The following is a 260,938-nucleotide window of genomic DNA, read 5'->3' on the forward strand; positions in this document are numbered from 1 at the left end:
TCAAGTACCTTCAAAAGAAAGAAAATAACGAAGAAAAAAGAAAAAAAAATCAGAGATGAGTCCAATTCAAGCACTTTCAAGTACTTTCAAGTAATTTCAAGTAGTTTCAAGCTCTTTCAAGCACTTTTCAACACTTTCAAGCACGTTCAAGCACTTTCAAGCACTTTCAAGCACTTTCAGGCATAGATTTCCATTTTTCAAGTACCTTCAAAAGAAAGAAAATAAGGAAGAAAAAAGAAAAAAATCAGAGATGGGTCCAATTCAAGCACTTTCAAGTACTTTCAAGTACTTTCAAGTACTTTCAAGTACTTTCAAGTAGTTTCAAGTAGTTTCAAGCTCTTTCAAGCACTTTAACACTTTCAAGCATGTTCAAGCACTTTCAAGCACTTTCAAGCCATACGTTTCAATTTTTCAAGTACCTTCAAAAGAAAGAAAATAAGGGAGAAAAAAGAAAAAAAAATCAGAGATGGGCCCAATTCAAGCACTTTCAAGTACTTTTGAAGCACTTTCAAGCTCTTTGAAGCACTTTCAGGCATAGATTTCCATTTTTCAAGTACCTTCAAAGAAAGAAAATAAGGAAGAAAAAAGAAAAAAAAATCAGAGATGAGTCCAATTCAAGCACTTTCAAGTACTTTCAAGTAATTTCAAGTAGTTTCAAGCTCTTTCAAGCACTTTTCAACACTTTCAAGCACGTTCAAGCACTTTCAAGCACTTTCAAGCACTTTCAGGCATAGATTTCCATTTTTCAAGTACCTTCAAAAGAAAGAAAATAAGGAAGAAAAAAGAAAAAAAAATCAGAGATGGGTCCAATTCAAGCACTTTCAAGTACTTTCAAGTACTTTCAAGTACTTTCAAGTACTTTCAAGTAATTTCAAGTAGTTTCAAGTAATTTCAAGTAGTTTCAAGTAGTTTCAAGCTCTTTCAAGCACTTTAACACTTTCAAGCACGTTCAAGCACTTTCAAGCACTTTCAAGCCATACGTTTCAATTTTTCAAGTACCTTCAAAAGAAAGAAAATAACGAAGAAAAAAGAAAATAAAATCAGAGATGAGTCCAATTCAAGCACTTTCAAGTACTTTCAAGTAATTTCAAGTAGTTTCAAGCTCTTTCAAGCACTTTTCAACACTTTCAAGCACGTTCAAGCACTTTCAAGCACTTTCAAGCACTTTCAGGCATAGATTTCCATTTTTCAAGTGCCTTCAAAAGAAAGAAAATAAGGAAGAAAAATGAAAAAAAATCAGAGATGGGTCCAATTCAAGCATTTTCAAGTACTTTCAAGTACTTTCAAGTACTTTCAAGTACTTTCAAGTACTTTCAAGTAATTTCAAGTAGTTTCAAGTAGTTTCAAGCTCTTTCAAGCACTTTAACACTTTCAAGCACGTTCAAGCACTTTCAAGCACTTTCAAGCCATACGTTTCAATTTTTCAAGTACCTTCAAAAGAAAGAAAATAAGGGAGAAAAAAGAAAAAAAAATCAGAGATGGGTCCAATTCAAGCACTTTCAAGTACTTTCAAGTACTTTCAAGTACTTTCAAGTACTTTCAAGTACTTTCAAGTACTTTCAAGTAATTTAAAGTAGTTTCAAGCTCTTTCAAGCACTTTAACACTTTCAAGCACGTTCAAGCACTTTCAAGCCATACGTTTCAATTTTTCAAGTACCTTCAAAAGAAAGAAAATAAGGGAGAAAAAAGAAAAAAAAATCAGAGATGGGCCCAATTCAAGCACTTTCAAGTACTTTTGAAGCACTTTCAAGCTCTTTGAAGCACTTTCAGGCATAGATTTCCATTTTTCAAGTACCTTCAAAAGAAAGAAAATAACGAAGAAAAAAGAAAAAAAATCAGAGATGAGTCCAATTCAAGCACTTTCAAGTACTTTCAAGTAATTTCAAGTAGTTTCAAGCTCTTTCAAGCACTTTTCAACACTTTCAAGCACGTTCAAGCACTTTCAAGCACTTTCAAGCACTTTCAGGCATAGATTTCCATTTTTCAAGTACCTTCAAAAGAAAGAAAATAAGGAAGAAAAAAGAAAAAAATCAGAGATGGGTCCAATTCAAGCACTTTCAAGTACTTTCAAGTACTTTCAAGTACTTTCAAGTACTTTCAAGTACTTTCAAGTACTTTCAAGTACTTTCAAGTACTTTCAAGTACTTTCAAGTAATTTAAAGTAGTTTCAAGCTCTTTCAAGCACTTTAACACTTTCAAGCACGTTCAAGCACTTTCAAGCACTTTCAAGCCATACGTTTCAATTTTTCAAGTACCTTCAAAAGAAAGAAAATAACGAAGAAAAAATAAAAAAAAATCAGAGATGAGTCCAATTCAAGCACTTTCAAGTACTTTCAAGTAATTTCAAGTAGTTTCAAGCTCTTTCAAGCACTTTTCAACACTTTCAAGCACGTTCAAGCACTTTCAAGCACTTTCAGGCATAGATTTCCATTTTTCAAGTACCTTCAAAAGAAAGAAAATAACGAAGAAAAAAGAAAAAAAAATCAGAGATGAGTCCAATTCAAGCACTTTCAAGTACTTTCAAGTAATTTCAAGTAGTTTCAAGCTCTTTCAAGCACTTTTCAACACTTTCAAGCACGTTCAAGCACTTTCAAGCACTTTCAGGCATAGATTTCCATTTTTCAAGTACCTTCAAAAGAAAGAAAATAAGGAAGAAAAAAGAAAAAAAATCAGAGATGGGTCCAATTCAAGCACTTTCAAGTACTTTCAAGTACTTTCAAGTACTTTCAAGTACTTTCAAGTACTTTCAGGCATAGATTTCCATTTTTCAAGTACCTTCAAAAGAAAGAAAATAACGAAGAAAAAAGAAAAAAATATCAGAGATGAGTCCAATTGAAGCACTTTCAAGTACTTTCAAGTAATTTCAAGTAGTTTCAAGTAGTTTCAAGTAGTTTCAAGCTCTTTCAAGCACTTTAACACTTTCAAGCACGTTCAAGCACTTTCAAGCACTTTCAAGCCATACGTTTCAATTTTTCAAGTACCTTCAAAAGAAAGAAAATAAGGGAGAAAAAAGAAAAAAAAATCAGAGATGGGTCCAATTCAAGCACTTTCAAGTACTTTCAAGTACTTTCAAGTACTTTCAAGTACTTTCAAGTACTTTCAAGTACTTTCAAGTAATTTAAAGTAGTTTCAAGCTCTTTCAAGCACTTTAACACTTTCAAGCACGTTCAAGCACTTTCAAGCCATACGTTTCAATTTTTCAAGTACCTTCAAAAGAAAGAAAATAAGGGAGAAAAAAGAAAAAAAAATCAGAGATGGGCCCAATTCAAGCACTTTCAAGTACTTTTGAAGCACTCTCAAGCTCTTTGAAGCACTTTCAGGCATAGATTTCCATTTTTCAAGTACCTTCAAAAGAAAGAAAATAACGAAGAAAAAAGAAAAAAAAATCAGAGATGAGTCCAATTCAAGCACTTTCAAGTACTTTCAAGTAATTTCAAGTGGTATCAAGCTCTTTCAAGCACTTTTCAACACTTTCAAGCACGTTCAAGCACTTTCAAGCACTTTCAGGCATAGATTTCCATTTTTCAAGTACCTTCAAAAGAAAGAAAATAAGGAAGAAAAAAGAAAAAAAAATCAGAGATGGGTCCAATTCAAGCACTTTCAAGTACTTTCAAGTACTTTCAAGTACTTTCAAGTACTTTCAAGTAATTTCAAGTAGTTTCAAGTAGTTTCAAGCTCTTTCAAGCACTTTAACACTTTCAAGCACGTTCAAGCACTTTCAAGCACTTTCAAGCCATACGTTTCAATTTTTCAAGTACCTTCAAAAGAAAGAAAATAACAAAGAAAAAAGAAAAAAAAATCAGATGAGTCCAATTCAAGCACTTTCAAGTACTTTCAAGTAATTTCAAGTAGTTTCAAGCTCTTTCAAGCACTTTTCAACACTTTCAAGCACGTTCAAGCACTTTCAAGCACTTTCAGGCATAGATTTCCATTTTTCAAGTACCTTCAAAAGAGAGAAAATAAGGAAGAAAAAAGAAAAAAAAATCAGAGATGGGTCCAATTCAAGCACTTTCAAGTACTTTCAAGTACTTTCAAGTACTTTCAAGTACTTTCAAGTAATTTCAAGTAGTTTCAAGTAGTTTAGAGCTCTTTCAAGCACTTTAACACTTTCAAGCACGTTCAAGCACTTTCAAGCACTTTCAAGCCATACGTTTCAATTTTTCAAGTACCTTCAAAAGAAAGAAAATAACGAAGAAAAAAGAAAAAAAAATCAGAGATGAGTCCAATTCAAGCACTTTCAAGTACTTTCAAGTAATTTCAAGTAGTTTCAAGCTCTTTCAAGCACTTTTCAACACTTTCAAGCACGTTCAAGCACTTTCAAGCACTTTCAGGCATAGATTTCCATTTTTCAAGTACCTTCAAAAGAAAGAAAATAAGGAAGAAAAAAGAAAAAAAATCAGAGATGGGTCCAATTCAAGCACTTTCAAGTACTTTCAAGTACATTCAAGTACATTCAAGTACTTTCAAGTACTTTCAAGTACTTTCAAGTAATTTCAAGTAGTTTCAAGCTCTTTCAAGCACTTTAACACTTTCAAGCACGTTCAAGCACTTTCAAGCACTTTCAAGCCATACGTTTCAATTTTTCAAGTACCTTCAAAAGAAAGAAAATAAGGGAGAAAAAAGAAAAAAAAATCAGAGATGGGCCCAATTCAAGCACTTTCAAGTACTTTTGAAGCACTTTCAAGCTCTTTGAAGCACTTTCAGGCATAGATTTCCATTTTTCAAGTACCTTCAAAAGAAAGAAAATAACGAAGAAAAAAGAAAAAAAAATCAGAGATGAGTCCAATTCAAGCACTTTCAAGTACTTTCAAGTAATTTCAAGTAGTTTCAAGCTCTTTCAAGCACTTTTCAACACTTTCAAGCACGTTCAAGCACTTTCAAGCACTTTCAAGCACTTTCAGGCATAGATTTCCATTTTTCAAGTACCTTCAAAAGAAAGAAAATAAGGAAGAAAAAAGAAAAAAATCAGAGATGGGTCCAATTCAAGCACTTTCAAGTACTTTCAAGTACTTTCAAGTACTTTCAAGTACTTTCAAGTACTTTCAAGTAGTTTCAAGTAGTTTCAAGCTCTTTCAAGCACTTTAACACTTTCAAGCACGTTCAAGCACTTTCAAGCACTTTCAAGCCATACGTTTCAATTTTTCAAGTACCTTCAAAAGAAAGAAAATAAGGGAGAAAAAAGAAAAAAAAATCAGAGATGGGCCCAATTCAAGCACTTTCAAGTACTTTTGAAGCACTTTCAAGCTCTTTGAAGCACTTTCAGGCATAGATTTCCATTTTTCAAGTACCTTCAAAGAAAGAAAATAAGGAAGAAAAAAGAAAAAAAAATCAGAGATGAGTCCAATTCAAGCACTTTCAAGTACTTTCAAGTAATTTCAAGTAGTTTCAAGCTCTTTCAAGCACTTTTCAACACTTTCAAGCACGTTCAAGCACTTTCAAGCACTTTCAAGCACTTTCAGGCATAGATTTCCATTTTTCAAGTACCTTCAAAAGAAAGAAAATAAGGAAGAAAAAAGAAAAAAAAAATCAGAGATGGGTCCAATTCAAGCACTTTCAAGTACTTTCAAGTACTTTCAAGTACTTTCAAGTACTTTCAAGTAATTTCAAGTAGTTTCAAGTAGTTTCAAGCTCTTTCAAGCACTTTAACACTTTCAAGCACGTTCAAGCACTTTCAAGCACTTTCAAGCCATACGTTTCAATTTTTCAAGTACCTTCAAAAGAAAGAAAATAACGAAGAAAAAAGAAAAAAAAATCAGAGATGAGTCCAATTCAAGCACTTTCAAGTACTTTCAAGTAATTTCAAGTAGTTTCAAGCTCTTTCAAGCACTTTTCAACACTTTCAAGCACGTTCAAGCACTTTCAAGCACTTTCAGGCATAGATTTCCATTTTTCAAGTACCTTCAAAAGAAAGAAAATAAGGAAGAAAAAAGAAAAAAAATCAGAGATGGGTCCAATTCAAGCACTTTCAAGTACTTTCAAGTACATTCAAGTACATTCAAGTACTTTCAAGTACTTTCAAGTAATTTTAAGTAGTTTCAAGCTCTTTCAAGCACTTTAACACTTTCAAGCACGTTCAAGCACTTTCAAGCACTTTCAAGCCATACGTTTCAATTTTTCAAGTACCTTCAAAAGAAAGAAAATAAGGGAGAAAAAAGAAAAAAAAATCAGAGATGGGCCCAATTCAAGCACTTTCAAGTACTTTTGAAGCACTTTCAAGCTCTTTGAAGCACTTTCAGGCATAGATTTCCATTTTTCAAGTACCTTCAAAAGAAAGAAAATAACGAAGAAAAAAGAAAAAAAAATCAGAGATGAGTCCAATTCAAGCACTTTCAAGTACTTTCAAGTAATTTCAAGTAGTTTCAAGCTCTTTCAAGCACTTTTCAACACTTTCAAGCACGTTCAAGCACTTTCAAGCACTTTCAAGCACTTTCAGGCATAGATTTCCATTTTTCAAGTACCTTCAAAAGAAAGAAAATAAGGAAGAAAAAAGAAAAAAATCAGAGATGGGTCCAATTCAAGCACTTTCAAGTACTTTCAAGTACTTTCAAGTACTTTCAAGTACTTTCAAGTAGTTTCAAGTAGTTTCAAGCTCTTTCAAGCACTTTAACACTTTCAAGCATGTTCAAGCACTTTCAAGCACTTTCAAGCCATACGTTTCAATTTTTCAAGTACCTTCAAAAGAAAGAAAATAAGGGAGAAAAAAGAAAAAAAAATCAGAGATGGGCCCAATTCAAGCACTTTCAAGTACTTTTGAAGCACTTTCAAGCTCTTTGAAGCACTTTCAGGCATAGATTTCCATTTTTCAAGTACCTTCAAAGAAAGAAAATAAGGAAGAAAAAAGAAAAAAAAATCAGAGATGAGTCCAATTCAAGCACTTTCAAGTACTTTCAAGTAATTTCAAGTAGTTTCAAGCTCTTTCAAGCACTTTTCAACACTTTCAAGCACGTTCAAGCACTTTCAAGCACTTTCAAGCACTTTCAGGCATAGATTTCCATTTTTCAAGTACCTTCAAAAGAAAGAAAATAAGGAAGAAAAAAGAAAAAAAAATCAGAGATGGGTCCAATTCAAGCACTTTCAAGTACTTTCAAGTACTTTCAAGTACTTTCAAGTACTTTCAAGTAATTTCAAGTAGTTTCAAGTAATTTCAAGTAGTTTCAAGTAGTTTCAAGCTCTTTCAAGCACTTTAACACTTTCAAGCACGTTCAAGCACTTTCAAGCACTTTCAAGCCATACGTTTCAATTTTTCAAGTACCTTCAAAAGAAAGAAAATAACGAAGAAAAAAAGAAAATAAAATCAGAGATGAGTCCAATTCAAGCACTTTCAAGTACTTTCAAGTAATTTCAAGTAGTTTCAAGCTCTTTCAAGCACTTTTCAACACTTTCAAGCACGTTCAAGCACTTTCAAGCACTTTCAAGCACTTTCAGGCATAGATTTCCATTTTTCAAGTACCTTCAAAAGAAAGAAAATAAGGAAGAAAAATGAAAAAAAATCAGAGATGGGTCCAATTCAAGCATTTTCAAGTACTCTCAAGTACTTTCAAGTACTTTCAAGTACTTTCAAGTACTTTCAAGTAATTTCAAGTAGTTTCAAGTAGTTTCAAGCTCTTTCAAGCACTTTAACACTTTCAAGCACGTTCAAGCACTTTCAAGCACTTTCAAGCCATACGTTTCAATTTTTCAAGTACCTTCAAAAGAAAGAAAATAAGGGAGAAAAAAGAAAAAAAAATCAGAGATGGGTCCAATTCAAGCACTTTCAAGTACTTTCAAGTACTTTCAAGTACTTTCAAGTACTTTCAAGTACTTTCAAGTACTTTCAAGTAATTTAAAGTAGTTTCAAGCTCTTTCAAGCACTTTAACACTTTCAAGCACGTTCAAGCCATACGTTTCAATTTTTCAAGTACCTTCAAAAGAAAGAAAATAAGGGAGAAAAAAGAAAAAAAAATCAGAGATGGGCCCAATTCAAGCACTTTCAAGTACTTTTGAAGCACTTTCAAGCTCTTTGAAGCACTTTCAGGCATAGATTTCCATTTTTCAAGTACCTTCAAAAGAAAGAAAATAACGAAGAAAAAAGAAAAAAAATCAGAGATGAGTCCAATTCAAGCACTTTCAAGTACTTTCAAGTAATTTCAAGTAGTTTCAAGCTCTTTCAAGCACTTTTCAACACTTTCAAGCACGTTCAAGCACTTTCAAGCACTTTCAAGCACTTTCAGGCATAGATTTCCATTTTTCAAGTACCTTCAAAAGAAAGAAAATAAGGAAGAAAAAAGAAAAAAAATCAGAGATGGGTCCAATTCAAGCACTTTCAAGTACTTTCAAGTACTTTCAAGTACTTTCAAGTACTTTCAAGTACTTTCAAGTACTTTCAAGTACTTTCAAGTAGTTTCAAGCTCTTTCAAGCACTTTAACACTTTCAAGCACGTTCAAGCACTTTCAAGCACTTTCAAGCCATACGTTTCAATTTTTCAAGTACCTTCAAAAGAAAGAAAATAAGGGAGAAAAAAGAAAAAAAAATCAGAGATGGGCCCAATTCAAGCACTTTCAAGTACTTTTGAAGCACTTTCAAGCTCTTTGAAGCACTTTCAGGCATAGATTTCCATTTTTCAAGTACCTTCAAAGAAAGAAAATAAAGAAGAAAAAAGAAAAAAAAATCAGAGATGAGTCCAATTCAAGCACTTTCAAGTACTTTCAAGTAATTTCAAGTAGTTTCAAGCTCTTTCAAGCACTTTTCAAACCTTTCAAGCACGTTCAAGCACTTTCAAGCACTTTCAAGCACTTTCAGGCATAGATTTCCATTTTTCAAGTACCTTCAAAAGAAAGAAAATAAGGAAGAAAAAAGAAAAAAAAATCAGAGATGGGTCCAATTCAAGCACTTTCAAGTACTTTCAAGTACTTTCAAGTACTTTCAAGTACTTTCAAGTAATTTCAAGTAGTTTCAAGTAGTTTCAAGCTCTTTCAAGCACTTTAACACTTTCAAGCACGTTCAAGCACTTTCAAGCACTTTCAAGCCATACGTTTCAATTTTTCAAGTACCTTCAAAAGAAAGAAAATAAGGGAGAAAAAAGAAAAAAAATCAGAGATGGGTCCAATTCAAGCACTTTCAAGTACTTTCAAGTACTTTCAAGTACTTTCAAGTACTTTCAAGTACTTTCAAGTACTTTCAAGTAATTTAAAGTAGTTTCAAGCTCTTTCAAGCACTTTAACACTTTCAAGCACGTTCAAGCACTTTCAAGCCATACGTTTCAATTTTTCAAGTACCTTCAAAAGAAAGAAAATAAGGGAGAAAAAAGAAAAAAAAATCAGAGATGGGCCCAATTCAAGCACTTTCAAGTACTTTTGAAGCACTTTCAAGCTCTTTGAAGCACTTTCAGGCATAGATTTCCATTTTTCAAGTACCTTCAAAAGAAAGAAAATAACGAAGAAAAAAGAAAAAAAATCAGAGATGAGTCCAATTCAAGCACTTTCAAGTACTTTCAAGTAATTTCAAGTAGTTTCAAGCTCTTTCAAGCACTTTTCAACACTTTCAAGCACGTTCAAGCACTTTCAAGCACTTTCAAGCACTTTCAGGCATAGATTTCCATTTTTCAAGTACCTTCAAAAGAAAGAAAATAAGGAAGAAAAAAGAAAAAAATCAGAGATGGGTCCAATTCAAGCACTTTCAAGTACTTTCAAGTACTTTCAAGTACTTTCAAGTACTTTCAAGTACTTTCAAGTAGTTTCAAGTAGTTTCAAGCTCTTTCAAGCACTTTAACACTTTCAAGCACGTTCAAGCACTTTCAAGCACTTTCAAGCCATACGTTTCAATTTTTCAAGTACCTTCAAAAGAAAGAAAATAAGGGAGAAAAAAGAAAAAAAAATCAGAGATGGGCCCAATTCAAGCACTTTCAAGTACTTTTGAAGCACTTTCAAGCTCTTTGAAGCACTTTCAGGCATAGATTTCCATTTTTCAAGTACCTTCAAAGAAAGAAAATAAGGAAGAAAAAAGAAAAAAAAATCAGAGATGAGTCCAATTCAAGCACTTTCAAGTACTTTCAAGTAATTTCAAGTAGTTTCAAGCTCTTTCAAGCACTTTTCAACACTTTCAAGCACGTTCAAGCACTTTCAAGCACTTTCAAGCACTTTCAGGCATAGATTTCCATTTTTCAAGTACCTTCAAAAGAAAGAAAATAAGGAAGAAAAAAGAAAAAAATCAGAGATGGGTCCAATTCAAGCACTTTCAAGTACTTTCAAGTACTTTCAAGTACTTTCAAGTACTTTCAAGTACTTTCAAGTAGTTTCAAGTAGTTACAAGCTCTTTCAAGCTCTTTCAAGCACTTTAACACTTTCAAGCACGTTCAAGCACTTTCAAGCACTTTCAAGCCATACGTTTCAATTTTTCAAGTACCTTCAAAAGAAAGAAAATAAGGGAGAAAAAAGAAAAAAAAATCAGAGATGGGCCCAATTCAAGCACTTTCAAGTACTTTTGAAGCACTTTCAAGCTCTTTGAAGCACTTTCAGGCATAGATTTCCATTTTTCAAGTACCTTCAAAGAAAGAAAATAAGGAAGAAAAAAGAAAAAAAAATCAGAGATGAGTCCAATTCAAGCACTTTCAAGTACTTTCAAGTAATTTCAAGTAGTTTCAAGCTCTTTCAAGCACTTTTCAACACTTTCAAGCACGTTCAAGCACTTTCAAGCACTTTCAAGCACTTTCAGGCATAGATTTCCATTTTTCAAGTACCTTCAAAAGAAAGAAAATAAGGAAGAAAAAAGAAAAAAAAATCAGAGATGGGTCCAATTCAAGCACTTTCAAGTACTTTCAAGTACTTTCAAGTACTTTCAAGTACTTTCAAGTAATTTCAAGTAGTTTCAAGTAGTTTCAAGCTCTTTCAAGCACTTTAACACTTTCAAGCACGTTCAAGCACTTTCAAGCACTTTCAAGCCATACGTTTCAATTTTTCAAGTACCTTCAAAAGAAAGAAAATAAGGGAGAAAAAAGAAAAAAAAATCAGAGATGGGTCCAATTCAAGCACTTTCAAGTACTTTCAAGTACTTTCAAGTACTTTCAAGTACTTTCAAGTACTTTCAAGTACTTTCAAGTAATTTAAAGTAGTTTCAAGCTCTTTCAAGCACTTTAACACTTTCAAGCACGTTCAAGCACTTTCAAGCCATACGTTTCAATTTTTCAAGTACCTTCAAAAGAAAGAAAATAAGGGAGAAAAAAGAAAAAAAAATCAGAGATGGGCCCAATTCAAGCACTTTCAAGTACTTTTGAAGCACTTTCAAGCTCTTTGAAGCACTTTCAGGCATAGATTTCCATTTTTCAAGTACCTTCAAAAGAAAGAAAATAACGAAGAAAAAAGAAAAAAAATCAGAGATGAGTCCAATTCAAGCACTTTCAAGTACTTTCAAGTAATTTCAAGTAGTTTCAAGCTCTTTCAAGCACTTTTCAACACTTTCAAGCACGTTCAAGCACTTTCAAGCACTTTCAAGCACTTTCAGGCATAGATTTCCATTTTTCAAGTACCTTCAAAAGAAAGAAAATAAGGAAGAAAAAAGAAAAAAATCAGAGATGGGTCCAATTCAAGCACTTTCAAGTACTTTCAAGTACTTTCAAGTACTTTCAAGTACTTTCAAGTACTTTCAAGTAGTTTCAAGTAGTTTCAAGCTCTTTCAAGCACTTTAACACTTTCAAGCACGTTCAAGCACTTTCAAGCACTTTCAAGCCATACGTTTCAATTTTTCAAGTACCTTCAAAAGAAAGAAAATAAGGGAGAAAAAAGAAAAAAAAATCAGAGATGAGTCCAATTCAAGCACTTTCAAGTACTTTCAAGTAATTTCAAGTAGTTTCAAGCTCTTTCAAGCACTTTTCAACACTTTCAAGCACGTTCAAGCACTTTCAAGCACTTTCAAGCACTTTCAGGCATAGATTTCCATTTTTCAAGTACCTTCAAAAGAAAGAAAATAAGGAAGAAAAAAGAAAAAAAAATCAGAGATGGGTCCAATTCAAGCACTTTCAAGTACTTTCAAGTACTTTCAAGTACTTTCAAGTACTTTCAAGTAATTTCAAGTAGTTTCAAGTAGTTTCAAGCTCTTTCAAGCACTTTAACACTTTCAAGCACGTTCAAGCACTTTCAAGCACTTTCAAGCCATACGTTTCAATTTTTCAAGTACCTTCAAAAGAAAGAAAATAAGGGAGAAAAAAGAAAAAAAAATCAGAGATGGGTCCAATTCAAGCACTTTCAAGTACTTTCAAGTACTTTCAAGTACTTTCAAGTACTTTCAAGTACTTTCAAGTACTTTCAAGTAATTTAAAGTAGTTTCAAGCTCTTTCAAGCACTTTAACACTTTCAAGCACGTTCAAGCACTTTCAAGCCATACGTTTCAATTTTTCAAGTACCTTCAAAAGAAAGAAAATAAGGGAGAAAAAAGAAAAAAAAATCAGAGATGGGCCCAATTCAAGCACTTTCAAGTACTTTTGAAGCACTTTCAAGCTCTTTGAAGCACTTTCAGGCATAGATTTCCATTTTTCAAGTACCTTCAAAAGAAAGAAAATAACGAAGAAAAAAGAAAAAAAATCAGAGATGAGTCCAATTCAAGCACTTTCAAGTACTTTCAAGTAATTTCAAGTAGTTTCAAGCTCTTTCAAGCACTTTTCAACACTTTCAAGCACGTTCAAGCACTTTCAAGCACTTTCAGGCATAGATTTCCATTTTTCAAGTACCTTCAAAAGAAAGAAAATAAGGAAGAAAAAAGAAAAAAATCAGAGATGGGTCCAATTCAAGCACTTTCAAGTACTTTCAAGTACTTTCAAGTACTTTCAAGTACTTTCAAGTACTTTCAAGTAGTTTCAAGTAGTTTCAAGCTCTTTCAAGCACTTTAACACTTTCAAGCACGTTCAAGCACTTTCAAGCACTTTCAAGCCATACGTTTCAATTTTTCAAGTACCTTCAAAAGAAAGAAAATAAGGGAGAAAAAAGAAAAAAAAATCAGAGATGGGCCCAATTCAAGCACTTTCAAGTACTTTTGAAGCACTTTCAAGCTCTTTGAAGCACTTTCAGGCATAGATTTCCATTTTTCAAGTACCTTCAAAGAAAGAAAATAAGGAAGAAAAAAGAAAAAAAAATCAGAGATGAGTCCAATTCAAGCACTTTCAAGTACTTTCAAGTAATTTCAAGTAGTTTCAAGCTCTTTCAAGCACTTTTCAACACTTTCAAGCACGTTCAAGCACTTTCAAGCACTTTCAAGCACTTTCAGGCATAGATTTCCATTTTTCAAGTACCTTCAAAAGAAAGAAAATAAGGAAGAAAAAAGAAAAAAAAATCAGAGATGGGTCCAATTCAAGCACTTTCAAGTACTTTCAAGTACTTTCAAGTACTTTCAAGTACTTTCAAGTAATTTCAAGTAGTTTCAAGTAGTTTCAAGCTCTTTCAAGCACTTTAACACTTTCAAGCACGTTCAAGCACTTTCAAGCACTTTCAAGCCATACGTTTCAATTTTTCAAGTACCTTCAAAAGAAAGAAAATAAGGGAGAAAAAAGAAAAAAAAAATCAGAGATGGGTCCAATTCAAGCACTTTCAAGTACTTTCAAGTACTTTCAAGTACTTTCAAGTACTTTCAAGTACTTTCAAGTACTTTCAAGTAATTTAAAGTAGTTTCAAGCTCTTTCAAGCACTTTACACTTTCAAGCACGTTCAAGCACTTTCAAGCCATACGTTTCAATTTTTCAAGTACCTTCAAAAGAAAGAAAATAAGGGAGAAAAAAGAAAAAAAAATCAGAGATGGGCCCAATTCAAGCACTTTCAAGTACTTTTGAAGCACTTTCAAGCTCTTTGAAGCACTTTCAGGCATAGATTTCCATTTTTCAAGTACCTTCAAAAGAAAGAAAATAACGAAGAAAAAAGAAAAAAAATCAGAGATGAGTCCAATTCAAGCACTTTCAAGTACTTTCAAGTAATTTCAAGTAGTTTCAAGCTCTTTCAAGCACTTTTCAACACTTTCAAGCACGTTCAAGCACTTTCAAGCACTTTCAAGCACTTTCAGGCATAGATTTCCATTTTTCAAGTACCTTCAAAAGAAAGAAAATAAGGAAGAAAAAAGAAAAAAATCAGAGATGGGTCCAATTCAAGCACTTTCAAGTACTTTCAAGTACTTTCAAGTACTTTCAAGTACTTTCAAGTACTTTCAAGTAGTTTCAAGTAGTTTCAAGCTCTTTCAAGCACTTTAACACTTTCAAGCACGTTCAAGCACTTTCAAGCACTTTCAAGCCATACGTTTCAATTTTTCAAGTACCTTCAAAAGAAAGAAAATAAGGGAGAAAAAAGAAAAAAAAATCAGAGATGGGCCCAATTCAAGCACTTTCAAGTACTTTTGAAGCACTTTCAAGCTCTTTGAAGCACTTTCAGGCATAGATTTCCATTTTTCAAGTACCTTCAAAGAAAGAAAATAAGGAAGAAAAAATAAAAAAAAATCAGAGATGAGTCCAATTCAAGCACTTTCAAGTACTTTCAAGTAATTTCAAGTAGTTTCAAGCTCTTTCAAGCACTTTTCAACACTTTCAAGCACGTTCAAGCACTTTCAAGCACTTTCAAGCACTTTCAGGCATAGATTTCCATTTTTCAAGTACCTTCAAAAGAAAGAAAATAAGGAAGAAAAAAGAAAAAAAAATCAGAGATGGGTCCAATTCAAGCACTTTCAAGTACTTTCAAGTACTTTCAAGTACTTTCAAGTACTTTCAAGTAATTTCAAGTAGTTTCAAGTAGTTTCAAGCTCTTTCAAGCACTTTAACACTTTCAAGCACGTTCAAGCACTTTCAAGCACTTTCAAGCCATACGTTTCAATTTTTCAAGTACCTTCAAAAGAAAGAAAATAAGGGAGAAAAAAGAAAAAAAAATCAGAGATGGGTCCAATTCAAGCACTTTCAAGTACTTTCAAGTACTTTCAAGTACTTTCAAGTACTTTCAAGTACTTTCAAGTACTTTCAAGTAATTTAAAGTAGTTTCAAGCTCTTTCAAGCACTTTAACACTTTCAAGCACGTTCAAGCACTTTCAAGCCATACGTTTCAATTTTTCAAGTACCTTCAAAAGAAAGAAAATAAGGGAGAAAAAAGAAAAAAAAATCAGAGATGGGCCCAATTCAAGCACTTTCAAGTACTTTTGAAGCACTTTCAAGCTCTTTGAAGCACTTTCAGGCATAGATTTCCATTTTTCAAGTACCTTCAAAGAAAGAAAATAAGGAAGAAAAAAGAAAAAAAAATCAGAGATGAGTCCAATTCAAGCACTTTCAAGTACTTTCAAGTAATTTCAAGTAGTTTCAAGCTCTTTCAAGCACTTTTCAACACTTTCAAGCACGTTCAAGCACTTTCAAGCACTTTCAAGCACTTTCAGGCATAGATTTCCATTTTTCAAGTACCTTCAAAAGAAAGAAAATAAGGAAGAAAAAAGAAAAAAAAATCAGAGATGGGTCCAATTCAAGCACTTTCAAGTACTTTCAAGTACTTTCAAGTACTTTCAAGTACTTTCAAGTAATTTCAAGTAGTTTCAAGTAGTTTCAAGCTCTTTCAAGCACTTTAACACTTTCAAGCACGTTCAAGCACTTTCAAGCACTTTCAAGCCATACGTTTCAATTTTTCAAGTACCTTCAAAAGAAAGAAAATAAGGGAGAAAAAAGAAAAAAAAATCAGAGATGGGTCCAATTCAAGCACTTTCAAGTACTTTCAAGTACTTTCAAGTACTTTCAAGTACTTTCAAGTACTTTCAAGTACTTTCAAGTAATTTAAAGTAGTTTCAAGCTCTTTCAAGCACTTTAACACTTTCAAGCACGTTCAAGCACTTTCAAGCCATACGTTTCAATTTTTCAAGTACCTTCAAAAGAAAGAAAATAAGGGAGAAAAAAGAAAAAAAAATCAGAGATGGGCCCAATTCAAGCACTTTCAAGTACTTTTGAAGCACTTTCAAGCTCTTTGAAGCACTTTCAGGCATAGATTTCCATTTTTCAAGTACCTTCAAAGAAAGAAAATAAGGAAGAAAAAAGAAAAAAAAATCAGAGATGAGTCCAATTCAAGCACTTTCAAGTACTTTCAAGTAATTTCAAGTAGTTTCAAGCTCTTTCAAGCACTTTTCAACACTTTCAAGCACGTTCAAGCACTTTCAAGCACTTTCAAGCACTTTCAGGCATAGATTTCCATTTTTCAAGTACCTTCAAAAGAAAGAAAATAAGGAAGAAAAAAGAAAAAAAAATCAGAGATGGGTCCAATTCAAGCACTTTCAAGTACTTTCAAGTACTTTCAAGTACTTTCAAGTACTTTCAAGTAATTTCAAGTAGTTTCAAGTAGTTTCAAGCTCTTTCAAGCACTTTAACACTTTCAAGCACGTTCAAGCACTTTCAAGCACTTTCAAGCCATACGTTTCAATTTTTCAAGTACCTTCAAAAGAAAGAAAATAAGGGAGAAAAAAGAAAAAAAAATCAGAGATGGGTCCAATTCAAGCACTTTCAAGTACTTTCAAGTACTTTCAAGTACTTTCAAGTACTTTCAAGTACTTTCAAGTACTTTCAAGTAATTTAAAGTAGTTTCAAGCTCTTTCAAGCACTTTAACACTTTCAAGCACGTTCAAGCACTTTCAAGCCATACGTTTCAATTTTTCAAGTACCTTCAAAAGAAAGAAAATAAGGGAGAAAAAAGAAAAAAAAATCAGAGATGGGCCCAATTCAAGCACTTTCAAGTACTTTTGAAGCACTTTCAAGCTCTTTGAAGCACTTTCAGGCATAGATTTCCATTTTTCAAGTACCTTCAAAGAAAGAAAATAAGGAAGAAAAAAGAAAAAAAAATCAGAGATGAGTCCAATTCAAGCACTTTCAAGTACTTTCAAGTAATTTCAAGTAGTTTCAAGCTCTTTCAAGCACTTTTCAACACTTTCAAGCACGTTCAAGCACTTTCAAGCACTTTCAAGCACTTTCAGGCATAGATTTCCATTTTTCAAGTACCTTCAAAAGAAAGAAAATAAGGAAGAAAAAAGAAAAAAAAATCAGAGATGGGTCCAATTCAAGCACTTTCAAGTACTTTCAAGTACTTTCAAGTACTTTCAAGTACTTTCAAGTAATTTCAAGTAGTTTCAAGTAGTTTCAAGCTCTTTCAAGCACTTTAACACTTTCAAGCACGTTCAAGCACTTTCAAGCACTTTCAAGCCATACGTTTCAATTTTTCAAGTACCTTCAAAAGAAAGAAAATCCAGTGCCCATCAAAAGAACTTTTGTCGTTCTTGACTTTGATAACTAAAATGAAGTCGCTTCCCAGTTCCTATATATGAGTTACCACTTTTGTGTCTATGGCAGAGGTGTGAAACAGGTGGCCCGGGGGCCATATCAGGCCTGCTGAGGGATTGAATCTGGCCCGCCAGACAACACTCAGAGAAGCGCAAGAGAAAAACAAGCTGAAATATGTCAAATCAATGTTGCCAAAGCCAGGTGCCTCTCAAAAAGATACTGTACTTTTATTTCTCTCTCTCTCTCTCTCTTTTTTTTCCACCCCTTTTCTCCCACTCTGACTCTGTCTCTTTCACTCTGTGTCTCTCTTTTTCTCTTTCTTCGTTGCTCTTTGTCTCTTTCTCTGTGTCTTTTTTTGCTCTAACTTCCCTTTTTCCTTTTCTCTTTCTCTCTTCCTACCCTTAGCACTTTCTTTTCTCTTTTCTCTCCTTCTGTCTTTCTCTTTCTCTTTGGATTTCTTTCTTCCTCTCCCTTTCTTTTCCCCCTCTATCACAACTTTTTATCTTTTGTTTCTCTCTCTCTCTCTCTCTCTCTCTCTCTCTCTCTCTGTCTCTCTCCCTCCCGTTTTCTCCCACTCTGTCTCCGTCTCTTTCACTCTCTGTGTCTCTCTTTTTCTCTTTCTTTGTTGCTCTTTGTCTCTTTCTCTCTCTGTGTCTTTTTTTTTGCTCTAACTTCCCTTTTTCCTTTTCTCTTTCTCTCTCTGCACTTTCTTTTCTCTTTTCTCTCCTTCTGTCTTTCTCTTTGGATTTCTTTCTTCCTCTCCCTTTCTTTTCCCCCTCTCTCACGACTTTTTAATCTTTTGTTTCTCTCTCTCTCTCTCCCTCCCTCCCCTTTTCTCCCACTCTGTCTCCGTCTCTTTCACTCTCTATGTCTCTCTTTTTCTCGTCCTTTGTTGCTCTTTGTCTCTTTCCCTCGCTGTGTCTTTTAACCTCTTTTGCTCTAACTTCCTTTTCTCTCTTTTCTTTTTCTCTCTTCCTACCCTTTGCACGTTCTTTTCTCTTTTCTCTCCTTCTGTCTTTCTACTTCTCTTTGGATTTCTTTCTTCCTCTCCCTTTCTTTTCCCCCTCTCTCACAACTTTTTATCTCTTGTTTCTCACTCTCTCCCCCTCTCTCTTTCTTTGTCCCGCCCTCTCTCCTTTTCCCTCCCTCTTTCTCTTATTTCTTTATCTCTCTTTTTCTTTTGCTTTAATCTACTCGTCCGGCCCCCGACAGAATGTTTGTACTATCGTGTGGCCCCCGAGTTCAAATGAGTTTGACAGCCCTGGTCTATGGGCTGCTGTAAACTGACATGAATTCTGCCGTTCGGCTTCAACAACGGACACGCAGCTTGGCGATGTTTGAAGTGGCCGGCAAGACAATGAAGAGAGAAGCATAGGAGAAAAATGAGCGGCAGCTTCAAATAGGTCCACTGGATGTCGCCAAAGCCGAGCGCCACACCCAAAGCAACCCATTTCTTTCTTTCTTTCTCTTTCTTTCTTTCTCCCTTTCTCTATCTTTCTAACTTTTTTCTCCAAGTATCTCTATCCGCTTCCTTTGCTCTCTCTCTCTCTCTCTATTTTCTTTGCTCTGTCCTTGTCTTTTTCTCTCTGTGTCTCTCTCTGTTTTTAAAATTTCTTTATCTCTTCTCCTTTCTCTCTCTCTTTTTCTCCCTTTATCTCTGTCTCACTTTCTTTTCCTCTCTGTGTGTAACTTGCTTTCTCTCGCTTGCTTTCTCTATTTTCCTTTTCTCTGTCTTTCTGTTTTGTTCTTTCTTTCTTTCTCTATCTTTCTAACTTTCTTTCTCCAGGGTATCTCTATCCGTTTCCTATGTTCTCTCTCTCGCTCTCTCTCTCTCTCCCTCAATTGCTCCATCGATCTCTCTCTCTCTCTCTCTCTTCCTCTTTTTTTTAAATTTCTTTATCTCTTCTCCATTCTCTCTCTCTTTTTCTCCCTTTATCTCTATCTCACTTTCTTTTCCTCTCTGTGTGTAACTTGCTCTCTATCACTTGCTCTTTCCCTATTTCCTTTTCTCTGTCTTTCTGTTTTGTTCTTTCTTTCTTTCTCTCTTTCTTTCTTTTTCTAACTTTCTTTCTCCAAGTATCTCTGTCCGTTTCCTTTGCTGTCTCTCTCTCTTTTTCTCTCTCTCTCTCTCTCCATTTCCTTTGCTCTCTCTTTCCTTGTCTTTCTCTCTGTCTCTCTCTCTATTTCCTTTGCTCTCTCTGCCCTTGTCTTTTTCTCTCTGTCTCTCTTTTTTTAAATTTCTTTATCTCTTCTCCTTTCTGTCTCTCTTTTTCTCCCTTTATCTCTATCTCACTTTCTTTTCCTCTCTGTGTGTAACTTGCTCTCTATCACTTTCTCTTTCTCTATTTCCTTTTCTCTGTCTTTCTGTTTTGTTCTTTCTTTCTTTCTCTCCTTCTCTATCTTTCTAACTTTCTTTCTCCGGGGTATCTCTATCTGTTTCCTATGTTTTCTCTCTCTCTCTCTCTTTTTTTTTAAATTTCTTTATCTCTTCTCCTTTCTCTCTCTCCTTTCTCTCTCTCTAGATAGATGTCTACACAATATTTGGTCATGTTGGGATTAAAGAAGCAAAAACAACCCAAGGAGCCGTTTAGGACCCGAAAGGCTTCTTTCTAGTGAGCCGAGCCGAAGAAGCCGGTTCTTGAAAAACTCTACTGACTTGACTCAACTTCGTTCTACTTCAACACAAACTTTTTCTTCTTTTTTTCCGTGTTTTTTTTCTACTTTTTTTAAATTCCTTTAAAAAAAATCTCATTGTGTTTATTTTTTCCGAGCTGTTACTTTTTTCTTTTTGTTCTCTATTTTTTTTTTTCCTACAGTTCTTTCTTTTCTTTTTTTCTGGCTTTTTTTCTAAATTTTTCCTTCTTTTTTTCTCTTCCTTTTGTTTCTTTTTTTCTCAGCTTTTCACTACTTTTTCATTTTGGTATTTTTTTCTTTATTGTTCTATTCCCCCCTTCCTTTAAGTCATTTTGTGCATAATCTTACATCATATTTGGTCATGTAGGGTTGAAAGAAGGAAAAACAACCCGAAGAGCCGTTTAGGACCCGAAAGAGCCGGTTCCTTTTAGTGAGCTGAGCCGAAGAAGCCGGTTCCCCAAAAACTCTACTAACTTTACTCGTTTTCGGTGTTTCTGTCATTCGTTCATTGCAGTTTCCGTTTCCAGTTTTGGTCCTTGTTTCTAGTATGGACATTGTTTGGACATTTCTTTCCGTTTTTTTTCTGTTCCCACTTCTTGTCGTGTCCAGCACGGTCGCCGTGGCGACCGTCTGGCCCCGCCCCCTGGGCACCAGCTGAAGCATATCTCCTAATTTGCACGTTTGCTTCTTAAGGGGGGGGTTGGGGTTTTGCGGGTGCTGGCTCATTGCATTTTCTGTCTGCATCTCCTGTTCTGTTTTGCTCTGTCCTGTTTTGTTTGAGTCGGAAGAAACCTGTGTTTTTAGTTAAAGCCTGTTTGTTCTGTCTTGTCCCTGAGTATTGGACGACTTTTATTTTGGTAAATAAAAGTTTTGATCGTCAACGCAATTGAGTTCTCCCTCTGGTCCGGTCTCCTCGTGACAATTCTTCGTCTTTCTACTTTGGCCTGAGTGTTGTAAATCAATACTTGTTTTGAGCACTCCAGTTTCTCCCCCGCATGGGTCCATTCAAAGAGGAATCCCGTGCTCCTTGATTTGATTCATTGTGGCTAAAACGGTTTGGCTGCTTTTTGTGTGTCATTCTCCTTCACGCAGGACGGACGGGACAGAACTTGTGTCTCGTTTTTTTTTTTGTTTTTTTTTGCGGCGCAAAGTCACAGAAACTCCCACAAACTCTCAGACGCATGGCCAGCATTCTTCTGGCCTCCGCCCGGCCAATCAGACGTCGGTATGCAAATGAGAGGGGTGTGTTTTGCGACAGCTGGAGTGCAAGGTTTGCATGGAGAGTCGAACCCTCCCCCCCAAAAAAGAAAGGGAAAACGGAGACCAGGAACCTATTTTTTCTCATGATTTCTTTCTAGAAACGGAAATGTTACAGAAAATTCTCCAAGAATAATCAGAAAACTTTTTCAATCTAGAAAAATGTTTTCCCCAACAAGTAGGACCACTTCCAATAGGATTTTCCCTTAGAAACCCATCATCATCTGCACCGCCTTTCCTCAGTAGGGCCGCGGGGGTGCTGGAGCCCATCCCAGCTGTCTTCGGGCAGTGGGCAGGGGACACAGGGACAGACAACTCACTCGCTCATTCCCACCTAGGGACAATTTGGACCGGCCAATTCACCTGAAACCGGAGTGCCCGGAGGTAACCCACGCAAGCACGGGGAGAACATGCAAACTCCACACGGGAGGTTCGATCTCATGACCTTAGAACATTAAAATGATTTATATAATATGGGGCGTTTATCTCGATCTAGGACAGGGGTGTCAAACTGGTTTTAGCTGGGGGCCACAAATGCTATAAAAAAAATCTCACGGGGGCCAGACTAGTAAGTTGAAGAGAAAGAGAGAGGGAGAAAAAGACAAAGAAAGAGAGGGAGGGAAAGAGAGAGCGATAAACAGATAAGGAGAACAAGGGAGAGAAAAAGAGAGATCAGAATAGTGGAGAAGGGGGAAATGAATATAGAGAGAAAAAGAAAGTGAAAAAAGAGAAAGATAAAAAGAATAAGAGAAGTGAAATGACAGAAAGAAAAAGAGTCAGCGGGAGAAAAAGAGACAAAGTGAGAGAGAGAGAGAGAGAGGACAAAAAAGAGGGTGAGAAAGAAAGAGGAAAAATAGAAAGGAAGGGAATTAAAGTGTAAATTAGAGAGAGAAAATAGAAAGAGAGCAAGACAGAAGAAAAAGAAAGAGATAGAGAGTGAGAGAGAAATAGAGAAAAGAGAAAGAGAGAGAAAGAGAGGGAGGGAAAGCGAGAGCGATAAACAGATAGGGAGAACAAGGGAGACAGAGAAACAGTGAGAGAAAAAGAGAGAGCAGAACAGAGATAGGAATGGAAAAGAATATAGAGAGAAAAAGAAAGTGAAAAAAGAGAAAGATGAAAAGAATAAGAGAAGTGAAACAACAGAAAGAAAAAGAGTCAGCAGGAGAAAAGAGACAAAGTGAGGTAAGAGAGAGAGAGGTCGAAAAAGGGAAAGAGAGCAAGACAGAAGAAAAACAAAGAGATAGAGAGTGAGAGGGAAATAGAGAAAAGAGAAAAAGAGAGAGAAAGAGAGGGAGGGAAAGAGAGAGCGATACACAGATAGGGAGACCAAGGGAGACAGAATAACAGTGAGAGAAAAAGAGATCAGAATAGAGATATGAATGGAGAAGAAAGGGGAAATAAATAGAGAAAAAGAAAGTGAAAAAAGAGAAAGATAAAAAGAATAAGAGAAGTGAAACCACAGAAAGAAAAAGAGTCAGCAGGAGAAAAAGAGACAAAGTGAGGAGAGAGAGAGAAAGGGGGGTCGAAAAAGGGAAAGAAAGAGGGTGAGAAAGAAAGAGATAAATAGAAAGAAAGAGAATTAAAGTGTAAATCAGAGAGAGAAAATAGAAAGAGAGCAAGACAGAGAAAAAGAAAGAGTTAGAGAGTGAGAGAGAAATAGAAAATAGAGAAAAAAAAGAGAGAGAAAGAGAAGGAGGGAAAGAGAGAGCGATAAACAGATAGGGAGAACAAGGGAGGGATAAAGAGAAAGCAGAATAGAGATATGAATGGAGAAGAAGGGGGAAATGAATAAAGAGAGAAAAAGAAAGTGAAAAAAGAGAAAGATAAAAAGAATTAGAGAAGTGAAACCACAGAAAGAAAAAGAGTCAGCGGGAGAAAAAGAGACAAAGTGAGAGAGAGAGAGGGAGAGGGGTCCAAAAAGGAAAGAAAGAGGGTGAGAAAGAAAGAGATAAATAGAAATAAAGAGAATTAAAGTGTAAATGAGAGAGAGAAAATAGAAAGAGAGCAAGACAAAGAAAAAGAAAGAGTTAGGGGTGAGAGAGAAATAGAGAAAAAGAAAGAAAGAGAGAATGAACAGGAGAAAGAAAAAGAGGGAGAAATAAATAAAAAAGAAGTGAGTCAGAGAGAAATGGAGAAATACGACCACAATTGTTTTGCAAGTGTTAACTGGCTTTGGTGACATCCGGTGGAAATATTGAAAACTACAGCTCATTTTCCTCTTGCGCTTCTCTCACTGTTTGACACCTGAGATCTAAGACATCTACCTAAAAAGCTGAAAAAAATGAAAAATGTCTCATTACTGAAAGGACGGGTTATACGCAGTCATTTTAAGTTCCGTTTTTTTAATAATTTCATCAAGACACAAACTCTGTCAAGGTTGCCATGGCGCCCAATCGGCCCCGCCCGTGTGGCGCCAGCTGCGGCTCATTGACAGATTGGCTATTCGTCTATTTAAGCTCAGAGCTCTCTATTTTCCGTTGTCAGTCCGTCAATGAACCTCTGCCCCGCAAGACGTGGTTCTGACTCGGTCCTGTTTCCTGTTGGTGTTTCCTGTCCTTTATTGTTCCCGTTGATTTTTGTCCTGTTTAATATCGGTTTCCAGTTTGGTTCCATTCTATATTTGTCCTGTTTATTATTCTCCCCAGTTTTCGTTCCCGTCTAGTTTGTCCTGTTTTATTTCGATATCCTGTTTCAGTATCTATCCTGTCTGTCCCGTCCTGTCTGGTATCGAAAACCACATCTGTCACAAAAGAAGACAAAGAGTCGTCTCACATTTGTCAAAAAGCATCTTTAGACCTTTGGAGGATTTGGACTGATGAGTCAAAAAGTGGTGTCACGGTTGCCATGGCGCCCCATCGGCCCCGCCCGTGTGGCGCCAGCTGCGGCTGATTGACAGATTGGCTTTCTGTCCATTTAAGCTCAGTGCCCTCATTTTTCCTTTGTCAGTCCGTCAACAAACCTCTGCCCCGCAAGACGTGGGTTCTGACTCGGTCCTGTTTCCTGTTGGTATTTCCTGTCTGGTATTGTTCCCGTTGATTTTTGTCCTGTTTAATATCGGTTTCCAGTTTCATTCCAGTCTATTTTTGTCCTGTTTGTTATTCTCTCCAGTTTTTGTTCCTGTCTAGTTTGTGCTGTTTTAGTATCTATTCTTGTCCAGTATCGACCCCCAATAGTTCGATATCAACTCGGGCAATTGGTATCGATCTTGTCGGCCTCTGGCTTCCTATCATTCCGCGCCAGACTGCTGCCTAACGTGCATGACTCCCCGTTTCCTGTGAAATAAAAGCCTGGTGTGAATAACGTCACGCGTTTGGGTCCTGATCCTGTCCCGGTTCATGACACGGACTGATCGAAGGGATGTAGTTTTCTTTTACTAATCGTCTACAAAAGAAACTTGAACAGAACACAGAACAAGACAAGAAGAAGAAAACAAAGAAATAGACAAACAATGACGGATAAAAATGTTGGACGAGGAGATTAAAGAGAAAGAAAAAGAGAGATAAAGAAATAAGAGGAAGAGGGAGGGAAAAGGAGAGAGGGCGGGACAAAGAAGAAAAAGAGAGAGAGGGAGAGAGAGGGCGGGACAAAGAAGAAAAAGAGAGAGAGGGAGAGAGCGTGAGAAACCAAAGAGATAAAAAGTGGTGAGAGAGGGGGAAAAGAAAGGGAGAGGAAAAAAGAAATCCAAAGAGAAATAGAAAGACAGAAGGAGAGAAAAGAGAAAAACAGCACAAAGGGTAGGAAGAGAGAAAGAGGAAAGAGAGAAAAGAAAGAGACAAAGAGCAACAAAGGTAGAGAAAAAGAGAGACACAGAGAGTGAAAGAGACAGAGACAGAGAGTGGGGGAAAAGGGGTCGAAAAGAGGGAAAGATAGATAGAGAAAGAGAGAGAGAGGGAGAGAAAGAGAGAGAGAGAGAGACAGAGACAGAGAGAGAGAGAGAGAGAGAAAGAGAGAGACAGGGAGAGAGAGAGAGAGAGAGAGAGATACAGAGAGAGAAAGAAAGAGAGAAAGAGAGAAAAAAAAAGAGAGAGAGAGGAAGAGAGCGAGAGAGAGAGAGAAATATCGATGGAGCGATTGAGAGAGAAAGAGAGAGAGAGAGAGAGAGAGACAGAGAGAGAGAGAGAGAGAGAGAAAGAGAAAGAGAGAGAGAGGAGAGAGAAAGACAGAGAGACAGAGAGAGAGAGAACAAGAGAGAGAGAGATAGAAAGAGAAAGAGAAAGAGAGAAAGAGAGAGAGAGAGAGAAAGAAATACAAATACAAATACAGTGTCTTTGTGAGTGGCACCTGGCTTTGGCAACATCAAGTTACATATATATTTCAACCTGCAGCTTGTTTTTCTCTTGCGCTTCTCTGAGTGTTGTCTCGCGGGCCGGATTCAATCCCTTAGCGGGCCTGATGGACCCTTTTTGGTTGAGTGCTGGGACAGGATTTGGTCCAGTGCTCCTTGTTTGACTGGAGCTCTTGCCTGCTCCTCTTGCACTCTTTGCACTACTGACAATAAAGTACCGTATTTTCCGCACTATAAGGCGCACCGGGTTATAGGGCGCACCCCGAAAAAATAGTTTTTGGTCCTATATTTGACATACATAAGACGCACCGGATTATAAGGCTCTACAATGGGAACGTCGACAAAACAGTCAGAGAGTTGAGTCCAACTTATTACCCCCTTAACATTCGGAAAGCTTGAAAAGAAGCAAATACGTGTCGAGAACACGTGCGGATGCGGTGTCCGTACGATGTCACTCAAATGCATCATTTCAAATATCATTCAGAAGGTTAAAGTCTTGGGATTCAACAAATGCCAACCATTCCTTAGTTTCTATTTTCTTTTTTGCTCGCAACTTTACTGTATATATGACAATAAACACTTTTTTGAGTTGAATTTTAAAATAGACACCCCATTCCATCCATTATCTGCACCGCTTATCACAGAAACATCGAGTTCAGTCTGAAACAAGATACAGGGAAAATATATAGCCAGAGTAGCTCACCGAAGTCGTTGTGTTCAATAATAATGTGCAGCCATGGTCCTCTTATATCCGTGAGTGTAGTAAATCCAGGAGAATGAAATATTTACAAATACAGAATAGAAAAAAATGCTTTCTCTATGCCGTCAGCCACGTGCTATACGCATTCATCTTTTTCGACCAATTGCAGGCTTTGTTTCGCCGTTTAAGCGAATGCCAGCCTGTAAATCAGGGGTGTCAAACAGGCAGCCCGCGGGCCGGATCAGGCCCGCTAAGGGATTGAATCCGGCCCGCGAGACAACGCTCAGAGAAGCGCAAGACAAAAAAAATTTCCACTTGATGTTGCCAAAGCTGTACTTGTATTTCTCTCTTTACCTTGCTCTCTCTCTTCCTCCTTTTTTTCTCTCTTTCTCTATCTCTCTCTCTTTTTCTCTTTCTTTGTTCCTCTTTGACTCTGTCTCTTTATGTCTTCTTACCTTCTTTTTCCTTTTCTCCTTCTTTTCTCTCTCTATCTCTTGCTTTCTCCTTCCATTTCTCTCCTTGTCTCTTTCCATTTTTCTTTGGATTTTTTCCCCCTCTTTCACTATTTCTCTTTTTATCTCTTTTGTTTCTCTCTCTCTCTCTCTCTGTCTTTCTTTGTCCCATCCTCTCTATTTTTCTCCCCCTCTCTCTCTTTTTTCTTTCTCTGTTTTTTCTTTGTCTCTAATCTATTAGTCCGGCCCCCGAGTGAATGTTTGTTCTATCGAGTGGCCCCAGAGTTAAAATGAGTTTGACACCTCTGCTGTAAATGATAAAAGGATCCGCCCCCTTTACCTCCAAATAACTTTAGCCAATAGCGATCGATTCAACTGATGATTGACACATCTTTTCGGCCAATTGCAGGCTATGTTTCGCCCCTTTAGCCTATGCGAGCCTGTAAATGATAAAAAGGATCCGCCCCCTGACCTCCAAATAACTTTAGCCAATAGTCATCAATTCAACTGATGATTGACACATTGGTTAGCTAATGAAACGCGGGTAAATAAATCCCAGCATACATGGATGCTCGAAGCCGCGCAAGCTCAGGGAGAACATGCAAACTCCGCAGGGGAAGGCTGGTAGCTGGATTCGAACCCATGACTTCAGATCTGTGCCGCGAAGATGCAAACCACTCAGCTGTCGTGACGCCCATCCCATAATCCATACTAAAAATGCTCTTTGGCACTCCCTAGGGCATGGGTGTCGAACAGGCGGCCCGCGGGCCAGATCGGGCCCGCTGAGGGGTTGAATCCGGCCCGCCAGACAACGCTCAGAGAAGCGCAAGAGGAAAACAAGCTGCAGGTTGAAATATGTCCACTTGATGTGTCCAAAGCCAGGTGCCTCCAACAAAGACACTGTACTTGTATTTTTTATTTCTCTCTCTCTCTCTCTCTCTCTCTCTCTCTCTTTTCTTTTCCACCCCTTTTCTCCCACTCTGTCTTTGTCTCTTTCTCTCTCTCTGAATCTTTTAACTTCTTTTGCTCTAACTTCTTTTTTTTATTTTCTCTCTTTTCTCTTTTTCTCTTCCTACCCTTAACGCTTTCTTTTCTCTTTTTTCTCCTTCTGTCTTTCTATTTCTCTTTGGATTTCTTCCTTCCTCTCCTTTTCTTTTCCCCCCTCTCTCAAGACTTTTGTTTCTCATGCTCTCTCCCTCTCTCTCTTTTTCTTTCTTTGTCCCGCCCTCTCTCCTTTTCCCTCCCTCTTTCTCTTATTTCTTTATCCCTCTTTTTCTTTCTCTTTAATCTACTAGTCCGGCCCCCAAAAGAATGTTTGTTCTATCGTGTGCCCCCCCCCGAGTTCAAATGAGTTTGACACCCCTGCCCTAGTGGATCCCCGACAACCTCGCTCAACAAGAATGCCCAGCAACGCCATGCCCGGTAACGCCGGGCAGTTACTGCATGCTTGTCTAATCTAATCTAATCTGAATCTATCGATCTAATCCATCTTTGTAAACTACGTTATCCCCACCCGTGTATGTGTGTGCGTTTGTGTACGACTTATAGGCTCCGAAACGTCGGAACTGAATTTCGTGAAAAGTTACACAGTTGTACTTTAGGCCTCTGCGAGTGTCTTTAGCTAGGTTTTGTGTCAACAAAATTGATAAACATGACTTTTGTGGGGTCTTTAGCACTCTCTGGAGGCTAAAGTTGAGTACTGCAGCTCACAATTCTGACCACTCTAAGCAGTCAAATCCAATCTTCTATCCACCCGGCTTATTTGTGATAGAATGACTTTGGAAGAATATTATATCAAACAGCAAGAATCCTTGTATATTTTTTTAAGAAAAGTGATGTTTCTGTTTTATAGATAATCTAATTCTATTTTTTTTTTAATAATTCAGTTAATACACTGGAGAATAATCTTTTTTTTTTTTTAAGTTGTGAGCGAATATTTAGCTTAGCGGTTAGCCGTTAGCTTTCGTATTTGTATGGTCTAGCATCGCTTTAGGGCAGGGGTCTGAAATTCAGTTTACTTATTTCTTATTGAAAATTTACTTCTTACACTTTCATTATCTTAAATGCCCGATGACATCGAAATTAGACAGGACAAACTAGACGGGAACGAAAACTGGAGAGAATAATAAACAGGACCAAAATAGACGGGAACGAAACTGGAAACCGATATTAAACAGGACAAAAATAGACGGGAACAATACTGGACAGAATATACCAAGAGGAAAACAGGAACCCATGTCTTGTGGGGCAGAGGTTTGTTGACGGACTGACAAAGGAATAATGAGAGGACTGAGCTTAAATAGACGGAAAACCAATCTGTCAATGAGCCGCAGCTGGCGTCACAAAGGCGGGGCCCATTGTGCGCCATGGCAACCGTGAGACATTTGAAAGTAAGGGAAACCGTTACTTTCCCTGGTTACTAGTTACTTTTGGTACAGAGTAATTCAGTTACTCACTCAAGAAGTAGTAAGTAACTATAAATTCTATATTATTTCTAAAGTAAAGTGCCCAACACTGGACATCGGACAGATGGGGTCGATACCGGACAGGACGGGACAGACAGGATTGATATCGAAACAGGACATCGAAATTAGACAGGACAAACTCGACGGGAACGAAAACTGGAGAAAATAATAAACAGGACAAAAACAGACAGGAACGAAACTGGAAACCGATATTAAACAGGACAAAATAAACGGGAAGACTATCGGAAAGGAAATACCAACAGGAAACAGGACAGAGTCAGAACCCACGTCTTGCGGGGCAGAGGTTCGTTGACGGACTGACAAAGGAAGAATGAGAGCACTGAGCTTAATTAGACGGAAAGCCAATTTGTCAATGAGCCGCAGCTGGTGTCACAAAGGCGGGGCTCATTGGGCGCCATGGCAACCGTGAGACATTTGAAAGTAAGGCAAATCGTTACTTTGCCTGGTTACTAGTTGCTGGACATCGGACGGATGGGGTCGATACCGGACAGGACGGGACAGACAGGATTGATATTGAAACAGGATATCGAAATTAGATAGGACGAACTAGACGAGAACAAAAACTGGAGACAAAAATAAACAGGACAAAAATAGACAGGAACAAAACTGGAAACCGATATTAAACAGGACAAAAATAAACGGGAACAATACAGGAAGCCATGTCTTGTGGGGCAGAGGTTCGTTGACGGACTGACAAAGGAAAACTGAGAGCACTGAGCTTAAAAAGGGCGCCATGGCAACCGTGACAATACCCCTTAATGTGAAATTATTATTCTTTTTTTTTAACCGACCACAGACACTCTGGTTTCTCAGCACCCCCCCCAAACTCTCAACCTAAAAGCCCTGAGTGAACGTTTTTTGGCACACTAGGTGGCGCTGGAAATGACACACTGTCCCTTTAAGGCACTATCTCAACTTTAGAAGCCACACGAAAAGTGAAAAAAAACAAAAGGTAAGAGCGCCCGGAGCGGATCAGGATCTGCAAGCGGAGGTCCGGATAACACGATCCAGGTCCCTGTGCTCTGACGCATGGGCGTAACCGGCCCGTTTCAGGAGGGGCTTCGACCCCACCCACCCCACCCCCTGAAACGATAGCATTCTTACATCTTTCTTTCACAAAATGAAAGACAGGATAAAAAACGCTAGATACAAAAACAATAAAAACGTGAACAACGCAGTGTCAGAAATACTCCACTTGAAATGGTTCAGTCCATTTCATTCCTAGCACCGCATCGGAGTATTTTGGTCGTATTTTCTATAGTATAATTTTTGTAATCTATCTCTAGTTTTACTGTAGTGCTTTTGCTTTTGTAGTATATTTGCAGTTGTATTTTTGTGGTACTTCCAAAGTACAATCTTTGTAATGTATCCCTAGTATTTTTGTAGTATTACCTGATGTTTGTAGTATTTCTGCAGTCAGTTATTGTAGTATTACTGTAATTTTATTTTGAAGTAATTCGTAGTATTTTACAATAGGATTTTTATTACTATTTTCGTTGCACATTTTTTGTAGTATATCTGTTGTATTTTATAGTATTACTGTACTTTTTTGAAGTATTTTTTGTAGTTGTATTTTTGTGGTACTTCCATCATAGATTCTTTGTATTATATTTGTAGTTTTACTGTCATTGTATTTTGTAGTAATTCTGAAGTCATAATTTGAAAGTATTGCTGTAGTATTACTGTAATATTTTTGAAGTTGTATTTTTGTGGTGTTTCCATAGTCAAATATTTGTACTATATATGTAGTATTTTTGTAGTATTATTGTAGTTGTATTTTGTAGTAAATCTAAAGTTATCATTTGATAGTTTTGCTGTAGTAGTACTGATGTTTTTGTAGTATGACTGCAGTTGTATTGTTGTAGTACCTCTGCCGTAATATTTCTGTAAAAGTATTATTGTAGTATTTCTCTCATATTTATGTAGCTGTGTTTTTGTACTAGGGTGTTACTGTAGTGGTATTTTCTGTAGAGGTGTTTTAAAGTATTACCATATTAGTATTTTTGTAGTATTTCTTGCAATATTACTGTAGACTCAAATCGATTTGAGTTTGTAGCCATTTTGTAGTATTTTTTGTTCCAGACGCACCAAAAAAGCACTTTTTGTCACTATGTTTACTATTATTGATAGCTTCTAGAATCTAGATAGATGTCTAAATGTATAGATACATGTATAGATAGATGTATAGATAGATGTACAAATAGATGTACAAATAGATGTATAGATCTATAGATAACATATAGATAAGTGTATAGATTGATAGATGTCTAGATGGATTGCTAGATGTCTGGATAGATAGATAGATGTCTAGATAGATGTCTAGATAGATTGATAGATAGATGTCGAGATAGATAGATGTCTAGATAGATAGATAGATGTATGGATCTATAGATAGATGTCTAGATGTATAAATAGATGTCTAGATGTCTAGATAGATGTCTAGATAGATAGATGTCTAGATAGATTGATAGATATATGTTGAGATGGATAGATGTCTAGATAGATAGATAGATGTATGGATCTATAGATAGATGTATAGATGTATAAATAGATGTTTAGATGTCTAGATAGATGTCTAGATAGATAGATGTCTAGATAGATGTCTAGATAGATAGATGTCTAGATAGATTGATAGATATATGTCGAGATAGATAGATGTCTAGATAGATAGATAGATGTATGGATCTATAGATAGATGTATAGATGTATAAATAGATGTCTAGATAGATGGATAGATGTCTCGATAAATGTTTAGATAGATGTCTCGATAAATGTTTAGATAGAGGTCTAGATAGATGTATCGATGTATAGATGTCTAGATAGATGTCTAAATGTTTAGATGTCTAGATAGATAGATAGATAGATGTCCAGATTGATAGATAGATGTCTAGATAGATAGATGTCTAGATAGATAGATAGATGTATAGATCTATAGATAGATGTATAGATGTATAAATAGATGTCTAGATGTCTAGATAGATGGATAGATGTCTCGATAAATGTTTAGATAGATGTCTAGATAGATGTCTAGATAGATAGAGGTCTAGATAGATGTATCGATGTATAGATGTCTAGATAGATGTCTAAATGTTTAGATGTCTAGATAGATAGATAGATGTCCAGATTGATAGATAGATGTCTAGATAGATAGATGTCTAGATAGATAGATAGATAGATGTATAGATCTATAGATAGATGCATAGATGTATAAATAGATGTCTAGATGTCTAGATAGATGGATAGATGTCTCGATAAATGTTTAGATAGATGTCGAGATAGATAGATAGAGGTCTAGATAGATGTATCGATGTATAGATGTCTAGATAGATGTCTAAATGTTTAGATGTCTAGATAGATAGATAGATGTCCAGATTGATAGATAGATGTCTAGATAGATAGATGTCTAGATAGATAGATGTCTAGATAGATGTCTCGATAGATGTATAGATCTATAGATAAATGTATAGGTGTATAAATAGATGTATAGATGGATAGATGTCTAGATAGATAGATGTCTAGATGTCTAGATAGACAGATCACTAGATAGATGTCTAGATAGATGTCTAGATAGATAGATGTCTAGATAGATGTCTAAATGTCTAGTTAGATAAATATCTAGATGTCTAGATAGATAGATGTCTAGATAAATGTCTCGATAGATAGATAGATAGATAGATAGATAGATAGATAGATAGATAGATAGATAGATAGATAGATAGATAGATAGATAGATAGATAGATGTATAGATCTATAGATAGATGTATAGATGTATAAATAGATGTATAGATGTATAGATGTCTAGATAGATAGATGTCTAGATAGATGTCTAGATAGATAGATAGATGTTCAGATTGATAGATAGATGTCTAGATAGATAGATGTCTAGATAGATAGATGTCTAGATCAGGGGTATCAAACTCATTATAACTCGGGGGCCACACGATAGAACAAACATTCTGTCGGGGGCCGGACTAGTAGATTAAAAAGAAAGAAAAAGAGAGATGAATAAAAGAGAAAGAGGGAGGGGAAAAGGAGAGAGGGCGGGACAAAGAAAGAAAAAGAGAGGGAGAGCATGAGAAACAAAAGAGAAAAAGTCGTGAGCGAGGGGGAAAAGAAAGGGAGAGGAGTAAAGAAATCCAAAGAGAAATAGAAAGACAGAAGTAGAGAAAAGGAAAAAAGAAAGTTAGAGCAAAAAAAGTTAAAAAGACGCAGAGAGAGAAAGAGACAAAGAGGAACAAAGGAAGAGAAAAAGAGACACAGAGAGTGAAAGAGACAGAGAGTGGGAGAAAAAGGGTGGAAAAGAGAGAGAGACAGAGAGACAGAAAGAGAGAAATAAATACAAGTACAGTGTCTTTGTTCGAGGCACCTGGCTTTGGCAACATCAAGTTGACATATTTCAACCTGCAGCTCGTTTTTCTCTTGCGCTTCTCTGAGTGTTGTCTCGCGGGCCGGATTCAATCCCTTAGCGGGCCTGATTTGGCCCGCGGGCCGCCTGTTTGACACATGTGGTCTAGATAGATGTTTTGATAGATAGATAGATGTATAGATCTATAGATAGATGTCTAGATGTATAAATAGATGTATAGGTGTCTAGATAGATGTTTAGATGTCTAGATGGATAGATGTCTAGATAGATGTCTAGATAGATGTCTAGATCTATAGATAGATCTATAGATGTATAGATGTTGCTTCTATTCTGGCCATTTCTGTTGGTCGAATGGGATGAAGAAGCCTCGCGGGCCGTAGTTTTCCCGGCAGTGTGCCTCACCTCATTGGTGAGAAAATCTCCATGGTGGAGTTCCTCCAGGTCCAACAGGTTGGCTCCTCTCTCGCCACTGAAATTGTCCAAAATCGACTCCATGGTGGTCACCTAATGCCGTGCATATCCTGATGGCGGCGCTCCAGATGTCTGTCCTGTCCCAAAACGGCCACACTTCCCGAAACGTGAGCAGGAAAGAGCGTAGACCTCCATCCAGCAGCAGGAGAGGAGAACCGCAACCTCCGTCGCGCGTGGAACTTCTACCCAAGGCTGGCCTCCACCAAGACCTGAATATGCATAAGCTCCGCCCACAAGCCCCACAACTCGCGCGCGATTGGATGACAGTGATGGCGATTCCGGCTCCTTTTTTTTGTTGAGAAACGGCTCTTTGGACTCGGCTCATTGAAAAGAGCCGACTCTTTTGCCTCCCAAACGGCTCTTTAAATTTTATTTCTATTTTTAAAGATATAGTATACAGCTCCCGGGGGCAGGTGGTAAAAATAAACATTCACAGGGGCGGGATTAGCAAATGAAAGAAGGAGAAAGGAAAGGGAAAATGAAAGGAAATGAAAAGAAAAAAAAAGAAAAGAGAAGACGATAAAGAAAATAAATAAAGGAAGAAGGAAAATAAGGAAAATAAGGAAAGGAAAGGAAAGGAAAAATTAAAAGAAAAGAAAAGATAAGACAATAAAGAAAATGAATAAAGGAAGAAGTAGAATAAGGAAAATAAGGATAAGAAAAGAAAGGAAAGAAAAGGAAAAATGAAAATAAAAGAAAAGAGAAGACGATAAAGAAAATAAATAAAGGAAGAAGTAAAATAAGGAAAATAAGAAAAGGAAAGGAAAGGAAAGGAAAAATTAAAAGAAAAGAAAAGATAAGACAATAAATAAAATAAATAAAGGAAGAAGTAGAATAAGGAAAATAAGGATAAGAAAGGAAAGGAAAGGAAAGGAAAGGAAAGGAAAAATGAAAATAAAATAAAAGAAAAGACAATCAAGAAAACAAATAAAGGAAGAAGTAAAATAAGGAACAGGAAAGAAAAGAAAAAAAAAGAAAAGAAAAGGAAAGGAAAGGAAAGGAAAAAAGAAGACAATAAAGAAAATAAATAAAGGAAGAAGTAAAATAAGGAAAATAAGGAAAGTAAAGTAAAGGAAAGGAAAGGAAAGGAAAGGAAAGGAAAGGAAAAATGAAAATAAAAGAAAAGAAAAGACAATCAAGAAAACAAATAAAGGAAGAAGTAAAATAAGGAACAGGAAAGAAAAGAAAAGAAAAGAAAAGAAAAGAAAAGGAAAGGAAAGGAAAGGAAAGGAAAAGAGAAGACAATAAAGAAAAAAACAAAGGAAGAAGTAAAATAAGGAAAATAAGGAAAGTAAAGTAAAGTAAAGTAAAGTAAAGGAAAGGAAAGGAAAGGAAAGGAAAGGAAAAATGAAAATAAAAGAAAAGAGAAGACAATAAAGAAAATTAATAAAGGAAGAAGTAAAATAAGGAAAATAAGGAAATGAAAGGAAAGGAAAAATGAAAAGAAAAGAAAAGAGAACATGATAAAGAAAAGAAATAAAGGAAAAAGTAAAATAAGGAGAATAAGGAAAGGAAAGGAAAGGAAAGGAAAGGAAAGGAAAGGAAAGGAAAGGAAAGGAAAGGAAAATGAAAATAAAATAAAAGAGAAGACGATCAAGAAAACAAATAAAGGAAGAAGTAAAATAAGGAACAGGAAAGAAAAGAAAAGAAAAGGAAAGGAAAGGAAAGGAAAGGAAAGGAAAGGAAAGGAAAGGAAAGGAAAGGAAAGGAAAGGAAAGGAAAGGAAAATGAAAATAAAATAAAAGAGAAGACGATCAAGAAAACAAATAAAGGAAGAAGTAAAATAAGGAACAGGAAAGAAAAGAAAAGAAAAGGAAAGGAACAATGAAAGGAAAGGAGAAGAGAAGACAATAAAGAAAATAAAGAAAGGAAGAAGTAAAATAAGGAAAATAAGGAAAGTAAAGTAAAGTAAAGGAAAGGAAAGGAAAGGAAAGGAAAGGAAAGGAAAGGAAAGGAAAGGAAAGGAAAGGAAGGAAAGAAAAGGAAAGGAAAAATGAAAATAATATAAAAGAGAAGACGATCAAGAAAACAAATAAAGGGAGAAGTAAAATAAGGAACAGGAAAGAAAAGAAAAGAAAAGGAAAGGAAAGGAAAGGAAAGGAAAGACAATACAAAATAATAAAGGAAGAAGTAAAATAAGGAAAGGAAAGAAAGAAGGAAAGAAAATAGGAGGAATGGAAAAAAGAAAATAAAGAAAGGGAGAAATAAAATAAGACAGAAAAGAAAAAAAGAATAAAGAAACAAAGGAAAATAGAGAATAAAAGAGAAAACTTGTAAAGGCAAGAGAAGTAGATACCGAGAAAGAGGGAAATAAAGGGAAAGAGACAAAGAAAGATAAAAGAAAAAAGATCAAAAAATGAAGGAAGAGATAGAGAACAAAGAGTTTAATTGAAAGAGATAAATAAAGAAAAAGAGAAACAGAAAGAAAGAGGAGACAGAAACAGAAAAAGAAAGGGGGGAAGAAAAAGAGAGCGAAGAAACAAAAAGAGAGGGCAAGATGGAAAAATACCGACAGAAATGAGAGCGAACGAGTGAAACAGAAAGAGGAAAAACAAAGAGAGTCAAAGTCAGAAGGAGAGAAGGTGACATCATGGGGACATATTGAAAACTGCAGCTCATTTGGGATGGACTCCAGCACCCCTGCGACCCTACTGAGGATAAGCAGTGCAGATAATGGATGGATTAGCGGTATCATAGTTCTTCTCGTTGCTAGGCTCTGACTCATCTCCTCTGAGTCATCAGTTGGCCATTCTACCCTTTTGTCTCCGAAGCGACGAGTGTGACGTCACCGGGCCTCCTTGGCGTCATCTACGACACTGTCGTGATGCGTTCAAGGGATACTTTGCGTCAGGAAAATCTGGACCACTTATGGAACCTATGCATAAGGCAGGGGTGTCAAACTTGTTTTAGCTGGGGGCCACATGCTAGGAGAAAAAAATCTCACAGGGGCCAGACTAGTAGGTTCGAGAGAAAGAAAGGAAGAATGAGAGTGGGATAGAAAAAGACAAAAGAAGAGAGAGAGAGAGAGAGAGAGAGAGAGAGAGAGAGAGAGAGAGAGAGAAATATCGATGGAGCGATTGAGAGAGAGAGAGAGAGGAAGGGAGGGAGAGAGACAGAGAGAGAGAGGGTGAGAGAGAGAGCGAAGGAGAGAGTGAGAGAGAGAGAAATATCGATGGAGCGATTGAGAGAGAGAGAGTGAAAGAGAGAGAGAGAGAGAGAGAGAGAGAAATATCGATGGAGCGATTGAGAGAGAGAGAGAGAAATATCGATGGAGCGATTGAGAGAGAGAGAGAGAGAGAGAGAGAGAGAGAAATATCAATGGAGCGATTGAGAGAGAGAGAGAGAGAGAGAGAGAGAGAAAGAGAGAGAGACAGAGAGAGAGAGGGAGAAATATCGATGGTGCGATTGAGAGAGAGAGAGAGAGAAATATCGATGGAGCGATTGAGAGAGAGGGAGAGAGAGAGAGAGAGAGAAATATCAATGGAGCGATTGAGAGAGAGAGAGAGAGAGAGAGAGAGAGAGAGAGAGAGAGAGAAAGAGAGAGAGACAGAGAGAGAGAGGGAGAAATATCGATGGTGCGATTGAGAGAGAGACAGAGAAATCTCTATGGAGCAATTGAGAGAGAGAGGGAGAGAGAGAGAGAGAGAGAGAGAGAGAGAGAGAGAGAGAGAGAGAGAGAGAGAGAGAGAGAGAGAGAGAGAGAGAGAGAGAGAGAGAGAGAGAGAGAAATATCGATGGTAGCTGGGGGCCACATACTAGGAGAAAAGACTAGTAGGTTTAAGAGAAAGAAAGAAAGAATGAGAGTGGGATAAAAAGAGACAAAAGAAGAGAGAGAGAGAGAGAGAGAGAGAAATATCGATGGAGCGATTGAGAGAGAGAGAGGGGGAGGGAGAGAGACAGAGAGAGAGAGAGCGAAAGATAGAGGGAGAGAGAGAGAGAGAAATATCGATGGAGCGATTCAGAGAGAGAGAGAGAGAGAGAGAGAGAGAGAGAGAGAAATGTCGATGGATCGATTGAGAGAGAGAGAAATATCGATGAAGCGATTGAGAGAGAGAGAGAGAGAGAGAGAGAGAGAGAGAGAGAGAGAGAGAAATGTCGATGGAGCGATTGAGAGAGAGAGAGAGAGAGAGAAATATCTCTCTCTCTCTTTCTCTCTTTCTTTTCCACCCCTTTTCTCCCACTCTGTCTCCGTCTCTTTCACTCTCCATAGCTCTCTTTTTCTCTTCCTTTGTTGCTCTTTGTGTCTTTCTTTTCCCTCTTTTCTCTTTCTCTCTTCCTACCCATTGCGCTTTCTTTTCTCTCCTTCTGTTTTTCTATTTCTCTGTGGATTTCTTTCTTCCGCTCCCTTTGTTTTCGCCCTCTCCCACGACTTTTTATCTTTTGTTTCTCATGCTCTCTCCCTCTCTCTCTTTTTCTTTCTTTGTCCCGTCCTCTCTCCTTTTCCCTCTTTCTCTTATTCTTTATCTCTTTTTCTTTCTCTTTAATCTACTAGTCCGGCCCCCGACAGAATGTTTTTTCTATCTCGTGGCCCCCGACTTAAAACGAGTTTGACACCCCTGGTTTAGAATCTCAATGGGTGGTGACCGGATCACCCATTAGATGGGGCTGAGGATCCGCCCACTTTGTATTTGAGCTTTAACATATCAATTTTGTCTTTCATTGATAATAATAATTGCTCAATCCAAAGAAAAACCTACAGACACAATCATTTTAACAAACTACGATTTATTTACGTGGCAAGGGAAATGAAATCCAAAGAAAGAACAAAGGACATTGTTGACAAGAGAAATTCGAAGCCGGTGTCAGGATCAAAAAACGGGTCGAAACCGGGGACAGATGGGAGCAAAAACGGGGCAGGTGGGAGTCAGGGTCGATAAAAGCTTGCCTTGTATACACGGAAATTCGCAGACGGACTGACAAAAGGGGACAGAAAGGAGTGGATTTAAATAGGGACGGGACGGAAAAACAGGTCGATAGTCGAGACAGGAGAGCAAAAACATGGTTGGGGTCAGAAACGAGTCGTAAGCCAGAATGGGAGAGTAGATGTAGTTGGGAACAAAAATGGGGTTGTAAGCCGGGACGGGAGAGCAGACGTGATTGGGATCAAAACGGGTTGTAGCCAGAAACAAACTGGAGCGAAAACGGGACAGGCGGGGTTCAGGGTCGAAAAAGGCTTGCCTTCTATTCACGGAGATTCGCAGACGGACTGACAAAAGGGCACAGAAAGGAGTGGATTTAAATAGGGACGGATGGAAAAACAGGTCGATAGCCAGGACAGGAGAGCAAAAATGTGATCGGGGTCAGAAACGAGTCGTAAGCCAGAACGGGAGAGGAGACGTAGTCAGTAACAAAAAGGGGTCGGAAGCCGGGACGGGAGAGCAGAGGTGATCAGGGTCAAAACAGGTTGTAGCCGGAGACAAACGGGAGCAAAACTGGGACAGGCGGGGGTCAGGGTCGAAAAAGGCTTGCCTTGTATACACAGAAATTCGCAAACGGACTGACAAAAGGGGACAGAAAGGAGTGGATTCAAATAGGGACGGATGGAAAAACAGGTTGATAGCCAGGACAGGAGAGCAAAAACGTGGTCGGGGTCAGAAACGAGTCGTAAGCCAGAACAGAAGAGGAGACGTAGTCGGAAACAAACAGGGGTTGTGAGTTGGGACGGGAGAGCAAAAACGCGGTCGGGGTCAGAAACGAGTCGTAAGCCAGAACCAGAGAGAAGACGTAGTCGGGAACAAAAAGGGGTTGTTAGCCGGGACGGGAGAGCAGACGTGATCGGGATCAAAACAGGTTGTAGCCGGAGACAAACGGGAGCAAAAACGGGACAGGCGGGGGTCAGGGTCGAAAAAAGCTTGCCTTGTATACACGGAGATTCGCAGACGGACTGACAAAAGGGGACAGGAAGGAGTCGATTCAAATAGGGACGGGACGGAAAAACAGGTCCATAGCCAGGACAGGAGAGCAAAAATGTGATCGGGGTCAGAAACGAGTCGTAAGTCAGAACGGGCGAGGAGACGTAGTCGGGAACAAAAAGGGGTTGTTAGCCGGGACGGGAGAGCAGAGGTGATCGGGATCAAAACAGGTTGTAGCTGGAGACAAACTGGAGCAAAAACGGGACAGGCGGGGGTCAGGGTCGAAAAAGGCTTGCCTTGTATACACAGAAATTCGCAAACGGACTGACAAAAGGGGACAGAAAGGAGTGGATTCAAATAGGGACGGATGGAAAAACAGGTCGATAGCCAGGACAGGAGAGCAAAAACGTGGTCGGGGTCAGAAACGAGTCGTACGCCAGAACAGAAGAGGAGACGTAGTCGGAAACAAACAGGGGTTGTGAGTTGGGACGGGAGAGCAAAAACGCGGTCGGGGTCAGAAACGAGTCGTAAGCCAGAACCAGAGAGAAGACGTAGTCGGGAACAAAAAGGGGTTGTTTGCCGGGACGGGAGAGCAGACGTGATCGGGATCAAAACAGGTTGTAGCCGGAGACAAACGGGAGCAAAAACGGGACAGACGGGGGTCAGGGTCGAAAAAAGCTTGCCTTGTATACACGGAGATTCGCAGACGGACTGACAAAAGGGGACAGGAAGGAGTGGATTCAAATAGGGACGGGACGGAAAAACAGGTCCATAGCCAGGACAGGAGAGCAAAAATGTGATCAGGGTCAGAAACGAGTCGTAAGTCAGAACGGGCGAGGAGACGTAGTCGGGAACAAAAAGGGGTTGTTAGCCGGGACGGGAGAGCAGAGGTGATCGGGATCAAAACAGGTTGTAGCTGGAGACAAACTCGAGCAAAAACGGGACAGGCGGGGGTCAGGGTCGAAAAAGGCTTGCCTTGTATACACAGAAATTCGCAAACGGACTGACAAAAGGGGACAGAAAGGAGTGGATTCAAATAGGGACGGATGGAAAAACAGGTCGATAGCCAGGACAGGAGAGCAAAAACGTGGTCGGGGTCAGAAACGAGTTGTACGCCAGAACGGGAGAGGAGACGTAGTCGGAAACAAACAGGGGTTGTGAGTTGGAACGGGAGAGCAAAAACGCGGTCGGGGTCAGAAACGAGTCGTAAGCCAGAACCAGAGAGAAGACGTAGTCGGGAACAAAAAGGGGTTGTTAGCCGGGACGGGAGAGCAGACGTGATCGGGATCAAAACAGGTTGTAGCCAGAGACAAACGGGAGCAAAAACGGGACAGGCGGGGGTCAGGGTCGAAAAAGGCTTGCCTTGTGTACACGGAGATTCGCAGACGGAATGACAAAAGGGTACAGAAAGGTGTGGATTTAAATAGGGACGGATGGAAAAACAGGTCGATAGCCAGGACAGGGGAGCAAAAACGTGGTCGGGGTCAGAAACGAGTCGTAAGCCAGAACGGGAGAGGAGACGTAGTATGGAACAAAAAGGGGTTGTCAGCCGGGACGGGAGAGCAGAGGTGATCGGATGAAAACGGATTGTAGTCGGAGACAAACGGGAGCACAAACGGGACAGGCAGGGGTCAGGGTCAAAAAAGGCTTGCCTTGTGTACACGGAGATTCGCAGACGGAATGACAAAAGGGTACAGAAAGGTGTGGATTTAAATAGGGACGGATGGAAAAACAGGTCGATAGCCAGGACAGGGGAGCAAAAACGTGGTCGGGGTCAGAAACGAGTCGTAAGCCAGAACGGAAGAGGAGACGTAGTCGGGAACAAAAAGGGGTTGTTAGCCGGGACGGGAGAGCAGAGGTGATCGGGATCAAAATAAGTTGCAGCCGGAGACAAACTGGAGCAAAAACGGGACAGGCGGGGGTCAGGGTCGAAAAAGGCTTGCCTTGTATACACGGTGATTCACAGACGGACTGACAAAAGGGCACAGAAAGGAGTGGATTTAAATAGGGACGGATGGAAAAACAGGTCGATAGCCAGGACAGGAGAGCAAAAACGTGGTCGGGGTCAGAAACGAGTCGTAAGCCAGAACGGGAGAGGAGACGTAGTCGGGAACAAAAAGGGGTTGTTAGCCGGGACGGGAGAGCAGACATGATCGGGATCAAAACAGGTTGTAGCCGGAGACAAACGGGAGCAAAAACAGGACAGGCGGGGGTCAGGGTCGAAAAACGCTGGCCTTGTATACACGGAGATTCGCAGACGGACTGGCAACAGGGGACAGACAGGACAGGAAAAAAAACCCAGGACATCAAAAGAGAGTCTGGCGAGTGGGGGTCACCACTGCATGGTTTTTGAGCGAGTGAGTTTCCTGGTGAGAGCATGTCGCATCGTCAGCATGTAGGAACGCCGATCGGTCACGAGGCGCTGTTGATCCAGGACTTGTCTGTAATGCATCAAACATTGTGATTGGTTGGTTAGTGAAATCTATTCCTGAAAATTAATCATAATTGCAAAAGTTTTCCAGTGATACTAGTTTAAATATTCAATCATCACATCATTACTTTATTGTTTGTTATGGTGGTTGACCTGGTGTGCATTGAGGTTGTTGGGTTTTTCCTTGCCCTCGTGTAGGTTTTAGATCAGGGGATGCTGTCATAATAGTCTGTGCAGCCCTTTGAGACTCTTTGTAATTAAGGGCCGAACAAATAAACACGACTTGAGGTTTTTGAGTTTTTCCTTGCCCTCATGTAGGTTTTAGATCAGGTCATAATAGTCTGCAATAGTCTGTGGTCTGTGCAGCCCTTTGAGACTCTTTGTGATTAAGGGCCAAACAAATAAACAGGACAAGAGGTTTTTGAGTTTTTCCTTGCCCTCATGTAGGTTCTAGATCAGGGGATGGTGTCATAATAGTCTGTGGTTTGCAATAGTCTGTGGTCTGTGCAGCCCTTTGAGACTCTTTGTGATTAAGGGCGTCACAAATAAACAGGACTTGACTTGAGGTTTTTGAGATTTTCCTTGCCCTCATGTAGGTTTTAGATCAGGGAATGGTGTTATAATAGTTTGTAATAGTCTGTGGTCTGTGCAGCCCTTTGAGACTCTTTGTGATTAAGGGCCAAACAAATAAACAGGACTTGAGGTTTTTGAGTTTTTCCTTGCCCTCATGTAGGTTCTAGATCAGGGGATGGTGTCATAATAGTCTGTGGTTTGCAATAGTCTGTGGTCTGTGCAGCCCTTTGAGACTCTTTGTGATTAAGGGCGTCACAAATAAACAGGACTTGACTTGAGGTTTTTGAGATTTTCCTTGCCCTCATGTAGGTTTTAGATCAGGGGATGGTGTCATAATAGTCTGCAATAGTCTGTGGTCTGTGCAGCCCTTTGAGACTCTTTGTGATTAAGGGCCGAACAAATAAACACGACTTGAGGTTTTTGAGTTTTTCCTTGCCCTCATGTAGCTTTTAGATCAGGGGATGGTGTCATAATAGTCTGTGGTTTGCAATAATCTGGTCTGTGCAGCCCCTTGAGACTCCTTGTGATTACGGGCGTCACAAATGAACAGGACTTGACTTGAGGTTTTTGAGTTTTTCCTTGCCCTCATGTAGGTTTTAGATCAGGGGATGCTGTCATAATAGTCTGCAATAGTCTGTGGTCTGTGCAGCCCTTTGAGACTCTTTGTGATTAAGGGCGTCACAAATGAACAGGACTTGACTTGAGGTTTTTGAGTTTTTCCTTGCCCTCATGTAGCTTTTAGATCAGGGGATGGTGTCATAATAGTCTGTGGTTTGCAATAGTCTGTGGTCTGTGCAGCCCTTTGAGACTCTTTTTGATTAAGGGCCAAACAAATGAACAGGACTTGACTTGAGGTTTTTGAGTTTTTCCTTGACCTCATGTAGGTTTTAGATCAGGGGATGCTGTCATAATAGTCTGCAATAGTCTGTGGTCTGTGCAGCCCTTTGAGACTCTTTGTGATTAAGGGCCGAACAAATAAACACGACTTGAGGTTTTTGAGTTTTTCCTTGCCCTCATGTAGCTTTTAGATCAGGGGATGGTGTCATAATAGTCTGTGGTTTGCAATAATCTGGTCTGTGCAGCCCCTTGAGACTCCTTGTGATTACGGGCGTCACAAATGAACAGGACTTGACTTGAGGTTTTTGAGTTTTTCCTTGCCCTCATGTAGGTTTTAGATCAGGGGATGCTGTCATAATAGTCTGCAATAGTCTGTGGTCTGTGCAGCCCTTTGAGACTCTTTGTGATTAAGGGCGTCACAAATGAACAGGACTTGACTTGAGGTTTTTGAGTTTTTCCTTGCCCTCATGTAGCTTTTAGATCAGGGGATGGTGTCATAATAGTCTGTGGTTTGCAATAGTCTGTGGTCTGTGCAGCCCTTTGAGACTCTTTGTGATTAAGGGCCAAACAAATGAACAGGACTTGACTTGAGGTTTTTGAGTTTTTCCTTGACCTCATGTAGGTTTTAGATCAGGGGATGCTGTCATAATAGTCTGCAATAGTCTGTGGTCTGTGATGCCCTTTGAGACTCTTTGTGATTAAGGGCGTCAAATATAAACAGGAGTTGATTACTTGAATTATTTGTGATGAACCGGAACAGGATCAGGACCCAAACGCGTGACGCACTCACACAAGCCTTTTATTCTACGGGAAATGGGGAGTCATGCATGTTAGGCAGCAGTCTGGCGTGGAATGACAGGAAGCCAGAGGCCGACGAGATCGATACCAATTGCCCGAGTAGATATCGGACAGATGGGGTCGATACCGGACAGGACAGACAGACAGGTTTGAAAATGAAACAGGATATCGAAAAATAACCAAGGCGGGGATGAAAACTGGAGAGAATAATAAACAGGACAAAAATAGACAGGAACAAAACTGGAAATCGATATTAAACAGGACAAAAATAAACGGGAACAATACTGGACAGGATTTCAAGCACGCGTACGAACCCGGTACAAGAACTGTAAACGGACCTGATGAGTTGAAAGACGACGGCTTCCACAGCAGACACGGCATCGGCCACCGACAGCTCCCTGAAAGCACATCTTCACACAAGGATTCGGCCATCAGAGCTTCCCTTCTGACTCTAACCCCAAAACTCTGCCGTGAAAAGGTCGTATCTGATTTCTGTGGTTTGTGTGTGTATGTTTAGCACTCGCAAAGCAATCTGAATATCACACTGAGACAACACAAGGAATTATGAAATGCAAAAAATCAGAAAAGTCCACCTCGCTCAGAAAAACAAAATGAAGGTTCTGGAGTGGCCAAGTCAAAGTCGGGATTTAAATCCAATTGAGATGCTGAGGTGTGACCTTAAATGGGTAGTTCATGCTAAAAAATATGGCAGATTTGTTGCAATTTTGCAAAGAAGAGTGGGCCAAAATTCATCCACAGCATTGATGAAGACTCATTACCATACCCCCTGAAGCTAATAGCATATTTGGCCATCAAACATTTACAATCATTGGTATTGAGTCCTTCACCACGCAGTGGAAGAATTTTGGCCCACTCTTCTTTGTAAAATGGTTTCAAATCTGCCATATTGGAGGGTTTTCTAGCATGAAAGATAATGAGGTGTGAGCTTAAATGGGTAGTTCATGCTAAAAAATGTGGCAGATTTGTTGCAATTTTGCAAAGAAGAGTGGGCCAAAATTCATCCACAGCAATGATGAAGACTCATTACCATACCCCCTGAAGCTAATAGCATATTTGGCCATCAAACATTTACAATCATTGGTATTGAGTCCTTCACCACGCAGTGGAAGAATTTTGGCCCACTCTTCTTTGTAAAATGGTTTCAAATCTGCCATATTGGAGGGTTTTCTAGCATGAAAGATAATGAGGTGTGAGCTTAAATGGGTAGTTCATGCTAAAAAATGTGGCAGATTTGTTGCAATTTTGCAAAGAAGAGTGGGCCAAAATTCATCCACAGCAATGATGAAGACTCATTACCATACCCCCTGAAGCTAATAGCATATTTGGCCATCAAACATTTACAATCATTGGTATTGAGTCCTTCACCACGCAGTGGAAGAATTTTGGCCCACTCTTCTTTGTAAAATGGTTTCAAATCTGCCATATTGGAGGGTTTTCTAGCATGAAAGATAATGAGGTGTGAGCTTAAATGGGTAGTTCATGCTAAAAAATGTGGCAGATTTGTTGCAATTTTGCAAAGAAGAGTGGGCCAAAATTCATCAACAGCATTGATGAAGACTCATTACCATACCACCTGAAGCTAATAGCATATTTGGCCATCAAACATTTACAATTGGTATTGAGTCTTTCACCACGCTGTGGAGGAATTTTGGCCCACTCTTCTTTGTAAAATGGGTTCAAATCTGCCATATTGGAGGGTTTTCTAGCATGAACTGCCTGTTTAAGGCATCTCAATTGGATTTAAATCCAAACTTTGACTTAGCTACTCCAGATCCTTTCTTTTGGGTTTTATGACCCATTCAGAGGTGGACTTGTTTCAGGTCGTTGTCCTGTTGCATGATGCAAAAGAGATCGAGTTTGAGGTCAGTAACGTTCTCCTTCAGGATCTTCTGGTAACTCATGATTCCGTCAACAACTGCTATCGCGGGATGTATCAGAAGTGGGCAGGAGGAGGAGTACAGGAAATGGATTCAGGACTTTGTCCAATGGAGCGACGCAAACCACCTGCACCTGAACACTACCAAGACCAGGAAAATGGTGGTGGACTTCAGGAGAACTAGAACTCACCCGGTTCCTGTAACCATCAAAGGAGAATGTTTAGAATTTGTCCAGACCTACAAATACCTGGGTGTGCAGCTGGACAATAAACTGGACTGGACTGCCAACACAGAAGCTCTGTGCAGGGAAGTTCAAAGCCGACTTTACTTCCTCAGAAGGCTGGCCTCCTTCAACATCTGCAAAAAGCTCCTGAAAATATTCTATGAGACAGTAGTGGCGCCCTCTTCTATGCGGCAGCGTGTTGGGGAGGCAGCGTCATGAAGAAGGATGCTTCTCGTCTCAATAAACTGGTGAGGAAAGCGGGCTTTGTTGTGGGCACAGAGCTGGACAGCCTGACAACAGTAGCTGAGAGACGGGCACTGGAAAAGCTGCGGTCAATCATGGACAATTCCATCACATCCACTACACAGTATTATCTCCAGACAGAAGAGCAGCTTCAGCGACAGACTGCTGTCACAGTCTTGTACCATGGACAGACAGAGGAGATCTTTTCTTCCTAGTGCCACTGATGGAAGTGTGAATTTCCCTGCGGGGATGAATAAAGTATCTATCTATCTATCTATCTTTCTAACCACCGCAAGTTGTCCTAGACCTTAAGCCTCACACTGCCACCACTGTCCTTTACTGTTGGCATCATGTCCTTTTTGTCAAATGCTTACACCAGACGTAACGGACTGCAGTTTCTGACTCATCAGTCCACAAAACACTTCCTCAAAGGTCTTGAGGATAATCAAGATGCTTTTTTAGCAAATGCGAGACTCTTTGTTTTTTTTTTTGTGACAGGGGCTTTGGCCTGGGAACTCTCCCATGGTTGCCATTTCTGGCCTCTGTCATGAACACTGACCTTAACTGTGGACCAGGACAACTTGCTGAATATGGTGTTTACCAGAAGATCCTGAAGGAGAATGTCTAGCCATCATTTGGTACACTGAAGCGCTTTTGGATCACGCAGCAGGACAATGATCCAAAACGCATTAGCAAGTCCACCTAGCTCAGAAAAACAAAATGAAGGTTCTGGAGTGGCCAAGTTAAAGTCTTTATTGAAATCCAATTGGGATGGTGTGGTGGGACCCCAAACAGGCGGTTGATGAAAGAAAAACCCTCCAAAATGGCAGATTTGTGGCAATTTTGCAAAGAAGAGTGGGCCAAAATTCCTCCACAGCATTGATGAAGACTCATTAACAATTATCGTGAAGGTTTGATTTCTGTAATCGCTGACAAAGGTGGCAAAACTTGCTCTTAGGCTCAGGGGGCAACAGGGTTGGGTAGGGTTACTTGAACTGGATTACTTTCAATGACTTTTGGATTACTCCAATACCAAATATGCTCATAAAAGACAAAAGAAACTAAATATGAATCAAATGATGACTCACAACACGTGGTAAGCTTTCTCTCCTGGCTTTGATCTCTTTGATCTCCGGCAAAACGAACATCAAATACGACAGAAACAAAATGAAGATAAATCCAAACATCATTTTTGCCGTTCCGTGTATTCTGTTACTCCCCAAGCCTGCACAAAATGGAGTCATTTTATTCATATTTAGTTTCTTTTGTCTTTTATTAACATATTTGATATTGGAGTAATCCAAAAGTCATTGAAAGTAATCAAGTTAAAGTAACCCTACCCAACCCTGATTATAACCTGACTGCCCATTTTGCACATCTGGTTAGCTGCTCCTCTTGCACTCTTTGCACTACTGTAAAATACTATAGATAGCCATAATTATTTAGTATATTATTAGTACTTCAATACTCCAACTCAATACAACATTTTATTTATATCTGTACATTCAAGGAAACTGTGCGGGTCAGAAGTATCAACATTTCGTTCTGTATACACGTGTACAAGAATGACAATAAAGTAGATCTGAATTTGAAACTACAACCTTATCCTCCTTGTTTTATAACCTTATCTTCTCTGTTCCTTACCTTCTTGGTTTCTTTACCTCAACTGTGAATGTGTGAACCTGGAGTTTCATGCCCAATTTCGTTGTCACAATATGTTCACCCATTTTGTAACAATGACAATAAAGGTATATTCTATTCTATTCTAAAATACAAAAGAGGAAAGGTACCTTAGAAGCCGTGTCCAGGATTTCAAGTTCAAGGCTTTCGTGGTCCAACAGCCGGCAGCATCTGTAGGTGACGTCTGCGCTCCGACACAAATAAAACTTAAATTTCTACCCGAAGGAAATTTCCACGGAAGCTCTTACCCTTCTTGCCGTCGTATTCGCCGATAAATCTTTTGGTCAGGAAGCGGACGCAAAACGCTGCCGGAGGAGAAAGAGACTAGGTACGGTGCTGTGCAACGTGGTCTATAAAGTGGGGACCGGAGAGTGCGGAGCACCTACCGCAGGGTTTGCGCAAACTACGTCCCGTGGGCCACATACCGAACCACAAAAATACTCACAATAAATCTAGTATTGCTCGTAAAAACATTACTGTTGTGTGTCGGCAACAAAAATACTACAAAATGAATACAAAACTAAAAATACTTATATAATTTGTAAAAATATTAAAGAAATACTACTAAATACTATGAAAATAATACTATTGAAATTCTTTAACAATACTTCAACACCAATACTACAAATATACCACTACAATGTTACAATCATTCTCAAGAAATCCTACACAGATATGATTATACTACAAAAATACTACTAAGGAATAACATTAAAAATACTTCTGCAGAAATACTACAAAAATTCTCACAATAAATCTAGTATTGCTCGTAAAAACATTACTGTTGTGTGCCTGCAACAAAAATACTACAAAATGAATACAAAACTAAAAATTCTTCTGCAGAAATATGACAACAGAAATACTACAAAAATACAACTACGGTATAATTTGTAAAAATATTAAAGAAATACTATTAAATACTATAAAAATAATACTATTGAAATTCTTTAACAATACTTCAACACCAATACTACAAATATACCACTACAATGTTACAATCATTCTCAAGAAATCCTACACAGATATGATTATACTACAAAAATACTACTAAGGAATAACATTAAAAATACTTCTGCAGAAAAACTACAAAAATTCTCACAATAAATCTAGTATTGCTCGTAAAAACATTACTGTTGTGTGTCGGCAACAAAAATACTACAAAATGAATACAAAACTAAAAATACTTCTGCAGAAATATGACAACAGAAATACTACAAAAATACAACTACGGTATAATTTGTAAAAATATTAAAGAAATACTACTAAATACTATAAAAATAATACTATTGAAATTCTTTAACAATACTTCAACACCAATATTACAAATATACCACTACAATGTTACAATAATTCTCAAGAAATCCTACAAAGATATGTTTATACTACAAAAATACTACTAAGGAATAACATTAAAAATACTTCTGCAGAAAAACTACAAAAATTATCACAAAAAAATCTAGTATTACTCGTAAAAACATTACTGTTGTGTGCCTGCAACAAAAATACTACAAAATGAATACAAAACTAAAAATTCTTCTGCAGAAATATGACAACAGAAATACTACAAAAATACAACTACGGTATAATTTGTAAAAATATTAAAGAAATACTATTAAATACTATAAAAATAATACTATTGAAATTCTTTAACAATACTTCAACACCAATACTACAAATATACCACTACAATGTTACAATCATTCTCAAGAAATCCTACACAGATATGATTATACTACAAAAATACTACTAAGGAATAACATTAAAAATACTTCTGCAGAAAAACTACAAAAATTCTCACAATAAATCTAGTATTGCTCGTAAAAACATTACTGTTGTGTGTCGGCAACAAAAATACTACAAAATGAATACAAAACTAAAAATACTTCTGCAGAAATATGACAACAGAAATACTACAAAAATACAACTACGGTATAATTTGTAAAAATATTAAAGAAATACTACTAAATACTATAAAAATAATACTATTGAAATTCTTTAACAATACTTCAACACCAATATTACAAATATACCACTACAATGTTACAATAATTCTCAAGAAATCCTACAAAGATATGTTTATACTACAAAAATACTACTAAGGAATAACATTAAAAATACTTCTGCAGAAAAACTACAAAAATTATCACAAAAAAATCTAGTATTACTCGTAAAAACATTACTGTTGTGTGCCTGCAACAAAAATACTACAAAATGAATACAAAACTAAAAATTCTTCTGCAGAAATATGACAACAGAAATACTACAAAAATACAACTACGGTATAATTTGTAAAAATATTAAAGAAATACTATTAAATACTATAAAAATAATACTATTGAAATTCTTTAACAATACTTCAACACCAATACTACAAATATACCACTACAATGTTACAATCATTCTCAAGAAATCCTACACAGATATGATTATACTACAAAAATACTACTAAGGAATAACATTAAAAATACTTCTGCAGAAAAACTACAAAAATTCTCACAATAAATCTAGTATTGCTCGTAAAAACATTACTGTTGTGTGTCGGCAACAAAAATACTACAAAATGAATACAAAACTAAAAATACTTCTGCAGAAATATGACAACAGAAATACTACAAAAATACAACTACGGTATAATTTGTAAAAATATTAAAGAAATACTACTAAATACTATAAAAATAATACTATTGAAATTCTTTAACAATACTTCAACACCAATATTACAAATATACCACTACAATGTTACAATAATTCTCAAGAAATCCTACAAAGATATGTTTATACTACAAAAATACTACTAAGGAATAACATTAAAAATACTTCTGCAGAAAAACTACAAAAATTATCACAAAAAAATCTAGTATTACTCGTAAAAACATTACTGTTGTGTGCCTGCAACAAAAATACTACAAAATGAATACAAAACTAAAAATTCTTCTGCAGAAATATGACAACAGAAATACTACAAAAATACAACTACGGTATAATTTGTAAAAATATTAAAGAAATACTATTAAATACTATAAAAATAATACTATTGAAATTCTTTAACAATACTTCAACACCAATACTACAAATATACCACTACAATGTTACAATCATTCTCAAGAAATCCTACACAGATATGATTATACTACAAAAATACTACTAAGGAATAACATTAAAAATACTTCTGCAGAAAAACTACAAAAATTCTCACAATAAATCTAGTATTGCTCGTAAAAACATTACTGTTGTGTGTCGGCAACAAAAATACTACAAAATGAATACAAAACTAAAAATACTTCTGCAGAAATATGACAACAGAAATACTACAAAAATACAACTACGGTATAATTTGTAAAAATATTAAAGAAATACTACTAAATACTATAAAAATAATACTATTGAAATTCTTTAACAATACTTCAACACCAATATTACAAATATACCACTACAATGTTACAATAATTCTCAAGTAATCCTACAAAGATATGTTTATACTACAAAAATACTACTAAGGAATAACATTAAAAATACTTCTGCAGAAAAACTACAAAAATTATCACAAAAAAATCTAGTATTACTCGTAAAAACATTACTGTTGTGTGCCTGCAACAAAAATACTACAAAATGAATACAAAACTAAAAATTCTTCTGCAGAAATATGACAACAGAAATACTACAAAAATACAACTACGGTATAATTTGTAAAAATATTAAAGAAATACTATTAAATACTATAAAAATAATACTATTGAAATTCTTTAACAATACTTCAACACCAATACTACAAATATACCACTACAATGTTACAATCATTCTCAAGAAATCCTACACAGATATGATTATACTACAAAAATACTACTAAGGAATAACATTAAAAATACTTCTGCAGAAAAACTACAAAAATTCTCACAATAAATCTAGTATTGCTCGTAAAAACATTACTGTTGTGTGTCGGCAACAAAAATACTACAAAATGAATACAAAACTAAAAATACTTCTGCAGAAATATGACAACAGAAATACTACAAAAATACAACTACGGTATAATTTGTAAAAATATTAAAGAAATACTACTAAATACTATAAAAATAATACTATTGAAATTCTTTAACAATACTTCAACACCAATATTACAAATATACCACTACAATGTTACAATAATTCTCAAGAAATCCTACAAAGATATGTTTATACTACAAAAATACTACTAAGGAATAACATTAAAAATACTTCTGCAGAAAAACTACAAAAATTATCACAAAAAAATCTAGTATTACTCGTAAAAACATTACTGTTGTGTGCCTGCAACAAAAATACTACAAAATGAATACAAAACTAAAAATTCTTCTGCAGAAATATGACAACAGAAATACTACAAAAATACAACTACGGTATAATTTGTAAAAATATTAAAGAAATACTATTAAATACTATAAAAATAATACTATTGAAATTCTTTAACAATACTTCAACACCAATACTACAAATATACCACTACAATGTTACAATCATTCTCAAGAAATCCTACACAGATATGATTATACTACAAAAATACTACTAAGGAATAACATTAAAAATACTTCTGCAGAAAAACTACAAAAATTCTCACAATAAATCTAGTATTGCTCGTAAAAACATTACTGTTGTGTGTCGGCAACAAAAATACTACAAAATGAATACAAAACTAAAAATACTTCTGCAGAAATATGACAACAGAAATACTACAAAAATACAACTACGGTATAATTTGTAAAAATATTAAAGAAATACTACTAAATACTATAAAAATAATACTATTGAAATTCTTTAACAATACTTCAACACCAATATTACAAATATACCACTACAATGTTACAATAATTCTCAAGTAATCCTACAAAGATATGTTTATACTACAAAAATACTACTAAGGAATAACATTAAAAATACTTCTGCAGAAAAACTACAAAAATTATCACAAAAAAATCTAGTATTACTCGTAAAAACATTACTGTTGTGTGCCTGCAACAAAAATACTACAAAATGAATACAAAACTAAAAATTCTTCTGCAGAAATATGACAACAGAAATACTACAAAAATACAACTACGGTATAATTTGTAAAAATATTAAAGAAATACTATTAAATACTATAAAAATAATACTATTGAAATTCTTTAACAATACTTCAACACCAATACTACAAATATACCACTACAATGTTACAATCATTCTCAAGAAATCCTACACAGATATGATTATACTACAAAAATACTACTAAGGAATAACATTAAAAATACTTCTGCAGAAAAACTACAAAAATTCTCACAATAAATCTAGTATTGCTCGTAAAAACATTACTGTTGTGTGTCGGCAACAAAAATACTACAAAATGAATACAAAACTAAAAATACTTCTGCAGAAATATGACAACAGAAATACTACAAAAATACAACTACGGTATAATTTGTAAAAATATTAAAGAAATACTACTAAATACTATAAAAATAATACTATTGAAATTCTTTAACAATACTTCAACACCAATATTACAAATATACCACTACAATGTTACAATAATTCTCAAGAAATCCTACAAAGATATGTTTATACTACAAAAATACTACTAAGGAATAACATTAAAAATACTTCTGCAGAAAAACTACAAAAATTATCACAAAAAAATCTAGTATTACTCGTAAAAACATTACTGTTGTGTGCCTGCAACAAAAATACTACAAAATGAATACAAAACTAAAAATTCTTCTGCAGAAATATGACAACAGAAATACTACAAAAATACAACTACGGTATAATTTGTAAAAATATTAAAGAAATACTATTAAATACTATAAAAATAATACTATTGAAATTCTTTAACAATACTTCAACACCAATACTACAAATATACCACTACAATGTTACAATCATTCTCAAGAAATCCTACACAGATATGATTATACTACAAAAATACTACTAAGGAATAACATTAAAAATACTTCTGCAGAAAAACTACAAAAATTCTCACAATAAATCTAGTATTGCTCGTAAAAACATTACTGTTGTGTGTCGGCAACAAAAATACTACAAAATGAATACAAAACTAAAAATACTTCTGCAGAAATATGACAACAGAAATACTACAAAAACACAACTACAGTAGAATTTGTAAAAATATTAAAGAAATACTACTAAATACTATAAAAATAATACTATTGAAATTCTTTAACAATACTTTAACACCAATACTACAAATATACCACTACAATAATGTTACAATAATTCTCAAGGAATCCTACAAAAATATGATTATACTACAAAAATACTACTAAGGAATAACATTAAAAATACTTCTGCAGAAAAACTACAAAAATTCTCACAATAAATCTAGTATTGCTCGTAAAAACATTACTGTTGTGTGTCGGCAACAAAAATACTACAAAATGAATACAAAACTAAAAATACTTATATAATTTGTAAAAATATTAAAGAAATACTACTAAATACTATGAAAATAATACTATTGAAATTCTTTAACAATACGTCAACACCAATACTACAAATATACCACTACAATGTTACAATAATTCTCAAGAAATCCTACACAGATATGATTATACTACAAAAATACTACTAAGGAATAACATTAAAAATACTTCTGCAGAAAAACTACAAAAATTATCACAAAAAAATCTAGTATTACTCGTAAAAACATTACTGTTGTGTGCCTGCAACAAAAATACTACAAAATGAATACAAAACTAAAAATACTTCTGCAGAAATATGACAACAGAAATACTACAAAAATACAACTACAGTATAATTTGTAAAAATATTAAAGAAATACTGCTAAATACTATAAAATCAGACCACAGAAATACTAGAAAAACACAACTACAGTAATATTACAAAAATGCTAAAGAAATCCTGCAAAAAATACTACTATGGTTATACTACAAAATACTATAGAAACACTCCAAAAATACTACTAAGGAATAACATTAAAAATACTTTTGCAGAAAAACTACAAAAATACCACTATGATAATGGTATCATACAAAAATACTAAAGAAATCCTGCAAAAAATACTACGATGGTTATACTACAAAATACTATAGAAACACAGGAAATACTACAAAAAAACCACAATGATAATGGTATCATACAAAAAATACTTCTGCAGAAATACGACCACAAAAATACTAGAAAAACACCACTACAGTAATATTACAAAATACTAAAGAAATCCCGCACAAAATACTACAATTGTTACACTACAAAATACTATAAAACCCACTCCAAAAATACTAGAATGGAAATACTTCAAAAATACTTCTACAGAAAAACTATAAAAATATCACTATGATAATGGTATCATACAAAAATACTTCTGCAGAAATACGACCACAGAGATACTAGAAAAACACAACTACAGTAATACTACAAAAATACTAAAGAAATCCTGCAAAAAATACTACTATGGTTATACTACAAACTACTATAGAAACACTCCAAAAATACTACTAAGGAATAACATTAAAAATACTTTTGCAGAAAAACTACAAAAATACCACTATGATAATGGTATCATACAAAAATACTTCTGCAGAAATACGACCACAAAAATACTAGAAAAACACCACTACAGTAATATTACAAAATACTAAAGAAATCCCGCACAAAATACTACAATTGTTACACTATAAAACCCACTCCAAAAATACTAGTATGGAAATGCTTCAAAAATACTTCTACAGGAAAAACTACAAAAATACCACTATAATGGTATCATACAACAATACTTCTGCAGAAATACTACCAAAATACCACTATGATAATGGTATCATACAAAAATACTAAAGAAATCCTGCAAAAAATACTACGATGGTTATACTACAAAATACTATAGAAACACAGGAAATACTACAAAAATACCACAATGATAATGGTATCATACAAAAAATACTTCTGCAGAAATACGACCACAAAAATACTAGAAAAACACCACTACAGTAATATTACAAAATACTAAAGAAATCCCGCACAAAATACTACAATTGTTACACTACAAAATTCTATAAAAGCCACTCCAAAAATACTAGAATGGAAATACTTCAAAAATACTTCTACAGAAAAACTATAAAAATATCACTATGATAATGGTATCATACAAAAATACTTCTGCAGAAATACGACCACAGAGATACTAGAAAAACACAACTACAGTAATACTACAAAAATACTAAAGAAATCCTGCAAAAAATACTACTATGGTTATACTACAAACTACTATAGAAACACTCCAAAAATACTACTAAGGAATAACATTAAAAATACTTTTGCAGAAAAACTACAAAAATACCACTATGATAATGGTATCATACAAAAATACTTCTGCAGAAATACGACCACAAAAATACTAGAAAAACACCACTACAGTAATATTACAAAATACTAAAGAAATCCCGCACAAAATACTACAATTGTTACACTATAAAACCCACTCCAAAAATACTAGTATGGAAATGCTTCAAAAATACTTCTACAGGAAAAACTACAAAAATACCACTATAATGGTATCATACAACAATACTTCTGCAGAAATACTACCAAAATACCACTATGATAATGGTATCATACAAAAATACTAAAGAAATCCTGCAAAAAATACTACGATGGTTATACTACAAAATACTATAGAAACACAGGAAATACTACAAAAATACCACAATGATAATGGTATCATACAAAAAATACTTCTGCAGAAATACGACCACAAAAATACTAGAAAAACACCACTACAGTAATATTACAAAATACTAAAGAAATCCCGCACAAAATACTACAATTGTTACACTACAAAATTCTATAAAAGCCACTCCAAAAATACTAGAATGGAAATACTTCAAAAATACTTCTACAGAAAAACTATAAAAATATCACTATGATAATGGTATCATACAAAAATACTTCTGCAGAAATACGACCACAGAGATACTAGAAAAACACAACTACAGTAATACTACAAAAATACTAAAGAAATCCTGCAAAAAATACTACTATGGTTATACTACAAACTACTATAGAAACACTCCAAAAATACTACTAAGGAATAACATTAAAAATACTTTTGCAGAAAAACTACAAAAATACCACTATGATAATGGTATCACACAAAAATACTTCTGCAGAAATACGACCACAAAAATACTAGAAAAACACCACTACAGTAATATTACAAAATACTAAAGAAATCCCGCACAAAATACTACAATTGTTACACTATAAAACCCACTCCAAAAATACTAGTATGGAAATGCTTCAAAAATACTTCTACAGGAAAAACTACAAAAATACCACTATAATGGTATCATACAACAATACTTCTGCAGAAATACTACCAAAATACCACTATGATAATGGTATCATACAAAAATACTAAAGAAATCCTGCAAAAAATACTACGATGGTTATACTACAAAATACTATAGAAACACAGGAAATACTACAAAAATACCACAATGATAATGGTATCATACAAAAAATACTTCTGCAGAAATACGACCACAAAAATACTAGAAAAACACCACTACAGTAATATTACAAAATACTAAAGAAATCCCGCACAAAATACTACAATTGTTACACTACAAAATTCTATAAAAGCCACTCCAAAAATACTAGAATGGAAATACTTCAAAAATACTTCTACAGAAAAACTATAAAAATATCACTATGATAATGGTATCATACAAAAATACTTCTGCAGAAATACGACCACAGAGATACTAGAAAAACACAACTACAGTAATACTACAAAAATACTAAAGAAATCCTGCAAAAAATACTACTATGGTTATACTACAAACTACTATAGAAACACTCCAAAAATACTACTAAGGAATAACATTAAAAATACTTTTGCAGAAAAACTACAAAAATACCACTATGATAATGGTATCACACAAAAATACTTCTGCAGAAATACGACCACAAAAATACTAGAAAAACACCACTACAGTAATATTACAAAATACTAAAGAAATCCCGCACAAAATACTACAATTGTTACACTATAAAACCCACTCCAAAAATACTAGTATGGAAATGCTTCAAAAATACTTCTACAGGAAAAACTACAAAAATACCACTATAATGGTATCATACAACAATACTTCTGCAGAAATACTACCAAAATACCACTATGATAATGGTATCATACAAAAATACTAAAGAAATCCTGCAAAAAATACTACGATGGTTATACTACAAAATACTATAGAAACACAGGAAATACTACAAAAATACCACAATGATAATGGTATCATACAAAAATACTTCTGCAGAAATACGACCACAGAAATACTAGAAAAACACAACTACAGTAATACTACAAAAATACTAAAGAAATCCTGCAAAAAATACTATGATGGTTATACTACAAAATACTCCAAAAATACTACTAAGGAATAACATTAAAAATACTTTTGCAGAAAAACTACAAAAATACCACTATGATAATGGTAATCCTGCAAAAAATACTACTATGCTTATACAACAAAATACTATAGAAACACTCCAAAAATACTAGTATGGAAATGCTTCAAAAATACTCCCACAGAAAAACTACAAAAACGCCACTATAACACAAAAATACATCTGCAGAAATACAACAACGTCAAAAGTACAAAAATACAGTAATACTACAAAACTTTTGCCATATATACCCAAACTATTCCTGTGAAAAATTAAAAGAAAGTGATGTCAACAATGTTACCAGTCTTTCCCGTATCGGGACTTCCCAGGATAAGGAGCTTGACCATGTCCCACCTTCACGGAGACATCTCCAAAAACCAGGACCAAAACTGGAAACCTCTTCTCCTCTTGGGCCACTGGCGCTCACTAAGACCGGATTTCAGGCACTCAACCCAGCTTCCCCATGCAGCCTCAGACATTCCCATAAACGTTCGCCTTAAATAGAAAGCAGCAATTACACACGTCCCAAATATACATCTTGCAAAAGTATTGCCCCCCACCCCCCATATCTCTTTAATGCAGGGGTGTCAAACTCATTTGAACTCAGGGGCCACACGATAGAACAAACATTCTGTCGGGGGCCGGACTAGTAGATTAAAGAAAAAGAGAGATAAAGAAAAAAGAAAGAGGGAGGGAAAATGAGAGAGGGCGGGACAAAGAAAGAAAAAGAGAGAGAGGGAGAGAGCGCGAGAAACAAAAGATAAAAAGTCGTAAAAGAGAAGGAAAAGAAAGAAAGAAATCCAAAGAGAAATAGAAAGACAGAAGGAGAGAAAAGAGAAAAGAAAGCGCAAAGGGTATGAAGAGAGAAAGAGAAAAGAGAGAAAAGGAAGTAGTAGCAAAAGAGGTTAAAAGACGCAAAGAGAGAAAGAGACAAAGAGCAACAAAGGAGGAGAAAGAGACACAGAGATGCCCTGTGACTGGTTGGCTACCAGTTCAGGGTGTCCCCTGCCCACTGCCCGGAGACGGCTGGGATGGGCTCCAGCACCCCCGCGACCCAACTGATGATAAGTGGTACGGATAATGGATGGAGACACACAGAGAGAGAGAGAGAGAGAGAGAGAGAGAGAGAGAGAGATAAATGTACAGTGTCTTTGTTCGAGGCACCTGGCTTTGGCAAAATCTAGTTGAAATATTTCAACCTGCAGCTTGTTTTTCTCCTGCGCTTCTCTGAGTGTTGTCTCGCAGGCCGGATTCAATTCCTTAGCGGGCCTGATCTGGCCCGCGGGCCGCCTGTTTGACACCTGTGCTTTAATGTCACGGAATGGAAGGGGTGACCGGACCAGAACGGAGGCCGGAGGCGGGAAGGGAGAACTCAATTGCGTGACGATCCAAAACTTTTATTTACCAAAATAAAAGTTGTCCATAACTCAGGGACAAGACAGAACAAACAGGTTTTAACAAAACGTGCAAACACAGGCTTCTTCCAACTCGACAAAACAGGACAAGGCATAACAGGACGGACAGTGTGTATATAATGAGCCGGCACCCGCAAAGCCCACAATCCAGCCTTAAATAGCAGACACGCGATTAGTTGAACTGCTTCAGCTGGTGCCCAGGGGGCGGGGCAGACCGGTCGCCAAGGCGACCATGACATTTAATGCATTGCAGGGTTCCTACACGGCCAAATTCAAGCACTTTCAAGGCCAACTTTTCCAATACCTTCGTCCGAAGAAATCCAGTGTTTTTCTCCTGATTTTGATGACTATAATAAAGTCGGTGTCTTGCTGCTAGGACATACTTTGTGCTATTTTGAGTCGTTTCAGTCTATGATCTACGAGCTTTTTGTGTCAATATGCTGCTATAAACATCATTGTATTTATGATATTGTTCTCCAGTTCTGCCATACTTAACATATTAATAATAATAATAATAATAATAATTTCCTTGTATTGTCATTCTGTGTAACAATGTACACAGAACGAAATGTCGATTACACCTGACCCGTTGTAGCGAGCCGATGCAGCCGCAGCCAACAGAGGGCGCCGCCGACCACTTTTTAAGTCTTAGGAATGACTCGGCCGGGGCGCGAACCACCGACCTCCCAGTCTCAAAGCGGGCGCCTTACCATCTAGGCTATATTGAGCAGAAGTCTGGGGCAATCAGGGTTGGGTAGGGTTACTTTAACTGGATTACTTTCAATGACTTTTGGATTACTCCGATACCAAATATGCTAATAAAAGACTAAAGAAACTAAATATGAATACAATTACTAAATTTTGTGCAGGCTTGGGGAGGAACGGAATACATAGAACGGCAAAAATGATGTTGGATTTATTTTCATTTTGTTTCTGTCGCATTTTGTGTTCGTTTTGCCGGAGATCAAAGAGATCAAAGGCAGGAGAGAACGCTTACCACGTGTTGTGAGTCAAGTCAAGTCAAGTCAAGTCATTTTTATTTGTATAGCCCTTAATCACAATAAGTCTCTAAGGGCTTCACAGATTAGTACACTATGTTACACAGACTATTTTTCAGCCGACAAGAAGAGTAGGTTATTATTCATATGCAATGGAGTAGAAGTGAGTTTTAAGTTTAGATTTAAACATTTCCACTGAGGTTGCAGATCCGATCTCAGGGGGAAGAGCATTCCACAGCACCGGTGCCCGGATGGAGAACGCTCTCGATCCAGCGGAACACCTCTTTGCTCTCGGGATCACCAGAAGACCGGCACTCTCAGATCGTAGGCTTCGGACCGGGACATAGGGGCAGATCAGATCTGAAAGATAAGAGGGAGCAAGTCCATGTATAATTTTGTACAATACTAAGAGAACCTTGAAGTCACATCTTTGGCTCACTGGGAGCCAGTGCAAGTTAGCCAAAATCGGTGTTATGTGATCGTACTTTTTTGTCCTAGTTAAAAGCCTCGCTGCGGCATTTTGTACTAGCTGAAGAGACTTGATTCTGGACTTCGGGAGACCGGAGAGTAGTGCATTACAGTAATCGAGACGGGAGGTAACAAATGCATGAATTATAGTTTCCGCATCAGACTGAGACAGTATTGAACGGATTTTGGCAATGTTACGAAGATGGAAGAAAGCGGTTCTAGTAATTTTCTTTACATGCATCTCAAAGGTTAGATCAGGGTCAAATATGACACCTAAATTTTTAACTGAGTCAAGAGACCCGGCATCCTTGTGATATCCTACTAGAACGGTTGGAAAAATGGATTGGTCTCTCAGGAACCGTCCTCTCGTGGTTCAGATCCTACCTCTCAGATAGGACGCACTGTGTTAAATATGGTGAAATGACATCTGAGCCCTTTAATGTTACCTGCGGTGTTCCGCAGGGTTCAGTGCTTGGCCCCCTTCTTTTCAACATTTACATGCTTCCATTAGGTGACATTATTCGCAAGTACAATATCAGCTTCCACTGCTACGCAGACGACACTCAACTCTATCTTCCGTTGGAGGAATCTTCCACACTAAACTGTGGAAATTTGGAGGCCTGCCTCACTGAGATAAAAGAGTGGATGTCACTTAATTTCTTGCGTCTTAACTCTGAAAAGACCGAAATGTTAGTCATTGGTCCTTCTAAATGCCGGGACTTATTCTCAAAAACTGCTGTGAACATTGACAAATGTCACATCACACAGAGTGACTCAGTTAAAAATTTAGGTGTCATATTTGACCCTGATCTAACCTTTGAGATGCATGTAAAGAAAATTACTAGAACCGCTTTCTTCCATCTTCGTAACATTGCCAAAATCCGTTCAATACTGTCTCAGTCTGATGCAGAAACTACAAGGATGCCGGGTCTCTTTGAAGTTCGCTCGGTATATCATAGGCGGTATAAAAAGTGCCCGAAAAGTCGAAATTTAGACGCCCACCCAACCGAATAAGTTCGTCCCTACTGTAAGTATTTTTGGCCACACATGTGTCCAAAAGTGAAAGCAAAAAAGACAAGAGAACGGCAATAAATAGAAGATTAGCTGGAGAGCAACGAGCCGCAAGCATGTATCCATGCGCCGCCATGTTGGTACTTAGTGGTAAGTCATCATTTGATTCATATTTGGTTTCTTTTGTCTTTTATTAGCATATTTGGTATTGGAGTAATGCAAAAGTCATTAAAAGTAATCCAGTTCAAGTAACCCTACCCAACCCTGGTCGCATTTTATGTCAGTTTTGCCGGAGATCAAAGAGATCAAAGCCAGGAGAGAAAGCTTACCACGTGTTGTGAGTCATCATTTTATTCGTATTTAGTTTCTTTTGTCTTTTATTAGCATATTTGCTATTGGAGTCATCCAAAAGTCATTAAAAGTAATCCAGTTCAAGTAACCCTACCCAACCCTGGTCGCATTTTATGTTAGTTTTGCCGGAGATCAAAGAGATCAAAGCCAGGAGAGAAAGCTTACCCCGTGTTGTGAGTGATCATTTGATTCATATTTAGTTTCTTTTGTCTTTTATTAGCATATTTGCTATTGGAGTCATCCAAAAGTCATTAAAAGTAATCCAGTTCAAGTAACCCTACCCAACCCTGGTCGCATTTTATGTTAGTTTTGCCGGAGATCAAAGAGATCAAAGCCAGGAGAGAAAGCTTACCCCGTGTTGTGAGTGATCATTTGATTCATATTTAGTTTCTTTTGTCTTTTATTAGCATATTTGGTATTGGAGTCATCCAAAAGTCATTGAAAGTAATCCAGTTCAAGTAACCCTACCCAACCCTGGTCACATTTTGTGTTAGTTTTGCCGGAGATCAAAGAGATCAAAGCCAGGCGAGAAAGCTTACCACGTGTTGTGAGTCATCATTTTATTCGTATTTAGTTTCTTTTGTCTTTTATTAGCATATTTGGTATTGGAGTCATCCAAAAGTCATTGAAAGTAATTTCATTTTTTTTTATTAGTGTATAAATTATTCAAGGTAAAAAAAAATGTATTATTCAATGGCCTACACTTTTTAAGGACGTTGATGACATTGCACTGCAGAGAAAATGGTAAATGGTATATGGTCTGGATAAAGTGTCATGATTACCAATGTGAATCACCTGTGCCTGCTCCTTTGGCGCCAACTGCCTCGGACTCTGATTGGCTCCCTGTCCCTATTTAAACCCACTCCTATCTGTCCCCTTTTATCAGTCCGTCTGCGAACCTCAGTTAACACTAGGCAAGCCTCTTTCGACCCTGAATCCCACCTGTTTTTTGCTCCTGCCTGTCCCCCGGCTTCGACCCGTTTTTGATCCTGACCACGTGTTAGGTTAACCCCAACACTTACAATAAAACCTGCACTCAAAGAAGACACAGAGACGTGAGTATAACTTACTTGCAAGGAGAAATGACCAGAGACTGCCAGTTACAGTCTTCCAGAATAAGTCTCTTTCGTCCTTGCCTTTTTATTGTATTAGGAACGCCCTTGTTTACATAAGGTTTCTTCTGCTAAAGGGAGGGGGAGTGACAAAAAAAAACAGTTGAGACCTATTTTCACAACAACATGTTATCGTATCAACACCTGTTTAAACTCACAACAATATGTTATTGTATCAACAATATTACTACTATTGAACTAGGCGAGAATGGCACACTAAGCAAGAATAGTATGCAACAGTAGAATAACATATTTACAGTTTAAATCCGTCACCACGTCTACTCTCCCGTCCCAGCTTTTGACCTCTTTTTGTCCCCGACCACGTCTACTCTGCTTTTCCTGGCTTACGACCATGTTTTTGCTCTCCTGTCCCGGCTACTGACCCGTTTTTCCGTTCCCGACACCATCATAGCTCGCCACAGAAGATCCACATCCGCGTTTAGAGCGACCTGCTTCCTGCGTCCAGCAATCACCGGATCGCGGTAAGCTTTCTCTCCTGGCTTTGATCTCTTTGATCTCCGGCAAAACGAACATCAAATCCAAACATCATTTTTGCCGTATTGTATTCCTTTACTCCCCAAGCCTGCACAAAATTGAATCATTTTTTTCATATTTAGTTTCTTTTGTCTTTTATTAGCATATTTGGTATTGGAGGAATCCAAAAGTCATTGAAAGTAATCCAGTTAAAGTAACCCTACCCAACCCTGTTTACAACTATAATTAACCTTGTTGTTATTGTCACTATTATTATATCATAACTGTTATTATTGCTATTGTTCAATCAATCATTGGGCAGTGGGCAGGGGACACCCTGAACTGGTCGCCAGCCAATCGCAGGGCACACGGGCACAGACAACTCACTCGCTCATTCGCACCTAGGGACAATTTGGACCGGCCATTTCACCTGAAATGCATGTCTTTGGAACGTGGGAGAAAACCGGAGTGCCCGGAGGAAACCCACGCAAGCACGGGGAGAACATACAAACTCCGCACAGGAAGTCTGGAGCTGGATTTGAACCCACACAGGAGGTTCCCATGACTTGAACTGTGCCGCACACGCGCTAACCACTGCGCCGCCGTGCTGCCCCTTTTCGAACATGTTAACATTAATTTTGTTGTTGAGTCATTGTTTTTGTCCCGTTTTTATTTCACGTTCGAAATAAAGTTTTCGTTCATTCATTCATAAACTGACATGAATTCTGCCATTCTGCTTTGGCAATGCACGTGCAGGAAAAAAAGTACTGTATGTAGAAAAAGCAGAAAAATGAGCCAAATTTGGACTCATTTTAATGATATTGATTGCTCCTGAAAAAAAAAATGCATTCCGTCTTAGAAATCGCTGGTTTTTTTTCTTTTGTTGTAATTTTTTTGTGTTTTTTTTTTGCCAGTGGATCCAAATAGGTGAAAATACAATTGTAAATCTTTTTTTTTTTTGCATTTTATCGTCTATTCATAGAACCGAGGAGTCCCTATTTTTCTGAAGTTAGATATGATCATTTGTTATTTTGGGGGACGGGTCTCTTATGCCTTTGGCTTCAACCTGCCATCCCTTTATTCCTTTCAGGAGATTTGTTCATTCTGGGATGTGATGATACTTTTATGATGCATTTTAAGACGTGTACGACGTACGAGAAAATCTGTACGTAAAAACGCAAATTTGTCAAGGATGGGTACCGTACACACAGACTATCACGAGACGGCAAATCGATCAAGTCAAACGAGTTGAAGTTGTGTAGTGAAAGGAAGTCCGTCTCTTTTTAAGAGAACCGGCTTTTTCGGCTCAACTCATTCGAGAGAGCCGGCTCTCAAACAGCTTCTTTGCTTAGATGCATTATATTACGAATTATGTTGTTGTATAAAGAAGAAAAAAGGAAGCATAAAAGGAGAAAATGAAAAAGAAAGGTTTGTGGTTATTCCTTGAATCAGTATATTACCATCATTAATTTAATGCAGAAAATGGATTATTCTACTTAATTCTATTTTCATGTATTTTTCCTTCTACAGTGAACGTCAGCGACTTCATTTTTAAACTTTTTTTTTTATAATAAACCTCATTCATGTCGAGCAACTCAGTATCTCACAACAAAATGTTGATTAACAATATATATGATATACACTATAACATGGTAAACTACATAAATAAACACGTTTGAAAAAAAATATGGTGTAAGGGAAAATATGAGTTTGTGCAACTGATAAAAAAAGAGAATCGAAATACAAGGTGTGATGGTGTTCTTTTTCGCAAATGCTCTGTAAGATTGAGGTCCGGACTTTGGCTTGGCCATACGAACACCTTTCTGTTGTTGGTTTTAAAACCATTCCATTGTAGATTTTGCTTTGTGTCGTGTTGGAATGCCTACCTGCGCCCCAGTCTCCGGTCTTTCGCAGACTCCCAACAAATTTTCTGTCGGAATGGTCCCAAATTTGGCTCCATCCCTGCTGAAGAGAAGCAACCCCGAGCATGACACTACCACCACCATGTTTGACAGTGGGGATGGTGTTTTATGACAGGGCTGGATCACGGGCTGTAACTGGCCCCCAGGTGAGACTTTGGAGATGTTTCGTTTAGAGCAGACCTGGGCACTCCGGTCCTGGAGGGCCATACGTCCTGCCAGATTTTGAAGTTTACTCTTCTTTAACTCAGGTGATACAAATTATAACCTCGTTAGCAAGCTAGCAAGTGCTCGTTAACGATACTGGTGATTGGAATCACCTGTATTGGATCAGAGAAACCTCAAAAATCATGCAGAACATACATGCCCAGGTCTGGTTTAGAGGGACAGCCAGGTCCTGGTAGGTTTACAGTTGTTTTATGTCCTTTCCATTTAGATATTACAGCTCCCACAGTGCCCCAGGAGATGTGTAACTGTTGCAAAATCATCCTTATTCCCGTTCCTGCTTTGAATTTTTTTATTTTTGTTTACAACTTCATCCCAGACCTACCTGGTGCGTTCTGTTGTCTTCATAATGCGCTCTGTTCTCCAGTGTCTCCCCTCACAGACCTTTGATCCCATCACAGGTGCATTAAGATTCAGAGGTAGTAACACCATGGATGCACACTGTTAGTCCACATTGGATCATTTACAAGTCAGGGAATCAGGGGGCCAATATTTTTGCAACACCTCATTTCCAGTGGAGAAAAATTTCTTTGGTGGCCAATACTTTAGCTAGGCACTTTGTTTGTTACATCACTGCACAAAATGCTAGTAAGAGGTGAATCCTTCCTTTGTTTGGTAAAATGAAACAAAGGAAAAGACTCATACAACATATACAGGTGTAAAACATGCGGCTCATGGGCCAAATCCGGCCCGCAAGACAACATCCAGAGAAGCACGGGAGAAAAATGAGCTGCGGTTTGAAACATGTCCACTTGATGTGGACAAAGCCAGGTGCCACTCGCAAAGCAACTGTAACTATATTACCTTCGGTTTCTTTCTGACACTCTCTCTAAATATCTGCCTCTCTTCTTTTTCTCCTTTTAACTGTTTTTCTCTTACTCTCTTCCTCTGTGACACATCTTTTTCTCTGTCTCTAGATTTCTCTTGTTCTCTTTCTTTAAATATGTGTCTCCTCTTCTCTACTTATCCCTGTTTTTGTCTTTATTTCTCATATTTACTTCCAGTGTCTCCTCCTCTCTTGCTTTCTCTCTCTATATATCCCTATTTTAATTGTTCAGTCTTTTCTCCCTTGTTCCGACTGCTCACCGACCCACCCCACAAACACGATCATTAAGTTCGCCGACGATACCACCTTGATCGGCCTCGTCTCTGAAGGGGACGAGGCGGCGTACAGGGATGAGGCGGAGTCACTGTCAACGTGGTGTTCGGAAAACCACCTCATACTGAACACCACAAAAACAAAAGAACTGATACTGGTTTTCAGAAGAAATGGCAGGAATCCAGCACCACTCATCAGAAAAGGAGACTGTGTAGAGAGTCCAACTCCTTCAAATTTCTGGGTGTGCACATCTCCGACGACCTCTCCTGGTCTGCAAACACCAGAGCGGTGGTAAGGAAGGCCGAGCAGCGACTCAATTTCCTGAGAGTGCTCAGGAAAAATCATCTAAAACAGCAGCTGCAGGTGTCCTTTAACAAAGCCACAGTGGAGAGCATTCTAACATACTGCATTACTGTGTGGTATTCTGGGTGCACAGCAGCAGACGGGAAAATGCTCCAGAGGGTCATCAAAACAGCCCAGAGAATCGTTGGTTGCTCTCTACCCAGTCTGGAGGACATTGCCTGCTCTCGCTACCTCAGCAGAGCAGAAAATATCATCAAGGACTTTTCTCACCCCGGCCACCAGCTCTTCGACCTGCTGCCTTCCGGCAAGCGCTACAGGTCACACAAAACCAAAAACAGACAGACTCAGAGACAGTTTCTTCCCCGGAGCCATTATCACCCTTAACACACACTGCACAAAAAACTGAAAACTCTTGCAAACACACTACCTGATACAAACGTAAAATGGTACTCATGTCTATGTTTCTTGCACTGTGTTGACTGCACTATGTTGACCATTTTTTTGCACTACGATGACTATTTTTGGACCAAATAGATAGATACTTTATTCATCCCCGTAGGGAAATTCACACTTCCAGCAGTCTATCCCGTTGTTTATTAACAGATGAACATGATGCCCTAGGGGTGCTTGCAGCGGAGTGGATGACGTCACGCTAGTCCAAAAGTTCGACATCCCTGCGGCAGATGGAAATCTTTTCTTAGTGAAAATCCAGGGATACACCACCTCCTGTTAGCAAGTCCGCCTCCTCTCCGATTCCCCCCGGCTTTCGTGTCTCTGTATAGCGGCGTTGAAGCCGGATAGCTCCGGGTGGCTACACGTTAGCGTCCGGAATGCTAAACGTGAGCCACGTTTCCGCAAAACACAGCAACTGCGCTCCCTGTGCGCTTTGATGTTTTCCACCAGCACTCGATGATCTTATTTGGTCGTGAGTTCGCATTTACCGTGATTACGGATGGTACCGAAGACTTATAACGCCGCTAGCCGCTTCGCTAGCTCCGGCTCTTCTTCCACGATAGGCCCCTTCATCACGCCGGCACGAGAATTCTTCAGGGCAAGGAGTTGATTCCTTGAATAAATGCATTTTTGTGCGCTAAAACCCATGTCCATAGGATAGAAGTAATCCATAGTGTAGTTGTCAAAACGGGAAGAAAAAACACCGAAGATAGGAGCAGACAATAAAACAATAGGGCAGCTGCTGGAAAAGGCAGCCGCTCGTGGCAGCGCCGCATAAGTGCACAAACCCTTACGATACCAAACTGTATGTAACATCCTACATGCCACCCTTTCTTGTGTAAATTTTGTGTAAATTATAACTATAACCTTATCTTCTCTGCTCCTTTATCTTCTTGGCTTTTTTACCTCACTGTGAATGTGTGAAACTGGAGTGCCATGCCCAATTTCGTTAACCCATTTTGTAACAATGACGATAAAGGTATATTGTATTCTATTCTTTGTTACCCTCTCTCTCTACCCTCTCATTTTCTCTCATTCGCACTATTGTCCTCTCTCTTCTTAAGGTCTTTCTTTTTCTACTTAATCGACGAGTCCGGCCCCACGATTTTTTTTTTCTTCTACCGCGCGGGCCCCGAGCGCGAATGAGCTCGACACCCCCGGTCTACACGAACATTTTATTGGTTTTGTACATTTTTCGAAAGCTTGCTCACAGGACTGAAAGAAAATATCGGCTACAACGATCGGACATACTTTAAAGGAAACGCTTCGAGAGAATAATGGATCGTTTCCGAGAGAGTGGGATAGCGGGTGTTCAACATATGGAGGGTTCGTCGACAGCGTCCGCACCCATCGTGCTGGCTTTCACGCACTTGGCCATGGTCTGGGAAGCTCTGCTGATGGCGTCTGAACGGTGAAAACACGGGTATGAAAATGGGTCAGGTCTTCAAAAGGGGACGAGGGTGCGGTACACTGTGCAGGGTTCGTACAACTTTTCACGGCCAAATTCGAGCACTTGTTCAAGTACTTTCAAGGCCAATTTTTCCAGGACCCTCAATGCCAGGAATCCAGCGCCTATATAAACAACTCTTAATGTTGACTTGACTCAAATGCAGTCGCTACTTTGTGCTGTTTTGATCTGTTCCTAATCCTTTCGTCAAATTCAAGCAATTTCCTGAACTTGAAATCACAAAGTTCAAGCATTTTTAAAGGATTTCAAGCACCCGTACGAACCCTGCAGGTAGTTCACCGTTGTTGATTCAAAACGACTCATTTTACCAAAAGGTCAGAAATTTGCATGCCTGAAAACAAAAATGGCCTTTCCACATACCTGTCATGTAGAAGTCTGTGACTGAAAGCTGAGGTGGTATCAGTGGTGTTGCGATGAGGTCTTGCTTTAGCCCCTGACGAAGAAATGAAAGGGTCAACCCTTACTTGGTGCTTATTCGCATACGCTATTGGGCTCATTCCTATTATTAGGTCGATTTGAGTCCAAGGGACATCAAATGGGATATTTTGGGTCAAAATGGGATTACAATCATTTCCAAACGAGAATTCTTCAGGGCAAGGAGTTGATTCCTCGAATAAACGCATTTTTGTGCGATAAAACCCATAACCATAGGATAGAAAGTAATCCAAAGTGTAGTTGTCAAACGGGACTAAAAACACAGAAGATAGAAGCAGACAATTAAAACAATAAATCACAAAAAGAGCGAAATAACACGGAGCTGCCGGAAAGGCTATTAATCGATATTTTCATTCAGTTTTAATCATCACAGTTAATTGGTAATACAAAGCAGTTATCACTTCAAATTTTTCAGTTCATATATTCTTTGTGGTTTGCTGTCTTGCCATAGTTGTAATGCCTTCTCAAGGTCCAATCCATTATCATCCTCCTCATAGCGTCACCAGGAATATAATTTAGTCCATTTTGGCAGAAAAGTCCTTTTCGGAGTATTCTTTTGTTTATTTTCTTTCGTCGATTCATTCCCTTCAAAACACATGTTTTCCTTGCCTTCGCGGTCTTCCAAAGAATTTCTCCGCCGTTTTTTCGTGCCGGAATTATTGCCGTTGTTACCACTTTCTGTGTTATGTTTCGACTTATTACCGACACGGAAGAAAATGACCAATTTTGTGTTGATTTGCACCTAATACCAACAGTTTTTTCGGAGGCATACTTCTCTTTCACTCGACAACCGCCACAACAATGACGTCATCTCGAAGCAACGAGATCTCGTTTGCCGAGATCGGCGCGAGACCAAAACAACAATGGCGGATCTGCCTGACGAAAAGTTTGGAGTGCGGTAAATCTTTGTTAAAAAAAAAAAAAAAAAAAAAGTAATCGGGTAATAATGACAATTTGGTGTCAAAAACGTTGTGTCCCAGGGACGCACGTTAATTTGACACTATGCGTACCCAGCAAAAATGATGCGTCTAGGACACAGGTACGCGGGCAAACGAGAACACTGCACATAATAAGCACTGAACAGCATGTTTACCTTAGAGAGTTCGTTGGCTTGCTGAAAATAGTTGGCCTCTTCCACATCGTCGTACCGCACGAGATTCGGAGACACCTCAGCAAGCCTCGATCGAACTTCATCCAGCGAGTCGTACGGGAGTGTCACACCCGCCAGCTGCAACCAAAGCAGTTTTTCAGTGAATGGCTGCAAGCATTCGTCTCGACGCGATACGGCACAGGGTTCGAACACCTTTATCATGGCCAAATTCGAGCACTATGAGCGCCAATTCTTTATATTTCCCAGTACTTTCAAAAGAAGAAATCTAGTGCCGATCAAAAGGTGTTGTGGAAGGTAGGTAATAACTAATGACAAGGAAAGTTGAACCGGAAACTGGAGGCGGGCCAGTCTTGGAGCTGACGGTAGCCTGTTGCAGGAGGTCACAAGCGGTAATGCCGAGTGAGTCGGGGCGGGCGACCATCACGAGATATCACGAGTTGTTTTGAGGACAGTATAAAGACCCATGTTGAAAGTTCCTGGAACTTTGAACGTGTCCCGAATGCAATAAAGAGCGTTCCCTTTTTGCCTTATCTCCTCTCTGCGTATATTTTGGGGCGATGCCCAACAACGTTCTCTCCAAAAAAGGTTTATTGTTGTGGTTGACTTTGTTGCCGTTCCTATCTATGAGCTGCTAAAAACTGACATGAATTCTGCCATTCGGCTTCAACAATGCATGTGGAGCTTCAATACGTCACACTTGTTTACAAACACGAAAAGGCCTCTAGGTTTTGGGAAGTAATGGAGCTCAATACGGAAGACAAAAAAGAAAGAATGTACTGAAGCAGAAAAATGAGCCAAGTGTGGACTCATTTTAATAATTTTGATTGCTTCGAAGCAGGGTGCATTCATTCTTTCACTGCTGATCTTTAGCTTTGATTATTTTAATTTATATTTTGTGTGTTTTTCAGAAGATCTGTGTCTAAATTGGTGAAAATAGATTGTAAATGGATAATTGTTTTGCATTTGATCATTTATCAATAGCACCTAATTAATACTTTTAATTTATTTCTCAATGTTTTGCATTTTCAGGGATTCTGCGTCGTTCAGTGGGTAAAAAGCTGAAATTGTTTTTGGAATTTGACATTCTTATGTAGATCTGTACATTTTTTAATATTCATCCCGTGCAAAACATGTGGAAATACTGATTACAACATAATTTGGCGCATTCAGTGTCTTTATTATTGACAGGGTTGGGTAGGGTCACTTTAACTTGATTACTTTCAGTTACTTTTGGATTACTCTGATACCAAATATGCTAAAAAAAGACAAAAGATTACTAAATTAATAAATTTTGTGCAGGCTTGGGGAGGAACGGAATACATGGAACGGCAAAAATGATGTTGGCAAGCTGGATATTTTTTCATTTTGTTTCTGTCGCATTTTATGTTAGTTTTGCCGGAGATCATAGAGATCAAAGCCAGGAGAGAAAGCTTACCACATGTTGTGAGTCATAATTTCATTCATATTTGGTTTCTTTTGTCTTTTATTAGCATATTTGGTATTGGAGTAATCCAAAAGTAATTGAGAGTAATCAAGTTAAAGTAACCCAACCCTGATTATTGATAATATATCACTTAAAAAAACAATGGCCACAATTTCAAGCATGTTCAAGCATAATTCAAACATTTTCCTGACCTCAAAAACACAAAATTAAAATTCAAGCATTTTCAAGGATTTCAAGCTCACCTCAGCCACAGCTCGGATAATCTTCCAGTCCTCTCGGGCCATTCCGGGTGGCGTCACTGCTACCTGGGTGTGTTGGCTTCTCCCCTCCGTGTTGACATACGTGGCGTTTTTCTCGGTGTATGCGGCGCCGGGGAGAATGATGTCGGCCATTGTTGCGCCCACGTCTCCATGATGACCTGCAACAAGTTTAATTGGAGCTGAAATTTTCGACGCCATTGCACAGGGCGTGCCACGCAACTGCACAACTACACAACGAGATCTCGTTGGCCGAGTTCGGCGTGCAGACGAAAACTCGGACCGCGAGACTAAAACAACAATGGCTGATCTGCCTGAAGAAAAGTTTGGAGTGCGGTAAATCTTTGTTTAAAAAAATGAAAAAAAGGAATCAGGTAGTAATGACAATTTTGTGTCAAAAAATTGATTTGACACTATGCGTCCCCAGCAAAAATGATGCGTCTAGGACGCGGGGAAACCAGAACACTGGTCTAACTGTGTCAAACTAGAATAGTAAAGGGTTGCTTTTTGACACTTCACATGACGCCATAATGACAAGCCAATAGAGCAGGCGCGTTGACGTCATTGTCACGTACCTTTTAAAAGAATATTTCTTCATTCATTTTTTTGTTCTATAGCAGGGGTTGGCAACCTATGACACGCGTGCCAGCAGGGGCACGCGAAGGGTTAACCAGTGGCACATAATAATGATTATTTTTTTAAAATGCGCATTTTTACCTGAAATTTAGACATTTTCGGTTATGCTCTGTTAGAGGCTTTACGGTAGCGCCCCTCCTCCTCTGCTTCGTGTGCGAGTGTGTGTCTGCGCAGCGCCGAGGAGAGATCCGTGTTTTAACCCAACCACAGAAACACCGGCGCGATAAATGAACGAATCATGACATCTCCTCCAGCGAAAAAATCCCGTTCTTTCCAGCCAGCGTGGGCAAATGACTGGGGCTTTGTGCAAAAAAAAAATTTAAAAAAAATTGACCGTTCTGTTTGTGCATTATGCCTCGAGAGCGTTGTAACTCGCACATCAAGTGTTACACGTCATTACGAAACAAATTATGAACATGAATTCAGGGATGAGTCTGACATGTGCTGTGTCCAGGTACGGCAAACAAACACAGACCCTGAAGACCTTCGTCACTGCTAAAAACGCCACCACTGAAGCAAGCTATCACATTGCTCACTGCATAGCAAAGCACGGAAAACTATGTATATCTGCAACCAAATCAGCTGTTATTTCTGTTGCACTTATTTTCAAGTAACCTTCTGCTTTGCTGCTGTTATTTCAAGTTTTTATATCTTCCGCAATAAGATTTTATTGATGAATGCTAAGGTAGCTGTCCATAATACTTGTTTTTTTGATTGTAGTTCATTGTTGATGAAGAATGGTTGATTCTGGTTAATTCTTGTGTTAAAAACTTGACGATGGATCTCTACAGGCCTTTCCACATTTTGCTCACGTTCAGTTTTTACTCTATTGATGAACAAGAATAGTGGAAGATAAATTGGTCAGTTATACGATTTCAATGAATATCCATGTTGTATATTTGGACTGGTGTAAAATGACAGCTCTGTTGGATATAAAAGAAATGTTGTGTGAGTCATTAATCTTGGTACAAGGACATTTGAAAGTGGAACTCTACACCAAAAAGGTTGCTGACCCCTGGTCTATAGAGTCAGACTGCCAATAAACTTGGCAATGGCCACAATTCCAAGCATTTTCAGGCATTTCACCCAAAGTTCAAGCATCTTCCAGGCCTTGAAAACACAACATTAAAATTCAAGCCTATTCAAGGATTTCAAGCACCCGTATGAACCCTGAGATGAAAACAGCTCAAAGTGCGCATGGACGCCAGATTCCCCACGCGGTGGGGGTCAAGTGTTGGTTTGTTGTATTTACCCTGGTAGATAACGAGGCTGTCTTTAGGAAGGTCGGCTCGCGTGATACAGCCACTGTCGGCTCCCAGCAGGAACAAGACTTTGGGTGGGTTGGTCCTGATGGCATCTACACCCGCTTTGTAACCCAGGTCCAGAGCGGCGACTTGACTGGCCACTCTGGAAAAAAAAAAAAAACAGAGAATCTCAAATTTGACATCCCGTCTCATATATTTTAGGGCTGCAACCAATGTTCCCTCTTGCCCGCACATCCTCAGCGCACAAGAAAATCTAGCCAGCGCACAAAAATCACTGCTCGAAATTGCTAATTAAGAAGCGAATTAAGTCAAAGTTACAGTGCATGGAGGTAAAAATACACAGGTTCCTCTGACGCTGTTTTCTAAATACGGTATTTTGAAGTCAATGTCGAACAAAGTTGAAAAGTAAAGTCAGTAGAGTTTTTCGAGAACCGGCTTCTTCGGCCCGGCTCACTAAAGAGATCCGGCTCTTTCGGGTCCCAAACGGCTCTTCAGGTTGTTTTTGCTTCTTGAATCCCTACACGACCAAATATTATGTAAAATTGTGCACCAAATGACTTAAAAGAAGGGGGATAGAACAAAAAAGAAAAAATACCAATATGAAAAAGTAGTGAAAAGCTGAGAAAAAAGAAACCAGAAGAAGAGAAAAAAGAAGGAAAAAAAACAGAAAAAAAGAAAAGATACAAAAGAAAAAAAGTAAATAGAGAACAAAAAGAAATAAGTAACAGCTCGGAAAAAATAAACACAATGAGATTTTTTTTAAAGAATTAAAAAAGAAAAGAAAAAAAAACAAGGGAAAAAGAAGAAAAAGTTTGTGTAGCATTCAAATAATTTCTAATTATACCAAGTCAATCTTGTTGCCAACATTGTACTTCCACAAAAAAAATGTGATTACAGTTCTGTATCTTGCAACTGACGAAATAAGCCCCCAAAAATGTTAGTATTGTGCGTCAAAAGATACCAGGAAAAAAATAATGAAAATCTTGTGAAAGAAATGACGTTTGTAGGCCGTAAAACCTTTGCAATAATACATGAGTCAATTCATTCAAAAGTGAAAAATTTTTTTGCATTGCCGGAAACTCAGCAAAATGGAACTTGATGTCAAGTTTTGGACATGTTTCATAATGACTTAGTTGCCACACTTGGGATTGCCGTTGCTCACTGTTGTTTCAAGAGTTGCTCACCGACTTTGGGTGAACGCTCAGACCCCTGGAAAATTACAGGGAACATTGGTCTTGAACTAACAATTAGTTTCATAATCAATGAATCGGTTGATCATTCTTTTGATAAATCAATGAAACAAAGTTTTTAAAAAACACATTTTTAACGTCCTTGTGCTTATTCAATGATTGAGGTTTTGAACAGATGTAAATGTTCTGCATTTATATGGCGCTTACAAGTCAATGAAGACCTCCCAAAGCGCTTTACAATTTGCTTCATACTTTCCCTTTTTAGAAACACTAACCGATAGCAGCGTCAGCCATGCAAGAGAACTACCTGCTATCGGGTGCATTAGGGATTCAGTGTCTTGCCAAAGGACACTTCCACATATAACTCATAAATTGCGCACAAAACAACAGAATATTTTATACAGTAAAATAAAACAAAAATAGTGTTTGTCAGATAACAATAAACGAAAATATATACATACACCTGCAAATATGTGAGACTATTTTCCTTCCACTTTATCCAAAGATCATATTTTATTTGGACTTATCATAAAAAAAAAAACGAAAAAATAGCAATACATTACGTTTAAAATGTTTTTCCCACCCATAAAATTCCAATATGTAAACCCACTTTTCAAAATGTTGTCAACAAATTTGTTTTTTGGGGTTAAATCTTTGAATCTTTGACTCGGGTTGGTTCGGACACATGAAGAGGATGGATGAGGAGCGAATGTTGAAGAGGATCTACAGAGCAGAAGTCAATGGAAAGAGACCAAGAGGAAAGAGGTATGAATCTAATGGAAGCTAGAGCTCTTGTTGGTGATAAGAATGAGTGGACAGGTGTTGTAAAAGGATAGTGGGATGTTTGGACGCATTCTAAGGGATGGGCAGGGCACCCGTAAGACGCGACAGGGGTAAACCAGCGAAAGCTGTCGGGCCCTGCTGTTGAACAAAAGAGTGTGTTGTGGCACCCTAACCCGAGTGACATGGCCACTTTCTTGTGTCCCATTTCATCTGGAGGGACAAAAGCATGACCAACATGGGTGCCAAGGTACTTGTTTGGGTGTTTGGGCTTTTGGGTTGGCCATGGTCCAGTGTTTATTTTAGCTGTGAAAAGTGATGGGTCCCGGGGACTCGCATGCTCAAAAATCTATGGGTCCCCAAAATTTAGTGTTATCGAGGTTGAAATTGTAAATCGGTGACAAATATATCATATAAATCTATATATTCATTCAATATTAATCGTCAAATTATGAATTCATTTTCTGCATCAAATTATTGTTGGTAATATACCGATTAAAGGGATAACCACAAACCTGTCTTTTTTTTCATTTTCTCCTTTTATACTTCCTTTTTTTCTTCACTTCTTTATACAACATCATAATTCGTAATATAATGCATCAAAGCAAGTGAGCCGTTTGAGACCCGGCTCTCTTTAATGAGTTGAGCCAGAAAAGCCGGTTCTCTAAAAAGAGACGGACTTTTCACCACACAACTCGAGATCGGCGTGCGGACGAAAACTCGAACCGCGAGACCAAAACAACATCTGCCGGATCTGGCTGACGAAAATTTTGGGAGTGCGGTAAATCTTTGTTTAAAAAAAATAAAAAAAATGTAATCGGGTAATAATGACAATTTGGTGTCAAAAAAGTTGCGTCCCGGGGACGTAGGGACGCGAGAAGACCAGAACACTGATGGTCCAAAAAATTGTGTGTGTGATTTTTTTTGCTACTTTTTCCCTTTTCATTTTCTTTGCTTTTTGTATTTGTTTGTCTTGCTGTCGGTCACCCCTCTTGAGGGATATGACTAAAGTAGGTAGGTAGATAGAGATAGATAGATAGATGTCTAGATAGATAGATAGATGGATAGAAATATTTGAATGTAATAACATTTTCAATATGAAAAATATATATAATATGCTTAAGGATCTCCCTCTTGTGTAAATTTAAACATGTCACCATTATTTTATTTTTACTTTGTTTATGTTCTGATTTTTTTTCTCTGTATTTCTGCAGCATTTTCCGTTCCCTTGAAAATGCTAATTTTATGACTGTTTCATGACAATTTTATTTGGAACAATGCAGAAGGATTTAGAAAAAAAATCCAAGATTCTATTTCAGTCTCAAGTCGCCCTCTGTCGGACCAAAGCGGTACTACAACTCTCAGCGTCATAACAGAATTGTCGTCATAACAGAATTGTCTGCACTTATTCTACATCGCTTTAACGTCCTAATGAGTCGCCGACGCTTTTGATCATCGGTTTTAATGGATACCTTGTTGCAGCCCTAATATATCCCGTTGTGTCATCGGCCGCTCATACCTGTGAAGGACATTGAGAACTTTCCACCCTTTCTCTACTCCGCTACTTGTTCTGGCATTCTGAGCGATGGTGGACACTGAACTCAAAATGGCGGCACCGTCTTCCCTTTGTAAAGCGCTACTGCCGACCACAACCACCGGACGCTTTGCGGCTGCCAGAACCTACAGGTGGAAAAAAATAGCCGATCAGGTCAATCTTTCACTTAGTAACAGTTACGACGAAAAAGTCAAGAGAGTAGAACATTGACCTGGCAGAAAGGATGTGTTCCATTTGCGAGTTCCTTCAGGACAGACGTCTCCTCTCCAAGATGGTCGTAGGTGTAACTCAGGTCAATATCGAGACCGACGAGGGCAACACGGAGCTCATTATGAAGCCAGCTGGAAATGCAAAGCGGAACGTGTAAAATGTAACAATTTTTTCCACATTATTGGGCTTGCAGTCCTGACGACCCTGCTGAAGATAAGCGGTGCAGATAGTAAATGGATGAATGGATGGGCTAGCAGTTACTCTTCTGTTGCAGTAAAAATACAGTAGTATTACCAGGGTCACTTTAAAAATGTAGTCCGATACAGTTACTAGAGCTCGACCAATCATCGGCACTGATATTTGGGAATTTGAGGGAATGGGTATCCCTAACCCTAAGCCAGTTTTTAAGCACTAGATTCAGATTCAGATTCAGATCTACTTTATTGTCTGTATACACGTGTATACAGAACGAAATGTCGATACATATGACCCGCACAGTTTCCTCGAATGTACAGATATAAGTAAAAGTTGTCTTGTATTATGGCTACGTATAGTATTTTACCATAGTGCCGATAGTGCAAGAGGAGTAGCTAACCGGATGTGCAAAATGGGCAGTCAGGTTAACAAGTCAGGTAAACAGTAACATTAACACTGTAACAATAACGCTGTAAGTACAATAGTGCAGAGAGCAAATGTGCAAGGAGTGGCAAGCTATAAAGAACTGCCAGTAGTGCAAAAAGTCAGATTAGTAGCCGTTTAGATTTAGGTTAACTATATGTTAGATTGACCATTTAACAGTCTAATGGCCAGGGGGACTAGACTACTGCGGAACCTGGTGGTCCTGCACCGCACACTGCAGTATCTCTTCCCAGAGGCTAGCAGAGTGAACAGTCCATGATGGGGGTGAGAGGGGTCCCCGATAATGTTCTTAGCATGGGATAGGCAGCGCTTCTGGCCAATGTCCTGAATGGAGGGAAGTGTAGTCCCGATTATTTTCTCTGCTGTCCTCGTTACCCTCCTCACACTACCCCAGTCGGTAGCGCTGCAGCCTCCACACCACACAGAGATACAGCTGGTCAGGATACTCTCTATGGTGCCCCTGTAGAATGTGATGAGGGAGGGTGGGGGCAGGTGGGCTCTCCTCATCCTCTGCAGGAAGTACAGGCGCTGCTGTGTTTGCTTTTTATGTTTTTTTTTTTTCTCCAAGGAGACCAAAAGGAAGGCCGCGATTGACATGGATGGATGGTGTCGTCGTCGTCGTTGAGTCACTCAAGGCGCCTAAGGTAATCCATAGTAGCGCCAGACTCGCTCGTGGGAGGCTCCGTAGTTCTCCGAAGGAGAGGGGGCTGCGACTGTCCTGTGCCGCCAGGCCTGACGGGGCGCGACCCAAGCAAACCAAGCAGAGGAAGCCTCTAAAGTCCTTAGTACGTTCGGACAGGCCGGTGCATGATTTATGGAAGCCCCGTGGGCAGGTAGTACAGGTGATTGGGGTGTGGTCGCAGCGAACGGTTCGAAAGCACCACTGGCATTTGGACTGGGGGCCAGGGTTGCTCTCGAAGTCGCCCGCTCTAAGAAGAACAGAGAGAGGAGAGTAGAAGAAAGAGAAAGAGGGACAGATAGAAAGAGAGAAAGACAGACAGAGTAAAACGCAAAAAGGGGGAAAAGAGAGTGAGAGAGGTGGGGAGAGAGTAGGAAAGAGAGGGATAGAGAAAATGAGAGACAAGAGTGTAAAGGGGGAAGAGAGAAAAGGAGAGACAAAGAAGGAGAGAGGACCAAGAAAGAAAGAAAGAGCGAGTCTGAGTGGACTGAGTTGGATTCGTAAGGCTCCCCCCCGGGAGAGAGCCCTTCGCAGGACACCACGGGAAGGTTCCTAGTCTTTGTCCTGCGATGGATGGTGTTATGAGTGCACTGCAAGAAAGAGGTCTGAATCTAGTGGAAGCTAGAGGTATTGTTGGTGTTAGGAATGAGTGGAGAGGTGTTGTAAAAGGATAGTGGGATGTTTGGACGCGTTCTAAGGGATGGGAAGGGCACCTGTATGATACGGCAGGGGTAAACCAGTGAAGGCTGTCGAACAGAAGAGTGTGTTGTGTCACCCTGACCCGAGTGACACGGCCGCTTTCGGGTGTCCCGTTTCATCTGGAGGGACGAAAGCATGACCGACTTAGGTGCCGAGGTGCCTAACTTGTTTGGGTGTTTGGGCAATTTGGGTTGGCCATGGGCCAAAAATGTTTGTGTGTTTTTTTTTTGCTCTTTTTTTCCTTTTTTATTTTCTTTGTTATTGTATGCGTTTGTCTTGCTGTCGGTCACCCCTCTTGAGGGATATGACCAAGGTAGATAGATAGATGATTGATTTTTTTATATCACATGTTTCATCCTGGAGTGCCATGTCTCACCTTTTTGCATACAATGTTTCACCATGTTGATATCATAGACTATTCTAATAGGTAACACTAATCAGTGGCACTTAATATGACAGGAATGCTGGAATTTACTCGGTTTAACTCGTTTGTGTGAGTTAAATGGGCGGCAGTAGCTCAGGGGGTAGAGCGCACGTCTGGGGATCAAGAGATCGCAGGTTCGATTCCCGGCTCCTCCGTGTTATATGTCGAAGTGTCCTTGGGTAAGACACTGAACCCCTAATGCTGCACAGCCGCTATTGGTAAATGTGAAGCACATTGTAATTTTTATTTAAACTTTTATCGTCGCCTGCAACTTTAATCGGGCATGTTTAAGGACTGTACTTCCCAAATCCATTCAATACGTGGACTGAGCAATTAGGGGGAAAAAAAATGGACCGTGTATACAGTAAGATCAAACATCTAGTTGGATCCGCCCATCTCTGTCTGTCCCTCACCCCCTCGGGAGGAAAACAAAGCCTATACAACAAGGACAGTACATACATCTTCTTTGTTCCTTTATCTCTTTGTTTTCCTTATATCCTCACTGTAAAATGTGGCACTGGAGTGCCACGTCTAATTTCGTTGTCACAATATATCCCGTGTTGTAACAATGACAATAAAGGTATATTCTATTCATTCCATTCTAAAGCGTTTTGGGAAGTCTTCATTGACTTGAAAAGCGCTATATAAATGCAGATCATTTCATTTCAAATGCACTGGCAAGGTAAGAGGCGTTACCTCTTGCGAATTCTGGCGTTGAACAATGGGGCTTCGTAGCGTGGGTTCGTCCCAACCAGCAGAAGCAGGTCAGAGTCCTCGATGCCGGCGATACGCGAGTTCAACAGGTAGTTAGATCGCAAATCGGTGCTTAAAAAGGGAGTGAGCAAAGAGAGATTCAGACACACGATAGTGTTGCTTTCGCCAATATTTTTCGACTTACCCGGCTCCAGCCGTTGGAAAGACCTCCTCGGTGCAGAGGCTTTCTGAGTCCAACCGGTTGAGGAGATCTTTCAGGGAGACGAGAGCTTCGGCGTCTGCCATGCCTCCTGCGATGGCTGCCACGTCGCTGCCATGTACACCTTGCAGCTGAACACAACATGAACCGGATTTTTCGGATCATTAATCGCAGTTTTTGTCTTAGGTTTGCAAGAAGGGGCGTGGAACACACTTTGTGAGACTTATGTGTGAAATGATGAACACATTGCGAACAACTTTGCGCATCACTTATTGTCTGTTCACTCCTTCGTGGATTTTTAATTGAACTTGATTGATTATCATTGCGGTCAGTCTACCTCTCCGAATCCAAACAAATTAGACCTCAGAGAAATGCTGATCATCACCGGGTTCTACACAAATTGTTATCGGATCAGGGAATTTACTGAGAAATTAATAGCGAGACTGAAGGTCGGGCCTACTGCTACGGCTAAGCTAACATCCCTGACAAGCTACCCATGCATAGCCTGCATTTCATCAACACCAGATCCATTAACCATCAAATAAACCACCTGGAGCTACAACTCCAGGAAAACTGATACATTTGGGACACTTATTTTAATTCAAGCCAAACTGAGTTTTTACATGCCTGCCTTCTGACCCAAAGAGCCATAAAAGAAAACATTTTTATTTTTGAGAGCCAAACCAAAATTCAACAAAAAAAATCTATGAAATAATAATGCTAGAGCCCGTATCCCATATCAATACAAATATACCAGTTAAAATTGGTCTCCCACCCACAATGACTTAAAAGTGTTGAGGCTCATTTTGACTGCCATTTTTGTTCTCAATAACGGTTTCCAAACCAGGTAGAGGCAAAGTTCTTGTGTGAAAATGTCACAAAATACTCCAAACGAGGATTCTACCGTACCTTTCGTGCAGAAGGCGCTGGGCCAGGAGAAAGAGTTTGCTCGCCCTGTGTATGGCTCCGCCTATTCTTACCCCTCACCCAGTAAAGTTGCTCTAGGTGTTTTTCTAGAGCTTTTGGGTAAAACGTTTGTTTTGGGTTAAAGTTTGTTCGGTGGTTGCTCAGCATAAAGTGTCTCAGCGGTGAACATGGAATGTTTAATGAGCTTCCATATAAAGCAGGGATCGGGAACCTATGGCTCGCGAGCCATGTATGGCTCTTTCTATGAGTACCTGTAGCTCAGAGACAAATTTGATTGCATGCAAATTTGCTCCATCTCGTTCAAAACTTGAGCGATTAATCCTATTCAGATACACATTCCACTACAATTTACAGTCAAAGTGTCACAAAAAAAAAAAAAAAAAAAAAACTCGTTTTGGCTATACAATGCTAAAGAATCCTTTATATAAAAGCTCACTGTATAATCTGTGTTCAGTGATAATGATGAAATCCACAGAACAAACTGTATATACGCCAAAACACCGGAAGAGAATTTCAAGTTATTTGACTGGGTGAGTGGGGGGGATGGGTGGAGCTATGCAAAAAGTGCAAGCACTCCCTCCCATCTCTCGCGCTACTCCGTCTGCGCCAAAGGTAAACACATCAGGCTCCCTGTTTGCAGAATGTTGTGACGTTTATACAAAATAACTGCTTGCATCTGGTTTTGAAACCAATATGTAGGAAAAAAAGGGTCAAAATGAGTTTAACCGATCTTGAGTCATTGCAAGAAAGAGACAAGTTTAAAGTGCTATGTTTGTTGATTTTGGGACACGGGCTCTGGCATTATTCTCTTTTCATAATTTTTATCAAATCATTAAAAATAAATGTGCTGAAGACTAAGCTTTTGTTTGGGGCACGGGTTTAGCAATTTGGGAAATTTGTCTCATAATATATGGTGTGGCTCTTTCCCAAAATAAAATTAATATACCGTATTTTCCACACTATAGGGCGCACCTTAAAGCCTTTATTTTTTTCAAAAGCTGACCATGCGCCTTATAATACAGTGCGCCTTATATATGGATCAATGTCAAGTCGCAAAGTCTTGCAACTAAGGCAAGCAGCCGCCGACTCGATTTTCCCCCGAAGGCGAAGTAGTCCGCGGTATATGCTGGGATTTATATACCGGCGTTTCATTTCCTAACCAATGTGTCAATCATCATTTGAATCGGTCACTATTGGCTAAAGTTATTCGGAGGTAAAGGGGGCGGATCCTTTTGATCATTTACAGGATCGCATAGGCTAAAGGGGCGAAACAAAGCCTGCAATTGGCCGAAAAAGATGAATGTGAATCACACGTTGGGTTGCACTACGGCATAGAGAAAACATTTTTTACTATTCTGTATTTGTAAAATATTTTACTCTCCTGGATTTACTACACTCACGGTTGTAAGAAGACCACGGTTACGTATCATTATTGAACCTGATGGCTGCAAGAGAACTTAGGTGAGCTATGCGGCTTTATATTTTCCCGGTATCTTGTTTTAGAACGATCTTGATGTTTCTGTGATGAGTGTTTGTCGTATGCACAGTAAAGAACCCCGTTTCTCTACACAATAAAATTCTTACCAGTCCACACAGTTGCCAGCAAAAAATAAAATGGAAACTAGGGAATGGTTGGCATTTCTTGAATCCCAAGACTTTAACCTTCCGAATGATATTTGGAACGATGCATTTGAGTGATTGGTGACATCGTACAGACACTGTTTCCGTACATGTCTGAGATGTATTTGCTTCTTTGCAAGCTTTGGGAATGTTAAGGGGGTAATAAGTTGGACTGAACTATCTGACTGTTTTGTCGACGTTCCCATTGTAGCGCCTTATAATCCGGTGCGCCTTATGTATGGAAAATAAAGGACCAAAAACAATTTTTTGGGGGTGCGCCTCATAATGCAGAAAATACGTTATTTTGCTTTTATGGCTCTTCAAAAAGGTTCCCAACCGCTGATATAAAGGATGATTTAGCGATTTACAATGACAAGTTCCACTTCATCTCCCACCATACTGTATGTACTCAAGAAAAGAAGCATAGGTTCCCGAGCAATGTTCTACAGTTATATTGAAAACACTTACGGCACCGGCGACACGAGTGAGGGCATCCTCCCAGCTGGCTGGGGTCAACTGACCAGACTCATCCTTCACCATTGGCTGAGTTAATCGCTGCCTCTTCAAACCATCATAGGCGAACCTACGACAACACGCAAGCATTTTTTTTCACCCGTCTTTGTCGTCAAACAGAGGAAGCGGGTATTCATTTTACCTGGTCTTGTCAGATATCCACTCTTCGTTGATGTCTTCGTGTAGCCTCGGCAGCACCCTCATCACCTCGCCTCCTCTTGTGCTCACGACAATATTGCTGCCCACTGCATCCAAAACGTCGATCGACTCAGTTTTCCTGCGATGTAGTCAATATTTTAGAACACAGTCCCCTTTAATGCCACCTGCGAGGCGTTCTCTGCTGGCCTAAAAATATCTGAATCATGTGTTATTATTTGTTGTACATGAATACCGTAAATTCCGGACTATAGAGCGCACCTGATTATAAGCGGCACCCACCACATTTTAAGAGGAAAACCGATTTTGTACATACACAAGCCGCACCTGTATATAAGCCGCATGCGCCCACATTTAAACATGTAACACAAACACAAAATTAACCCAAACCCGACTTCAAGTCCCGCGATTGAAACTAAATGTCCTTCATTGAAGTCCACAGTTCAAAAATCACAGCCGGCAAAATGAACGGAAAGTGATACCGGTATTTAAGGTTTGATGCAGACCTGCAGAGTCCAGGTTCCCGTTGAAAATGAAATGATCTGCATTTATATAGCGCCTTTCAAGTCAATGACTTCCCAAAGCTGTGCAGCCATGTAAGGCGCTAACCTGCTTATTGGGGGTATTAGGGGTTCAGTGTCTTACCCAAGGACACTTCGACATGTAACACGGAGGAGCTGGGATTCGAACTGCGATCTTTTGATCCCAAGACCAGCGCTCTACCTCCTGAGCTACTGCCGCCCCAAGGAAAAAAGTGTATATTTCCAAAGGTAAGGGTGGGAAAAATATATCAGATGAACACATTTACTCACGCAACTCCTTTTTAACCAACCTTTTACCCCCTCTTCTTTCCTTGTCTGTCCCTCACCTTTAGCGGTCCCCACTTAAACTCGGCACCCCGCGTTAGTTCCGCCCCTCATTTTTTGTTCACGCGTGCAAAACATATCAGAATAAGTGTCTAAAATAAATACAAATAAATATATTACAAAAATATACAGTTGCAAATACATATTATACATGGGTTACACATATTTACAAAGAGAGTTTTCAAAGCTTTAATAATAATAATACAGCTTTGACAGGGCAGTTAATGATAGCAACACTCGAGCGCCACTAGCGGCCGTTAGAAAAATTACATAAATTGGCCGCATCACTGAATAAGCCGCAGGGTTGAAAGTTAGGGAAAAAAGTAGCGGCTTATAGTCCAGAATTTACGTTACTTATGACATAATTCCAAATTGTTTTCCAGCTTCTTTTTATGGCTTACCCCACTTGTTGCACTGCTTCCATAGGTGTGCTTTCATATTTAAATTCAACCAATAACATTTCAGCTATTACTTGTTGCCAGGATCAGAAATCTGCCTGAAATGCTTCAAAAGCAAATCCGCAGACCCCCCTGAGAGATAACTAGCGACGGCGACTGTTCGTTTGCTCAATACGATTTCAAGTTGGGAACATCACATCCTTCTTGCAAGTAAGGAAACATTAGCTCGGGGGCGATAAAGCACCCAAGTCTAAAATCTATTATTCTACTAGATCATTATAGCATCAATTTTTATCACTATAAAAGAGAACTTTGAGCTGATTTAACTTTTTTTATATTAAGCAACTTTAATGTCAAATGTTAAAATGTAAGGAGACCAAGAAGAAGGCTGCAATTGACGTGGATGGATGGTGTTATGAGTGCACTGCAGGAAAGAGGTCTAAAAATAGTGGAAGCTAGAGCTCTTGTTGGTGATAGGAATGAGTGGAGAGGTGTTGTAAAAGGATAGTGGGATGTTTGGACGCGTTCTATGATACGGCAGGGGTAAACCAGCGAAAGTTGTCGGGCCTTGCTGTTGAACAGAAGAGTGTGTTGTGACATGGCCGCTTTCTTGTGTCCCGTTTCATCTGGAGGGACGAAAGCATGACCGACTTGGGTGCCGAGGTGCTTAACTTGTTTGGGTGTTTGGGCATTTGGGTTTGCCATGGTCCCATAAAAATTTCATGTGTGTTTTTTGCTGTTTTTTTAAATTTTCTTTGTTTTTTTATGCGTTTGTCTTGCTGTCGGTCACCCCTCTCCAGGGATATGACCAAGGAAGATAGATAGAATAGAACTTTAATGTCAAATAGGAATCTCACAATTAGAAAATTGACCTTTCAGTTTAACAACAAATAATCTGTGAACTACAAGAATTATCTTTACATTTGTTGTGTGAAACACATTATGCCTAAAAAACACAGAACCCATAAATTTAGATATTTAGATTTACAAAAACATATATATTTTCCGCACTATAAAGCGCACCTAAAAGCCTTTATTTTTTTCAAAAGCAGACCATGCGCCTTATAATACAGTGCGCCTTATATATGGATCAATATTAAGTCGCAAACTAATGCAACTAATGCAAGCAGCCGCCGACTCGATTTTCCCCCGAACGCGAAGTAGTCCGCGGTGTATGCTGGAATTTATATACCGGCGTTTCATTGGCTAAACAATGTGTTAATCATCATTTGAATCGATCACTATTGGCTAAAGTTATTCTGAGGTAAAGGGGGCGGATCCTTTTTATCATTTACAGGCTCGCATAGACTAAAGGGGCAAAACAAACCCTGCAATTGGCCGAAAAAGATGTGTCAATCATCAGTTGAATCGATCACTATTGGCTAAAGTTATTCGGAGGTAAATGGGGCGGATCCTTTTTATCATTCACAGGCTTGCATAGGCTAAAAGGACAAAACAAAGCCTGCAATTGGCCGAAAAAGATGAATGTGAATAGCAAGTTTGGTTGTCTACGGCATAGAGGAAACATGTTTTACCATTCTGTATTTGTAAATATTTTACTCTCCTGGATTTACTACACTCACGGATATATGAGGACCATAGTTGCACATTATTATTGAACACAACGACTTTGGTGAGCAACTCCGGCTATATATTTTCCCAGTATCTTGTTTCAGAGTGATATCGATGTTTCTGTGATGGGTCTTTTTTCACATTAAACTCAATTTCAAGTGTTTATTGTCATATGCACAGTTAAGTTGCGAGCGAAAAAGAAAATAGAAACTAAGGAATGGTTGGCATTTCTTGAATCCCAAGACTTTAACCTTTCGAATGATATTTGGAACGATGCATTTGAGTGACATCGTACGGACAACGCATCCGCACGTGTCTACGACACGTATTTGCTTCTTTGCAAGCTTTCGGAATGTTAAGGGGGTAATCAGTTGGATTAAACTATCTGACTGTTTTTTCCACGTTCCCATTGTAGCGCCTTATAATCCGGTGCGTCTTATGTATGTCAAATATAGGACCAAAAACTATTTTTTTGGGGGTGCGCCCTATAGTGCGGAAAATACGGTATATATAAAACATGCTTCTTTTTCCTCAACAAATTTAAAGTCAATTATATAGAATTTCCCCAGAAGGCATATTGACCAATCACAAGAGGAAAAAAAAGCTTCTCAAAGGGAACCGGCTCTAGATCGTCGGGGAGCCAGCTCCTGTCACTAAAGGCCAAGGTGCAAAACAAACAGCCCACTGCGAATGCCACCTCACCCAATTGGTTGCTTACCTGGTTTCCCACGGACGTGCAGTGAAAGCATAGGGCTTGGAGGTGAGCGCCCCAACGGGACAAATATCGATAACATTTCCAGAGAGCTCGGACAGAAACATCTTCTCCACGTAGGTCCCGATTTGCAAGTTGTTCCCTCGCCCTGTTGTTCCCAAGTCTTCAACTCCAGCAATTTCGCTGGCAAAACTGTTTAAAACAGTATTGAATTATTTTTTTTATCTGGACCTGAAATTGAAACGTAGCCCTGGGCGATACGACAAAAATTGTTACCACGATAAAATATTCCTTATAAGTCGATATGGATAATTAGAACCTTTTTTTTCTTTTACATTTTAAGTGTCATTTTGCCACCGAGTGAAAGTTGACAAAACCTCCATCCATTATCTGCACTGCTTATCCTCAGTAGGGTTGCGGGGGTGCTGGAGCCCATCCCAGCTATCTTCGGGCAGTGGGCAGGGGACACCCTGAACTGGTCTCAGGACACAGGAGACAGACAACTCACTGGCTCATTCACACCTAGGGACAATTTGGACCAGCCGATTAACCTGACATGCATGTTTTTGGAATGTGGGAGGAAACCGGAGTGCCCGGAGGAAACCCACGCAAGCATGGGGAGAACATGCAAACTCCACACAGGAGGTTCGATCTCATGACCTCAGAACTGTGGCGCACACGCGCTAACCACTCCGCCGTGCTGCCTAGGTGTCTAACAATGTTGACAAAATAAGTAGGGAAGAGAAAATGTTACAAATAAACACTTTCTGCAGTTTAAGGATTTAATGTTGCTAGAACCCCCTGTGCGGAGTTTGCATGTTCTCCCCGTGCTTGCAAGGGTTTCCTCCGGGCACTCCGGTTTCCTCCCACATTCCAAAAACATGCATGTTAGGTTAATTGGCGGTCCAAATTGTCCCTAGGTGTGAATGAGCGAGCAAGTTGTCTGTCTCTATGTGCCCTGCAACTGGCTGGCAACCAGTTCAGGGTGTCCCTTGCCCACTCCCCGAGGATGGCTGGGATGGGCTCCAGCACCCTTGCGACCCTACTGAGGATAAGCGGTGCAGATAATGGATGGATGGAGGTTTGTCGTGTCGCCCGTCTTGGTCAGTTCAGTTTGCAGAGCATATTGGCGCCGTTTTTGTTTTTTTATCGGACTTTAAGTGGCCAAAGTACCTACAAACAAGTGAATATGAGGGGCCTAACATGTCTATGACCCAGCATGCCGTTTATCGCTTATTTTGACCGTCATGTTTTCTTTCACCTTGTGATCCAACATCTCACTATTCCTGCAAAATGATTGGCTGGTCCTTGATACCTTTGTCGTCTCCTGAATCTTGGTCTGGAACTTGAGTTTTAATTGCATTAGCGTCCCCATTTTCGACGGCGTTCCGGTCGTTTCAATTATCGACATTTATCGAACGTTTTTATCTATCGCGGCTAAAGTGAATCATTATCGTTTTATCGCCCAGGCCTACTTACACATGATCAAATATTTCCATTTTAATGTTACCGGACACAACGGGTGCATTGGATGCATCGAGTCATGATGGTTTTGATGAGCGGTCCGATGTTCTTGTCTTCGACCGCCCGCTTTTGCTCCGTGAAACGACTGCGGTCCGACCCGAACTGCATCGATTGGTCCTGCGAACACCGCATCGAAAAATTCCGAGTCGTAAACACAAATTCTTCCGTTTTTGTGTCCGACGCAGTGTTCACCTGCAAATCGCACTCGCCTCCCTGATCACAAATTGGGCAGTCCAATGGATGGTTGGCCAACAGGAATTCCATCACTCCCTCTCTGTTAAAACCAAAGATCGGGTCTGTTAGCACTTTACTCATTCACTGCCATAACGCAGTGTTTTTCAACCTTTTTTTGACCCAGGGCACATTTTTTTTTACATTGGAAACATTTTGCAGCACACCACTAACCAAATATGTTATAAAATGACACTGAACAGTATGTTTAATTACAATACAATTTTTTTACAGCACAGACACTTGACAATGACATCATATTTGCAGAAAATGATTCAGAAATGTGGCAGCACGGCGGCGCAGTGGTTAGCGCTTGTGCGGCACAGTTCATGTCATGGGAACCTGTCGTGGGTTCAAATCCAGCTCCAGACTTCCTGTGCGGAGTTTGTATGTTCTCCCCGTGCTTGCATGGGTTTCCTCCGGGCACTCCGGTTTCCTCCCACGTTCCAAAAACATGCATTTCAGGTGGATTGGCCGGTACAAATTGTCCCTAGGTGTGAATGAGCGAATGAGTTGTCTGTCCCTGTTCCCTGCGATTGGCTGGCAACCAGTTCAGGGTGTCCCCTGCCCACTGCCTGGAGATGGCTGGGATGGGCTCCAGCCCCCCCCCCCGCGACCCTAATGAGGATAAGCGGTACGGCTGATGAGATGAGATGAGATTCAGAAATGTCTGATAAAATTTTACATTTGAAAAAGTGACATTGGATAATATCTCACGGCACACTAGATAGATAGATAGATAGATAGATACTTGTGTGTCGCGGCACAATGGTTGAAAATTACAGTGGAACCTCGGTTTTCGAACGACTCACAGTTCGAACAAATCGGAGTCCGAACAAAAATTTCGAGAAATTCTTGCTTCGTAGTTCGAACAAAAATCGGAGTTCAAACGCCGGTACGACAACTATGGCTAACTGTAGTGCAGTGGTACCGTCTAGAGGTGGATGTTTCACATCACATTTTTTATACTCCTTTTAATTTTCTCAGGTGCAATTGCACCTCCACTACACTAGGGGACGTCAGAGATTAAACAAATGTGTAGCAAATGGGCCGAGTTACAGAATTTCGTCGAACTCCACCACCCCGATGAAGCTGCAGCCACCAGAGTCACCAATGACTTTAACGACACTGTCATGAACCACTTCCGAAAAGTGCTAAAAAGAAGTCTGAAGCAAGTGTCATTGGATAGATATTTTAAGAGAAAAGAACATCCTGTAGCCGAGTCATCCGTAGAAAAGAGATTTGAACGTGTGAGCACCCCTCAGACAGAAGAGCTCCCCGAAGTTTTTATGGAAGGGGACTCTCCTTCCAAACAATCATTTTCCTTCCTCCTCCATCCCTCTCCACCGTCCACCTGCGCCTTCTGCTGACCACCACAAAGGTAAAAAAAAAAAATCCTATTCATAATTATTTTCTTTATCCTACGTACGATTAGCCTGGGTTACATTTATGTTTATGTTATTTGTGTGTTAAAGGTAAACAAAGGTAAACATTCAGGGCGTTGGAACGGTTTAAAACGATTTACATTATTTGTAATGGGAAAAATGATTTCGGTGTTGGAACAAATTGCTTTTCGAACCGGGTTCTGGAACGGATTTTGGTCGAGAACAAAGGTTCCACTGTACTGACATTACATATAATTACGTTTTCAAAAGCATCGTCCGAGTGTTTTTTGTAAACTATTCTTAAGGCTTTGCTGCAGCCGTTCCCTAACTCCCATGTCACTGGGAGCGATTCCAATACGATAAATCACCACTAGATGGCAGGAATGACTATGATCAGATCTTCGTCTGTTTTCATGAGTACGTGTGGCCCAGAGATAAAATAGAGCTTGGGCAATTATTTAATTTACTGTTACATGCGGAGCACCAAAGTGAAAAGTTGCGCATGAAATGCATCCTTTTACCAATAATGTAAATACAAATCATACCTGTCAAGCTCCATGGCTACATGCTCTTACAAACTGTCGTATTTTCCCTTACGTAATACAAAATAATCTTACACCATATTTTTTTTTTCTCAAACGTGTTTATTTATATAGTTTAACATATTATATTGTACATGTGTTTCGTTATATCATATATATATTGTTGATTAACATTTTGTTGTGAGATACTGAGTTGCTCGACATGAATGAGGTTTATTATAAAAAAAGTTCAAAAATAAAGTCGCTTGGACGTTCACTGTAGAAGGAAAATATACTTGCAAATAGAATTAAGTAGAATAATAGATTTTCTTATTTTCTGCATTAAATTATTGTTGGTAATATACTGATTCAAGGGATCACCACAAACCTGTCTATTTCATTTTCTCCTTTTATACTTCCTTTTTTTCTTAACTTCTATATACAACATCATAATTCGTAATATAATGCATCAAGGCAAGTGAGCCGTTTGAGAGCCGGCTCTAATGAGTTGAGCCGAAAAAGCCGGTTCTCTAAAAAGAGACGGACTTCCTTTCACTACACAACTACCACATGAAATCCGATGTTGAATGATGCATAATGGGAAGTCCCCAGGCGCCAGACGCATGCGCACAGTAGCATCAAGCGCTCGCTTCGTTTGCAACGGAAAAAAAACGATACCGAGATAGAGGCTACCGCGGCGAACTCGTTTGACTCGATCGATTTGCCGTTTCGTGATTGTCGGTGTAAACCTGATGGTACCTATCATTGACAAATTTGCCTTTTTCCGTACAGATTTTCTTGTACGTCGTACACGTCTTAAAATGCATAATAAACGTACTTTGTACGGCAAAAACATACAGATTGACAGGTATGGTAAATGGTCTGCATTTCTATTACGCTTTTCAAGTCAATGAAGATCTTCCAAAGCACTTTACAATGTGCTTCACACTTTTCCCTTTTACACACTAACTCACCGGTAGCAGCGTCAGCTACGCAAGGCAACTACTGTAGATAGATAGATGTCTAGATAGATGTCTAGATAGATGTCTAGATAGATGTCTAGATAGATATAGATAGATATATATAGATAGATATAGATAGATATAGATAGATATAGATAGATATAGATAGATATAGATAGATATAGATAGATATAGATAGATATAGATAGATAACTTTATTCATCCCCGCAGGGAAATTCACATCACATCAACTACCTACTATCGGGGGCATTAGGGGTTCAGTGTCTTGCCCAAGGACACTTCGACATATCACACGGAGGAGGCGGGAATCGAACATGCGACCTCCTGATCCCAAGACGATCCCTCTGCCTACTGAGCTAATGCCGCCCCAATAGCTGTTTTCTTGGAAACGAGTATTTCCAATTCACTTAGCAATGTTCAACTGTCGTTTACTATACAGTGGTAAAAGCATACTTTATTCTAATAAAAGATGACTTTCCTTTAACGTGTCCTATGCCTATATAGCTACAAAGCTAAATTTTCTATGGGCCTTCAAAAACACCGGCACTTCCCATTTGAAAGAAACGTCTGGCACAGAACGAGTTGACAATAGTTTCAGCACGTTGAAGAATGTCTAGTGGCTACAAAACGGAATTTTTCCGATGTCAACAATAAGTCCTCACCTGGCTTTTCGAGTCTTCTCAGAGTTGGTCAGGATATTCCAGCCCTTCATTACAGGCATGGCACACGCCGCCACCGGCTGGAGGCAAGAAAAAAAGGGTTACAGCAGCCACATTGTAAAGTTTAGATTTCTGATTAAATCAAGAGGGTAAACTCGTTTACCTTTGGAGCTTTCTCAATTTCGACTAGACACATGCGGCAGTTTCCGGCAACTGAGAGGCGTTCGTGGTAGCAGAACCTGGGAATCTGGATTCCTGCCTTTTCACAAGCCTGACGGTAAACAAAGAACAAAATACACATAAAAAGATCAAATCATAGGGTGCCCTAATATACCTAGCTTGACTTTGTAAAGATAATACAACCTATTCCTCACTTAAAGTAAAATATTAATGCCTTACTGTACAACAATCAGGGTTTGCACACCATTCTCAAATTCAAGCACTTTCAAGGCCTTTTAAAAAAAAATCCAGGGCCGATCAAAGGATGGTTTTTTTGGTTGGCTTTGATGACTAAAATAATTTTGCTATCTTGCGGTCAGCACATGATTTGTGTGATTTAGAGCTGTCTCTATCTACGATCTTTTAGTGTCTATGGGCTGCTATAAACTGACATGAATTCTGCCATGCTACATCAATAATTCGCTACGTCACACTCGTTTACAAATACGGAAAGGGCTCTATAAGTGTTGGGTAATAATAGAGTTGTATACCTAAGACAAAAAAAAGAAAGTACTTCTTTTTATAAAAAGGAGAAAAATTAGCCAAATTTGGACTATTTTTAATTATATTGATTGCCCCGAAGTAGTATGCATTCAATCTTTCAGACTGCGGATCTTTTGCTTTATCCATCCATTATTTGCACCGCTTATCTTCAGTAGGGTTGTGGGGTTCCTGGGGCCCATCCCAGCTGTCTTCGGGCAGTAGGCAGTGGGCAGGGGACACCCTGAACTGGTTGCCAGCCAGTCGCAGGGCACACAGAGACAGACAATTCGCTCGCTCATTCCCACCAAGGGACAATTTGGAGCAGCCAATGAACCTGACATACAGGTATTTGGGACGTGGGAGCAAACTGGAGTTCCCGAAAGAAACCCACGCAAGCACGGGGTGAACATGCAAACTCCACACAGGAAGACTAGTAGCTGAATTTGATCCCATGACCTCAGAGCTGTGCCGCAGACACGCTAACCACTCCTCCACCGTGACGTTCTTTTGCATTATGATTTACTTATCTTAATTTACATGTTTGTTGTGTGTTTTTCAGAAGACCTGTGTGCATAACGTTTATTTATGATCGATACTGCCCAGAAGCACAGCCATGGAAATAATTTCAAGTATTTCAAAACACTACAATCAAAATTCATGCATTTTCGAGGATTTCAAGCACTCGTACAAACCCAGAACAATGTGAGTCAATTCAAGTTAATAAGCAATTAAGGTGAAATGCGTTTACCTGTAGAACCGTCGTGCCAGACTCCACCTCCACCGGTTTTCCGTCAATAAACACCTCCACCATATTGCTAGCAGCACGCACATGAGTTCCTACAAAAACAATGACATTTATTTAAAACATCACTGATTTCATAGATACACAAATCAAGTCAAACACAATTTACCAGTGTAGGATGGTGCCAGGGTGCCCTTGGTGGCTCCAGCCAAAGCACGGCCAATATTCGGCAGGCGCAACATGATTCTTCATAAAATAGAGAAGAAAAAAAGTTTGCTTTATTTGAGAAATGGCATAGGTTCTCCGCTAGATTTGCAAGGGTGAAACTGTAATCAACGGAAGGAGCAAGCTTTTACTAACAAATGCATAACAACAGATGAGTAAGGAGATGAAAAAGCATCAAAATTCAAATGAAAAGATTAAATGAATACATTCAATGGAAAATAAAACAGATGTGAAATTCTAAAAATGAAATCTAAATTCATGAAAATAAAAACGTATCGATATTCTCCTCTACTTCGGGTTTTATGGCTGATGGCATCCATCACTTTGGTGGATTACCGACCCCATCATTGCGGTTATCTCTGTTCCACTGCTTCAATTATATCTCCCGTACTCCTTAAACATTGGTGATATTGGTGTGTGAGTGTGTGTGTGCGGACGGGTAGGTGTGAAGCCAATTGTAAAGCGCTTTGGGAGGTCTTTGTTGACTTGAAAGGCGCTATATAAATGCAGACCATTTTTTTATGAATAACCTATATTTAATGTTATTAATATGTTGTTGTTTGCCCTCATGTAGGTTTTAGATCAGGGGATGGTGTCATAATTGTCTGTAGTTTGCAATAGTCTTTGATCTGTGCAGCCCTTTGAGACTGTGATTAAGGGCGTCACAAATAAACATGACTTGACTTGAAGTTTTCCCTTGCCCTCATGTAGGCTTTAGATCAGGGGATGGTGTCATAATAGTCTGTAGTTTGCAATAGTCTTTGGTCTGTGCAGCCCTATGAGACTCTTTTTAGCGGCCCAGGTGAAACTCGCGTAAGTTCGCTTGTAATAGTTATGCAATAGTAATTGTATTGCACAGGTGAATTGTGCAAATAGTTTCTTTCCCTTTGATAATGAATGATTTTTCATTGTTTATTACAGTGTCTAAATAAAAAGCGACAGAAAACCCTAATAAATAAAATGCAAGTACTGCACCGTCATTTTTTTTGTCACTGACAGGTGTCTGAACAAAATGTCACAGCACAACCTCCAAAAATACATTTAGCGAGTAAAATTAAAGAAATGTACTCTAAAAAGGCTATTCTATACCGAAAAAATAGATAATACGTGACGCAAAATGACTCCTTGCTATAAGGAGAACGGCATTAGCTAAGCGAACTACTCAAGGACATTGTGTCGTAACTACTTTGCGGTGGTGATATCAAATACCGCGCGAGTTTCTACTTAAATAACGCAATTTGGATTCTAAAATACAAACATTAATGACATCTCCCGATTCCTACCTGTCGCTATTTGGCCTTCTGGACCAGAACAGCGGTGAAGGTCTGTTTGGCAATCCACAAACAACGACGTTGTTGGCGGAAGTGGCTAACCCTTTTACTTCCGGTTTGGGTCAGAGGTCAAAACTTACGTCGTTTTGCCATCTAGTGGACAAACCAAGAAAAGACATTAGCTGAGCCTTAAAGTAACACATTCTGGTCTGAAATTTGCAGGGTTGGGTAGGGTTACTTTAACTTGATTACTTTCAATTACTTTTGGATTACTCTAATACCAAATATGCTCATAAAAGACAAAAGAAACTAAATATGAATGAAATGACTCAATTTTGTGCAGGCTTGGGGAGTAACGGAATACATGGAACGGCAAAAATGATGTTGGCAAGCTGTTTGATTTTATTTTTGCCGGAGATCAAAGAGATCAAAGCCAGGAGAGAAAGCTTACCACGTGTTGTGAGTCATCATTTGATTCATATTTAGTTTCTTTTGTCTTTTATGAGCATATTTGGTATTAGAGTCATCCAAAAGTCATTGAAAGTAATTCAGTTAAAGTAACCCTACCCAACCCTGCTCATATCTTTCAGATTTAATTTTCCCCTATGTTCCGGTCCGGAGCCTTCGCTCTGGAAATGCCGGTCTACTAGTGATCCCAAGGGCCAAGAAGAGATCCGCAGGTTCGAGAGCGTTCTCCATTCAGGCCGCGGGTGCTGTGGAATTCTCTTCTCCCTGAGATTCGATCTGCAACCTCAGTGGAAATGTTTAAATTTAAGCTTAAAACACACTTCTATTCTATAGCATATGAATAAGCTATATTTTATGTTGACAATATAAGGGAATAGTGTCATAATAATCAAAGGAAACTATTCAAACTTGGTCAACAATACAAAAAAAATAAAAACATCAAGATCTGTGAATAGGGCTACAAAAATAGCGAAAAACCCAGACTCTAAACCTGGGGTTATGGAGGTAGGATTTCAAAAATGACCCTGAACTGGTTGCCAGGAAAAAAATACATGCAAATATAATTAAGTAAAATAATACATTTTCTTATTCCAATTATGAATTCATTTTCTGCATGAAATCATTGTTGGTAATATACTGATTAAAGGGATAACCAAAAACCTGTCTTTTTTCATTTTCTCTTTTTATACTTCTTTTTCTTCTTAACTCCTTTATACAACATAATAATTCGTAATATAATGCATCAAACAAGGGGAGCCGTTTGAGAACCGGCTCTCTAATGAGTTGAGCCGAAAAAGCCGGTTCTCTAAAAAGAGACGGACTTCCTTTCACTACACAACTACCACATGAAATCCGATGTTGAATGGTGCATGATGGGAAATCCCCAGGCGGCAGACGCATGCGCACAGTAGCATCAAACGCTCGCTTCGTTTGCAACGGACAAAAAAACGATACCGAGATAGAGGCTACCGCGGCGAACTCGTTTGACTTGATTGATTTGCCGTTTCGTGATTGTCGGTGTATACCGGATGGTACCCATCATTGACAATTTTGCGTTTTTCTGTATAGATTTTCCTTGTACGTCATACACCATAAAGTGAGCCGTTTGAGAGCTGGCTCTCTTTAATGAGTTGAGCTGAAAAAGCCGGTTCTCTAAAAAGAGACAGACTTCCTTTCACTACATCAAATCGCTCGCTTCGTTTGCATACCTGTCAAGCTGTACGGTTTTGCCGTACAAAGCGCGTTTTTTGTGCATCATGCATCACTATTTTGTATTTTGTACGGGAAAATACGACAGTTTGTACGGGCAGTGGAGGTTGACAGGTATGCGTTTGCAACGAAAAAAACGATACCGAGATAGAGGCTACCGCGGCGAACTCGTTTGACTTGATTGATTTGCCGTTTCGTGATCGTCGGTGTATACCGGATGGTACCCATCATTGACAAATTTGCGTTTTTCCATACAGATTTTTATGTATGTCGTACACGTCTTAAAATGCATCATAAAAGTGTTAAAACGTCATATTGTCAGACATAACGAAATTGTGAACATGCTTGATTGCTGTTAAGATTGTCGAGAGGGGTTGTTCAAACCTCACATTGTTTGTTTGCTGTTATTAGTGTCAATAAATTTGTACAAACCAAAAAAAAAAAAAATCATAAACGTACTTTGTACGGCAAAAACAATTTACCAATTCAAATTGATAAGTGACCAATGAGCGTTGTCCTTGTCGGATAACAACTCCATTTCCCATAACGCCCTTGTAGTTAATCCCGGAAGCGTCTGCGTGTACAATTTTTGGTCCACTCGAAGCGTATTTATAAATCTACACGAGCCAGCAAGAAGATTCGCCGTCCTGTTGAACAAAACAGAAAAGAAAAGGTAAATCATGACAGCGATTAGTATTAAAACATCGAGAAGTACCTCATTAGAATTACTGGAACCTTTTCATTGATTTGTATTTAGCAGGGAGCTAAACGTTTCTGTTAGCAACAGCGTATTAACATTGGCATTAAAGCCAAAATAATTCATGTATGCTGACTTTGAGATCAGAACTTATCATTTTGAACCATTATATTTCATCTGTCAGTCAATGAATAATGTAGTCACCACATTTGGGATTTAAAACAAACTCAAATTTCTCGATGTGCGTGTTTGTTTACATGTTACACGAAATGTGCGATACTTGGATGTAAACGGTATTATGCCGAGAAATGCATCCCCTAGCTACTATAACCACTTTTACCTCGTTTTATCTCACTTTTATATCACTTTTCGGGAATGTAATGGATAACATATAACAAAAACCACTTCGTCTTGCATTTTTTGGGAATGTCTCATCTCATCAGCTGCACCGCTTATCTTCAGTAGGGTCGCGGGGGTGCTGGAGCCCTTCCCAGCAATCATCGGGCAGGGGACACCCTGAACTGGTTGCCAGCCAATCGCAGGGCACACAGGGACAGACAACTCGCTCGCTCATTCACACCTAGGGACAATTTGGACCGGCCAATCCACCCGAAATGTCTTTGGAATGTGGGTGGAAACCCACGCAAGCACGGGTAGAACATACAAACTCCGCACAGGAAGCGGTAGCTGGATTTGAACCCACAGAGGAGGTTCCCAAGACCTTAGAACTGTGACGCACACGCGCTAACCGCCGTGCTGCCCTTGTTGGGAATGTAATACAACTTAAACCATTCCGTCTTGTATTTGTTGTGAATGCAATCGATCGGTAATGCACACCGTATATAATTCACTTTTGAGCAGGTAACATGTTTATTTTGCCTTTTTCTACTCAAATTGAATTGAAACTGTTATGCACTCTACCAAGCTTATTTCAGCACGATAAGCTTTATGGTAGAGTGTTTAACAGTTCTCAAAAGTGATTTATAAAAGGCACACTTAAACCATAATTTCCCTTACACACAATAAAAAATAAATGAAATATGTCAAAGCGAACGTGAGATCAATATATTTAGCTCAACATGTTGGTGCTGATATAAATTTTACATTTATGATTGTTTTTCTTGTGTGATGATGTGATTTATGTTTCTTAGAAAAATGGGAAAAGTGCAGGAGCAAGATAACAAAAGGCTTTTCCCGGTTTTCCTTTTTACCTCTCTGCCATGTCAATTTTCAATTTATTGTAACCTTGTATATGATAACCTTGTATTTGCATTTATACAAAAAAAACATTTTAAGCGATATCGACCTTTCGAACAGTAGTGTCAATGTTTCAAAGAAAGATTATTCTTGTTTTGTTTTCATAAATGCATTATTTACTGCCATTGTAAAACACAGTTAAAAACTTTGATACCTCTCAAAAATGTTTACTGTTTTTTGGTAATTGGGTGATAACAGAACCTCCCTCACACAATCTACTTGAGTTTATTTCTTGATGAATATCATTTCCTTATTATTCAGTGTTCATTTTAGCTGTAAAAAGTGATGGGTCCCTGGGACTCCCATGCTCAAAAATCTATGGGTCCCAACAGAGATCTATGGCTCCCCAAAATTTAGTGTGCTCCATGCCCTTACAAACTGTCGTATTTTCCCTTACAAAATACAAAAAATCTTTTTTTTTTTTTCAAACATGTTCATTTATGTAGTTTAACATGTTATGGTGTACATCTCATTTCATTAGCTACACCGCTTATCCTCAGTAGGGTTACGGGGGTGCTGTAGCCCATCCCAGCAATCATCAGGCAGTGGGCAGGGGACACCCTGAACTGGTCGCCAGCCAATCGCAGGGCACGCGGGGACAGACAATTCACTCTCTCATTCACATCTAGGGACAATTTGGACCGGCCAATTCACCTGAAATGCATCTTATTGGAATACATGTGTTTCCTTATATCATCTCATCTCATTAGCTGCACCGCTTCTCCTCAGTGAGGTCGCGGGGGTGCTGTAGCCCATCCCAGCAATCATCAGGCAGTGGGCAGGGGACACCCTGAACTGGTTGCCAGCCAATCGCAGGGCACACAGGGACAGACAACTCTCTCGCTCATTCACACCTAGGGACAATTTGTACCGGCCAATCCACCTGAAATGCATGTCTTTGGAATGTGGGAGGAAACCGGAGTGCCCGGAGGAAACCCACGCAAGCACGGGGAGAACATACAAACTCCGCACAGTAAGTCCGGTAGCTGGATTTGAAGTTCCCAAGACCTTAGAACTGTGCCGCACACGCGCTAACCACTGCGCCGCCGTTCTGCCCTCCTTATATCATACATATTGTTAATGAACATTTTGTTGTGAGACACCGAGTTGCTCGACATGAATGAATTTTATTATTAAAAAAAAGTTCAAAAATGAAGTCGCTTGGACGTTCACTGTAGAAGGAAAAAATACATGCAAATATAATTAAGTAGATCAATACATTTTCTTATTGAAATTATTAATTTATTTTCTGCATTAAATTATTGTTGGTAATATACTGATTAAAAGGGATCACCACAAACCTGTCTTTTTTCATTTTCTCCTTTTATACTTCCTTTTTTTCTTAACTTCTTTATACAACATCATCATTCGTAATATAATGCATCAAAGCAAGTGAGCCGTTGGAGAGCCGGCTCTCTTTAACGAGTTGAGCCGAAAAAGCCGGTTCTCTAAAAAGAAACTGACTTTCACTATTCAACTCGAACCGGAGATGGGCGTGCAGACGAAAACTCGAACCGCGAGACCGAAACAACAATGGCGGATCTGCCTCAGGAAAAGTTTGGAGTGCGGTAAATCTTTGTTAAAAAAATGATAATGACAATTTGGTGTCAAAAAACTCGTGACCCGGGGACGCACGTCGGTTTGACACGATACGTCCCCAGCAAAAATAATGCGTCTAGGACGCAGGGACGCGGGCAAACCAGAACACTGATTATTGTGCATTTACCGTATTGTCCGCACTATATGACGCACCAGGTTATAGGGCGCACCCCCAAAAAAATTTTTTGGTCCTATTTTTGACATACATAAGACGCACCAGATAATAAGGCGCTACAATGGGAACGTCGACAAAACAGTCAGATGATTCAGTCCAAGTTCTTACCCCCTTAACATTCCCTAAGCTTGCAAAGAAGCAAATACGTGTCCCAGACATGTCACTCAAATGCATCATTTCAAATATCATTCGGAAGGTTAAAGTCTCGGGATTCAAGAAATGCCAAACATTTCTTAGTTTCTATTTTCTTTTTCGCTCGCAACTTTACTGTGCATATGACAATAAACACTTGGAATTGAGTTGAATTCACTCAACTCATCACAGCAACATCAAGATGGTTCTAAAACAAGATACCGGGAAAATATAAAGCCGCATAGCTCACCTAAGTTCTCACGTTCAATAATGATACGCAATCATGGTCTTCTTACAACCGTGAGTGAAGTAAATCCAGGAGAGTAAATTATTTGCAAATACAGACTAATAAAACGTGTTTCTTTACGGTGTACTTTAGCAAGCTTGCTACGCCATTGCTAAACTCGGCCAATTGCAGGGTTTGTCTTGGCCATCTAGCCAATCCAAGGCTCCGAATAACTTCAGCCAATAGCGATCGATTCAACGGATGATTGATACATCTTTTTCGGCCAATTGCAGGGTTTGTTTTGGCCCTCTAGCCAATCCGAGGCTCCGAATAACTTCAGCCAATAGCGATCGATTTGACTGATGATTGACACATCTTTTTCGGCCAATTGCAGGGTTTGTTTTGGCCCTCTAGCCAATCCGAGGCTCCGAATAACTTCAGCCAATAGCGATCGATTTGACTGATGATTGACACATCTTTTTCGGCCAATTGCAGGGTTTGTTACGGCCCTCTAGCCTATCCGAGGCTCCGAATAACTTTAGCCAATAGTGATCGATTCAAATGATGATTGACATATTGGTTAGCCAATGAAACGCCGGTATATAAATCCCAGCATACACCGCGGACTACTCCACGTTCGGAGGAAAATCGAGTCGGCGGCTGTTGCGTAAGTTGCGAGACCTTGTGATTTAATGTTGAGCCATATATAAGGCGCACTGTATTATAAGGCGCATGGTCAGCTTTTGAAAAAATTTAAGACTTTTAGGTGCGCCTTATAGTGCGGAAAATACGGTACTTTAAGTTCTCCATATTCAATCAATGTATTTGTTTTTTTTAGGTCCATGCTGCCGACTACAAGCCACCACACCAATGGCTCTGTCGGTGCGAGGGATGCGGCACGTCACACCGCGGGCGCAAAGCGTTACAAGTATCTGCGGAGACTGTTCCATTTTAGGCAGATGGACTTTGATTTTGCTCTATGGCAAATGCTGTATTTATTCACTTCGCCGCAAAGAGTGTACCGCAACTTCCACTACAGGAAACAGACAAAGGACCAGTGGGCCCGGGATGACCCAGCTTTTTTGGTCCTGCTCAGTATTTGGTTATGCGGTAAGTCCGATATTTCCCGATCAAATGATGACGTTGGACAATGTTCCCTCTAATTTTCCACGGGCCTGTGCGTTCACACAAAGTCGGTGAGCAACGCTTGAAACAACAGTGAGCAACGGCAATCCCAAGTGTGGCAAGATAATTAATTATCCAACATGTCCAAAACTTGACATCTAGTTACATTTTGCTGAGTTTCCAGCAATGCAAAATTATTTTTCTCTTTTGTATGAATTGACTCATGTACGATTGCAAAGGTTGCAGGCTCACAAACGTCATTTGTTTTTACAATTCTTTCACAAGATATCCATTTCTTTTTATTTCCTGATATATTTTGTCGCATAATATTAACATTTTTGGGGGCTTATTTAGTCGGTTGTAAGATACAGAACTGTACTTACATTTTTGAGTGGAAGTACAATGTTGGCAACAAGACTCACTTGATATCATTGGAAATTATTTGAATGCAACACAAACTTTTTCTTCTTTTTTCCGTGTTTTTTTTCCAATTTTTTTTTTAAATTCCTTAAAAAAAATCTAATTGATATTACTGCCTATTATTATTTAATTTTTTCCGAGCTGTTACTTTTTTCTTTTTGTTCTCTATTTACTTTTTTCCTACATTTCTTTCTTTTCTTTTTTCTGCCTTTTTTCTAAAATTTTCCTTTTTTTTCTCTTCCTTCTGTTTCTTTTTTTCTCAGCTTTTCACTACTTTTTCATTTTGGTATTTTTTTCTTTTTTGTTCTATTCCTCCATTCCTTTAAGTCATTTTGTGCATAATTTTACATAATATTTGGTCATGTTGGGATTAAAGAAGCAAAAACAACCTGAAAAGCCGTTTAGGACCCGAAAGAACCGGTTCCTTTTAGTGAGCCGAGCCGAAGAAGCCGGTTCTCTACTAACTTTACTCAACTTCGTTCTACTTCGACTCGACTTCAAAATACCGCATTTATGACACAACGTCAGGGGAACCCGTGTATTTTTACCTTCATGCACTTTAACTTTGACGTAATTCGCTTTTTAATTAGCAATTTGGAGCCCTGATTTTTGTGCGCTGGCTAGATTTTCTTGTGTGCTGAGAATGTGCGAGCAGTGCGCAATTGCGCACACGCGCAGCTTAGAGGGAACCCTGACATTGGATACCAAATACTAAGAATTTTCCTTAGGGTACTAAATTTTCTATGAAAACTACAAAAATCTACATTCGAGCAATGTTTAATTTATCTATTAACTAATTAACTTGAATTGACTCACATTGTTCTGGGTTTGTACGAGTGCTTGAAATCCTCGAAAATGCATGAATTTTGATTGTAGTGTTTTGAAATACTTGAAATTATTTCCATGGCTGTGCTTCTGGGCAGTATCCATCATAAATAATTGTTATGTACACAGGTCTTCTGAAAAACACACAACAAACATGTAAATTAAGATAAGTAAATCATAATGCAAAAGAACGGCACGGCGGAGGAGTGGTTAGCGTGTCTGCGGCACAGTTCTGAGGTCATGGTATCAAATCCAGCTACCAGCCTTCCTGCGTGGAGTTTGCATGTTCTCCCCGTGCTCGCCTGGGTTTCCTCCGGGCACTCCGGTTTCCTCCCACGCCCCAAATACATGCACGTCTGGTTCATTGGCTGCTCCAAATTGTCCCTAGGTGGGAATGAGCGAGCGAATTGTCTGTCTCTGTGTGCCCTGCAACTGGCTGGCAACCAGTTCAGGGTGTCCTCTGCCCACTGCCCGAAGACAGCTGGGATGGGTGCAAATAATGGATGGGTAAAGCAAAAGATCAGCAGTCTGAAAGATTGAATGCATACTACTTAGGAGCAATCAATATCATTAAAAAGAGTCCGAATTTGGCTTATTTTTCTGCTTTTTATAAAATGAAGTACTTTCTTTTTTTTTTGTCTTCCGTATACAACGTGATTATTACCCAACACCTATAGAGCCCTTTCCGTATTTGTAAACGAGTGTGACGTAGCAAATTGTTGATGCAGCATGGCAGAATTCATGTCAGTTTATAGCAGCCCATAGACACTAAAAGATCGTAGCTAGGAACAGCTCTAAATCACACTAATCGTGTGCTGACCGCAAGATAGCAAAATTATTTTAGTCATCAAAGCCAACAAAAAAAACATCTTTTGATCGGCCTTGGATTTTTTTTTTTTTTAAATGCCTTGAAAGTGCTTGAATTTGAGAATGGTGTGCAAACCCTGAATGTTGTACAGTAAGGCATCAATATTTTACTTTAGGTGAGGAATAGGTTGTATTATCTTTACAAAGTCAAGCTAGGTGTATTAGGGCCCCCCGCGACCCTACTGAGGATACGCGGTGCAGATAATAGATCATACCTGTCAACCTGTACGGTTTTGCCGTACAAAATACGTTTTTTTATGCATTTTAAGACGAGTAAACTGTACGGAAAAACGCAAATTTGTCAGTCGCATGCGTCTGCCGCCTGGGGATTTCCCATCATGCATCATTCCGGGGAAAAAAAAATATGGTGTACGATTATTTTGTATTTTGTACGGGAAAATACGACAGTTTGTTCGGGAATGGAGCCCTGGAGCTTGACAGGTATGATAGATGGATGGATGGGATTTATCTATAGGTTGATTGTTATAAATATTAATGTTATATTCTTACAAAATCTGTGCAATACATTAATAATGATCACTATTTTGTTGTTGAAAGTCAATTCCTGTTTATTTGTGACGCCCTTAATCACAAAGAGTCTCAAAGGGCTGCACAGACCACAGATAATTGCAAAGACTATTATGACACCATCCCCTGATCTAAAACCTACATGAGGGCAAGGAATAACTAAAAAACCTCAAGTCAAGTCAAGTTCTGTTTATTTTTGAGATCCTTAAACACAAGGATTCTCAAAGGGCTGTACATACCACCGATTATTGCAAACTACACACTATTATGACACCATCCCCTGATCTAAAACCTACATGAGGGCAAGGAAAAACTCAAAAACCTCAAGTCAAGTCCTGTTCATTTGTGACACCCTTAATCACAAAGTGTTTCAAAGGGCTGCATAGACTATTGCAAACTACACACTATTATGACACCATCCCCTGATCTAAAACCTACATGAGGGCAAGGAAACACTCAAAAACCTCAAGTCAAGTTCTGTTTATTTTTGACATCCTTAAACACAAAGAGTCTCAAGGGGCTGCACAGACCACAGATTATTGCAAACCACAGACTATTATGACACCATCCCCTGATCTAAAACCTACACCAGGGCAAGGAAAAACTCAAAAATCCTCAACATGAGGAAAATGAAACCTTGAGAACGGACAGCACATGAGGTAATCCCCCTTCCAGGATGACGAGGCTGCAACGGATATTGTGATAACAAATAATACACATATATTGTCAACATAAAATATGTTATTCATATGCTATAGAATAGAAGTGTGATTTAAGATTAGAGTCAATCCAAAAGTAATTGAAAGTAATCAAGTTAAAGTAACCCTACCCAACCCTGGTTACGGCAGTAAATGAGTAAAATTCCAGTTGGAAATCATGTTCCTAATCTGGAAATACTTTTTATCCATACAGTTTTAAATATTTGGATGCTCTGATATTAAACTTAGAACGATTCATCTTTCGCCTCTCTTTGTTTTTGCACATGTAGTTTCAACAATAGGCTTTGGTCTGGTGCTTGATATGGGAGTCATCGAAACATTGAAGCTTCTGCTGTGGGTGGTCTTCGTCGACTGCATCGGAGTGGGACTCGTCATATCAACCCTCATGTGGTACGATACGCTCCTATACAAACTGATTTTCTACACATACTGTACATTAGATGGCTCACCATCAACCCGTTCTGGTTCTCTTAGGCTGACAAGTAACAAATATTTGCTGAAGCACCCAAGCCGGGAGTTTGATGTCGAATGGGGTTACTCATTCGACGTCCACCTCAACGCCTTTTACCCGCTCCTCGTCATCCTTCACTTCCTACAATTGATTTTTATCAACCGTAAGTGAATCCGTCCTCGGTAAAACGTCAACTGATCTGAACTCGAGATGCTAGAGTACCGTATTTTCCGCACTATAAGGCGCACCGGGATATAGGGCGCACCCCCCAAAAATCGTTTTTGGTCCTATAATTTCCATACATAAGGCACACCGGGTTATAGGGCGCACCCCCAAAAAATAGTTTTTGGTCCTATATTTTCATACATAAGGCGCACCGGAGTATAAGGCGCTACAATGGGAACGTCGACAAAACAGTCAGATAGTTCAGTCAAACTTCTTACCCCCTTAACATTCCGAAAGCTTGCAAAGAAGTAAATACGTGTCTCAGACATGTACGGAAACAGTGTCTGTACGATGTCACCAATCACTCAAATGCATCGTTCCAAATATCATTCGGAAGGTTAAAGTCTTGGGATTCAAGAAATGCCAACCATTCCCTAGTTTCCATTTTATTTTTTGCTGGCAACTGTGTGGACAGCAAAGTAGGAATTTTATTGTGCAGGGAAACTGGGTTCTTTACTGTGCATATGACAATAAACACTTTGAATTGAATTGAGTTTAAAAATAGACTCATCACAGAAACATCAAGATCATTCTAAAACGAGATACCGGGAAAATATAAAGCCGCATAGCTCACCTAAGTTCTCTTGCAGCCATCACGTTCAATAATGATACGTAATCATGGTCTTCTTACAACCGTGAGTGTAGTAAATCCAGGAGAGTCAAATATTTACAAATACAGAATAGTAAAAAAATGTTTTCTCTATGCCGTAGTGCAACCCAACATGTGATTCACATTCATCTTTTTCGGCCAATTGCAGGTTTTGTTTCGCCCCTTGAGCCTATGCGAGCCTCTAAATGATAAAAAAGGATCCACCCCCTTTACCTCCGAATAACTTTAGCCAATAGTGACCGATTCAAATGATGATTGACACATTGGTTAGCCAATGAAACGCCGGTAAATAAATCCCAGCATACACCGCGGAAGACTTTGCCTTCGGGGTAAAATCTAGTCGGCGGCTGCTTGCCTTAGTTGCAAAACTTTGCGACTTAATATTGATCCATTTATAAGGCGCACTGTATTATAAGGTGCATGGTCAGCTTTTGAAAAAAAAAAAAAGGTTTTTAGGTGCGCCTTATAGTGCGGAAAATACGGTACATTTTATTTTAGTCAATTAAATGGAGTTTGAATCGCCCCTTTTTTCGACACCAGGGGTGGCTAACCCGGTCCTGGAGAGCCGCACGTCCTGCATGTTTTGGAGGTTTCTCTGCTCCAATACAGGTGATTCCAATCACCTGGATCATTATCAAGCTCTCACAAAGCTTGCGAACAAGCTGAAAATTGGCAAAACCTGTGTTGGAGCAGAGAAACCTCCAAAACATCTAGGACACAGGTGTCAAACAGGCGGCCCGCGGGCCGGATCAGGCCCGCTAAGGGATTGAATCCGGCCCACGAGACAACACTCAGAGAAGCGCAAGAGAAAAACAAGCTGCAGGTTGAAATATGTCAATTTGATGTTGCCAAAGCCAGGTGCCTCGAACAAAGACACTGTACTTGGATCTCTCTCTCTCTCTCTCTCTTTCTCTCTCTCCTGTCTTTCTTGTCGTCTATTGTTCTATTTGTTTCTCTCTATTTTTTGCCTCCCCACCATCTATTTCTCTCTCTCTTTCTCTCTTTTTCTTGTTCTCTTTTCCATTTGCTTCTCTCTCTCTCTTTCTCTCCTTCTCTCCCTCTCTACCACCCCTTTTCTCCCACTCTCTGTCTCCGTCTCTTTCACTCTCCGTGTCTCTCTTTTTCTCTCTTTTTCTCTTCCTTTGTTGCTCTTTGTCTCTGTCTCTTATTTTGCTCTATTGTCCTTTTTTCCTTTTTTCTTTTGTCTTTCTTTCTTCCTACCCTTTGCACTTTCTTTTCTCTTTTCTCTCCTTCTGTCTTTCTATTTCACTTTGGATTTTTTTTTCCTTTCCCTTTCTTTTCCGCCTCTCTCAGGACTTTTTATCTTTTGTTTCTCATGCTCTCTCCTTTTTCTTTCTTTGTCCCGCCCTCTCTCCTTTTCCTTCCCTCTTTCTCTTATTTCTTTCTTTCTCTTTTTCTTTCTCTTGAATCTACTCGTCCGGCCCCCGAGAGAACGTTTGTTCTATCGTGTGGCCCCCGAGTTCAAATGACTTTGACACCCCTGATCTAGGACCAGGTTAGCTACCCCTGCTCTTCACAGTTCTGGCCTTCCTGGCCCCGCCCCATCCGGCCTTTTTTGGTTTTCCATTATGAAAAAGTAACCGGTTCTTAGTCTCTGGGAGCCCTGGACTGAGTGTGAGCGTGCTTCTGGTTCACGTCGAAGATTTCAGCCGAAGATTTGCGCCAGGGATGACGTCACTACGCAAGGCCGACCTATAATGGAAAAGCTACCCGGGGAGAGGCTGGGCGAGGTGAGGAAGGCCAGAACCGTGTAGTGTAAAAAGGGCAAATCTCCCCTTCACCTCTGATCACAATGCCGGTGTTCATTTGAGCTGTGAAAAGTGATGGGTCCCGGGGACTCGCATGCTCAAAAATGTATGGGTCCCAAAAGAGATCTATGGGTCCCCAAAATTTAGTGTTATCGAGGTTGAAATTGTAAATCGGCGACAAATATATAATAAAAATCTATATATTCATTCAGTTTTAATCATCAAATTAGAATTCATTTTCTGCATCAAATGATTGTTGGTAATATACCGATTAAAGGGATAACCACAAACCTGTCTTTTTTTTCATTTTCTCCTTTTATACTTCCTTCTTTTCTTAACTTCTTTATACAACGTCATCATTCGTAATATAATGCATCAAAACAAGTGAGCCGTTGGAGAGCCGGCTCTCTTTAATGAGTTGAGCCGGAAAAGCCGGTTCTCTAAAAAGAGACGGACTTTTCACCACACAACTCGAGATCGGCGTGCAGACGAAAACTCGAACCGCGAGACCAAAACAACATCTGCCGGATCTGCCTGACAAAGTTTGGAGTGCGGTAAATCTTTGTTTAAAAAAAAATGTAATCGGGTAATAATGACAATTTTGTGTAAAAAAAGTTGCGTCCCGGGGACGCACGTTGATTTGAGACTATGCGTCCCCAGCCAAAATGATGCGTCTAGGTCGCAGGGACGCGGGCAAACGAGAACACTGCAATGCCTATCACAGGGGTCGGGGACCTATGGCTCTTTCTATGGCTTTGCTTTTCAGTAATATGCTTTATCATTCAGTTTACTTTTTTATCCTCTCCAAGAAATTATAATCACGATCGATTTTATGATACAGGGGACGGGAACCTATGGCTCGCGAGGCATATATGGCTCTTTCTATGAGTACCTGTGGCTCAGAGACAAATTTGATTGCATGCAAATTTTCTCCTTCTCGTTCAAAGCTTGAAACATTAATCCTGTTCAGATGCACGCAAAGCCAAACCAAAGCGGAATTCGACCGCAGTACTTAGCAGAATATATAGGGCACGTTTTTCACTACAATTTACAGTCAAGGTGTCACACAAAAAAAAACTTGCTTTGGCTGTACAACGCTAAAGAATCCTTTATATAAAAGCTCACTATATAATCCGTGTTCAGTGTCCAGATACCTTATGATGAAATCCACAGAACAAACCGTAAATACGCCAAAACACCGGAATAGAACTTAGTTATTTGATTGGGTGAGTGGAAGGGATGGGTGGAGCTATGCAAAAAGTGCAAGCACTCCCTCCCATCTCTCGCCCTACTCCGTCTGCGCCGAAGGTAAGCACATCAGGCTCCTTGTTTGCAGAATGTTGTGACGTTATTACAAAATAACTGCTTGCATCTGGTTTTGAAACCAATATGTATGAAAAAAAGGGTCAAAATGAGTTTAACCGATTTTGAGTAAGTTTAAAGTGGTATGTTTGTTAATTTTTGGGACACAGGCTCTGGCATTATTCTCTTTTCATAATTTTGATCAAATTATCAAAAGTAAATGTGCTAAAGACTAAGCTTTTGTCTGGGGCGCAGGGTTAGCAATTTAGTCAATTTCTTTCACAATATATGGTGTGGCTCTTTCCCAAAATAAAATTAATATATTTTGCTTTTATGGCTCTTTGAGTCAAAAGGGTTCCCGACCCCTGGCCTATCATATGGTTAAGTCCCTTGAATGGGCCTCACACAGCAGCCAGCCTAGGAGACTATAAAACAGGGGTCGGAAACCTTTTTGACCCAAAGAGCCATCATAACAAAAGAACTCTGCTTGCACCTTGTTTTGAAACTATTATTTATGAACAAAATGAGCTTCAATCGTTTTAAGTAACTGTGGGAGGGAGTTTCAAGTGGTATATATGTTGATACGGGACACAGGCTCAAATTAACTAACGTCACACGGAGAAACAAAATGCGCTGAAAAATTAGCTTTAGTCTGGAGAGTGGCTTTGGCGGTCTTGCTGAATTTTGTCCTAAAATGTATGGAATGGCCCCCTTAAAAAATATATACAGTGTTCTGGTTTGCCCGCGTCCTAGACTCATCCTTTTTGCTGGGGACGCATAGTGTCAAATCAACGTGCGTCCCCGGGACGCAACTTTTTTGACACAAAATTGTCATTATTACCCGATCACTTTTTTTAACAAAGATTTACCGCACTCCAAACTTTTCGTCAGGCAGATCCGCCATTGTTGTTTTGGTCTCGCGGTCCGAGTTTTCGTCCGCGCGCCGATCTCGGCAAACGACATCTTGTTGTTTGGAGATGATGTCATTGTTGTGGTGGTTGTCGTCGAGATAAGGTGAATTTTAAGTATGCCTCCGAAAAAACAGTATTAGGTGAAAATCAACACAAAATTGGTCATTTCTTCAGTGTCAGTAACAAGTCTAAACATAATGCAGAAAGTGATAACAACGGCAATCATTCCGGCCCGAAAAAACTGAGAAATTCTTCGGAAGATCGCGGAGGCAAGGAAAACATGTGTGTTGAAGCGAACGTTTCGACGAAAGAAAAACAAAAGAATACTCCGAGCAAGAAAAGGACTTTTCTGCCAGAATGGACTCAATTCTATTCCTGGTGACGCTATGAGGAGGATGATATAATAATAATGATCCTGATCTAAACATTGCATACTACTCAAAATAATGACCAACTTGGCGTCTTTATGCAATCTCCTTTGCAGGTGTCCAATATGAAAAACAGTGAAGCCTTTTTTTGTATTTTTGTGCCTTTCAGACGTCGTGGTGATTAATAGTGACTGGTTCCTCGGATATTTTGTGGGGAATACTTTGTGGTTGATAGCCATCGGTTATTATGTCTACATCACCTTCCTGGGGTATAACGGTAAGGCCACACTATATTTCAAATACCGAATTTTCACGGGCACAAGGCGCATGGATAGGGCGTGGGTGCCCTCTGCAGTTGTGCCTCAATTGGTACATTTTGCATACATTTTAATCATCTCATCATATAGATTACGATCGCTTTTTTGTTCTAATGGCGCCAACCAATATTCCGTCATAAGGACATTATACTGACTACCATCTCGACACGCGTTCTGTTGGTAGCAGTGTGTGTTTGTGAATTTCCCTATGGGGATGAATAAAGTGTTTGTCTATCTATCTAACTAGACTTCTATCTATCTATCTAGACATCTACTTAGACATCTATCTAGACATTTATCCACCTATCTACATCTCTCTATCTAGACATCTATCTATCTAGACATCTATCTAGACATCTAACTATCTATCGAGACATCTATCTATCTAGACATCTACTTAGACATCTGTCTAGACATTACCTATCTATCTAGACATCTATCTAGACATCTATCTACCTAGACATCTATCTATCTATCTATCGAGACATCTAACTATCTATCGAGACATCTAACTATCTATCGAGACATCTATCTATCGAGACTTCTATCTATCTAGACTTCTATCTATCTAGACATCTATCAGGACATCTATCTATCTAGACATCTATCTATATCTATCTATCTAGACATCTATCTATATCTAACTATCTATCTAACTATCTATCTAGACATCCATCTATCTATCTTTACGCAAAGGGGGTTCATATTTATGCAGGGTAGTCTCGACACAGAGAAGCAAACGTGTGTAGGAATCAAAAAATACCCGCTGGATTCTTAAATACCCGCCGTATTTTTAAATACAGAGTGAAACCAAGTTTGGTTTTGGTTTATTCAAGCAAAAACATCGAATTTCACCCACGCGCACGCGTCCCATGGTATCCTCAGCTACGTCCGCCAGTTGACATCGCACACAGGGCGCTCGTGAAAACACGCGGGGTTAGGTAGGGTTACTTGAACTGGATTACTTTCAATAACTTTTGGATTACTGTTAAAGTTAAAACTTATATAATCTCTATGTTGGCAGAATTACTCAAATAAAAACAAGCATTAAGGTAAATAAATTTCCCAAGCGGGAGAGCACTGTCCGGTGGCCCATCCGGGCCACGACCTCGGCAGCACTGCCCCCTCCTGTGTGTGTAGTTAACTTTATTCACACAGGAAACAGAAAAATACACCGGAAATGCGACTTCAAAATAAAAGAGTAAAAGACTGATAAACGTACAAGAGATGCAATTAGACTGATTATTGAAACGTTATTTCGTGTGGGTGTGGGTGTGTGTGTGTGTGTGTGTGTGTGTGTGTGTGTGTGTGTGTGTGTAAGATTGTTTTTATATTTAGGAATATAAAAACAAGTTATATTCACACAGTGAATTCTGAGAAATGTTACAACCAAAACGACCAACCTATCAATTACTCCAAGACCAAATATGCTAATAAAAGACAAAAGAAACTAAATATGAATCAAATGATGACTCACAACAAGTGGTAAGCTTTCTCTCCTGGCTTTGATCTCCGGCAAAACGAACATCAAATGCGACAGAGACAAAATGAAAATAAATCCAAACAGCTTGCCAACATCATTTTTGCCGTTCCATGTATTCCGTTACTCCCCAAGCCTGCACAAAATTGAGTCATTTTATTCATAGTTTCTTTTGTCTTTTATTAGCATATTTGGTATTGGAGTAATCCCAAAGTCCTTGAAAGTAATCCAGTTAAAGTAACCCTACCCAACCCTGAAAACACAGTATACAGTCCGCACATCGAAAGACTGCAAAAAATGACAATGTCCGTCTTTAATAACATGCCGAAATCGTGTTCCAACAGCTCTTCCATTCCTGAAGAACACAGTGGTTCTGCTCTATCCATTTGCTCCGCTGGTGCTTGTTTATATCCTCTCCATCTCATTGGGCTGGAATTTTACTCGAGGTCTTTGCTGGTTTTACAAGCAAAGAGTCCAGTAGACGCCCGGCGACGGAAGCAAGACCTTGGCTCGCTCTGCTTTGCACACATCTAAGTGGCAGCGCATCACCTGCTAGGACTGATTCTGACTCCGAAATGACTTTGTTTTGTCAGATGGCCTCTATCTGCATGTGGCGGCATTGCAGGAACAAGACGGATGAGAGCTACTGCCTTATGTAATATATATATTATTATGCACATTTCTGTAAGGTTGTCATATACAGATAGAAGGAGATGGGGAATTGTAAAATACAGCTTTAACCCTCAGGTTGAGTTAGGAATTGGCACCACTAACCATTGATAACAGGTCAATTTTGACCAGAGTCCTGACCAATGTTCCCTGTCATTTTCCTTACGGGTCTGAACGTTCACACAAAGTCGGTGAGCAACGCTTGAAACGACAGTGAGCAACGGCAATCCCGAGTGTGGCAACTAAGTCATTATCAAAACTTGACGTCGTTTCTTTTTACAATTCGTTCACAAGATTTTCATGTTTTTTTTTCCTGGCATCTTTTGTCGCATAATGCTAACATTTTGGGGGGATTATTTTGTCGGTTGCAAGGTACAGAACTGTATTTAATCACATTTTTTTTGTGGAAGTACAATGTCGGCAACAAAATTGACTTGGTATAATTGGAAATTTTTCGAATGCAACACAAACTTTTTCTTATTTTTCCCTGTTTTTTTTTCTTTTTTTTTTTATTCCTTTAAAAAAAATCTGATTGTGTTTATTTTTCCGAGTTGTTACTTTTTTCTTTTTGTTCTCTATTTACGTTTTTTCCTTTGTATCTTTTTTTTTCTGGCTTTTTTCTGAATTTTGCCTTCATTTTTCTTTTCCTTTTGTTTTTTTTCTCAGCTTTTCACTACTTTTTCATTTGGGTATTTTTTTTTTCTTTTTTGTTCTATTCCCCCCTTCCTTTAAGTCATTTTGTGCACAATTTTACATAATATTTGGTCGTGTAGGGATTAAAGAGGCAAAAACAACCCCAAAGAGCCATCTGGGACTCGAAAGAGCCGGTTCTCTTTAGTGAGCCGAGCCGAAGAAGCCGGTTCTCGAAAAACTCTACTGACTTTACTTTTCAACTTCGTTCGACATTGACTTCAAAATACCGCATTTAGAAAACAGCGTCAGGGGAACCCGTGTATTTTTCCCTTCATGCACTGTAACTTTGACTTAATTGGCTCCTTAATTATCAATTTCGAGCCCTGATTTTCGTGCGCTGGCTAGATTTTCTTGTACGCTGATTGGGCACGCGCCCAGCTTATAGGGAACATTGGTCCTGACCACCAAAAAAAATGAAGCGTCTCACTCAATATAGTTGGTACAACATCTTACCAAACATTACATGGATTCATAACCATATATTCCCGATAGTCCTTTAATTTTATGGCCCCTGAGACACATCAGTTATTACATTTAATAACCTTGAAACGGTTCACCGGAAAGCCTAACACAACACGAGGGTTAAATGAAAGCATGAAACTGTTTCCATTTTTTTTTTTACGAGGGACACATTCCAACACTTTAAATAAAATGTTTTCTTGCCTTCTTGTTAATGGATAAGTCACAATTCACGAGTTTGATCACATTGTCCACAGAGCGGAAAAATCAAGAAGAAAATGCTGGCTTCCTGTAGATCAGTGGTTCTCAAATAGTAGGACGAGGTTGACACCGGGGTTCTTTTTTTCCTTTCTGTACTTTCCCAGAATAAGGTGCGATTGCGCCTCCACTACACTAGGGGCCACTGGCATTCTCAGTGTTTTGTTTACATTTAGCCTTCACGCAGTGCATGAAGCACAGAGTATAGATAGATAGATAGATAGATAGATAAATACTTTATTCATCCCCGTAGGGAAATTCACACTTCCAGCAGTCTACCCCGTTGTTTATTAACAGATTAACGATGCCCTAGGGGTGCTTGTAGCGGAGTGGATGACGTCACGCCAGTCCAAAAGTTCGACATCCCTGCGGCAGATGGAAAACTTTTCTTTGTGAAAATCCAGGGATACACCACCTCGTGTTATCAAGTCCGCCTCCTCTCCGATTCCCCCCGGCTTTCGTGTCTCTGTTTAGCGGCGTTGAAGCCGGAATAGCTCCGGGTGGCTACACGTTAGCGTCCGGAATGCTAAACGTGAGCCACGTTTCCGCAAAACACAGCAACTGCGCTCCCTGTGCGCTTCGATGTTTTCCACCAGCACTCGATCTTATTTGGTCGTGAGTTCGCATTTACCATGATTACGGATGGTACTGAAGACTTATAACGCCGCTTCGCTAGCTCCGGCTCTTCTTCCACGATAGGCCCCTTCATCACGCCGGCACGAGAATTCTTCAGGGCAAGGAGTTGAAATTCCTTGAATACACGCATTTTTTGTGCGCTAAAACCCATGTCCCATAGGATAGAAGTAATCCATAGTGTAATTGTCAAAAAGGGAAGAAAAAAACACCGAAGATAGGAGCAGACAATAAAACAATAGGGCAGCTGCAGGAAAAGGCAGCCGCTCGTGGCAGCGCAAGTCAAGTCACATTTATTTATGACGACCTTAATCACAAAAATGTCTCAAAGGACTGCACAGGATTACAATCACACCATTGCCTGATCTTAAACCAATATGCGGGCAAGGGACAACTCAAAACCTCACCGTGAGGAAAAAGAAAAACCTTGAGAAGGGACCTCACAAGTGGTATCCCCCTTCCAGGATGACCAGGGTGAATTACATTTAGCATTACAGTACACAAACATAGTAAACACTAGGTAACATGTTGAAAATTTGTCCGGAAAGTGCATGACAGGAGCGACTCCCCCAGCCTGTAAACTAGTCCAGAAAGTCTATGACGGCCACGACGCAGCTTCCCATCTCTGCCAGCTGGTCCATGCGGGCGTTCACATGCTTCAGGTCAAACGCTGGTCCGCTGACTCATCTCAAATCGTCCTCCTTCGTATCACCACCAGGCAGGCAGTCGGAAAAAGACAGGACAATACAGAATATGAGGTGGGCATCAATCATAAGCTTTGGAATAGAAGTGTGTCTAAGCCTTGATTTAAAAACTTCCATTGAGGTTGCAGAGCTTATCTCCGGAGGCAGGGCATTCCATAGCACCGGGGCCCGGATGAAAAATGAAGTGTAGACAAAAAGTAGAGAAGGCCCTCAAACTGTTGGAGAGAATGTCTTTGAGCGTCACCCCAAAATATACGCAGAGAGAAGATATGGCAAAAAGGGAACGCTCTTTTATTGCATTCGGGACACGTTCAAATTCCAGAAACGTTCAACATTGGCCTTTATACTGTCCTCAAAACACTCGTGTTATCTCGTGAAGGTCGCCTGCCCTGGCTCCCTCACCATATCAGCCTGTGACCACTTATTATTAGTTATTATTCACATTCCACAACAATCACAAAGCCATGAAAAAAATATTTAACACTGATGCGGAGACGGTGGAAGGGAGACTGCGCGAAGAGATAAACGTAAGTATTCTGCTGTAGCGCCTTATTGCGACCTTTTAAGGGAGATGAGCATAGAACGGATTTCTTGCTATGGTAAAACTTTTGGCGGCGGTTAACATGAAGCTAAATGACTCAAGCTGGCACCTCAAGACATTAGTCAAGTCAAGTTTTTATTTGTATAGCCCTTAATCACAAAGAGTCTCAAAGGGCTTCACAGGTTATTACACAGACTATTTTTTCAGACTATTATTACATCCCCTGATCTGGAACCAACATGAGGGCAAGGAAAAACTACCGCTGATAAGACTCTGGCGTTTTTGGGAGGACTGAAATGTTATCATCAATAACGAACAATCTTTATTTTGTCCCCCACCAATATTATGCGCTTACTTAAAAAAAAGAAGATGGACCTTGGGAAGGCGCGAGAGGATTTCTTCTTCCAAGAGGGGGCATGACAGAAAATAACTTAGAATCACTTTTACAGATTAGCTCAACGCCGCCGTACCATAGGGTCCCGGAAAGCTGGATGAACCTTTCATAGGTAAAAATGGTTTTGCCGACACAGGAGCCTGTAGTCACTACCTTTGTCCGGGAGCAAATTGGCTCAAAGGATGTCTTTTTACTTGGGAAGCACATCCAGGAAATCGCAATATAATACTTTGAATGGAAGCTTATTACACCATCTACGTTCATTGTTGAGACAGTTTATGATGAGAAGACACAAAAGAATGGTCGGAGCTATCAAAAGAGCCGACGCTCTTCTCCACCTCGCCCAGGACCGTCTGCACTGAAGGTATATACATTGTTATCCTCGTTTGCAGTATTTTGTGACATTTTTTGTTGGAATTATATACATATATTTATCCTACAGTTGACATTAATATGTTATAAGTGTTCCCAGCCCTTTTTGAAGAGTTTTCAGCCCGTAAGCTGTTCTTCAAGGCCATGAGTTGTTTTTTGTACTGTCTGTCCCTTTATCTCACATACCAATGGGTGCAAGTTGCCCTGGAATAATCTGTGTAATAATTTTCCTTTTATGCATGCAATAACTCAAGTTGTTTTTCACCGAAAGCCTTGAAAGAAGAAAGGAGGTGTCCAAACAGAAACCAGCTGTGATCATCGGGCGGGAAGCAAGGCGTGCGAAAGGAGATTAGCAACAGTTAGAATGCGGTCTCCACCAGTTAGATAGAACCCCTCCCTTTAGAGAAGTTGAGACTTATGTACGATAGGGCGAACCCTAATAAAAAGAGGAAAGAGATCGAAGATTTCTTCAGAGTGATTTGGGAGATTGGCGGTATACAATCTCTTCCATCGCTTTCCTTGCAAGATATCTAAACTGATCAGATTCTCTGTTGTCTTTTTATTTCAGAGCGTTTTATCATAAATGTTGAGGACTTAAACCTAACATTTTTACAAACGAACTCTGCTCGCATTTTGTTTTAAAGCCGTTATTTAGGACAAAAAAATAACACACTTTAAGTGGTATATTTATAGAGATATAGGACTCAGGCATGATTATCATGTCATGGTCGCCTTGGCGACCGGTCTGCCCCGCCCCCTGGCAACGACATTTTTTTATTGATCCAGCCTACCAGAGAACTTAAAGTCTGGATCCGGCCCCTGAGCCAAACTCAGTTTGACATGCCTGGACTAAGGGTATGTTAGGTTCAAGTCTCCAACATTTATAATAAAACGCTCTGAAATAAAAGACAAAGAGAATCGGTTCTTTAGAATTGGTTATTTTATTAATCATCATTATGAGAGCGGCGGAGACCAAGCTGTTAGAATCTCCTCCTCGCTCGCTCTGAAGAAGTCTCCGATTCCTCCCTTCTAATTATTAAGGTTCTTGGAGAAAAACAACTTGAGTTATGGCATGCACAGGTCAGGGTGCACCCACTGGAATGCGAAAGAGACAGAAACAAAAACTCATAGCCTTGAGAAACAGCTTAGGCTGAAAACTATACAAAAAGGGCTGAGAACACTTATAACATATTTGTGTCAACTGTAGGATAAATATACGTATATAATCCCAACAGGGTATGAAATACTTCTAAACCAGGGATGTCCAATTTTTTCAGAAAGCGGGTCACATTTGGTAAACTGAATATGAATGAATAATTTGAATAATAAAATTTATTATTCTACTTAATTCTATTTGCATGTATTTTTTTCCTTCTACAGCAGGGGTGTCAAACTCATTTGAACTCGGGGGCCACACCATAGAACAAACATTCTGTTGAGGGCCGGACTAGTAGATGAAAGAAAAAGAGAGATAAAAAAGATAAGAGAAAGAGGGAGGGAAAAGGAGAGAGGGCGGGACAAAGTAAGAAAAAGAGAGAGAGGGAGAGAGCGTGAAAAACAAAGGATAAAAAGTTGTGAGAGGGGGAAAAGAAAGGGAGAGGAAGAAAGAAATCCAAAGGGAAATAGGAAGACAGAAGGAGAGAAAAGAGAAAAGAAAGCATGAAGGGTATGAAGAGAGAAAGAGAAAAGGTAAAAAGGAAGTTAGAGCAAAAGAGGTTAAAAGACACAGAGAGTGAGAGAGACAGAGACAGAGTGGGAGAAAAGGGGTGGAAAAGAGAAAGAAAGAGAGAGAGAAATAAATACAAGTACAGTGTCTTTGTTCGAGGCAGCTGGCTTTGGCAACATCAAGTTGACATATTTCAACCTGCAGCTTGTTTTTCTCTTGCGCTTTTCTGAGTGTTGTCTCGCGGGCCGGATTCAAACCCTTAGCGGGCCTGATCTGGCCCGCGGGCCGCCTGTTTCACACCTGTGTTCTACAATGACCGTCCAAGCGACTTCATTTTTGAACTTTTTTGATAATAAACCTCATTCATGTCGAGCAACTCAGTATCTCATCTCGTCAGCTGTACCGCTTATCCTCATTAGGGTCGCGGGGGGGCTGGAGCCCATCCCAGCAATCATCGGGCAGTGGGCAGGGGACACCCTGAACTGGTTGCCAGCCAATCGCAGGACACACGGGGACAGACAACTCACTCGCTCATTCACACCTAGGGACAATTTGGACCAGCCAATTCACCTGAAATGCATGTTTTTGGAATGTGGGAGGAAACCCACGCAAGCACGGGGAGAACATGCAAACTCCGCACAGGAAGTCTGGAGCTGGATTTGAACCCACGCAGGAGGTTCCCATGACATGAACTGTGCCGCACATGCGCTAACCACTGCGTCGCCGTGCTGCCCAGCAACTCAGTATCTCACAACAAAATGTTAATTAACAATATATATAACAATGTTAAACTACAAAAATAAACAGGTTTGAAAAAAATATATGGTGTAAGATTATTTTGTAAGGGAAAATTCGACAGTTTGTAAGGGCATGGAGCCCTGGAGTGCAACGGGTATGGTATTTCGGAAATCCTTTGCACTATACCCTTGCACTTTCCGTTGGAAGAACATGATCCTTCTTATTTTGTCCCTTTCATATGTACTCATGAAGGTATATACTCTTCATTTATCCCCGTTGAAAGGACTAAGGAGACAGCTGGTCTTACAGGCTTTTCTTTCTTATCAAGATTTAGGATTCCAGATTTCCTACGAATTCTTTGTTTCTTTGGAAGACTCAGACGCGTTTTCTAAATTTTATTTGTAATACTGCTCATGGATTTTAGGGCAAATATTTTTTCAGGGCACTCACTGTAAGAAATGCTTATGTCAGGCGTCTTTAAAAGGCTTATAAACAAACAAAAGAAATGAAGATTTTCAGAAAAGAATAGACCTTTATTATCATTGTAACAAAATGGGTTAAACATATTGTGACAACGAAATTGGACGTGGCACTCCAGTTTCACATTTTACTGAGAGAATTAAAAAAAAGAAAAAATATACAAGAAAGTGTGGGCATGTAGAGGCAGATGTATGGCCCCATCTCCAGGCCAAATTGTGTTACAGCGATAACAATTTTTCATAAATGTCGTTTAAATACATGTTAATTATGCAAAAAAATGATTTAAGGGCCAATACTTTTTTCAGGGCACACACTGTAAGAAATGCTTATGTCTGGTGTCTTTAAAAGGCTTATAAACAAACAAAAGAAATTAAGATTTTCAGAATAGAATAGACCTTTATTATCATTGTTACAAAATGGGTTGAACATATTGTGACATCGAAATTGGACTCCGTCAGAGGAAAAAAAAACATTAGCTCAGGAGGTGGAGCGCTCGTCTTGGGATCGCAGGTTCGATTCCCGGCTCCTCAGTGTTATATGTCAAAGTGTCCTTGGGCAAGACACTGAATCCCACAATAAGCAGGTAGGCGCCTTGCATGGCCGCTATTGGTGTGTGAGTGTGTGTGTGAATGGGTAAGTGTGAGGCACATTGTAAAGTGCTTTGGACGGTCTTCATTGACTTAAAAAGCGCTATAGAAATGCAGACCATTTACCATCTTGATTATCCTCAAAACGTTTGGAGGCTGATTCCCTATTGGTGTGTGAGTGTGTGTGTGTGAATGGGTAAGTGTGAAGCACATTGTAAAGCGCTTTGGGAGGTCATTGACTTGAAAAGCGCTATATAAATGCAGACCATTTACCAACTTGATTATCCTCAAAACGTTTGGAGGCTGACTCCCTAGTGGTGTGTGAGTGTGTGTGTGAATGGGTAAGTGTGAAGCACATTGTAAAGCGCTTTTGGAGGTCATTGACTTGAAAAGCGCTATATAAATGCAGACCATTTACCATCTTGATTATCCTCAAAACGTTTGGAGGCTGATTCCCTATTGGTGTGTGAGTGTGTGTGTGAAGGGTTAAGTGTGAAGCACATTGTAAAGCGCTTTGGGAGGTCATTGACTTGAAAAGCGCTATATAAATGCAGACCATTTACCATCTTGATTATCCTCAAAACGTTTGGAGGCTGACTCCCTAGTGGTGTGTGTGTGTGTGTGAATGGGTAAGTGTGAAGCACATTGTGAAGCGCTTTGGGAGGTCATTGACTTGAAAAGCGCTATATAAATGCAGACCATTTACCATCTTGATTATCCTCAAAACGTTTGGAGGCTGACTCCCTAGTGGTGTGTGAGTGTGTGTGTGAATGGGTAAGTGTGAAGCACATTGTAAAGCGCTTTGGGAGGTCATTGACTTGAAAAGCGCTATATAAATGCAGACCATTTACCATCTTGATTATCCACAAAACGTTTGGAGGCTGATTCCCTATTGGTGTGTGAGTGTGTGTGTGAAGGGTTAAGTGTGAAGCACATTGTAAAGCGCTTCGGGAGCTCTTCATTGACTTAAAAAGCGCTATAGAAATGCAGACCATTTACCATCTTGATTATCCTCAAAACGTTTGGAGGCTGACTCCCTAGTGGTGTGTGTGTGTGTGTGAATGGGTAAGTGTGAAGCACATTGTAAAGCGCTTTGGGAGGTCATTGACTTGAAAAGCGCTATATAAATGCAGACCATTTACCATCTTGATTATCCTCAAAACGTTTGGAGGCTGACTCCCTAGTGGTGTGTGAGTGTGTGTGTGAAGGGTTAAGTGTGAAGCACATTGTAAAGCGCTTTGGGAGGTCATTGACTTGAAAAGCGCTATAGAAATGCAGACCATTTACCATCTTAATTATCCTCAAAGCGTTTGGAGGCGGACTCCCTATTGGTGTGCGAGTGTGTGTGTGTGTGTGTGAATGGGTAAGTGTGAAGCACATTGTAAAGCGCTTTGGGAGGTCTTCATTGACTTGAAAAGCGCTATATAAATGCAGACCATTTACCATCTTGATTATCCTCAAAACGTTTGGAGGCTGATTCCCTAGTGGTGTGTGAGTGTGAATGGGTAAGTGTGAAGCACATTGTAAAGCGCTTTGGGAGGTCATTGACTTGAAAAGCGCTATAGAAATGCAGACCATTTACCATGACCATTTCTTGGGTGCGAGCTTGAGGTTGTGTTCCTTGAGGCGAGTAAACACCATCTAACCTGCTTATTAGGGGTATCAGGGGTTCAGTGTCTTACCCAAGGACACTTCGACATGTAACACGGACGAGCCGGGATTCGAACTGGAATCCCTTGACGAGCAAGACGAGCGCTCTACCTCCTGAGCTACTGCCGCCCCCCTCATGAAATTCTCGTCACCGAATATTGACATCATCATCCTCATAAATGTTGCTGGGCTGTTGCATAGTCCCTGAGGGACCCCGGTTGTACTCGTGAAGCCCGAAGGGTGACGGGAATGCCGTGTACTTCTTGTCATCAGGGTGCAAGGGAAAATTGTAGAAGCCTGAAGTCAGGTCCATCGTGGAAAAAAGGCATTTCCCCCAAGTGCAGCCAAAGCATCAGCTTGATGCGGTAGTGGGTAGGCATCCTTTATGGTTCTCGCATTAAGCCATCCGAAATGAGTACCGTAAATTCCGGACTATAAGGCGCTACTTTTTTTCCCAAACTTTCAACCCTGCGGCTTATTCAGTGATGCGGCCAATTTATGTAATTTTTCTAATGGCCACCAGCGGCGCTCCAGTACAAAAGGTAAGATATACAGTACAGGTGAGTAAAACAGTTCTGATCTGCACTGTCTTCCTTATGCGGAGACCAGTCAGTTTCCCTAAAGCAGTGGGACAGCTTTCTTCACTGGACAATCGCGTCGAGAATGCCCTGGGGCATGGCAGTGAAAGCGAAGCCTTTTTTCTCGGCAATGAGAGAGCGCACTGTGTTCGTCATCTTTGCAGACAATACATGGCTTGTCAGTGAAACCATCAAATCTGTCTTCAGGTCGCCTGGTTGGAGTTCACCTTCTCTATTGAAACTGGTTAGAGGCATCACGCAGCAGAACTTTCTCTAACATACTAATAACGTCAGTTTGAGAGACATATTGTGGGCTCGGAATCTGAGGTGGCTCGTGCATGAGGGTTGACGGCTTGTATGATATTTGGTCAATTAAGTGTTTTTAAGCTCCCACTTTCAGTGAATGGTTGACCACAAACTGAGCAGGCAAAAGTCTTCGCGCCAGTGTGGGTTCTTGTGTGTAATTCTAGATGGATGGATTTTTCAACACAAAGTCAACAGGTCAAAGGTTTCTCACCAGTGTGGGTTCTAATGTGTTTAAGTTTCCATTTACGGTAAAACTCTGACCGCAAACTGAGCAGGAAAAAGGCTACTCGCCAGTGTGGATTAGTTGGTGTAATTTCAAGTGCCCATTTCGGCTGAATTTTTTACCGCAAACTGATCAGGAAAAAGGCTACTGCCAGTGTGGATTCTAATGTGTTTTTTTAGGTTCCTACTATCTGTGAATCTTTGACCGCAAACTGAGCAGGAAAAAGGCTTCTCGCCAGTGTGGGTTCTAGTGTGTCTTTTTAAGCTCCCACTCTCTGTGAATCTTTGACCGCAAACTGAGCAAGAAAAAGGCTTCTCGCCAGTGTGGGTTAGTTGGTGTAATTTCACCTGCCCAATATGGGCAAATTTTTTACCGCAAACTGAGCAGGCGAAAGGCTTCTCGCAAGTGTGGGTTAGTTGGTGTGATTTCAAGTGTCCCTTTCGGGTGAATTTTTTACCGCAAACTGAACAAGAAAAAGGCTTCTCGCCAGTGTGGGTTCTCATGTGTTTTTTTAAGTCCCCACTCCGGATGAACCGTTTTCCACAAATTGAGCAGACAAAAGGTTTCTCGCCAGTGTGGGTTAGTTGGTGTAATTTCAAGTATCCATTTCGGGTGAATTTGTTACCGCAAACTGAACAAGAAAAAGGCTTCTCACCAGTGTGGGTTCTGGTGTGCCTTTTTAAGCTCCCACTCTCAGTGAATCTTTTGCCGCAAACTGAGCAGGCAAAAGGCTTCTCGCCAGTGTGGGTTACTTGGTGTGATTTCAATTGTCCATTTTGGGTGAATCGTTTTCCACAAATTGAGCAGGCGAAAGGTTTCTCACCAGTGTGGGTTCTAATGTGATTCTTTAAGTTTCCACTCAAGTTAAATTTCTGACCACAAATTGAGCAGGCGAAAGGCTTCTCGCCAGTGTGGGTTAGTTGGTGTAATTTCAACTGTCCATTTTGGCTGAATTTTTTATCACAAACTGAGCAAGAAAAAGGCTTCTCGCCGGTGTGGGTTCTAGTGTGTATTTTTAAGTTCCGACTTGTAGTGAATCCTTGACCGCAAAATGAGCACACAAAAGGCTTATCGCCAGTGTGGGTTTTAGTGTGTATTTTTAAGTTCCCATTGTCAATGAATCTTTTACCACAAACTGCGCAGGCGAAAGGCTTCTCGCCAGTGTGGCTTAGTTGGTGTAATTTCAAGTGTCCATTTTGGGTGAATCTTAGACCACAAACTGAGCAGGCAAAAGGCTTCTCACCAACGTGGGATCTAATGTGTCTCTTTAAGTTTCCACTTTTAGTGAATCTTTTATCGCAAACTGAGCAGGAAAAAGGCTTCTCACCAGTGTGGAATTTCATATGCAACTTCATATAAGACTTGCGTAGAAACGTTTTCCCACACTGAGAGCATGTGTTGCCACCTTCCGACTGCGAGTTGCTTTCAGTGTTTCCAGAGTGGGAGGTGTCGACGTCATCCCTTTCCACGTGTGGGAGGGAGCTGATGCTTTGAAGCTCCCGCCAACCGTTATCTTCAGGTTGACCTTGATCTTTGACGGTAGAACGGACCCCGGTCACTAGCGAAACTGGAAAATCGTCCTCCTCTTTAACGGGAAAAGGCTCCCCGTCCTCTGTCTCTTGCTTAACGAGATAAGGCTTCAGATCCTCCTCCTCAATTTTAACGGCAGGCAACTCTGGTTCCTGCCGCGCAGTAGGAAGATATTCTTGGCTGACGTCTGCAAGACACAAGTCACATTTATTTGTATTGCCCTAAACTCGTTCAGTGCCGTAACGTATGTTTTCAGAAGCATTGTCCCTGAGTGCCAAAACGTAAAAAAATTCTGAAGGCTTAGGCACTGCTAATCAGTAAGTATTAGTCCTCTGGGAATTAAATCAGTATGATGAATCACCACTAGATGCCAAGAGTGGCTTTGATCAGTGCCGCGTCTCATTCTTCTCACTTACCCTCGCTATTTGCCCTTGTCACTTGGTTTTCCGCGTGCAAGTGTCAGGTTTCCCAATACTCTCAAGACCGAGGGAGAAGTCCCCTTCAACCCACAAAATCACAACTTCAGATGGACGGAGGTCAGGAGCTGACGAGGAATGAAGTGACTTCCCAGAAGACTTTGCGAATTCTCAATATCAACAAACATTGCTGGAAAAGGAACCGCACAAATCTAAGTCTAGTTTTTCACAACTACGCATGTATTTGCAACACAATATATTGAGATATCTTAGATAAACATAAATGCAGTAGCTCAGGAGGTAGAGCGCTCGTCTTGGGATCCCGGGATCCCAGTTCGAATCCCGGCTCGTCCGTGTTACATGTCGAAGTGTCCTTGGGTAAGACACTGAACCCATAATACCCCCAATAAGCAGGTTAGCGCCTTACATGGCTGCAAGGCCGCTATTGGGAAATGTGGAGCACATTGTAAAGCGCTTTGGGAAGTCAATGCAATCATCGGGCAGTGGGCAGGGGACACCCTGAACTGGTTGCCAGCCAATCGCAGGGCACACGGGGACAGACAACTCGCTCGCTCATCCGCACCTAGGGACAATTTGGACCAGCCAATCCACCTGAAATGCATGTTTTTGGAATGTGGGAGGAAACCGGAGTGCCCGGAGGAAACCCACGCAAGCACGGGGAGAACATACAAACTCCGCACAGGAAGTCTGGAGCTGGATTTGAACCCACGCAGGAGGTTCCCAAGACAACCACTGCGCCGCCGTGCTGCCTGTAAAAAAATATGAATTTATAAATTTAATTATTTTTTTGCCTGGTCGTACATCTGATCAAAACGCGTCTCTGAACGCCGCTTTGTCCGCCATATTGAAACGGCAGCATTGCAGTAGCAAAGTACAGTGTTGCGCAATCTGTTAGCATACACGCTAGTGTTTGTATGTCGTGACTCATTCGTATACTCTACTTCTATCTAATTGACAAGTCGCAACCCCCGCATCATTTGTCGTTCTTCCTTAGCCGACTAGCTCGGTGACTTAGAACGGGTGAATGGACTCCAAATGCTGCTCAGATTAGTCGCGTTAGCTCCTTTCACTCGCGCCGTCTCGAAAAAAAGTTTGCAGACCGCTTCATCAGTATTTTGGGACTTGCCGCTAGGACTGCAACGTTATCACGACAACCCTGTATGTAACATCCCACATGCCGACATTTCTTGTGTAAATACCATGTAAATTATAACTGTAGCCTTATCCCCTTTGTCTTATAACATTATCTTCTCTGTTCTTTTATCTTCTTGCTCATACCTCACTGTGAATGTGTAAAACTGGAGTGTCATGCCCAATTTCGTTGTCACAATATGTTAGCCCATTTGTAACAATGTCAATAAAGGTATATTCTATTCTATTCTATTCTGGGAAAAAAAAAAACTTCCGTACTTTCCGCACTATAAGGCGCACCGGGTTATAGGGCGCACCCCCCCAAAATAATAAAATGACAAAATAAGATAGAATAGAATAGAATAGAATATACCTTTATTGTCATTGTTACAAAATGGGTTGACATATTGTGACAACGAAATTGGGCATGACACTCCAGTTTTACACATTCACAGTGAGGTATGAGCCAAGAAGATAAAGGAACAGAGAAGATAAGGTTATAAAACAAGGGGGATAAGGGATAAGATATAAAAAATTATCCAAAAAAAACAAAATACTATTTAAAAAAGAAAGAAAAACATACCCAAAAAATATCAAATACAATAAAAAATAAACAAGAAATAAAAATAAGTCGGAAAAAAAATAATAATTAAAAAAATAGAAGTATAAAAGTAAAAATCAAATCAAATCATAATACATTCAATAAAAATTTGAATGCCAAACTTCTGTGTTTTTGTCATGGGCATTTTTTTGTTGTTGCTTTTATTCTTTTTCTAAATATATTATGAGTATTTTCTTTTAAAAGAAGTAATTTGTAACGTTTTCCAGAAGCAGGATTTTATCGGTATCGGTGGGGAAACAAACAGTTATGTTGCATCCCTCAGACGCTCCATAGCCTGACGTCACACTCAAAGCTGGAGGCAAAAGAATACTCTGAGCTAGTTTATTTTTTGCTATTCGGTGTTCAAATGTCGCCATGTTTTGTGTTTGTGTGCCGGAATAAGAGAAAAATCGTTAGTCATCGTGAATAGAAGTTGTACAGGATCCCAGCCAACACTCCTGAAAAAGAGAGTTTTGGTTTAATGCATTCAAGCGAAAAGATTGGACCGAGGCACTCACCAGAAATGCTGGAGTTTGCAGCACACATATCAGGTTATAGAAATTAAACGTTAGGATTGTCCATATTACCGTATTTTCCGCACTATAAGGCGCACCGGGTTATAGGGCGCACCCCCCAAAAATAGTTTTTGGTCCTATATTTTCCATACATAAGGCGCACCGGATTATAAGGCGCTACAATGGGAACATCGACAAAACAGTCAGATAGTTCAGTCAAACTTCTTACCCCCTTAACATTCCCAAAGCTTGCAAAGAAGCAAATACGTGTCTCGGACATGTACGGAAACAGTGTCTGTACGACATCACCAATCACTCAAATGCATCGTTTCAAATATCATTCGGAAGGTTAAAGTCTTGGGATTCAAGAAATACCAACCATTCCTTAGTTTCTATTTTCCTTTTCGCTCGCAACTTTACTGTGACAATAAACACTTGGAATTGAGTTTAATTTAAAAATAGACTCATCACAGAAACATCAAGATCGTTCTAAAGCGAGATACCGGGAAAATATAGAGCCGCATAGCTCACCTAAGTTCTCACGTTCAATAATGATACGCAATCATGGTCTTCTTACAAACGTGAGTGAAGTAAATCCAGGAGAGTAGAATATTTACAAATACAGAATAGTAAATGTTTTCTCTATGCCGTAGTGCAACCCAACTTGCTATTCACATTCATCTTTCTCGGCCAATTGCAGGCTTTGTTTCGCCCCTTTAGCCTATGCGATCCTGTAAATGATAAAAAGGATCCGCCCCCTTTACCTCCGAATAACTTTAGCCAATACTGATCGATTCAAATGATGATTGACACATTGGCTGGTAAATGAAACGCCGGCATATGTATCCCAGCATACACCGCGGACCACATCGCCTACGAGGAAAAATCTAGTCGGCGGCTGCTTGCCCTTGTTGCGAGACCTTGCGACTTAATATTGATCTCCATATATAAGGCGCACTGTATTATAAGGCGCATGGTCAGTTTTTGAAAAAAAATAAAGGCTTTTAGATGCGCCTTATAGTGCGGAAAATACGGTAATTGCGATTTCTCAGACCAGAATTGAGATTTCAATGCAATTTTCGATTTTAAAAGAAAAGTGCATTATCTGTGCTAGGTTCTTTTTTCAGGGAAAACAAACATTGTGACGTGCCAACATGACTCGAGATGACGTACTTGGAGACAAACTTGGGAGACTGCGCCCATCGGGTGTGAAAATACACTTCAATTTCTCGACAATTCGGTAAAGGGGAAAGAAAATAGATAGTGATTTGCGAGTATGAAAAATATTCACCCTTAGGTAAATATATCGTATTTGAAACAGCCCTAGCGCACGTGACTGGTTTAGAAACAAAGTACGTAATTTGAAAGAATGAGCGAGACAGAAGCCCAGATCTTATTCGAAAAGAAAAAACAGTGGACGTCGACGGCTAAATACAAGATGTCAAGCGTTGTGGAAAGTAGATAATAACTAAGAATAAGACAAGTTGAACCTGAAATGAACTTGAAGCAAACAGTCTGGAGCTGACAATATCCTATTGTGTGTAGGCATCTGGCGGAAGTCACGAGCCGGGGGCGGGCAACCATCACGAGTTATTTTGAGCAATGCAATAAGGAGCGTTCCCTTTTTGCCGTATCTCCTCTCTGCGTATTTTTTGGGGCGACACCCAACGACGTTCCCTCCAAAATAAGGACGTTGCAGAAAGTAACACGACCAACCTGCTCTGTTCAACACAACTTTGAGTATCTTGTAAACAGGTCCTGGCAACTCTGGTTCCTGCCACGCAGTAGGGAGAAATTTTTCACCGATGTCTGCAACACACAAGTCAAATCGCATTTATTTGTGACGCCTTTAATCACAGTAACTCACAAAAGGGACGCGCATAACACCATTGCAACATCAACCAGATCTGAAAACTACATGAAGGCAAGGGAAAACTCAAAAAAGGTCAGCATGCAGAAAATGAAGAAACCTTGGGAAGGGGCCGCACATGGGGTAAAAGAATAACGTTAGGCCGGAGTAAACGTGGCGCCTCTGCTAACGCCCGAGTCCCCGCACGCCTGTGAATCAGACTGCTGATAATAGTGAGTTTTTTCAAATTCCGTGGTAAAAAAGCACGTGTGTGATTAAGAAATAGTGTCAGAATTGTAGTTAACTTGTTCTAGGGAGGGAATTTCAGGTGGAGACGGCTATATTAGCTCTTATCATAACACTAGTTTGTGTGTGTTTGCGATTGTGAGAGAGAGAAAAAAGCACGCTACAGCGGAAGCGATTAGCTGTTAACATAACATTTGTTCGTCAAACCAGCTCTGAAACGGGAGTGCCAACACTTTTCGATTCCAAAGCTGAGTTGAAATTGCGATGCACTTTTTGTTTTAGGTCATGTTGGTATTTAGCATTTTTTATCGTAAAGAAATCAGGGTACTATTGAAGTTTTGATGCGACCTCATACGAGTTGCTGCTAAACTTCATTTTATTTCCTGCACTTGTGGTTTTTAGTTTGAATGAACAATTTCAGGGAGCCATTTAAGTTTTCATGTCACTTTATACGAGTCACTCGAGAGCCTCGTTTTATTTCATGCACTTTTAGTATTTGCTTGAAGTGAAAAATGAGTAAAAGGTTTCGGAAGGCTGAAAAATTGTGTTTGAATTTCAAACCACTTTTCTTTCTTTCTTTTGAATAATTTTTGGCCAGCCTGCAAAAGTTTGGGAAGCATTGGCACTGTTGCAGATGCAAAAATGACGGACCTGCCCCGAGCTGCTTGGAAACAGAGTCCAGTCGTCGACATTCTCGCTCGGTCTCCTCTTTGGCTCCCCGAAGCTTCTCTCGAAGAGGTCCTTCCCCACTGGAGCACATTTTCTCCGCGTTTGAAGCTCAGCGAAAAAACGCCACCAAGTGTTGCGAAGTGTCAACTCGGGAGTAAAAAGGACAAACCTCCCAAAAGGACCGCAAAGTGATACTTCTGTCGAGCTTACGTAGTTTTAAGTTGACAACAGGAGTTTTGGTAGTTTTCTCGACAATTCTTGTTCGGCAGCCATGTCAACTTCTCGTTCCAAACACTGCCGCATTGGATTGTGGGTACACGTAGCACAGATAACATGCTGCATTCAAGGTAATTGGTGTGTGGGGAGATCCTACCAGATACGACCGAAAAGCGACTCAAGAATGTGGGAAGTCGGGGTTTTCCAACCCCCAACCAGGGAAATATCATTAGAAGGACACTCGAGGAGGGAGGTCCTAGTTGCAAAGTTGGGGTACATACCCTTTCTCCTGGTCGGAGGTTGGAAAACTTAGTTGTCGTATTTTTTGGAACGCAGCAACAGAAACACATAGAACCCGTATTATGCAATAACCCGTGAAGCCCTTTGAGACTATTTGTGATTAAGAGCGTCACAAATAAACAGGGTTGGGTAGGGTTACTTTAACTGGATTACTTTCAATGACTTTTGGATTACTCCAATACCAAATATGCTAATAAAAGATAAAAGAAACTAAATATGAATAAAATGACTCAATTTTGTGCAGGCTTGGGGAGTAACGGAATACATGGAACGGCAAAAATGATGTTGGCAAGCTGTTTGGATTTATTTTCATTTTGTTTCTGTCTGTTTGTTTTGCCGAAGATCAAAGAGATCAAAGCCAGGAGAGAAAGCTTACCACGTGTTGTGATTCATCATTTGATTCATATTTAGTTTCTTTTGTTTTTTATTACCATATTTGGTTTTGGAGTAATCCAAAAGTCATTAAAAGTAATGAAGTTAAAGTAACCCTACCCAAACCTGGATATAATGAAATTGTGAATATGCTTAATTGCTGTTAAAATTGTCGAGAAAAATTGTTCAAACCTCACATTGTTTATTTGCTGTTAATAGTGTCAATAAAATTGTTCAAACCAAAAATAAATGATCAACTTGGGTGCAGAGGTGCTTAAAATTTTGTGTTGTTTTTTTGCTACTTTTTCCCATTTTTTAAAATTTTACTTCATCTCATCTCATTAGCTACACCGCTTATCCTCAGTAGGGTCGCGGGGGTGCCGGAGCCCATCCCAGCAATCATCGGGCAGTGGTCAGGGGACACCCTGAACTGGTTGCCAGCCAATCGCAGGGCACACAGGGACAGACAACTCGCTCATTCACACCTAGGGACAATTTGGACCGGTCAATTCACCTGAAATGCATGTTTTTGGAATGTGGGAGGAAACCGGAGTGCCCGGAGGAAACCCACGCAAGCACGTGGAGAACATACAAACTCCGCACAGGAAGTCTGGAGCTGGATTTGTACGATTTGTCTGGGGTTAACGCATGCCGGTACCACATATCGCGGTACATGCCTCCTTCATAGTCCTTCGCTGACCCACTCCACTGATGAAGATCTTGGAGTCCAATAGTGACAATAGATGTTTGCCCCTTCTCTCCCTTGGCGGCTGGAGGGCACTCTCCCCTCTTACTTCGGTACCAAGGGGCTCGTAATCCAAACGCTCTACTGAGCAGGAAAAATCCCGGCAGAACTAGGAGAACGAGGCTCTTCATTATTCCGTCGGTCGGTCGAGGATGGCGGTAGTATTTGGTGGACCTTCTCGCAACTGAGACTGGCAGATCCACGTGGACCGCTCATCAATTTTCACAACCGTTGGTGTTCTTAGCCGGACGACGTATGGCCCTTCCCAATGTGGAGACGTCCAGTGTTTCCTTTTTATGGCTTGAACCAAGATCTGGTCACCAGGCTTCAAGAGTAACTGCGTGGGGAGAAAAATGGCAGCTTACGAGTTCTTTGGCTATTCCCCCCTCATATTTCATAATTTGATGAAGTCCATGTGTAACCGCGGTGTACCTGTCCCACCAAAAATCCACATTCACACTGGACTGGATGATGGGGTTTTTATTACAGTTTCTGCAAATGAAATGAGTCACAACACGTGATTAGCTTCTCTGCTGGCTTTGATCTCGTTGGCAGATCGCTCTGTAGACTGCCCAAAGCATATCTTTTCATCTCATCTCATCTCATCAGCTGCACCGCTTATCCTCAGTAGGGTCGCGGGGATGCTGGAGCTTTTTGGCAAAAATCCAAGACGTTTTGCTTGGCGTAAAAGCAGCACAGCTCATCACTCTCAACACACCATCACCACTGTCAAACATGGTGGTGGCAGCATCGTGGTTTGGGCCTGCTTTTCTTCAGCAGGGACAGGGAAGATGGTTAAAATTGATGGGAAGATGTATGGAGCCAACTACTGGGGCATTCCCGAAGGAAACCTGAATGAGTCCGCAAAAGACCTGCGACTGGGACGGAGATTTGTCTTCGTGGATGCAGCAATCATCGGGCAGTGGGCAGGGAACACCCTGGACTAGTTGCCAGCCAATCGCAGGGCACACGGGGACAGACAATTCACTCGCTCAGTCACACCTAGGGACAATTTGGACCGGCCAAATTGACATAAAATACATTTTAGAATATCACAATACATCTTTACATCTATTTTAACAAGATACTTTTAACAAAAGATCGTAAAGTGTTTTTTTTACAATGAATTCAACATATTTTTTTGGGTCTGAAATTTAACCAACATCATCCTTTTTATATATATGAGAAAATAGAAATAAGAACAATAATGAGTATAAAAACGCAAATGAAATGAGTCACAACACGTGATTAGTTCCACTGCTGGCTTTGATCTCTTTGATCTCTACAAGGGGAATTAACATTTTAGCACCACAGAAACAAAACGAAAATAAATCCAAACAGGTCGACAACATCAATCACATTACTGTGCATGTTGAGAGATTTGTCAGCTGTGGTTATAATGTTTAAAATTAACTTTTTTGTGGAGCACCAAAAGATGTGTCTTACCGTTGGCAGCTCGCTCTGTAGACCGCCAACAAAACCCCGCCTTCCGGTCACATGTCAAAAGCCAAAACAATCCCTACTCCATACCAGCAGGTGGCACTGTTGGACTCATCATAGCAGGACACTTACCAAAAACTATACACATATTTCAGCAGGAATTTCAATAAAACAAAAGTTATTATTACACCCGTTACACATGTAAATGACTTCAGGATTTATTATGATTATTTTTTTAATCCTATATCACCCACCATCCCTCCTTTTGAGACATTGAATGAGATTCATGGATCAATTTGAAGAAAGCCTTAGTAAATTATTTTAAATTATTCCAACATACAGTTACATTTCCAAACTTAGTTGAATTGGTAGTTTTGAACCTTTTCTCGAACATAATTTTCAACTTGAAACCGTTTTATTCTGAAATAAATGTTTAGTTCCCAACCCTTACATTTTAATAGATGTAGATTTCTTGTCAGGTTCTCTGTCTCCCTCCTTTGGAGGGCCTCCTGAAAGTTCAACGTTCAAAAGTTCACCGACTCCCCAGCAATGCAAATATTTTTCAGTGTTCGTCGGTTAGTAAATTTGTGTTTACTTGCGCTGTTAGCCATCTTGCGAAGATTAAACATGACATGTGACAATAAATCTTTTCTTGGTAAGTCTAAGCCACCGAGCGGCTGCCTTTTCCAGCAGCTCCCCTGTTATCTCGCACTTTTTGTGATTTATTGTTTTATTGTCTGCTACTATCTTCTGTGTTTTTCTTCCCGTTTGACAACTGCACTTTGGATTACATTCTATCCTATGGACATGGGTTTTAGCGGTCAAAAATGCGTTTATTCGAGGAATCAACTCCTTGCCCTGACGAATCCGTGTGCCGGCGTGATGAGGGGGCCTATCGTTGGAAGAAGAGCCGGAGCTAGCGAAGCGGCTAGCGGCGTTATAAGTCTTCGGTACCGTCCGTAATCATGGTAAATGTGAACTCACAACCAAATAAGACCAACGAGTGCTGGTGGAAAACATCAAAGCGCTGTGTTTTGCGGATGTGTGCCCCGCTGTTCAAGCGTAATCTACTGCTTGAATGTTGCCCCGTCACAAGATTTTTTGCAAAAGGTGTCCATCTCGATGTCCGGATGAAAAAAGAAACTTTTGAGTTACAATCAAACTCCTTTAATAAAGAAAAGCAAGTACATTGAAACAAGGCAAAATTGCGTTCTCGGATTGCTACGAAATAATCCCGACTGAAGCGCGAGTCTCCTTCTTTTACCGTTTCATATATTTCTGATTGGAGGATGGAATAAAACACGTGCACATAAGGGCATCCTGATTGGTTTAGACAGGAATCACATATTTTAATGCAGTGTAAAAGGTTGGTACGGGTTAGCCAAAAGGAGTTCTATGCACCTGTTTGATAACAGAGGAAGCCCACCAGTCGCCTCCAAATTGTAGGGACAAAGTTCCTTTGGCTTGGAAGCTTATACTCTTGACCTTGGAGGCGCTCGCTCCACAAAACAACTCGAAAACGCAACTGCACAATTATTGAGTAAATATAAATGCATAAAAGCAAAAGTACAGAATATAGTATAAAAGGCACCCAAAGAGCATTATCCCCCTTACTGTTAACATGGGGGAAGGTGGAAGAAATGATGCAACAGGTTGACAGTACTGATCAATGAACCCGGTTTTAAGATAATAGACTCATTTAAATGATCAGGGATTGTTTTCATAGCATGCCAACATGGGATATTTGCCCAAAACACCAAAGAGGTTGTTGCACTCACCCTTTTTGTGTACTATTGAGAACAAAAAGTCCCTCAGGGGAGGGGTATGGGAGAAGCAGCACATGGCCAACCAGGAAGATGAAGAAATAAAGGTTCCTATCTCTTTTGGCGGCGGACTTCACGGGGATTGTTCTCATCCGGACGACAGGGACGGAGAGAACCACAGGCTCTCCGCGCTTCGGGGCTCTGGTGAGAACAGGCCACAACCCTGGGGACCTAGGTCGGCAATCTTATTGTGATAATAATTATAATTGTTGGTAACAGGCAAAACTTTACACAAACACAAGATGAAATAGATCATCTAACAAGAAACATGACACATATGCAAATCATTAATCTTTTGAATCCATATGAAGACTTTGGGGTTTCAAATCTTTATGTATCATCAGGAAGGTCTGCTCACTTCCTGTGATTGAATGTGTTTTTTTTTGTGTTGGCAGAGTCAGTGGTTAGAAAAAGGTGAGGGGAAATGGTTTTGTGGCAGTTATGTTCCTATAGACGGCCTGTATGATATTTGGTCAATTAAGTGTTTTTAAGCTCCTCCTTTCAGTGATGTTTGACCACAAACCGAGCAGGCAAAAGTCTTCTTGCTAGTGGGGGTTCTTGTGTATAATTTCGAGTGCCGATATGGATGAGTTTTTCACCACAAACTCAACAGGTCAAAGGTTTCTCACCAGTGTGCGTTAGTTGGTGTAATTTCAAGTGTCCATTTCGGGTGAATTTTTTTTACCACAAACACAGCAGGCAAAAGGCTTCTCGCCAGTGTGGTTTCTAATAAGTAATTTCTAGTGTCCGGGATGGATGACTTTTTCACCACTAAGTCAACAAGCTCAAGGCTTCTCGCCAGCGTGGGTTAGTGTGTGTTTTTTTAAGCTCCCACTCTCAGTGAATCTTTGACCACAAACTAAGCAGGTGAAAGGCTTCTCGCCAGTGTGGGTTCTCATGTGTTTCTTTAAGCTCCCACTCTCGGTGAATCTTTGACCGCAAACTGAGCAGGCAAAAGGCTTTTCCCCAGTATGAATTCGTGTGTGTATTTTTAAGCTACCACTTGTAGTGAATCTTTGACCGCAAACTGAACAAGAAAAAGGCTTCTCACCAGTGTGGGTTAGTTGATGTAATTTCAAGTGTCCATTGAGGGCGAATCTTTTATCACAAACTGAGCAAGAAAAAGGCTTCTCGCCAGTGTGGGTTAGTTGGTGTGATTTTAAGTGTCCACTTCGGGTGAATCTTTTACCACAAACTGAGCAGGCGAAAGGCTTCTCGCCAGTGTGGGTTCTCGTGTGTAATTTTAAGCTCCCACTTTCGGCGAATCTTTTATCGCAAACTGAGCAGGAAAAAGGCTTCTCGCCAGTGTGGGTTAGTGTGTGTCTTTTTAAGCTCCCATTCTCTGTGAATCTTTTACCACAAATTGCGCAGGGGAAAGGCTTCTCCCCAGTGTGGGTTAGTTTGTGTTTTTTTAGGCTCCAACTGTCAGTGTATCTTTGACCGCAAACTGAGCAGGAAAAAGGCTTCTCGCCAGTGTGGGTTCTCGTGTGTACATTCAAGTTTCCTTGTTGGGAGAATCGTTTTCCACAAATTGAGCAGGAGAAAGGCTTCTCCCCAGTGTGGGTTAGTGTGTGTTGTTTTAAGTCCCCACTGTGGGTGAATCGTTTTCCACAAACTGAACAGACAAAAGGCTTCTCCCCAGTATGAATTCGTGTGTGTATTTTTAAGCTCCCGCTTTTAGTGAATCTTTGACCGCAGACTGAGCAAGAAAAAGGCTTCTCGCCAGTGTGGGTTCTCGTGTGAATTTTTAAACTCCCACCTGAAGTGAATCCTTGACCACAAACTGAGCAAGAAAAAGGGTTCTCGCCAGTGTGGATTAGTTCATGTAATTTCAAGTCTCCATTTCTGGTGAATTTTTTACCACAAACTGAGCAGGCAAAAGGCTTCATGCCAGTGTGGGTTAGTTGGTGTAATTTCAACTGTCCATTTCTGGTAAATTCTTTACCACAGACTGAGCAAGAAAAAGGCTTCTCGCCAGTGTGGGCTTTTAGGTGTGATTTTAAGCTCCCATTCTGTGAGAATCGTTTTCCACAAATTGAGCAGGCGAAAGGCTTCTCCCCAGTGTGGGTTAGTTGGTGTAATTTCAATTTTCCATTTTCGGTGAAATTTTTACCGCAAACTGAGCAAGAAAAAGGCTTCTCGCCAGTGTGGGTTCTAGTGTGTACATTCAAGTTTCCTCGTTTGGAGAATTGTTTTCCACAAAATGAGCAGGCAAAAGGCTTCTCGCCAGTGTGGGTTCTAATGTGGTCCTTTAAACTTCTACTCACGGTAAAACTTTGACCACAAATTGAGCAGGCATAAGGCCTCTCACCAGCGTGGAATTTCATATGCAACTTCATATAAGACTTGCTTCGGAACGTCTTCCCACACTGAGAACATGTGTTACCACCTTCCGACTGCGAGTCGCTTTCAGCGTTTCCAGAGTGGGACGTGTCATCGTCATCCGTTTCCACGTGATCACGGGAGCTGATGCTTAGAGGCTCCTGCCAACCGTTGTCTTCAGGTTGACCTTCATCTTCGACGGTCACTACCAAGACTGGAAAATCTTCCTCCTCTTTAACGCCAACAGGCTCCCCATCCTCTGTCTCTTGCTTAATGTGATAAGGCTTAAGATCCTCCTCCTCCTCAATTTTAACGGCAGGCAACTCTGGTTCCTGCCCCGAAGTAGGAAGATATTTTTGGCTGACGTCTGCAAGACACAAGTCACATTTATTTGTATGGCCCTAAACTCGTTCAGTGCCGTAACGTATTAGTACCGTATTTTCCGCACTATAGGGCGCACCCCCAAAAAATAGTTTTTGGTCCTATATCTTCCATAGATAAGGCGCACCGGATTATAAGGCGCTACAATGGGAACGTCGACAAAACAGTCAGATAGTTCAGTCAAACGTATTACCCCCTAAACATTCCGAAAGCTTGCAAAGAAGCAAGTACGTGTCGTAGACACGTGCGGATGCGGTGTCCGAACGATGTCACTCAAATGCATCGTTCCATCATTCGGAAGGTTCAAGTCTTGGGATTCAAGAAATAATAACCATTCCTTAGTTTCTATTTTCTTTTTCGCTCGCAACTTTACTGTGCACATGACAATAAACACCTGGAATTGAGTTTAATTCACTCAACTCATCACAGCAACATCAAGATCGTTCTAAAATAAGATACCGGGAAAATATAAAGCCGCATAACTCGCCTAAGTTCTCACGTTCAATAATGATACGCAACCATGGTCTTCTTAGAACCGTGAGTGTAGTAAATCCAGGAGAGTCAAATATTTACAAATAGAGACTAATGAAACATGTTTCTTTATGGCGTAGTTTAGCAAGCTTGCTATGCAGTCATCTTTTTCGGCCAATTGCAGGGTTTGTTTTGGCCCTCTAGCCAATCCGAGGCTCCGAATAACTTCAGCCAATAGCGATCGATTTAACGGATGATTGACACATCTTTTTCGGCCAATTGCAGGGTTTGTTTCGGCCCTCTAGCCTATCCGAGGCTCCGAATAACTTCAGCCAATAGCGATCGATTTAACGGATGATTGACACATCTTTTTCGGCCAATTGCAGGGTTTGTTTCGGCCCTCTAGCCTATCCGAGGCTCCGAATAACTTCAGCCAATAGCGATCGATTTAACGGATGATTGACACATCTTTTTCGGCCAATTGCAGGGTTTGTTTCGGCCCTCTAGCCTATCCGAGGCTCCGAATAACTTCAGCCAATAGCGATCGATTTAACGGATGATTGACACATCTTTTTCGGCCAATTGCAGGGTTTGTTTCGGCCCTCTAGCCTATCCGAGGCTCCGAATAACTTTAGCCAATAGCGATCGATTCAAATGATGATTGACACATCGGTTAGCCAAAGAAACGCCAGTATATAAATCCCAGCATACACCGCGGACTACTACACGTTCGGGGGAAAATCGAGTCGGCGGCTGTTGCGTAAGTTGCGAGACCTTGCGATTTAATACTGAGCCATATATAAGGCGCACTGTATTATAAGGCGCATGGTCAGCTTTTGAAAAAAAACAAGACTTTTAGGTGCGCCTTATAGTGCGGAAAATATGGTAAGTTTTCAAAAGCATTGTCCCCGAGTGCCAAAAGGTAAAAAAAAAATCAAAAGGCTTAGGCGCTGCTGATCAGTAAGTATTAAACTTCTGGGAATTAAATCAGGTAGGAGTGGCTTTGATCAGATTTCTTTGTCAATACGTTTTTTAACTGTATCTGCCGTATTACTCTGTAGGGTGGTGAGTAGTCACCCGAAACATCAGGGGCTGAGAATTATTGCAAAGTTCATGCATTAGTTTCGTTTTCTTGCAATCAAATCTTATATTTTAAGTAAAGTGCCCTTGTGTTTATGGGAAATATTGTTTAGATATTCTAGGTATCGAAAATATAGGTTAGTGTTTCGTGTAAGTATAGTGATTTTAAGTACCAATTGAATAATAATCGTTATCCACAAATTGAGCCTGTGAAAGGCTTCTCGCCAGTGTGGGGTTTTTGGTGTCGTTTCATGTGTCCATTTCGGGTGATTTTTTGACCGCAAACTGAGCAAGAAAAGGGCATCTCGCCAGTGTGGGTTATTTGGTGTAATTTCATTTGTCCATTTTGGGTGAATGTTTTACCACAGACTGAGCAGGAAAAAGACTTCCCACTGCGTGGAATTTCATATGCAATTTCATATAAGACTCGCGTCGAAACGTTTTCCACACTGAGAAAATGTGTTACCACCTTCCGACTGCGAGTTGCTTTCAGCGTTTGGGGAGTGGGACGTATCGTCGTCATCCGTTTCCAAGTGTTGACAGGAGCTGATGCGTCGAGGCTCCCGCCAACCGTTATCTTCAGGTTGACCTTCATCTTCGACGGTTGAACGGACCCCGGCCACTCGCAAGACTGGAAAATCGTCCTCCTCGTCAACAGGCTCCCCATCCTCTGTCTCTTGCTTAACGTGATAAGGCTTCAGATCCTCCTCCTCCTCAATTTTAACGGCAAGCAACTCTGGTTCCTGCCACGCAGTAGGAAGATATTCTTGCCTGACGTCTGCAAGACACAAGTCACATTTATTTGTATTGCCCTTAACTCGTTCAGTGCCGTAATGTATAAGTACGTTTTCAGAGGCATTGCCCCCGATTGCCAAAACGTAAAAAAAAATTCTAAAGGCTTAGGCGCCGCTGAACAGTAAGACTGTTAAAGCTTTCTTTTGGTGTGCCCAATGCCTGTATAGCTACAGAGCTAAATTTTCTGTAGGCCATCAAAAATGAGTCAATATGGCCAACATCGGCTGGCATCGGCACTTCCCATGAAACGTCTGGCACTGATCAGAAACAGTCACAAAGCGCTGCAAAGACCACCACGACAACATCCCATGATCTAAAACCGACATGAGGGCAAGGGAAAAAACTAAAAAACTCCCAGCATGAGGAAAATGAAGAAACCTTGAGAAGGAGCAACACGTGAGGTCATCCCCTTGACCAGGCCAAAATGGAGGATGTAAGGGCATCAACAGAAAACACAGTGTTTGCCATACCATAGGAAGAGTCTGGCTGGCTCCTGGGGTTTAATTGGTCCCCCCTGGGTTTCTAAAAAGTGTATTATTAAAAAAGTATTATTTGAAATAGAGATTAATATTAATTTCATAAATATAAAGAAGTTATTACATTATATATGTAGGAGAAACGCCGCCAGATGACTCAACTAGACCAAAGTAGAACTTTTTGGTCATGATTCTACTAAACGTGTTAGGAGGAAGAAGAATGAAGAGATCAATCCTTACTGTGAAGCATGGGGGTGTTTTTTCTGAACATGGGACAGGACATTCTCACATTCTCAAAAACTGCTGTGAACATTGACAAATGTCACATCCCACAGAGTGACTCAGTTAAAAATTTAGGTGTCATATTTGACCCTGATCTATCCTTTGAAATGCATGTAAAGAAAATGACTAGAACCGCTTTCTTCCATCTTCGTAACATTGCTAAAATCCGTTCTATACTGTCTCAGTCTGATGCGGAAATTATAATTCATGCATTTGTTACCTCCCATCTCGATTACTGTAATGCACTACTCTCCGGTCTCCCGAAGTCTAGAATCAAGTCTCTTCAGCTGGTACAAAATGCCGCAGCGAGGCTTTTAACTAGGACCAAAAAGTACGATCACATAACACCGATTTTGGCCAACCTGCATTGGATCCCAGTTAGCCATAGATGTGACTTCAAGGTTCTCTTAGTATTATACAAAATCATACATGGACTTGCTCTCTCTTATCTTTCAGATCTGATTTGCCCCTATGTCCCGGTCCGAAGCCTACGATCTGAGAGTGCCGGTCTTCTGGTGATCCCAAGAGCAAAGAAGTGTTCCGCTGGTTCGAGAGCGTTCTTCATCCGGGCACCGGTGTTGTGGAATGCTCTTCCCCCTGAGATCCGATCTGCAACCTCAGTGGAAATGTTTAAATCTAAACTTAAAACTCACTTCTACTCCATAGCATATGAATAACCTACTCTTCTCGTCGGCTGAAAAATAGTCTGTGTAATAATCTGTGAAGCCCTTTGAGACTCTTCGTGATTTAGGGCTATACAAATAAAGATGACTTGACTTGACAGGTGCACTGCGTAAAGAGAGGATGACTGGGGGCCGTGTATCGTGAGATTTTGGGTATCAACCTCCTCTCCTCAGTCAGAGCATTGAAGACGGGTCGTGGCAGGTCTTCCAACACCGCAACGACCCGAAGCACGCAGCCAGTAAAACCAAGAAGTGGCTCCGTAAGAAGCATATCAAGGTTCTAGCGTGGCCGTAAGAGTCTACAGATCTGAACCCAATCAAAAATCTTTGGAGGGAGCTCCAACTCAGAGTTTCCCAGCGACTGCCCAGAAACCTGACTGATCGAGAGAAGATCTGTGTGGAGGAGTGGGTCAAGAAATCTCCTGCAGTGTGCAAAGCTGGTGAAAGACTACAGGAAACGCTTGACCTCTAATAGCAGACGAAGGCTACTGTACCAAATATTAACAGTTATTTTCTCAGGTGTTCAAATACTTATTTGCAACTATATCACACAAATCATTTTTTAGAAATTCATGGATTGTGATTTCTGGATTTTTCTTATTAGTTTATCTCTCTCACAGTGGATGAAAATTTCAGACTCCTTAATGATTTCTAAGTGGGAGATGTAGCAAAATAGCAGGGTGTTCAAATACTTATTTTCTTCACTGTCTGTATTTTGAAAGAATGAGCGAGACAGAAGCCCGGAACTTAATCGAAAGAAAAGTACGGTGGACGTCGGCGGCCAAATACGAGATGTCGAGGACATTGCAGAAAGTAAAACGACCAACCTGCTCTGTTCAACGCAACTCGGGGTATTTTGTTAACAGCTCCTGGCAACTCTGGTTCCTGCCACGCAGTAGGAAGATAGTCTTCACCGATGTCTGCAACACACAAGTCAAATCGCATTTATTTGTGACGCCTTTATTCACAGAAACTCACAAAAGGGACGCACAAAACACCGCAGGGTTCTTACAGCTTAAGGCTAGTTAAATTCAAGAGTTTTTGAATGCCTTCTGATGTCAAATTTAAGACAAAGTTGACAATAAAAACAAAACAAAATTGAAACAAACAAAAAAGACTACATTAATAAGAGGCAATTATAAACCAATGTTTGTTTTATTTTATTCATTTTATTACATTTTGGTCCAGTTGAAAACGTTTGATCTGAAAAACAGCACTCTCCAGAGTTAAAGACATTTAGGCAGGTTGCAATGGGTGTTGCAAGGGCCTCAGTGCATAATACACAGTCAACCTCAACATTAAATATGGAGTAAGTTATGGAGAGATCAAGCTTCCAGTCTCAAGATTTCAAAAGATGCAGCAGGTTCTACAATAGCATGCATCTGGTCCAGGTGCCAATCTGAATACTCGGAACGCCTGAACCTTGCAAACTTCTAAGCTCGTCCTTCTCCCTCAAGGCCGAGGAAACGAAAAGTATGACGTTACCTATAAGCTATTAAATATCGGTGTGTCTTAAGTCGAGATTGGAACATTTCCTGTCACGAGATGTCGGACAGTCCCAAACGCAGGGCACAAGGGATGTGGTGTAACACGACTTGAGAGACGTTTATTTAAACAGCAACAACAAAAGACTGTTCAGGCGAGAAGGGGGGGTGGGCCTTGGTTAGTAGAGGAGATCTTGAGAGGGAAACTTAAGAGGAGATCTTTGGGTGGCGAGAATCTTGAAAATAGGTTACCTGGTAACAGTGTTCCCTCTAAGCTGCGCGCATGCGCATTTGCGCACTGCTCGCACATTCTCAGCGCACAAAAAAATCTAGCCAGCGCACAAAAATGAGGGCTCAAAATGACTAATTAAGAAGCGACACAAGTCAAAGTTACAGTGCATGAAGGTAAAAATACACGGGTTCCCCTGACGTTGTGTCCTCAATGCAATATTTTGAAGTCAAGGTCCAAGTAGAACGTAGTTGAGTAAAGTCAGTAGAGTTTTTCGAGAACTGGCCTCTTCGGCTCGGCTCACTAAAAAGAACCGTCTCTTTCGGGTCCTAAACGGCTCTTCGGGTTGTTCTTGCTTCTTTAATCCCAACGTGACCAAATATTATGTAAAATTATGCACAAAATGACTTAAAGGAAGGGGGGAATAGAACAAAAAAGAAAAAAATACCAAAATGAAAAAGTAGTGAAAAGCTGAGAAAAAAAGAAACAAAAGGAAGAGAAAAAAAGAAGGAAAAATTTAGAAAAAAGTCAGAAAAAAAGAAAAGAAAGAAATGAAGGAAAAAAGTAAATAGAGAACAAAAAGAAAAAAGTAACAGCTTGAAAAAAATAAACACAATGAAATGTTTTTAAAGGAATTTAAAAAAAAGTAGAGAAAAAAAAAAACACGGAAGTACATATACATGAGTCATTTCATTCAAAAAAGAAAAATAGTTTTCCATTGCCGGCAACGTGATGTCAAGTTTTGGACATGTTTGATAATGACTTAGTTGCCACACTTGGGATTGCTGTTGCTCACTGTTGTTTCAAGCGCTGCTCACCGACTTTGTGTGAACGCTCAGACCCCTGGAAAATTACAGGGAACATTGCCTGGTAATACCTTGAAGAAAACGCTAGAAGTGGCAGGTCTTGGGACGAGGAGGGAAAACTTGAGGGGGAGATTGGGGGAAGTTCTCGGGGAGGAGAGAATCTTGAAAAGGAGACTTTGGAATACCTTTAAGAGGAGGGTTGAAGTGAGTGGCAGTGAGTGGAGAAACTGGAATGTGGAAGGGATTGATGGAGGAGGTCGCAGGAGGGGTGGCTTATTGTTTTGGTGAGTGAAAGTCTATAGTAATCGAAACAATTCAGCAAAATGAGGTGGGAGCCTGGGGTATTTATAGGAGAGGCGGCTGATTGTCTAATTGCAAACAACTGGGGAGAGGAAAAGTGGAGGGGCCTGGAAAATGGTGTGAAGCTGCCACAGTTTGGAGATTAGAAGTACTGAAGGCACAAAACCCTGACATTTCCACATGGTTGTGTAAAATCTGCACATACGGCTAAAGGATCACTACAACCACTATCAGCAATTTTCCTGTCTACAGTACAAATACGTTCATATAGAGGAGATCAGGTACATTTGTAATATTTTGCTTTCTCCCTCCCCATTTATGTGGTTTTTAACTAGCATGAGGACTGAAGCCAAGAATGTGGACATAAGAACCACTTGCCAGAAATTTGACAATCTTCAGCAGGGTTAACATGAAATACAAAAAAAAAAAAACGGTGAGAAAAAGGTGGAAATTTTACCGGCAATTGCGTTTTTGGACCATACAATTGAGACACCTGGGCCCCCGGGTGGCCTGCTTTGGCAGACGAGGGGACCGAGGTGGGAAGGAACCCTATGATGCGGTGGGGGTAAACCTGTGTATGCTGATGAAGGCTTTCATGTTAAATTACCTCAGCCCTTGTTGTGCAATGGGCTTAAAGTTAGGTGTCTGGTTGGGAAGAGCCGAGTGGAATCGATTTTTTTGGGTGAATGCGAGCGTGTTCTTGACTGTAGCTGTTAATAGTCAAACTAAGGTAAATGAGTTTTGGTTAAGTGGAGGGTTGTTTTGAGTATTTGAAGCTGCGGGCGCTAAGGGGATGTCCTCCAGAGCTTGTAGCGGGGCAGGTGTTTCTAAGGCCAGGGCGAAAACAGTGAAGATGACTGTGGTTATCGTGCTTGTGGTAAGCTGGACGCCGTTTTTCACCGTGCAACTGTGGTCCGTGTGGGACCATAAAGCGCCCACGGAAGATGGAACCTTCACCATCTTGATGCTGCTCGCCAGTCTTAATAGCTGCGCAAACCCTTGCATTTACTTGCTGTTCAACGTAAAATGCCCAAAGAGGTTTTAGAGTCCGTGGTCCATGGGCCAGTCCCATCGGCGGCAATCGGCGCAGGAAGATGCCACCATGGTCAGCTCAAGAACTTGTCAGAAACCAAAGAATGAGCAGCCTTTGGCGCCATTGTGCTAATGAATGTACTCGGTATCAACAACGTGCTTGAATGTTTACTGTAAAGTCGTTTAATTCGTCGAAGGTTATCTTAATTGATCGTGTAGCGATGACTGTGATGCATCATAGTCATTGTGGGGATAATGAAAATGGTGATGGTCCTTTTGTGATGAGTTCTTTGCAGAAGATAAAGAATATATGTTTAAGTCTTGTGACTTAAGTTTAAATGTGGTGCTATAGTGTTTGTTTCAAATTCCATCCATCCATCCATCCATCCATCCATTCATAAGTTTATAGGTGTTCTTTGTAGAAGATAAAGAACATATTTGTATGTGTTGTTATTTAATGCTACCGTGTTGCTCTTATGCTCTTGTTCGAAATGTCAGTTGCCTAAAGTGTTATAACACAGAAACATAAATGTTGTGTATTTTTTCTCGTGGAATTATTGTGTATGATGTTTTCATTTTCAGAATTTGTAATGATACGTTTTAAGTTCCTTTGAAATGGCTGTTTATCAGGCAGTTTTTAATAAAGATTTTCACGATGTCAACTGTGGTTCTGATATTGTGTATTATCCACAGAACTGTAGTTCTGAAATTGAGCTTGCTTACGATTTGATTTTTGCAACCCGGAGATGGAATAAGAGCTTGCTTTGTACACTCCACGCATCGGCCCGGTTTTGCAGTACTTCCGGGAGCGGTGCATTCGCAATGATCGCAGCAAGGCTTTGGGGCTAGGACCTTAGCTCGGCCTTTTGGCTGAGAGTAAGTGTCCCGGCACCTTGGCTTTGTAGCGTAATATGAACTGACCGATAACGGATAATGGCTAAGTAACAAAGAGAATAGAACAATACCCCTTAAAAAAGAAGAGCCTGGGACTTCTCCGGACCAAAATACAGGGTTCGTGCCGCTTTTTCATGGCCAAAGCACTTTTAAAGCCATTTTTCCAATTTCTTCAGCACCATTGAAGAAGAAAATTACACAACGATCAAAAGAACGGGAGCCATACCTTAGTGTCAGACCCTAACCTTATTTCGTAAAATTGTTGAAAATTCTAACTTGCAGCCAAAACCCTAGCAAATAACCCTTCACCCCCAACTTTAGACCTAACCCAGTTTCAAACTGTAACCCCCAAAAAACTGGTTCTATTTTTTTGGAAACCAACATTCAGTTGAGAACCTCAATATGGGGCTCAAACCCTAGTTCCTAACCCTCAACTTAAACCAAGAGCCAAGAAGAGATCTATATCTAACGTTGCTGAATTGTTTCCCCTTTAAAGTCGTTTGGTGCATACTGTTACATAATAATCAGTCAAATATGCATTAAAGCAACAAAAGCAATCTAAAGAGCCGCTTCTGAGACAAAAAGAGCGGTCTAATTTTGGTCAGTCAAGCTGGAAAAGTCGCTTCTCTAAAAAAGACAGAATTCCTGTCACTGCTACAAAGGAATATGCTGGGAGGGGCCGCTCCCTCCGTGGGGACTGATGCGTTCCCTGTGTGCTGAGGGGGCAGGAGAGTCCAAGCTAATGTCCGGTGACTAACACAATTATATACGAGATGACGTATGCGCTGCCCAGACTGCCCTCATTACTACATCCACTTTTCTTTGGGTGGGCAGAGCGTGTCCGTGGGTGAGGGACCGGCCACCCCCAAGTGGTAACGCCCCTGATGTCAAGGATGTAGCAGAAGGGAAAATGACCAACCTGCCCCGAGCTGCTTCGAAACAGCGTCCGGTCGTCGACCTTCTCGCTCGGTCTCCTCTTTGGCTCCTCGTAGCTTCTCTTGAAGAGATCCTTCCTCACTGGAGCTCATTTTCTCCAAGTTTGAAGCTCAACGAAAAAACGCCTCGAGGTGTCGCTCCAACTAGGGAGTAAAAAGGACAAAACTTCGAAAAGGACTGCAAATTGATACTTCTGTCGGGCTTACGTAGTTTTAAGTCGACTACAGGACTTTTGGTAGTTTTCTCGACATTCTATTGTTCGACGGTGGTGCGGCAGCCATGACAGCTTCTCTTTGCAAACACCACCGCAATGGATTGTGGGACACAGATACAAATAGATGACTGGATAGGTCGGCGTGCCGCAGCACCCCGACAACTTGCGTGCCTACGTGGCGGCCATTTTGGTTAGGGCAACATTGCGCAATGGACGTACAACACATTGAAAAGAAATCACAACCTGCAAAAAAATGCTTATTAAAAAACAGCAAATTATAAATCTTTATTGAAGTTAAATCTTAAGACTGTATATAAAACTCTGAGAAAAACTTATTTCAAATTCAAAATCGGTCTTAGGAGGATATTCTGAGAAAAAAAAAACTTGCGTAACCTTTTTTTAACAATGTTTTATTTGTTTGTTTGTTTTTGCAAATCAAGGTAAATGAATTACCATATATACACACATAACTTGCAAATAAATCCTGTATTAATAAAAATATCAAAAAATAAATAAAAACACTAAGGAAATTATTCATCTAGTTTTGACGTGGTTTTGATGGAACTTTCTGATACTTTGACCCGACTAGCTTAGGCTCGAAATGGGAACGCAGCTCAAACGGGCGCGTCCTACCTCGTCTTCTATACCTGTGGTATACTCTTCTTCTTCAAGTTTAATGGCGCTCAGCATCCATTATGTGGTGCATTACCGCCCCTCATCAGTTTTCGTGATTTTTAATTCACTCCATTTTTTTTTCAAGAGAAGTTTTTTTTTTTCAAATCAGGGGTGTTCAAATTTTTAGAAAGCAGGTTCAGATTTGGTAAGCTGAAAATGTATGAGTCCGACTTTTAAGACTGGTATTATTTGAACAGTCTTTTAAAAATTGTAACTGCACTTCAGCACTTTCTGTAGACGATGGTCGAGTGCGGCGTGAAACCGACGATCTCAGGCAGTGACGACGATTCATCCGTAGACAGGGTTGGGTAGGGTTACTTTAACTTGATTACTTTCAATGACTTTTGGATTACTCCAATACCAAAGATGCTAATAAAAGACAAAATAAACTAAATAGGAATAAAATGATGACTCCCAACACGTGTTCTGCTTTCTCTCCTGGCTTTGATCACTTTGATCTCCGGCAAAACGAACATAAAATGCCACAGAAACAAAATGAAAATAAATCCAAACACCTTGCCAACATCATTTTTGCCCTTCCATGTATTCCGTTACTCCCCCAGCCTGCACAAAATTGAGTCATTTTATTCGTATTTAGTTTCTTTTGTCTTTTATTAGCATATTATTGGAGTAATCCAAAAGTCATTGAAAGTAATCCAGTTAAAGTAACCCTACCCAACCCTGCTTAGGAGACTAAAGTTTGTGTTTGGTTAATGGAGTCAGATAACTAATTCGAACAATTTAGTAAACATAAATGTTGCATTATCGTTTTAGGCCAGTCTTTAAGCATTATTTTTGTCAACACTTTCTTCTTTGATTGTTTATCTTGAGGCTTTTCCTTTTGTATTCAGATTCAGATCTACTTTATTGTCATTCTAGTACACGTGTATACAGAATGAAATGTCGATACATCTGACCCGCAGAGTTTCCTTGAATGTACAGATATAAATAAAATGTTGTATTGAGTTGGAGTATTGAGTACTAATAATATACTAAATAATTATGGCTATGTATAGTATTTTACAGTAGTGCAAATAGTGCAAGAGGAGCAGCTAACCAGATGTGCAAAATGGGCAGTCAGGTTAACAGTAACAATAACACTGTAACAATAACACTGTAAGTACAATAGTGCAGAGAAACAGATGTGCAAAGAGTGGCTAGCTATAAAGAACTGCCAGTAGTGCAAAAAGTCAAACAAAACCAACAGATGTACAGATTAGCAGCAGTTTAGATTTACTATGTGTTTGATTGACCATTTAACAGTCTAATGGCCAGGGGGACAAGACTATTGTGGAACCTGGTGGTCCTGCACCGCACACTGCAGTACCTCTTCCCAGAGGCTAGCAGAATGAACAGTCCATGATGGGGGTGAGAGGGGTCCCTGATCATGTTCTTAGCTTGGGATAGGCAGCGCTTCTGGCCAATGTCCTGAATGGAGGGGAGAGAAGTCCCGATGATTTTCTCTGCTATTTATTATTTATTTATTTTTATTTATTTTATTCATTTTTAAATCTTAATTTCATGTTTTCTCTGAAGTTTTGTGTCTAATCTTGTCGGATGCAATGTTTTCGTTAAAAATTTCAATGAAGACGGTAACTTATATGTTGAACATAATTGTTGTTGCTAGGTTCTGATTGCACAATTTCCACAGGTTCCCACGACCTTAGAACTGTGCCGCATACGCGCTAACCACTGCGCCGCCGTGCTGCCCCAAAGTGTAAAATCGATGATCAAAAATCAAGATCAATTGTCCAGTACTTGAAAAAAAAACAAATATATTGGAAAAATACAATAGTTTGCAAAAAATGGCGAAACAAAAATTGGAAAAACACACTTGCTCATCATCCAAAAATTGAAAAAGGTATAAACGGGTATAGAAATATTGCAAAAGTCAGCAATATCACGTTTAAAACCCACTTCATTTTCAAAATAACGTTATATAATTTGTCATTAATTGTATTTCTCTCTCCAATATATTTTAAGTAACTGCTGTCTTCTTTTCAATGATATGCAAACATGATGTATAATCATCAGTAATAATTACACTTTTCCCCTTTTTATCCTTTTCCCTCCCGGAAAAGGTATGTTTAGAAAATATTTGATCTAAATCATTGAATCCAAAATCACTCATAGTTTTTTTCTTAACCCTCACAGTCCTTAATCGATTTTCAACTCAAAAACAGGAACATTTTCCGACCGCAAAAAAACCCAAGGGGCCACTTTGGGAACCACACTCTCCCTATGTTGGACTCGCTCCGTATGTTGAAGACCAATTACTCAAAAATTATAATTTTTTGACTCTAGCAATTCTTCTCAAACATCACTTTTTTAAACAATATCAGCTCTTCTGAAAGTATTTTTGACGTTTAAAAGCACAATTTTGAGCCGTTTTTTGGACGAGTGGGACACAAAAATACAACAAAAGACTGGAAATAGACGTTTATAGGATAGATAACATGCACACACCTACGCAACAACAAATAAGACCTACACAGACAATCAAATGTCTAATTGTATTCTTTTTCGATTCCCGTTCCAATTTAAATTATCAGTTTGGACTAACTAATGTTGGAATTTCTTGTTAAATCAACACAAAGTTCAATTAATCATCTGACTCATATTTGTGACCTTTCCCAAGCACCAATCATCCAAACAATTTGCGCACTCTTTTCTGCATAAAAAGTTCTTAGAAGCCGGCATTTTCACTCACGAGTGGATTTATTTCTAACACACAAATCAATACATCTCTGCACGCTCCTCCTTCTTCCGATTTGCTCAGCAAAACATCTCCTGCGCCGCCTGGCTGACTCCCATTGGTCTCCCGTTCCCGGAAAATAGGCGCGTCAACTCCTCCGGCTCCGCCCCCAGACAGCTGGTCACCTCCCACTGCCTGAGAGCTGCCCCACGTCAAAATCTACTCCAGAAAACTTTGGCAAAGAGAGTCCAATAGACAAACCCAAATTCAACGTTCCATATTCTTTTACTAATCAGAGCAACGCCTCGTACATTAAAAATGACTACGGATTCGACGTTTATTGTTTACTTCGCTTGATTATTCAATGAAAAACGTATTCTACATCTTTTCTTTCGGAATCGACGATTTAACCGTATTTTAGATCCGTTCGTTCTGGATTGATAAATTGAACGTACCTTTGATCGGTTATTTGATTTTATTCTCTTTTAAAGGTATTTTAGTGTAGGGGGGCCACCCAATTCAATTTGTTTTCTTTTCATAACCTTAGAGGAAGTTATAAATGTCTAACTTTTTGGAGGTATCGCTCTTCCCCCCGTTGATCTTATTCTGGAAACAATGTGTGCCCCACTGTTCATGTTGGGGACCCTCACAAATGCGCACACCAACGGGCGGCCACCTTGATTACCCGATACGACAAGCGCACACCAAGCCGCTCACGCGTTTAACACCGCACACGCAACACCACAACCCGAAACCTGTCGTGCACGCGTCCGAAAACCCACGCACACAAGAGGCAACGTCGACAGGGGATGTATTTCAAATCAATATACAAGTTCAAACGCAACTACCTTGTTAGAAGGGCAGCTCGGAGTCGGGGTCCACTTCGTCAGCAAAGATCGAAAAAAAGAGCTCCGGGTGTTGAAATGCGACGTCGGGCGCCAGTAATATGTCAGGTTCGAAACCAAGTCCGGATGAAATAAGAGACTTTTGAGTTACAAACTCCTTTAATAAAGAAAAGCAAGTACATTGAAACAAGGCAAAATTGCGTTCTTAGATTGCTATGAAATAATCCCACGGACTGAAGCGTCAGCCTCTTTCTTTTACCGTTTCATAGATTTCTGATTGGAGGATAGAATAAAACACGTGCACATAAGTGCATTCTGATTGTTTTAGACAGGAATCACATATTTTAATGCAGTGTATAATGTTGGTTGCTAGATGGCGTGCGAGTATTACAAATGATGCATCACAGCAGTTTATTCTTGAGAAAATTACCAGTGGCCTTTGTAGTGACAAAGTTCCTTTGGCTCGGGAATCTTATGCTCCTGTCCTTGGGTTATACGGGTCAGCCGAAAGGAGTTCTGTGCACCTGTTAGATAACAGATAGGAAGCCCACCAGTCGCCTCCAAATTGTAGAAACAAAATACCTTTGGCTTGGGAAGCTTATGCTCTTGACCTTTGAGGCGTTTGCTCCAAAAAGCAATTCGAAAACTCAACTGTACAATTATTCAGTAAACATAACTGCATGAAAGTAAAAGTATAGAATATAGTATAAAAGGAACCCTAATACCGTAATTTCCTTTACAGTTAGCAAGGGGGAAGGTGGAAGAAATGATGGAACAGGTTAACAGTACTGATCCATGAATCTGGTTTTAAGATAATAGACTCATTTAAATGATCAAGCGTGCCAACATAGAATATTTGCCCAAAACACCAAAGAAAGGTTGTTGCATTAACGATTCTTGTGTACCTTTGCGAAAAAAAGTCCCTCTGGGGAGGAGTGTGTGAGAAGCAGCACAAGGTAAACCAGGAAGATGAAGAAATAAAGGTTCCCATCCCTTTTGCCGCTGGAGTTCACTGGGATTATTCTCATCCGGACGACAGGGATGGAGAGAACTACAGGCTCTCCAAGCTTTGTGATTCTGGTGAGAACAGGCCCCAACCCTGGGGACCTAGGTCGGCCATCTTATCATTATAATCATTATAAATGTTGATAACAGGCAAAGTTTTATGCTGACACACCATGAAATAGATCATCTATCAAGAAACATGACACGTATGCAAATCATTAATCTTTTGAATATATATGAAGACTTTGGGGTTTCAAATCTTTATTATACAGGAGAGTCTGCTCACATCCTGTGAATGAATGTGTTTTTTTTTGATGTGTTGGCAAAGTCAGTTGTTAAAAAAAGGTTAGGGGAAATGGTTTTGTGACGGTTATGTTCCTATAGACAACCTGTATGATACTTGGTCAATTAAATGTTTTTAAGCTCCCACTCTCAGTGAATCTTTGACCACAAACCAAGCAGGCAAAGGTCTTCTTGCCAGTGTTGGTTTCTTGTGTGTAATTTCTAGTGCCGATATGAATGAATTTTTCAGCACAAAGTCAACAGGTTAAAGGTTTCTCACCGGTGTGGGTTCGAGCGTGGTTAGTAAAGTTGCCAACCTCGATGAATCTTTTACCACAAATTGAGCAAGCGAAAAACTTCCCGCCAGTGTGGGTTCTGGTGTGTATTTTTAAGCTCCCACTCTTGGTGAATCTTTGACCACAAATCAGGCAGGAGAAAGGGTTCTCGGCAGAGTGGATTACTGTGCCTTTTTTAGGCTCCCACTCTGTGTGAATATTTTACCACAAACTGAGCAGGCTAAAGGCTTCTCACCAGTGTGGGTTAGTTGGTGTAAATTCAGTGTCCATTTTGGGTGATTTCTTTTACCGCTAACTGAGCAAGAAAAAGGCTTCACCCCAGTGTAGGTAAGTATGTGTCTCAAGTCCCCACTCTGGGTGAATCATTTTCCTCAAGCTGAGCAGGCGGAAGGCTTCTCACCAGTGTGGGTTCTAATGTGTTTCTTTAGGCTTCCATTTTGGGTGAATTTTTTACCGCAAACTGAGCAAGAAAAGGGCTTCTCGCCAGTGTGGGTTAGTTGGTGTGAATTTAAGGACCAATTATATGAGAATCGTTTTCCGCAAATTGAGCAGGCGAAAGGCTTCTCGCCAGTGTGGATTCTGATGTGTTTTGTTAAACTCCCACTCTCTGTGAATCTTTTACCACAAACTGAGCAGGCAAAAGGCTTCTCGCCAGTGTGGGTTTTTTGGTGCGATTTTAAGCTCCCATTCTGCGTAAATCGTTTTCCACAAACTGAGCAGGAAAAAAGCTTCTCCCCAGAGTGGGTTAGTTGGTGTAATTTCAATCGCCCATTTAGGGTGAATTTTTTACCGCAAACCGAGCAAGAAAAAGGCTTATCGCCAGTGTGGGTTTTTTGGTGTGACTTTAAGTACCAATTACATGAGAATCGTTTTCCACAAATTGAGCAGGGGAAAGGCTTCTCGCCAGTGTGGGTTCTTATGTGTTTCTTTAAGTTTCCACTCATGGTAAAACTCTGACCACAAACTGAGCAGGAAAAAGGCTTCTCACCAGTGTGGATTAGTGAGTGGGTTTTTAAGCTCCCGTTCTCTGTGAATCTTTTACCACAAATAGAGCAGGCGAAAGGCTTCTCACCAGTGTGGGTTCTAGTGTGAACTTTCAAGCTCCCTCTTTCACTGAATCTTTGACCGCAAACTGAGCAAGAAAAAGGCTTCTCCCCAGTGTGGGTTAGTGTGTGTTGTTTTAAGACCCAACGCAAGGTAAATCTTAGACCACAAACTGAACAGGAAAAAGGCTTCTCCCCAGTGTGGGTTAGTGTGTGTTGTTTTAAGACCCAGCGCAAGGTAAATCTTTTACCACAAACTGAGCAGGGAAAAGGCTTCTCGCCAGTGTGGGTTCTTGTGTGTATTTTTAAGTTCTCACTTTTAGTGAATCTTTGACCGCAAACTGAGCAGGAAAAAGGCTTCTCGCCAGTGTGGGTTAGTTTGTGTGATTTTAAGCTCCTATTCTGAGAAAACAGTTTACCACAAACTGAGCAGGCGAAAGGCTTCTCACCAGTGTGGGTTCTGGTGTGTAACTTAAAGTTTCCTTTGTGGGAGAATCTTTTATCACAAAATGGGCAGGCGAAAGACTTCTCGCCAGTGTGGGTTAGTCTATGTTTTTTTAAGCTGCCACTTTCGGTGAATGTTTGACCGCAAACTGAGCAGGAAAAAGGGTTCTCATGAGTGTGGGTTTTTTGGTGTGACTTTAAGTTCCAATTCTGTGAGAATTGTTTTCCACAAATTGAGCAGGCGAAAGGCTTCTCGCCAGTGTGGGTTCTGATGTGTTTTGTTAAGGCCCCACTATGTGTGAATGTTTTCCCACAGACTGAGCAGGCAAAAGACTTCACGCCAGTGTGGGTTAGTCTGTGTCTTTTTAAGCTCCCACTTTCGGTGAATCTTTGCCCGCAAACTGAGCAGGAAAAAGGCTTCTCGCCAGTGTGGGTTAGTGTGTGTCTTTTTAAACTCCCACGCTGGGTGAATCTTTTACCGCAAACTGAGCAAGAAAAAGGCTTCTCACCAGTGTGGGTTCTGGTGTGCATTTTTAAGTCCACACTCCGTGTGAATGTTTTACCACAAACTAAGCAGGCAAAAAGCTTCTCCCCAGTGTGGAATTTCATATGCAACTTCATATCAGACTTGCGTCGAAACGTTTTCCCACACTGAGAACATGTGTTACCACCTTCCGACTGTGAGTTGCTTTCAGCGTTTGCAGAGTGGGACGTGTCGTCGTCATCCATTTCCACGTGTTGACGGGAGCTGATGCTTCGAGGCTCCTGCCAAGGGTTATCTTCAGGTTGATCTTGATCTTCGACGGGTGAACAGACCCCGGCCACTAGCGAGACTGGAGAATCGTCCTCCTTTTTAACGCGAACAGGCTCCCCATCCTCTGTCTCTTGCTTAACGTGATAAGGCTTCAGATCCTTCTCCTCCTCAACTTTAACGGCAGGCAACTCTGATTCCTGCCTCGCAGTAGGAAGATATTCTAGGCTGACGTCTGCAAGACATAAGTCACATTTATTTGTATTGCCCTTAACTCGTTTTCAGAACCTTGTCCGAGAGTGCCAAAACGTAAAAAAAAATGCTAAAGGTTTAGGTGCTGCTGATCATTAAGAATGAAGCTTCTGGGGATTAAATCACCAGACGGAAGAAGTAGCTTTGATGAGATTTTTGTCAACACTTAGTGCCGCGATTTGTTCCTGCATTCGCCGTATTACTCTGTATGGCAGAGAGTAGGCGCCGGAGTATATGCAAAGTAAGCGCAGTGTGACGAGAAAAGCAAAGATGTAAGTACATACTGTTAACGCTTCAAATCTTTAGTCTTTCTAAAATAAACGACCAATGGTCTTTGTCGGGATGACGTTTCGTAGGACCCTGCGATCACCATGACGACCTGAATCGTGATCACGTCACCCGAGACATCAGGGGCTGAGAATTCTTGCAAAGTTCATGCATAAATTTAGTGTTCTTCCAATCAAATGTTATTTTTCAAGCAAAGCGCCCTTGTGTTTATGGAAAGTATTGTTTAGATATTCTAGGTATCGAAAATATAAATACTTGAAAAAAGCACCGTGGCGAAGGTTCTGCTTGAAATGCATCATTTTGCCATATGCCTGTATTGCGACAGAGCTAGATTTTCTGTAGGCCTTCAAAAATGAGTCAATATGGCCAACATCGGCTGGCATCAGCACTTCCCATTTGAGAGGAACGTCTGGCACTAATCAGAAACAGTCACAGAGGGCTGCAAAGACCAATGTGCTTCTAAATATTTTTTTAATTTACACAATATAAAACGTAGGTAGTGAAGGATTTTATGCATTCGACTATTGAAGGATTTTATACGATTGAATACAAGTTACATTTATTGAGTTGAAATGCAAGATATTCACTGACTGGGCTTAAGTTCAATGACAGGTCACGCTGTTCCAAATGCAGAATATTTTGACTAGGGAATTTTGATAACAGGACTCTAACGGAGGACGGCCGGCGCTGTTTTGAGAACAAGGCCCTGATGACGTAGAAACGCTCGGTGTTGTTTTGAACATTCCAGACATCGCGGCGAGGTGGTGGAGCCCAGAAGGGGCTTTGTTGGCACCCCCATGGGAGGAGTCGGCACACCATTGTGCGGGGAGAAGATGGCCAATAAGTAGAGAGCTGAAGGACTTCAGAAGAGGGCTTCCCAGGGACTCCAACGAGACTAATTGGAGTAATTCGGCCGTTTTGGATGGAGTACACTTAGTTAAATTTTTAATGAAATGTAATCTGCCTCCGTGTGAAAATCTCGGCATTCTTGTTAATCTTTTCCCTCAAGAAACAAGCACGCCTAAATTTTTGGCTGAATGTAGGTTGTGTTAGGTTAATAGAGTAAGATAACTAATTTGAACAATTTGGTAAACGGTACACTTTGATAATTACCGTATTTTCCGCACTATAAGGCGCACCTAAAAGTCTTAATTTTTTTCAAAAGCTGACCATGCGCCTTATAACACAGTGCGCCTTATATATGGCTCAATATTAAATTCGCAAGGTCTCGCAACTTACTCAACAGCCGCCGACTCGATTTTACCCCGAACGTGGAGTAGTCCACGGTGTATGCTGGGATTTATATACCGGCGTTTCATTGGCTAACCAATGTGTCAATCATCATTTGAATCGATCGCTATTGGCTAAAGTTTTTCGGAGCCTCGGATAGGCTAGAGGGCCGAAACAAACCCTGAAATTGGCCGAAAAAGATGTGTCAATCATCAGTTAAATCGATCGCTATGGGCTAAAGTTATTCGGAGCCTCCAATAGGCTAGATGGCCAAAACAAACCCTGCAATTGGCCGAGTTTAGCAATGGCGTAGCAAGTTTAGCAAGCTTGCTAAAGTACACCATAAAGAAACATGTTTTATTAGTCTGTATTTGCAAATAATTTACTCTCCTGGATTTACTTCACTCACGGTTGTAAGAAGACCATGATTGCGTATCATTATTGAAAGTGGGAACTTGGGTGAGTTATGCGGCTTTATATTTTCCCGGTATCTTGTTTTAGAACGATCTTGATGTTGCTGTGATGAGTGAATTCAACTCGATTCCAAGTGTTTATTGTCATATGCACAGTAAAGTTGCGAGCGAAAAAGAAAATAGAAACTAAGGAATGGTTGGCATTTCTTGAATCCCAAGACTTCAACCTTCCGAATGATATTTGAAATGACGCATTTAAGTGACATCGTACGGACACCGCATCTGCACGTGTCTACGACACGTATTTGCTTCTTTGCAAGCTTTGGGAATGTTAAGGGGGTAAGAAGTTTGACTGAATCATCTGACTGTTTTGTCGACGTTCCCATTGTAGCGCCTTATAATCCGGTGCGCCTTATCTATGGAAGATATAGGACCAAAAACTATTTTTTGGGGGTGCGCCCTATAACCCGGTGCGCCCTATAGTGCGGAAAATACGGTAATTCCCAACAGTAGACCCAATCAGATTAACCTGTTTGAGTTCGTCAGCTGGCTTAAGACACTTGTCCACCCCACACAACCAGTAGGACGTGAACTAGTAACATGGCGAAGACCAAAGAGCTGTCCAAAGACACCAGAGACAAAATTGTACACCTCTGCATAGCTGGAAAGGGCTACCGAGTAATTGCCAAGCAGCTTGGTGAAAAAAGGTCCACTGTTGGAGCAATCGTTAGAAAATGGGAAAAGCTAAACATGACAGTCAGTCTCAATCGGAGTGAAGAAGCGTTGAAGATGGGTCGTGGCTGGGTCTTCCAAAACGACAACGACCCGAAGCACGCAGCCAGGAGAAGACCAAAAAGTTTGAGCATATTACTCCTGTATTGGCCAACTTGCACTGGCTCCCAGTCCACTTAAGATGTGACTTTAAGGTTCTCTTATTAACATATAAATGTTTGCATGGGCTTGCACCCTCTTATCTCTCTGATTTGATTTCCCCCTATGTTCCTGCACGGAGTCTGCGCTCGGAAAATGCCGGTCTACTTGTGACTCAGAGAGCCAAGAAGTCTGCAGGCTCGAGAGCGTTCTCCATCCGGGCCCCGGTGTTATGGAACGCCCTGCCTCCGGAGATAAGATCTGCAACCTCAATGGAAGTTTCTAAATCGAGGCTTAAGATACACTTCTATTCCAAAGCTTATGATTGATTCCCACCTCATATTCTGTATTGTCCTGTCTTTTTCCGACTGCCTGCCTGGTGGTGATACGAAGGAGGACGATTTGAGATGAGTCAGCGGACCAGCGTCTGACCTGAAGCATGTGAACGCCTGCATAGACCAGCTGGCAGAGATGGAAAAACTGCGTCGTGGCCGTCATAGACTTTCTGGACTAGTTTACAGGCTGGGGGCGTCGCTGCTGTCATGCTCTTTCCGGACATTTTCAACATCTTACCTAGTGTTTACAATTATGTGTACAGTAATGCTAATTGTGATTCAACCTGGTCAGTCCAGGAAGGGGGATTGCCACGTGTGGGGTCCTTTCTCAAGGTTTCTCTTTTTTCCTCACACTGAGGTTTTTGAGTTGTTCCTTGCCCGCATGCTGGTTTAAGATCAGGTAATTGTGCAATTTTGTAATTGTAATCCTGTGCAGTCCTTTGAGACATTTTTGTGATTAAGGGCTATAGAAATAAATGTGACTTAACTTGAGAACCAAGGAGTGGCTCCGTAAGAACCATATCAATGTTCCAGCATGGCCGAGACAGTCTCCAGACCTGAACCCAATCGAAAATCTTTTGAGGGAGCTGCAACTCAGTGTTTCTCAGCGACAGCCCAGAAACGTGGCTGATCTAGAGAAGATCTGTGAGGAGGAGTCAGTGGGCCAAGAAATCTCCTGCAGTGTGTGCAAAGCTGGTGAAAGACTACAGGAAACGTTTGACCTCTAATAGCAGGCGAAAGCTACTGTACCAAATATTAACATTCATTTTCTCAGGTGTTCAAATACTTTTTTGCTGCTATATCACACAAATAATTTGTTCGAAAATCATGGATTTTTTTTTTTTTAGTTTATCCCTCTCACAGTGGACATGCACCTATGACGAAAATTTCAGACGCCTCCATGATTTCTAAGTGGGAGATGAAGCAAAATAGCAGAGTTTTCAAATACTTATTTTATTCACTGTATGTATTTCGAAAGAATGAGCGAGACAGAAGCCCGGACTGTATTCGAAAGAAAAGTACGGTGGACGTAGACGTCCAAATACGAGATGTCTATTGACAATAGCCTATTGTGTGTAGACATCTGGCAACCATCACGTGTTATTTTGAGCAATGCAATAAGGAGCGTTCCCTTTTTGCCATATCTCCTCTCTGCGCATTTTTGGGGGCAACGCCCAACTACGTTCCCTCCCAAATAAAATCGTTGCAGAAAGTAAAATGACCAACCTGCTCTGTTCAACACAACTCGGAGTATCTTGTAAACAGCTCCTGGCAACTCTGGTTCCTGCCACGCAGTAGGAAGACATTTTTCACCGATGTCTGCAACACACAAGTCAAATAGCATTTATTCTGGACGCCTTTATTCACAAAAACACACAAAGGGACACAGAGAACACACCACAAGGTTCCTACACCTTAAGGCAAGTTAAATTCAAGACTTTTTGAATGCCTTTGGATGTCAAATTTAGGACAAGGTTGTCAAAAAAACACAATTAAAACAAGCAAAAAAAAAAAAACTACACGAATAAGAGGCAATTTTAAACAAATGTTTGTTTTATTTTATTCGTCTTAATTACAATGGGTGTTGCAAGGGCCTCAGTGCATAATACAATTTGCCCAATTTTATCTTTTCAAATAATCAGGCCATGATTCAGTATTTTTGCAATCTTCAGAAGAGGAACTGTAATAGTCATCCATATCAGTAGGTGGCAGTAGATTTTTATATACTTTTTTATGTACTAATATGCTCTTGAGGTAGCACAGTACATTTAATAGCTTAATATGTTTAACAAAGCGGTTTAAGATTGCACTGTAAAAAATAAAAACAAAGCACTTCATTCTTTTTTATTTGAAGTATTATTTTCTTCTTTTTATATCCTAATTATCTGCTTATGAGGTAGTACAGTGAAATATTTGACAACTTCATTTTCAAAGATTTTCGATGGACGGTGTGCCTTGGAACATTTTTTATAAATAAAAGTGTACTTTGGTTCAAAAGGGTTGAGAAACACTGAGTTATACTATTAAAATGTATGTCCATGTTGTATCTGGACTGGTGTAAATACAGGGTTCGTGCCGCTTTTTCATGGCCGAATTCAAGCACCGTTTAAGGACTTTTAAACCCAATTTTCCAATTTCTCCAGGACCATTGAAGGAGGAATTTATGCGCTGATTAAAAGAACGGGAGCCTAAACCTTAGGGTCAGACCCTAACCTTGTTTCGGAACCCTAAAATCATAGAAAATTTTAACTTGCAACCAAAACCCAAGCAAATAACCCTTCACCCCGAACTTTAGACCTAACCCCGTTTCAAACTGTAACTTTAGCCTTACACCTTACGCTAGCTGTAACTCCAGCAGTAAACCTGGTTCTATTTTTTTGAAAGCTACATTCAGTTGAGAACGCTAATATGGGGCTCAAACCCTAGTTCATAACCCTCAACTTATCCCAAGGGCCAAGAAGAGGTCCGCAGGTTCGAGAGCGTTCTCCATCCGGGCCCCGGTGCTGATGAATGCTCTGTCCCCTGAGATTCGATCTGCAACCTCAGTGGAACTGTTTCAATATAGGCCTTAAACACACTTCTATTCTATAGCATATGAATAAAATATATTTTGTGTTGACAATATTTGTGTATTATTTGCCCTCATGTAGGTTTTAGAAAAGGGGACGGTCTCCTTTTCCATTTTGTTTATTTTGTGTTTTTTTGCTGTATTGTTTCCCCTTTTAAGTCATTTTGTGCATACTGTTAGATAATAATTAGTCATGTATGCATTAAAGCAACAAAAGCAAGCTAAAGAGCCGCTTCTGAGACAAAAAGAGCTGTCTAATTTTGGTCAGTCAAGCCTAAAGAGTCGCTTCTCTATAAAAAGACAGAATTCCTGTAACTACTACAAAGGAATATGATGGGAGGGGCTGCTCCCTCCGTGGGGACTGATGCGTTCCCTGTGTGCTGAGGGGGCAGGAGAGTCCAAGCTAGTGTCCGGTGACTTACACAATTATATACGAGATGACGTATGCACTGCCCAGACTGCCCTCATTACTACATCCACTTTTCTTTGGGTGGGCAGAGCGTGCCCGTGGGTGAGGGACCGGCCACCCCCCACTGGTAACGCCACTGATGTCAAAGATGTCGCAGAAGGGAAGATGACCAACCTGCCCCGAGATGGGTGGAAACAGCGTCCGGTCGTCGATGTTCTCGCTCGGTCTCCTCTTTGACTCCCCGGAGCTTCTCTTGAAGAGATCCTTCCCCACTGGAGCACATTTTCTCCAAGTTTGAAGCTCAACGAAAAAACGCCACGAGGTGTCGCTCCAACTCGGGAGTAAAAAGGACAAACCTTCGAAAATGAGTGCAAAGTGATACTTCTGTCGAGCTTACGTCGTTTTAAGTCGACTACAGGATTTTTGGTAGTTTTCTTGAAAATTTCTTTTTCGGCGGTGGTGCGGCAGCCATGACACCTTCTCATTCGAAACGCCGCCACAAAGGATTGTGGGACACGGATACAAACAAAGGACTGGATAGGTCGGCGTGCTGGAGCGGCCCGCCAACTAACGTGCCTAGGTGGCGGCCATTTTGGTCGGGGCAACAGCAACGTATGTACATTGAAAAGAAATCACAAGCTGCTCATTTAAAAACTGATTTTCATGCGGGTAACATTTTGTTTTCAACGTCAACACTTGCTCTTCTTACAGAAAATTAACTTAAAAATATTTTAAAACTAAAAAGTGTTTCTGAAAAACAACAATTAATAAACCACTATTGAAGTTAAAATTTAACACTGTGTAACGGGTGTCATAATAACTTGTGTTGTGTTGAAATTCCAGCTGAAATATTTTGGGATTTCTTTCTGTTTTGTTTCTGCTGCCATTTATGTTAGTTTGGCCGTACGTTGTACTCTACTGAAATGCTAATTCCCCTTTATAGATGTTGAGAACCAGCGGAGGTGCTAACCACATGGTGTGTGTATGTTGTGTCGCTCATTGCAGGTCAATTGTTCCCGTTTTTATACTCGTAATTGTAATTATTTCTATTTTCTCAAATATATAAAAAGGATGATGTTAGTTAAAATTCAGAATAAAAAATGTGTTGAATTCATTGTAAATGTTAAAACCACTACACGATCACTTGTTAAAAGTATCTTGTTAAAATGTACGTAAAATGTATTGTGACGGTTGATATTCTAAAATGTATTGTATGTCAACTGAAAAGAAAATTATTTTATATGTTTGGAGCAAGGGCAGCACAGCAGCGCAGTGGTTAGCGCTTGTGCGGCACAGTTCATGTCATGGGAACCTGTTGTGGGTTCAAATCCAGTTCCAGACTTCCTGCGCGGAGTTTGTATGTTCTCCCCGTGCTTGCGTGGGTTTCCTCCGGGCACTCCGGTTTCCTCCCACGTTCCAAAAACATACATTTCAGGTGAATTGGCCGGTCCAAATTGTCCCTAGGTGTGACTGCGCGAATGAGTTGTCTGTCCCCGTGTGCCCTGCGATTGGCTGGCAACCAGTTCAGGGTGTCCCCTGCCCACTGCCCGGAGATGGCTGGAATGGGCTCCAGCTCCCCCCGCGACCCTAATAAGCATAAGCGGTGCAGATAATGAGATGAGATCTTTTTTTTTTTTTTTTTTTAAAGGGGTGTCGCTACGTCGGAGATTTTCACTGATCGCGGGTGGTTTTGGTCCCCATTAACCGCGATAACTGAGGTCCCACTGTAGTGCATTTTACACATTTTTCTACGGGTATGTTTAGATGTTTCCAAAAGTGCCTATTTGGAGAAGACCAGTTTACAGTTCGAAAACCTCTGCAAATATTTATTTTATTTCGGCCATTTTTATCTTGGACATTGCGAGAGTTGTAGACGCTTAAATTATCGTTCCGCGTCCATTCCAATTCTGTATACGTTTGCATAAAAATGGTGCGTAAAATATATCACTGGTGGCGTTACGAACACTTATTTTGGGGGTTTAATATGTATACAATGGGACACATCTTCATATCGATATACTTCGAATTTTATTGGCCAAACAATGTGTCAATTATCATTTGACCGGTAATGATTGGCTAGAGTTCTTCGGAGGTAAAGGAGGCGTTGTCGTTTTTTAGCAATACAGACCGGTATAGGCTAATGCAGGCTGAGGATCAAGAAGCGAAGCCGCAATTGGCCAAAAAAAGTGCCCATCAAAAGTTCAGAGGTTAACAACCTGTAGAAATTAGTTTTAGAAGTCTGTTTATTTGTAAACAGGAATTAGGGGGCTTAACACACAGCTCGTAAGAACGCAGAGATACTTTTAGACTGATTTTTTTTCATCCATCGATATTAAGGTGTGTTTTGGAGTAAAGCTTTTTAGACGCTCGGATTCACTGGACTCATGCGGATCTTACGTACTATCGTGGAACTTCATGGCTGCAAGACCATGACCTTGGTGAACGAATTGGGCTACTGATGGGTCACGTTCTATACATACTTATAACAGTTCATATTTCAGTGTATTGTTGTCTTACAATGTGGTCATGGTGATTTCCAGTCTCAACTTATTTTGGTCCAGGAAAAGCCAAGTCCCTTTTCTGTTTTGTCTTCAAGTTTCGGTTCTGGCAAACATCATCAGTCATATCATGATTTCTGACTCTTTTATGTTCAAAATAACAACACAATTCCAAATGGTTTTAAACTATATCTATTTGGTTCAGAATCCAAGTTGGTGGTTACCAATTTGGTCAGCAGGCAGAGCTCTCGGTTTCCAACGTGAATTCATTTGAAACAGCCTGTGACTGTATCATGAAGGATGCAACTTTAAACGCAATGTATTTTCAGCTTTAAATGATTGAGTTTGTAGTTTGTTGATATGGATAATAATTGATCAGTCCGGAAGAAAAATAACATAGACCCACGGATAATGCACGCAGTTTGATTTTAACAAACTACGTTTTATTCACGTGACAAAGAGAATTGGATCAACTGAAAGAATAAAGCACATTGTTGACATAAGCACTCAATGTTAGCAAGGGGGAAGGTGTAAGAAATGATAACAGGTTGACAGTACTGATGAATGAACCCGGTTTGAAGATAATAGACTAATTTAAATGATTAGGGATTGTTTTCATAGCGCACCGACATGGGATATTTGCCCTAAACACCAAAGAGGCTGTTGCACTAACCCTTTTTGTGTACTTTTGAGAAAAAAATGTCCCTCAGTGGAGGGGTGTGTGAGAAGCAGCACATGGCCAACCAGGAAGATGAAGAAATAAAGGTTTCTATCTCATTTGGCGGTGGACTTCACGGGGATTGTTCTCATCCGGACGACAGGGAGGGAGAGAACCACAGGCTCTCCGAGCTTCGGGGCTCTGGTGAGAACAGGCCACAACCCTGGGGACCTAGGTCGGCAATCTTAGTATAATAATAATTGTTGATAACAGGCAAAATTTTATGCAGACACACGAAGAAATAGATCATCTAGCAAAAAAACATGACCGATATGCAAATCAGGAATCTTTTGAATCCATATGAAGACTTTGGGGTTTCAAATCTTTATTATACTGTACAGATGGAGTCTGCTCACTTCCTGTGAATGAATGTGGGTTTTTCGATGTGTTGGCAGAGTCAGTGGTTGGAAAAAGGTGAGGGGAAATGGTTTTGTGGCAGTTATGTTCCTATAGACGGCCTGTGTGATACTTGAACAATTAAGTGTTTTTAAGCTCCCGCTTCCAGTAAATGTTTGACCACAAACCAAGCAGGCAAAAGACTTCGCACCAGTGTGGGTTCTGGGGTGTGATTTCTAGTATCATATGGATGAATTTTTTCTACCACAAAGTCAACAGGTCAAAGGTATATCACCGGTGTGGGCTCTAATGTGTTTCTTAAGGCTTCCACTTTTAGTGAATCTTAGACCACAAACTGACTAGGCAAAAGGCTTCTCGCCAGTGTGGATTCTAGTGTGTATTTTTAAGCTCCCACTCTCTGTGAATCCTTTTCCACAACTGAGCAGGAATAAGGCTTCTCGCCTGAGTGGGTTGGTTGGTGTAATTTGAAGCTACCATTTTGGATGAAAAAGCTTCTCGCCAGAGTGGGTTCTAGTGTGTTTTTCCAAGTCCCCACTCCATGTGAATGTTTTACCACAAACTGATCAGGCAAAGGACTTCTACCCAGTGTGAGTTCTCATGTGTTTTTTTAAGTCTGCACTCCGAATGAATCTTTTATCACAAACTGAGCAGGAAAAAGGCTTCTCGCCAATGTGGATTCTGGTGTGCATTTTTAAATGCCCACTCTCGGTGAATCTTTGACCACAAACTGAACAGCCATAAGGCTTCTCGCCAGTGTGGGTTCTCATGTGTTTTTTTAAGCCTCCATTCTGAATGAATCTTTTATCACAAACTGAGCAGGAAAAAGGCTTCTCGCCAGTGTGGATTCTGGTGTGCATTTTTAAGTTCCCACTTGCAATGAATCTTTGACCACAAACTGAGCAGGCAAAAGGCTTCTTGCCAGTGTGGGTTAGTTGGTGTGATTTCAACTGTACATTTTGGGTGAATCTTTGACCGCAAACTGAGCAGGAAAAAGGCTTCACACCAGTGTGGGTTCTAGTGTGCATTTTTAAGTGCCCACTCTCGGTGAATCTTTGACCACAAACTAAGCAGGCATAAGGCTTCTCGCCAGTGTGGGTTCTAGTGTGCAGTTTTAAGCGCCCACTCTCGGTGAATCTTTGACCACAAACTGAGCAGCCATAAGGCTTCTCACCAGTGTGAGTTCTCATGTGTTTTTTTAAGTCTCCACTCCCAATGAATCTTTTATCACAAACCGAGCAGGAAAAAGGCTTCTCGCCAGTGTGGATTTTGGTGTGCATTTTTAAGGGCCCACTCTCGGTGAATCTTTGACCACAAACTGAGCAGCCATAAGGCTTCTCGCCAGTGTGGGTTCTTATGTGTTTTTTTAAGTCTCCACTCCCAATGAATCTTTTATCACAAACTGAGCAGGCATAAGGCTTCTCGCCAGTGTGGATTCTGGTGTGCATTTTTAAGCTCCCACTTGCAGTGAATCTTTGACCACAAACTGAGCAGCCAAAAGGCTTCTCACGACCGTGGAATTTCATATGCAACTTCATACAAGACTTGCTTTGAAACGTTTTCCCACACTGAGAACATGTGTTACCACCTTCCGACTGCGAGTCGCTCTCAGCGTTTGCAGAGTGGGACGTGTCATCGTCATCCGTTTTCACGTGTTGACGGGAGCTGATGCTTTGAAGCTCCTGCCAACCTTTACTTTCAGAATGACCTTGATCTTCGACGGTCACTACCAAGACTGGAAAATTGTCCTCCTCTTTAAGAGGCTCCCCATCCGCTGTCTCTTGCTTAACGTGATAAGGCTTCAGATCCTCCTCCTCCTCAATTTTAACGGCAGGCAACTCTGGTTCCTGCCGCGCAGTAGGAAGATATTCTTGGCTGACGTCTGCAAGACACAAGTCACATTTATTTGTATTGCCCTTAACTCGTTCAGTGCCGTAACGTATTAGTACGTTTTCAGAGGCATTGTCCCCGAGTGCCTAAAGGTAAAAAAAATTCTAAAGGCTTAGGCGCTGCTGTATTAAACATCTGGGAATTGAATCACCAGTAGATGGTAGGAGTGGCTTTGATGAGATTTTAGTCAACACTTAATGCCGCGATTTGTTCCTGCATTCGCCGTATTACTCTGTATGGCAGAGAGTAGGCGCCGGCGTATATGCCAAGTAAGCGCAGTGTGATGAGAAAAGCTAATCATGGAATGGTCTGAAATTTTCATCGTAGGTGCATGTCCACTGTGAGAGATAAACTAATAAGAAAATTCCAGAAATCACATTGCATGATTTTTAACGATTTATTTGTGTGATACAGCTGCAAATAAGGATTTGAACACCTGTGTGTCATCTAAAATTCCTACACTGAAAGACCTGTTAGTCCACCCATGAGAAGTCCACCTGCACTCCATGTATCATCCTGAACATGATGAACCTGTTTGAGTTCGTCAGCTGGCTTAAGACACTTGTCCACCCCACACAATCAGTAAGACTTGAACTGTTAACATGGCAAAGACCAAAGAGCTGTCCAAAGACACCAGAGACAAAATTGTACACCTCCGCAAGGCTGGAAAGGGCTACGGAGCAATTGCCAAGCAGCTTGGTGAAAAAAGGTCCACTGTTGGAGCAATCGTTAAAATGCGAAAAGCTAAACATGACAGTCAGTCTCAATCGGAGTGAAGCCCCATGCAAGATACCACCTCGTCGGGTCTCGATGATTCTACGAAAGGTGAGGAATCCACCCGGAACTACACGACAGGAGTTGGTCAATGACTTGAAAAGAGCTGGGACCACCGTTTCCAAGATTACTGTAGGTAATACCCTAAGATGTCATGATTTGAAATCACACATGGCACGAAAAGTCCCCGTACTTAAACTAGCACATATCAAGGACCGTCTTCAGTTTGCATACGACCATTTGGATGATACAGAGGAGTTGTGGGAGAAGGTTTTGTGGTCAGGTGAGACCAAAATAGAACTTTTTGGTCATGATTCTACTAAGTGTGTTCAGAGGAAGAAGAATGAAGAGAGAAATCCTTACTGCAAAGCAAGGGGGTGCTTTGGGGGTGTTCTGCACATGGGACAGGACAAGTGCACTGCGTAAAGAGAGGATGACTGGGGCCATGTATTGTGAGATTTTGGGGAACAACCTCCTCTCCTTAGTCAGATCATTGAAGACGGGTCGTGGCGGGTCTTTCAACACCGCACTGACCCGAAGCACGCAGCCAGGAAAACCAAGGAGTGGCTCCGTAAAAACCATATCAATGTTCTAGCATGGCCGAGACAGTGTCCACAACTGAACCCAATCGAAAATCTTTGGAGGGAGCTCCAACTCAGAATTTCTTAGCGACAGCCCAGAAACCTGACCGATCGAGAGTAGAACTGTGTGGAGGAGTGGGTCAAGATCGCTGCTGCAGTGTGTGCAAACCTGGTGAAAGACTACAGGAAATGCTTGACACAGGCTACTGCACCAAATATTAAAGTGGAACCTCGGTTCTCGACCATAATCTGTTCCAGAACCCTGTTCGAAAACCGATTTGTTCGATAACCGAAATCATTTTTCCCATTAAAAATAATGTAAATCGTTTTAATCCGTTCCAACACCCTGAATGTTTACCCTGAATGTTTAACGTAAACTAAAGCTAACCCAGGCTAATCGTACATTTGCGTTATCGTAATCTTCCGTACAAAAGAATACGATAACATGAACGTGTAAAAATTAAAAAAAGGATAAAGAAAATAATTATGGATAGGATTTTTTACCTTTGTGGTGGTCAGCAGAAGGCGCAGGTGGACTGCCGTTGCTTGCTTATAGCACTCATTCCCTTAGCCACATCACTAGATTTCACAGGCCCCTTATTCTTTAGTATCGTACTGATCGTAGATTTAACCATGATTTATTCCCTAGCAAGATCAGGCACACCTCCTTCATATTAGGCCATTATTTCTTTCTTAAATGCAATAGTTGTACACACTACTCTTCTTTTTTCACCTGTAACAACTTTTCTGCTTGCACTGACTTTCTTCTGAGGCATAATAAGGGACTAAAACACCCGCACCCCGCTCAGCATCGCACCCTAGCGTACGCACTCACGCATTACCGGCGTTCGAACTCCAATTTTTTGTCCAAACAGCGAAGCAAGAATTTCTGGAATTTTTGGTCAGACGCCGATTTGTTCGAACTGAGAGGCGCTCGAAAACCGAAGTTCCGTTGTAATATTCATTTTCTCAGGTGTTCAAATACTTTTTGCTGCTATATCAGACAAATAATTTGTTCAAAAATCATGGATTTTTCTTTTTAGTTTATCCCTCTCACAGTGGACATGCACCTACGATGAAAATTTATGCCCCCTCTATGATTTCTAAGTGGGGGATGAAGCAAAATAGCAGTTCAATTACTATTCAATTACTTATTTTCTTCACTGTAAGTATTTTGAATGAATGAGCGAGACAGAAGCCCGGACCTTATTCGAAAGGAAAGTTCGGTGGACGTCGACGGCCAAATACGAGATGTCAAGGACGTTGCAGAAAATAAAACGACCAACCTGCTCTGTTCAAAACAACCCGGAGTATCTTGTAAACAGCTCCTGGCAACTCTGGTTCCTGCCACGCAGTAGCAAGATATTCTTCACCGATGTCTGCAACACACAAGTGAAAAGGCATTCATTTGTGACGCCTTTATTCACAGAAACTCACAAAAGAGACGCACAGAACACCACAGGGTTTCTACAGCTTAAGGCAAGTTAAATTCAAGACTTTTTTAATGGCTTGGGGTGTCAAATTTAAGACAAAGTTGACCAAAAAACACACACATTTGAAACAAACAAAAACACTACATGAATAAGAGGCAATTTTAAACAAATGTTTGTTTTATTTTATTTATTTTAATTACATTTTGGTCCAGTTAAAAACGTTTGAGCTGAAAAACAGCACTCTCCAGAGTTTAAGACATTTAAGCAGGTTGCAATGGGTGTTGCAAGGGCCTCAGTGAATAATACACAGTCAACCTCAACTTAAATATAGACTAGGTTATAGAGAGATCCAGCTTCCTGTCTCAAAATTTCAAAAGATGCAGCAGGTTCTACAGTAGCATGCTTCTGGTCCAGGTGCCAATCTGAATACTCAGAACGCCTGAACCTTGCAAACTTCTAAGCTCGTCCTTCTCCCTCAAGGACGAGGAAACAAAAGTATGAGGTTACTTTTAAGCTATTAAATATCGGTGTGTCTTAAGTCGAAATTTGAACATTTTCCGTCATGAGGTGTCGGACAGTCCCAAACGCAGGGAACAAGGGATGTGGTGTAACACGACTTGAGAGACGTTTATTTAAACAGCAACAACAAAAGACTGTACAGGTGAGAAGAAGTGTGGGACTTGGGTAGTAGAGGAGGAGATCTTGAGAGGGAAACTTGAGAGCGGATCTTTGAGTGGCGAGAATCTTGAAAATAGGTTACTTGGTAATACCTTTAAGAAAACGCTCGGAGTGGCAGGTCTTGGGACAAGGAGGGAACACTTGGGGAAGTTCTTGGGGATCAGAGAATCTTGAAAAAGAGACTACTAGTAAGAGGACGTTTGTCTTGAAGTGGAGAAACTGGAACGTGAAGGGAATTGAAAGAGGAAGTCATGGGAGGCGACGCTTGTCGTTGTGGTGAGTCTACTGGAATAGAAACGGTTCAGCAAAATGAGGTGGGAGCCTGGGGTATTTGAAGTAAGGTGGCTGATTGTCTAATTGCAAACACCTGGGTAGAGAAAAAGTGGAGCAGGCTGGAAAATGGGGTGAAGCTGCCATGGTTTGGAGATTAGAAGGACTGAAGGCACAAAACCCTGACATTTCCACATGGTGGTCTAAAATCCACACACACAAAAATAAAATACGGCTTAAAGGATTACTACAACCACTTTCAGCAGTTTTCCTGTATTCAGTACCAATATGTTTGTATAGAGGAGACCGGGTAACATTTTGCTTTCTCCCTCCCCATTAATTTGGTCATATACCAGCATGAAACTGAAGCCAAGAATGTGGTCATAAGAGCTTCTTGCCAGAAATGTGACATTTTTCATCAGGTTTGACATGGAATACAAAAATAACAGTGAAAAAGAAAAAGGTGGAAATTTTACCGGCAATTGTGTTTTTGGACCATATAATTGAGAAACCTGGGCCCCCGGGTGGCCTGCTTTGCCAGGCGAGGGTGCCGAGGTGGAAAGGAACCATATGATGCGGTGGGGGTAAACCTGTGTATGCTGATGAAGGGTTGCATGTTATATTACTTCAGCCCTTGTTGTGCAGTGGGCTTAATGTTCGGTGTCTGGTTGGGAAGAGCCGAGTGGAATGGATTTTTTGGGTGAATGCGAGTGTGTTCTTGACTGTAGCTGCCTCCCACTAGGGCAGGGGTCGGCAAGCTATGACACGCGTGCCACCACTGGCACGCGAGGGGTTAACCAATGGCACGCGAGCGCACGGCAAAATAATACAAATAATAGTTTTTTTAAAAGCGCATTTTACCTCAAATTTAGACATTTTCAGTTGTGCGCCGTGTTTAGCGCCCCTCCTTTTCTGTTTTGTGTTTGAGTGCGTGTCTGAAACCAGCAGAGGAGAGCTCCGTGTTTTAAAGCAGCCAACGAAACACATGCCCTTGATAAATGAACGAATCATGACGGCAAAAAAAATCTCGTCCCTTTCAGACGAATAGAATATACCTTTATTGTCATTGTTACAACATGGCATATATTGTGACAACGAAATTGGACGTGGCACTCCAGGTCCATATTTTACAGTGAGGATAAGGAAAACAAAGAGATAAAGGAACAAAGAAGATGTTTTTACTGTCTTTGTTGTATCGGCTTTGTTTTCCTCTGGATGGGGAGGGTATGAGGGGGTGAGGGACAGACAGAGATGGGCGGATCCAACTAGATGTTTGATCTTACTGAACACACAGTCCAGTGTTTATCTTTTCAAATAATCAGGCCATGATTCAGTATTTTTGCAATCTTCAGACGAGGAACTGTAATAGTCATCCATATCAGTAAGTGGCAGTGGATCTTTATAGACTTTTCATATATTAATTATCTGCTCATGGGGTAGCACAGTACATTTAATAACTTAATATGTTAAACAAAGCGGTTTAAGATTGCACTGTAAGAAATAAAAACAAAACACTTCATTCTTTTTTATTTGAAGTATTATTTTCTTCTTTTTATATCCTAATTATCTGCTTATGAGGTAGTACAGTGAAATATTTGACAACTTCATTTTCACACATTTTCGATGGACGGTGTGCCTCGGGACCTTTTTATAAATAAAAGTGTACCAACCAAGGGTTGAGAAACACTGAGTTATACTATTGAAATGTACGTCCATGTTGTATCTGGACTGGTGTAAAATGACAGCTCTGTTGGATATTAAAAAAATTATTGTGCGAGTCATTAATCTTGGTGTGAACATTTGAAAGTGGCACTCCGCACCGAAAAGGTTGCTGACCCCTGCACCAGGGAATATGGCTTTCTTATATAAAGATAGAAAATCGAGACAATCTCACTCAGTCTTCAAACCTCTTGCGTGAGGTCAAAATGAAAAGGAGAGTATCTTTTATCAACGGCATCCCAAAAAATCTCTTCCGATGGGTCAAACTTTGAGTGTACAATGGTCATCGTGCTGCTGGTGATACAAGTGCACACGGTCTCTCCTATATGTTTTAAAGAATCAGTCCGAAGAGCATGGGACTTCTCCGGACCAAACTACAGGGTCTGTGCAGCTTTTTCATGGCCAAATTCAAGCACTTATTAAGGACTTTTAAAGCCAATTTTCCAATTTCTCCAGGACCATCGAAGAAGAAAATTCCACAACAATCAAAAGAACGGGAGCCTAAACCTTAGTGTCAGACCTTAAACGTATTTCGGAACCCTAAAATCGTTGAAAATTCTAACTTGCAGCCAAAACCTTAGCAAATAACCCTTCACCCCAAACTTTAGACCTAACCCCGTTTCAAACTGTAACCTTAGCCTTACACTAGCTGTAACTCCAGCCCTAAACCTCGTTCTATTTTTTGGAAACCTACATTCAGTTGAGAACCCTAATATGGGGCTCAAACCCTAGTTCATAACCCTCAACTTATACCAAGAAGAGATCCGCATCTAACGTAATTGCTTCTCTATAAAAAGACAGAATTTCTTTCACTACTACGAAGCAATATGCTGGGAGGGGCTGCTCCCTTCATGGGGACAGATGCGCACACTGTGTGCTGAGGGGGCAGGAGAGTCCAAGCTAGTGTCCGGTGACATATAAATAAAATTATATACAAGATGACATAGGCGCAGCCCAGACTGCCCTCATTACTACATACACTTTTCTTTGGGTGGGCAGAGCGTGTCCGTGGGTGTGTAACAGCCACCCCCGGCCCCCATCCCCCACTAGTAACGCCCCTGATGTCAAGGATGTAGCAAATGCGAAAATGACCAACCTGCCCCGAGATGGTTGGAAACAGCGTCCAGTCGTCGACGTTCACGCTCGGTCTCCTCTTTGGTTCCCAGAAGCTTCTCTTGAAGAGGTCCTTCCCCACTGGAGCACATTTTCTCTGCGTTTGAAGCTCAACGAAAAAACGCCACGAGGTGTCGCTCCAACTTGGGAGTAAAAAGCACAAACTTTCGAAAGGGACCGCAAATCGATACTTCTGTCGAGCTTAGGTAGTTTTAAGTCGACTACAGGACTTTTAGTAGTTTTCTCGACATTTTCTTGTTCGGCGGTGGTGCGGCAGCCATGACACCTTCTCCTTCCAAAACCCACCGCAATGGATTGTGGGACACAGATACAAATAGGAGACCGGAAAGGTCGGCGTGCTGTAGCAGCCCGCTAACGAGCGTGCCTACGTGTCGGCCATGTTGGTCGGGGCAACTCCGCGCAATGGATGTACATTGAAAAGAAATCAAAAGCTGCTCATTTTAAAACTGATTTCCATGTGGGTAATTTGTTGTTATCAACGTCAACACTTGCTCTTGTAACGTAAAATTAACTTGAAAAATATTTAAAAACTAAAAAATGTTTCTGAAAAAAACAACAATTTACTAACCATTATAGAAGTTAATATTTAACACTGTGTAACGGGTGTATTAATAACTTTAGTTTTGTTGAAATTCCTGCTGAAATTGGTTTGTATAATTTTTGTATAAGTGTCCTCCATTGACGAGTCCAACAGCGCTACCTGCTGGTATAGGGTAAGCATACCTGTCGCGCTCCAGGGCTCAATGCCCTTACAAACTGTCGTATTTTCCCTTACAAAATACAAGATAATCTTACACCATATATTTTTTCAAACGTGTTTATTTATGTAGTTTAACGTGTTATATTGTACACGTGTTTCTTGATATCCTTCTGTAAATATTCTTAATAATAATTAAAAAAAAAAATCAGAAACAATTGTTTTCAGCGTAACGGAAACATCCATTAACAACACTTTAAATTTAAATTTTAAAATAAAGATATTTTTGGAGGAAAACATTTATTGGCATTTCTTTTTTGTAAACCAAACCACAATATCAACCATTGATGTTTGTATTTTAAATTTCAGACAGACTATTTAACAAGGACAGAAAAGATAAACCTTTGTAGCCTTGTGACTGGGAAACATGCTTCCGACGATAATTGTATTGTTTTAATAAGCTTATTATATGGAATACGATCGCTATTGTCGGAAGCGCAGCAGAATGCTCATTCACACGAGGGGGGGATTTTGCAGGGGAGTCGAAATTATGCACTACAGCGGCAAACACATGAACACAATAGCATCAAACGCTCGCTTCGTTTGCAACGGAAAAAAATGATGCAGAGATAGAGGCTACCGCGGCCAACTCATTTGACTTTATTGATTTGCCGTTTGGTAATAGTCGGTATATACCGGATGGTACCCATTATTGACAAATTTGCGTTTTTCCGTAGATTTTCTTGTACGTCGTACACGTCTTAAAATGCATAATAAACGTACTTTGTACGGCAAAAACGTACAGCTTAACAGGAATGGGTAAGGTTTAGTTTAGCCTCTGATTTTATGACCGGAATGTGGATATTGTTAGCGGGCTCCAGCGCGTTGCATGGGTGTCGTAACAGGTGAGACGATAGCTTAAAGCCTTACCTGGTATTGTGTCAAATTGGATCTCAAACTTAAAAACTAAAATGTGCATTTTACACATTTTTCTATGTGTATGTAAAGATGTCTCCAAAAGTGCCTATTTGGAGACGACCAGTTTACAGTTGTAAAACCTCTTTCGGCCATTTTTTTCTTGGACATTGCTAGAGTTGTAAACGCTTAAATGATCGTTCCGCGTCCATCTCAATTCTGCATACATGCGCATAAAAATGATGGGTAAAATACAGTGGGACCTCGGTTATCGCGGTTAATGGGGACCAAAACCACCCGCGATAAGTGAAAATCCGCAAAGTAGCGGTGCACCTTCCAAATCCCTTTTCTGTTTTGTCTTGACTTAACACATCGTTAAGTTTCGGTTCTGGCAAAAGTCATCACTCATATCAAAATTTCTGACTCTTTCATGGGCAAAATAACAACACAATTCCAAATGGCTTTAAATTATATCTATTTGGTTCAGAATCCAAGTTGGGGGTTACCTATTCGGTCAGCAGGCGGTGCTCTCGGTTAGCAACACAAATTCATTTGAAACAGCCCGTGACTGGCATTTATCATTAAGGATGCAACTTTAAACACAATGTATTTTCAGCTTTAAATGTTTGATTTTTTAGTTTGTTGATATGGATAATGATTGATCAGTCCGGAAGAAAAATAACATGGACCCAAGGATAATACACACAGCTTGACTTTAACAAACTACGTTTTATTCACATGACAAAGAGAATTGGATCAAATGAAAGAATAAAGCACATTGTTGACAACAAGAAACATGACACATGTGCAAATCATTTATCTTTTGACTCCATATGAAGACTTCGGGGTTTCAAATCTTTATTATACAACTGTAGAGTCTGCTCACTTCCTGTGAATGAATGTGGGTTTTTTGATGTGTTGGCAAAGTCAGAATTTGGAAAAAGGTGAGGGGAAATGGTTTTGTGGAAGTTATGTTCCTGTAGATGGCCTGTGTGATCCTTGGGCAATTAAGTGTTTTTAAGCTCCCACTTCCAGTAAATGTTTGACCACAAACCGAGCAGGCAAAAGTCTTCTCGCCAGTGTGGGTCCTCGTGTGTACATTCAAGTTTCCTTGTTGGCAAATGGAAGGCGCAGGTGGACGGTGGGGAGAGGAAAATCATCAAAAGTTTTTCAACCTCTTCCAAATTCCAGAAATTGAGCAGGCAAAAGACTTCACACCAGTGTAGGTTCTGGTGTGTGATTTCTAGTGTCCGACATGGATGCATTTTTTTCTACCACAAAGTCAACAGGTCAAAGGTACATCACCGGTGTGGGTTCTAATGTGTTTCTTTAAGCTTCCACTTTTAGTGAATCTTAGACCACAAACTGAGCAGGAAAAAGGCTTCTCACCAGTGTGAGTTGGTTGGTGTAAATGAAGTGTCCATTTTGGATGAAAAGGCTTCTCGTCAGTGTGGGTTCTAGTGTGTTTTTTATAAGTTCCCACTCCATGTGAATGTTTTACCACAATTTGAACAGGCAAAAGACTTCTACCCAGTGTGGGTTCTAGTGTGTACATTCAATTGTCCACTATGGGTGAACTTTTTACCGCAAACTGAGCAAGAAAAAGTCTTCTCGCCAGTGTGGGTTAGTTGGTGTGATTTCAAGTGTCCATTTCGGGTGAATTTTTTACCACAAACTGAGCAGGCAAAAGGCTTTTCGCCAGTGTGGATTCTAGTATGTATTTTTAAGCTCCCACTCTCTGTGAATCCTTTTCCACAAACTGAGCAGGAATAAGGCTTCTCGCCTGTGTGGGTTAGTTGGTGTGATTTCAAGTGTCCATTTCGGGTGAATTTTTGACAGCAAACTGAGCAAGAAAAAGTCTTCTCGCCAGTGTGGGTTCTCATGTGTTGTTTTAAGTCTCCACTCTGAATGAATCTTAGACCACAAATTGAGCAGGCAAAAGGCTTCTCCCCAGTGTGGGTTCTAGCGTGTACATTCAGTTGTCCACGATCGGTGAACTTTTTACCGCAAACTGAGCAAGAAAAAGGCTTCTCGCCAGTGTGGATTCTGGTGTGTATTTTTAAGCTCTCACTTCTAGTAAATTTTTGACTGCAAACTGAGCAGGAAAAAGGCTTCTCGCCAGTGTGGGTTCTCATGTGTTTTTTTAAGTCTCCATTCTGAATGAATCTTTTATCACAAACTGAGCAGGAAAAAGGCTTCAAGCCAGTGTGGGTTCTAGTGTGCATTTTTAAGCGCCCACTCTCGGTGAATCTTTGACCACAAACTGAGCAGGCATAAGGCTTCTCGCCAGTGTGAGTTCTCATGTGGTTTTTTAAGTCTCCACTCCGAATGAATCTTTTATCACAAACTGAACAGGAAAAAGGCTTCACGCCAGTGTGGATTTTGGTGTGCATTTTTAAGCGCCCACTCTCTGCGAATCTTTGACCACAAACTGAGCAGGCAAAGGGCTTCTCGCCAGTGTGAGTTCTCATGTGTTTTTTTAAGTCTCCACTCCGAATGAATCTTTTATCACAAACTGAGCAGGAAAAAGGCTTCTCGCCAGTGTGGATTCTGGTGTGCATTTTTAAGCTCCCACTTGTAGTGAATCTATGACTACAAATTGAGCAGGCAAAAAGCTTCTCGCCAGTGTGGGTTAGTTGGTGTAATTTCAAGTCTCCATTTTGGGTGAAATTTTTACCGCAAACTGAGCAGGAAAAAGGCTTCTCACCAGCGTGGAATTCCATATGCAACTTCGTATAAGAGTTTTTCCCACTCTGAGAAGATGTGTTACCACCTTCCGACTGTGAGTCGCTTTCAGCGTTTGTAGAGTGGGACGTGCCATCATCATCATCATCCGTTTTCACGTGTTGACGGGAGCTGTTGCTTAGGGGCTCCTGCCAACTTTTGTCTTCAGGTTGACCTTCATCTTTGATGGTCACTAGCAAGACTGGAAAATCGTCCTCCTGTTTAACGCGAACAGGCTCCCCATCCTCCTTCTCTTGCTTAACGTGACAGGGCTTAAGTTCCTCCTCCTTCTCCTCAATTTTAATGGCAGGCAACTCTGGTTCCTGCCGTGCAGTAGGAAGATATTCTTGGCTGACGTCTGCAAGACACAAGTCACATTTATTTGTATTGCCCTTAACTCCTTCAGTGCCATAACATACGTTTTCAGAACCTTGTCCCCGAGTGACAAAACGTAAAAAAATTCTAAAGACTTAGGCGCTGCTAAGTATTAGGCCTCTGGGAATTAAATCACCACTAGATGGTAGGAGTGGCTTTGATGAAATTTTTGTCAACACTTAGTGCCCCGATTTGTTCCTGCATTCGCCGTATTACTCTGTATGGCAGAGAGTAGGCGTCGGCGTATATGCCAAGTAAGCGCAGTGTGATGAGAAAAGCAAAGATGTAAGTACATACTGTTAACAATTCAAATCTTTATTCCTTCTAAAACCACCATTCCTGGACTTCAGTTCAGCATTCAACACCATCATCCCACAACATCTGGTAGACAAAATGAGACTCCTGGGTTTCAACACCCCCCTGCGGAACTGGCTGCTGGACTTCCTCTGTGACAGACCCCAATCAGTGCGGATAGGTCAGAACAGTTCAGATGTCATCTACCTCAGCACGGGCTCCCCCCAAGGCTGCGTCCTAAGCCCCTTGCTGTTCACCTTGATGACACACGACTGCGTCCCTAGGTCCGCCACAAACCACATCGTGAAGTATGCTGACGACACAACAGTGGTGGGCCTCATCAGGGATGACAACGACCTGGCCTACAGAGAGGAGGTGGAGCAGTTGGTGGGCTGGTGCAGGGACAACAGCCTGGTCCTGAATGTCGACAAAACTAAAGAGATCATTGTCGACTTTAGGAAAAACCAGCCCAACCATGCCCCACTTTGCATCAACAACAAGGCTGTGGAGGTTGTCAGCAGTATCAAGTTCCTAGGGGTGCACATTACAAACAAACTCACCTGGTCCGTGAACACTGCATCACTGGTTAAGAGGGCACAGCAGCGCCTGTACTTCCTGCGGAGGATGAGGAGAGCCCACCTGCCCCCACCCTCCCTCATCACATTCTACAGGGGCACCATAGAGAGTATCCTGACCAGCTGTATCTCTGTGTGGTGTGGAGGCTGCAGCGCTACCGACTGGGGTAGTGTGAGGAGGGTAACGAGGACAGCAGAGAAAATAATCGGGACTACACTTCCCTCCATTCAGGACATTGGCCAGAAGCGCTGCCTATCCCATGCTAAGAACATTACCGGGGACCCCTCTCACCCCCATCATGGACTGTTCACTCTGCTAGCCTCTGGGAAGAGGTTCTGCAGTGTGCGGTGCAGGACCACCAGGCTCCGCAATAGTCTAGTCCCCCTGGCCATTAGACTGTTAAATGGTCAATCTAACATATAGTTAACTTAAATCTAAACGGCTGCTAAATCTGACTTTTTGCACTACTGGCAGTTTTTTATAGCTTGCCACTCATTGCACATTGCTCTCTGCACTATGGTAATTACAGCGTTATTGTTACAGTGTTAATGTTACTGTGTACCTGACTTGTTAACCTGACTGCCCATTTTGCACATCTGGTTAGCTACTCTTCTTGCACTATCGGCACTATGGTAAAATACTATACGTAGCCAATTACAATACAACTTTATTTATATCTGTACATTCAAGGAAACTGTGGGGGTCAGATGCATCGACATTTCGTTCTGTATACACGTGTACTAGAATGACAATAAAGTAGATCTGAATCTGAATGACGACCTGAATTATGTGATCCAACACCCGAGGCATCAGGGGCTGAGAATTCAAAGTTCATGATTAAGTTGAGTGTTCTTCCAATCAAATGTTATTTTTCAAGCAAAGCGCCCTTGTGTTTATGGAAAGTATTGATTAGATATTCTATGTATCGAAAATATAGATATTTTAAAAAAAGCAGAGGCGAAACTTCTGCTTCAAATGCATCGTTTTGCAAGGAGCCATTTTTCTTCGAACCTTTCCGGGAAAGAAGTATTTTCAAAAAACTTGGCAATGTCATCAAATCAACTAAATCAACTGTTGTCTCATGTAAGATGACCGTTAAAGCTTCTTCTTGGTGTGCCCTATTCCTGGATAGCTACAGAGCTAGATTTTCTGTAGGCCTTCAAAAGAGTCAATATGGCCAACATCGGCAGCAATCAGCACTTCCCATTTGAGAGGAACGTATGGCACTAATCAGAAACAGTTAAATATTTTTGAATTTACAAAATATAAAACGTAAGTGGGCAGAAACCGTGACGGGAGCGAGGGGGTTGTTTTTAAAGGTTGGGTGCGACATTTTAAAACTTAAGCCTGTAAACAGGACTTTGAGCCAGAAGATGACAACAGAGTAACGCATGTTTTGCATTTATTTCTTAGACACGCTCAAATGAACTCAGTTGAGCATTGCTCACACGTCCTTAATAGAGAAAGTCTAGATTCAAACACATGGTCGTGTAAAATCCGCCCACACACAAATAAAGCAAATCATTTATTACGTGTAAAAATAGACGTCTTTGAAAAGAATCAGCGAGAGAGAAGCCCGGGTCTTATACTACTCAACAGCGGAACGTTAGATGTCAAGTAGTAATGTGCCTGTCAGTTCGAGTCCCTGAAGGATGTGCCAAGTATTTCAGATGAGTGCTTCGTGTAGTGCGAGGCAATGTGTGTGTTGATCACGTAAGCTGAGTCATTTGAAGCCCCGTCAAACGCGTCTGCCATGTCATCGATTCAGAGAATGACTCTCTAGCAAAGAGTGTTATTTGAATAAAAGCGCCAAATAACGCTGTACTTTGGAAAATAACGTCTGGAATATGCACTTTGTTTTTCCTTATTTGGCACTTTCACTTGTTGCACGAGCACAAACATAGACCGAGTGCCAAAGAATTATTCATGTTAAAGCACTCTTTCAGAGAATGATTATTGGATGCATCAAGCATGTTACAAATTAGCCCGTCCACGAGATGGCGTCATCGAGGACATGATTCATCTCAAAGCCCCTACGTGTGTGTGAAACATTTCCCTGCAGGGCTTCACTGCTTTATGGGGCTTCATTTTGCCATTACTTAACTGTCAAGGATGTTGTAGAAACTACAGTGAGCAACCTTGTCTGTTGCCCTAGAAAATAAGGTCCAGTGAAGAAAATACATTTTTGAACATCCTGTTTTGCTTCTTCTCCCACTTAGAAATCATGGAGTGGTCTGAAATTTTCATTGTAGGTGCATCTCCACTGTGAGAGAGATAAACTAAAAAGAAAAATCCAGAAATCACAATGCATGAGGTTCGAGAGCGTTCTCCATCCGGGCCCCGGTGCTGTGGAATGCTCTTCCCTCTGAGATTCGATCTAGAACCTCAGTGGAACTGTTTCAATATAGGCCAATCAATCAAGCTGAAAGAGTCGCTTCTGTAAAAAAAAGACAGAATTCCTACGACAAAGCAATATGCTGGGAGGGGCTGCTCCCTCCGTAGGGACTGATGCGTGCCCTGTGTGCTGAGGGGGGAGGAGAGTCCAAGCTAGTGTCCGGTGACTTACACAATTATATACGAGATGACGTGTGCGCGCCGCCCAGACTGCCCTCATTACTACATCAACTTTTCTTTTGGTGGCCAGAGCGTGTCCATGGGTGAGGGACCAGCCGCCCCTCCCTGGTAACGCCCTGAAGGATGTAGCAAAAAGCGAAAATGACCAACCTGCCCCGAGCTGCTTGGAAACACCGTCGGGTCGTCGACATTCTCGCTCGGTCTCCTCTTTGGCTCCCCAAAGCTTCTCTTTAAGAAGTCCTTCCTCACTGGAGCACATTTTCTCCGCGTTTGAAGCTCAACGCTTGATTTGGACCGAGTGTAATAGGAAAAACGCCACAAGATGTCGCTCCAACTCGGGAATAAAAAGGAAAAACCTTCGAAAAGGACCCCAAAGTGATACTTCTGTTGAGCTTACGTAGTTTTCAGTTGACTACAGGATTTTTGGTAGTTTTCTCGACATTCTCTTGTTCGGCGGTGGTGCGGCAGCCATGACAGCTTCTCCTTCCAAACTCCACCGCAAAGGATTGTGGGACACAGATACAAACAGAGGACTGGATTGGACAGCGTGCTCTAGCAGCCCGCTAACTAGCGTGCCTGCGTGGCGGCCATGTTGGCAGGGGCAACGTATGTACATTGAAAAGTAATCACGAGCTGCTCATTTTAAAACTGATTTTCATGTGGGTAACTTGTGGTTATCAACGTCAACACTTGCTCTTATAACAGGAAATTAACATAAAGAATATTTAAAAACTAAAAAGCTTTTCTGGAAAAAAAAAGAATTTAAAAACCATTCTAGAAGTTAAAATTTAACACTGTGTAACGGGTGTCATAATAACTTGTGTATAAGTGTCCTGGAATGACGAGTCCAACAACACTACCTGCTGGTATGGGGTAAGGTTTAGTTTAGCGTCTGATTTTATGACCGGAATTCGGATATTGTTCGCAGTCTCCAGCGCGCTGCAAACAGAAAGCCAAGATCTTTTGGTGCTCTGCAAAAAAATGAACCGACAACATTAAAACCACAACTGACAAATAACGCAACATACACAGTAATGTGATCGAAATTGTCAAGCTGTTTGGATTTATTTTCGTTTTGTTTCTGTCTCCATTTATGTTAGTTTTGCCTTACGTGTTGTACTACTCCACTGAAATGGGTAGGGTTACTTTAACTGGATTACTTTCAATGACTTTTGGATGACTCCAAAACCAAATATGCTAATAAAAGACAAAATAAACTAGATATGAATAAAATGACTCAATTTTGTGCAGGCTTGGGGAGTAACAGAATACATGGAAGGGCAAAAATGATGTTGACAAGCTGTTTGGATTGATTTTCGTTTTGTTTCTGTTGCATTTAATGTTCATTTTGCCGGAGGTCAAAGAGATCAAAGCCAGGAGAGATAGCTTACCACGTGTCATGAGTCATCTTTTTATTCATATTTACTTTCTTTTGTGTTTTATTAGCATATTTGGTATTAGAATAATCCAAAAGTAGTTGAAAGTAATCCAGTTAAAGTAACCCTATCCAACCCTGTGCGTAATGACCTCACATAAATCAAAACAACTTAACGCAATATCACGAGTAAGAGCGCCATGAAATTGGCAAATCTTAACCCTAACCACATGGTGTGTGTGTATGTTGTGTCGCTCATTGCAGCAAGTGTAATAAAAGCCTCCTCATCCAGTCCAGCCTGAATGTGGATCCTTGGTGGGACAGCTACACCGCGGTTTTATTTATATATGTATATATTTTCGTCCTCATTGCAAGTGCCACTAACATTAAATAATCCACATTGGCACACACAGAAATAGAAGTGTTTTTTCCTCGCCTGAATTTGTTTTTGCAATCAAATGCCTGCAAATGAGTGTAGCATGGGTGTCTTGTCAAATCACATTTATTTATAGAGCCCTTGATCACAAAAATGTCTCAAAGGACTGCACAGGATTACAATGACACCATTACCTGATCTTAAACAAACATGCGGGCAAGGAAAAACTCAAAACCTCAGCGTAAAGAAAAAAGAAACCTTGAGAGAGAGCTGCTAAAGGCTGTTTCTTTTTTGGACACATGTGTGGCCAATAAGACTTATAGTCGGGAGGAACTTATTCAATTGGGTGGGCGTCTAAATTTCGACTTTTCGGGCACTTTTTACACCGCCTATGATATCCCGAACGAGCTACAAAGAGATCCGACGTCTCTCTGGACAACTACTCCTCCTAAGAAACGACGACGGAGGTGCCGTAAAGACAGAAAGCAGAAGCGGGGTTACCGTGCGGGTAAATGTGTGAAGCGTGCGAAATCGAAGGAGCAAGAAAGACGCGAAGATGTGACTAATTTCACCATTCATTCTTCGCCGGACAACCGACGTGTTAAACTCAACGCACACGAACGGTGACATCTTGTGACGATCTCTACAAAGACTACAAAGACTTCAGCTAAGTCAAATGATTCAGCAAATTACTGACGTATTGTGTGCAATTACTGTAATGCACTCCTCTCCGGTCTCCCGATGTCCAGAATCAAGGTTCTTAGGCTGGTACAAAATGCCGCAGCGAGGCCTTTAACTAGGACAAAAAAGTCCGATCACATCACACCGATTTTGGCTAACCTGCATTGGATCCCTGTTAGCCTTAGATGTGATTTCAAGGTTCTCTTAGTATTATACAAAATCATACATGGACTTGCTCCATCTTTTCTTTCAGATCTGATTTCCCCCTATGTCCCGGTCCGAAGCCTTTGTTCTGAGAGCGCCTTCTGGTGATCCCAAGAGCCAAGAAGTGTTCCGCTGGTTCGAGAACGTTCTCCATCCGGGCCCCGGTGCTGTGGAATGCTCTGCCCCCTGAGATCCGATCTGCAACCTCAGTGGAAATGTTGAAATCTAAGCTTAAAACTCACTTCTACTCTATAGCATATGAATAACCTACTCTTCTCGTCGGCTCCAGCTCAGGGGAATGTATAATAATAGTCTGAAAAATAGTCTGTGTAATATAGTGTAATAACCTGTGAAGCCCTTTGAGACTCAAGGGGGTAATCCCCCTTCCAGGATGACCAGGGTGGAATAGATTTAGCATTGAGTGACAGTACACAAACAATAGTAAACATCAATAAAAAAAAGAACACGAGGTAACATGTTGAAATTTGTGACAGCAACGACGCCCACAGCCTTAACAGCTGAGACAATAGCTTGAAGCCTTACCTGGTACCGTGTCAAATTGGATCCCAAACTTAAAAACTAAATAGTGCATTTTACACATTTTTCTATGTGTAACCGCGGTGTACTTGTCCCACCAAAGATCCACATTCACGCTGGACTCGATGATGAGGTTTTTATTACAGTTACTGCAGATGAAATGAGTCACAACATTAGCTTTTATGCTGGCTTTGATCTCGTTAGCAGCTCTATCTGTAGACTGCCAACAAACCCAGCCTCCCGGTCACATGTCAGAAGCCAAAACCAGACCCCACCCCATACCAGCAGGTGGCACTGTTGGAGTCATCATTGCAGGACACTTACCAAAAACTATACACATATTTCAGCAGGAATTTCAATAAAACAAAAGTTATTATTACACCCGTTACATATGTGTATGTAAAGATGTTTCCAAAAGTGCCTATTTGGAGACGACCAATTTACAGTTCTAAAACCTCTGCAAATGTTTATTTTATTTCGGCCATTTTTTTTCTTGGACATTGCTAGAGTTGTAGACGCTTAAATGATCGTTCCGCGTCCATAAAAATGGTGGGTAAAATATATCACTGGTGGCGTTACAAACACGTATTTCAGGGTTTAATATGAATACAATGGGACACATCTTCATGTCGATTTATTTCGAATTCTATTGGCCAAACAATGTGTCGATTATCATTTGAGCTGGTCACAATTGGCTAGAATTCTTCGGAGGTAAAGGAGGCGTTGTCGTTTTCGGCAAAACAGACCGGGATAGGCTAATGCGGGCTGAGAACCAAGAAGCGAAGCCGCGATTGGCCAAAAAAGTTGTCCATCAAAGGTTCAGAGGTTAACGGCCTCGAGAATAGTTTTAGAAGTCTGTTTATTTATAAACGGGAATTAGGGGGCTAAACACACAGCTCGTAACAAGGCAGAGATACTTTTCGACTGATTTCTTTTATCCATCCGTATTATGGTTTGATTTGAAGTAAACCTTTTTATACGCTCGGATTCTTCACACGAATGTTGCATACTATCATGGAACTTCATGGCTGCAAGACCATGTCCTTAGTGAACGAATTGGGCTACTGATGGGTCACGTTCTGGATATAATTATAACAGTTCATATTTCAGTGTAATGTTGTCTTACAATGTGGTCATGGTGATTTCCAGTGTCAACTTCATTTTGGTCCAGGAAAAGCCAAGTCCCTTTTCTGTTTTGTCTTAACGCATCGTCAAGTTTCGGTTCTGGCAAAAATCATCACTCATATCATGATTTCTGACTCATTTATGGCCAAAATAACAACACAATTCCAAATGGTTTCAAATGATCTATTTGGTTCAGAATCCAAGTTGGTGGTTACCAATTCAATCAGCAAGCAGAGTTCTCGGTTTCCAACGAGAACTCATTTGAAACAGCCCGTGACTGGCATTTATCATGAAGGATGCAACTTTAAACACAAGGTATTTTCAGCTTTAAATGATTGATTTTGTAGTTTGTTGATATGGATAATGATTGATCAGTCCAGAAGAAAAAATACATAGACCCACGGATAAACCACGCAGTTTGATTTTAACAAACTACGTTTTATTGACATGACAAAGAGAATTGGATCAAATGAAAGAATAAAGCACATTGTTGACATAAGCACTCTATGTTAGCAAGGGGGAAGGTGGAAGAAATGATGCAACAGGTTAACAGTACTGATCAATGAACCAGGTTTGAAGATAATAGACTCATCTTAATGATCAAGGATTGTTTTCCTAGCGCACCGACATGGGATATTTGCCCTAAACACCAAAGAGGCTGTTGCACTAACCCTTTTTGTGTACTTTTGGGAAACAAATTGTCCCTCAGTGGAGGGGTGTGTGATAAGCAGCACATGGCCAACCAGGAAGATGAAGAAATAAAGGTTCCCATCTCTTATGGCACTGGACTTCACGGGAATTGTTCTCATCCGGACGACAGGGACGGAGAGAACCACAGGCTCTCCAAGCTTTGGGACTCTGGTGAGAACATGCCACAACCCTGGGGGTCTAGGTTGGCAATATTATTATAATAATGATAATTGTTGATAACAGGCAAAATCTTATGCAGACACACGAACAAATACATCATCTATCCCAAAAACATGACAGATATGTAAATCAGGAATCTTTTGAATCCATATGAAGACTTTGGGGTTTCAAATCTTTATTATACAGATGGAGAGTCTGCTCACTTCCTGTGAATGAATGTGTTTTTTTTTTGATGTGTTGACAGAATCAGTGGTTGGAAAAAGGTGAGGGGAAATGGTTTTGTGGCAGTTATGTTCCTATAGACGCCTTGTGTGATACTTGGTTATTTAAGTGTCTTTAAGCTCCCACTTCCAGTAAATGTTTGACCACGAACCAAGCAGGCAAAAGTCTTCTCGCCAGTGTGGGTTCTCGTGTGTACATTCAAGTTTCCTTGTTGGAAAATGGTTTTCCACAAATTGAGCAGGCAAAAGGCTTCTCGCCAGAGTGGATTCTAGTGTGTATTTTTAAGCTCCCACTCTCTGTGAATCCCAGTGTGGGTTCTAGAGTGTACATTCAATTGTCCACTATGGGTGAACTTTTTACCGCAAACTGAGCAAGAAAAAGGCTTCTCGCCAGTGTGGATTCTGGTGTGTATTTTTAAGCTCTCACTTCTAGTAAATCTTTGACCGCAAACTGAGCAGGAAAAAGGCTTCTCTCCAGTGTGGGTTCTCATGTGTTTTTTTAAGTCTCCACTCTGAATGAATCTTTTATCACAAAGTGAGCAGGAAAAAGGCTTCACGCCAGTGTGGGTTCTAGTGTGCATTTTTAAGCGCCCACTCTCGGTGAATCTTTGACCACAAACTAAGCAGGCATAAGGCTTCTCGCCAGTGTGAGTTCTCATGTGTTTTTTTAAGTCTCCACTCCGAATGAATCTTTTATCACAAACTGAGCAGGAAAAAGGCTTCTCGCCAGTGTGGATTCTGGTGTGCATTTTTAAGCTCCCACTTGCAATGAATCTTTGACCACAAACTGAGCAGGCAAAAGGCTTCTCGCCAGTGTGGGTTGTAATGTGTTTTGTCAAGTTCCCACTCCATGTAAATCTTTGACCACAAATTGAGCAGGCAAAAAGCTTCTCTCCAGTGTGGGTTCTCATGTGTTTTTTTAAGTCTCCACTCCCAATGAATCTTTTATCACAAACTGAGCAGGAAAAAGGCTTCTCGCCAGTGTGGATTCTGGTGTGCATTTTTAAGCTCCCACTTGCAGTGAATCTTTGACCACAAACTGAGCAGGCAAAAGGCTTCTCACCAGTGTGGAATTTCATATGCAACTTCACATAAGACTTGCTTTGGAACGTTTTCCCACACTGCGAACATGTGTTACCACCTTCCGACTGTGAGTCGCTTTCAGCATTTGCACAGTGGGACGTGTTGTCGTATTCCGTTTCTACGTGTTGACGGGAGCTGATGCTTAGAGGCTCCTGCCAACTGTTATCTTCAGGTTGACCTTGATCTTCGACGGTCACTAGCAAGACTGGAAAATCGTCCTCCTCTTTAACGGCAACAGGCTCCCCATCTTCTGTCTCTTGCTTAACGTTATAAGGCTTCAGATCCTCCTCCTCCTCAATTTTAACGGCAGGCAAGTCTGGTTCCTGCCGCGCAGTAGGAAGATATTTTTGGTTGACGTCTGCAAGACACAAGTCACATTTATTTGTATTGCCCTTAACCCTTTCAGTGCCGTAACGTATTCGTACGTTTTCAGAGGCATTGTCCCCGAGTGCCTAAAGGTTAAAAAAATTCTAAAGGCTTAGGCGCTGCTGTATTAAACTTCTGTGAATGAAATCACCACTCGATGGTAGGTGTGGCTCTCCTGCTCTAGCAATCATCTCACGAACTACGTAGCTAGCTTCTACTGCTGCATCATTCTCTTCGGTTGCTTTCTTAAAGAAATCTTGTTGTCTCATTGAACATGTTTTAAGACTGGCAGCCTGGTTGACTCTCTCACCCCCCTGGTATTTTTCGTACTCCTTAGCATGTCTAGTTGTATAATGACGTCTCAAATTGTATTCCTTGTGCACGGCAACTATTTTTCAGTGCAAATAAGACATGTTGGGGCGCCCCTGTGCTCAACAAAGAAATATTGCACTTCCCACTTTTCCTGAAATTGTCTGTGCTCATCACCGACCTTTCTTTTCACTGCAAGCTTTGAAAAAGACATGTTTGGGGCTCTGTAATATGTTTTTCCACTTCAACCGCAGTCAGTCTCGGGTTTAAATTCGCGGGTTTAACTTTGCGCATGCGCCTCAGCAAAATGTGGCGACTTTTTGTATTGGTCCGGAGCTGTGACAGCGTGAGCTGTCATGCTCATGTTCAAACACAGAGAACAAGACATGAAAGCCCGCTCCGTTTATTATTAACCACGCATTTTCTGAGCGATTCACTCTTACAGTGTGAGCTGTACACCCGGCTTTACTGTTAAATTTCAGTTTGACCGGGGCACGGGACAGTCTGGCCGATGTCCCGCCCACCAGACCCATTTACCTAACTGTGATTGGTTCATTCAGCTCCCGCCCATCAGACCCATATACCTAACCGTGATTGGTTCATTCAGCTCCGCACACAACAAGTGTCATTCATATCACTTTTGCGGGCCGCACTGACATTAATAACTTTCATATTAAGACGGGACGCAAATTATCGTCCTGGAGGCCGCAGTTGGCCCGGGGGCCATGAGTCTGAGACCCCAGACTGAGGCGAATGTTCTGCTTCAAATGCTTCATTTTGCAAGGAGACATTTTTCTCAGAAGTTTGCTGGGAAACAAGTATTTAAAAAAAATGGCAAGGACATCAAATCAACTAAATCAACTGTTAAGCCTGTAAATAAGGACTTTGAGCCAGAAGATGGCAGCAGAGTTACACATGTTTTGCATGTATTTCCTAGACACGCTCAAATGAACTCGTTTTTTCATATTTGGGGGGTTTGTTCCGCCCTGAACAGGCCTGATAAAAGTAACATACCAGCAGATAGGCACAATGGAAAACTGCATGAGTGCTCTCTGAACTCAGTTGAGCAATGCTCACACATCCTTAATAGAGAAAGTCTAGAATCAAACACATGGTCGTGTAAAATACACACACACACACATAAAGCAAAATCATCACTACAATAGCTTTTTATAATTTCTTTTGTGTAAAAATATACGTCTTTGAAAAGACTCAGCGAGGGAGATGCCCGGGTCTTATACTACTCGACAGTGGAACGTTAAATGTCAAGTAGTAATATAATAATAATAATAATAATAATAATTTCCTTGTATTGTCATTCTGTGTAACAATGTACACAGAACGAAATGTCGATTGCACCTGACCCGTTGTAGCGGGCCGATGCAGCCGCAGCCAATGTGCCTGTCAGTTCGAATCCCTGAAGCGCGTGCCGAGCATCTCAAATGAGTGGTTCGTGTAGCGCGAGACAATGTGTGTGTTGATGACGTAAGCTGAGTCATTTGAAGCCCCGTGAAACGTGTGTGCCACGTCATCGGTTCAGAGAATGAGTCATTAGCAAAGAGTGTTGTTTGAAGTAAAAGCGCCAAAGTAACGCTGAACTTTGAAAATAACGTCTGGAATAAGCCATTTGTTTTACCTCCTTATTTGGAATTTTCACTTGTGGCATGAGCACAAACATAGACTAATGTCACAGAATAATTCATTGTAAAGCACTCTTTCAGAGAATGATTTATTGCATGCATCGAGCACGTTATAAATTATTCCGTCCACGAGATGGTTATCGAGAACATGATTCATCTTCAAGCCGCAATGTGTGTGTGAAACATTTCCCTGCAGGGCTTCACTGCTTTATGGGGCTTCATTTTGCCATTACTTAATTGTCAAGGATGTTCCAGAAACTACAGTGAGCAACCTTGTCTGTTGACCCAGAAAATAAGGTCCAGTGAAGAAAATAAATATTTGAACACCCTGTTTTGCTATTTCTCCCGCTTAGAAATCATGGAGTGGTCTGAAATTTTCATTGTAGGTGCATGTCCACTGTGAGAGAAATAAACTAATAAGAAAAATCCAGGAATCAAATTGCATGATTTTAAAACAATTTATTTGTGTGAACAGCTGCAAATAAATATTATAACACCTGTGTATCATCTAGAATTTGGACCCTGAAAGACCTATTAGTCCGCCCATTAGAAGTCCACCTGCACTCCATGTATCATCCTGAATCAGATGAACCCGTTTGAGTTCGTCAGCTGCATAAATTCACTTGTCCACCCCACACAATCAGTAAGACTTGAACTTGTAACATGGCAAAGACCAAAGGCTGGAAAGGGCTACGGAGCAATTGCCAAGCAGCTTGGTGAAAAAAGGTCCACTGTTGGAGCAATCGTTAGAAAATGGGAGAAGCTAAACATGAGAGTCAGTCTCAATCGGAGTGAAGCCCCATGCAAGATACCACCTCGTGGGGTCTCAATAATTCCAAGAAAGGTGAGGAATCCGACCAGAACTACACAACAGGAGTTGGTCAATGACCTAAAAAGAGTTGGGACCACCGTCTCCAAGGTTACTGTAGGTAATACACTAAGACATCATGATTTGAAATCACGCATGGCTAGAAAGGTCCCCTTGCTTAAACCAGCACATGTCAAGGACCGTCTTCAGTTTGCATACGACCATTTGGATGATAGAGAGGAGTCGTGGGAGAAGGTTTTGTGGTCAGGTGAGACCAAAATAGAACTTTTTGGTCATGATTCTACTAAGCGCGTTCGGAGGAAGATGAATGAAGAGAGCAATCCTTACCGCGAAGCATGGGGGTGCTTTTGGGGTGTTTTTCTGCACATGGGACTGGACGTGTGCACTGCATTGAAGAGAGGATGACTGGGGCCATGTATTATGAGATTTTGGGTATCAACCTTCTCTCCTCAGTCAGAGCATTGAAGATGGGTCATGGCTGGGTCTTCCAACACGCCAACGACCGGAAGCACGCAGCCAGGAAAACCAAGGAATGGCTCCGTAAAAAGCATGTCGAGGTTCTAGCATGGTCTAAACAGTCACCAGACCTGAACTCAATTGAAAATCTTTTGAGGGAGCTCCAACTCAGAGTTTCTCAGCGACAGCCCAGAAACGTGACTGATCGAGAGAAGATCTGTGAGGAGGAGTGGGCCAAGAAATCTCCTGCAGTGTGTGCAAAGCTGATGAAAGACTACAGGAAACTTTTGACCTCTAATAGCAGACGAAGGCTACTGTACCAAATACAAACAGTTATTTTCTCAGGTGTTCAAATACTTATTTGCAACTATATCGTTAAAAAATCATGCATTGTGATTTCTGGATTTTTTGTATTAGTTTATCTCTCTCACAGTTGACATGCACCTACAATGAAAATTTCAGACCACTCTATAATTTCTAAGTGGGAGATGAAGAATAATAGCAGGGTGTTCAAATACCTATTTTTTCACTGTATGTATTTTGAAAGAATGAGCGAGACAGAAGCCTGGACCGTAATCTAAAGGAAAGTACGGTGGACGTCGACGGCCAAATGCGAGATGTCTGTTGCAGAAAGTAAAAGGACCAACCTGCTCTGTTCAACGCAACTCGGGGTATCTTGTAAACAGCTCCTGTTAACTCTGGTTCCTGCCACGCAGTAGGAAGATATTCTTCACCGATGTCTGCAACACACAAGTCAAATCGCATTTATTTGTGACGCCTTTATTCACAGAAACTCACAAAGGGACGCACAGAACACCACAGGGTTTCTACAGCTTAAGGCAAGTTAAATTCAAGACTTTTTGAATGCCTTTGGCAACCCTAAAATCGTTGGAAATTCTAACTTGCAGCCAAACCCCTAGCAAATAACCCTTCACCCCTAATTTTAGACCTAACCCCGTTTCAAACTGTAACCTTAGCCTGACACCTTACGCAAGCGGTAACCCTAACAGTAAACCTGGCTCTATTTTTAGGAAACCAACATTCAGTTGAGAACCCCAATATGGGGCTCAAACCCTAGTTTATAACCCTCAACTTATCCCAAGAGCCAAGAAAAGATCCGCATCTAACGTTGCTGAATTGTTTCCCCTTTTAAGTCATTTTGTGCATACTGTTAGATAATAGTCATGTATGCATTAAAGCAACAAAAGCAATCTAAAGAGCCGCTTCTGAGACGTAAAGAGCGGTCTGATTTTGGTCAGTCAAGCTGGAAAAGTCGCTTCTCTAAAAAAAGACAGAATTCTTGTCACTACTACAAAGGGATATGCTGGGAGGGGCTGCTTCCTCCGTGGGGACTGATGCGTACCCTGTGTGCTGAGGGGGCAGGAGAGTCCCAGCTAGTGTCCGATTAAATATACAATTATATACGAGATGATGTATGCGCTGCCCAGATTGCCCTCATTACTACATCCACTTTTCTTTGGGTGGGCAGCGCGTGTCCGTGGGTGAGGGACCGGCCACCCCCCACTGGTAACGCCCCTGATGTCAAGGATGTAGCAGAAGGGAAAATGACCAACCTGCCCCGAGCTGGTTGGAAACAGCGTCCGGTCGTCGACATTCTCCCTCGGTCTCCTCTTTGTCTCCCCGAAGCTTCTCTGGAAGAGATCCTTCCTCACTGGAGCACATTTTCCCTGCGTTTGAAGCTCAACGAAAAAACGCCACAAGGTGTCGCTCCAACTCGGGAGTAAAAAGGACAAACCTTCGAAAAGGACCACAAAGTGATACTTCTGTCGAGCATACGTCGTTTTAAGTCGACTACAGGACGTTTGGTAGTTTTCTCGACATTCTCTTGTTCGGCGGTGGTGCGGCAGCCATGACACCTTCTCATTCGAAACAACACCGCAATGAATTGTGGGACACAGATGCAAACAGAGGATTGGATGGGTCGGCGTGCTGTAGCAGCCCGCTAACTAGCGTGCCTAAGCAGCGGCCATTTTGCTCGGGGCAACTTTTCGCAATGGATGTACATTGAAAAGAACTCATAACCTGCAAAAAAAGCTTCTTAAAAAACAGCAAATTATAAACCTTTATAGAAGTTACATTTTAACACTGTACATAAAACTCTGAGAAAAACTTATTTCAAATTCAAAATCGGTGTGAGGAGGATGTTTTGAGACTAAAAAAAACTTGCGATACCTTTCTTTTTTTTACAATGTTTTATTTGTTTTTTTGCAAATCAATGTAAATGCATATACACACATAACTCGCAAAGAAATCCTGTCTTTATAAAAAATATTTAAAAAGTAAAAACACTAAGGAAATTATTCATCTAGTTTTGACGTCTACTGGAGTGACCATATAGATTGAAATCACTTGCCACGTGAAAGGTTAAAACACAGTTCCGGAAACCATAGAGAGGACCGTTTTACGAGATTTTTTCTTGTACTTTCACTTTTCAAATCCAGGGGAGTGAATCTGGCGTTGTGACGCAGCTTTATTAATTTTTTAAAACAATGTCAACTACCAAGGACCGGAGCTCTCAATAATTTTGAACAATAAAAAAATGGAGGCAAAACCATTTTTACCTATGAAAGTTCATTCCAGCTTTCTTTATGTAAGTTTAAAGGTGGTTAGCATCCATTATTTGGTGGATTAACGCCCCGTATCAGTTTTTGTGATATTTCATTCACTCAATTTTTTTTTTTTAAGAGTTTTTTTTTAAAATCAGGGGTGTCCAATTTTTTAGAAAGCAGGGGCAGATTCTGTAAGCTGAAAATGTATGGGTCTGACTTTTAAGCCTGGTATTATTTGAACAGTCTTTTAAAAATTCTGCCTCCGTCAGAGGTTTGCGGTGCATGGCGATCAGCATCACCACCTCGTAGCTGGCCTTTGTTGCGTTTTCATTTGACACACTGGGTCTCATGAAAAAGCGCCGCTGTGCTGATAAAACAGCTTCCAGTTGCTTCACCTTTTCATAGCGTTTTTTCTTCTGAAAGAAACAAATAGCAGCATCTCACAAGGCTGTCTAAGAACAATAGTCGGTAGATCTGACATTATCTTACCGTACGGAAATGATCAATAACAATGAATCGAATAGTCAACGGTCAGTTGCACATTGTTATAAGAAATTAGCATTTAAGTCAAGAACTGTTTTAGATTCAAAGGAGTAATTGCAACTACAATGTGCAAACAATATGTCATCTCAATCATAACATTGGGTCACAACTCACATTTCTGGGACACTATTTTTCCTTTTTCTTCTTTTTTTTCACAGCATTATCATCAGAACAATTATGCTTCCATTAGGTGATATTATTCGCAAGTATAATATCAGTTTCCACTGCAACGCAGATGACACTCAACTATATCTTCCGTTGGAGGAATCTGCCACACTAAATTGTGGAAATTTGGAGGCCTGCCTCACTGAGATAAAAGAGTGGATGTCACTCAATTTCTTGCGTCTTAACTCTGAAAAGACCCAAATGTTAGTTATTGGTCCATCTAAATGCTGTGACTTATCCTCAAAAACTGCTGTGAATATTGACTAATGTCACATCACACAGAGTGACTCAGGTAAAAATTTAGGTGTCATATTTGACCCTGATCTGTCCTTTCAAACACATGTGAAGAAAATTACTAGAACCGCTTTCTTCCATCTTCGCAACATTGCTAAGATTCGCCCTTTGCTGTCTCAATCGGATGCGGAGATTATAATTCACGCGTTTGCTACCTCCCGTCTCGATTGCTGTAATGCACTACTCTCCGGTCTCCGAAGTCCAGAATCAAGAGTCTTCAGCTGGTACAAAATGCCGCAGCGAGGCTTTTAACTAGGACAAAAAAGTCCGATCACATCACGCCGATTTTGGCTAACCTGCATTGGCTCCCAGTTAGCCTTGGATGTGATTTCAAGGTTCTCTTGGTATTGTACAAAATCATACATGGACTTGCTCCGTCATATCTTTCAGATCTGATTTCCCCCTATGTTCCGGTCCGAAGCCTTCATTCTGAGAGCGCTGATCTTCTGGTGATCCTAAGAGCCCAGAAGTGTTCCGCTGGTTCGAGAGCGTTCTCCATCCGGGCACCGGTGCTGTGGAATGCTCTTTCCCCCATAGATCCGATCGGCAACCTCAGTGGAAATGTTTAAATCTAAGCTTAAAACACACTTCTACTCTATAGCATACGAATAACCTATACTTTTGGTGGACAATATCTCTGTATTATTTGTGATTGAGGTTTTTGAGTTTTTCCTTGCCCTCATGTTGGTTCCAAATCAGGGAATGGTGTAATAATAGTCTGAAAAAATAGTCTGTGTAATAACCTGTGATAATTTGTGACGCCCTTAATCACAAAGAGTCTCAAAGGGCTTCACAGGTTATTACACTATATTACACAGACTATTTACTATTATTATACATTCCCCTGAGCTGGAGCCGACGAGAAGAGTAGGTTATTCATATGCTATAGAGTAGAAGTGTGTTTTAAGCTTAGATTTAAACATTTCCACTGATGTTGCAGATCGGATCTATGGGGGAAAGAGCATTCCACAGCACCAGGGCCCGGATGGAGAACGCTCTCGAACCTGCGGAACACTTCTTGGCTCTTGAGATCACTAGTAGACCAGCGTTTTCAGAGCGAAGGCTCCAGACCGGAAAGTAGGGGAGAATTAAATCCGAAAGATATGAGGGAGCAAGTCCATGCATGATTTTATATAATACCAACATAACCTTATAATCACACTAACAGGGAGCCAATGCAGGTTAGTTAAAACCGGGGTCATGTGATCAAACTTTCTCGTCTTAGTTAAAAGCATGTACCAGCTCTTGATTTTGGACTTTGGGAGACCGGAGAGTAGTGCTAGGAATAATTGCTACAATTTCTTTGTTTTCTAATTGTGATTCTCTTGTCGGAATGTATGTCACACCACCGGGGAGGAAGCTGTCGGTTAAGATGGTCAGGATGCAGCGTCGCTTACGGACTATGGGCTACACAGAAGCTGAGCGTGATGCCTGCTGCAATTGTCTCCGACATCTGACTTCATGACACCCGACGACGAATATGGAGAAGCGTGGTCTTCGAAATGTTAAAGGGGAGGTGTCAACGCCAAATGCCAAGTTGGATATTGATGAGAAAGGTGTCCTCTACAGAAAAGCCGGTGACAAATGTCAGCTTGTCCTGCCAAGAGTATCACCCCACTGTATTTCAAGTCCTCCACCGTGAGATGGGACATCCTGGTGTCGACAAAACACACCGCTTGATCAGAGACCCGTTTTATCGGGCCCTTATGCAGAGTGACCTAGACCACTTTGTAACCAAGGTCTGTGAGTGTCTGGAGACTAAACGACCCCACAAAACAACCGGGGCCCCTCTCATGCCCATTTTATCAACACGCCCTTTCGAAATAGTGTCTGTTGATTTCCTCCACTTAGAGACATGCAAACAAGGTATATCCTAGTAGTAATGGATCATTACACTAGCTACACACAGGTCTATGCTACCGAGGACAAAATACATAAAACAAGTGCACAAAAGTGCATTCTGATTGGTTAGACAGGAATCGCATATTTAAATGCAGTTTAAAAGGTTGGTCACTAGGTGGCGTGCGGGTATAATAAATGATACATCACAGCATTTTATTGTTTGAAAATAGAGTCTTGAGAAAATTACCAGCGACCAAGTTGTAGAGACAAAGTTCCTTTGGCTCGGGAATCTTATTTTCCTCTCCTTGGGTTGTACGGGTTAGCCAAATGGAGTTCTGTGCACCTGTTTGATAACAGATGGGAAGCCCACCAGTCGCCTCCAAATTGTAGAAACAAAGTTCCTTTGGCTTGGGAAAATCATACTCTTGACCTTGGAGGCACTCGCTCCAGAAAACAACTCGAAAACGCAAATGCACAATTATTTAGTAAATATAAATGTATAAAAGTAAAAGTATATAATATAGTATAAAAGGCACCCTTAGACCATAATTTCCCTTACAGTTAGCAAGGGGAAAGGTGGAAAAAATGATGCGACAGGTTAACAGTACTGATTAATGAACCCGGTTTTAAGATAATAAACTGATCAGGGATTGTTTTCATAGCATGCCAACATGGGATATTTGCCAGAAACACCAAAAAGGTTGTTGCACTAACCCTTTATGTGTACTTTTGAGAACAAAACGTCCCTCAGGGGAGGGATGTGTGAGAAGCAGCATATGGCCAACCAGGAAAATAAAGAAAAGTCCAGAAGAAAAATAACATTAACCCACAAATAATGCAGGCAGTTTGATTTTATTTAAGTACGTTTTATTCACATGTCAAAAAAAATTGAATCCAACGAAAGAATAAAGCACATTGTTGACACAAGCACCAAGAGTTAGCAAGGGGGAAGGTGGAAGAAATGATGCAACAGGTTAACAATACTGATCAATGAACCCGGTTTGAAGTTAAAACTCATTTAAATGATCAAGCATTGTTTTCATAGCGTGCCAACAGAGGTTGTTGCACTAACCCCTTTTGTGTACTTTTGAGAACAAAACGTCCCTCAGGGAAGGGGTGTGTGAGAAACATCACATGGCCAACCAGGAAGATGAAGAAATAAAGGTTCCTATCTCTTTTGGCGGTGGGGATTGTTCTCATCCGGACGACAGGGACAGAGAGAACCACAGGCTCTCCAAGCTTTGGGGCTCTGGGGAGAACAGGCCCCAACCCTGGGGACCTAGGTCGGCGATCTTATTGTTATAATAATTATAATTGTTGATAACAGGCTAAATTTTACGCGACACAAGATGAAATATCATCTATCAAGAAACATGACACATATGCAAATCATTAACCTTATGAATCCATATGAATCCATGTGAATCCAAAGAAAGTTCTTTAAAGCTCAATAATGTATTTAATATAACAAAGTCATAGAAAACCCTTATAGTTTTCTTTTCTTTTCAATATTTGATACAATAAGAAACAAAACATATATATATATATATATATATATATATATATATATATATATATATAATTTTTTTTAACCTTTGTGCCCAGGCATGCACCACCTCGTGTTAGCGAGTCCACCTCCTCTTAGCTCTTAGCTCCGGTAGCCACCGGTTGCTCCAGGTAGCTCCACGTTAGCGTCCGGGATGCTAGACGTGAGCCACGTTTCCGTAAAACACAGCAAACTGCACTTCCTGTGCGCTTTGTTTTTCACCAGCACAGCCAGTTTGTCGGTCTTATTTGGTTGAGAGTTAAGGGGAAACCCGTAGTTTTTGTGATCCAACCGTAACACCGTAGTGGGTTCAAGAAAAGATCATTACGGCAAAACCGTAGTACTTGGCAGGTATGGTTTTTGTGTGTAATTTCTAGTGCCGATATGGGTGAATTTTTCACCACAGAGTCAACAGGTCAAAGGTTTCTCACCAGTGTGGGTTCTAATGTGTTTCTTTAGGCTTCCACTTTCAGTGAATCTTTGACCGCAAACTGAGCAAGAAAAAGGCTCCTCGCCAGTGTGGGTTAGTGTGTGTTGTTTTAAGGCCGAACGCAAGGTAGATCTTAGACCACAAACTGAGCAGGCAAAAGGCTTCTCGCCAGTGTGAGTTAGTTGGTGTAATTTCAACTGTCCATTTAGGGTGAATTTTTTACCACAGACTGAGCAAGAAAAAGGCTTCTCGCCAGTGTGGGTTTTTTGGTGTGATTTTAAGCTGCTATTCAGTGAGAATCGTTTTCCACACACTGAGCAAGAAAAAGGCTTCTCGCCAGTGTGGGTCAGTTGGTGTGATTTCAAGTTTCCATTTCGGGAGAATTTTTTACCACAAACTGAGCAGGCAAACGGCTTCTCGCCAGTGTGGGTTCTAGTGTGTATTTTTAAGCTCCCATTTGTAGCGTATCCTTGACCGCAAAGTGAACAAGAAAAAGGCTTCTCACCAGTGTGGGTTCTCATGTGTACATTCAAGTTTCCTTGGTGGCAGAATTGTTTTCCACAAATTGAGCAGGAGAAAGACTTCTTTCCAGTGTGGGCTAGTTGGTGTAATTTAAGTAGTCCATTTCGGGTGAATTTTTTATCACAAACTGAGCAAGAAAAAGGCTTCTCGCCAGTGTGGGTTCTAGTGTGTATGTTCAGGTTTCCTCGTTTAGAGAATTGTTTTCCACAAATTGAGCAGGCATAAGGCTTCTCGCCAGTGTGGATTCTGGTGTGCATTTTTAAGCTCCCACTTGCAGTGAATCTTTGACCACAAACTGAGCAGGCAAAAGGCTTCTCACCAGCGTGAAATTTCATATGCAACTTCATATAAGACTTGCTTCGGAACGTTTTCCCACACTGAGAACATGTGCAACCACCTTCCGACTGTGAGTTGCTTTCAGCGTTTGCAGAGTGGGACGTGTCGTCGTCATCCGTTTTCATGTGTTGACGGCAGCTGATGCTCAGAGGCTCCTGCCAAGCTTTATCTTCAGGTTGACCTTGATCTTCGACGGTTGAATGGTTCCCGGTCACTCGCAAGACTGGAAAATCGTCCTCCTCTTTAACGCGAACAGGCTCCCCATCCTCTGTCTCTTGCTTAACGTGATAAGGCTTCAGATCCTCCTCCTCCTCAATTTTAATGGCAGGCAACTCTGGTTCCTGCCGCGCAGTAGGAAGATATTCTTGGCTGACGTCTGCAAGACACAAGTCACATTTATTTGTATTGCCCTTAACTCGTTCAGTGCCGTAACGTACGTTTTCAGAAGCTTGTCCCCGATTGACAACACGTAAAAAAAATTCTACAGGCTTAGGCGCTGTTGTATTAAACTTCTGGGAATTAAATCACCACTAGATGGTAGGAGTGGCTTTGATGAGATTTTTGTCAACACTTAGTGCCGCGATTTGTTCCTGCATTCGCCGTATTACTCCGTATGGCAGAGAGTAGGCGCCTGTCAGTTCGAATCCCTGAAGCGTGTGCCGAGTATTTCCGATGAGTGGTTCGTGTAGTGCAAGCCAATGTGTGTGTGGATGGCATGAGCGGAGTCATTTGAAGCCCCGCGAAACACGTGTGCAGAGAATGATTCGCTAGCAAAGAGTGTCGTTTGAAGTAAAAGTGCCAAAGTAACGCGGTACTTTGGAAAATAATGTCTGGAATAAGCACTTACCTTCTTATTTGGCACTTTCACATATGGTATGAGCACAAACAGACTGAGTGCCACAGAATACTTCATGATAAAGCACTCTTTCAGAGAATGATTTATTGCATGCATCTATTATTCCGTCCACGAGATGGTGTCATCGAGGACATGATTCATCTTGAAGCCGCTATGTGTGTGTGAAAGATCTCCTCCTCTACTATCCAAGTCCCACAGCCCCTTCTCCCCTGTACAGTCTTTTTTTGTTGCTGTTTGAATAAGCATCTCTCAAGTTAGGTTACACCACATCCCTTGTGCCCTGCGTTTGGGGCTGTCTGACACCAAATGACAGGAAATGTCCAAATCTCCACTTAAGACACACCGATATTTAATAGCTTCAAGTAACCTCATGCTTTTGTTTCCTCGTCCTTGACGAGCTTAGAAGTTTGACAGGTTTAGGCCTCCTGAGTATTCAGATTGGCACCTGGACCAGATGCATGCTACTGTAGAACCTGCTGCATCTTTTGAAATTTTGAGACAGGAAGCTGGATTTCTCTAAAACTTGCTCTATATTTAAGTTGAGGTTGACTGTGTATTGTGCACTGAGGCCCTTGCACACCCATGCAACCTGGTTAAATGTCTTAAACTCTGGAGAGTGCTATGTTTTTCAAATCAAACGTTTTCAACTGGACCAAAATGTAATTAAAAAAAATAAAATAAAACAATCATTTGTTTAAAATTGCCTCTCATTCATGTAGTGTGTTTTGTTAGTTTCAATTGTGTGTTTTTTTTTGTCAACTTTGTCTTAAATTTGACATCCAAAGGCATTCAAAAAGTCTTGAATTTAACTTGCTTTAAGCTGTAGGAACCCTGCTGTGTTTTCAGATTCAGATTCAGATCTACTTTATTGTCATTCTAGTACACGTGTATACAGAACGAAATGTCGCTTCTCGCCAGTGTGAGTTAGTTGGTGTAATTTCAACTGTCCATTTAGGGTGAATTTTTTACCACAGACTGAGCAAGAAAAAGGCTTCTCGCCAGTGTGGGTTTTTTGGTGTGATTTTAAGCTGCTATTCAGTGAGAATCGTTTTCCACACACTGAGCAAGAAAAAGGCTTCTCGCCAGTGTGGGTCAGTTGGTGTGATTTCAAGTTTCCATTTCGGGAGAATTTTTTACCACAAACTGAGCAGGCAAACGGCTTCTCGCCAGTGTGGGTTCTAGTGTGTATTTTTAAGCTCCCATTTGTAGCGTATCCTTGACCGCAAAGTGAACAAGAAAAAGGCTTCTCACCAGTGTGGGTTCTCATGTGTACATTCAAGTTTCCTTGGTGGCAGAATTGTTTTCCACAAATTGAGCAGGAGAAAGACTTCTCGCCAGTGTGGGTTCTAGTGTGTATGTTCAGGTTTCCTCGTTTAGAGAATTGTTTTCCACAAATTGAGCAGGCATAAGGCTTCTCGCCAGTGTGGATTCTGGTGTGCATTTTTAAGCTCCCACTTGCAGTGAATCTTTGACCACAAACTGAGCAGGCAAAAGGCTTCTCACCAGCGTGAAATTTCATATGCAACTTCATATAAGACTTGCTTCGGAACGTTTTCCCACACTGAGAACATGTGTTACCACCTTCCGACTGCGAGTCGCTTTCAGCGTTTGCAGAGTGGGACGTGTCGTCGTCATCCGTTTTCACGTGTCGACGGGAGCTGATGCTTAGAGGCTCCTGCCAAGCTTTATCTTCAGGTTGACCTTGATCTTCGACGGTTGAATGGTTCCCGGTCACTCGCAAGACTGGAAAATCGTCCTCCTCTTTAATGCCAACAGGCTCCCCATCCTCTGTCTCTTGCTTAACGTGATAAGGCTTCAGATCCTCCTCCTCCTCAATTTTAACGGCAGGCAACTCTGATTCCTGCCGTGCAGTAGGAAGATATTCTTGGCTGACGTCTGAAAGACACAAGTCACATTTATTTGTATTGTCCTTAACTCGTTCAATGCCGTAACGTACGTTTTTGGAAGATTGTCCCCGAGTGACAAAACGTAAAAAAAATTCCAAAGGCTTAGATTCAGATTCAGATTCAGATCTACTTTATTGTCATTCTAGTACACGTGTATACAGAACGAAATGTCGATGCATCTGACCCCCACAGTTTCCTTGAATGTACAGATATAAATAATGTTGTATTGTATTTTGGCTACGTATAGTATTTTACCATAGTGCCGATAGTGCAAGAAGAGTAGCTAACCAGATGTGCAAAATGGGCAGTCAGGTTAACAAGTCAGGTACACAGTAACATTAACACTGTAACAATAACGCTGTAATTACAATAGTGCAGAGAGCAATGTGCAAGGAGTGGCAAGCTATAAAAAAAAACTGCCAGTAGTGCAAAAAGTCAGATTAGCAGCCGTTTAGATTTAAGTTAACTATATGTTAGATTGACCATTTAACAGTCTAATGGCCAGGGGGACTAGACTATTGCGGAGCCTGGTGGTCCTGCACCGCACACTGCAGTACCTCTTCCCAGAGGCTAGCAGAGTGAACAGTCCATGATGGGGGTGAGAGGGGTCCCCGGTAATGTTTTTAGCATGGGATAGGCAGTGCTTCTGGCCAATGTCCTGAATGGAGGGAAGTGTAGTCCCGATTATTTTCTCTGCTGTCTTCGTTACCCTCCTCACACTACCCCAGTCGGTAGCGCTGCAGCCTCCACACCACACAGAGATACAGCTGGTCAGGATACTCTCTATGGTGCCCCTGTAGAATGTAATGAGGGAGGGTGGGGGCAGGTGGGCTCTCCTCATCCTCCGCAGGAAGTACAGGCGCTGCTGTGCCCTCTTAACCAGTGATGCAGTGTTCACGGACCAGGTGAGTTTGTTTGTAATGTGCACCCCTAGGAACTTGATACTGCTGACAACCTCCACAGCCTTGTTGTTGATGCAAAGTGGGGCATGGTTGGGCTGGTTTTTCCTAAAGTCGACAATGATCTCTTTAGTTTTGTCGACATTCAGGACCAGGCTGTTGTCCCTGCACCAGCCCACCAACTGCTCCACCTCCTCTCTGTAGGCCAGGTCGTTGTCATCCCTGATGAGGCCCACCACTGTTGTGTCGTCAGCATACTTCACGATGTGGTTTGTGGCGGACCTAGGGACGCAGTCGTGTGTCATCAAGGTGAACAGCAAGGGGCTTAGGACGCAGCCTTGGGGGGAGCCCGTGCTGAGGTAGATGACATCTGAACTGTTCTGACCTATCCGCACTGATTGGGGTCTGTCACAGAGGAAGTCCAGCAGCCAGTTCCGCAGGGGGGTGTTGAAACCCAGGAGTCTCATTTTGTCTACCAGATGTTGTGGGATGATGGTGTTGAATGCTGAACTGAAGTCCAGGAACAGCATCCGCACATGGGTGTTCTTCTCCTCTAGATGTGTCAGGCTCAGGTGAAGCGCAGAGGAGATGGCATCCCTGGTGGAGCGGTTTGTCCTGTAGGCAAACTGAAAGGGGTCGAATGAGGAGGGGAGACTGGAGGTGATGTGTTCTTTAACCAGTCTCTCAAAGCACTTCATTATGATAGGAGTCAGTGCAACGGGCCGGTAGTCGTTGAGTGATAAGATCTGGGGTTTCAGATTCAGATCTACTTTATTGTCATTCTAGTACACGTGTATACAGGACGAAATGTCGATATATCTGACCCGCACAGTTTCCTTGAATGTACAGATATAAATAAAAGTTGTATTGTATTATGGCTACGTATAGTATTTTACGATAGTGCCGATAGTGCAAGAGGAGTAGCTAACCAGATGTGCGGTGGTTGGCTTGTATCTGGTGATGGCCTGAATGCCTTTCCACATATCCCTGGTGTTGGTTGTGCTGAGAAAACGGTCCTGGATTTTTTGACTGTGCGATCGCTTTGCTAGTCTGATAGCACGGTTCAGGTTAGCCCTCGCTGATCTCAGTGCCTCCTTGTCACCAGATTTAAAGGCAAGGTTCTTGAGAGGGAGACTTGGGGAAGTTCTTGGGGATGAGAGAATCTTGAAAAGGGAGACTTAGGAATACCTTTAAGAGGACCTTTGAGATTCGATGCAAGTCTTGAAGCGGAGAAACTAGAACAATGGGCTTAATGTTCGGCGTCTGGTTGGGAAGAGCCAAGTGGAATGGATTTTTTTTGGTGAATGCGAGTGGCTTTCATATATAAAGATAGAAAATTGAGACGCTGTCCCTCCGAGTCTTCAAACCTCTTGTGTGAGGTCAAAATAGAAAGGAGAGTATCTTTTATCAACGGCATCCCAAAAATCTCTTTCGGTTGGTCAAACTTTTGAGTGTACAATGGTCACCGTGCTGCTGGTGTCCCCATGATACAAGTGGTCACGGTCTCCAGTGTTCATTTTACCTGTGAAAAGTGATGAGTCCAGGGGACTCGCACGCACCAAAATCTATGGGTCCCAACAGAGATCTATGGGTCCCTAAAATTTAGTGTTATCGAGGTTGAAATTGTAAATCGGTGACAAATATATAATAAAAATCTATAAATTCATTCAGTTTTAATCATCAAATTATTCATTCATTTTCTGCATCAAATTATTGTTGGTAGTATACCGCGAGCCTACTGAGGATAAGCGGTGCAGCTAATGAGATGAGATACCGATTAAAGGGACAACCACAAACCGGTCTTTTTTCATTTTCTCCTTTAATATTTTCTTTTTTTCTTAACTTCTTTATACAACATCATAATTCGTAATATAATTCATTAAAGCGAGTGAGACGTTTGAGAGCCGGCTCTCTTGAATGAGTTGAGCCGAAAAAGCCGGTTCACTAAAAAGAGACGGACTTTTTACGACACAACACGAGATCTGTGTTCAGACAAAAACTCGAACCGCGAGACCAAAACAACATCTGCCGGATCTGCCTGAAGAAAAGTTTGGAGTGCGGTAAATCTTTGTTTAAAAAAATTTGAATCGGGTAGTAATGACAATTTTGTGGCAAAAAGATTGCGTCCCGGGGACGCACGTTGATTTGAGACTATGCGTCCCCAGCAAAAATGATGCGTCTAGGACGCAGGGACACGGGCAAACAAGAACACTGGGTCTCTCCTATGTTTTAAAGAATCAGTGCGAAGACTCCGGACCAAACTGCAGGGTTCATGCAGCTTTTCCGTGGCCAAATTCAAGCACTTTTTGAGGACTTTTAAAGCCAATTTTCCAATTCCTCCAGCACCATTGAAGGAGGAAATTATGCGCCGATCAAAAGAACGGGAGCCTAAACGACCCTAGCCTTATTTCGGAACCCTAAATTCGTTGTATATTCTAACTTGCAGCCAAAATAAACTTTCACCCCTAACTTTAGACCTAACCCCGTTTCAAACTGTAACCTTAGCCCGACACCTTACGCAAGCGGTAACCCCAACAGTAAACCTGGCTCTATATTTGGGAAAAGAAAATTCAGTTGAGAACCCCAATATGGGGCTCAAATCCTAGTTCAGAACCTTCAACTTATTCCGAGAGCCAAGAAAAGATCCGCATCTAACGTTGCTGAATTGTTTCCCCTTTAAAGTCATTTGGTGCTTACTGTTAGATAATAATTAGTCATGTATGCATTGAAGCAACAAAAGCAATCTAAAGACTTCTGAGACGTAAAGAGCGGTCTGATTTTGGTCAGTCAAGCTGGAAAAGTCGATTCTCTAAAAAAAGACAGCATTCTTGTCACTACTACAAAGGGATATGCTGAGAGGGGCTGCTTCCTCCGTGGGGACTGATGCGTACCCTGTGTGCTGAGGGGGAAGGAGAGTCCCAGCTAGTGTCCGATTAAATATACAATTATATACGAGATGATGTATGCGCTGCCCAGACTGCCCTCATTACTACATGCACTTTTCTTTGGGTGGGCAGAGCGTGTCCGTGGGTGAGGGACCAGCCACCCCAAGGATGTAGCAGAAGGGAAAATTACCAACCTGCCCCGAGCTGGTTGGAAACAGGGTCCAGTCGTCGACGTTCTCCCTCGGTCTCCTCTTTGGCTCCCCGAAGCTTCTCTTGAAGAGGTCCTTCCTCATCGGAGCACATTTTCTCCGCGTTTAAAGCTCAACGAAAAAACACCACGAGGTGTCGCTCCAACTCGGGAGTAAAAAGGACAAACCTTCGAAAAGGACTGCAAAGTGATACTTCTGTCGAGCTTACGTCGTTTTAAGTCGACTACAGGACATTTGATAGTTTTCTCGACATTCTCTTGTTCGGCGGTGATGCAGCAGCCATGACACCTTCTCAAACACCACCGCAATGAATTGTGGGACACAGATACAAACAGAGGATTGGATGGGTCGGCGTGCTGTAGCAGCCCGCTAACTAGCGTGCATACGTGGCGGCCATTATGGTCGGGGCAACTTTTTGCAATGGATGTACATTGAAAAGAAATCATAACCTGCAAAAAAAGCTTCTCAAAAAACAGCAAATTATAAACCTTTATAGAAGTTAGAATTTATCACTGTACATAAAACTCTGAGAAAAACTTATTTCATATTCAAAATCGGTGTAAGGAGGATGTTTTGAGACCAAGAAAAAAACTTGCGTTACCTTTTTTTTTTACAATGTTTTATTTGTTTTTTTGCAAATCAATGTAAATGCATATACACACATAACTCGCAAAGAAATCCTGTCTTTATAAAAATATTTAAAAAGTAAAAACACTAAGGAAATTATTCATCTAGTTTTGACGTCTACTGGAGTGACCATATAGATTGAAATCACTTGCCACGTGAAGGGAAAACACAGTTCCGGAAACCATAGAGAGGACCGTTTTACGAGATTTTTTCTTGTACTTTCACTTTTCAAATCCAGGGGAGTGAATCTGGCGTTGTGACGCAGCTTTATTAATTTTTTAAAACAATGTCAACTACCAAGGACCGGAGCTCTCAATAATTTTGAACAATAAAAAAAATGGAGGCAAAACCATTTTTACCTATGATCGTTCATTCCAGCTTTCTTTATGTAAGTTTAAAGGCGGTTAGCATCCATTATTTGGTGGATCAACGCCCCTTATCAGTTTTTGTGATATTTCATTCACTCAATTTTTTTTTTCAAGAGTTTTTTTTTTTAAATCAGGGGTGTCCAATTTTTTAGAAAGCAGGGGCAGATTCTGTAAGCTGAAAATGTATGGGTCTGACTTTTAAGCCTGGTATTATTTGAACAGTCTTTTAAAAATTCTGCCTCCGTCAGAGGTTTGCGGTGCATGGCGATCAGTGTCACCACCTCGTAGCTCGCCTTTGTTGTGTTTTCATTTGACACACTGTGTCTCATGAAAAAGCGCCGCTGTGCTGATAAAACAGCTTCCAGTTGCTTCACCTTTTCATAGCGTTTTTTCTTCTGAAAGAAACAAATAGCAGCATCTCACAAGGCTGTCTAAGAACAATAGTCGGTAGATCTGACATTATCTTACCGTACGGAAATGATCGATAACAATGAATCGAATAGTCAACGGTCAGTTGCACATTGTTATAGGAAATTAGCATTTAAGTCAAGAACTGTTTTAGATTCAAAGCAGTAATTGCAACTACAATGTGCAAACAATATGTCATCTCAATCATAACATTGGGTCACAACTCACATTTCTGGGACACTATTTTTCCTTTTTCTTCTTTTTTTTCACAGCATTATCATCAGAACAATTATGCCTCCATTAGGTGATATTAATCGCAAGTATAATATCAGTTTCCACGTCTACGCAGATGACACTCAACTGTATCTTCCGTTGGAGGAATCTGCCACACTAAATTGTGGAAATTTGGAGGCCTGCCTCACTGAGATAAAAGAGTGGATGTCACTCAATTTCTTGCGTCTTAACTCTGAAAAGACCCAAATGTTCGTTATTGGTCCATCTAAATGCTGTGACTTATCCTCAAAAACTGCTGTGAATATTGACAAATGTCACATCACACAGAGTGACTCAGGTAAAAATTTAGGTGTCATATTTGACCCTGATCTGTCCTTTCAAACACATGTGAAGAAAATTACCAGAACCGCTTTCTTCCATCTTCGCAACATTGCTAAGATTCGCCCTTTGCTGTCTCAATCGGATGCGGAGATTATAATTCACGCGTTTGCTACCTCCCGTCTCGATTACTGTAATGCACTACTCTCCGGTCTCCGAAGTCCAGAATCAAGAGTCTTCAGCTGGTACAAAATGCCGCAGCGAGGCTTTTAACTAGGACAAAAAAGTCCGATCACATCACGCCGATTTTGGCTAACCTGCATTGGCTCCCTGCTAGCCTAAGATGTGATTTCAAGGTTCTCTTAGTATTATACAAAATCATACATGGACTTGCTCCCTCTTATCTTTCAGATCTGATTTCCCCCTATGTTCCGGTCCGAAGCCTTCGTTCTGAGAGCGCCGGTCTTCTGGTGATCCCAAGAGCCAAGAAGTGTTCCGCTGGTTCGAGAGCGTTCTCCATCCGGGCATCGGTGCTGTGGAATGCGCTTCCCCCTGAGATCCGTTCTGCAACCTCAGTGGAAATGTTTAAATCTAAGCTTAAAACACACTTCTACTCTATAGCATACAAATAACCTATACTTTTGGTGGACAATATCTCTGTATTATTTGTGATTGAGGTTTTTGAGTTTTTCCTTGCCCTCATGTTGGTTCCAGATCAGGGAATGGTGTAATAATAGTCTGAAAAAATAGTCTGTGTAATAACCTGTGATAATTTGTGACGCTCTTAATCACAAAGAGTCTCAAAGGGCTTCACAGGTTATTACACTATATTACACAGACTATTTTTCAGACTATTATTATACATTCCCCTGAGCTGGAGCCGACGAGAAGAGTAGGTTATTCATATGCTATAGAGTAGAAGTGTGTTTTAAGCTTAGATTTAAACATTTCCACTGAGGTTGCAGATTGGATCTATGGGGGGAAGAGCATTCCACAGCACCGGGGCCCGGATGGAAAATGTTCTCGAAGCTGCGGAACACTTCTTGGCTCTTGAGATCACTAGTAGACCAGCGTTTTCAGAGCGAAGGCTCCGGACTGGAAATTAGGGGAGAATTAAATCTGAAAGATATGAGGGAGAAAGTCCATGCATGATTTTATATAATACCAACATAAACTTATAATCACACTAACAGGGAGCCAATGCAGGTTAGTTAAAACCGGGGTCATGTGATCAAACTTTCTCGTCTTAGTTAAAAGCCTGTACCAGCACTTGATTTTGGACTTTGGGAGACCGGAGAGTAGTGCTAGGAATAATTGCTACAATTTCTTTGTTTTCTAATTGTGATTCTCTTGTCGGAATGTATGTCACACCACCGGGGAGGAAGCTGTCGGTTAAGATGGTCAGGATGCGGCGTCGCTTACGGACTTTGGGCTACACAGAAGCTGAGCGTGATGCCTGCTGCAATTGTCTCCGACATCTGACTTCATGACACCCGACGACGAATATGGAGAAGCGTGGTCTTCGAAATGTTAAAGGGGAGGTGTCAACGCCAAATGCCAAGTTGGATATCGATGAGAAAGGTGTCCTCTACAGAAAAGCCGGTGACAAATGTCAGCTTGTCCTGCCAAGAGTATCACCCCACTGTATTTCAAGTCCTCCACCGTGAGATGGGACATCCTGGTGTCGACAAAACACACCGCTTGATCAGAGACCCGTTTTATTGGGCCCGTATGCCGAGTGACATAGACCACTTTGTAACCAAGGTCTGTGAGTGTCTGAAGACTAAACGACCCCACAAAACAACCGGGCCCCTCTCATGCCCATTGTATCAACACGCCCTTTCGAAATAGTGTCTGTTGATTTCCTCCACTTAGAGACATGCAAACAAGGTATATCCTAGTAGTAATGGATCATTACACTAGCTTCACACAGGTCTATGCTACCAAGGACAAAATACATAAAACACGTGCACAAAAGTGCATTCTGATTGGTTAGACAGGAATCGCATATTTAAATGCAGTTTAAAAGGTTGGTCACTAGATGGCGTGCGGGTATAATAAATGATACATCACAGCATTTTATTGTTTGAAAATAGATAAGAGTCTTGAGAAAATTACCAGTGACCAAATTGTAGAGACAAAGTTCCTTTGGCTCGGGAATCTTATTCTCCTCTCCTTGGGTTGTACGGGTTAGCCAAATGGAGTTCTGTGCACCTGTTTGATAACAGATAGGAAGCCCACCAGTCGCCTCCAAATTGTAGAAACAAAGTTCCTTTGGCTTGGGAAAATTATACTCTTGACCTTGGAGGCGCTCGCTCCAGAAAACAACTCAAAAACGCAACTGCACAATTATTGGGTAAATATAAATGTATAAAGGTAAAAGTATACAATATAGTATAAAAGGCACCCTTAGACCATAATTTCCCTTACAGTTAGCAAGGGGAAAGGGTGAAGAAATGATGCAACAGGTTAACAGTACTGATTAATGAACCCGGTTTTAAGATAATAAACTGATTAAGGATTGTTTTCATAGCATGCCAACATGGGATATTTGCCAGAAACACCAAAAAGGTTGTTGCACTAACCCTTTATGTGTACTTTTGAGAACAAAACGTCCCTCGGGGGAGGGATGTGTGAGAAGCAGCATATGGCCAACCAGGAAAATAAAGAAAAGTCCAGAAGAAAAATAACATTAACCCACAAATAATGCAGGCAGTTTGATTTTATTAAAGTACGTTTTATTCACATGTAAAAAAATATTGAATCCAACAAAAGAATAGAGCACACTTTTGACACAAGCACCAAGAGTTAGCAAGGAGGAAGGTGGAAGAAATGATGCAACAGGTTAACAGTACTGATCAATGAACCCGGTTTGAAGTTAAAACTCATTTAAATGATCAAGCATTGTTTTCATAGCGTGCCAACAGAGGTTGTTGCACTAACCCCTTTTGTGTACTTTTGAGAACAAAACGTCCCTCAGGGAAGGGGTGTGTGAGAAACATCACATGGCCAACCAGGAAGATGAAGAAATAAAGGTTCCTATCTCTTTTGGCGGTGGGGATTGTTCTCATCCGGACGACAGGGACAGAGAGAACCACAGGCTCTCCAAGCTTTGTGGCTCTGGGGAGAACAGGCCCCAACCCTGGGGACCTAGGTCGGCGATCTTATTGTTATAATAATTATAATTGTTGATAACAGGCAAAATTTTACGCGACACAAGATGAAATATCATCTATCAAGAAACATGACACATATGCAAATCATTAACCTTATGAATCCATATGAATCCATGTGAATCCAAAGAAAGTTCTTTAAAGCTCAATAATGTATTTAATATAACAAAGTCATAGAAAACCCTTATAGTTTTCTTTTCTTTTCAATATTTGATACAATAAGAAACAAAACATATATATATATATATATATATATATATATATATATATATATATATAATTTTTTTTTTAACCTTTGTGCCCAGGTATACACCACCTCGTGTTAGCGAGTCCACCTCCTCTTAGCTCTTAGCTCCGGTAGCCATCGGTTGCTCCAGGTAGCTCCACGTTAGCGTCCGGGATGCTAGACGTGAGCCACGTTTCCGTAAAACACAGCAAACTGCACTTCCTGTGCGCTTTGTTTTTCACCAGCACAGCCAGTTCGTCGGTCTTATTTGGTAGAGAGTCCACATTTACCATGATTACAGACGGTACAGAAGACTTATAACGCCGTTAGCCACTTAGCCTTAGCTCCAGCACTGCATCTACGGTAGGGACCCATCATCACGCCGGTGCGAGAATTCTTCAGGGCAAGGAGTCGATTCTGGCAGCGCCAATAGACTTTTGTTTGAAATGATATTTTGTCTCCATCTTGGGGTGGAATGTTTTTACGATTTTATTTTTAAAATTTATTTTTAAGAGGAAACCCGTAGTTTTTGTGATCCAACCGTAACACCGTAGTGGGTTCAAGATAACCGTACTCATTACGGCAAAACCGTAGTACTTGGCAGGTATGGTTTTTGTGTATAATTTCTAGTGCCGATATGGGTGAATTTTTCACCACAGAGTCAACAGGTCAAAGGTTTCTCACCAGTGTGGGTTCTAATGTGTTTCTTTAGGCTTCCACTTTCAGTGAATCTTTGACCACAAACTGAGCAAGAAAAAGGCTACTCGCCAGTGTGGGTTAGTGTGTGTTGTTTTAAGGCCGAACGCAAGGTAGTTCTTAGACCACAAACTGAGCAGGCAAAAGGCTTCTCACCAGTGTGAGTTAGTTGGTGTAATTTCAACTGTCCATTTAGGGTGAAATTTTTACCACAGACTGAGCAAGAAAAAGGCTTCTCGCCAGTGTGGGTTTTTTGGTGTGATTTCAAGTTTCCATTTCGGGAGAATTTTTTACCACAAACTGAGCAGGCAAAAGGCTTCTCGCCAGTGTGGGTCAGTTGGTGTGATTTCAAGTTTCCATTTCGGGAGAATTTTTTACCACAAACTGAGCAGGCAAAAGGCTTCTCGCCAGTGTGGGTTGTAGTGTGTATTTTCAAGCTCCCATTTGTAGAGTATCTTTGACCGCAAACTGAACAAGAAAAAGGCTTCTCACCAGTGTGGGTTCTCATGTGTATATTCAAGTTTCCTTGGTGGCAGAATTGTTTTCCACATATTGAGCAGGAGAAAGACTTATTTCCAGTGTGGTTTAGTTGGTGTAATTTAAGTAGTCCATTTCTGGTGAATTTTTTATCACAAACTGAGCAAGAAAAAGGCTTCTCACCAGTGTGGGTTCTAGTGTGTACGTTCAGGTTTCCTCGTTTGGAGAATTGTTTTCCACAAATTGAGCAGGCATAAGGCTTCTCGCCAGTGTGGATTCTGGTGTGCATTTTTAAGCTCCCACTTTCAGTGAATCTTTGACCACAAAGTGAGCAGGCAAAAGGCTTCTCACCAGCGTGAAATTTCATATGCAACTTCATATAAGACTTGCTTCGGAACGTTTTCCCACACTGAGAAGATGTGTTACCACCTTCCGACTGCGAGTCGCTTTCAGCGTTTGCACGGTGGGACGTGTCGTCATATTCCGTTTCTACGTGTTGACGGTAGCTGATGCTTAGAGGTTCCTGCCAAGCTTTATCTTCAGGTTGACCTTGATCTTCGAAGGTTGAATGGTTTCTGGTCACTCGCAAGACTGGAAAATCGTCCTCCTCTTTAACGCAAACAGGCTCCCCATCCTCTGTCTCTTGCTTAACGTGATAAGGCTTCAGATCCTCCTCCTCCTCTATTTTAACGGCAGGCAACTCTGGTTCCTGCCGCGCAGTAGGAAGATATTCTTGGCTGACGTCTGCAAGACACAAGTCACATTTATTTGTATTGCCCTTAACTAGTACAGTGCCATGACGTATTAGTTTGTTTTCAGAAGCATTGTCCCTGAGTGCCTAAAGGTAAAAAAATTTCCAAAGGCTTAGGCGCTGCTGTATTAAACTTCTGGGAATTAAATCACCACTAGATGGTAGGAGTGTCTTTGATGAGATTTTTGTCAACACTTAGTGCCGCGATTTGTTCCTGCATTCGCCGTATTACTCTGTAGGGCGGTGAGTAAGCGCCGGCGTATATGCCAAGTAAGCGCAGTGTGACGAGAAAAGCAAAGATATAAGTACAGACTGTTAATGCTTCAAATCTTTATTCTTTTAAAAAAAAAATGACCATGGGCCTTTGTTGGGATAACGTATCGTAGGACCCTGCGATCATGACGACCTGAATCATGTGATCACGTCAACCGAGACATCAGGGGCTGAGAATTTTTGCATAGTTCATGCATAAGTTTAGTGTTTTTGCAATCAAATGTTATTTTTCAAGCAAAGCGCCCTTGTGTTTATGGAAAGTATTGTTTAGATATTTTATGTATTGAAAATATAGATATTAAAAAAAGCACCGAGGCAAAACTCCTGCTTGAAATGCATCATTTTGCAAGGAGCCATTTTTCTCAGAAAATTTCCGGGAAAGAAGTATTTTCAAAAAAACTTGGCAATGTCAACAAAACAACTAAATCAACTGTTGTCTCATGAAAGATGACTGTTAACGCTTCCATTTGGTGTGCCCTATGCCCGTATAGCTACAGAGCTAGATTTTCTGTAGGCCTTCAAAGGAGTCAATATGGCCAACATCGGCTGGCATCAGCACTTCCCATTTGAGAGAAACGTCCAGCACTAATCAGAAACAGTCACAGAGGGCTGCAAAGACCACCACCACAACATCCCATGATCTGAAACCTAAGCGAGGGCAAAGAAAAACTAAGACACGCTCAAATGAACTCTTTTTATTCATATTTTTGGGCGTTTGTTCCGCCCTGAACAGGCCTTATAAAAGTAACATACCAGCAGATAGGCGCAATGGAAAACAGCATGAGGGCTCTTTGAACTCGGTTTAGCATTGCTCACACATCCTTAATAGAGAAAGTATTTAACTTTGAAGAAAAACTCACCCTACCTTTAAGTCTAGAATCAAACACACGGTCGTGTAAAATCCGCACACACACGAATAAAGCACAATCGTCACTACAATAACTTTCATCATTTATTACGTGTAAAAATCTACATCTTTGAAAAGAATCCGCGAGGGAGAAGTCTTATACTACTCGACAGCCAAACGTTAGATGTCAAGTAGTAATGTGCCTGTCAGTTCGAATCCCTGAAGCGTGTGCCGAGTATTTCAGATGTGTGGTTCGTGTAGTGCAAGGCAATGTGTGTGTGTATGGCATGAGCGGAGTCATTTGAAGCCCCGCAAAACGCGTGTGCAGAGAATGATTCGCTAGCAAAGAGTGTCGTTTGAAGTAAAAGCGCCAAAGTAACGCTGTACTTTGGAAAATAATGTCTGGAATAAGCACTTACCTTCTTATTTGGCACTTTCACGTATGGCATGAGCACAAACAGACCGAGTGCCACAGAATAATTCATGTTACAGCACTCTTTCAGAGAATGATTTATTGCATGCATCAATTATTCCGTCCACGAGATGGTGTCATCGAGGACATGATTCATCTTGAAGCCCTATGTGTGTGTGAAACATTTCCCAGCAGGGCTTCACTGCTTCATGGGGCTTCATTTTGCCATTACTTAACTGTCAAGGATGATGCGGAAATGACAGTGAGCAACCTTGTCTGTTAGCCCAGAAAAAAAGGTACAGTGAAGAAAATAAGTATTTGATTTCTAAGTGGGAGATGTAGAAAAATAGCAGGATGTTCAAATACTTATATTCTTCGCTGTATGTATTTTGAATGAATGAGCGAGACGGAAGCCCGGACCTTATTCGAAAGGAAAGTACGGTGGACGTCAACGGCCAAATACGAGATGTAGAGGACGTTGTAGAAAGTAAAACGACCAACCTGCTCTATTCAACACAACTCGGAGTATCTTGTTAACAGTTCCTGGCAACTCCGGTTCCTGCCACACAGTAGGAAGATATTCTTCACCGATGTCTGCAACACACAAGTCAAATCCCATTTATTTGTGACCCCTTTAATCACAGAAACTCACAAAGGGACGCACAGATCACCACAGGGCTCCTACAGCTTAAGGCAAGTTAAATTCAAGAATTTTTGAATGCCTTTGGATGTCAAATTTAAGACAAAGTTGACAAAAAACACACAATTGAAACTAACAAAAAACACTACATGAATGAGAGGCAATTTTAAACAAATGATTGTTTTACTTTATTTAAACAGCAACAACAAAAAGACTGTACAGAAGAGAAGGGGGTGTGGGACTTGGGTAGTAGAGGAGGATATATTAAGAGGGAAACTTGAAAGGGGATCTTTGAGTGGCTAGAATCTTGAAAATAGGTTACATGGTAATACCCTTAAGGAGACTGTCAAGTTTTGGGACAAGGAGCGGAAACTCAGAAGGCCTGCACCTTGCAAACGTCTACGCTCGTCCTTCTCCCTCAAGGATGAGGAAACCAAAGAATGAGGTTACTCATAAGCTATTAAATGTCAGTGTGTCTTAAGTCGAAATTTAAACATTTCCCGTCACTTGGTGTCGGACCGTCGCAAACGCAGGGCACAAGGGATGTGGTGTAACCTGACTTGAGAGATGTTTATTCAAACAGCAACAAAAATAGACTGTACAGGCGAGAAGGGGGTGTGGGACTTGGGTAGTCGAGGAGGAGATCTTGAGAAGGAAACTTGAGAGGGAATCTTTTGGTGGCGAGTATCTTGTAAATAGGTTACCTGGTAATACTTTTAAGAGAACGCTAGAAGTGGCAGGTCTTGGAACAAGGAGGGAAAACTTGAGAGGGAGACTTGGGGAAGTTCTTGGGGATGAGAGAATCTTGAAAAGGAGACTTTGGAATACCTTTAAGAGGACCTTTGAGATTCGTGGCAAGTCTTGAAGTAGAGAAACTAGAAGAGTGGGCTTAATGTTCGGTGTCTGGTTGGAAAGAGCCGAGTGGAATGGATTTTTTTGGTGAATGCGAGTGGCTTTCATATATGAAGATAGAAAATTGAGACGCTGTCCCTCAGAGTCTTCAAACCTCTTGTGTGAGGTCAAAAATGAAAGGAGAGCATCTTTTATCAACGACATCCAAAAAATCTCTTCCGATGGGTGAAACTTTGAGTGTACAATGGTCACCGTGCTGCTGCTGTCCCCATGATAAAAGTGTTCACGGTCTCCAGTGTTCATTTTACCTGTAAAAAGTGATGAGTCCAGGGGACTCGCACGCACCAAAATCTATGAGTCCCAACAGAGATCTATGGGTCCCTAAAATTTAGTGTTATCGAGGTTGAAATTGTAAATCGGTGACAAATATATAATAAAAATCTATATATTCATTCAGTTTTAATCATCAAATTATTAATTCATGTTCTGCATCAAATTATTGTTGGTAATATACCGTGACCCTACTGAGGATAAGCGGTGCAGCTAATGAGATGATTAAAAGGATAACCACAAACCTGTCTTTTTTTCATTTTCTCCTTTTATACTTCCTTTTTTTCTTAACTTCTTTATACAACGTCATCATTCGTAATATAATGCATCCAAGCAAGTGAGCCGTTTGAGAGCCGGCTCTCTTTAATGAGTTGAGCCGAAAAAGCCGGTTCTCTAAAAAGAGACGGACTTTTCACTACACAACTCGGGATCGGCGTGCAGACGAAAACTCGAACCGCGAGACCAAAACAACATCTGCCGGATCTACCTGACGAAAAGTTTGGAGTGTGGTAAATCTTTGTTTAAAAAAAATTTAATCAGGTAATGATGACAATTTTGTGGCAAAAAGGTTGCGTCCTGGGGACGCACGTTGATTTGCGTCCCCAGCAAAAATGATGCGTCTAGGACGCAGGGACACGGGCAAACAAGAACACTGGGTCTCTCCTATATGTTTTAAAGAATCAGTGCGAAGAGCCTGGGACTTCTCCGGATCAAACTGCAGGGTTCAGGCAGCTTTTCCATGGCCAAATTCAAGCACTTTTTGAGGACTTTTAAAGCCAATTTTCCAATTCCTCCAGCACCATTAAAGGAGGAAATTATGCGCCGATCAAAAGAACGGGAGCCTAAACCTTAGTGTCGGACCCTAACCTTATTTCGGAACCCTAAAATCGTTGAATATTCTAACTTGCAGACAAAACCCTAGCAAATAACCCTTCACCCCTAACTTTAGACCTAACCCCGTTTCAAACTGTAACCTTAGCCTTACACCTTACGCTAGATGTAACTCCAGCCCTAACCTCGTTCTATTTTTTGGAAAGCTACATTCAGTTGAGAACCCTAATATGGGGGTCAAACCCTAGTTCATAACCCTCAACTTATCCCAAGTGCCAGGAAGAGGTCCGCAGGTTGGGGAGCATTCTCCCTTCGGGCCCCGGTGCTGATGAATGCTCTGTCCCCTGAGATTCGATCTGCAACCTCAGTGGAACTGTTTCAATATAGGCCTTAAACACACTTCTATTCTGTAGCATATGAATAATATATATTTTATGTTGACAATATTTGTGTATTATTTGCCCTCATGTAGGTTTTAGAACAGGGGATGGTGTCTCTTTTTCCATTTTGTCTATTTTTTGTTTTTTTTTGCTGAATTGTTTCCCCTTTTAAGTCATTTTGTGCAAACTGATAGATTATAATTAATTGTGTATGCATTAAAGCAACAAAAGCAATCTAAAAAGCCGCTTCTGAGACGAAAAGAGCCGTCAGTCAAGCTGGAAAAGTCGGTTCTCTATCAAAAGACAGGATTCCTGTCACTACTACAAAGCAATATGCTGGGAGGGGCTGCTCCCTCCGTGGGGACTGATACGCACCCTGTGTGCTGAGGGAGCAGAAGAGTCCAAGCTAGTGTCCAATGAAATACACAATTATATACGAGATGACGTATGCGCTGCCCTGGTCTACCCTCATTACTACATCCACTTTTCTTTGGGTGGGCAGAGCGTGTCCGTGGGTGAGAGGACCGGCCACCCCCAACTGGTAACGCCCCTGATGTCAAGTATGTAGCAGAAGGGAAAATGACCAACCTGCCCCGAGCTGCTTGGAAACCGCGTCTGGTCGTCGACGTTCTCGCGCTGTCTCCTCTTCGGCTCCCCGAAGCTTCTCTTGAAGAGATCCTTCCCCACTGGAGCACATTTTCTACAAGTTTGAAGCTCAACGAAAAAAACGCCTCAAGGTGTCGCTCCAACTCGGGAGTAAAAAGGACAAACCTTCCAAAAGGACCACAAAGTGATGCTTCTGTCGAGCTCACGTAGTTTTAAGTCGACTACAGGACTTTTGGTAGTTTTCTCGACATTCTATTGTTCGGCGGTGGTGCGGCAGCCATGTCACCTTCTCATTCGAAACATCACCGCAATGAATTGTGGGACACAGATACAAACAGGGGAGCAGATAGGTCGGCGTGCTGTAGTAGCCTGCTAACTAGCGTGCCCACGTGGCGGCCATTTTGGTCGGGGCAACTTCGCGCAATGGATGTACATTGAAAAGAAATCAAAAGCTGCTCGTTTTGAAACTGATTTTCATGTGGGTAACTTGTTGTTATCAACACCAACACTTATTATTACGGAAGATGAACTTAAAAATATTTAAAAACCCAAAAATGCTTCTGAAAAAAAAAACAATTTAAAAAACATTATAGAGGTTAAAATTAAACACTGTGTAACGGGTGCAATAATAGTTTAGTTGATATTCCTGCTAGAATATGTTTGTATAATTTTTGTATAAGTGTCCTGCAATGACTAGTCCAACAGCGCCACCTGCTGATATGGGGTAAGCATACCTGTCAACCTCCACGGCCCTTACAAACGGGCGTATTTTCCCTTACAAAATACAAGATGATCTTACACCATATTTTTTTTTCAAACGTGTTTATTTATGTAGTTTAACATGTTATATTATACATGTGTTTTGTTATACCATTCTGTGCATATTCTTAATAATAAAATAAAATAGATAGAAAAAACAGGGGGCAGCACGGTGGTAGTGGTTAGCGCGTGTGCGGCACAGTTCTAAGGTCTTGGGAACCTCCTGTGTCCAGCTACCGGACTTCCTGTGCAGAGTTTGTATGTTCTCCCTGTGCTTGCGTGGGTTTCCTCCGGGCACTCCGGTTTCCTCCCACATTCCAGAAACATGCATTTCAGGTGAATTGTCCGGTCCAAATTGTCCCTAGGTGCCAATGAGCGAGTCAGTTGTCTGTCCCCGTGTGCCCTGCGATTGGCTGGCAACCAGTTCAGGGTGTCCCCTACCCGATGATTGCTGGGATGGGCTCCAGCATCCCCGCGACCCTACTGAGGATAAGCGGTTGCAGCTAATGAGATCATAATGATTGATATATATATATATATATATATATATATATATATATATATATATATATATATATATATGCCCTGCGATTGGCTGGCAACCACTTCAGGGTGTCCGCTGCCCACTGCCTGATGATTGCTGAGCTCCAGCACCCCCGCGACCCTACTGAGGATAAGCGGTGCAGCTAATGAGATGAGATTATATACACACAGAAATAGGTTCTTTTTCCTCGCCTGAATTTGTATTTGCAATCAAATGCCTGCAAATGAGTGCAAAATGGGTATCTTAACAGGTGAACGATAGCTCGAAACCTTACCTGGTACCGTGTCAAATTGGACCCCAAACTCAGAAACTAAATAGTGCATTTTACACATTTTTCTATGGGTATGTTTAGATGTTTTCAAAAGTGTCTATTTGGAGAAGACCAGTTTACAGTTCGAAAACCTCTGCAAATCTTTATTTTATTTCGGCCATTTTTTTCTTGGACATTGCGAGAGTTGTAGACGCTTAAATTATCGGTCCGCGTCCATCCCAATTCTGAAAACGTTTGCATAAAAATGGTGCGTAACATATATCACTGGTGGCGTTACGAACACTTATTTCAGGGTTTAATTTGAATACAATAGACACATATCGACTTATTTCGAATTTTATTAGCCAACCAATGCATCAATTATCATTTGACCCGGTCATGATTGGCTAGAGTTCTTCGGAGGTAAAGGAGGCGTTGTCGTTTTTAGCAAAACTGACCGGGATAGACTAATGCGGGCTGAGAATAGAATAGAATAGAATATACATTTATTGTCATTGTTACAAAATGGGTTAACATATTGTGACAACGAAATTGGGCATGACACTCCAGTTTTACACATTCACAGTGAGGTATGAGCCAAGAAGATAAAGGAACAGAGAAGATAAGGTTATAAAACAAGGGGGATAAGGCTATAGTTATAATTTACCGGTACATGGTATTTACACAAGAAATGTCGGCATGTGGGATGTTACATACAGGGTTGTCGTGATAACGTTGGTATCGTAAGGGTTGTGCAATATTGCATTTGGTGCAAAAAAATAGTCAGCATATGCATTGGTGCAAACATAGACATCATAGTGCAGAAAAAAAGAAATGGTCAGACATTGTGCAAGGTGAGCAGTAAACGTAGTGCAGTCGACATGTGCAAGAACAAGACATGAGTACCATTATATTCGTATGAGGTAGTGTTGGCATGAGTTTTCCGTTTTTTTTGTGCGGTGTCTGTTTTGAGCAGTGAACAAACATAGTGCAGTCAGCATGTACGTGAGTACCATTTTACATCCGTGTGAGGTAGTTTTTTGCAAGAGTTTTCAGTTTTTTGTGTGGTGTCTGTTTAGGGTGGTGATGGCTGTGGGGAAGAAACTGTCTCTGAGTCTGTTTTGCTTTGTGTGACCTGTAGCGCTTGCCGGAAGGCAGCAGGTCGAAGAGGTGGTGGCCGGGGTGAGAAAAGTCCTTGATGATGTTTTCTGCTCTGCTGAGGTAGCGAGAGCAGGCAATGTCCTCCAGACTGGGCAGAGAGCAACCAACGATTTTCTGGGCTGTTTTGATGATCCTCCGGAGCTTTTTTCTGTCTGCTGCTGTGCACCCAGCATACCACACCGTGATGCAGTATGTTAGAATGCTCTTCACAGTGGCTTTGTAAAAGGACACCTGCAGCTGCTGTTTTAGATAATTTTTCCTGAGCAATCTCAGGAAATGTAGTCGCTGCTGAACCTTCCCTACCACCGCTCTGGTGTTTGCAGACCAGGAGAGGTCGTCGGAGATGTCCACACCCAGAAATTTGAAAGAGTGGACTCTCCCTACACTGTCTCCTTTTATGATGAGTGGTGCTGGATTCCTGCCATTCCTTCTGAAATCCAGAATCAGTTCTTTTGTTTTTGTGGTGTTGAGGTGGTTTTCCGAACACCACGTTGAAAGTGACTCCACCTCATCCCTGTATGCCGCCTCGTCCCCTTCAGAGATGAGGCCGATCAAGGTGGTATCGTCAGCGAACTTAATCATATTGTTTGTGGGGTGGGTCGGTGAGCAGTCGGAGCTGTAGAGGGTGAAAAGCAGGGGGCTCAGTGCACAACCTTGGGGGGAGCCAGTGTTCAGTGTTAGGGTGGGAGAGACGTGGGTACCGAGTTTCACCGACTGTGGGCGGTTGGAGAGGATGTCCATTATCCAGTGGCAGGTGGAGGGAGAGAGTCCTAGGTGTGCAAGTTTCTCCACCAGGATCTCCGGGATAATGGTGTTGAAGGCTGAGCTGAAGTCCAGAAAGAGCATTCTGACGTAGCTCCCCCGGTGGTCCAGGTGTTTCAGCACGGTGTGATAATAATATTTCAGTTTAATGATGTCTTATAATGTGGTCATGGTGATTTTGAGTCTCAACTTCATTTTGGTCCAGGAAAATCCTAGTCCCTTTTCTCTTGACTTAACACATAGTTAAGGTTCGGTTCTGGCAAAAAAAGGCAAGAGTCGTCACTCATAACATAATTTCTGACTCTTATGACCAAAATAACAACTCATTTCCAAATGACTTTAAATTATATTTATTTGGTTCAGAATCTAATTTGGTGGTTACCAATTCGGTCAGCAGGCGGCGCTCTATTTCCAACACAAAATAATTCAAAATAGCATTGATCATTTTCAGCTTTAAATGATTGATTTTGTAGTTCATTGATATGGTTAATGATTGATCATTCCAGACGAAAAATAACATCGACCCACAAATAATGCACGCAGTTTGATTTTATTAAACTATGTTTTATTCACATGACGAAGAATATTGAAACAAATGGAAGATTAAAGCACATTGTTGACACAAGCACTCAGTGTTAGCAAGGGGGAAGGTGGAAGAAATGATGCAACAGGTTAACAGTACTGATCAATGAACCCGGTTTTAAGATAATAGACTCGTTTAAATGATCAGGGATTGTTTTCATAGCATGCCAACATGGGATATTTGCCCAAAACACCAAAGAGGTTGTTGCACTCACCCTTTTTGTGTACTATTGAGAACAAAAAGTCCCTCAGGGGAGGGGTATGGGAGAAGCAGCACATGGCCAACCAGGAAGATGAAGAAATAAAGGTTCCTATCTCTTTTGGCGGTGGACTTCACGGGGATTGTTCTCATCCGGACGACAGGGACGGAGAGAACCAGAGGCTCTCCAAGCTTTGTGGCTCTGGTGAGGACAGGCCCCAACCCTAGGGACCTAAGTCAGCGACCCTATTGTTTCATAATTATAATTGTTGATAACAGGAAAAATTTTATGCTGACCCACCATGAAATAGATCATCTAACAAGAAACATGACACATATACAAATCATAAATCTTTTGAATCCATATGAAGACTTTGGGGTTTCACGTCTTTATTATACAGCTGGAGAGTCTGCTCACTTCCTGTGAATGAATGTGGTTTTTTTTAATGTGTTGGCAGAGTCAGAATTTGGAAAAAGGTGAGGGGAAATGGTTTTGTGGAAGTTATGTACCTTTAGACGGCCTGTATGATACCTGGTCAATTAAGTGTTTTTTTGTTTCAGTGAATGTTTGACCACAAACCGAGCAGGCAAATGTCTTCGCGCCAGTGTGCGTCCTCGTGTGTAATTTCTAGTGCCCGATATGGATGAATCTTTTTTTACCACAAGGTCAACAGGTCAAAGGTTTCTCACCAGTGTTGGTTTTAATGTGTTTATTCAAATTTCCACTTTTAGTGAATCTTTGACCGCAAACTGAGCAAGAAAAAGGCTTCTCACGTGTAATTTCTAGTGCTGATATGGATATAGAATTTTCACCAAAAAGTCAACAGGTCTAAGGTTTCTCACCAGTGTGGGTTCTAATGTGTTTTTTTAAGTCTCCACTCTGGGTGAATCTTTTACCACAAATTGAACAAGAAAAAGGCTTCTCCCCAGTGTGGGTTCTGTTGTGCAATTTTAAGTCCCCACTCCGCATGAATGTTTTACCACAAACTGAGCAGGCAAAAAGCTTCTCGCCAGTGTGGGTTAATTGGTGTAATTTCAATTGTCTATTTTTGGTGAATTTTTTACCGCAAATTGAGCAGGCAAAAGGCTTCTCGCCAGTGTGGGTTAGTGTGTGTGTTTTTAAGTCCTCAATCCGGGTGTATCGTTTTCCACAAATCGAGCAGGCGAAAGGTTTCTCACCAGTGTGGGATCTAATGTGCTTCGTTAGATTTCTACTATCGGTGAATCTTTGACCGCAAACTGAGCAAGAAAAAGGCTTCTCGCCAGTGTGGGTAAATTGGTGTGATTTCAAGTGTCCATTTCGGGCGAATTTTTTATTACAAACTGAGCAAAAAAAGGCTTCTCCCCAGTGTGGGTTAGTTGGTGTAATTTCAACTGTCCATTTCGGGTGATTTTTTTATCGCAGACTGAGCAGGCGAAAGGCTTCTCCCCAGTGTGGGTTTTGGTGTGCATTTTTAAGCCCTCACTCAGTTTGAATGTTTGACCACAAACTGAGCAAGAAAAAGGCTTTTCGTCAGTGTGGGTTGTCATATGTCTTTTTAAGCTTGAACTCTGGGTGAATCTTTTATTGCAAACTGAGCAGGCAAAAGGCTTTGCGCCAGTGTGAGTTAGTTGGTGTAATTTCAATTGTACATTTTGGGTGAATTTTTTACCGCAAACTGAGCAAGCAAAAGGCTTCTCGCCAGTGTGGGTTCTGGTGTGTATTTTTACGCTCTCACTCTGTGTGAATGTTTGACCACAAACTGAGCAAGAAAAAGGCTTCTCGTCAGTGTGGGTTGTCATATGTCTTTTTAAGCCTGAACTCTGGGTGAATCTTTTATTGCAAACTGAGCAGGCAAAAGGCTTTGCGCCAGTGTGAGTTAGTTGGTGTAATTTCAAGTGTCCATTTTGGGTGAATTTTTTACCGCAAACTGAGCAAGCAAAAGGCTTCTCGCCAGTGTGGGTTCTGGTGTGCATTTTTACGCTCTCACTCTGTGTGAATGTTTGACCACAAACTGAGCAAGAAAAAGGCTTCTCGCCAGTGTGGGTTGTCATATGTCTTTTTAAGGCTGAACTCTGGGTGAATCTTTTATCACAAACTGAGCAGGCAAAAGGCTTCTCGCCAGTGTGAGTTCGGTGGTGTAATTTCAACTGTCCACTTTGGGTGAATTTTTTACCGCAAACTGAACAAGGAAAACGCTTCTCGCCAGTGTGGGTTAGTGCTTGTGTTTTTACAAGTTTCTCACGAGCATGCAATTTCATATGCAATTTCAATGAAGACTTGCGTCGAAACGTTTTCCCACTCTGGGAACATGTGTTACCCCCTTCAGCGTTTGCAGAGTGGGACGTGTCGTGTTGACGGGAGCTTATGCTTTGAAGCTCCTGCCAACCGTTATCTTCAGGTTGACCTTCATCTTCGATGGTTGAACGGACCCCGGTCACTAGCAAGTCTGGAAAATCGTCCTCCTCGTCAACAGGCTCCGCATCCTCTGTCTCTTTCCTAACGTGATAAGGCTTCAGATCCTCCTCAATTTTAACGGCAGGCAACTCTGGTTCCTGCCCCGCAGTAGGAAGATATTTTTGGCTGACGTCTGCAAGACACAAATCACATTTATTTGTATTGCCCTTCACTCGTTCAGTGCCGTAACATGACGTTTTCAAATGCATTGTCCCCGAGTGCCAAAACGTAAAAAAAAATGTAAAGGCTTAGGTGCTGCTGATCAGTAAGTATGAGGACTCTGGGAATTAAATCAGTATGATAAATCACCACTAGATGCCAAGAGTGGCTTTGTTCGGATCGTTTGCTGCGTCCCATTCTTGTCACTTTCCCTCGTTATTTGCCCTAGTCACTTGGTTTTGCACATACACGTGCAAGTGTAATGTGTTCCAATACTCTCAAGACCGAGGGAGAAGTCCCCTTCAACCCACAAAAGAACCCTTTCAGATGGAGGGAGGTCAGGAGCTGACTTGGAACAAAGTAACTTCCCAGAAGACTTAGCGAATTCTCAATATCAACAAACATGGCTGGAAAGAAACCGCACAAATGTAAGTCCTTTTTCACAACTACACATGTATTTGAAACAAAATACATTGAGATATCTTAGTTAGACATACAGTGGAACCTGGGTTTTCGAACGCCTCTCAGTTCGAACAAATCGGTGTCCGACCAAAAATTTCGAGAAATTCTTGCTTCGCCGTTCGGTCAAAAAATCAGAGTTCGAACGCCGGTAAGGCGTGAGTGCGTACGCTAGGGTGCGATGCTGAGCGGCGTACGGGTGTTTTAGCCCCTAATTATGCCTCCGAAGAAAGTCAGTGCAAGCAGCAAAGTTGCTACAGGTGAAAAAAGAAAAGTAGTGAGTACAACTATTGCATTTGAGAAAGAATTAATTGCCAAATATGAAGGAGGTGTGCGAGCGCCTTCTGCTGACCACCACAAAGGTAAGAAATCCTATTCATAAGATTACGATAACGCGAATGTAGGATTAGCCTGGGTTAGCTTTATGTGGGTGTTGCAACGGAGCCCAACTTTCAGGGTGTTGGAACTGAGCCCCCTTTCCAATGAACCGCTCACCACTTGTTGTGGAGACCCGGGTGCTAAATGACTTGTAAACGACCTGATTTCTTTATTTTAACACGTTCATGTTAGCGTAATCTTTCGTACGGATGATCACGATAACGCGAACGTGCGATTAGCCTGGGTTAGCTTTATGTTTACGTTAAACGTTCATGGTAAACATTCAGGGTGTTGGAACTGATTAAAACGATTTACATTATTTTTAATGGGAAAAATGATCTCCGTGATCGAACAAATCGGTTTTCGAACAGGGTTCTGGAACGGATTATGGTCGAGAACCGAGGTTCCACTGTAATTGCAATAGAAGATCGTATTTTTGCTTTAAAACATGAACATTGCAAAATTGCTACTTTACACAGTGCACAAATCTAACCGATTTGTACGATCACCGAAGCCGTTTTTTCCCATTAAAAGTCATGTAAAATTGTTTTAATCCATTCCGACACCTCGAATGTTTATCTTGAATATTTAACGTAAAGCTAACCCAGGCTAATCGTACGTTTGCGTTAGCGTAACCTTTCGTACGAAAGATTACGCTAACATGAACATGTAAAAATAAAAAAATCAGGTCGTTTACACGTCATTTAGCACCCGGGTTTCCACAACAAGTGGTGAGCGGTTAAAGGATAAAGAAAAGAATTATGAATAGGATTTCTTACCGGTCGGCAGAAGCCATGCTGTATTCCTGAAATAAGGGAAACTCGCACACCTTCTTCATATTTTGCTATTATTTCTTTCTTAAATGCAATAGTTGTACGCACTACTCCTCTTTTTTCACCTGTAGCAACTTTGCTGCTTCCACCAACCTTCTTCTGAGGCATAATTAGGGGTTAAAACACTCCCTACACCGCTTTTGAAAAACGAAAACAGAAAAGGAGTGCGCGTTGCCGTGACAACAGTTCTTCACAAGGGGTGGGGGCAATCTACACTTGTACGCCGCTCAGCGTCGCCCCTAGCGTACCGGCGTTCGAACTCCGATTTTTTTGAACGAAAAGCGAAGCAAGAATTTCTCGAAATTTTTGGTCGAGAACCGATTTGTTCGAACTGAGAGGCGTTCGAAAACCCAGGTTCCACTGTACAAGGTAATGCAAAATTCAGTTTCATCTACATCATCCTAACCCGTGAGCCGTTGTTATGTATATCCCGTTTCAAATACATACACAATACATTGCAGTGTTATATTACTGTGAGTGTTGTGATTGTGGAACCTAAAAATGCCCCAAATTGGATCGGGCACTTGTAATGGAGAACAGACGGCATCAAACAGGCATTATCATGAGGCAATGCATGCGGTTCTCGGTGGTAGGCCATCTGTTGACCCACCAGTATTGGTGGTGTCATTCACCCCATCTGAACCCACAGAACCACCAATGGTAGGTTGAGAGGAGCAGGAACTGAACCCACCAGCACCCTATACACAGTAATTATTCTTGTTTTTTCCATCCAACCTCAAGGCCAATGTAGAACGTCCCATGGAAGAGCTGGTCGCCATCACAGCGACCACACCATCCACAACAACGGGCCACTAATCCACTCCTGGCATGCGCCAACCGGGGCCTTTAGCAGTTCTTTTCAGGCCGAAAAGTCTGCCATGATCGCTGCAATCGCCTGGCTAGACCACGATAACGACTGGTCCTCAGCCTCCATCATCACGGATTCCAAGTCCCTCCTCCAAGCTCTCTCCAACCCTAATATAACAGACCCCTCCCTCCTGTCCCTTAACTCCTCAATTGCGCCCTTCTCCCCATCCATGAGCATCCGGCTTATTTGGGTCCCGGGTCACTGCAACCTCCCGGGTAACGACCTTGCAGACGAGCAGGCTAATTTAGGCTCGGCCCTCCCTCAACCTACCGCCCCGCTAGACCCACAAACTCGGCTCGCCATTATTCGTATTATTTTTTCCGAGCTGTTACTTTTTGTTGTGATTGCTGCAGCAAGGCACAACTAATACTATCCCCCGAGATCTTATTATATCTATCTTCTTCCGCCAAATTTTGACAGGCCTCTCCTCCCAGAGCTTTTGGAGTAGCCCAACGATTCATATATGAAAAATTCCGGCCCGATCAGGACTTCCCTGCGACGATATGGATAAGCGATACGATACATGGACCCATTCATTCACTATTGGTAGTCGTGGTAATGAGGGCTTTTCCAGAGGGTAGTCATAGTAAGCAAGGACTGTCCAGGGTGGCTTGAGGGGGCTCGACCCACATTACCTTTAACCATAGGTAAATGGTGAATTCCAAAGAGTTTATGCTAGCGAGAGGATGCTAACAGCTATGTGCGCCGCTAGCAAAGTGTTGGGCTGGCATAGCCAGCCCAAGTATTAGCGATGAGAGGTTGATGCTATGCTCACTTATGCTAGCTGTAAAAACTGTTGGCGACAAGTTGGGCTGGCTACGCCAAGTAAAAAATGACAGAAACATCTCTCTGAGTTAAAAACTTTATGCTAACTCATAATGCTAGCAACTGGGGTTATATATACATGCCGGGATCATCTTCCAGATCAATCACAACTCTTACAATTGCCGCGGGAATTGTCTAGTTTCTTTTTGTTTTCTATTTACTTTTTTCCTACATTTCTTTCCTTTCTGGCTTTTTTTCAAATTTTTTCCTTCTTTTTTTTCTCTTCCTTTTGTTTCTTTTTTTCCCAGCTTTTCACTACTTTTTCATTTTGGTATTTTTTTCTTTTTTGTTCTATTCCCCTTTCCTTTAAGTCATTTTGAGCATAATTTTACATAATATTTGGTCATGTTGGGATGAAAGAAGCAAAAACAACCTGAGGAGCCGTTTAGGACCCAAAAGAGCCGGTTCCTTTTAGTGAGCCGACCCGAAGAAGCCGGTTCTCGACAAACTCTACTAACTTTACTCAACTTCGTTCTACTTTGACTCGACTTCAAAATACCGCATTTAGGACACAACGTCAGGGGAACCCATGAATTTTTACCTTGATGCACTGTAACTTTGACTTACGTCGCTTCTTAATTAGCAATTTTGAGCCCTAGTTTTTGTGCGGTGGCTAGATTTTCCTGTGCGCTCAGAATGTGCAGGCAGTGCGCGATTGTGCAGGCAGTGCGCGATTGCGCACGCGCGCAGCTTAGAGGGAACACTGGTTGAGACTCGAGTCGTTTACGTGTGACTTGTGCCAATACCTAACTGGGGTCTACAGCCAATCAGTATTACCGCTATCTACTGGGGTGGAACCTTGCAAGTGCCGTCCCATTTCTTAGGCGACGTTGTTCACTTGCACTTCTCTCATTCAGGGGACTTCCCTGTGGAGGGACCTCACTGGAGAGTTGTCAGGGCCAAGTGAGAGGAATGGGATCGGGCATTTATTTCCTTAACCCACAGTATTATTCTGTATGGTAGTGTGTAGGCGCCGGCCTATACGTCTCAATGTGACAAGACATAAGTACGTACTGTTAACGCTTCAAAGCGTCAGAAAAATAAAAAAAAACAATCCCCTCTGCATTGTATGCTACTACAAGTTTCATATTACATATACTGTACACCTTAATGAAGAAGTGCCATCTAACGATCAAGCATTCAAGTTAAGAAATAATCAAGAAACTCAAGACACTTTATTCCTGAAAAGTTCAGTCAAAGACCTAAAAACCCATTAGCTCACTTGTAAATCGTTCCACAAAATGTTTGAACCTAACAGGCTGAAAACCTGCACTGCTGCATTTGTTTTCATTTGTTTTCACCGCAGTACGTCACATCGTGATATGGATTCGATTTCGGTTCATCGTGCAGCCCTACTTACCGCTATCACTCGGTATAAACCCATAATACCGAATTTTCACGCCCATAAAAGTCTCAGATTTTCTTCAAATTGTAGAGCGCGCCCAATAGGGCGGTGCACCTTTTGAAAGAAGCTCGGTGGCCTCAAGGTTGGGCACCCGCTGCCCAGAACGGGAGGTCACAGGTCCGAGCCTCAGGCAGGTCATCACTCGAACCTTTTTGGGGTGAAATCAGACGTTTTCGTGAGATTGTTCATGGTTCTCCCAAAAAAAAATCATACTCTGTGACTTTCAGGCGTCTCTCGTTTGATTGCCATCATCTAAAACCAACTTGGGAGACTGCGCCCTTAGGGTGTGAAAATAAACAATGTCAAAATACTGAACCGGTGCCTGGTTTTGAAACTTAACGTTGCACCACCATGATGACCACTGATGGATTTAAACTGTAAATATGTTATTCTACTGTTGCTTATTTTGTCAACTGTGTGCCATTCTTGTTTGTGTTTGAAGAAGGAGGAAACAATATGTTCACTAAACAGCCGACACCTAGCTGCGGCCAGATAAGGGACAATCAGCTCCTCTCTGACCGCAGGCTCGCCTAGTTTCGTTTACTATAGAATATGATAACATGTTATCGTATAAACAGGTCTCAACTGTTTATTTTGTCACTCCCCCTCCCTTTAGCAGAAGAGACCTTATGTAAACTAGGGCGTTCCGAACACAATAAAAAGGCAAGGAGAATGGGACTTTTTCAGAGTGTCCAGTATGTTGTCCGCTTCAGTTTGCCCGTCGCTACGCGTCAATTTCTCGACTATTCGGTCAAGGGGAAAGAAAATAGATGGTGATCGCTGATGTAAAAAAGATTTGCGAGTATGAAAAATATTCACCGTTAGGCAAATATGTCGTATTCCGAATAGCCCTTGCGCAGGTGACCGATTAAGAAATAAGGTACGTATTTTGAAAGAATGAGCGAGACAGAAGCCCGGACCTTTTTTAAAAAGGAAAGTATGGTGGACGTCGACGGACAAATTCGAGATGTCAAGTGTTGTGGAAAGTAGATAATAACTAAGGATAAGGAAAGTTGAACCTGAAATGAAGTTGAAGCAAACAGTCTTGGAGCCGGCAATAGCTTATTGTGTGTAGACATCTGGGGGAAGTCATGAGCCGGGGCCGGGCAACCATCACGAGTTGTTTTGAACAATACAATAAGGAGCGTTCCCTTTTAACCATATCTCCTCTCTGCGAAGTTTTGGGGGTGGCGCCCAACAACGTTCCCTCCAAAATAAGGACGTTGCAGAAAGTAAAACGACCAACCTGCTCTGTTCAACACAATTTGGAGTATCTTGTAAACAGTCCTTGGCAACTCTGGTTCTCGACACGCAGTAGGAAGATATTCTTCACCGATGTCTGCAACACACAAGTCAAATCGTATTAATTTGTGACGCCTTTAATCACAGAAACTCACAAAAGGGACGCGCAGAACACCAGTGCAACATCAACCTGATCTGAAAGCTACACGAGGGCAAGGAAAAACTCAAAAAAAGGTCAGCACGCGGAAAGAAACCTTGGGAAGGGACCGCACATGGGGTAATCCCCGTTCCAGGATGACCAGGCGGAAAATGTAAACCAAGCCAGTTTACTAAATAGAGTTGTCCTCTTGAGTCGCTTCTTCATTTATTGCATGGTTTATAGAGTCAGACTGCCAAGACACGTGGCAATGGCAACAATTTCAAGCCCTTCACCCAAAACTCAAGCTTTTTGCTGACCTCAAAAACACAAAATTAAATTTCAAGCATTTTCTAGGCTTTCAAGCACTCGTAAGAACCCTGCACATGGTTACATAGCAATTACCGATATAGTATTGACAAATACACAAAAGGAAAAGGCAAACGAGGGCCGAGTCCTCGAAAACGTAAACACTTTGTTTGACAGTGCTGTTGCCGTTGGTGATGTGTGTGATTTAGAAATAGCGTAAAAATTTGAGTTAACTTGTTTGAGGGGGGAAATTTCAGGTGGAGACTGCTATATTAGCTCTCATCATAACATTGGTTTGTGTGAGTTTAAGATTGAGAGCGTAAAAAGCACACTAAAGTGGAAGCGATGAGCTGTTTTTGATTCCAAAGCTCAGTTGTAATTGCGATGCGCTTTTTCTTTTAAGTCATGTTGGTATCATTTTTTCATTGTAAAGAAATCAGGGAACTATTTCAGTTTTGATGCAACTTCATACGAGTTTCTGATAAACTTTTTTTGATTTCCTGCACTTTTAGTATTTGCTGGAGGTGAAAAATGAGTAATTTACTGTAAAAGGCTTAAAACGTTGTATTTGAATTTAAAACCACTATTCTTTCTTTCTTTTGAATCACTAATTTTGAAGTTTGGGAAACACTGGCACTGGAGCAGAAGGGAAAATGACCAACCTGCCCCGAGCTGCTTGGAAACAGCGTCCGGTCGTCGACGTTCTCGCTCCGTCTCCTCTTTGGCTCCCCGAAGCTTCTCTTGAAGAGATCCTTCCTCACTGGAGCACATTTTCTCCAAGTTTGAAGCTCAACGCTTGATTTGGACCGAGTGTAATGGAAAAAAATGCCACGAGGTGTCGCTCCAACTCGGAAGTAAAAAGGACAAACCTTCAAAATGAAATGAAATGACCTGCATTTATATAGCGCTTTTCAAGTCAATGACTTCCCAAAGCACTTTACATTGTGCTTCACATTTCCCAATAGCGGCCGTGATCTGTGCAGCCATGTAAGGCGCTAACCTGCTTATTGGGGGTATTGGGGATTCAGTGTCTTACCCAAGGACACTTCGGCATGTAACACGGACAAGCCGGGATTCGAACTGGGATCCCTTAATCCTAAAACGATCGCTCTACCTCCTGAGCTACTGCCGCCCCAGGAAAGGGCGAAAAGGACCGCAAAGTAGTACTTCTGTCGAGCGTACGTCGTTTTAAGTCGACTACAGGACGTTTGGTACTTTTCTCGACATTCTCTTGTTCGGTGGTGGTGCGGCAGCCATGGCACCTTCTCCTTCCAAACACCGCCGCAATGAATTGTGGGACACAGATACAAACAGAGGATTGGATAGGTCAGCGTGCTGTAGCAGCCCGGAAACTAGCGTGCCTACGTGTCCGCCATCTTGGTCGGGGCAACTCAGCGCAATGGACGTACATTGAAAAGAAATCAAAAGCTGCTCATTTTCAAACTGATTTCCACGCGGGTAACTTGTTGTTATCAACATCAACATTTGCTTTTATAACTAACAATTAACTTTAAAATATTTTAAAACTAAAAAAAGCTTCGGGAAAAAAAACAACAACAATTTATAAACCATTATAGGAGTTAATAGTTAACACTGTGTAACGGATGTAAAATAACTTTAGTTTTGTTGAAATTCCGGCTGAAATATGTTTGTAGTTTGTGTATAAGTGTCCTGCAATGACCAATCCAACTGCGCCACCTGCTGGTATGGTGTAAGGTTTAGTTTAGCCTGTAGTGGGTTGTGCATAATTCACCCACGGAACTATTGTTTAGTTAGCGAGTTCCTAGGGGGACTCTTAATTCGACCGGTTCTAGCCACTCTCGGGTGTTTGTTTTGGTTATCGCAAGTTTACATGTTATTAAAGCAGCGTCCGTTGGCACCTTTATTTGACACTCCGCCTACGACTCCCGTCTCTGCTCGCTACAGCCTTTAATTTTATGACCGAAAGGCGGATATTGTTAGCAGTCTCCAGCTAACGGTTAGCCACGATGAATGAAGTCGGACATCCGGGCACTTGGTCACGTGACCAAGTAATCCACCGGCACCGCCACTTTTGTTTGGGGAAAAAAACGTTCTTATCGAGTCTGACTAGAATAATGGCGAAAAGTTGCTGTGTAAACGGGTGTACGTCTAATAAGAGGAAGAGTCCTGATCGGATATATTTCATATTTCCATCTGACAAGGAAAGGAGGGAGAAATTGAAGTCTGCGATGTTCGATCGTCCCCAACAAACTGTGGTCCCCTCGCAGCACTCACACCTACGTTTATGATTCACATTTTATGACTGGTTGGTCATTATTGTAGATGATAATTGCGTAGCCTAGATGGTAAGGCGCCCGCTCTGAGACTGGGAGGTCGCTGGTTCGCGCCTCGGCTGAGTCATACCTAAGACTTATAAAATGGGTTGGCGGCGCCCTCTGTTGGCTGCGGCTGCATCGGCTCGCTAAAACGGGTCAGGTGTAATCGACATTTCGTTCTGTGTACATTGTTACACAGAATGACAATACAAGGAAATTATTATTATTATTATTATTATATCATCTAGATTACATAACTGTCAACCTGTACGTTTTTGCCATACAAAGTACGTGTATGATGCATTTTAAGACGTATACGACGTACGAGAAAATCTGTACGGAAAAAGACAAATTTTTCAAATACGGGTACCGACTATCACCAAACAGCAAATCAATCAAGTCAAACGATTTCGCCGCAGTAGCCTCTATCTCGATATCGTTTTTTTTCCCCGTTGCAAACAAAGCCAGCGGTTTGATGGGTGTGCAGCCTCGGATTTCATGTGGTAGTTATGTAGTGAAAGGAAGTAGGTCTGATGATTGACACATCTTTTTCGGCCAATTGCAGGGTTTGTTTTGGCCCTCTAGCCTATCGGAGGCTCTGAATACTTCAGCCAATAGCGATCGATTTAACTGATGATTGACACATCTTTTTCGGCCAATTGCAGGGTTTTATTTGGCCCTCTAGCCTATCCGAGGCTCCGAATAACTTCATTCAATAGCGATTGATTCAAATGATGATGATTGACACATTGGTTAACCAATGAAACGCCGGTATATAAATCCCAGCATACACCGCGGACAACTCCACGTTTGGGGGAAAATCGAGTCGGCGGCTGTTGCATAAGTTGCGAGACCTTGCGATTTAATATTGATCCATATATAAGGCGCACTGTATTATAAGGCGCATGGTCAGCTTTTGAAAAAAATTAAAGACTTTTAAGTGCGCCTTATAGTGCGGAAAATACGGAACTTTATTTCGGCCATTTTTTTCTTGGACATTGCGAGAGTTGTAAACGCTTAAATTATCGTTCCGCGCCTATCCCAATTCTACATACGTGCGCATAAAATGGTGCGTGAAATATATCGCTGGTGGCGTTACGAACACTTACTTCAGGGTTTCATTTGAATACTATAGACACATCTTCATATTGACTTATTTCAAATTTTGTTGGCCAACCAATGTGTCAATTATCATTTGACCCGGTCATGATTGGCTAGAGTTCTTTGGAGGATAAGGAGGCGTTGTCGTTTTTTAGCAATACAGACCGGTATAGGCTAATTAGGAATTAGGGGTATAAACACACAGCTAGTAACAAGGCAGAAATACTTTTCAACTGACTTTTTTTTTTATCCATCAGTACTATGATGTGTTTTGGAGTTAACCTTTTTACACGCTCAGATTCACTGGACTCACACGAATGTTACGTACTATCGTGGAACTTCATGGCTGCAAGACCATGTCCTTAGTGAACGAATTGGGCTACTGGTGGCTCACGTTCTGGATATACTTATAACAGTTCATATTTCAGTTTAATGATGTCTTATAATGTGGTCATGGTGATTTCCAGTCTCAACATCATTTTGGTCCAGGAAAATCCAAGTCCCTTTTCTGTCTTGAGTTAACACATAGTTAAGTTTTGGTTCTGGCAAAACTTATCACTCATGAAATGATTTCTGACACTTTTGTGGCTAAAATCACAACACATTTCCAAATGGCTTTAAATTATATCGATTTAGTTCAGAGTCTAACTTGGTGGTTACCAATTCTGTCAGCAGGCGGAGCTCTCGGTTTCTGACACGAGTTAATTTGAAATAGCCTGTGTCGAGCATTGATCATGAAGGATGCAACTTTAAACACAATATATTTCCAGCTTTAAATGATCGATTTTGTAGTTCGTTAATATGGATAATGATGAATCAGTCCAGAAGAAAAATAACATCGACCCACAACTAATGGATGCAGTTTGATTTTAACAAACTACGTTTTATTGACAGGACAAAGAGAATTGGATCAGACGAAAGAATAAAGCACATTGTTGACACAAGCACTCAGTGTTACCAAGGGGAAAGGTGGAAGAAATGATGCAACATGTTAACAGTACTGATCAATGAACCCGGTTTGAAGATAACACTTATTTAAATGATCATAGATTGTTTTTATAGCGTGCCAACATGGGATATTTGCCCAAAACAACAAAGAGGCTGTTGCACTCACCCTTTTTGTGTACTTTTGAGAACAAAACGTCCCTCAGGGGAGGTGTGTGTGAGAAGCAGCACATGGCCAACCAGAAAGATGAAGAAATAAAGGTTCCCATCTCTTTTGGCAGTGGACTTCACGGGGATTGTTCTCATCCGGACGACAGGGACAGAGAGAACCATAGGCCCGCCAAGCTTTGGGACTCTGGTGAGAACTCGCCCCAACCCTGGGTACCTAGGTCAGCGATCTCATTGTTATAATAATTCTAATTGTTAATAACAGGCAAAATTTTACGCAGACAGACGATGAAATAGATCATCTATCAAGAAACATGACAGATATGCAAATCAATAATCTTTTGAATATATATGAAGACTTTGGGGTTTCAAATCTTTATTATACAGATGGAGGGTCTGCTCACTTCCTGTGAATAAATGTTTTTTTTATGTGTTGGCAGAGTCAGTGGTTGGAAAAAGGTGAGGGGAAATGGTTTTGTGGCATTTATGTTCCAATAGACAGCCTGTATGATACTTTGTCAATTAAGTGTTTTTAAGCCCCCACTTTCAGTAAATGTTTGACCACAAACTGAGCAAGCAAAAGTCTTCTTGCCAGTGTTGGTTCTTGTGTGTAATTTCTAGTGCCGATATGGATAAATTTTTACCCACTAAGTCAATAGGTCAAAGGTTGTTCACCAGTGTGGATTCTTATGTGTTTCTTTAAATTGCCACTCTCGGTAAAACTCTGACCACAAATTGAGCAGGCAAAAGGCTTTTCGCCAGTGTGAGTTCTCATGTGTCTTTTTAAGTCCCCACTTTGGGTGAATCTTTTATCACAAACTGAACAGGAAAAAGGCTTCTCACCAGTGTGGGTTTTTAGGTGTAAATTCAAGTGACCATTTTGGGTGAATTTTTGACCGCAAACTAAGCAAGAAAAAGGCTTCTCGCCAGTGTGGATTATTTGGTGTAATTTCAAGCTTCCATTTTGGGTGAATTTTTTACCACAAACTGAACAAGAAAAAGGCTTCTCATCAGTGTGGGTTAGTTGGTGCGATTTTAAGCTCCTATTTTGGGTGAATTTTTTACCACAAACTGAACAAGAAAAAGGCTTCTCACCAGTGTGGGTTAATTGGTGTGATTTTAAGCTCCCATTTTGGGTGAATTTTTTACCGCATATTGAGCAGGCAAAAGGCTTCTCCCCAGTGTGGGTTAATTGGTGTAATTTCAATTGTCCGTTTCGGATGAATCTTTGACCGCAAACTGAGCAGGTGAAAGGCTTCTCGCCAGTGTGGGTTAGTTGGTGTAATTTCAATTTTGCATTTTGAGAGAATCGCTTATCACAAACTGAGCAGGCAAAAGGTTTCTCCCCGGTGTGGGTTCTAGTGTGTTTTTTTAAGCTCCCACTGTCAATGAATCTTTTATTACAAACTGAGCAGGTAAAAGGCTTCTCCCCAGTGTGGGTAAGTTGATGTAATTTCAATTTTGCATTTTGGGTGAATTCTTTGCCACAAACTGAGCATGCGAAAGGCTTCTCACCAGTGTGGGTTAGTTGGTGTAATTTCAATAATCCATTTTGGGTGAATCTTTTATCACAAATTGAGCATGCAAAAGGTTTTTCCCCGGTGTGGATTCTAGTGTGTTTTTTTAAGCTCCCATTGTCAATGAATCTTTTACCACAAAATGAACAAGAAAAAGGCTTTTGCCCAGTGTGGATTAGTTGGTGTGATTTTAAGCTCCCATTTTGGGTGAATTTTTGACCGCAAACTGAGCAAGAAAAAGGCTTCTCCCCAGAGTGGGATCTAATGTGATTCTTTAAGGTTCCACTCACGGTAAAACTCTGACCACAAATTGAGCAGACAAAAGGCTTCTCACCAGTGTGGGTGAGTTGGTGTAATTTCAAGTGTCCATTTCGGGTGAATTTTTTACCGCAAACTGAGCAGGAAAAAGGCTTCTCACCAGTGTGGAATTTCATATGCAACTTCATACAAGACTCGCTTTGGAATGTTTTCCCACACTGAGAACATTTGTTACCACCTTCAGCGTTTGCGGAGTGGGACGTGTCATCATCATCATCCGTTTCCATATGTTGACGGGAGCTGATGCTTAGAGGCTCCTGCCAAGCGTTATCTTCAGGTTGACCTTGATCTTCGACGGTCACTAGCAAGACTGGAAAATCGTCCTCCTCTTTAACGCCAACAGGCTCCCCATCCTCTGTCTCTTGCTTAACGTGGTAGGGCTTAAGTTCCTCCTCAATTTTAACGGCAGGCAACCCTGGTTCCTGCCGCGCAGTAGGAAGATATTTTTGGCTGACGTCTGCAAGACACAAGTCACATTTATTTGTATTGCCCTTAACTCGTTCAGTGCCGTAAAGTAACAATTTCAAAAGCATTGTCCCCGAATGCCTTGTTGTAAAAAAAATTCTAAAGGCTTAGACGCGGCTGATCAGTAAGTATTAGGCCTCTGGGAATTAAATCAGTATGATAAATCACCACTAGATGCCAAGAGATCGTTTGCTGCGTCCCATTCTTCTCACTTTCCTCGCCATTTGCCCTCGTCACTTGGTTTTGCGCGTGCAAGTGCAATGTGTCCCAATACTCTCAAGACCGAGGGAGAAGTCCCCTTCAACCCACAAAAGAACCACTTCAGATGGAGCGAGGTCAGGAGCTGACTTGGAACGAAGTAACTTCCCAGAAGACTTAGCGAATTCTCAATATCAACAAACATGGCTGGAAAGGAACTGCACAAATGTAAGTCCTTTTTCACAACTACGCATGTATTTGAAACAAAATATATTGAGATATCTTGGTTAGACATAATTTCAATAGAAGATCGAATTTTGCGTTAAAACATGAACATTGCAAAATTGCCACTTTACACAGTGCACAAATCTACCGAAAGAGCCACAAAAAACTCTTCACACTCCAAACCGTAGAGAATGATAATAGTGCAGAAAATCACGGTTTAGCCTATTCCTGTTTTTATCTTAAACGATTCGTGCCTTTAAATCGACATGTCCTGTCGCTAAAGCAGAATAGTCACAATAACGTTATGGATATATGTCAGTGCGCTTGTTAACTGCACACAATTCCGTATGTCCTGTTTTGCTGACAATATGATGTGAGATGAAATACATTATTGACACGGAGGAGAGGTAGGCAATCCGTCGCTGTCAAAATGCATGAGTTCTCATCATGCATCATGAGTAATGTCTCCATCTTTCACGTGGAAATCCAGATGAAACTAATAACTATCACATAGTCCACTGTCTTTTCTCTCATCACATATTAAATACCCTAATTACCTTCTCACAACGTTTTCGAAATGTGGAGACAATTATAAAGCATATGTGATGCTGGCCAATAGAAGGCTCTTACAGCCATGTCAGGTTTGTGCATCTATTCACTATTAAATCACTATCCAGAACACATCCCATCATTTCCTGTCTCGCATCAAGTTGCATCGGCCTGTTAGTGAGCAACTTGTGTCTAATGTGGTCATGTGGGCTAATGTTTCAGGGACTGTGAAGCAAACCAAAGCCCAGATCAAATTCAGGGCAGAAAATGATGAGCAGTACACAAAGAAAAAGTTCACCCCAGAACAACTGTGGGAGTGAGGAGCTAACCTGCAGTTTTGCAATCTTATTGTGACAATGCATTAACCCACCCTTATGTCGTAGGACAGCTGTCGAAGCGATCGGCCTGGAGGGGAGAATCACAGGACATTTATCTAACTATCTATCTACATTGGTCATATCCGTCAAGAGGGGTGTCCGACAGCAAGACAAACACATACAATAACAGAGAAAACAAAAAAGGGGAAAAATATAGCAAAAAATCACACACAAACATTTTTGGACCATGGCCGACCCAAATGCCCAAACACCCAAACAAGTTAGGCACCTCGGCACCCAAGTTGGTCATGCTTTAGTTACTCCAGATGAAACGGGACACGAGAAAGCGGCCGTGTCAATTGGGTCAGACGCATTCTTTTGTTCAACAGCAGTGCCCGACAGCTTTCGCTGGTTTACCCCTGCCACATCATAGGGGTGCCCTCCCCATTCCTTAGAACGCCTCCAAACATCCCACTATCCTTTTATGACACCTCTCCACTCATTCCTATTGCCAACAAGAGATCTAGCTTCCACTTTATTTAGACCTCTTTTTTGCAGTGCACCCATAACACCATCCATCCACGTCAATCGCGGCCTTCCTCTTGGTCTCTTTCCAATTACTTCTGCTCTGTAGATCCTCTTCAACATTATTCCATCCTCTCTATGTGTCCAAACCAACCGAGTACTCTCTTATCCACACGCTTGCTCAGTTCCACTACAACTCCAGTTCTGTCTCTCACAATTTCATTTCTCAATCTATCCAATCTTGTCACTCATACAATACTCGTCAAACACTTCATTTATAAAACATTTCATTTCCTTCTCAAATCTGCGTTCAGGCTCCAAGTCTCTGCACCATACAACACAGTCGGCACAATCACACTCTCATACAGTCCCCTCTTAACATCCCTACTCATACTCTTGTTGCTCATCGCTCTCCTCAGAGCACCCAAAACCTTGCTTCCTTGATTCACTCTGTGTAATACCTCCCACTCCATTCCACCGACTGCAGCCGCATCACAACCCAAGTACCTGAAGCTTTCGACTTCTTCCAGCACCTGTCCATGCAACCTTATTTCCAATGCCATGCCCACTCCATCACGTGAACACTTCAGCACCTTACTCTCCCCAACATTCACACATAACTTACGCCTATCACATACTCTTCCAAACTCCATTACCAACCTTCTCAATGTTTCCTCAGAATCAGCCATAAGCGCTGCGTCATCTGCAAACCACAACTGACATACCTGCCACACCGTTAGACAGTTATCGATCATCTCTACACCTCTGCCAAATACTCTTGCATTAAACAGCCATGGTGACATCACACACCCCTGTCTCACACCAGTCAACACAGGGAACCACTCACTTGTCTCACTCCCTAGTCTTCCACATGCTCTGCTGTTCACATTAAAACTCTTCATTGCTTCCAACAACTTTCCACCCACTCCATACATTACCATCACTTGCCACAATGCCTCTCTATCGACCCTGTCATACGCCTTTTCTAAGTCCATGAAAGCCAAATAAACATCCTTACCTTTTGCAAAATATTTCTCACACACCTGTCGTACTTCAAACACCTAATCCACACATCCTCTTCCTTTCCTGAAACCACGCTGCTCCTCCATCACCACCTCATCCGTTCTTCCTCTCACTCTCTTAATCAAGACTCTTCCATACAGCAAACCCGGAACAGACAACGAACTGATACCTCTCGTTTTGCTCCATTATACTTATCACCTTTACCCTTATACAATCACAACACACATGCACTACGACAGTCAACAGGAACCACACCACTTAAAAAGTATACATTCAACAATACAGCAGGAGAGTCTGCTCACTTCCTGTGAATGAATGTGGGTTTTTTGATGTGTTGGCAGAGTCAGTGATTAGAAAAAGGTGAGGGGAAATGGTTTTTATGTTCCTATAGACGGCCTGTATGATACTTTGTCAATCAAGTGTTTGTAAGCCCCCACTTTCAGTGAATGTTTGACCACAAACCGAGCAGGCAAAAATCTTTGCGCCAGGGTGGGTGCTAAGTCCCCACTATGTATTAATGTTTTACCACAAACCGAGAAAGAAAAAGGCTTCTCGCTAGTGTGGGTTTTTTGGTGTAATTTTAAGCTACCATTCTGTGAGAATCGTTTTCGACAAACTGAGAAAAAAAAAGGCTTCTCCCCAGCGTGGAATTTCATATGCATCTTCATATAAGACTCGCGTCAAAACGTTTTTCCACACTGAGAAAATGTGTTACCACCTTCCGACTGCGAGTCGCTTTCAGCGTTTCCAGAGTGGGACGCGTCATCGTCGTCATCCGTTTCCACGTGTTGACGGAATCTGATGCTTTGAAGCTCCCGCCAAGTGTTATCTTCAGGTTGACCTTGATCTTCGACGTTCACTAGCAAGACTGGAAAATCGTCCTCCTTTTTAACGCGAAAAGGCTCCCCATCCTCTGTCTCTTGCTTAACGTGATAAGGCTTCAGATCCTCCTCCTCCTCCTCAATTTTAACGGCAGGCAATTCTGGTTTCTGCCGCGCGGTAGGAAGATATTCTTGACTGAGGTCTGCAAGACACAAGTCACATTTATTTGTATTGCCCTTAACTCCTTCAGTGCCGTAACATAACGTATTCGAATCCATTGTCCCAGAGTGCCAAAACGTAAAAAAATTCTAAAGGCTTAGGCGCTGTTAAACCTTAAATCACTTATACAGTATGTATTATTTTGCTCTAAATAAAAATAGCTTGTTAAATTATACAACGCGGCAGCACGGCGGGGCAGTGGTTAGCGCGTGTGCGGCACAGTTCTGAGGTCCCGGGTTCAAATCCAGCTACCAACCCTCCTGTGCGGAGTTTGTAAGTTCTCCCCGTGCTTGCGTGGGTTTCCTCCGGGCACTCTGGTTTCCTCCCACATTTGCATGTCAGGTTAATTGGCCGGTCCAAATTGTCCCTAGGTGTAAATGAGCGAGCGAATTGTCTGTCCCTGTGTGCCCTGCGACTGGCTGGCAACCGGTTCAGCGTGTCCCCTCCCCACTGCCCGGAGATGGCTGGGTTGGGCTCCAGCACCCCTGCGACCCTACTGAGGATAAGCGGTGCAGATAATGGAAATCATACAACTTAGAACTTAACTTAAACAACTTAACATTAAAATAACATTCAAATTCCTTTGCTCCTATGTCAATGTATATATATATATAAAAAAAAACTTAAATATCCCAAAAGATTTTGCTCTCCTTAATATATCTCCTGTCAAAAGTAAAAATATGAAAATGCAACAAAACCTGGAAATATACATAAAACATGTATTTTTCCAGAAATAACAATTCTAATCAATCCATTTTTTTTGCTCTAATGACTCTGATTTGATCATTTGCTCTGATCTCAGCCGGACACTGTGTAGTTCTTTGCAGTATTGTGTTTTCAGCCATAGAATCAAAATATATTAATTTTATTTTGGGAAAGAGCTACACCATATATTATGAGACAAATTGACTAAATTGCTAAACCCGCGCCCCAGACAAAAGCTTAGTCTTCAGCACATTTATTTTTGATGATTTGACAAAAATTATGAAAAGAAAATACAGTGGAACCTCGGTTTTCGAACGCCTCTGAGTTCGAACAAATCGAAGTTCGACCAAAAATTTCGAGAAATTCTTGCTTCGCTGTTCGGTCAAAAATTCGAACGCCGGTAATGCCTGAGTGCGTACGCTAGAGTGCGATGCTGAGCGGCGTACGGGTGTAGATCGCCCCCACCCCTTGTGACCAACTGTTATCACGTGCGCACTTGCCTCTTTTTGCTTTCGCTTTTAATATCGGTAAACGGAGTGTTTTAGCCCCTAACTATGCCTCCGAAGGTCGGTAAAAAGCAGGACAGGTGAAAAAAGAAAAGTTGTTCGTACAACTATTGCCTTTAAGAAAGACATAATAGCCAAAGGGGGCGGCAGTGGCTCAGGAGGTAGCGCGCTCGTCTTTGGATCAAGAGATTGCAGGTTCGATTCCAGGCTCCTCCGTGTTACATGTCAAAGTGTCCTCGGGTAAGACACTGAACGCCTAAAAGCGCTATATAAATGCAGATCATTTCATTGGGGGCGGCAGAGCTCAGGAGGTAGAGTGCACGTTTTGGGATCAAGGGATCCCAGTTCGAATCCCGGCTCCTCCGTGTTACATGTCGAAGTGTCCTCGGGTAAGACACTGAACCCCTAATACCCCCAATAAGCAGGTTAGCGCCTTACATGGCTGCAAGGCCGCTATTGGGAAATGTGGAGCACATTGTAAAGCGCTTTGGGAAGTCATTGACTTGAAAAGCGCTATATAAAATGCAGATCATTTCATTTCATTGCGAGTTTCTGATCTTGCTAGGGAATACAGCATGGCTAAATCTACTATCAGTACGATAGTAAAGAATAAGGAGGCTGTGAAATTGAGTGATGTGCCCAAGGGAATGAGTGCTACAAGCAAGCAACGGCCGCAAGTTTTGGAAGAGGTTGAAAAACTTTTGATGATTTTCATAAATGAAAAACAGTTAGCGGGAGATAATGCTAGAGATGATTTGTGCGAAAGCACTAGAAATGTACAGTGATTTGCTCAAGAAAGACCCGTCGCTTATTGTTGAAGGATTTGATTTCAAGGCTGGCAGAAGATGGTTCGAAAAGTTCAAGAGGAGGAGTGGCATCCACAACGTGGTTCAACATGGGGAGGCATCAAGTTCGGACAAGACTGCAGCAGAAAAAAATCAAGATCGACTTTGTCAGTTTCGTTGAACAAAAAAATTATCTTCCCCGGCAGATTTTCAACTGTGATGAAACTGGTCTTTTCTGAAAAAAACAATTCCACGGAGGACATACATCAGGGGTGTCAAACTCATTTGAACTCAGGGGCCACACGATAAACAAACATTCTGTCGGGGGCCGGACGAGTAGATTCAAGAGAAAAGAAAAAAGAGGGATAAAGAAAAAGAGAGAGCGTGAGAAACAAAAGATAAAAAGTCATGAGAGAGAGACAGAGAAAGAGAGCGTGAGAAACAAAAGATAAAAAGTCATGAGAGAGAGAGAGAATGGGTGAAAAGGGGTGGAAGAGAGAGAGAGAGAGAGCGAGAGAGAGTGGGAGAAAAGGGGGTGGAAGAGAGAGAGAGAGAGTGGAGAAAAGGGCTGGAAGAGAGAGAGAGAGAGAGATAGAGAAAGTGGGAGAAAAGGGGTGGAAGAGAGAGAGAGAGAGAGAGTGGGAGAAAAGGGGTGGAAGAGAGAGAGAGAGAGAGTGGGAGAAAAGGGGTGGGTGGAAGAGAGAGAGAGAGAGAGTGGGAGAAAAGGGGTGGGTGGAAGAGAGAGAGAGAGAGAGTGGGAGAAAAAGGGGTGGAAGAGAGAGAGAGAGTGGGAGAAACGGGGTGGAAGAGAGAGAGGGAGAGAGAGAGATGGAAAAAGGGGTGGAAGAGAGAGAGAGAGAGAGAGAGTGGGATAAAAGGGGTGGAAGAGAGAGGGACAGAGAAAGAGAGAGTGGGAGAAAAAGGGGTGGAAGAGAGAGAGAGAGTGGGAGAAAATGGGTGGAAGAGAGAGAGAGAGAGAGAGACACACAGAGACACAGAGACAGAGAAATACAAGTACAGTGTCTTTGTTGGAGGCACCTGGCTTTGGCAACATCAAGTTGACCTATTCCAACCTGCAGCTTGTTTTCCTCTTGCGCTTCTTTGAGCGTTGTCTCGCGGGCCGGATTCAATCCCTTAGTGGGCCAGATCCGGCCCGCGGGCCGCCTCTTTGACATCTGTGACATACATTAACACGCGAGGAGAAGTCCATGCCAGGTCACAAGCCAATGAAAGAGCGCTTCATGCTTTTACTGTGTGGCAACGCAAGCGGGGATTGTAAAATCAAGCCTCTACTTGTTTATCATTCGGAGAATACGAGGGGATTTAAGGCCAACAACATAACGAAAAGCAAATTGCCTGTTAAGTGGAGGACAAACTCCAAGGCTTGGCTAACGAGGCAATTTTGCACCGAGTGGGTGCATGAAGTTTTTGGTCCAGAAGTAAGAAAATATTTGGTGGAGAAGACTTTGCCACTACGCTGCCTTTGGTTAATGGATAATGCCCCTGCACATCCTCCAGGTTTGGAGGACGACTTGATGGAGGAATTTGATTTTATCAAAACAGGGATGTGATTGAGGTGAGGAGAAATAGTCTGAAACCTAGCCGGGGGTTTGGGGGCCCAGGGCAGGGCCCGGTGGGGGGGCGATGCCCCCCCAAAGCTCCCGGTTTTTAAGCAGTCTACTTGTCCAAAACCATGCTTAAATTAATAATTTGACATCTTTAGAAGATTTAAATAACAAAATAATTTGCCCACATACCTGATTTTTTTTGTAAATACTGCAAGGTCAGTTCAAATGCAGTTCAGACCCTGCAGCTTGTGCAACGATGTGGCCAATTTATGCAATTTTTCTAACGGCCAACAGGGCGCACCAGAGCAATAAAGGAAAGAGTGAGACAGTCTGATTTGTTTGCTACGCAAGTGGAAAAAGTCGGAATTCCGACTATGGTCGGAAAAATCACATCCCTGTCAAAATTGAGTTTCTGCCTCCAAATACCACCCCGTTACTTCAATACATGGACCAGCAAGTTATTGCCAACTTCAAGAAGCTCTACACGAAATATCTCTTCCAAAGGTGCTTTCAAATCACGAATGACACTGAACTGACCCTGCGTGATTTTTGGAGGCACCATTTCAACATCGTGCACTGCATCAAGATCATCGATAAAGCATGGGACGCTGTGACCAATCGGACGATGAATTCTGCTTGGAAGAAGTTATGGCCCGAGTGTGTCACCGAGCGAGAATGCAAGGGTTTCGGTGTTGCAGGGACCAGCACGAGTGCTCCTGTTGAGGAGGAACCCGACCTCGATGATAATAATAATAATAATAATAATAATAATAATAATTTCCTTGTATTGTCATTCTGTGTAACAATGTACACAGAACGAAATGTCGATTGCACCTGACCCGTTGTAGCGAGCCGATGCAGCCGCAGCCAACAGAGGGCGCCGCCGACCACTTTTTAAGTCTTAGGAATGACTCGGCCGGGGCGCGAACCACTGACCTCCCAGTCTCAAAGCGGGCGCCTTACCATCTAGGCTACTGAGCTGGTATAATGACATTGTGTCTGTGGGCAAGAGCTTGGGCTTGGAGATTGACAAAGATGATGTGGAGGAACTCCTGAACGAACATCAAGCCGAGCTCACCACAGAAGGACTCATCCACCTTCAGAATGAGCAGAAGAAAAAGTTGGAGGAAGAGATGTCCTCTGGGGAGGTGGAAGCAAGAAAGGGTGCCCCGACGCCCGAGATTAAACAAATGTGTAACAAATGGGCAACATTTTGTCGAACTCCACCACCCCGATGAAGCTGCAGCCACCAGGGTCATAAATGACTATAATGACACTGTCATGCGTCACTTTAGAAAAGTGCTAAAAAGAAGGCAGAAGCACGTTTCATTAGATCGGTATTTTAAGAGAAAAAAGAACAAACAATAATTTTCCTTCCTCCTCCATCCCTCTCCCCACCGTCAACCTGCGCCTCCTGCTGACCACCACAAAGGTAAGAAATCCTATTCATAATTCTTTTCTTTATCCTTTTTTTATTTTTTACACGTTCATGTTAGCGTAATCTTTCGTACGGAAGATAACGATAACGCGAACGTACAATTAGCCTGGGTTAGCTTTATGATTACGTTGAACATTCAGGTAAACATTCAGGGTGTTGGAACTGAGCCCAAAATTCAGGGTGTTGGAACGGAGCCCCCTTTCCAATGAAGCGCGAGCCACTTGTTGTAGAGACCCGAGTGCTAAATGACTTGTAAACGACCTGATTTTTTTATTTGTACACGTTCATGTTAGCGTAATCTTTCGTACGAAGATAACGATAACGCGAACGTACGATTAGCCTGGGTTAGCTTTAGTTTACGTTAAGCATTCAAGGTAAACATTCAGGGTGTTGGAACGGATTAAAACGATTTACATTATTTTTAATGGGAAAATTGATTTCGGTGGTTGAACAAATCGGTTCTCGAACAGGGTTCTGGAACGGATTATGGTCGAGAACCGAGGTTCCACTGTAATGCCAGAGCACATGTCCTAAAATCAACAAACATACCACTTTAAACTTGTCTCTTTCTTGCAATTACTCAATAAATCAACTCATTTTGACCCTTTTTTCCCTACATATTGGTTTCAAAACCAGATGCAAGCAGTTATTTTGTAAAAACGTCACAACATTCTGAGAACAGGGAGCCTGATGTGCTTACCTTTGGCGCAGACGGCGTAGGGCGAGAGATGGGAGGGAGTGCTTGCACTTTTTGCATAGCTCCACCCATCCCTCCCACTCACCCAATCAAATAACTTTAAATTCTCTTCCGGTGTTTTCGCGTATTTACAATTTTATCCGTGGATTCATCAAAAAGTATCTGAACGCTGAAAACAGATTATATAGTGAGCTTTTATATAAAAGATTCTTTAGCGTTGTACAGCCAAAACGAGTTTTATTTTGTGTGGCACCTTGACTGTATATCGCAGTGAAAACGTGCCCCATATAGTCTGAAAAGTACTGCTGTCTAATTCAGTTTTGGTTTGGCTTTGCGTGCATCTGAACAGGATTAATGGTTCAAGTTTTGAACGAGCCATTAATAACATTAACAATAATGTAAAAAATTGTCTTGCGGGCCGGATATGATCACACGGCGGGCCGGGAGTTTGACACATGTGGTCTATAAAGTCAGACTGCCAAGACAACAATAGCAACTATGGCAACAATTTCAAGCACTTCACCTAAAACTCGAGTTTTTGCTGACCTCGAAACAAAACATCAAATTTGAAGCATTCTCAAGGCTTTCAAGCACTCGTACGAACCCTGCATATGGTTACATAGCAATTACCGATATAGTATTTACTAATACGCCAAAAGAAAAGGCAAACGAGGGCTGTTGCCATTGGTGGGGTGTGTGATTTAGAAATAGCGTCAACATTGTAGTAAACTTGTTTGAGGAAAGGAATTTCAGATGGAGACTGCTATATTAGCTCTTATCATAACATTAGTTTGTGTGTGTTTACGATTGAGAGGGTAAAAAAAACGCTAAAGCGATTAGCTCTTACCATTACTTTTGTTCGTCAATCCGGCTCTGAAACGGGAGTGCCCATACTTTGATTCCAAAGCTCAGTTGAAATTGCGATGCACTTTTTGCTTTAAGTCATGTTGGCATTTATCTTTTTTTATTGTAAAGAAATCAGGGAACTATTTCAGTTTTGATGCGACGAGATACGAGTGGCTGATAAACTTTATTTTATTTCTCGCACTTTTGGTTTTAGTTTGAGTGAAAATTTTCAGGAAGCCTTTTAAGTTTTCATGTTACTTGATACGAGTCACTCAAGTGCGCTCGTCCGACGACCCCAGTAGCGCGGCGCGGGACCCCAGTAACTGTGTCGGTGTCGTGCGTATTGCTCCCGAAAAGTACCCGCGCCGCGGGTTAGGGGCTCGATCGCGGGAGCGACCGAACGGCACCCGCGGTGCGGCGCAAGTAAAAACCCTGTCATGAATTTGTCTCCGATCGTCCCGGGCAGACGTAAAATCGCCCAGCTGTACGACTCTTAGCGGTGCATCACTCGGCTCGTGCGTCGATGAAGAAAGCAGCTAGCTGCGAGAACTAATGTGATTTGCAGCTGCGATTGGCTGGCAACCACTGCCCGGAGATGGCTGGGATGGGCTCCAGCGACCCTAATAAGGATAAGCAGTGCAGATTTTTTTTTGGGGGGGAGGGTCGTCGCTACTTTGCAAATTTTCACTTTTTGCGGGTGGGTTTGTTCCTCATTAACCGGGTCTAAAAAATAACAATTTAAAAGAAAAACAAAATTTTTTTTTTTTTGAAGGTGCGCCGCTATCGCAGATTTTCACTTATCGCGGGTGGTTTTGGTCCCCATTAACCGCGATCACCGAGGTCCCACTGTATTTGCTCGATGTGAAAAATGGGTCATTTCCTGTAAAATTGTATTTGAATTTCAGCCCACTATTCTTTTTTTCCTTTTGAATAATTTTTGGCCAGCCTGCACATGTTTGGGAACCATTGTCACTATAGCAGAAGGGAAAATGACGGACCTGCCCCGAGGTGCTTAGAAACAGCGTCCGGTCGTCGACGCTCTCGCTCGGTCTCCTCTATGGCTCCCCGAAGCTTCTCTTGAAGAGATCCTTCTTCACTGGAGCACATATTCTCCAAGTTTGAAGCTCAACCAAAAAACGCCACGAGGTGTCGCTCCAACTCGGGAGTAAAAAGGACAACCCTTCCAAAAGGACTGCAAAGGGCTACTTATGTCGAGCTTACGTCGTTTTAAGTTGACTACAGGACTTTCTCGACATTTTCTTTTTCGGCAGCCATGACAGCTTCTCCTTCCTAACACCATCGCAATGGATTGTGGGTACACGTAGCACGGATTACATGCTGCAGTCAAGAAAATGGGTGCGTCGAGAGATGTTACCAGATACGACTGAAAAGCGTCTCAAGAATGTGGGAAGTCGGGGTTTTCCAACCCCCAACCAGGGAAATATCATTAGAAGGACACTCAAGGTGGGAAGTCCTAGTTGCAAAGTTGGGGTACATACCCTTTCTCCTGGTCGGAGGTTGGAAAACTCAGTTGTCGTGTTTTCTGGAATGCAGCAACAGAAACACATAGAATACTGGATAGGTCGGCGAAAAATATCTATATTCGTTAAGTTAACGACCATTTTAAGGCAATGTATGTAAGAAAAAGAAATAAAAAAGGTAAAAAGATCAAAGCAGGAATAAATAAATAGAGAGGACAAAGGAAATGAAGGGAAAATGAAAGAAACAAAAATGAAAAAAACAGAAAAAGAGAACGAGAAAAAAAAGAAAACAGAAAGAGAAAACATGAAATAAAAAAAATCCAAGAAAAAACAGACAGGATTGTGTTTTTTCGTGGTACACATGTACCCGCGATGTACCTGTCCCACCAAAGATCCACATTCACGCTGAACTGGTTTTTATTACAGTTTCTGCAGATTAAATGAGTCACAACATTAGCTTCTCTGCTGGCTTTGATCCCTTTGATCTCGTTGGCAGCTGGCTCTGTAGACTGCCCAAAGCTCTTCAGTTTACATAAAAATACATTTTAGAATATCACAACACATTTTTACATTCATTTTAACAAGATACTTTTAACAAGAGATCGTATAGTGTTTTTTTAACGTTTACAATGAATTCAACATATTTTTCTTTATTCTGAATTTTAACCAACATCATCCTTTTTATATATATAAGAAAATAGAAATAAGAACAATAATGGGTATAAAAACGGATCCAATTTACCTGCAGATGAAATGAGTCACAACATTAGCTTCCCTGCTGGCTTTGATCTCTTTGATCTCTATAAGGGGAATTAACATTTAAGCACAACAAAAACAAAACGAAAATAAATCCAAACAGCTTGACAACATAAATCACATTACTGTGCATGTTGAGAGATTTGTCAGCTGTAGTTATAATGTTTAAAATTAACTTCTTTTGTGGAGCACCAAAAGATGTGTCTTACCGTTGGCAGCTGGCTCTGTAGTCTGCTAACAAAACCCTGCCTTCCGGTCACATGTCAAAAGCCAAAACAAACCCTACCCCATACCAGCAGATGGCACTGTTGTACTCATCATTGCAGGACACTTACCAAAAACTATACACATATTTCAGCAGGAATTTCAATAAAACAAAAGTTATTATTACACCTGTTACACACGTAACCAAATCAGATGAATACAAATCAATAGGTGTGAATGACCGAGCGAGTTGTCTGTCCCTGAGTGCCCTGCCACTGGCTGGCAACCAGTTGTGGGTGTCCCCTGCCCACTGCCCAAGATAGCTGGGATGGGCTCCAGAACCCCCGCGACCCTGCTGAGGATTAGCGGGGCAGATAATAGGTGGTTGGGTGGATAATGTTTCAGGGACATGAGCTTTTGGAACAAAAAATAAATACAAATATGAGAGCTCGGTTATGTGATTTTAAACATTAACTAGCGAAAAGTAACCACTGTAACCATTGCTCGCTAACTCGCTCTTCCTTCTTTGGTTACTTGCATTACAATGAAAAATTGTGAGCGTGAGAATGAGGATCATGTTGAGGATGCTCTCAATGATGACAGCTGCTTGCTGCGGCGGGCATGATGTTTCTTTCGCATCGTTGCTGTTTTATATTGACATAAGAAAGTATAATACGGGTATTACGGCCCAATTTACTGGGGACACAATAATCAGACTTTGCCCCCAAAATTAAACTTGATGCTTAATCTTAAATGTATTACCATCATTGTGCGCAAGTTGAAATCTTTTTGTAAAGCACAATCAAATACTGCGTAAGATGACCGGCGTAACTGTTGTGGAATAGAGACGTGCTGACATCAGACTTTCGGGAAAGTCTTGGCAGACGAATTAGTACAAACAATCCTCCTTAAGGGAAGCGTTTCTGAGAAAACGGAGGGAAAAACATTTCCGAAGAAGTTACGTAAGCCCTCTCACGGGGCTGAACCGCCCTTTCAGTTTTACTCCTTTGAAGCTATAAAACTCCACTCACGTCTAAGATTTTCTGAGTTTTCTTGTGACGATCAATAAAACAAGAACTCCCTCTGGCGACATCTGATTCCTGCATCTCTTTGAACGCATAGGAGAAGAATTCGACCTATATTTCTCCAACATAACGGGTGTTCACTTAAAAACCTCGGCTTCATCCTACTCCTTTTGGGCACATTTTAATGTTAATATCATTGTTTTGTTTAGCTGTTTTCTGCTGGTGCACATTTTCTGTTGTTCTCTTTTGTCAACTAGTGGTGATACATTTTTTCTTGTGCTGTACACAAATAAACTTCATTTATTCTATTAACTGAAATAAAAAGGTCTTTATCAATAAGCTAAAAAGCAAACGCTTGCATCAAGCCAGTGACCAGAGGCTAACTTTACGTTTCCTCACTTAAAAAACGCAGACAACAAATGATTAAAAACAAATGATATACCGTAAATTCCGGACTAGAGAGCGCACCTGATTATAAGCCGCACCCACCACATTTTAAGAGGAAAACCGATTTTGTACTTACACAAGCCGCACCTGTATATAAGCCGCATGCGCCCACATCAAAACATGTAACACAATCACAAAATTAGCTTTGAGTCCCACGATTGTAACTGAATATAAAGTACACAGTCCAAAAACCACAGCCGGCAAAATGAACAGAAAATGATATCGGTACTTAAGGTTTTATGCAGACCTGCAGAGTCCGGGTACCTGTTGAAACTAATCCAAGGAAAAAAAGTCTATATTTCCAAAGGTAAGGGTGGGAAAAATATATATCCACTATTGTCCACCGCGACAACAGGTCTCACTCACCTTTACCCCACTTCCCGTCAGCCCGCGTTTGCTCCACCCCTCTTTTTTAATTCGCAAAACATATCAGAATAAGTGTCTCAAATAAATACATTACAAAAATATACAGGTGCAAATACATATTATACATCGGTTTCACATATTTACAAAGAAAGACGGTACACCGAGAGAGTTTTCAAAGCTTTAATTATAATATTTTGACTTTCATCCCAAACCGTGCCTGTGAAGTGTAGCAAAACGCTACTAGCAACACGCTCGCAACACAGTATACGGCTCTGTACTTGTAGAAACCACGATAAACCGTCCTCATCTCCCTCCTTATAACTGACGTCATCAAAGTCGTCTTCCCCAGTATGGGAAAGAGACTTTGTCATATAGACATTGTCACACGCTCCCTTATTCAAAAACACACTCGCAACATGCTCGCAAAGTAAAATTTACGTGCGGTAGCTCTGTTTCCTTCTTTATCGGACTGCTCGTTTACTTTTAGCTTGAAAGCTACGTCATGTTTCTTTTTGCAATTTGCATGATGAGGATATGTCTACGCTAATTTAATTTGTGCACAAGTTGTAGTCTTCCTCGGCGCATATATTCCACCGGTCTAAATCTTACCTTTTGCATAAATTGGCCGCGTCACTGAATAAACCGCAGGGTTGAAGGTTTGGGATTAAAGTAGCGGTTTATAGTCCGGAATTTACGGTAGTAGCTTATGAAATGAAATGATCTGCATTTCTATAGCGCTTTTCAACTCAATGACTTCCCAAAGCGCTTTACAATGTGCTCCACATTTAATCCGTTCCAACACCCTGAATGTTTACCTTGAATGTTTAACGTAAACATAAAGCTAACCCAGGCTAAACGTAAGATTACGCTAACATGAACGTGTAAAAATAAAAAAATTCAGGTCGTTTACAAGTCATTTAGCACCCGGGTCTCCACAACAAGTGGTGAGCAGTTCATTGGAAAGGGGGCCCCGTTCCAACACCCTGAATGTTTACCTGAATGTTCAACGTAAACATAATGCTAACCCAGGCTAATCGTACGTTCGCGTTATCGTAATCTTACGTTAGAAAAATTACGCTAACATGAACGTGTAAAAATAAAAAGGATAAAGAAAAGAATTATGAATAGGATTTCTTACCTTTGTGGTGGTCAGCAGAAGGCGCAGATGGACGGCGGTGCTATTATTTCTTTCTTAAATGCAATAGTTGTACACACTACCTTTCTTTTTTCACCTGTAGCAACTTTGCTGCTTGCACTGACTTTCTTCGGAGGCATAATAAGGGGCTAAAACACCCGTACGCCGCTCAGCATCGCACCCTAGCGTTACGCATTACCGGCGTTCGAACTCCGATTTTTTGACCGAACAGCGAAGCAAGAATTTCTCGAAATCTTTGGTCGAACTCCGATTTGTTCGAACTGAGAGGCGTTCGAAAACCGAGGTTCCACTGTTTAGGGCATAAGTCATGCATTTTTTGTTCTCTGTAACTAAAAAAAAAACACTTGAATCCTTCAAACACTTCTTTGTATTTCTAAAACAACAACTTGTCATTTTATGACTTTGTTCATTCCTGTTATTATCGCAGGGTTCGTCAACTTTTATTACGGCCAAATTCAAGCACTTTTTAAGGACTTTCAAAGCCAATTTCTCCAGTTCCATTAAAAGAAGAATTGTCATAATCGCTATTATTATTGCTCACACCAACATTAAGAATGCATACCTTCCAAAACTATGGCTTAAGGCGTAAGACTATTGCTTTAACGCCCCTTGAAAATGCCTTCCGCTTTTAAATGTCAAAAGGTTGGTGCTAGGGGGGGCGACGATGCTTGACACGTCAACGCCGTACAAACTAACGCCAACCGCCGTTAATCACGAGGAAAGAAAAAACGCAGTGGCAAAGCCGAGCCACCAGGGAGAGGTGCCGGCATCATCTCAGCACTTATTTCTCTTCGTTTGATATGTCATGTCATGTCATGTCATTTTTATTTGTATAGCCCTTAATCACAAAGAGTCTCAAAGGGCTGCACAGGTTATTGCACAGACTATTATTTCAGACTATTACTACACCATCCCCTGATCTGAAACCAACATGAGGGCAAGGAAAAACTCAAAAACCTCAACATGAGGAAAATGAAGAAACCTTGTGAAGGGACCGCACATCCCCCTTTCAGGATGACCAGGCTGCAATGGATGTTGCAATTACAAATAGTACAGAGATATTGTCAACAAAAAATAAAGGTTATTCATATGTAACAGTGTTATTCATAATGTCATTATTCCCAACTCTGCTCTTTTACAACACCTTTTTCGTATTGCACTGTTGTGTGAGCTCATGCACAGAGATCCGTGTGCACGAGAGGTCATTTGAGTGTCTCCATATGTGTGCTGTGACGTGAATGTGTTTGTGTGTTTGAGTGAGAGAATTAGTGAGATTAAGTACAGAGAATTTATAATGTTCTATGTTTTGCATTTATATAGCGCTTTAAGTCAATGAAGACCTCCAAAAGCGCTTTACAATGTGCTTCACACTAGCCCATTGTCATACCCTCACATACCCGATAGCAGCATCAGCCATGCAAGGCAACTAACTACCTGCTCTTGGGAGACATTGGGTATTCGGTGTCTTGCCCAAGGACACTTCAACATAAAAATATGTGGTCAATCGAGTCAGACAGATGATAAACAAGGCAAATCTTTCAAGCATTTATAAGCACTTCACCCAAAATTCAAGCACTTTTTAAACCTTGAAAAAATTAAAATTCAAGCATTTTTTTTCACCGTTTCAAGCACTCGTACAAAACCTGTTGTGTGTGTGGATCTATTAAGCAGCAGGCGCAGCATTTCCAGTGGTGTTTCATGGGCAAGTACAGCCTGGTCGCGCCCATCTCTCTCCAGGCCAGATTCATTATTGGAAGTAGAGTCGAAAGGACTCAGATAATTACTAAAATGATAATTATACTAAAAAAAAAATCACAATGATCAAGCCCCGGTGAGCTCTTTTAGAAAATGGTCCGCGGGCTCTTCAGCTGTCCTTAGGGGTCGCCCTGGTAACTGTGGGCACCAAGGTTGGCAGGGGTTGCTTTATTAGTTTTGATTGTCAAATGGGCAACAAATTGGGGTACTGATGGGTCATGTATGATGTGGGTCTCTCTCTCTCTCCAGGAATTCATTCATTCATTTATCCATTCATTTCAGGCAGTTATATTCTTAGTGTACAACTGTTAATATGACCTCAATCAAAACAGAATTCCTGAAAGAGAGTGGAACAAAGAAAACTTCACCATCTATGACAAAGGCCTATAAAACGCCTGGTCATGGTAAAAGGTAGTTGACGATATATGGACAACGGAGAAAACAAGACAGGGTGGAAACATACTGTATGTTGGCCTGGAGAGGGATGGGCAGCAAACGGGCTGTACTTACCCAGGACACACCGCAGGAAATGGTGCCCCTACCATTCAAATTTCCAGTTCATGTTGTCTTCCAACATGTTCATGTTGAGCTTCAGTCTCCACTTCATTCAAATCCTAAAAAAAATCCATGTCTGTTTTTCGTTTCAAACTGTTATTGGGTTGGATTGGGTTTCCCTCTACCGCTAGGGTGGTGTGTTTTGGGCAAGTATAGCCTGGTGGCGGCCATTGTCTTAACACATGATTATGTCAGATATTTCCAGATGTTTAAAGTTGGGGTTGTT

At 40.9% G+C, this 260,938-nt stretch overlaps 14 protein-coding genes and 2 pseudogenes across 18 annotated transcripts in view; 2 read left to right on the forward strand and 14 right to left on the reverse strand.

The window, feature by feature from the left end:
• creb3l1 (cAMP responsive element binding protein 3-like 1) overlaps positions 1-34,045 on the reverse strand; it is a 126,965-nt gene extending 92,920 nt beyond the window's left edge. For both annotated transcript variants that reach the window (XM_088329737.1, XM_088329736.1), the window contains exon 1: positions 33,821-34,045. In XM_088329737.1, the coding sequence (XP_088185863.1) occupies positions 33,821-33,913 (93 nt within the window). In that variant the 5' untranslated portion in view covers positions 33,914-34,045. The remainder of the gene's footprint in view (positions 1-33,820) is intronic.
• A 6,561-nt stretch (positions 34,046-40,606) lies between these two features.
• Positions 40,607-66,699, reverse strand: LOC148368380 (uncharacterized). Its single transcript, XM_088329689.1, has 8 exons — positions 66,580-66,699; positions 64,212-64,290; positions 59,219-59,290; positions 48,673-48,729; positions 48,535-48,608; positions 44,845-44,924; positions 44,719-44,790; positions 40,607-42,182 (listed from the first exon to the last, which is right to left on the reverse strand). The coding sequence occupies exons 1-8, from the start codon at positions 66,697-66,699 to the stop codon at positions 42,074-42,076; spliced, it is 663 nt and encodes a 220-aa protein (XP_088185815.1). The 3' UTR covers positions 40,607-42,073.
• Positions 66,700-69,853: 3,154 nt separating this feature from the next.
• On the reverse strand, positions 69,854-97,525 carry ndufs1 (NADH:ubiquinone oxidoreductase core subunit S1). Its single transcript, XM_088330408.1, has 19 exons — positions 97,417-97,525; positions 96,078-96,154; positions 95,915-96,003; positions 94,628-94,735; positions 94,468-94,544; positions 90,878-90,959; positions 90,672-90,802; positions 89,168-89,353; positions 85,600-85,734; positions 85,413-85,527; positions 82,383-82,528; positions 82,181-82,309; positions 79,045-79,174; positions 78,798-78,958; positions 75,296-75,450; positions 73,393-73,568; positions 71,689-71,823; positions 70,521-70,593; positions 69,854-70,096 (listed from the first exon to the last, which is right to left on the reverse strand). The coding sequence occupies exons 2-19, from the start codon at positions 96,148-96,150 to the stop codon at positions 70,005-70,007; spliced, it is 2,193 nt and encodes a 730-aa protein (XP_088186534.1). The 5' UTR covers positions 96,151-96,154; positions 97,417-97,525; the 3' UTR covers positions 69,854-70,004.
• Positions 97,526-99,635: 2,110 nt separating this feature from the next.
• unc50 (unc-50 homolog (C. elegans)) lies at positions 99,636-115,763 on the forward strand. The gene is made up of 6 exons (XM_088329738.1): positions 99,636-99,754; positions 104,006-104,277; positions 107,921-108,041; positions 108,126-108,265; positions 113,457-113,564; positions 115,429-115,763. The coding sequence occupies exons 2-6, from the start codon at positions 104,010-104,012 to the stop codon at positions 115,563-115,565; spliced, it is 774 nt and encodes a 257-aa protein (XP_088185864.1). The 5' UTR covers positions 99,636-99,754; positions 104,006-104,009; the 3' UTR covers positions 115,566-115,763.
• An 8,476-nt stretch (positions 115,764-124,239) lies between these two features.
• On the reverse strand, positions 124,240-177,012 carry LOC148368383 (uncharacterized). Its single transcript, XM_088330410.1, has 3 exons — positions 176,708-177,012; positions 145,227-145,319; positions 124,240-127,752 (listed from the first exon to the last, which is right to left on the reverse strand). Exons 1-3 carry the CDS (start codon positions 176,814-176,816, stop codon positions 126,128-126,130), a joined length of 1,827 nt encoding a protein of 608 aa, XP_088186536.1. The 5' UTR covers positions 176,817-177,012; the 3' UTR covers positions 124,240-126,127.
• Positions 137,225-142,758, reverse strand: LOC148368384 (uncharacterized). Its single transcript, XM_088329647.1, has 2 exons — positions 142,641-142,758; positions 137,225-140,598 (listed from the first exon to the last, which is right to left on the reverse strand). Exons 1-2 carry the CDS (start codon positions 142,756-142,758, stop codon positions 138,695-138,697), a joined length of 2,022 nt encoding a protein of 673 aa, XP_088185773.1. The 3' UTR covers positions 137,225-138,694.
• On the forward strand, positions 148,895-149,072 carry LOC148368385 (U2 spliceosomal RNA; annotated as a pseudogene).
• On the reverse strand, positions 154,715-165,164 carry LOC148368386 (uncharacterized). Its single transcript, XM_088330409.1, has 3 exons — positions 164,871-165,164; positions 162,946-163,038; positions 154,715-158,565 (listed from the first exon to the last, which is right to left on the reverse strand). Exons 1-3 carry the CDS (start codon positions 164,977-164,979, stop codon positions 156,464-156,466), a joined length of 2,304 nt encoding a protein of 767 aa, XP_088186535.1. The 5' UTR covers positions 164,980-165,164; the 3' UTR covers positions 154,715-156,463.
• LOC148368387 (uncharacterized) lies at positions 168,481-185,398 on the reverse strand. Of its 2 annotated transcripts, none has more exons than XM_088330412.1 (2): positions 185,051-185,398; positions 168,481-170,148 (listed from the first exon to the last, which is right to left on the reverse strand). In XM_088330412.1, exons 1-2 carry the CDS (start codon positions 185,157-185,159, stop codon positions 168,848-168,850), a joined length of 1,410 nt encoding a protein of 469 aa, XP_088186538.1. In that variant the 5' UTR covers positions 185,160-185,398; the 3' UTR covers positions 168,481-168,847. The 2 variants fall into 2 exon arrangements, with proteins under 2 accessions (XP_088186538.1, XP_088186537.1); XM_088330411.1 differs by lacking the exon at positions 168,481-170,148 and adding an exon at positions 179,067-181,439.
• A 4,208-nt stretch (positions 185,399-189,606) lies between these two features.
• LOC148368388 (uncharacterized) lies at positions 189,607-196,853 on the reverse strand. Of its 2 annotated transcripts, XM_088330414.1 has the most exons (4): positions 196,547-196,853; positions 195,620-195,712; positions 190,756-191,730; positions 189,607-190,671 (listed from the first exon to the last, which is right to left on the reverse strand). In XM_088330414.1, the coding sequence occupies exons 1-4, from the start codon at positions 196,653-196,655 to the stop codon at positions 190,559-190,561; spliced, it is 1,290 nt and encodes a 429-aa protein (XP_088186540.1). In that variant the 5' UTR covers positions 196,656-196,853; the 3' UTR covers positions 189,607-190,558. The 2 variants fall into 2 exon arrangements, with proteins under 2 accessions (XP_088186540.1, XP_088186539.1); XM_088330413.1 differs by having other exon boundaries at positions 189,609-191,730.
• Positions 196,854-201,312: 4,459 nt separating this feature from the next.
• On the reverse strand, positions 201,313-204,660 carry LOC148368389 (uncharacterized). The gene is made up of 2 exons (XM_088329691.1): positions 204,657-204,660; positions 201,313-203,596 (listed from the first exon to the last, which is right to left on the reverse strand). The coding sequence occupies exons 1-2, from the start codon at positions 204,658-204,660 to the stop codon at positions 202,341-202,343; spliced, it is 1,260 nt and encodes a 419-aa protein (XP_088185817.1). The 3' UTR covers positions 201,313-202,340.
• A 287-nt stretch (positions 204,661-204,947) lies between these two features.
• LOC148368390 (uncharacterized) lies at positions 204,948-210,263 on the reverse strand. Its single transcript, XM_088329692.1, has 2 exons — positions 209,962-210,263; positions 204,948-205,972 (listed from the first exon to the last, which is right to left on the reverse strand). The coding sequence occupies exons 1-2, from the start codon at positions 210,068-210,070 to the stop codon at positions 204,948-204,950; spliced, it is 1,134 nt and encodes a 377-aa protein (XP_088185818.1). The 5' UTR covers positions 210,071-210,263.
• A 5,112-nt stretch (positions 210,264-215,375) lies between these two features.
• On the reverse strand, positions 215,376-222,516 carry LOC148368391 (uncharacterized). The gene is made up of 2 exons (XM_088329693.1): positions 222,408-222,516; positions 215,376-217,247 (listed from the first exon to the last, which is right to left on the reverse strand). The coding sequence occupies exons 1-2, from the start codon at positions 222,514-222,516 to the stop codon at positions 216,091-216,093; spliced, it is 1,266 nt and encodes a 421-aa protein (XP_088185819.1). The 3' UTR covers positions 215,376-216,090.
• A 3,998-nt stretch (positions 222,517-226,514) lies between these two features.
• Positions 226,515-237,001, reverse strand: LOC148368392 (uncharacterized; annotated as a pseudogene). The gene is made up of 3 exons (XR_015849930.1): positions 236,396-237,001; positions 235,293-235,385; positions 226,515-229,252 (listed from the first exon to the last, which is right to left on the reverse strand). The product of XR_015849930.1 is annotated as an uncharacterized LOC148368392 (transcript).
• Positions 237,002-239,981: 2,980 nt separating this feature from the next.
• LOC148368393 (uncharacterized) lies at positions 239,982-242,922 on the reverse strand. The gene has a single exon (XM_088330443.1). It carries the CDS (start codon positions 242,610-242,612, stop codon positions 240,897-240,899), a length of 1,716 nt encoding a protein of 571 aa, XP_088186569.1. The 5' UTR covers positions 242,613-242,922; the 3' UTR covers positions 239,982-240,896.
• A 3,139-nt stretch (positions 242,923-246,061) lies between these two features.
• On the reverse strand, positions 246,062-254,291 carry LOC148368394 (uncharacterized). The gene is made up of 2 exons (XM_088329694.1): positions 253,966-254,291; positions 246,062-246,405 (listed from the first exon to the last, which is right to left on the reverse strand). The coding sequence occupies exons 1-2, from the start codon at positions 254,072-254,074 to the stop codon at positions 246,062-246,064; spliced, it is 453 nt and encodes a 150-aa protein (XP_088185820.1). The 5' UTR covers positions 254,075-254,291.
• Positions 254,292-260,938: the final 6,647 nt, after the last annotated feature.

This window comes from Urocampus carinirostris, chromosome 3, assembly GCF_059441175.1.
Source record: "Urocampus carinirostris isolate Australia breed hairy pipefish chromosome 3, RoL_Ucar_1.0, whole genome shotgun sequence".
Taxonomy (NCBI): Eukaryota; Metazoa; Chordata; class Actinopteri; order Syngnathiformes; family Syngnathidae; genus Urocampus; species Urocampus carinirostris.

Excerpts from the sequence above, each read along its gene's own strand:
- LOC148368380 (XM_088329689.1), bottom strand. The coding sequence starts at position 66,699 with ATGGTGGTGGTAGTGTCATGCTCGGGGTTGCTTCTCTTCAGCAGGGAT. Across the intron at positions 48,609-48,672 it reads CGAATACGACGGCAAGAAGG|ACGTCACCTACAGATGCTGC; the intron begins GTAAGAGCTTCC and ends GTCGGAGCGCAG. Across the intron at positions 42,183-44,718 it reads GTCGTCTTTCAACTCATCAG|ACAAGTCCTGGATCAACAGC; the intron begins GTCCGTTTACAG and ends GATGCATTACAG.
- ndufs1 (XM_088330408.1), bottom strand. The coding sequence starts at position 96,150 with ATGTTGCGCCTGCCGAATATTGGCCGTGCTTTGGCTGGAGCCACCAAG. Across the intron at positions 96,004-96,077 it reads CCTGGCACCATCCTACACTG|GAACTCATGTGCGTGCTGCT; the intron begins GTAAATTGTGTT and ends TTGTTTTTGTAG. Across the intron at positions 85,528-85,599 it reads TGGATATCTGACAAGACCAG|GTTCGCCTATGATGGTTTGA; the intron begins GTAAAATGAATA and ends GTGTTGTCGTAG.
- unc50 (XM_088329738.1), top strand. The coding sequence starts at position 104,010 with ATGCTGCCGACTACAAGCCACCACACCAATGGCTCTGTCGGTGCGAGG. Across the intron at positions 104,278-107,920 it reads GCTCAGTATTTGGTTATGCG|TTTCAACAATAGGCTTTGGT; the intron begins GTAAGTCCGATA and ends TTGCACATGTAG. Across the intron at positions 108,042-108,125 it reads GTCATATCAACCCTCATGTG|GCTGACAAGTAACAAATATT; the intron begins GTACGATACGCT and ends TGGTTCTCTTAG.
- LOC148368384 (XM_088329647.1), bottom strand. The coding sequence starts at position 142,758 with ATGAAGGTCAACCTGAAGATAACGGTTGGCGGGAGCCTCGACGCATCA. Across the intron at positions 140,599-142,640 it reads AACGCTGAAAGCAACTCGCA|ACGTCAGCCAAAAATATCTT; the intron begins GTCGGAAGGTGG and ends TGTGTCTTGCAG.
- LOC148368386 (XM_088330409.1), bottom strand. The coding sequence starts at position 164,979 with ATGTGCTCCAGTGGGGAAGGATCTCTTCAAGAGAAGCTCCGGGGAGTC. Across the intron at positions 163,039-164,870 it reads TTCCACCCATCTCGGGGCAG|ACATCGGTGAAAAATGTCTT; the intron begins GTTGGTCATCTT and ends TGTGTGTTGCAG. Across the intron at positions 158,566-162,945 it reads AGTTGTGTTGAACAGAGCAG|ACGTCAGCCTAGAATATCTT; the intron begins GTTGGTCATTTT and ends TATGTCTTGCAG.
- LOC148368383 (XM_088330410.1), bottom strand. The coding sequence starts at position 176,816 with ATGTGCTCCAGTGGGGAAGGACCTCTTCAAGAGAAGCTTCTGGGAACC. Across the intron at positions 145,320-176,707 it reads TTCCAACCATCTCGGGGCAG|ACATCGGTGAAGACTATCTT; the intron begins GTTGGTCATTTT and ends TGTGTGTTGCAG. Across the intron at positions 127,753-145,226 it reads AGTTGCGTTGAACAGAGCAG|ACGTCAGCCAAGAATATCTT; the intron begins GTTGGTCGTTTT and ends TGTGTCTTGCAG.
- LOC148368387 (XM_088330411.1), bottom strand. The coding sequence starts at position 185,159 with ATGTGCTCCAGTGAGGAAGGACTTCTTAAAGAGAAGCTTTGGGGAGCC. Across the intron at positions 181,440-185,050 it reads TTCCAAGCAGCTCGGGGCAG|ACGTCAGCCAAGAATATCTT; the intron begins GTTGGTCATTTT and ends TGTGTCTTGCAG.
- LOC148368388 (XM_088330413.1), bottom strand. The coding sequence starts at position 196,655 with ATGTGCTCCAGTGAGGAAGGATCTCTTCCAGAGAAGCTTCGGGGAGAC. Across the intron at positions 195,713-196,546 it reads TTCCAACCAGCTCGGGGCAG|ACATCGGTGAAGAATATCTT; the intron begins GTTGGTCATTTT and ends TGTGTGTTGCAG. Across the intron at positions 191,731-195,619 it reads AGTTGCGTTGAACAGAGCAG|ACGTCAACCAAAAATATCTT; the intron begins GTTGGTCCTTTT and ends TGTGTCTTGCAG.
- LOC148368390 (XM_088329692.1), bottom strand. The coding sequence starts at position 210,070 with ATGTGCTCCGATGAGGAAGGACCTCTTCAAGAGAAGCTTCGGGGAGCC. Across the intron at positions 205,973-209,961 it reads TTCCAACCAGCTCGGGGCAG|ACGTCAGCCAAGAATATCTT; the intron begins GTTGGTAATTTT and ends TGTGTCTTTCAG.
- LOC148368391 (XM_088329693.1), bottom strand. The coding sequence starts at position 222,516 with ATGTGCTCCAGTGGGGAAGGATCTCTTCAAGAGAAGCTTCGGGGAGCC. Across the intron at positions 217,248-222,407 it reads TTCCAAGCAGCTCGGGGCAG|ACGTCAGCCAAGAATATCTT; the intron begins GTTGGTCATTTT and ends TGTGTCTTGCAG.
- LOC148368393 (XM_088330443.1), bottom strand. The coding sequence starts at position 242,612 with ATGCTTTTGAAATTGTTACTTTACGGCACTGAACGAGTTAAGGGCAAT.
- LOC148368394 (XM_088329694.1), bottom strand. The coding sequence starts at position 254,074 with ATGTGCTCCAGTGAAGAAGGATCTCTTCAAGAGAAGCTTCGGGGAGCC. Across the intron at positions 246,406-253,965 it reads TTCTAAGCACCTCGGGGCAG|ACCTCAGTCAAGAATATCTT; the intron begins GTCCGTCATTTT and ends TGTGTCTTGCAG.